Source organism: Pogona vitticeps, chromosome 2, assembly GCF_051106095.1.
Source record: "Pogona vitticeps strain Pit_001003342236 chromosome 2, PviZW2.1, whole genome shotgun sequence".
NCBI classification, from domain to species: domain Eukaryota; kingdom Metazoa; phylum Chordata; class Lepidosauria; order Squamata; family Agamidae; genus Pogona; species Pogona vitticeps.
Window position 1 is genome coordinate 242473710 of NC_135784.1, and position 282143 is coordinate 242755852.

The 282143-nt window shown below is 41.4% G+C and overlaps 1 protein-coding gene and 3 long non-coding RNA genes across 13 annotated transcripts; 2 read left to right on the forward strand and 2 right to left on the reverse strand.

The window, feature by feature from the left end:
• Positions 1–5254: 5254 nt before the first annotated feature.
• LOC144586967 (uncharacterized) lies at positions 5255–30166 on the reverse strand. Its single transcript, XR_013542075.1, has 2 exons — positions 29690–30166; positions 5255–19301 (listed from the first exon to the last, which is right to left on the reverse strand). It is a non-coding gene; the product is annotated as an uncharacterized LOC144586967 (long non-coding RNA).
• A 16300-nt stretch (positions 30167–46466) lies between these two features.
• LOC140704882 (uncharacterized) lies at positions 46467–68189 on the reverse strand. The gene is made up of 3 exons (XR_012084361.2): positions 64349–68189; positions 52394–52518; positions 46467–51579 (listed from the first exon to the last, which is right to left on the reverse strand). It is a non-coding gene; the product is annotated as an uncharacterized LOC140704882 (long non-coding RNA).
• Positions 68190–68351: 162 nt separating this feature from the next.
• ERCC6L2 (ERCC excision repair 6 like 2) lies at positions 68352–134373 on the forward strand. Of its 10 annotated transcripts, XM_078386180.1 has the most exons (20): positions 68466–68603; positions 68900–68991; positions 70375–70516; positions 73105–73224; positions 75524–75717; positions 77152–77313; positions 80171–80378; positions 84963–85103; positions 94138–94251; positions 96110–96229; positions 103070–103141; positions 105088–105233; positions 108123–108218; positions 108324–108423; positions 114807–114959; positions 115921–116001; positions 117756–118914; positions 122787–122941; positions 128947–129131; positions 132076–134373. In XM_078386180.1, exons 3-20 carry the CDS (start codon positions 70433–70435, stop codon positions 132995–132997), a joined length of 4212 nt encoding a protein of 1403 aa, XP_078242306.1. In that variant the 5' UTR covers positions 68466–68603; positions 68900–68991; positions 70375–70432; the 3' UTR covers positions 132998–134373. The 10 variants fall into 10 exon arrangements, with proteins under 10 accessions (XP_078242301.1, XP_078242302.1, XP_078242304.1 ...); XM_078386183.1 differs by lacking the exon at positions 70375–70516; XM_078386177.1 differs by lacking the exon at positions 68900–68991 and having other exon boundaries at positions 68474–68603.
• Positions 134374–235976: 101603 nt separating this feature from the next.
• LOC144586969 (uncharacterized) lies at positions 235977–246638 on the forward strand. Its single transcript, XR_013542077.1, has 2 exons — positions 235977–236934; positions 246474–246638. It is a non-coding gene; the product is annotated as an uncharacterized LOC144586969 (long non-coding RNA).
• Positions 246639–282143: the final 35505 nt, after the last annotated feature.

Here is a 282143-nt window from a genome sequence, read left to right on the forward strand (position 1 = left end):
CACCAAGGATGAGTACAGACAAGCAGCAAGGAAATGCAGGGGTGGCATTAGGAGAGAAAAAGCTGAGAATGAGCTGAGGTTATCTAGGGACACTAAAAGCAATAAAAAAGCATTCTTCAGGTATGGGAGTAGCAAAACACAAAGGCAAAGATGCTTAATTCCTATTTTAGTTTATTCTTTTCCCATAAGACAGACTATGAACTTCCAAACAAATTGGAAGTGCAAGGGGGGGGGGAAACAGGATTGCAGCTGGAGATTGATAAACAAATAGTCAAGGAATACCTTACCACCTTGAACATGTTCAAATCTCCAGGGCTGGATGAACTGCATCTGAGAGTACTGAAGGAACAGGCTGAAGAACTCTCAGAACTTCTGTCCATTTTTTTTAAAATCATGGGAAATGGGGGAGATGCCAGAGGATTGGAGGAGGGCTAATGTTGTCCCTATCTTCAAAAAGGGCAAAAAGGAGGAACTTGGGAACTACAGGGCAGTCAGCTTGACATCAATCCCAGGCAAAATTCTGGTAGAGATTGTAAAGCAGTCATTATGCAAGGACCTAGAAAACAATGCAGTAATAACTAGAAGCCAACACAGATTTGTCAAGAACAAATCCTGCCAAACTAATTTGATCTCATTTTTTGATCAGGTAACCTCCCTGATAGACAGAGGGAATGCTGTAGACATAGTATATCTTGACTTCAGCAAAGCTTTGATATCATGATTAGCAAGCTAACTAGGTGTGGACTGGATAGATCAAGTGTCAGGTGGATACACAGTTGGCTACAGAATCGTACTCAGAGGGTGATGATTAATGGGTCCTTCTCTAACTAGGAGGAGGTCACAAGTGGGATACCCCAAGGCTCAGTCCTGCGCCCGATGCTCTTCAATATCTTTATTAATGACTTGGATGAGGGAGTGAAGGGAATGCTTGTCAAATTTGCAGATGATACAGAAGTGGGCAGAATAGCTGATACCCTAGAAGACAGAAACAAAATTCAAAATGACATTGATATGATGGAGCACTGGGCTGAAAGCAACAGAATGAAATTCAAGAGGGATAAATGCAAAGTACTGCACCTCAGAAAAAGAAACCAATTGCACAGTTACAAGATGGGGATACCTGGCTCAGCAAAACTATGAGCGAGAGGATCTTGGAATTGTCATAGATCACAAGCTAAATATGATCCAACAGTGTGATGCGGCTACTAAAAAGGCAAATGCTATTTTAGGCTGTATTAATAGAAGTATAGTTTCCAGATACCACGAGGTGCTGCTCTCCCTCTATTCAGCACTGGTTAGGCCTCACCTTGAGTATTGTGCCCAGTTCTGGACACCACACTTCAAGAAGGATGCAAACAAATTGGAACAAGTTCAGAGGAGGGCAACACGGATGATCAGGGGGCTGAAAACCAAGCCTTATGAGGAAAGGCTGAAAGAACTGGGCATGTTTAGCTTTGAGAAAAGAAGGCTGAGGGGTTATATGATAGCACTTTCAAATATTTGAAAGGCTGTCATACAGAGGAGGGGCAGGATCTGTTCTTGATCATCCCAGAGTGCAGGACACGTAACAATGGGAAGTTATAGCAAGCCAGATTTCAGTTGAATATCAGGAAAAACTTCCTAACTATTAGAACAGTACAACAGTAGAACCAATTACCTCTGGAGCTGGTGATTGCTCCAACACTGGAGGCATTCAAGAAAAACCTGGATAATCACCTGGCAGATATGCTTTGATTGTATTCCTGCGTTGAGCAGTGGGTTGGACTTGATGACCTTATAGGCCCCTTCCAACTCCACTTTTCTATGACTCTATGATTCTGCACCTTTTCCAGTTCCACCATGTCTTTTTTGAGGTGCGGTGACCAGAATTGTATGCAATACTCCAGGTGCGGCCTTACCATCGTTTTGTATAATGGCATTATAATGTTGGCTGTTTTATCTTCAATACCCTTTTAATTTTTTAAAAATGTTTTAATATTCCTTATAAAGGTAGGGTAGGTAAGGGGCGGCTCGGATAGGGGTACCCTTGGAGGGGGTGGATTTGAGGGGATACATTACAAATCAATATTTTTCATAGTAATTCTATAAATTCTCTTCTAGTAATAGTTCCACATATCAGAAAGAATTATAAACAGTGAGTGAGAGGGAAAAATCAAATTCATACAGATATACTGTTAATCTAATTATTGATTATGTAGCTGATAGTCTTTATCCATCATTTATTCTATCTCTTCTGCAGCGATACAGATACGTATCAGTCCATTATTCTATCTTCCTTGTAACCATGTACATAATTGTGACCAAATTTTCCGATGGTCTTTTTTCTTTTTTGCATCTAGCCAATCTGACAGTATGTCCCTTTCTGCAGTTTCAAGGATTTTATCTATCACTTCATCTATTTGCAGTGTTCTAGGTTCCTTCCAGTGTTTTGCAAAAACTATTCTTGCTGCTGTTATAATATGAATAGTTAAATATGATTTTTCAGAGTCTAGTATATCTGGTAAGATATTTAATAGGAATAGTTCTGGTACCATCAGTATTGAGGTTTCTAATATCTCTTGTAGCATGTGATTCACTTTACTCCAGTATCTTTGGGCATCTTTACACATCCACCACATATGATAAAATGTTCCTTCTTTCTGTTTACATTTCCAACATATATTTGAAATCTGGGTGCTTATTTTAGCCAGTGTTGTGGGGGTCAAGTACCATCTGTAGAACATTTTGTATATATTCTCTTTAAATACAACAGATTTAGTTAATTTTATATTTGTTTTCCAAATTCATTCCCATTGATCCAGTTCAATATTATGTCCTACATTCTGTGCCCATTTAATCATACATGCCTTTACCACTTCATCTTGTGCCTCAAAATTTAATAGAAAATTATATAACAACTTAATACATTTTCCCTCTGATTATAGAAGAATTCTGTCAAAGGGGGTATTTTCTAAGTAAAAGCCCTGTTGGTTATCTTTAGCACACCTTGATAATAATTGTGATTGCACCCACCAATCCATTTCGATGCCTTGATCTACTAACTCTTGTTGAGTTTTGATAGAACCATCAAGATTTAAAACCTCACTGTATCTTACTATTTTCTTGTTTTCTCTCAGATATGGTAGAGCAAATGCTTCAATTGGCATCACCCAGTTGGTATTTTGTTATACATTTGGTTTTTCACTTTATTCCACATCGAATAAAATGCCTTCCTTAATATATGGTTGTTAAATTATTTAAAATTCTCAGTCCTGTTATACCATAAGAATGTTATACCAGCCCCATTTCAAATCATATCCTTCTAATTTCAAAAGCCTCGTATTTTCCAGTGTTATCCACTCCTTAATCCATACCAATGCAGATGCCCTATAGTAGAGAAGCCAGTTTGGAGCCCCATTCCTCCTCTTATTGTTAGGTCTTGTAAGTGCTTGATTTTGATTCTGAGTTTTTTTCCCCCCCTGCAAGATGTTTACAAATGCATTTTTCAAGCTCCATGAATATTGTTTGTTTTAAAACAATCGGAATTGTTTGAAAAAGGAATATGAGTTTTGGTAGAATATTCGTTTTGATTGTAGCAATTCCAATCCCCTTTTTAATGATACCTAGCATCGAATTGGCCTGTCAACACTGGGTTGACACTTTCATCGAGCTGTCCACCAGCACACCAAGATCTCTTTCCTGATCCATCATGGACAGCTCAGAATCCAACAGCTGATGAATGAAGTTTTTATTTCTTGCCCCAATGTGCATTACTTTACATTTTCTTATATTGAAACACATTTGCCGTTTTGCCACCCAATTTCCCAGTTTGGAGAGATCCTTTTAGCTGTTCACAATCCCTTCTGGTCTTCACCACCCGGAAAAGTTTCGTGTCATCTGCAAACTTGACCACCTCATTGCTTATCCCTGTCTCCAGGTCATTTATGGACAGGATGAAAATCATCAGTCTCTCCATTGTGAAAATTGCCCATTGACACCTACTCTGTTTCCTGGTTCTCAACCAATTCTCAATCCATAAGAGGACCTACCCTCTTATCTCCTGTGGAGTTTTCTCAGCAGCCTTTGATGATGGAACATGTCAAATGCCTTCTGAAAATCCACTTAGACAATATCCACTGTTTGCCCACATCCACATGCCTGTTGATCTTGTCAGGGTATAGAATTTTATAGGCCTGAACCCATATATGTTTCATTAACGAGCTGCCATTATGTGCAGATGAGAGAAAAGCTGAATCATCCTAAGCTGATGCAATGAGGTGAAACCAGAAAGAGCTCAGGTGCAGAGATGAGGTCACCTGGAACCCGATTGGACTGGACAGAGACAAGATTATGTATAAATATGGACTGTGTCTGTGATATGTTCTCTTCTTCTGATGTGATTTTCTGCCACGCATGCTGTCGGACTGTGTGAAGACTTCTAGATGTGCTGTAGAGACCTGCCTGTATATAAGTGTACATATATGTAAATATAACCGTCAAAGAAGAGCTGGTAAAGTGTCTTCATTTACTCTGCGCCAGAAGCGTAACAGATCTTTTCAAAGAATTCTAAGAGGTTTGTGAGGCAAGACTTATCCTTACAGATAATGATTTTCCCTCAGCAACGCTTGTTCTTCTATGTGTTTTAAGATTTTATCTTGGATGAGGCTTTCCACCATCTTCCCTGGAACAGACATTAGGCTAACTGGCCTGTAGTTTCCTGGGTCCCCCTCCTTCCCTTTTTAAAGATTGGCATAACATGTGCTATCCTCCAGTCCTCTGGCACTGTGGCTGTTTTAAGGGACAAGTTGTATATTTTAGTTAAGAGATCAGCAACTTCATTCCTCAGTTCCTTATTAACCTTTGGGTGGAAGCCATTTGGGTCCGGTGACTTTTTGATTTTCAATTTATTGATTAGGTCTAAAACATCCTCTCTTTTAACCAGTATCTGATTTAATTCATTAGTCAGGAGGGGCCGCTTAGGCAGCAGAATCCACCCAAGGTCTTCTGTCATGAAGACAGATGTGAAGAACTCATTTAATTTCTCCGCAATCTCCAAGTCCCACTTTTTCTCCCCTTTCCCTCCCTCACCATCCAGAGGGCCAGCTACTTCACTGGCAGGTTTCCTGCTTCTAACATATTTAAAGAAGCTTTAATTATTCCCCTTTATATTGCTGACCATACATTCCTCAAAGTCTTTCTTTGCCTTCTGTATTAACTTCTTACATTTCCTTTGCAAAAGTTTGTGTTCCTTTTTATTTTCCTCATTTGCGAAGGATTTCCATTTATGGAAGGACCCCCTCCTTGCCCTTCAAAGCCTCTCTAACTCCGCTCATTAACCATGCTGGCATCCTCTTGGACTTAGCTGAGCCTGTCTTTATTTGTGGTATATACTTCCGCTGGGCCTCTATTACCATTGTTTTAAACACGCTCCGTGCATTCTGGAGAGATTGGATTCTTTTTACCTTCCCTTTCAACTTCTTTCTAACTAGTTTCCTCATCTGAGGGAAGTCCACCCTTCGGAAATCAAGGGTTTTTGTGTCAGATATGCTTGACACTCTCCCCTCAACATGCAGCATGGTCATTATTCCCTAGTGGCTCAGTGACATTCACGTCTCTAACCAGGTCCTGAGTGTTATACAATATTAAAACCAGAGTCACCTTGTGGTGCATGAAGAGCCTTGTGACACAGTGGTTAAACTGCTGTACTGCAGCTAAAACTGTGCTCACGACCCAGGGTTCAATCCCAGCTAGCTGGCTCAAGGTAGACTCAGCCCTCTATCCTTCTGAGGTCAGTAAAATGAGTACCCAGCTTGCTGGGGGGGGCAATGTATAGCCTGCATAATTAACTTGTAAACCGCCCAGAGAGTGGTATATAAGCAGCAAACTTTGCTTTGCTTTTTTACCTGTCCTCTGGTGGGCTCCCTGACAAATTGCTCCAAGGCACAGTCATTTAACATGTCAAGAAACTCTCTTTTTTGACCTGAGCACACATTGACCCGATCAATGTGAGGATAACTGAAGTCCCCCATGATTACAATCCTGTCCCTCTTGGACACCTCCCTGATTTCTCTCCTCATTTCAACGTCCCCCTCAAGTTTTTGATCTGGAGGATGATAGCAACCCCCCCCCCCAATATCACATCACTCCTTGACCCTGGTAGTTTAACTCACATTGATTCTATGATGGAGACAGACCAGCCGGCCACCTCCATTCTGCTAGATTCTACCCCTTCTTTGACATAGACGGCCACCCCACCTCCAATACGCCCCTCCCTATCCCTCCTATAACGTTTATACTAGCCTTGGATTGTGGTATCCCACTGGTTCTCTGAATTCCACCAGGTTTCTGTTATGGCCACCATATCAATGTTATCCCTAGCCACCAAATGTTCCAGCTCTGCCATCTTTGTTCGGACGCTTTGGGTATTTGCGTAATAGCATCTGTGTATGGGGGCCCCGAAGAAGGGCTGCTTGTTTGTTTCTTTTTTCTCCACAGCTTCTTATTCTAGTGGACCAACTATCACATCCCATCACATGCCCAGTTCTAATTCCTACACTGCCATCACTTTGTGATTCTCTGCCCTCTCCACCCTCATTACACAGGGACGAGGAGTCCCAAACCAGATGCCACTCGGTTCCTGTCAGGTTTCCCCCTGGATTCAGTTTACAAGCTGCTCTGCTACCTTTTTAATGTTACGCGCCAGCAGTCTGGTTTCATCTTCATTCAAGTGAAGCCCGTCCCTCTTGTACAGGCCCGGCTTGTCCCAAAATGTTCCCCAATGAATCTAAACTCCTCCCCCTGACACCACCGTCTCATCCACGCGTTGAGACCCCTGAACTCTGCCTGCCTAGCTGGCCCAGCACATGGAACAGGTGGCACTTCTGAGAATGCTACCTTTAAGGCCCTGGCTTTGAGCTTCCTCCCTAACAACTTAAATTTGGCCTCCAGGACCTCACAGCTACATTTCCCCATGTCATTGGTGCCGACATGCACCACCACTGCTACCTCGTCCCCAGCATCCTGTACCAGCCTATCCAGACAAGACATGATGTCCACAACCTTTGCACCAGGCAGGCAAGTCACCGTGCAGTCCTCAGAATTGTTACAGACCCCTCACTTTATGTTCCTGACAATCGAATCACCCACGACCAGAAGCCCCCTCCACCTGCCCACAAGGAGTATCCTCAGTGCAACTGGATATGGGCCCGTCACCTGTAGAAGGGGTCCCCCTCTAGGGGATGGTTTCCCTCTTGCCCACATTGCCATCCAGCAGCTGAAGAGCTGCTTGTCCGTGGGTGGGATGATGCCTGAAGGTCCTTGGAAGTCTCATCATGGTCCTTCTCTCCCTGTCTCTGCCTCTCCTGGTCTGCAACCAAGACCTCAAGGGAGCGAGCCCATTCTCTGAGTTCTTGGAGCTCCTTGCAATGAGGACACACCCATGATTTTTGCTCAAGGGGCATATAGTCATACACATGACACTCGCTGCAAAACGTGGGATAACCTCCAACCCACTGCTGTCTGTCTGACTGCATGCTGATATTTGTTTAGAGCTTGCCAAACCTTTTCTCAAGGGAAGTGACAGGCAGTATCTGGGGCCCTGGCTTCCTTGCCTCGCTGCTGAACTCACACAGCTGTAAACTCGCTGTGTCTTGTTACCCTGCACTTTGTTCCACTGTGGCAATAAGGATTCGGTGCACAGTCTGAATGTCTACAGGCTCAGAGTCTTAGGAGATAGTGAAATTCTACCAGAGACAAAAGACTTATACCAAAATAACACAAATCTATAGAAATGTAGCCCAAGAGCACAAATGTTCTCACACAGGATTGTCTCCTTCTTCCTTATGTGAGATGGTAGGCAATGTGTGGTCCTGATTTATTGGTAGATCATGTTTTCCCTGATTCTTGAAATGGGCAAACATCCTTGTCTGAAAACCAGGATTAAATTCAAATTCACATTTGGATAAAGCTGCAGACTACTTTTCTTGCCACTGAACAAACCAAATTAAAAGTTATAGTAACTGCAGCAGGTAATCTCATGACCCTGTATGCTTTATAGAGGGCACCCCCTGAAGATCGTTCCCTTTTCCAGGAAGCCTTGGTGTAGCCCTTTTTGTTGTAAAAAGTGATGACTAGATGTACCTTAAGAAGAGAGAAATGAAGTTTTCTCACAGTTATCAGCAATAGCTACTAACAGAAGAACAAAAACAGAGTTAGAAATTCTAACAGGGAGAAAGGGTCCATGCTTGCTTCTAGAGAAGTGGTCAAGGGAGAAGGAACAAATGGCAACAGAGGGATGGCCCAATGACACAGACAGGAGAAACTTGATCAGTCATATTAATGGTGAGTATTAAAAATAATAGGACATGCATGCCCAGTCCCACTGACACTCAACATTAAGACATGAAATAACACTATTTTCCCAACATAAAACTGGCCTGCTAGCCTTCACTATAGTGAATGATACTGGATAGTATATATTGCCAATGTCTAGGTAAAATGCAACTGCCAGTCCAGTTTGCTGCTCAATTGTGCTTTTGTGAAGAAAAGCCTTTTGTGAAGCAAAGCACAAGTCAAGTTTAGAAGGGCTGGCTGATTGATTAAGCAGACGCTTCCAATTTTTAAAATCTGTGCAACAAGGCAACAGCTATTGTACTTTAGCAGGCAGAAAAATTGGTTGGCACAAAAATTATTTTCGCAAAGGCAGACGTGTTTGCCGAGTCTGATAGAATGTAATTGCCCATCCTGCAGACAAGGGGAAAACTGTGGAATTACTCATCTTTGCTTGAGACAAGCAGGAATTTACATTTCTAGCTTCTACACATGGAACAAAGAATAGGGAGACATTTTGTCTCTTACATTAGGCAACATAATGCCTCTTAGGCCAACAGGTTTCTCAGCAGAACTTGTGGCTGTGGTCATTCACAGAAAGGAAATATGGGCTCTTTTGTGCCTACGTGAATGGTGTGGTTATCAAAAGAGTTCATGCATAGCTCAGCAGCTAGAAAGTACTTTAGGTGTGCCTGAAATGTGAGCTTTTCTCAAAGGGATTGGGTAACAATCTAACCAAACAATTATGAGACCATTTAGAGGAACCCAACCTGTTTCTGTCCTTATTTCAGAATGTTGGCAAGGAACCATATTTGTAGCTGTTACATGACCGTGGCAAGTTACAGCAGATCAAGAACACACAGAACACTGCCGAGGGCAAGAACACAAGCGTGTAGCTGTCATAATAACAATTTAAAAAGGCAAAATCAGCACAACATTATCCAGACAGCTTCCCGATCACCTGAGATATGGGTTAAATAATCAGAAGCACAAGCCAATTATTCAGAAAAGGAAGACAGAGTGTAAACAGCTTGTAATGTGATAGCAACACATGCATACCTTTGGATGGAGGGGGGAGGGAGGAACAATCACAGAAGATCTCCCAGTCTGACTGTAGAGGGAAACCAGATTCTGTCTAGGTTTCCCTCCGCAGGTCTCAAAGTAGCCTTCTTCAGCCTCTTCACCTCAGATGTGTTGAAGTACCACTCCTGTTGTCCCCAGCCAGCATGTAATTCAACACGTGGAAGGCCCTAGGTTGAAGAAGATTATCCTAAATATGTCCTAAAGGAGTGGTTCCCAACTTTGGATCCTCAGACATTCTTGGGCTACAACTCCCACAGCTAGTGGTAAAGGCTTCTGAGAATTCCAGTCCAAGAACATCTGGGGAGGGAAGGTTGGGAATCACCATCCTAAATGAAGACACAGAATGACAATCTACGATTCTGTCCGTTTTCCTACCCATGATGTCATATTTGTGGGCAGAAGGAGAAAGCTGATAATGGTACCCATCCCTGAAACATTTCAGGAAAGTTTCCAGGAAATTACTCTACATAATATTTGTCTGTAGTACAGGAAAAGGTAAATTTTTCTATTGTTTTTTAAACCTTCTCCTGAGAAATCAACTTTTTGGTTGTTGTGGGTTTTTCAGGCTCTTTGGCCATGTTCTGAAGGTTGTTCTTCCTAACGTTTTGCCAGTCTCTGTGGCCGGCATCTTCAGAGGACAGCACTGAGCACAGAGTGCTGTCCTCTGAAGATGCCAGCCACAGAGACTGGCGAAATGTTAGGAAGAACAACCTTCAGAACACTGCCAAAGAGCCCGAAAAACCCACAACAACCATTAGATCCTGGCCGTGAAAGCCTTCGCGAATACAAAATCAACTTTTTATTGTATGCTTATTCCATGTTGGACCACGTACACCTATTAAAAGTGATGTTTCTTTTAATAATAATTTTTAAAATTAAATAAATGCAATATACAAACTAGTTTTCTTTAGCCTCTCACATACCCTGTTTGTTTGGACATAGTGCTGGTCAATGTGGAAAAATAGGCACTTCCCCTGAGGCCATGTATGAATATTGTCATGAATATTTTCACAGGAACTATACATGTTAAATATTAAACATCATTTGCGTTCAATTTTTTTCTAGGCATGTTGTCAGAAACATTTTATTCTATCCCCAGCAGATCTAAAATTAACCAATTGTTTCATCTATATAGATTCATTTTTATATTTTGTGTTTTACTTTTATTCAATTGCCATTCTGGTTTTGAGGAGCAAAGTTTTGAGACCATTAGTTCTGTGCAAAATCCTGTGAGGTTTAAAGCTCACTTGATCTCATTTTATAATGTTAGCTCAGCTTTTGTGGCATTCTGTGGACTGTGCTAAGCCCTCCACTGCAAACAGCCACCACTGCCAACACCTACTAAAACAAAACAAACAAACAAACCATACCAAAACACAAGATCTTGCAACCATACACATTATGAATATGTGATCCATCAAGCATTTTGGAGACTGAGGAAGCCTGCAGGTAATATAAATAACTTCATAAATTATTGCCCAACTTCCAGTTTCATGTATCCTGGCAACATCATGAGGTGGGACTACTTCAGATTCCGACAGTCATTTTTAATGTCAAAATCCCAAGACAGGGTATTGGGTTGTATGGGGATATGCTTAATTATATTTCCCTAAGGACTAGATCAAGTTTACACATGCCTCTATTTCACTTGATTTCTCATCACCTTATATGCAGAGACACTACTACAAAGTGCTGTGTTTGAAAAGACACTGAACAATATGAGATGTTTAGTTCTATCGTATAACTAGCATTAGGGTTGTATTAGATGTCCTTGCTTGATGATGTTGTAGCCATCCAGTGATGAACATGGATGTGTGAGCTAGGGATGGACCAGATATAGATGAAATATTTAAAAGAAAAATATTACATCAAATGTAATATTGTAATGGCATGTTTGCAATATTTTCTTCCAAACACACAAATCCTTCAAAGCTACATGACTGAGAAATCATACATGCGAATTAAGTGCATGTTTATCTCTGAGTGACCAATTACAAAACAAAGGCAAGCTAATTTGCAAAATGTGTATGAGGCCATCTTTGGTCAGGATAAACAAATAGTCTTTTATGTTTTAAGGTAACTGTATCATTTACATCAACCCAGAATATTAAACGTATTGTCTAGTTCTATTTGAAGCCTTATTCCTGAACCACTTGTCAAAAAATATTTTGTCCTTAAAGTATACAGGTAGATATACTGCACTCATTGAGAAAGCATATATGTGTTCCAAATGTGGCATTCCCCATTAAATCATAGACATCCACTCACTTGCTCCTTCTATGCACATGTACTGAAGTGCAAAATAAGGAGGACCAATCCTTCCATTGATACATTTTGTTTTTCCTCAGGAACTGTCTGATTGCCATGGAAAAGCAGAAAAGGAATTCCGCGCCAGGAGAGACTGGCAGTGACTTTTTGTATGTCCTTCTATAGCAGCAGCAGCAGAGCTGCATTTACCTGTGTACCTCATTCCAAGCTATCAGATCCAGAAGCACCTTTTTTTTAAGTTTTAAAAATACAGTATATTTTTATTTTCTCATTGTTTTTAACAGAATAGCTGGAAATAACAGAGTATATAAATTAGCTAACAGACACTAAATTCAGAAATCAAAATAATCAGGTAGGTACATCAAAGAGTTGCTTGGATATAGGTATAAATGAGAGTCAAATGATATATTACGGATCACCCATTGTTAGAAGAGAAAACTCCTCAGCTGTCAAAAGATGTGTGATTGTTACAGCAGAAGTGTTTCACCTGTTCAGCCCTTTGAGAATTAGCTTGCTTGATTTTGTGATTCGTATTCTGGCCGAAAAGCAGCTTTCGTTTACAAGCACAACTGCTCACCCATTATGTCCACTTAAATTATGCCTCTGAAACAGCAACAGGAATTCACCTTCCACGGACAAGCTCTCTGTGATATACAGTTTGGCCATGACTATCTCGTGGTGGTCCGGATTGCACAGATCAATCTGTGAGGGACTAGCCACATGACAAAAGTTTTTGTACCTTCTGTAAAGTTTTGGAAAGCAGTTCAAACACCTTGTGGTATTCATGGAACATTCTACAGCACCCTTTGTCATTGTTTGATCTTGTGTGCTGCCAAGTCACACCTAGCTTATAGTGACCTTAGTCAAAGTATGTGACATATTTAAGGAGTTTTTTAGCAGTGCCACTTCCCCCCATCCCCATGAATTTTCATGGCCAAAGGGGGATTTGAACCCAGTTTTCCTGAGTCCTAGTTTGTGACTCCATCCGCTACTTTCTTATATAGGAAGGAAGGAGAGCCTCCAGTTGGTGGGCCTAATTTGGCCCAGAAGAGTATCCGAGGTCTGCCCATATAAGATCCATGAGATGCTCTGTATCTGTCAGAGTGCCACCCTCTCCCCAGGCGGTTAATTTTGGCATCCTTTTGCAGAGCAGAATGAGTGTGGGCTGGGACAGGATTACACATCCTGTCCTGCTCACCAATTTTGCCATGTAAAATCTGTTACTCCATATTTATATGTTGAAAGGTAAACATAAATGCGGTGATGCCCATGTTTTCTTTATAACCTGCATATCTGTCCTCCACTGAAAAGGCATCTTTGGAAGAGCAGAAAGAAGTGCTTTTCTTAGTGATCTGCGCTGAAAGACCGACTCATTTGTTTTGTTTTTGTTAACTGCAATTTATCACTTTTGGAGCTGTCAGACAAGATGGCTTTTCTGGGAAATCCACAGCAGCAAACTTCCCATATTGCAAGCTGCTTGTTGGTTTCACTTGTTGCCTTTGTCTGGATCCCAGGAGGTTGTGGCAGACTGACTGCCTCCCCTTCTCACTCACAACACGGTGGGGTTTATCAGGGAAATACTGTATGTACCCCACTGTGAAGTGGTGTGCACCTCCCCTGGAGAAAGGGGAACCACAAACAATAGCTCAGAACACATCTCTTTTTACAGGATGAGGGAGGGTTACCTTCTCCTCCGCCCAGCCCGATGCAGTCCAAACCACAGTTCAGCTTTGCAGACCTTCAGCCTCCCTTCTTGGATGGCCTTTGCCAACTGTGTAGAATTGTTTGAATAGGTCCCTAAAGATCCCCTAGCTCTGTACTGATCCATTTATCTCAAATGGCAGGTTGGGATCCACAGCTGGGTCACATTGTAGTCTGCGGTGTGTGTTACACCAGCTAGGCATTTCTGAGAAAAAGAGATACTGAAAAGGAGAAAAACCTGGGGGTGGGGGGAAGAGGGGAAGAGAAATGAGCCAAAGAGGATACGTAACTATGTATAATGTAAAAAAAATGGACCTTGTGTTGCACTCTCAGCCTGTAGGTATGTCTATGGATGATAAAAGTTCCTTCTTTTTAAGGTGCCACTCTCAGAATCTCCCAATCAGCAGGGTCACCAGAGTAATCTAGAGTCATGGTACTATTCAGTGTGTAAAACTAAGCATAGTTTTTTTGTTTTTGTTTTTTTGCTTATGCAACATGACTTTAAAACCAGCACCAAACCCATTAGGTGGTTTGTTCGCTTTGAAGCAATGTGAACACACGTTCCGATTTCTGTGAGCACAAGATTGCTATGGTGCCAGATGTGTACATGCCACTTCCCTAAGAAGCAGCTGTTTAGGATGTATACACCAGACTGTGGTTGTGTGTTTTTGGGGACAGCTCGGCACATTTTCCAGGCTTCCAGGTGCATGCGGGCAAAAAGAAGATGTACAAACTGGGGATCGGGCAGGAAAAGGAAAGATACAATCAGGTTCCATGGAAAAATATTCTGCAGAACCAAATTCTGCTGGATTTCAAAGTATTTGTAATGACTCCAACGTGCTTTGCTGAACCAGTTGGAGCTTGACTTTGCTGAAAAGGAGCTCAGACACAAACAATCCCATATCTATCATTTCCTTGTAAATCAAACAACACCTAATTGGCTGAGCATGAGTTCAAAGATCAGGAAACACACTCCAGAAATGTTTCTTTTTGTTGTGATTTTAAAGAAACTATGAAGCTGTATGAAAATCAACACTGCCCAGCTTTCTTTTCAGGCCAGTGAACTATCCCAAGGCCAATCCTTCGTCACTGCATTTTGAAGTTTCTTTGTAGAGAGAGAGGAGATCAAGGCAGCCAGCAAGCACAGTGTAGAATAGTCAAAACAAGTTTCATGGGGGGGCAACAAATTTCCTCATTTTTCTGATACAGTAAGGTAAAGGTAAAGGTAAAGGTTCCCCTTGACAATTTTTGTCCAGTCGTGTTCGACTCTAGGGGGCGGTGCTCATCCCCGTTTCCAAGCCATAGAGCCAGCATTTTGTCCGAAGACAATCTTCCGTGGTCACATGGCCAGTGCGACTTAGACACGGAACGCTGTTACCTTCCCACCGAGGTGGTCCCTATTGATCTACTTGCATTTGAATGCTTTCGAACCACTAGGTTGGCGGGAGCTGGGACAAACGACGGGCGCTCACTCCGTTGCGTGGATTCGATCTTACGACTGCTTGGTCTTCTGACCCTGCAGCACAGGCTTCTGCGGTTTAGCCCGCTGCGCCACCACGTCCCTTCTGATACAGTAAAGTCAACCTAAATAACCTTGGCCATGGGATGAATCCACTGTATCACTCTGTCAGTGAGATCAGGTGGTTAACACCCCTTGAAATATAAGCTGATAGGGCACAGGAAGTGGTAGTTTTGCCACAGTGGGTTCTTCTTCCTTCAGAGCTCCAGGAATCCAAGGAGCTATGTTGGCTGTGGAATTCTGGGATTTGTAGTGCAAAAATATTTCTAGTCTCTGCCCTTCTCGTGTGCTTTGCCCAGCTTTAGAGGCAGAGCAACAGGAATAAAACAGCAGTATAAAAGTACGGACAATTTAAAAAAAAAAGCTTTTCATGGCAACAAAAGGGAAACAGATACCGGGCAAAGCAGAAACCAGGGAAACAGGAAACAGGCAAAAAAGTCCAGTGATACAGTTGCAGAGTCTGGGTGTCACCATTCACCTAGTTTCCAAAAAAAAACCAGGATGACATAGAAGTAAACTAAATGTTAAAGAAAATGTATAATTGAATATGTATGGTTGAAATGACTAGATGGAGGGAAAGAAATGTAATAAATAAATAAATAAATAAATAAATAAATAAATAAATAAATAAATAAATAAATAAATAAATAAATAAATAAATAAATAAATAATAATTGTGTGGCATCATAAGTCGATTCTGACTTATGGTTATATTTTCCAGGATTTTCTAGATAGAGTGTATTCAGATGTTTATCAATCTCTTCTGGGATAATCCTGGGACTGTCCAGCTTGCCCAAGACCACACAGGTTGTCTCTTCCAGGATACACAGTGGGGAACTGAACTCCCAACCTCTGAACTATCCAGCCAGTGTGGGGAATGTATATTTCCTGTGATTAATATATTTTTTCCTCCATGACCAGAATTTCCTTAGAAATACATGCCTCACCAATTAGATTTGAATACTTTTTTGTGATTAGCCACTAAACAAAGCATAACTACATGTATGATATGGAAGTTACAAACAGATGATTTTCGCCACTTGAAAGAGCACCTCTTCTAAATAAGGACTAATAATATTATCTAGTTGATCCATAGAGAAGGGCACCTAAGGATGACTACAGAAAAGTCCATGTGGGGAAAAGAAAGTCCTTAAGATATCCAAATTGCAAGCTGTTTATGACATTGTGTTCCTTAACATGAATATAAGACATGAAAATAATGAACTCTTGCTGCAGTCTGTAACTGAATCGCTAGAGATTAATTCCCATCAAACTCTTTCAAAATAAAAAAAGTTTATATTGCACTGTATGATACATATGCACACTAAAATCTGAAGTGAAACATTAAGTAGACATGGTCTAGAGGGTCAGGGTAAAAATCAAATAAATAAATAAATAAATAAATTTTTGAAATTAGATAATGATGGGAATAATACTTCTGGAAATAGTACATTGCATGCTGTTGAATATTTCGAGGCTTCCAAGATTTTACGGGCATCTGGCTTCTCTTGGAAACCCAGCAATAAGTGTAATATACATAAATTGGGAGTTTTTAAAAATCAGCATTTTATCCTACTGGTAATTCTGTTATGTAAAAGGATGAATCTGACAGTTTTGTGGCTCACACAGAGCATTTCTGTCTTAACGCTGATGTAGACATCACATATGACCTTAGGCTATATATTTGCTTTCCATACATACATTATTTATATCTGTAAAATGTGATAATTCTTACAGTCTTCATAAATATGACAAGGAACATAAATCTGAGATAATGCAAGGCATTAAAATAAATGCTGCCCTGTTTTTTAAAATAACAAAAAGGAAACTCTTATCACTCTGCATCTCTCTTAAACCTGGAATGAAATGTATTAATCTGCCATTTTAAGAGCTGATTGACAGCATTTATACCTAGAACCCAATTAGACCACAACACATTTAACAGTAGTAAGAACAGACTCCATTTACTTGGGTAAAAGCCAGTCAGCTCTTGTCTACATATCATAAGAGCTTTCACAGCTGATACACTAAGCTAATAATATTGCTGTATCTAGAAAGCCAAATGGGGGGAATGGGTGTGAGGGTACAGAGGGAGAGGGGCTGATTGGCTGGAAGAGGATTGGATGAAGGCAAGAGGACCAATGTTAAGCACTCCATATGCCCAAATATCTGTACTGGTAGGAAAGTTACCATGCGGCCAGCTTTCTATTCACCTTGTTGCTTTCCCACTGTTTAACTAGGAGTGTGCTAAGCAAAATACTATATAAGGAAAAGGGAGCAGTCTGCACTGCTCTGGCACCTCTGAAAAGTGGTGTTGCTAAGCAACAAAAGGCTCTTTCATCTCTTCTAATCTATAACCAAATGAGAACATAACAGGGTTTTGGACCTTAAAGCAGATCAAAGGACCCTAGATAACTCAATGGGAGAGAAGAATTCAAGTTTAGCAGCAACCCATTGCCTTAGATTTCAGGGCCAGATACACCCTTATGATGCATAATATATGATGTCACCCTTGTGACATCACAGAATCAGGGTTAAAAACAGGTGGGAGGAAGGAGTTTCCCACCCTGGTTTTGTAGCATTGCTGCTAGAGCTCAAAGTCTTGCTCCAAATTGCACCAAAAGCCCAACACTGGCATATCAAAAGGGGCTGAGGAGCAAGCTCCATGGGGGGAAGGCTTCACCACACAGGGGGTCTCATCTCAGTCAAGCATTCATTTGCATTATACAAGCGATTGTTTGTACATGCCATTATTATGTTAGCGTATTTTTACCTCTCTTCCTAAACAAGGAGGGTACCCCTCACAATGTGAAATGAGATGGACCTTATCCGAGCTCTCTGAGGGCACTGCTGGGGAGAGAATGTTTGGGTGTCTGCACCTGGGATCATTGTGAAGTTTGGAGAAATACATAAAATAAAACCTCGATGCTGAGCCAGTGTGTCTTTGTGTCAGCTGAAAAGGGAGGGAGAAGCATCTCCAGCTTGAAAGCCCACCTCATAGACAAAATTCAAAATATCTCCTCCAGAATAGCTTACGCACCTGGAGAAGCATCTCAATTCCCTGAGACTCCAGTTGGGTCTATGACTCCTGGTAAACCTAGCAGTAGAAAACATTTCCTATTATTTGATCGACCAAAAGCTGACCAAGTTCAACATTTTGCTTTCACAGGGGTCCACTTTTTATCTGTGGAACCCTCGACCCCCTGAAATCTTCCTCTCACATTTCCTCCCTCTGAGGGGCCTTCATCTCACATTCCTAAGTGACCAATATAGAGGGGCTCGCAGTCTCTGATACTAGATGTAACTTGCATTTGTCAATTAAATATTCAGTCATATAGACAAATAGTGTGACCCAGGATGAGACTGATTCTTATGTGGGGATCAGCTCCAGCCATTCCTGCACTTTCACTTGATCTCTCTTTTTGGGGCCAGACTGCAACACGGTATGGTCAAGGAAAGATTTCTGTGCATATGTTGACATTCTAATATACAATAAATATAATTCTAATATATATAATCTGTGTAAATGTGTGTGTGTATACAATATATATATGGAACACTCTGTGCCATTACTAGGGGTTTCACATCTCACTTCAGTAGAGGGAACAGCTCAATTCATCCATCCTATCGAATAGGTGGATGGACTTTTTGCCGCTTCACTTCTGGCTCACATTGTGTATGCTGAGGACTCAGTTTTCCATCCCATTATCTCTCACTTTTTCCAGATCTGCCATGTATGCATCTGAATGAATAAGGCAATCTGGATGAGAGAGACAGAATATACTGTCTGTACTTGTAGAATGCCTTGTATGAAGAGCTGTAAGCCATTTTCATAAAACAAAACAATACAATAAAATGCTCATTGCCATCTTCATTTGCTCAGCTTATTAAAAGACACCACATCAAGATCTGTTGAGGATTAAAACTTCTGCATTGCTCTTGCAAGCAACTCTTGGATAACAGATACAGTAATAATAATACAGTAACATTCTCAAGGCCATATTTGATTTGGCACCTACAGGAATACAGATTTATGAGCTGAAACAAGTAAGCTGAGGTAAACTGAGTGTGGATTTTGCTAAAGTAAACAGCAATAAGAAACCTAATATACCTTAATACATTTTTCCCAAGTTTTAATTTTGAATGTGAATCTAGTGCTTGAGAGAGATTCCAGGCAGAAGGATGAAGTTCTATGCTTGATAAAAAAGATTTTAAAAAGAAAAAAGAAGAAGAAGAAGACATCACACAAGAAAGACCCCCGCAAGGATAATTAAAGTATGTCTGGTATACTTATGTTTTTTCACTCAGAAATTTTAGATTTCATTACAATGGTATCTTCTGGCAGGAAACATTTAGGACATCTGCAGTGAATGATAGTACCTGGGTGAAAAGCAGCACTGGATACAAACTTGTAGATACAAACCTGTAGATACAGAACAAAATGTGCATGTGATTTAGAAATCTAGATGAGGTGGAGAAGGGGGAGAATGTTAAATTATTGCAAGAAAAAAATTGAGGTCAATGAAGTAAATTCAGAATGCAGGGTGAAAATAATTTTAAAATTTGGTCAAAGCAGCTACTAGTTTTAACATCTTGCAGTGAAAATTACAAATCAAGACATTATCCATAGTAAAATAATACTTAAAATACACTGTCTGAAATCCAGTAGCATGTCAGAACTAGAGTAGACCCATTGAATCAGTGGTGATATGGTGAGCCAACCCCATGTAAACTCCATTGATTCAATGCCATGCTACTTATGACTGGATTTCTGCCATCATAGGCATCCTTCAGTCTCAAGAGACTATGATATGCTCTGTATTGAGAAGTGTCCTCTCCAGAGCATGAAGCCTGGGTAAAGCAATATGGAAGATAGGCTGTTACCCAAGCAGCAAATCTCCCCCTCTCCACATTGCTGAAATGGTCCAATGGAAAGGCAAGAGCCAATACAACCGGTTCCAGCAACGTCCACTGATTTCAAATATATGATTCTCTCCTCCTTGCAAAAGAGTTTCAAGAGAAATAATTATTCTTCAGACTGATTTTTTAGAAACTGAAAGGAGGGAGGAAGAGAACATAATGCCTAAGATGAAGGTCTGGCAAAAGCATAGGGTCATACTTGCCAGTAAGATCTAATTTAGGATACAATACTTCTCTCAAACAGCCTTTCATTGATGTTTACTGTAAGCATAAAATCAAGTGTAAGCCACTAGAATCCAACCTTATGTGGTTACTGTTGGATGAGGCATCTTGTCTGGTGTACTTTTTTCACTTGCAGTTTTAAAACACATGCAAACAGAAACACTGAAGGATGTTTTATGCCTTGACGCTGTACTTCTTCAGGCTACTCACAGCCAAAACTGGAGGAGTAGAAACAGCAAGCAGCCAAGTTTGAGAATTATAGGTGAACAACAGAAGATTTAAGGAGATTAAGAATAATTAATTCTCGATAGGAATGTACCAGTGATTTCATAAGACGTGATTTCATAATCATCTACACTAGGTACATTCCAACAGGACAGCATGCTGCCCAATCCTCTATCAAAACAAACTATGTAATTTTCCTCTGTAACTCCCATTTGTTTTGGGGATGAGGCTAAAACAGAATACTTTCATAATGGATTTTTGGGTGAAATGTTTAACACAAAGTTTTTTTAAAATTTAGATAAAATGTCACATAAGTTTGGACCGAATGAAATGAATGGATTTAAGCATGTGTTCAGCTGTGTTACATCATAATTCATAATCTATGTAATTCATAATAACACAATGAGATTTAAATACATTTTCAGATAAAAGCAGAAGTATTCCCAAAAGTCTTTCAGCCTTATTTTTTTAGTACAGTCACTGATTTCGTCTCCCCATACATATGTCCAACACACCAGAAAAAACAGAGGGAATCTGCAGCAACTCCTCAAGTTGCACATGATACAAGCCATACTGTGGTTTAAAAATGGTGCCCAATCTACACTTAAAAAAACTGCAGTAAGGCTTGCATAGTTTTCACAGCCAGACACTGGGGTGGGGTGGAAATCATGTGAATGCATGGGTGCCCATGGGAAGGGTGGGAAGGGTGCAGAAACAGTAATGCTTCCCCCTGCTTTCTTCTCTGGTGTGACTTTCCAGCAGATGAATGTCCATTCCACCTCCTGGCAAACTGTGTCCTCTTGTGTCTGCAGAAAAGGCTACTCTGGCATTGCTCTACAGAACAAGCAACACAAAAGCAAATCTAGTTTGGTGCCGTTGCTGTAGGCTCGGCACCACAGACTTGCAGGATCCCCTTCTTTTGCATTTGTAACATATCATATGGCTCAGAGCTCAATTCAGTTGCAAGAGTCAAGCTCCTTTTTGGCCCACAATCACTAGGCTCAGTAGCCAGGCCTTCATCCCCATCTGCACCATGTTACCTGCCTTAATGTGATAAATTGCATTAAAACAGGATGTGGGTTGCAAGTGGGCACATGCCTGTTTGCAGCTAACCCATAGTCAAAAGCTTTGCTGCGTATTATTCCAAACATGTAGTTCTGCCCCAATGTTTCACTGAACTATCAGCGAGAGATGGTGTACATTACATCTGTGCACTATTGCTTCCAGAATGCCACCAGCCTTGCTGGCTGGGATATTCTGAGAGCTTTTAACCCCCCAAATTCATATTTCCCATTTATCTACCACAGCAAATTTATGGGAAATGCTGCCCTGCTCACTCTTGCCTCTATGATGACCTGAGATCACAGGTCATCCATGGTCAAAGCAGAGAAGGATGCCTTGTTTTAGGGTGAATTTTCTGGTAAGACATTTTCTCTGCTTCTACCACAAGCTACTCCTGTTCTGCATGTGAGTGTCTAACCCTATGCACTTTCTCTAAAGTCACCATCAGCCCTCTGATCTTGGGGACTGGAAGTCAATCTATCCCTGAACTCAACCTTTCCTAATGATCAAGGCCCCTATCTGTGATCTGCAGTGGACAGTCTTCAGGATCGCAGAACCTACTCCCCACCTCTAGAATCCAATCTCAAGCCCCATTGATTGGAGCCAATTGCCATATAGTATGTTGGGAGAAAAGACACACATGTAGAATGAAGGAACATTATTTGCCAAACACATGCTGCACCCAGGAATTTGTCTGCAACATCAAAAACAAAATCACAGTCTTTGCACTGCAAAAATAGCCTCCTAGTTCTTCTAAGTTTTATTAATTTATGTATCAAATAATCCATTAAAGAACATTTCCTGTTATTATGACTTTTTCCTTCTAGGCATGAAATGTCTTCAAACTCCGTTTCTGAGCAATCAAACTGGTAAATGAGTACCATTTTTACCTTTCAATGGCCAATCAGACATCAAAAGTAAGCTAATTTTCAGCCTGTGGAATGGCACAAACTTGGGTTAGGACAAACAGTTGTCTTTTTACCTCGTAAGGGAGCTCTGTTTCTAATAATGTGGTAACTATGTCATCTGGTTTGTGCCTCAGTAACCTTATATAGATTAGGAGGAAAGGGCTTTTAGTTGTTGGAAATATTAAACAAATGAGAGTAAAAAGCTTTTGCTGATTTATTACAAATCACCCAGACATCTACTAGAAGATGCAAATCTGGCCTTGCCTCAGGATACTTGCTTGAATGCCCATTAATCCTTTCCATATTATACGAAATGTTGTGCTTGTTTTCTGGTGAAGGCCACTATTTTCAAGTGAGTCAACACTGAGTAGAATCTGGATGTTTTCCCATAATTCTCATGTCTAACCCTTTAATGGCAAACTGTAGATTAAATTGGCTTCACTTCTTTAGTCATTTCCGTTGCACATTTTCCATTTGATGTATGTACCCTATGCATGTTTATTCAAAGGTTAGTCATACAATATTGAAGGGGATTTATTTCTAGGTAAGTGCAGGTAGAATTGCAGCCTAATCTTTCATTGCCTTTAACAATATCAAGTTATCTATTATATATGACAATTTAAGTAATCAAGCAAAGCATATTTTAATAATGAAAGCTTGGTGAATTAAAGCTACAGTTCTTTCCCAAATATCTGTGATTGCTATAGTATGCGTTAGCATCTATGGGCGAGTTCTTAATTCTGAACCTGTTTTTTTTTGTTTTTGTTAGTCCAGAGAATACAGCTCTCCTTGGGCTTTAGGTTGTAAAAACAGACATCTCACACTGATAACCTAAATGGAAACTCTAACATCCTCATGTGGGGGCACTGACTTGCCTCCGGAAAGAGACCACACACATGCAGTCAAACGGAGGATCCCATAATTGCCCAACATTTTCACGACTTGTTTTGAAGTCCTGTTATCAGATGTCAGGGTGGGGGTGAGAAGCCGTGAGGAACTTCCAATAACAACCCTTCATAAATAGAAGCAAGTACATGAGGAGCCTGATAAACATTTCAGTACAAAGTATTTGTGTAGGAGAGCCTGTAATTTACACCACACTCAGCAGCTTTGAAGCGTTGGTTTCACATTACAGGATATCATAATTACTCTTCTGGGGGTATTTGTTAGGGAGGAGGTTTGCATAGCAAGTATTCCTTTCAGATAGAGGGTTTTTTGGGGTTCTTCTTTCTTTACCCTTACCATAATAAGGAACTGCTACATGAATACATAAGCATATTTTTGAGGTGGCGAGAGAAGGAAGCTGGTGCTTATGTGACAATATGCAGTGATGATGGGTCCATGAGAATGGAGGATTTTACATTAAAAAAGTGTCCCTCTGTGGATATTGCCATGATAGGAATACTCCTCTGTTTTTTTTATATATTTGGACTTGTTTTTTATCCTGCATGTCTCCTAAAACTGGGGCTCAGTGTGCCAATTATCAGTTAAGCTTAAATTAAACAGCACATTAAAAATTACAAATGATAATTATAATATAATTAAATAAATCACATTATTAAAACAAAGTTGAAGTCAAAGATATTGTTGTCTCAGTTTTCTTCCTTATATAACATCTTCTGCATTAAAAATCTGAAAAGCGGCTGAATGCTGCCTGAGACATCTAGTATTTTTTTTACTTTTGTTGACATATGATTTTTTTTCTTTCTCAGGCAGAAATACTCCATGGCCCTTGTTGGCATCACAGACATCCCTTGCCACATGTGAATGATCTCTTTCACCAGTACAAGAAATTCAAGGTTGTCTTAATGTTGACGCAGAGTATCTAAAAGTTGAAGCTGGTTCAAAGGAAGGACCTATTTGGTCCTACATGGCATTTTCAGAGGAACAAACTGGATGGTTCTGGAAGGGCCACAAGGACAACAGTAACATACTCATGGCTATGTATTCCTAGCAACTTGAAGTAAAAAGCACACAGCCTAATGCTATCAAGCAGTAAACACGTAGGCCTGTAATCTGAGTGGTGTTACGGACAATGCTCATGAACTCAACCCCACCTTCTCATCTCACCCCATCCCATGAGCAAGTGAAGACCTTTCAGATTTTACCACCAAGTTGAGCAGAAGTCTTTGTAATATATTTATTTATTTATTTATTTGATTTATACCCCGCTTATCTGGACTACCAGACCACTCTAGGCGGCTTCCAATACAAAATCAGACAATAAAACACAGGTAAGTACATGACAATTCAATAATAGCTACAATGAAATAAAGGATCGGGAAAAGTAAGAAAAAAATAAAAAAATAAAGAGTTGGCTGGAGGGAAGGCCTGAATGAACAACCATGTTTTCAATTGGGTTTTAAAGATGCCCAGCGTAGGAGGCGCATGAATCTCCGGAGGGAGATTGTTCCAGAGGTGAGGAGCCACTGCTGAGAAGGCCCGGTTTCGTGTCTTCTCCTTCCGGGCCTCTCTCGGCGTCAGGCTCCTCAGCCTCACCTCCTGACTCACACAGGTGATCCGGGTAGACCTTGGTGGAAGCACTTTCAGCTGAATGCACTCCTTTATTCAGTTGAATGTGCTTACAACATTTCCGTGTTCAGCTCTGATAAGGACAGGGCTCCTAAACTGTGGGAAAAGTGTAACTACTCTCAGCTAGAATGCACTCAAATGTCCTGCACTGCTCTTACTATATGATTGTTTGACTTTCTGCTCAGCAGAGGAGGAACGTGTTGGACAGGTGGTTCATGGGGAGTCCCAGGCTGTAAGGCTCCTGCAACTCATCTGTTAAAGGCAAGTCCCATCCTGCAGGTGGCACCCTGTGGGTACTGCTCAAAGGACAGTGACCTTAGTGACACCCTTAGTGAAGACCTTGTTGGAGATGCCACAAAATTTTCCTTTGTTCTCATTCACCTCTATTGTTTAAATCAGTGATTCCGAGCCTTGGGTCCCCAGATGTTCTTGGAATTCAACGTCCAAAAATCCTGGCCAGCACAGCCAGTGGTATCTCACCTTTGCAGTATGTGAAAAAAAGATACATCCTGTTTGGCTCCAAAATACTGCCTGCTAACTCCTGCCATCTCAGCTGCCTATAGATTCTATCCTTCATGAGAATCAATGTAGTCTAACAGGATCCAGTAGCCTTACAAACTATCACTTGAAAAAAGTGATGCTGCCTTTGCTACAGACCCATCCCAGTTCAGACTGAGCCTCTAGATTCCTGGGGGCCAGACTACAAGACATGCTTAAATTTCTGGGGAATTTGAGAAAGAATTGTATTAATTTAATATTTTATTCTTCTAAAATCCCAGGGGAAATATTAGCAAATGAAGAGTGGTTAAAAATCTTCTAACATCTTTCCTAAGAGATGCTTTGTAAATCCGTCATCAGCTCCTTTACTCCCATGTCAGTTTCTTGAGACTAGGAAACAAACACAGAAGAAAAAAGTACCTTTGTGAATACCCAGAAGTAGGATCAATTTTCATCTAATAATGAAAGCAATATAGCTGATGCTGGAGTGCTAAAAAACTTAAAGATAGTTAGAAGGGTCGGGAAATATATGGGTAGCTCTAAATTAGATAAGCCAATGAAGAAAGTTGCAAAATGTCCTAATTGACTTCTAACAAACAAACAACTGGATGCCACAGATTCCAGCTTATTAAATTATTTTTGTACATTGTCAAGAGAAGAACAAGATAACATTACTAAACATCTTGAGAAATTGCTGGAGAAACTACAGCAAGTTAATCAAACTGACAAAGGAGAAAAAATTCTCAAGATTGGCAGTGAGGGGTAATAAGGAAATAAAGGAGGAGGAAAGAAGCCCCCTATATAAATCAATGAATGGAAACATCCCTTTTTGGGGTAAACATTTTTTCACGAAAACAGAGTTCAACCAATGATGCTTCTCCAGCTCATATAGAACCATGGATCAATACTATCTCTTGAGGACTATTATCGATGTCTACTGTAGAAAGCCCTGGAATACCTGAGTAAACTGGGAACTGACTGTTTAGTATATTGAGTATAAAAATTCTAGACTGGAATGTTGCAGGATGGTTAGCTAAAGAGAACCAAGATGTTCCTCTTGGAAACAAGAGGAAATTTATCTCCCTGGTTGTATTTCTTTTCCCCATAAAATAAAATTGGACACAGCAAGGGGAAGACTGAGAGAGGAGTCTAACTTGCCAGGCTTTCTCTGCCAGAAGTTGCCACTACAACTTGTTTGCTATTAAGATCTGATGAAATTCTGTTAGCAGTTTTGGTCTGCTTAGCATTAGCAGATATAGTAGTATGCTTAATTAATGTCCCCCCACCCCGCAAGTCTAATCAAATGATTCAGAACTGATCAATCATATTGATGAGCTGTATTGAACTTTCCATCAGCACTTCTCCTCCTAGGAGGGTCCTTCAATGCTAGAATTGGTGATAGCAATAGTATGTTATTTACAAAACTGTTCAGACCAGATAGTCCAGAGTATTTCGATCCAGTATGGTTTAATAGAAATCCTAAAAATCAATGTAGGAGGGGATGAAATGAGGAAGTTTATTATCTCTAGGAATATTATTCCCCTCAATGGATTCTGGGAGGGTTCAAGAGATTTCACATATGTAGAACCAAAGGGAGCTAGCACTGTGGATTATTCTCCACAAAAAATGACCCAACGGAGTATAGCAAGTCTTTTTGCAGCTGACGCCGTGCTTTTGTCCTGGTCCAGAATTGGTCTCAAACAATCTTTAAAGGCATTTTCTAAATTCTATACACATAATCTAGCATTAAACCACCAGAATTTATTTTTAGTTTTCTTCAAGAAAAATTGACTATGCACGTTTATTTGTCTTGTAGACAGTAGAGAGCTTGAGAGCACTTTCCCTACTTAGGAATGATCTTTTATTCAAATTTACCTTGGCAACACTAGCAATGTAAAGCTTTCTATGTAAAGCAAAAGAGCTGACACAAGTGACTGTTAAAGTCTACAATACAACAGGAGGTCATTATGTTTCAGCAGTGCTATTAGCATTTAATGCAAAAATAATTCCAGTAATTTTATACAATATTACAGTGGTCTCAGAGAAATTTGACCATCCCTGCTCTTCTTTCTTAAAGGGGCTAATGAATTTCTCATGGTGTGTGGCAAATGTTTTTTGTGGACACAGGTTGCTCAGCCTTCTATTGAGGCAAGAGCATGGAAGCAACACTGAAAGTAATCTTTTCTGAGGATTCCCTTCTTGCCTTACTTCAGACAAAGCAGAAACCAATAGATAGAAAGTTGGAAGTCCTGGGTTTATCACAAGAACTAATTATGAAGATGGAGGGGAAAGGGTCAAGATTATATATAAAGAAGCTGATTCGCCAAAGAGATCTGTCCAATATTCAGATGACAGCTCAACGAGTATGATCTCCCTCTCTTTTTTTGTTCTTTCTATTTCCAAGTTAGTCCTGTCATTTTTATTTCATCTATCTACTCCATGTTATTGCTGAGCCTTTTTATACACAAGAATGAATATTGTCCCTTCGAGGGAGATGCAAGGAAGATTGTCAGGACAATCTTACTCCAAGAGGGTTTGTCATTATATGCAACTGCTAGAAAGTGCTTATTAAACCTATATTTGATTTCCCCTGACAATTAGTCCAGTCGTGTCTGACTCTAGGGGACAGTGCTCATTCCCGTTTCCAAACTGTAGGGCCAGCATTTGTCCACAGACAATCTTCTGTGGTCACGTGGCCAGCGCAACTAGACACGGAATGCCGTTACCTTCCCACCGTGGTGGTACTTATTTATCTACTTGCAATTTTTCATGCTTTCGAACTGCTAGGCTGGCAACAGTTCCTCGCAGACCTTCACATTAACATGCAAAGTTCTGCTTGACTTCCCGTTAGGGTGAGCCAGTGGGGCTTATGCAGCTGCCCCTATTTCCCACCATTATTATAGCCCTAGGCATTTTCAGACTAAACACCTGAAAAGCGCCTTAGGGACAGCATAGCTAGTAAGTAGTAACTTTAACATTCATGTTTAATCAGGCTCAACTCTACACTGGGCAAAAGGTGTGTGGACATGTGGATTGGGTTGGCCTACAGATATCTGGCCTATGGAATGAACTACTGATCTGTGGAATGGCCTACCGATTGCATGGCATCAAGGAAATCTTTGGTTTGCACGTGCACGAGCGCCCTCCTGCTCCTTCATGCATGCACATGAGCACGCACGCATGCACAAGCACCCTCCCACTCCTTTGCACATGTGTATGAGCAGGGGGGGCACCCCACCTTCCCCAACCAATCTGTGGGGTTAAAAAGGTTGGGGACCACTGAGTTAGGGACTTGAAGAGATTGAGGGAGAGTTTTGGAGTTTAGGCAGGAGAGTGGTGCTTGAGACAGATAAAGGAGAATGTTTAAGAGTTAAGAACATTGCTTATTCTGTCAATCCATCCATCCATCCATCCATCCATCCATCCCTCCCTCCCTCCCTCCCTCCCCTCCCTATCTGGTCAAACGACCACTCTAGGCAGCTGCCAACATATATAACCATTTATAAAATATAGCAAAAATTTTACAATCAATAGAGAAATTATTCAAGATAAAAAGAAAGAAAAAGGAAAAATATAAAAAGAAAGAGAAAAAGACAAAAGACAAAAGAAAAAGAAATCAAGTATCAGCTGGAGGGAAGGCCTGCACAAACATCCAAGTTTTCAGTTGGTTTTTAAAGGTGCCCAGTGAAGGGTCCGCACAAATCTCCGGAGGAAGGTTATTCCAGAGGCAAGGAGCTACCACTGGGAAGGCCCGGTTTCTTGTTCTTTCCTTCCGGGCCTCCCTCGGCGTCAGGCTCCTCAGCCTCACCTCCTGACTCGCTCGAGTGACACGGGTAGAGCTTGGTGGGAGTAGGCGCTCTGCCAAGTATTGAGGCCCTAAACCATTTAGGGCTTTATATGTTAGCATTAAAATTTTGAAGTCAATGTGGAAGCGTATAGGCAGCCAATGCAAAGTGGCCAGAGTGGGAGAGATATGCTGATATTTCTTCACTCCACTAAGGTGTCTGGCCGCTGTGTTCTGCACCCCTTGAAGTTTCCGCATCAACTTCAAAGGCAGCCCCATGTAGAGCGCATTATGGTGGTTTAATCTCGAGATAACAAGTGCATGTACCAAAGTGGTGAGTGCCCCAACATCAAGATAGGAACGCATATGGCCTGGACATCTATAATCAATAATGGGAAATGTTGATGTAATCAACTGGTGGCAGCTGAAGGGTACATAGCGTGAGCTCTTTGTTTGGTGAAACAAGCAGGGGCCATGTGGGAATCATGACAGGGACGAATCGCCATTTTGGTGATTTGTCCTGCTTCATAATCCATCAAAGTTGATGAAGCACAAAGGTCCTCCCCATGAACCGACGAAGCATGAATCGATTCGTTGAGGTCTTCCTTAGACAGCCAGGAAAAAAAGCTGATCCCCCCCCATCCCCTGTCGCCTCCCTACCTTGGCTGCTGCAGTCTGCGCCACTGCCGCCGCTGCCACTGCTGTTGCCGCCACCGTCACCACCCACAGCAGCCTGCACCAGGGTGGCCCCCGCTGTCTCCATCCACTGCAATGTCTGGGTGTGGAAAACAGAAAGAAGTGTGAGTTTTGTGATTAGAGCCTATGTAACAACCTTACGCATCGGCTTCCACACATGCTTAGGTTATCCTTGGCTGATTATATTTATCAGAATCCCAACCACCTTATCTAACAGAAAGAAGATATCCACTCTAGGAAGAGGTTCTCTGGTCCGCCTGTTTATTAAACCTCACCAGCTACATCCTTTTTATGTGACCCTGAAGCTGGCTAATATCAGCTTGCTTACACTAAGGAAGTATCAAAAGCAAAACGACTTATGGAAATGGCCACGAAAACTTACATTACACTAAGTCTCTAGATGGCAAAATAAAGACAACAGAGTCAGGCATTAAACAATAAACCGACACCATAGGGCTGATGCAAATCTGCCTCATAAATAAGAAGAAGCAAGATTTCCAAATGCCTGGCTAAAGAGCTGGTTTTAATTTGTTTTCTGAAGCTCAGGAGGCAGAGGGCCAGATGCACCTCCACTGGAAGGGCATTCCAAAGTGAAGGGGCCACTACCAAGAAGGCCCAGTTTCTAGATGACAACTACCAGGCCTTCTTTGGAGTAGCCATCTGCAGTATCAGTGCCTTGGAGGTCCAGGTGGGAAGGGAGGTTGACCTGAGATGGAGGTGCTCTGCCAGGAAACAAGGTCCTAAATAGTAAAGATATAGCTATACTGTAGGTCCTTCTTTCTCAGTCTTTGGGCCAAAGACTGCTACACAGAGGAAGCTTCAGGTAGAGAGCTGATGAAAAGTTAGGGGCAAATATAGTGTTTTTAAAACTTTAATACAGGTTGTTCTGCTTTGCATTGTATTACATTTTATTGATTTCTTTTATTTCTTCATTTCATGGCTCTTATTCCCTGTTTATCTGCTGTGATTTAAATAAATCTTCAAATTAATTCCACCCATGTATAGCTTCAGATCATCTCAACACTGGAACTGATTTTAAGGCACCCTTCTGTGAACCAAAGGAGTTCTTTCATTTACAGAAAGGCCTTTGATCAACTATAGGCTCTCAGTAACAGAAGCATGTGAGGTCATTTTTGCTGATTTTACTCCTCCTAGCTCCACTCCTATTGACTTAGGGTTCCCCAGCTTTCTGTTTCAGGGAACCTTTTTGCACGGGGGGGGGCGCAGGGTGGGTCATCAGCAAAAACAAAATAAAACCACTCACTCTTTCCTTTTTCTGTTAGGCAAAAATCCAAAGAAATGTCTGATGTCAACAAAAGTGCACATTAAAATAAAATAGTCTTTCAGGTGCCACGTTTGTGTCCAAAAATTGGTTTAGCACCATTGGCTATTAAGATTTTTTTAGACTAGGCTTCGGTTATTTATGTAGAAATTTAATGTTTATTGCTTTGTGTAGCTTTTTTTAACCATGTGTAAGCCACCCAGAATAGTGCTTTGGCACTAATGGGGTAGATTAAAAACAAACAAACAGTGCCCTTCATTATTGATACAGTATACTTGTCATTTGGAATTTTATTGACTACTTCTGCATAATGAACTATGAAATCTTTTCAAAATGGTAAATTTTCAGTAACTAATTTTAGTTCTGAACTTATCTGCTCTGTATTTTTCATTTCTTTTATTACTGCTTTGAATGACCAGGATGTTTACATTTTACTTTAAGAAAGGCATCCTGCATTTCACTCACTCATGCCCTCTGCTGGTCACTTGCTGTCCACTTAACTTAAATTTTGCGAGTTTCTGATGCTACCCCTGAGCGGGACTAAGGATAATGATAATGGTACAGAAACCTACAATATCCTGTCTTATCTTAGCTCTGAAGAATAATAATTACTGGCTTTAAGAAAAGAGAATGATTCATCAAGCTAGACCTGTTGCACTATTTTTCTACAGCTGGAACTTTCCCTAGCTTGCCTCTTTAAGAGTATTTTAAAAGAAAGAATAGAAAACAGCTTTACATAATTAAGTCACTGGGGGAAATTTGGAACATTTGAGAAGCTTGTATAGCAAGAAAAAGCAATAGATTTCAGTCACAGTTCCAGGGACTCAAGAAAAAGATATTCAGACGCCATTTCACTGAATATTAGGTTTTTAAAAATGTGCTCTAAATATAACTAGTTGACAGCCAAGAACTATTGGGAGGAGGAAGGGGGAGGAAGAGTCTGAGAGGAGAGAGAAGTTGAAGAGGTGGGAAGGGACTTTCTTCCTGGTGGCAAGAATGGGTTTGATCCATAAGGTACCTTACTTTGGAAGAAAGTGTTTTTACTCACCTTCTATGTTGGGGCAGTCGATTCTCATCCAATTTCTCAACCTACTTTTACCCCCACCCCCACCCCCACCCCCCTGCTGCCACTTGCTTCTCTCGGAATATTTCTGAGGGTTGCGGAGGGATATTCCTTTGGAATAGCATGGGATCAGGCATGGTGTGCTGGAGTAGGTTGAAGGTGAAAGGTGAAAATTGGTTGCAAAGCCACAATCCACTGCTGTGCTTGCAATTTTTCAGCACAGACCAAAAACAGATGTTAGAGAAAGCCTGTGATTAGAAGAGAAAAAAAAAAGCTTAACTAATCAAAGTGCCTTAGCATCACAATAGCAGGTTTTCTCAGGTCCAGGAGTATGCAAATTAGTCTGATAATTGATCTTCAGTACTTAACCATGGGATTTTGCAAAATCAGACAGACTGCCTCAGTCACCTCTCTCCAACATTAATGTGCTTGCAACTATAATTATGGGTTATCTATAATGTCTGCTTCTAGCCACAGTTAAATAAAGTGAGCAAATCAAATTGCAATCACAGCTAGAACAAATTAACTGAATGGACAGAAATTGTTAAACCAACACTATTTAAGTCTGATTCAGTTGGGCCTAGTTATTGGATTTAGCCCATTGTGAACTGGAACCATCACCTAGCCAATAAGGACTTGTTACATTCTTGAAATTACATTGCAATATCTATGGTTGATTTACACCTCTTTTCAATAGAAGAGGTGATCAAGGCATTCCACATGGCAATGGAACTTTAGATTACATTCTTCCTCCTGCTGCATCCTCCACCTCTCAGTTAATTGCAGTCTGAATACTGGGGAAAAAATTAGATTTCCATAAAACAGGCAAGCTAGCACGCAAGGGAAAGCCTGTTTGGATTTCTTGAGCCGTGTGTCTTTAATATGCATAGGTGTTTTCAAACATCTATTATAAATTCCATCTGTGTATTTGTTTTCATCAGTGAAACTATAACACAATTACCACATTTATGTGATTATTCTCCAATGAGAAGGCTTGTAATCTTACCTGAGGATAGTATAAAGAATCTAAATAAACAATGTATTTATTTTTGCTTTGGGTGATTTACTTGCCTGCCAATACATTTATCTGATTATAAAATATGGTATTCAGGTTGCACTTAATTTCAATCTACGCCTCACTAACATTTACTCCACAACAAGCCTGCATGAAATTAAATCTTTATAATACTCACAGTTGTTTATAAATTGTACACAAAATTTACTTAAAAATACAATTCAGCATGTTTCATCTTTTTCTCTCTCCCCTTCTATTTCTTTAATTATTCAGTTTTTGTTTTCACCTTGCTAAAGACCATTAAAAAAAGGATAGCAGTCTTACTAATTTGGTCTTTCCATACATGGAAAAAAGGCAAGCAAATAGATGAATCGTGAAAGGAATTAATTCATAAATTTTACACCCAAATGACTGGTGAATGCATACTGAAACATGTAATTGTAAACACTTAGGTTAAATGCAATTGCTAGTCTCAAATATAGTAGCTCCATGGAATAAGATAGCTATGGTATGGAATGGACTGTTGCCTTTATGCATTAGGCTTTCCTTACTAAAATACTTTACATAATAACTTAATTTTTTATGAGAGCACTTGTTATTTTTAGCGGTAATGGGGATGTACTTACCTGGATGTACCTGGAAATAAGTCCCATTGAATGGGGCTACCTTTGAGGCTGACGCAGAAACTTCAGATGGTCCAGAATGCGGCAGCCAGGCTTCTTAGTGGGGTGAGAAAACACCAACATATCTCCCCCACTCTGGCTGCTTTGCACTGGTTGCCCGTCCATTTCCACGTTGACTTCAAAGTGTTAATGATTACATATAAAGCCCTAAACAGTTTGGGACCTCAATACCTGGCAGATCGTCTTCTCCCACCCAGATCTACCCGAATCACCTGACACAGCCAGCAGGGACGGCTGAGGGGTCTGACGCCGAGGGAGGCCTGGAAGGAAAAAACAAGAAATCGGGCCTTCTTGGCGGTGGCCCCTCAGCTGTGGAACACCCTCCCCACTGAAATTCGGCTGGCACCCTCGCTGGGCATTTTCAAAAGCCAGCTGAAAACTTGGCTATTCAAGCAGGCCTTCCCTTCAGTCAATAAAGTCATTCTTATTTTTCTTCTTTTATTCTTGCCATCTTGGGACTCTTTGCTTTAAATTAACTGTTAAAATCGTAAATTTATATTATATTTTATATCATTTTGTTTTTTAATGTAAAACTGTATATTTTAAATTGTTTTTATCTTCTAAGTTGTGAGCCGCCCAGAGTAGACTATGTCTAGATGGGTGGCATATAAATAAATAAATAAATAAATAAATAAATAAATAAATAAATAAATAAATAAATAAATAAATAACTTCTGAATAGCTGACTGGATAACTCAGTGATTGCAGAGCCAGAGATTGGGAGCTTGATTCCCCAATGGGCCTCCTGTGAGTAGAGCCAGCCTATGCAGTCTTGGGCAAGCTGCACAGTGCCCAGAGTGCCCCTAGAATATTGGTCCCCAACCTTGGGCCTCCAGATGTTCTTGGACTTCAACTCCCAGAAATCCTGGCCAGCAGAGATGTTGGTGAAGGCTTCTGGGAGTTGTAGTCCAAGAACATCTGGAGGCCCAAGGTTGTGGGCCACTGCCCTAGAAGAGTGTCCTTGTCCTGGCCTAAATTTAGCATTGGTTTCTGGAGAAGATTTGGATCTGGCGTAATGTAGGCTCCTTATTCATCTCAACCCTTTCCCACCACTCTTTGGGGTCTTCTACTGACAAATCATTGCTAACATATAAGTTCTACTGGTATAGATCCCTCAGGATCTGAGATGGATCCTTCCACCAACCAAAGAAGACACATCCCTAAAACAGGCTAAGAATGCCTACTGTAATCTGTATCAAATGATTACATTCCACAGACATGTGAATAATATTTACCTGTTGCTTTACTTTTCCCTATTGAATAAATCAAAGACTTCATAGTGTGATACTTGAGACCTCCCTTTCGAAGACCACCTGGTTGTGTAGCCTATGCCTTCACAAGCAGAAATGATATGACCTATTTTGGTGGGTCACAATTTTGTGCCTTTTTTTGCCTCCCAGCTTTTAAGGAATGTTTTTGTCTTTTCTGCTTTGCTTATTATGCTTAATCATGCTGTACCAATAATAAAGTCTGTAAAGGCTCTGTGGGAAAAGAAGAGGTTTTCAAGATGTGTGCTGAAAGACAGACCACGCAAAAGATGTGTTTTCGCAAGCTGTTTGTGTGTGCGTGCGTGCGTCTGTGTATCAACCTTGTGAGCACTGTGTGTGGCCTAACTGTGTGTCAATGCAGAGTGCCATTTTGCCTTGAAGGCATTCCAAACCACCCTGAATGCTTGGAGGAAATATGGCTCTCTAAGTAAAGAAACACAGGGGCCAAAATAGTTATTTGTTAATTGTTTCTTCTGTATACTCCCATTCCTGAGACCTTTGTAAACATCCTTCCTGCTGTTGGGGCATGTTCTCACAATAACACCTCAAAGCGGTTTTGCCCATCTGCAAATTACTCTCAATTTAGCAGCCTTTTCTTCTCATCTTTCCTTCCCCATGCACCCTGGTTAACCATCTTCTGCTACACTGTCAGCCTGAGAGTCTCAAGCATGCCTTCAAAAACACAGAACAAATTTATTCGTTGTTTGTCAAATCCAGAGGGACATGTAGTGTTGATGCCTCTGAAACAGAGTTTGGAAGTGGTGCTTTTAGGGTTATGATAAGGATTCTAGGAACTATGATTCAAAAAAGTACCTTTTCCAAGCTTTGCTCTGAAGCACATCTGCCAGATGTTCAAACCACCTTATATACACAACTTATCCTTCTTTGCTAGATGTAGTCCAAATGGACTACATTTAGATGTTAAAGCACTGCTCTTCTGCCCAGTAGTACAAGACTTGGTAGAGAAAGCATGTGGGTTTAGCAGCTTATTTTGATAAATTCTTTCTTAATACCTGCTGAGATAATATTTTCCATTGTTTTCTGATCATTGCTTTTCCTCCAATTCTTTTTTCTCACTGAGGAAAATATAACTCATTCAACTGTTGCCACGTACAATCACAAAAGCTGGAAAGTATGAACTTACATAGTTCCTACATATGAAGGGCTATGTTATGAATCTTTATTTCACAATGAGGCCTATCAGTAAAACAGGTGAATATCAGAAAGATAGACGTGCTAGTAGTGAACCTGCAAGTAGCATATCTCTTTCCAGTCATCCCCCTCTCTTACAGTATTTAAGCAGTCTGTGAATTTTTTAAAAATTGTGCCAGGTCTTATCATTCAGTAACCAAAAATAAGTTTTCAACCTATTTTGTTTGTCTGACCCCTTTCTTCTTTTGCTTTTAAACATTTTGATTGTGAGCATCTTGTGAGGACTTGAATATCAGAACTTAAGAATAGCAAATCTGAATGAAACCAGAGAATGACCAAGTCCAGCACATTCTTTTTCCCAGCGGCCAACTCTGGCACATGAGAGCAATAGATGTTTCACATTGTCTTTCTTGAGGAACTGGTTTTTAGGCTGGCAGGCTGCTTCTGAAATAAAATGTAGCATGTTGCTGTTGTGACTAGTACTCACAAATTAGTTTATCCTTCATGATTATGATACAGGTTACAAGACAGGTTACAAGTCTGAACCAGTTTCAGGCTCAAAACTGACAAAACAGTGAGCACATCACTGGAAGCAGAGTTTTGTTAAGAGGCAACATTTATTTAGCTCAGTATGAGGTTTCTCTGCCACAGACTGCAAGTCAGCTTTCCTCTGAGGCCTGGTCATCAGGATACAAGCACAGAATGCATTTGCATGTTGATTGTGGTGATAAAGCACTTTTGAAGCACTTTTGCTTGGAGAGAAAATGTTTTATCACCTTCTCATTGTGAATTTAGCTTCTTGTCTGGTTTGCTCCCACCATGAAATGGTACCACGGGGACGCTGATATGCCTAACGAGTCTTATTCTGCTTGCTTTTCAGGCCTAATGCGGGTACACAAAACACATGTTTTTGATTGCACACAACAAATGAGATTATACCAATAAGTCCCCAAACAGATTGGGTAGCACTAATCAGACCAATTAAATGATTCTCTACTCCTTTACTCAATCCTTAGCTGTCTTACTTTTTCTGTTTTCTTCAGATCTCTGTGCTGACTGTTTAGATCTGAAAGACAGCTCAGAGATTTTGAGTCACTTGAGAACAGTCCCTTTATTGACAACTTCCAATTACTACGTCAAGAACAAAGATTAGAGTTGTGCTCTTTCTGAGGCCTCTTTCTACCAAACATATGCTCCTAAATTTTCTAGTTTTTTTTTTGTTTTTCCAGAGAAATATGGCACAGTGAAGACAGTTTATAGTCAACAATCTAGCTTTGTTAAACAACTACAAATTAGGAATCCAGCCTCAGTTTATATTTCTGTCAGTCTAAATGCAAGTTTACGTGAACTAGATTCTTGTCTTGGACATTTTTTGATTGCATGTGTGGGGCCAAATGATATGAAGGGAGGGGAGGCAAGGAAATTCACTCAGCATGTGCTAAATGGTGCTGCATGTGTGAAAACATGATGCTGAAAATGCAAAGCCAAGGACAGAATCTCATAGCACAAGAGTTGCAACACCGATAGAGTTGTTCCAAATGTTCCTCACTTTTGAACAAAAGCAGATTTACACAACATTTCTCATATGTGTTAATTGCAGCTGACAAATGCCTGCCAGAATCAGGAAACTGTCATCACTGAGCTGTTTTCATATTACATCTACCATAAATCAGTGAAATAGAAGCTGCGAGGTAATTACCTCAATTACTATACTGTATCTTAGTAAGAATGAAGCTCATTGGCCCCCACCCCACAAAATAATAATGATGGACAAATATATGTGTAGGAGGAAAGATCTGCCAATGTGATTAAATGACTTCCTCCTGTGAATGAATTTCTCCTGTGATTAAATGACTTCCTCTACATGATACAGCATTACTAATGTTTTTCCACCAAGAGCTGAAGTCTGTTAAATGCAAAAACAAGATCAAGATTTTGCTAAATCTATTCTGCAAGATTTATATTGGAGATATTCTCATGGTGACTTATGTTGCTTTCTGTTTATAGCAACTGTAAATTGTTGAGTACGTTCAATGAGCGGCTTACCATTGCCAACCTCTAGTGACTTTCCATGGCCAAGTGGATTTGAATCTGGGTCACCTGAGCCCTGGTCTGACACTATCCACTGTGCTGCACTGGTTCAGGCTTTCCTCGAACTCTTCCATGGTAAAAATCCATTTAAAATGGCACCAAGATCTTACAAGAACTCACATTGAATCACAGCAGATGTCTATGGGAAGCCCAGAAGTAGGGTCTGATAACACCATTGTGCTTATCCTCTGCAGCAACTGATATTTGAAGGTGTACTAACTCTATTAATGAGCCATCATTAATAGCCATTGATAAGATAATCATTGATGAATTTGTCTACATTCCTTTTTAAGCCAGGCAGGTTGGTGGCCATTATTACTGTGCTGTGTGATTCTTGAATCTCTTGCCACTTGGTTTTAGTGGGCAACCCTGACTTTTGGGGTCATGAGAGAGTGAGAAAAAACACCCTCTCTTTCTCCAGCCCTCCATGTATCATTCAACATACATTTATCATTCCCTCCTCCCTCTGTTTCAAAGCTAGTAAAGGTAAAGTTAAAGGTTCCCCTTGACAATTTTTGTCCAGTCGTGTTCGACTCTAGGGGGCGGTGCTCATCCCCGTTTCCAAGCCATAGAGCCAGTGTTTTGTCCGAAGACAATTTTCAGTGGTCACATAGCCAGTGCGACTAGACATGGAACGCTGTTACCTTCCCACCGAGGTGGTTCCTACTTATCTACTCGTATTTTACATGCTTTCGAACCGCTAGGTTGGTGGGAGCTGGGACAAGCGTGGGTTCGATCTTACGACTGCTGGTCTTCTGACCCTGCAGCACAGGCTTCTGTGGTTTAGCCCGCAGCGCCACCACGTCCCTATGTTTCAAAGCTAAACAGCTCCAAATGCAGTAACTGCTCATCATGTGAAGTTCCTCCTGTCTTTTAATCATCTGGACCAGTGGTCCCCAACCTTGGGCCTCCAGATGTTCTTGGACTACAGCTCCCACAAGCCCTCACCACCATCTCTGTTGGCCAGGATTTCTGGGAGTTGAAGTCCAAAAACATCTGGAGGCCCAAGGTTGGGGACCACTGATCTGGACTACTTTCCTCTGCACCATGCCCACTTTTTAGGAGAGGTGGCCATTATACACCAATATTCCATGCATAATCACACCATACCTTGGGATTCAAGTCTTTCCGTTTAACACATTGTTCAACCTGGAAAATGTGACTGCAAAGGGCAAAACCCTTAAGATGTGCATTATTTAGGCAACATGGATACGTACAGTATCCTACACAATACTTCTAGCGTCACCACTATTGTAGAATTGGATGACTGTCCACTAGGGCAGACACACAGAAGCCATCATGCTATTAAAGCAACCATTCTGCATTACATGCACCAACTTTGTAACCAACACAGTCCATATAAATTGGAAGGGACTCTACTGTGAAGAATGTTTGTAAAGTTATGCACATCCAGAGAGGGGTGGGAATTTGCCGCATGGGGTTGTGGATGCTTTGAAAGCTGCCTAAGCTAGGAGAAAGCACGAGGCATTTTAAAGCATCAGCTTTCACTGCAGGAAGGTTGATCTCAAAGGTGCATTTTATGCCATGGGTAGAGGAACATTTTATATTTTAAAAACACATATTTATTCCAGTAAAGAAATACTGTGACATGAGTATTTTAATATGAAATGGTGGTTATTATTTCAGGAAATTTAGCACTACTCTAAAAATGCTCAGCATTTTGAAAGAATTTTTATCACATAGTCCTGCCGACATAAATCTTTGATAGGCTTATAAATGTATAAACTCACATTTCTTCTGGGATCTGTAAACTTAGTCAAAATTCTTCTATGGCCTGTAAATGTTAGCAAAATACAAATGGCTCCCTCTCCTGCAACCAACAGACTAACTTGTACACAGAAAAATATCAGCATGGAAACTTTGGAATATGTAGTTTTGGACTTTAATAGCAAATACTGAGGACCTGTAGCTCAAACTGAAGATCTACAATAGGACAAAAGCATCAGAACTTGGAATTCAACATCACTAATATCGACACAAGAAGCATCAGGATATCCAGTGAGGAACATTTAAGGAGGGGGAGGGGGAGGAGAGGGGAGAGGAGGAAGAGGAGGAGGAGGAGGAGAAACAACAAGACCAGACACAGGAAATAATGATGCACTAGATGTTTTCTAACATTATTGTCATTATTGTAACATTCACAGGCTGAAATTCAGCAGCAGAACTTATGCTGCTGAAGGCTTATGATGTCATCAGATATGGTGGTTTTTCATAAATTAAACAATTCCAACTCCTCCTCCCCCCCCCCCCCGGCTGAAAATCCCAAGGCTCATCATGGGGAAGTATTAGAGTCTGTAGGCCAGGGGCAGGGGAGTCTTTAATATCCAAAAATAATTGCAGCTTAGCTCCTCTGAAAATGCAAAGCTGCCTGTGTTGGAATCACAGATGAACACCCTGAAGAAAGTTGTGGTGAAACGTGCACGAAGTATATCTGGTAAAGGAAGGAGAAATGCGGTACTTTCAGAGTTGGGGATTTTAGGATACTGTGATGTTTGTCTGAGCATTTACATTATTGTTGGCCACATTTTTTTGCTATGAAAAAATGTTTGCATTACTTGAATTCTGACTGCATGAGTATTCATTTGGAACGATGCATTTGGGCAGCCTGAGCAAGACAGGGAGACCCGCAGAAGCAGGCGAGTTCCGTTATACAACAAATGAGCAGATTAGCAGTTGTGTAGTTTTGTGTAACAACTCAGCAAAGAAGGCCGGAAGGCTGTTGCAAGCAAGGCTACTGATATAAAGAAATGTACTAAAAGAGAGAACATATTTAAGCAAACTCATATCCTAGTGGGTTTATATAATCACTATTTTCCTAACATGTCCAAATCTTGTATCATCTGCAGAAACGGCATCATTGGAGCAGAACATGCAGGATTCATTTGAGCTGTCTGCTGGCCTATGAAGGCTCTTTTCCAGACGAGTGGAGAGAGTTTGATTTAGAAATTAGATTCTCTGTAGGTTTCAGAGAACTCTAAACCTCTTGCTGACTAGCTGCATATGTGCATGCCTCTGCCTACATGAAAATACATTTAGCATTCCAGGGCAGGGGTAACTACCGCTCATGTAAACCCATGTTAAAACTCTGTAAAAACTAAACATTCAGTGTTCCTTCCATTGGTAATACAAGCTGGGGCAGAATGCCCATGTCACTCCTGTCCATCATATGGAGCTCATGTGCAGGAGCCTATGATAAGACAGGAGGGGCGGAGTTAGAGTGAAAGTTAGACAGCTAGAGAGAAAGGGGGAGAGGGAGGAGATTGAAATGAGAAAGTTACGACAGAGATTGGAAAGTTGGAGTGTTCAAGAGAATAGGAAAGACAAAGAATAGTGAATAGATAGATAAAGAGTATTGTTGAAGTGGATATTGTGAATAAGTATATGCAATCAAACGTGTAATCAAACCCAAGTACTTTAATGAGAGATCTTAAACAGTAATAAAAGCACATCTGTGATTTACATCTGTGATTTACCAACAAAAAGATCAATAAACCTGTTGTATTTGCAGCACGTGTCTGAGATACATATATTTGGTATAGTGTGGACTAGATCCACCGGTGGCAGCGTAAAAAGAGTAAACGCATCCAGAGGATGCACCTGAGGGTTTGGGGAGAACAAACAAGGGACACTGAGTGGACGCGACACAAGTCATTTAAAAATCAGTGTCATTATGATCTATTTTAATCAATCCTGATAATTATAATAGGGATGCAGAGTTAAGATAATACTTGGAAGCTTTCTAAAGGTAGTCTCAGTGGATCAAGCATTTAAATGGTACACACTGTACTGGGCAAACATCTCAAGGAAATCAACATAGCTATTTATAGTTTTATTTATTTGTTTGCCATTTCATTAATACCTCTTGTATATTTGTACTGCTTGCCAACAGCTGGTAGGTGATTTATTGTTAACAAGTGCATGGCACCTGATTCTGAAAGGTGCCATTTGAGGGATGGATTTTGTCTACAAATTACTAGAAGATCCTGTGGAAGAAAACTTAGCGCATGCTCCCTTGTGATCCATTCCTTCCACTCAGAAAGAATAAAATGGGTGGGGGTGGGGGTGTGTGGGGGGGTTGGCACCAACAAGGAAGTCTTGAAGTATGGGACAAAACATTTCATGAGAAGTTGTTTGGTATTAGCGTGACCTCTGGAGTATACTGTACATAGCGTGTCTGAGGGTGGATTTTTTGGGCACGAGGTTCATTCAGATGTATAGAATCCTCTCCAGTTTCAACTGCTACTGTAGTCTAGCTACCGCCAAGAAAGACTCAAAGGCTTTTATGCAGAGGCGGATAAAACGGACAGTTCTACTCCCTGGCTGGCATGCTTACTTTGTCTCTGCTGCTAAACAAAAGGTCTCTGTGCACGGTCACTGTATAATGAGCTTCCCCTCAGTTGTAAATACGTTGTTGATGTTTCCATCCCGCTGCAGAACAAAGAGTCGCATCCCAATTCGGGTCAACACTTTGCAACATCATCATTTGATGAGAAAAATAATTTTTGTCATCAGTTGTCTGCGAAGCATCTCCGCTTCATGGGAAGCAGGCTTTGGGGATACATTTGACACTGTCTGTGATGTCAAATGCCTGTCATTGCCCTCTTTAAACTTAATTGGTGATCTCAACTTGGAGCCTCACTATAGCTTTCCTACACATGATCTGTGTGCATCAGTCCCGCTTGGTGTTTCTCGATTAAAATATCTGGAACTTGCCCTATATTGAAAGACAAAACAATTTAAAACAGTTTCAAATGATTCAAAACCATCTTGAACAGTTTGAAACCAAGTCCATTGCGTTATTGCTGCACAAGCGTGCAGCAATATATTATGCTGTTAGCAGCCTTCAACATTCCATAAGCCAACTCGAGAATTGGGGTGCCCCAAACAAAAAATTATAATTATGAAACTACCATTCACACTTGTTCAAAAACAGCCCTGATAATTGCTTTGTGTTTGGGTGAGAAGTAGTAAATTGATGGGAAAAAAAAATAGGAGTTCCCCTGCATGGTGTTACTGTGATTGGTAGTGAGCAGAATAGGGTGTCCTGTAGACCAGTGATGGCTAACCTTTTTGAGCCCTAGTGCCTGAACTGGAAAACAAAACAAAACCCAGTGGGCAGTGGGCGGCAGCAGAAGCGGAAGTGGCAGTGGAGGGGGGAATCCCAGGCATGGAGTTACCTCCAGACCCCACTCCGGATCTGCCTCCAATTGTGCCCACCCCCTGCCAGCGCCAGCTGCTCTGGATCCTGGCCCACTACCTTTCGGGGCGCTAGCACTGCGGCTGCAGCCTCCTCAGGTTTGGCTGCCAGGGTCAGCGATCCAGTGATTTATGGCTCACATGCCCACAGAAAGGGCTGTGCATGCCAGCTGTGGCACACATGCCATAGGTTCGCCATCACTGCTGTAGACCATCTTGACTGACTGCTGCCATTGGTATTGTCAACATTTAGGCTGGCCTTTGCTATGTAAGGTCAGACATCTTTTTTCCTTCTGGCAATGTGGGCATGACATCGTGCAGCAATATTGGGCCATTTCCTGACTTTCTGAATTTTGGGTATAGAAGCACAATATCCCACATTCATAAACCCAAATCCTTTTTAAAGAATTGAATTAGAACTCTGCGATCTAGGGTTTCATTAGAGGAGATGCTGATTCCATATCTGGTAGCAGTGCAGCCACAAGCAGAGAAGATTGTTTATTCTAATACAACTTTGACGCAGTTTGCATTTGGCAACTTAATGTGTTTTTGTGTTCTCAAAGGCTTAATGTGCTTTTGTTTTGATAAAACATGCCTTTATTTGAAACTCTGATGCCTCAACTTTTTGTCTGTCAAAGACTGGTTGAAAGGAGATGTCTGCCTCAGTTAACTGGATGAAGAGGACATATTTAAGCTTCAAATCATGAACTTAAAGGGGTGTTTTTAGGTTAGGATAGTGAAGGCCCTGGTGTGTATTGATTGAGTAACTAATTGCAGAATTTCAAATCCCTGTGAGTTAGCATCTGAGTAACAGCGTGAACTAAGACGTGTAACATCCATGTCACCCAGTGTCTACTACCAGGGCTGTTGTGAAGGTACATGAGGTAATGGCCAAAATCCTGTTGCTAAGAATAGTAGGTAAGTCAAAACTAAAGTAAATCAGTGGAGATTTGCTGAGTCAACCCCTCCATAAATTCCATTGGCTCAACAGGGCCTATTCTAGTTGTGACATACTACACTAAGCAATAGGATTTCAGACAATATATTTCAACTGCGTTGAAAACTCAAAACATATTATAAAAATGGCATGTATCAATAACATTGTAGATGAAAGGTGTCCATATACAGTGTGTGTGCTTGCAACTCTTCCATCCATTTTTTACTTTGCCTCTTATACATTCCTCACAGCATTTCCATATCCTCAAAAACCGTTTTTGTGCAGACAGCTGGCTCCAGAGGTAAGGACGAGAAACGAGCACCGTGTTCTGTCAATGTGAACATAATTTCATGACAGAATAGCTAGAATCCAGATATAGATAATTGTATGATATTTGCCTGTTCACATTTTGGCTGAGAAATTTGATTATATTGCTATATTTAATGCTGCTATTTTGAATGTACTATAGTATTACAGATAATGTGTAAACAAAGATGCATGCGACTACAAAGAAATTAACTTTTCAAAACCCGTTATATGTCCAGGGAATAGTTTCAAATGTTATAGAAGATACCATGGGATGTAGACATCTGTTGATTATTCAAGTGATCCACTGTTAGTTGCATGAATGTTTGTTTTCTCTCATGACTCCAGCAATCAATGCTGTTTAATGAGAGCAGAATGCTGACAAAAGATGATCTGTAGGAACAAGATTGTAGCATCTTGTGAGGTCTGATGTGTGAATAAATAATGTGGAATAATTTCCTAAATCAGGGGAGCTGGGACTTCTCCTGTAGATCCTTTCACAAGGACAGAATTGCATGAAAGTGGTGCCACAACGAGTATGATTGTTAGAAGACCTTTTGAGCTCCATGAGCCCTGTGTTTTGGGAGACCCACCTGGCAGGACAGCTCAGTGAGGTAAGTACCTGGTTGTAGAGCCAGAGGTTGGGAGTTCAATTCCCCACTCTGCTTTGCAGGAGAACAGCCAGCTTGTGTAGCTTTGGGCAAATGGCACAGTCTCAGAGTGACCTAGAAGGATGGAATGGTAAACCATGTCCAAGCACTTTATAACTAGAAAACTCTACAAAAGGTTACCATAAGTTAAAATCAGCTTGAGAGCACATGATTAAATTTGGACAGCCAAAGTACTCTGGGCATTTTGAAAAAGCAAAGAGTCTCTAGCACCTTAAAGGAAAACAAATCCATTTAAGGGGAATAGGCTATGCTAGCAATGAGGACTGGGCAGTTTTTTTTTAAAAAAGGGCACCAATATTGTTGGAAAAAAGCCAACAAGAGATTGGTGGCTTTAAACTACAGATCTGCAGATTTTCCAAAACTAAATCTGAAAATGCACATCACTCCGTCCAAAGACTTCCAGCTGTTACATATTTATTCATTTATATAAGCAGCACACTTTGCTTTATATGTTTCTCTAGAGCCAGGGTTTTGGAGCCAGTAATAAAGATGGGCCAAAACTGCACTGTCCCACAGTGACAATGTGCACACTGAACTGAAACAATGAAAAACGTACTGAAATGTGGATTTGTGTTATGAGCAGAGTTGCTCCTGTTTGCAGCTAATCTGCATCAAATACATTTTCTCTGGTTTACTAAAGGAGTAGTTCCAGACCTAATCCAAAGTAACCAACATACTTTAGGCATACTTTATATTTAACAATCAATATTAACAGGATTTATTTGCAATTACTGTTATCAGTGTTAGTGATGTGATATTCAAACCGTTCTTTCAACATTCTTAGGTAAATGTTTGGAAGCAGCACGGATGCCCCATAGCAATGGAAATATCATGTGAAGAAACAATTAATTATAGACTAGGTGTGCCAAGTGCGGAAAATTAATTTCTGTCATCTAGGCCGAGCAATTTGCTAATAAAACTTTTCATATCCACCCCCTTCCCTCAAATTGTATACAGAGAGAATGATGTCAGGATTACTTTAAAACCTTAAATACCAGGTTGATTTGGTATGCTCTTCTTGGCTGCTAGCACTGTAGGGGAAAAATAGTTGAACCCTTTCCAGTTGTATAAAAGCCTTGTATTTAATAGAAGCAACCAGCCAAAAGTTGGCTTCTACTCCACTTAATTTTGGTTTTGTAAATTACAGGGTATAGTAAATAGGATGCTAATATTCTCATAATACAATGCCACACTTTTCTGGTGCCTATTGCCAACAGCTGTCAGTGTATTAGGAGGAAATGAATTATGCTTTGCAGCACTGTGTGAGGTACAGAGTTATTTTTGTCTCTTCAAATGGATCAATGCAAATACTGTGGCAGGGACAGGCATGAATGACAGCATGCACTCTTATATAGTCTCTGCAGAATGTCATGCCAGTTTTGTTAGCACATTGTCATTAGACCACTTTATTCATTGCAACAGTAGTCTCCACTCATAACCTGGTTAGAAGTGAGCTTCTGGATTGAATTCAAAAAGTCCTGCTATTTGTGCTCAAAAATATCCGAAAAAGCCAGCTATCAGCCAGCTAGTGGACAATTCATTTTCATATAAACTTCAATCAGCTTCAGAGTTTTTTTGCGGGGCACTCCATTCTTTGGAGGTGCAGTGAGCAGCCAGCGTGAATCCATCTTTAGTGTCACCAAAACGGTAGAACTTGCTTTTTGAAGATAAGCTCCATAAACCTTATTTGCAATCTTTTAAGTGCCCTATGAAGTTGTCTTGTTTTTTATTTCAAATGTTTTTTTACTCTTATCTTTTAGCTGTATTCTAGTCTCATGTTCAGATTTTTCTCTGCTGGTTTCTGTCCTGCTTTTACATATCTTGTTCCCGTATCTGTCTGGTTTATTTTTTTACTGATTGGGTGGGGTATACGAGGGGGTGCTGATAAGTATTGAGCCTTTCCCAGAAAAAAAATGAGCTAGGAAGCTGTAACTGCCACACTGTTCTACATATTCCCCCAGGAAGTCAATGGACTTGCGACATCTGTCCTGCAGCTTCTTAAGTCCCTGAAAATAAAATTATTCCGACTGCTGGTGTAACCACTAATTTTCAGCATTAGTTGCCTCCAGAACACTCCCAAATTGTTGTCCCTTTAGGTGTTTTTTGAGTTTGGGGAACAGATAATAGTCAGAAGTAACAAGGTCGGGAGAATAGGGTGGATGGGGCATCACTTGAAAGCCTAAGGATGTCACTTTTGCCATTGTTTCACCTGCAGTGTGTGATGAGGCGTTGTCATGCAACAGGATGACACCTTTGGAGAGTTTTCCTTAACGTTTTTCCTTGATGTTTTGCCTCAACTTCGTCAATAAAGCACAGTAGTATTTTGCATTGATGGTTGAATCCTGTTGGAGGTAGTCCAAAACTCCCTTCTTATCCCAAAAAACTGTTGTCATTTGCTTCTGCACCGACCTTTGAACTCCGAACATCTTTGGCCTGGGGGAACCACTGTGCCTCCATTCCTTAGACTGTTCCTTTGTCTCAGGATCATAACAGTAGATCCATGTCTCATCACCAATTACCAGTTTGCCCAGGAAATCAGACTCATTTCTTGCAAAATGTTCCAAAACAGCCACCGATGACTCCACACGTTTCCTCTTTTGTTCGGTTGTCAAAAGTTTGGGGATCCACTTTGCTGCCAGCTTTCTCATTTCCAAGTTGTTGTGGATAGTGGCACCAACTCTCTTACGTGATATTCTCAGATATATAGCAATATATCTTTTGGCTGATATTTGGCGGTTCTCCATGATCATGTCATAGATAGCTTTCACATTTGCAGGCACAGAGACAGAAACAGGCCTTCCACTGGGTTTCTCACTTTCAACACTGAAATGGCCAGTTTTAAAATTGACAACCCAACGTTTAACTGTTGCATATGAAGGGCCACTGTCACCCATAGTTTGTGACATTTCATCATGGATCTGCTTTGCACCTTTCCCTTGGAGAAACAGGAACTTGATTATGGTCCTATGCTCTTCCACATTGAACTTTTCTGGAGGTGCTGCCATGTTCACTTTGGACCTGAACATGAAAGATAAGTTAAAATCATAGGTAGTTGATTTTTGCACCATTGAATATACAGACAAATTGGCCAATACACCCTGCAATTTATAGCTTCCTTGCTCATTTTTTTCTGGGAAAGGCTCAGTACTTACCAGTACCCCCTTGTAACTAGAGCTGATAGAAATAAAAAGATAGAGAAACAGGCAGATGATAACATAGCTCAGAATCTCTAACTGTAGGTACACATGATCTGAAAAGGAATTATTTCTTAATTTAAGATTTTACACATAATGATTTTGATTATGAAACAAATAGTTATCTAAATGTTTATTTTGCTGTTAAACTCTTTTGTAGTTAGTTCCTAGGTGTATATATTTTCAGGTTTACTGTACATTTCAGGTTTACTGTACAATGTTGTATTGTGAATTTATCTTACTGGGATTATCAGACATCAACATTATAAAATGTGGTTAATACAGACATTTAAAACTGAATCATTCATTTAATGTGACACGGGGCGGGGCGGGGGATATACGTAACAACACTTGGGCCTGGGTTAGGGAGATGTGAAAAGCTTAGAAAGTGATAATGCACAGAAGCACCATTACCTCTATTTCAACATACGAAGGAACCACAGCTTGTACAACTACCTGGCCATACTGGTCGAGGGCTATCGTTTTGAAAAGTAACCTTTCTGAGCTGTGGAACATAAGACTCTGCCTTATAATGCTACAGAACATTGGTCAAATTATTTTTATTGGGTATAACAACCAGCAACAGCTGTCCAGAGTTGCAGGCAGACATTTTTTCATCCCTGTCCGTCATAGAATGAACTTGGGACCTTTTGTGCACAAAGTGAGCTGAGATACTCTTCCCAAATCTGCATAGTGATGATGATGGTTACTTTTGAACTACACAGGCATGCCTAGGTGAGATTATAATTTGCCTTTAAACAGATATTCAGAGAGGCAAAAAACTCCCCCCTCCCATATTTTGGAATTATTAGGAGAGAGCATTCCACATGCACCCATTTTTCCTGACTCATTTCATTGGCACAATTAAGTAAATCTTTGACTCTGGATTTCATGGCTTCATAATCCCAAAATTTACGCAGTAATGTGTATTACTCTGCTGCAGATTTTTGGCTAAACCAGGCCTTCTCTGGGGGGGGGGCTCCCTGCAGTTTCTTCTGAATGTGATCCTTTTCTTCTGCTCCAGTGTCCTACCCTGATGTCATGGAGGTGATTGGTCCATTCAGTCTTGTGGAGCACCATCCCACCCAAAGTTCAGGCTATCATAAAACAAGAAAATCCCAGCAAACCCATTCCTGCCTGCTTGCTTAGTTATAACCGTTCCACAGTGTGGAACACTTTCCCCCATGCAGACTGTTAAGTATAGCAGTGAGGGAGCCAGTTTATTGAACCAGCATAAGCAACAATGCTTCAGTTTAGTTAGTTGTTAAATGTTAAATATAGTTGTGCCCCGCTGGACGATTACCCTGCTCTACGATGAATCCGCTTAACGTTGAAGTTTTTGCGATCACTTTTGCGATCGCAAAACAATGGTTTAAATGGTTTTTTTTTTGTTTCACGATGATTGGTTCGCTGCTTCGGGAACCAATTTTCGCTTTACGATGATCAGCAAACAGCTGATCGTCGGGTTTCAAAATGGTCGCCAGCTGAAGAAAATCCCCCCCGCTGTTTTTCGCTTAACAGCACCAGAAAATGGCCGTATGGAGGATCTTCGCTGGACGAGCAGGTATTCAGCCCATTGGAACACATTGAACGGGTTTTCAATGCATTTAAATGGGTTTTTAAAATTTCATTTGATGACGTTTTCGCTCTACAGTGACTGTAGTTTTTATGCCATATCAGACTATGAGGGAGGAGAAAAGGGACAGAACCACAATTGGTAGACTTCACATTCTATTTATTTATTTATTTATTTATCTATTGACTTTAGTGTTGTCTTGCATGGGCCACTTTGCCCTGTTAGCCCTAGTGGACACCGCCATGATGCCCTGAGTAGTTCAGCCTCCTGTGTTATTTCAGTTTGAAAACATGCAGTTACTTGTCTCATGTTTCTGTCACAGCCCTCTACAGAGCTCCATAGACATATAACTGCCTACCTCTCTCCAGTAAATCTACAAAGTTCCTTCCTTTGAGACTTACCTCTGTTTAGTGAATCAGATTTCATGAGAAAACACTGTATTTAGTTTACAGGCTTTTAAAGATGATCTTTAACTGTAACTTCCTTAGAGAGGTTTAAATAATTTTGGCAATTGACAATTTTAAAAATAGTTTTGGCTATTGGCAAAAGGCTCGAAGCTATTTAAGTCCTTTTGCTTTCCCAGCGCAATGTGGACAGCACATTGTCATGTGCCTTGATCCTTCAGGGTGATATAAATCAAACCTAACCTGCAAGAATTGCTCCCTAGTGAACAAGATGAAAGTATCTCACTTCTCAGGAACAGCCATTCCTGGACTTTGGCAGAGCAAAGCCAGTTTGCCAAATGTGATATATGATACAGATTACAGTCCAAAAGGAACTTCACTTATTTTACTTGGGACCTTTAAGAGACTTCTGATTGCAATGAATTTTTTTTCATCCTTGTGAGAGATAAACTGTAAACTTTAATTCAGAGTTAATTTATGGTGAATTCTTTGTCAGGTTTCCCGAGCCTGTATATTGAATGATGTAATTGAGGTCTGAGTAATATTATGGGCTTAGTCTAATAGAGTTATCTTTAAAATTGTTAAGATCAGTGACTGTGATGTTATCAGGTGCAAGAATCTGTATCCAAATGACAGTAATTAGTAAAGCTATGTCTAGGCTTGAATTAAAACAAATAATACTTTTAAGGTTTCAACAGCGGCCTGAGACAGATTCCTACCACACACCCCACACAATTGCTTAACCATGGTTAGTAAACCATTGATGGTACTCTTACAGCGCTCCCTATAGCCTTTTGCTCCTGAGACAGCCAAGAGTGATGCAGCTTTGCCATTCATCAAAATTACCAGTCAATCATATATGTCTGTAGAACTCTGTGGGCAGGATTCTTCTAAGCCCCATGACTGCATGTGCTTTTGAAGGGAATCCTCACTGCTGGTGATTGCTGATCAGATAGGAATGATTCTTTTCCTGGCTTGGTCCTCCTCACTTTTTCCTGAGCAGGGAAAAGAGAGGAGCAGTGAAGCTGATTGCACTGCCAAATCATAGTAGCTGCTATTTGGGGGATTTGGAGGACATTTAGGGTGATGCCTAAATAGGTTTTCAGTCTGCTTTGGCTGTACATCAGAAAGCCTGTACATTAGAGATGGGGTATTCGTATAACAAGGGTTATATGAATTTTTTCTTGACTATGGGGCCAGACTGCCCACTCACGATGTCGCCACTGCCGCCGGCTCCGCGGCGGCTTCCTATTGCACTGTTCTCCACAATGGATTAGCCACTCTCCGACCTAGCAGAGAGGCTTGTCATCCCGCTTCCTGCCAAGACTGGGTAATCAATTGCGGACAACAGTGCGATCGGAAGGCACTGCGGAGCGGGCGACAGTGGAGAAATTGTGAATGGACAGTCCGGCCCCATGGGGACAGACCCTCATTATTTCCACGTGTGCAGGGATATTTGTATTCATATACGTATACCCCCATATCTAATGTACATCATTCCAGACATTTTCTTGAGAGGGCAGACAGGGAGGAGGGCTGAATACAGTTTAATTGGGAAGGTAAGTAATGACAGTCATTGCTTTCATATTCTGCTAGTCATCTTCATGGAAGACTTCAGTTGGCCATAGTTAAGAAATGAGGTGCTCAATCAGAGGGGCCTTTTGTCTGATATGACAGAATTCTTCTTTCTACATCTTGCTAGGGTATGAAGAGCTGCTCTGCCTTTTCTACCAAAGCACAAGTAGCGGTCCCATTTTCAGATTGGGTCAGGCCAAGCAGTGGATGCAGGAAGAGGGGAAATGTACTTACAGGCTTGAGGTTTCACTGGAAGAAGGCCCTCCCAGCAGGTAACCATTAGAGTTGACGTCCAAACTATCTGGAGATCCTTATTCCTCAGTTCCTTTGGTTTCACTTTTTATTTGATCCTGTTCTTCCTATAAATAATAGATTGAATAAAATTTACATGGTTAACCCTGTCATGTTCCCGCATGACACGCCCTTGGTCGTTTCACCAAGCAAAGGCACACGCTACGTGTCATTCAGCTCCCACCAGTTGATCACATCAACTTTGTTCACTATTAATAACAGAGGTCCAGGCAAAGTATCATTTAAGAACCAAGTAGAAATTATTTATTATTACAAGTGATAAAAGTCCAGTCAATGTTGTTAATTCTCAACTAAACAACCTTCTTTTTCCACTCTCAACTGCCTACTCAACTTCTCCCCATCTCCTTTTCTTTCCCCCCTTAACTCCGCCCCACTGACTCCAATTGGTACATGCAAATTTCAACATAAATATTCATGAGCAGGATGAACGCTACAAATCCCCATCTTTTCCTATTACCATTTAGTGCAAATGATACTTGATGCTATAGTAACAAGGTCAATCCAGCTATTAGGCAGAGTGAAGCAGCTTCTTATTGTGGTGTATGCTGGATGGTGCAGATAAGAGACAAGGTGCTAGGGTAGAGCGGTGAGTCCTATGCCTTGCTGTGCTTTAGTCTGATGTCCAGCATAAGATGCTTTCTTTTTACTAGTTTTTAAAAAGAATCAACTGTTTCTATATATGGAATTGGTGGTGGGACAGAGACATGCCACCTTGCCCTTTGTTTTGGGCAGAAAACGTTCTTGGGGATTCCCTAAATCATATGAAGAAAGCTATCATTTCACTATAATATATTTGTTTCAATTGTTTGGTTTTAAGTGATTAAAGCAGTGCTAATTTTTAGTGCTAAATTGCTTTAGTGTACAGAAATAAGATATCCTCTGAGTCAAGAAAAAAATAGCAGTTTATGAGATGCATCTATTTGGGTGAATTATTTTAAAATCCTCCCAGTGTGCAATCTCAGTGGCTGCCCTATATAAACACAGTATTTGGAGATAATCTGAGAAACAAATCTTCAGATGATGCTACTGAGGATGATGGTTATGAAAAAGCAGCACTGCAACCATTTCAAAAGACTGAAGAGAAGAAGCTGATTTCATGTGTTTAGATAGATCTGTGGAGCTTATTTAACTGACAAATTGGATTTTATTTCCTAGTTAACTATATCTTTCAATGACTGATCATCATCCAAACCTGAAATAAATGCTACCTGATTAAAGTAGTAAAGGTTAAAACATTTAAAACACATGCTGTAGACCTGAGAAATGAAGTCAAGATGTGTATGGGTAAGAATTATTAGAGGGTTTATGAAATCTGCCCCGAACAAATTAATTCGTCCGTTTAGCCAAAGGCCTGTCAATGAATTCAAGAGCCATTTCAAAAAAGAGAACATCTGTTGCATATTTAAAGGTTCTGTTTATATGTGAACATAGTGGATTATTCTGTCTGAGGGAGGATACATAGTTTACCTAAATGTATTCGGAAGTTAATTTTAAATTACTCTTATGTCACTGAGGATCAAGAGTAATCTAATAATTCTAACAGGTTTTTTTCTCTTTTAGTTCTGAAGACTTATGGTTGTTTGAGGTGAATTAGAACTTGACTGAAACCTGGAGATAGCTCCTGTTATGTGGTGAAAATGCCTTTACTAGCTAAAGGGTGACCATAAACTCTGGCTTCCAATGTTAGACTTTAGACATTCCAAATGGGAAAATGGAATATTTATCTTTCATTCCCCCTCCTCATAGGTTTGGCAACAAAAAGGGGTGGGGTGTTTTGTGAGCAGTTACAGCAGAGTGGGGAAGCTTGAGGTTTTGTACTACAAGTCCTTCAGTTCCTCCTGTATTGGACATGCTGGCTGTGGTTTCAGAGAGTTGACGTCCAAACCACCTGGAGATCCTTATTCCTCAATTATGAGATGCAATGTCACATAGGCTTAACATATGAACAGAAATTAGGCTTTTAATTCAAGACTGAAAATCCCTGGATTGCTTCGCTAACTATAAAGATAATGTGGTTCTTTATTGATTTTCCTAGACTTTTTGGTGGCTTTCAGCACCATCAGTCAATGATATTTCATGGCCCTGTTTTACTGTAATTCCACCTGACAAACCCACAAGTACATTTCACTCACTTGGAAAAAGGCCCAGTTCAAAGGTTTCCTAGTGTAGTTCCATCTGCCTTTCTGTTCAAAAAAGGAAGTTGCTCCAGTGCGAAATGAAAGACTCCCAGATAGCATAGAGGCAGCTTTCTTTTTAAATAAAAAGGGTGGTGGAGCTAGGCTATGAAGCCTTTGAGTTGGGCCTTTCTCCAGTTGAACAAAATTTAGTGTGGGTCTCTCAGATAGAAATCCCAGAACTGGAACTGTGGGATTTGTACTCCAAAAATCCAAAAGGCACATCCCCATGACCACCCTAATACTTACTGAGAACTTTTGAAATACAGTAACAGGAACTAGTAAATAATCAGAGGAATAAATGCTCCATCTGGTTGACTTCATTGTTAGCATAGATTTGGAAGATGAGCTTTCTAAGAGAAAAAGACTGTTGGAAACATGCCTTAATCCACAGTAATATTTTATTTTGTAATCGGTCAGTGGATATTTGCAAGTCTGATGTCTCAAGCCCATAGCACCAAAGGATTTACATGCCTGAAAGGAGAGGTAATACACATTTGCCTTAATGTATTATCTGATCTCTAGCTAGGATCTTGAAATCATGCCTCTTCCAGGAGTGAATCTTGGTATACAGTACCTGTTACTATCAATGACAAGATTTGTCTGCATAGTCTTTGCTAAATCACTGATAAATTCTTATCCCACAGGACCATGACAGCCACATGATAAGGTAGCACTTTTGTCTCTTTAATCTTTTTCATAAACTATATGTCCTCTTTAAACAGGGACAGTCTTCCATTTGAAGGGCCATCCAATCAAAGTCTGATATAAAGAGGTGGGAAATCAGAGTTAGCACCTGCAGAGCAATAAGCATGTGTATCACCCATTCATAGGCTGAAATCCAGCAGTAAGTTGCAATTAAAATAGATCCATAGAATCCTGGAACATGTGGACAAGGTGACTCACCATATCCCCATTAACAATGGAGTTAAGTCATCGTTTTTCACATTTAGTTAAGACTCACTGTAGTTCTGCTCACACTATAAAGAAAGTTTAACTTTATGCAAATAATTGTCTTCTTTTGACTTCCTTTTTGACACCGTGCATGTGGTCACTTTGACCTCATTCCCAAGGTTTGTGTATTATTTTATTATTTCTGCAGCGTGGTGAAGAAACAAAGGGAATGGGGATCCAGTGAGACATGCCCCTTGTTATTTTCTATTGAAGGCAGAGCTACAATGAAAGACTTCCCTGTGTGTGGCGGTGGGGCCTTGCCCGATTCTGTGGGCATTGTGGGCATCCTTTATTATATTAAGATATGTTTTTACATAACATGTCCTTACACACTCAGCAGAGTGAGCTTCATTGGCTCAACAAGAGGTTGAACATTGGCTAAATGCCATTCTGAAGAATGGTACAGTACTCTGGAAAATGACTGTGTGGTCTGAGTCAAGAACACACAGGGAAAGAACACATTTAGAAAACCCTGCACGTTATTTTTAAACTGCAAAGACAACACCCAGAAATTTTAAACGCTGTGGTTTTTGACAAAGGAGATTCTGCAAGAAGAGCTTCTTTGCCCATAAAACAATGGTTTTGAGTTGCTTATTGGCTTTCGGTGTGTGGGTCTGGAAGATAATGGGATGCATGTTTACTCAGATGTAATTTTCCACTGAGTTCAATAAGACTTAGTCTTACATTAATTGCAAATTTGCTCAGTACTTTCAAAACTGAAAAATAAAGGGCATTGTTAAACGTTTTGTGTTAGTCTAGTGAAAAAGATGTTAAAAGATCCCTTACACATCAGTATAACACAACAGTATAAAGAACACTTCAGAAAACAACAGATACAGAATTCAAGGAGTGCAGCCTTCTTAGTATGTTCCAAGTTGAATGTTTTAAACTAGGGGACTTCCACTTGCAGAAAAGTACAGTCCAGGGTAAACAGATTCCACAACCCCCACAAACCACGTGTTCCCAAATATTCCAAAGATTTGCCCTAGAGGGCAGGAATGAACTCCAGAACTGTGGTTTCTTTTCTTTTCTTTTCTTTTTTGCCGGGGGGGGGGGGATTTCAAGACCCACAGGGGACAAGGCCAAAAATGCCGATGTGATTGGATTAAGACCATAAGGATATTGTGCCTTGGATACTACATGACCAGTCAAAATGTCATTCCGTTAGCCATTACTGATGGAAGGGAACAGTCTAAGGAAAAAGTTATGTTTGAATATAACCTTGAACCAAGTCTGTATCTGGCAGAATAAATATAGAATGGGCTTGCTCTGTGACAAGTTTAGAGAAGGTTGGACAAGTACTCTTAAAGTTCTAATTTCTGTTTTAAAACCCTTTTTAAAAACCAACCAAGATAGCGAAGGACTAGATGAGCTGACACTAGGCTAGCTGATGCTGAAATTCAAACCCTTCCCAGGCTAGAGATGCTGAAAACTATTTAGGGTTACCCTTATCTTGGCCTAATTTGATGAAAGCACAACAGTGCCCTGGGCTGGAGGAACTTTGGATGTGGCATTCCTCAGTTCCTCGCTCACTCATTCAGCACCTTCTCCATTCACTTTCTAATTTTTCTGCTGGCTGATCTTAGCTTGTACAGTGGTGCCTCGCTAGATGATGATAATCCGTTCCACTGAAATTGCTGTTTAGCGAAATTATTGTCTAGCGAAAAGCATTTCCCCATTGGAATGCACTGAAACCAATGGGGAAGAATCGTTGTTGTCTAGTGAAGATCGGCCATAGGAAAGCCGCTTTGCGAACCGCCGATCAGCTGTTTAAATCGCTGTCTTGCGAAGCTTAGGTCCCGAAAACACCCGTTTTGCGAGCGTGGAGGGAGCTGTCAAAATTGTCATCTAGTGAAAATCGGTTTGCAAAGCAGGGACCAAACATTGTCCAGCGAAATTCCCCCATAGGAATCACTGTTTTGCGAATTGCTATAGCGATCGCAAAAAGTCAATGTCTAGCGAAAAAACTGTCATGCGGGGCAACTGTCTAGCGAGGCGCCACTGTACAGTATAGCAGTTCTGCCAGCAGATAACCTAGCTGTATTGGTACAAAAAGCTTTTGCTCATTTCAAACAGTTGGCACATTTTAAATCAAAATTAAACGGTCAATTATGTTAGTTCATTCACACACAAAAGATCTCTAGCTGCACAAAAGCATAGTGGGATGAAGAAGAAACAACAGCCACCGAAAACCCCAGAAAGTACACCTACTTTTTTAAAAAAAATCATAGTATTACATATTATTTATCACTATAAACAGAACATTGAGCAAGTGGGCAACTGGGGTTATCTGATAAAGTGATGACTTTATTTCCTCAGGATTTTTAGAGGGTAAATGTCATTTATGATCACCATAAAGCGTTTTCTAAAACAGCTATGCCTCATGCAATACAGTGTTCTGTTTCCAAGATGATGTTTTTAAAAAATGTAAATAAAATAAAGTGAGTAACACTTAATAAAAGAAAATTCTCAGAAGGATAATTAATTACATTAGTTCAATGGAACCAGAGTCACCATACAAGTGAGATTTTTAACTAGTCCTCTAAGTGTTCACATGCTTTAAGAGATGCAGGACCATTAAACATAAAAGATCTGCTACAAATTGGGAAAGAATTATTATGTAGTCCTGTTCCAGGCAACCATGTACGTTGAGTGTTGCTGACATGATCCATTTATAGATAATATTTATTTAAGAATGAGATTTCCGGTCAGTGATTAAACAGACTCAGTTGGGAAATGAATCAGTACGTCACAGCATATGCAGAAGAAAAGAGGTCTTCAAGATTACACCGGCTGAAGAACAAACATTTCATGCCCGTGGAATATTACAATTTGCACTTCTGATGGGCCAGGCATATTTTAACTAAAAGCCTGATCAGTGTCACGTTACAGATAGGCATTTATATAGGCTAAAATCCTCCTGCGTAGTTACACAGATATAATACTAATTGTGTAATTTTTAGAGGCAAATTTCCTCAGATTAAGAAATCAGCATAGATATTATCTCTTAGGTGCTGAGCTGCAGGACACATTATACAACAGATAGCGTCTACATTGATTTCTTCACTTGAGGCTTTCACCTCCAAAAGTTCTGCTGCCAGTGTTACGCCAGGATAACCACAGCATAAAAGTCTAAGTATGGAACATGTGAGGAAACTGCATTCAGTTCCAAAGCTTAGATAATGATTTGCCACAAAATCACACACTGGGTAATTCTTACAACTATGAGACCTCTTTGGCCACACTGGGTGCTTCAAAGCAGGGAGAGCTATCAATTAAAAGATACTTCTGTGAATGTTCCCTGGAAAGAAAAAGGATCCAAGAATTTGTGGGGAAAATGGGAGGGTTCCAAGTGGAAGACACTGTCAAGTGAAATCCTTGTCAAATTAAAGCAAAAAACAAAACAAACAACAAAAAAACAAGGCAGCACGATTTCACAGTAAGAGCCTGATTTGGAAGTACCTTGTGTCTTCCTCTTGACCACTTGCTTAGTATTCAGCCCAAATGGAGGAATCACATTCCTGTCCACAGAGATGGCTGAAAGTACTGTGTACTGTATATTCTGTGCCATCAAGTTGAAACTGACTTATAGTGAAACTTATAGGGTTTTCAAGACAAGTATTGTAAATAAATAAATAAATAAGTAAGTAAGATATTTACAGATGTGTTTTAAAATACAGTGGGGTCTTGACTTGAGAACTTAATCCATATTGGAAGGCGGTTCTCAAGTCAAAAAGTCTGTAAGTCAAGTCTCCATTGACCTACAGTGCATTGAAAACCGATTAATCCCGTAACAGGCCGTTTTTGTTCCATTTTGGTTTTTTTCTGGTCTGTAAGTCAATTCTCAGTCTGCAAGTCAAACCTAAATTTTGCGGCCAGAGAAGTCTGTAACTCAAAAAGTCTGTAAGTCAAGCCGTCTGTAAGTCAAGGGTCCACTGTATCCCCCAGTGAGTTTCCCCGGTCAAGCAGGGATTTGAACCCTGTCTCCAGAATTCTAGTCTTCACTCTATCCACCACACTACATTGGGGAACAATAAAATAAAGAAAAAATTAAAATAACTTACATTATTATGATGAAATAAATGTTGTTGTTACTTGCTGACAGGTTGGAACCAACTTGTAGCAATCCTAACAGGATTTTCAAGATACAGTAAATCAAATATTTAAGTCAAAAAGAAGGGGCTTACATGTCTCATAAGGGTGACAGAGAGATTCACATGGTGTTTAAAAAGGCTTTTGTCTAAAGGGAGTTTTCCTTGTAGACCAGCCCACCCTGCTGAAGAAAGATTTACAAGGTTAGATTTCAAAAATATGCATTTGACAGAATCCTGTTATCAAACGCTGAACGTAAGAGCTTCATGGCCAGGGTGTTCCATATTTGCCCTGGTAGTCTCTCACTTGCAGTTATGCAAGTTGGAGAACTCCTTGTTAAAAATAAGGGGGTTTTCCACTTCTGCAAGGGTCAGCGGAACCTTTTTCTGCAAATGTGGGGAAAGAGGAACTGAGATCGAGATGGACTATACTGTGGGTGGTTCATAAGCATCAGGATACATGTGGGTTTTTTTAAACAGAAAATTGCTCTGACAGTCTCAAAAATGGAAACTTCTGTAGCTTGTTAAAGATAAGGTGTAAAATCTCAGGATATACTTCCTTATCAGAAAATCTAATTCAATAATAGTATACTTGCTTAGAATTGATTGGCACATGTTCAGCATAAACATGTCCACATAAAATCCGGTCTATCAGGATACTTTGTGAAGGAACATAGTAGAAGAATATAGCACACATGAAATACAGTGCAAAAAGTTTTCTTTCATCCTCAGAAATATAAGAATTGAAAAATGCATAACTAAAGGAAATACCTGCATGTACTTTGTTACGAACACATGCCACTTTTTTCCTTCTTAAGCTGACAAGGAAGTACATCAATTTACATGGAACAATAAGTATGTCCATTGAACTCAACAGGAGTTACTACTTAATAATCATCGTCATCTTCGAACTGCTGAGCTAGAAAGGACCCTATGGGTCCAGCCCCTGTCAAGGAGGCACAGTGGGGAAAACAAACTCCCAACCTCTGGCTCCACAGATGCTTTAAACCCCTGAGCTATCCAGCAGTTCCAGAGACTGTGATGCCCATCATTAGAGATGAGCATGGTAGCAATCTTCTCCCACCCCATCTACCCTACTTAGTAATATACAGTATTTATAAAAATAAAACATTGCCTCCCTCCCAAACACCCATCCCCCCCAAATTAAGTGGTGTGTGACAGCATGCTGCACTTGTTTCCTTTCTCTCTCTCCTCCCCCTTTCCCTAGCTGCTTCCTCCCCTGTTGCTGGTTGTGTGGGGGAAGAGTGCTAACTGAACATGTGCAGTGGCTGTGCGTGGTCAGGATATTCTTGTAGCAATGAAAAAGGCAGCAGGGGAATCAAGGAAGGTAAGACATTGGTCAAGAATGCTATTGCTGCCTCCCTGGTATGGTACTCTCTCCCTGCTAGTACAGCATGTGCCAAGAGAACAACATTCTCTCCATTTCATCCTGCGCAGATATGGACAGATCAGTGGTAGGGCCGCAATACAAAGGTGAAGGGAAGGTGTCCCAGGGAGGGAAGCACAAAGGTGAGGGAAGCTATGCAGGAGTGAGAAGGCAAGTTGGAGAGGCCTTCAATGTAGGGTCTTGTAAACAAGTCTTGCCAGTATGTTTGCATGCTTGGGAGATAGCTGTGCATGTCACTGGAGGAGGGTCAATTTCTGCAACCCTAGGCATGGAATACCATGGATTTCTGACCCCAGGTAGTGGATGCCCCCCTCCCACATGCACTGTGTTGCACTCTGATTCGAATCAGTTTTCTTCCCCCTGCCACGCCGCCTAGTGCTGGAACAAAGAGGTGGCTTTTATGTGGATTATCATAAGTATTATAATAGTCTATGGAAACGTTCGGTTCAGGATATTCTCAAAATTTGCTGCCCAAGCTTATAAGAATAGACATGACTACTGTGATACTTCTCACTGTTGCCTGTGAGTAGGCATGCTGAGATTGAATGGGGGGGTGCTTTATAGTCAACAGGCAGGTTTAGGGGAGGCTTAAGGCGTTTTCTTGGGGTTCAAAGACAATTTGGATGTATGTCTGTAGATGTTTATTACCTTCAAATGCTAAGATTTGTAGGACAGATGTGGCAATCAATCCTTATTGTTACTACTTGTGGCAATCAATTCTTATTGTTGCTACTTTGTGCATCCTCTACCATTCTGTACATTCTTTAAAAAATTATAATAGTAGTCGTTGTAACAGAAGCAAAGTCCAAAGTAGCACAAAGCTTTTCTTATTTTTCTGCTGCGTGAGCGTTTCCCTTTGTATGCTAATCTCTTAGACTATAAGATTTGTGACTAATTTTCTTAAAAGAAAAAATATATATAGTAAAGCCAAACTTCCTCCGCCCATTGCACAGGGTTTAACGGGGTTCTGGGTTGTAGTATTGCTTCTACTCTCCAACTACACGCAAAAAATGCAGAGGAAAAGCAAAATAACTTTGTAAACGTCCCCTAAGAAAGCGCAAAGAAGACTAAACAAACACTTAGTGTTTAAAGTACCACCACATTTTTCTTTTTAATTTGTCTGCTTCCTTTTACTTCTACAGTACTGTACTGTATTTTGTTCTAACCAAACTCAGGCAGACAAAATCTTTCTGATCGCGAGAATTGGTAGCGTTATGTGTACAGTATTAACATCGCGTATAATTCCCATAGAGTCACGAAATTGAAGAGTCACAAGCTAATAACCTCCGTCATAAAGTAGAAATACTGTAATAGGAATGTCTGGATTTAATATCCATGGTTTATAACCGAGAGTGAAGCCACGGGTAAGAAGCCGGCCGTCATCTAATTGCAACATATAATAAATCATAGGAATTTCCCGTGGATCTCTATGTGAGTTTTACCGGCAGCTCTCCTTTTCGCTCCGGGAAAAGGGAAACCAAAATTCTACTCGCGACTCTATCTCTTAGAAGTCTATGGTGGCTTCATCGTGAAAGGAAAATGCGGGCTGTCTTCCAGACCAGGGTACGAGAAGACACATGTATTCTCGCGATACTTCGTCGGCTGCTTCGACGTGCGAAGTTGGGGCTGGTGCTGAAATCCCGGAAAAAAAACGGAAGCGTCGGCATCGGTGAGGGGGGCGCGTGAACGTGTAGCGTTAGGCGCGCGCGGTGCAGGAGGAGAGGCTGTGCTGTCTCGGGGCGGGCCGGGTTTTTCTTTCTCGGTGCAGATTTGCCACCCCCGATACCGGGAGTTATGTTTGTGCAGGAGCCTCTTGCGCCAGAGAAAAGGGCTGTGACTTTTATGTATGCTTACATGGGAGGAACCCCGTTTGAACGTAGAGGGGCTCGTTTTCTGAGAAGCGTGGGAGACTGGGCTTGGTGGCCTTTAATGATGGTTTCTGAGAGACTGCTTCACAATATGAGGCCGTTCACACGGGCATTTGACCCGTGTTTGCTGCAGTGATAGGTCAGGTTGGTTCTCTCAGGCTGATCGTCTGCAGATGGGCAGGGGAAGTGGATTTTTTTTTTTAAAGGTCTGCTAGATAGTCGCTGGTGTGATGAATCACGTCTTTTAATTTTTTTTTTAAATGCCCGTTTGTGTTTCCAGTCGAAACCATGGTGCAGGCAGTTTCTTGATCTGCACAACTATTGTGGGCAGTTTCTTGATTGGCAAAGAATTAGTTTTAAATTCAAGCAAAATGATCCATTATATCAGCAATGTTCTAGCAGCAGACATAATATTATATCACTTCCTCTGACCCTGTACAGATGATCAGGGGAAGTGCTTAATTGAAAATGGATAGGGCTACAAAGGGCTGGTTGTAGGTTTTCTGGACTGTTTGGCCCACAACAACCATCAGATCCTGGCCGTGAAAGCCTTTGAGTACTACAGAGGGTTGTTTGCTGTTCAGATAGGAGCACAGGAAATGGCACATTGCTTCTTCCCCGAACCTCAACCAAGTCTTTGTAGCTTCATCCAGACCACACCAAAATGGCCAGTCTGGACCCATCGAAAGTCTGTGTAAAACACATACAGTATTTGAATAGGGTGAATATTATAGGATATACAGTATCAGTAAGTGCAATTAAAATGATGGCAGAATGCAGTATTTATGATACCAGACTTTTAATTTAGGAAAAGCAAATTCATAACCAGTATGATAGAAGTTTATAAGATGATGTATAGTACAGAAAGTGACTGTTAAATTAAATTAAATAAATTGTAACATTCATACACAGCTCTAGGCAAAATATTGTGCTCTTTTGTTCTTTGGTGATCTGTTTCATCCTTTTTTTATATTACCACACCAATGTCATCCTTTATATTTATCATAGTTGTCATCTTCTCCTTTATTACCCATTGACATCCAGTGTTGTATACAGGCTTGTTCTTTTTGCTTCCAACGTTTTCTGTTCTGCACTAACTTAATCCATACCAATCCCGCTGATCTTTTAAAATCCACTTTGCAGTCTTCCTCTGCTCCTTCTAATTCAAGGTTGCCACTGATGTATATATTCCATTGCTCATCTACTGCCTCAATGTATGAGCCACCCATCTTAATTTTAATGATACTATTTGTTCTTTTATATCTTTTAACAAAACCAGTAATGGGAAAGCTTGCAAAAACTTAGAAAACAATGGAAAGAAATATGCCAAGCACCAGGCTAATAGATAAAATTAAAAAATTAGGTTATCATAGTGTTCTCACCTCTCATAAGACGGGAAGAGCAGGACCCTTCAGTAGCACTGATTGGTAGGAAATTCAGGACTAGAGATGGGCATGAACCATGGTTCGGCTTGGTTCAGCACAGCGCCTGCACAGGTGTTCTTTGGGTGCTGCATGCTTTCCTTCCCCACCACCTCTGCTGTCTTGCTTACTCACCATCTGCAGTGTGCTTCCCTCGTCTGCCTTCTCAGTGCGATTATCCACTCACTGGCAGTACAATGAGCTGCCCTGCTTCCTTGTCTGAGTGGACAGTTGCACAGGAGAAGGCAGAGAAGGGAAGTGTGCTGAAGCCAGTGAGTGGGTGAGCACACAGAGGAGGCGGGGGAGAGAAGTGTGTGGTGCCCATGGAACACTAATTTGAGCACTGTGCCAAACTGGGCTGAAGCACAAGTTGTGCCCATCTCTATTCAGAATGGTTATGACAGAGATGGAGTCCACCCCCAGCACCTTTTGGGATGTGCTTCTTGCAGGGACAAAGGAGAAAGGATTATATTGTCCCTGTCCACTCCTGCCTGTTTGTCCTATACTGCCCCTACTCAATTGATAGTTACATTTTTAATGCATTCATCTCATTACTGTCATAACCAAGTTATGCCAAAGGGTCCAGCTTTTTCTCAGAGCCCGTTATATATATATGTGGAATCCCTGCCACAATATAGGAAGATGGGACTTCAAAAGTGATTAGATTAATTAATGAATAATAACAAAATGGAGTGTACCTTTAAATGCAGTCTAAAGCAGAGGTCCCCAACCCCCGGTCCGCGGTCTGGTGCCAGTCTGTGGCCTGAGGTGGACCGGGCTGCGGAGACAGACCTACCACCCCACCCCCTGCATGTACTCACCCCTGCACAGTTGATTTGCGCATGTGTACATACTCCAGTGTACCCATGTGAGTGCTGCACTGCTGTTTGCGCATGCGCCCCCATGCCTGCACAAGTGCTGCACCATTATTTGTGCATGTGCATGACAGTGCACCCTTCCGCACAAGTGCCGCATTGCCGTTTGCACATGTGCATGATAGTGCGCTCGTTCATGCGAGAGAGCACTCACACTCGTTCACGCAGGCACACAAGTGCAGAGGGTGTCCCGCCTTCATCAGCCGGTCCACGGGGTGAAAAAGGTTGGGGACCCCTACTCTAAAGGATCTACAGTACAATGTAGAATGGGCTATTCTCCTCCTTTCTTGTTTGTGGGCTTTCTAGAAGTGTTTGGTGGCCACTACAGGAAACAGAAAAGTCTCTGCTATAACATGTGCTATGTATTGTCCTTTTTGTTTAAGGATGCAGACCATATTGTGATGTGGAATCTTGGGTCTCTCCATTCTAATTCAGAGCATATCCATTAATTAAGTGGACAGACCTTAGAAACAAGGTTATTTAAGAATACAGTGGCATTCTGCTAGATTAGACCAAAGGTCTATCTTGATTATTTTAAAAAATGGAGCAGAATAGTAATCAGATTCTACAACAGAGAATTTTAATGAGGTCAGGAGAGCTGTTGAGTGTCTTATGGCTAAGGATCTGAAGCTTATTTAAAATAAAACTGGCTGTATTTTAAAGTATTGTCATTGTTGATTGGGTTATTTGTATTTTATTAAAGGAGTTGAAGTTTTAAAGTATTTTATTTTCATTGGGTACATAACATTTTATTTATTCAAAATTTTGCTTATATCATTATAATATTTTTATTTTTATATTTTATTTGTTGCCTTGGATGTCTTCTAAATACTGTACTAAAGAATTCCAAATACTGGCTATAGGACGCGTTTTCTTTCTCATTCCAGTTTACTTACCCCATAGTTATTGAAGATACCAGTCTTATTCTTTCTGAAAGGGACAGGGTTAAGGACAAGGCATCTTGACCTCTGACTTGCTACTATTCCTTCATATCCAAGATCTTTTGATACAATTGTAGGCAACCTCTGGTCCTTCAAATATTGTTCAACTGTAACCCCCCATTAGCCCTAACTAAAGTAGCCAGAGATGGCAGTGGTAGAAGTTGCAGTTCAACACCTTCTGGAGAACCTCAGGTCACAAAGGCTTCCTGTAGACTAGAGCATGAGGTTACAGCCATGTCCCTTAATTTTTTAGGGCATATATCTAAAGAAAAAAACATAACATTGTGGAAAGAAGCCAAACTGAAGAAAGTGAAGAAAGCTTGTCTTTAATTCTTTTGGCTAAATTATTATATGGTATAAGCTGTTACTCATGGATAAATGAAGAGCTTGATCTTGTGACCGGCTGCTGATGTGAAATTGTGTTTTCTTGGTATGGCCTAGCTGCCTATTCTGTTGGCACTGAGCGAACACAGTGGTTTAGGATTTGCCTGAGGGAGCCCCAGGGCTGGTGAGAAATAATCCATCTAATGCTAATGTTGCACCTGGTGAGACTTATTTTTTTGCTAGTGGACCATAGGGTGCGTATTGGCTGGTTGGGAAAGATTAGGAGGGCCTCCAGGATGTTGTTTCTATGTGCAACTTCTAGCTATGTTTGAGTAAAATTACAGTATGGGAATTTTATGGACCTTAAATGGTGAAACATGGAGTTTGCTTACAAGGATGTCTGTATCTGGGAGTGCATGTTTATTGAATTTGGTTTCTGTATGTCTCTAGGACTATACAGTATTTTTGTTTTGTTCTTTTGGTTTAGCCACTGGCCTTTAAACCAAAGCAAATTAAAATTCATTATGAATGTCATTTGATAATATCTGCTTAACATGTTCCTGCTTTTTCCAGTTTTATAGGTGCTCAAAAGATCCATGCTTACATATACAGTAACTGGAAATATGTGATGATTTGGCAGGTAAGTTCTTTGTTTGATAGAGCAGCCTTCAAGGAGAAAATAAGGCTAGGGCCTTCATTATATATTATTAAATTAAACCATTTAACATCTTAGTAGTTGGTCTGTTTACTCAGACAAGCACAGCTAAGTTTAGTGGGAGCTTTCTCCATTTAATTGTCCATAAGTCTTACTCAGTGTGATCCTAGGTGTCTTTACTTGGCATTAAGATCCACTTAAATAAGTAGGATTAATCCTCATTAAAGATTGCTACAAGATGGAATTACATGCCCATTTAATTGGGAATTAAAGGTGTATTTATTTAAATTCCATAGAATTCAACATGACTTACTACTGAGTAGCTTACTAAACAATATCCAAAATGCATGGCTGCCAGGACCATGGCTTTCCTCCAAGAAATGGGGTTCTGTTCCTGTCCTTTTACTATCCATCTGAATGCTGCATGAGTTCAGGAACAGCTCCATGGTCCCAGCTAACATGGATATTAAGAACATTATTCCTTTAAACCTGTATCCTCCAGATGTTGGACTATCTAAGCCAGCATTTGTTATCAGAATGAATGCACAAACTGTTCTTTTTGAATATTTGTTGGTGGAATGTTCCTACTCTTGTTATTATTTTTATTTAATTTACATTGATTGTATACATTGCTATTTAAATGCTATTATTGCTAAATAGTGCTATTATTTAGAACTTACTTTATATGCGGTCCTTAATGGCATGGATTGATGTTTTTGTTAAAAACAACAGAACTGGAAAGATGCACTTATCAAAATGACAATCTGGCTAGTTCTGTGGTTTGTTTATTAAATTAGATTTATGTCTTACCCTGCCTTTAGACTGAGTAATGGAGAAAGGTCAAAACTCCTCTAGTGGTTTTGCCTAACAGCCCCCTCCCCTTGTTTCTGTGTGTCATATTAAGCAACCTTTTTAAAAGCTGATACTGAGTAGATTACACTACTATCATTTTTACTTTGTCTGAAATGTTACTTCTTTTCCATGTGCTTTTTACAGACAGGTGGCATGTTGGAGATAAATGTCTTGCTCCTTTTTCTGAAAATGGGAAGCTTTGTGACGCCACAATAACATCATTTGAAACAGATGAGAGTGGGAACTTTTTTGCAATGATTTCTTTTGAAGAATCTTAAGAAAAGAAAATACTATCAGCGAAACTTTGTAGGATCAAAATGAATAAAGATGCAGAAAAAAGCTTAATATTTGATGATGAAGATTTGGAGAAGCCTTATTTTCCTGACAGAGGTCTTCCCTCCTTGGCAGTTGCCTTCGAGTTGTCCAAGGATGGGCATCAGATCCCTTATACAATTAATAGATATCTACGTGATTACCAGAGGGAAGGTGCCCAGTTTTTATACAGTCACTATGTTCGTAAAAATGGATGTATTCTGGGAGATGACATGGGACTTGGGAAAACAGTACAGGTATTTTCTCTATTTTCCTTTTTTGTATCTAAATTCTGTAAGGTTTTGATTGCTGGAGCAGAGTAAATTAAACTCTATATTTTTAAAATGTAAAGTATGTAGTGATTTAAAGAGCAACCCTAAGCGAATGGTGGGGTGAAGCAATAGTCCTAGGTTATTTAGCATTTCAAAGCCTTGTAGCTTGTATCAGCCAGGTCAAAGAGGTGTGTACAATTGGAGGTGTTTTTCTTCTCTTCCCTATGTTTCTTGACTACTATATTTCATTCCATTCCCCCATTGGTACTTATTGGGGTTAGACCATACCATTTCCAAGTTGGCACAGAGGGAGAGAGTTGATTCTGGGATATCTCCAGTGAACAAAAGGACGTTGGATCCAACAAATCCAAAGGTACCTGTGCCTCTCTTTTGTTCCATGGTGGAATGTCCTGTCTAGCAATAGCTACTATCCATGGAAATGCCACTGGCTACAGCAGATCTCCACGTATGGAGCTTTCCATCAGTATAATTGGGATTTCTGGATAAATGCCTCCTCTCCCTGATGGTGGGCCTTCTTTCTCCTGGCAGAAAGGCACGGCTGCCCTACCCTGCCACCTTTTGGTTCATAGATCCATCCTTGGTGATATAGATAGCATTTGTGCATTACAGTTGCACATGTGCTCTGCTTCCAGTTCTGTAGCTCACTTTCATTCCCCTTTAATCATACTACTAAATTGTCATTTGGAGCTAAGGGAAGTAGCAGTCATTCACACACTTGTTCCTTTCTCTCACATGTGGTGATAAAATAATTTTTTCCTGGTTTGAGGCAGAGCGTAGATTGGCATTTTCTATAAACTAGCAACCATAGTTTGTGTTTGTTTGAGAAACAAAAGGTGGTAGCTAGGGAATGCCTAAAAAGAAAAGCAGGAAGTGAGATGCTTGGATGTTTCCCACTCATTCTTTTCCCAACAGACCTTGCCCTTCTTTCCTGATTTAGAGCAAATTGTAATTGGCAGTACAGACAAAATGTGAAATGGTGGTTTTGCTTCAAACAGAAAGGGAGCCTGTTTTGCATTTACATTCAGATTTTATGGGGGAGCATGTAGAAGGAGCATCATATACAGTGGTGCCTTGCAAGACGATTTTAATTTGTTCCGTGAAGATCGCTGTCTTGCGAAAAAAAATCCTATGGGAACCTCGCAAGACAAATGAAATTTATTCGTCTTGCAAAGCATCGGTCTCAGGGGGGCGGGGAAGTCTTGCGAAGCATAGCCATAGAAAAAACTGTCTTGCAAGGCGCCATAGAAAAAAAGTCTTGCAGGATTTTCATCCCCAGAGGCAATCGTCTTGCGAGGCACCACTGTAAATGGAATAAGAATGATCGGTGTAGAATATGGAGAAACTCAGTGTTTTTCTGTTAAAAAAGAAGTCATACGATTTCAAAACGTCTTAGTTATACTTTGCTTAGTAACTTTAGGAAGGTGAATGGAAGGCTTAATAATAATATTCCAAAAATTTCAATTGCTTTTGCGGCTAAATCGGTTTTTTGATTATTTTTTAAAATAGAACAGATTATAATTAATAACTAAATTAAATATAATAAAAGAGAATAACACAATTTGGCAGTTTTCTTCCTGTCTGTAGAAAGTGTTAGAAACCTAGTCTCTTCTGGTGTTTCAGATTTTAAGAAATATCTAGAAATAATTAATCTATTGATAATATTTAAAAAATAGGGAGTCCCTTTACATGAAAACTGGATTTTTGTTTTGCTTTTCCCATTATATTTGTTAAACAGTTGGTGTAAACAATTTGTGAGATTAGAGGGAGGATTAAACAGAAACTGGGGAATATTGATGATGATGATGATGATGAAGAAGAAGAAGAAGAAGAAGAAGAAGAAGATACATACATTGTCTGTGCTTCCTTTTAGAAACAAGGTTGATTTGCACTTGCTTTTTAGTATCTCCTGTTGGGAAATTTTATGACACTCTTTCCCAGACTCTGGCATATAACACATTGCAGAATGGCATATGGGAGGAAAGCTAGCTTGTAAAAATGCCTTCTTGTTAGCATGGGGAAGCACAAGGGTGCTTTCTCAGAATGACTATCATTCCAAGGGGGAAATGTACTCTATTATGTGATATATTCAGTGTTTCAGCTGTAACTTGGTTTGTTAATTCACACTGATTTTATTCTGCAGTCTTACTGTCTCTCATTCTCCAGGTTTCCACATCTGTTTCGCTATCTGTTTTGTGTGATAGTGTGCTTGCTAATTGCTGTAGCTCATGATTTGAAAACAAAAATTCCAATTATAGACATGACTTTTCAGAATAATATGAACTTCTTTGTAAGCTGTTTCTTCTCAGGTTCTCAAGGTTATTAAACAGGAGGAGTACTTTATGAACCTGATTTGAGTAATATTGGCTTTTAATACCACAAGTAACTGAGAGAACCAATGTTTTCTAGTTAAATTAGCATAATAGAAACCAGCCTTACAATCTACCTGAAGGGGTGCAGGTATATCTACCTGTATCTTTATAATCCATTGACACTCTAATAAATAATAGTACTTGCTTTAATAATCCACAAATATGGTTGATAGAATAGGTTTAAATCCAATCATGCAAATAATGTGAAAGGCTATGGAAATGGTCTTGGTTGCCCTAAGAGATTACTAGTTTTTTGGAGATGGGTAGAGAGTGTGTGACTCTCTAGTCTAGATTCTTCTTGACACTGTGTTCAGTATCATCATGACCAATATTATATGGCTATTCTTCTTGGCTGTTTTGTGGGGATTGGTATAGAAGTACTTGTCACACACACCCAGTCCCCCTGTTTGTTCTTCCACACAACCCAGGTTCACTTTCGGCTTTGACATTTATTTCTCAACCCTTTTCCGCTGCCACCAGAGGATTTATTCCTCACTCTATCAAATATGACTCTTAAATCACAGTTCTCCAATATAACAATGTTTATTTATGTGTTTATCACTAAATCATGTAAAGTGAATCATGGATGGTCTTATTTTATTCATTCAATAAATTGTGCTTTGGTAACATTTATATTTGCTTAGGTAGAATCATTTTAATCTAGGTATTTATTCATTTCTTTTCACTTCTAACTCTTTCCAATCATAACCATAAACCATACAAGATTTGTACTTTCCTTGTCTTATTCTCTATCTCTCTTTTACCCTTCTCTAACACAAGGCTGGTCCTAACTGCCTAAACTGCTTTTCTCTAACTGATATCCCTAACTGAAGTCCCTGACTCTGACTCATATCCTTAACTCGTCCCTAACTGATCTTTAACTGTCTTCCATTCCTCTTATATTTCCTTAGTTCCACCTCTTCTGTTCAACCATTGGTTGATATATCAAGGTTCCATTGTGATGGACAGGAGAGGTTACTGACCTGTCCGTCACAGTACCTTTTTGTCAGATGGCTCCATGTATTCCTGTGTAGCCTTGAAAACAGTTCTGTTTTGGGCATTTGGGCATTGATATACAAAATGCCTAATGATTCCATTTTGTCTCATTCTATTTAATAGCTACATAAAGTGGTACTTGAAGTTACCCAGAGCCATCAGGATACTGGTGGTACCCAGGTTTATCTCTTGTTTAGATTTGATCTTAGGGAGCGAGTGGAAACTAAATTGTTGCTTGTTAGCTGGAAAGGATCAGTGATAGTTCTTACTGTGTCTACCTGTCAGAGAAAAGAAGACTGAGGGGAAGTGGGATCATACTTCTCAAATACTAGAAAGATTGTCATATAGAAGCGAGGCAGGATTTGAACTTGATAAACCCAGAGTGCAGGACATATAATAATGGGATCAAGTTACAGGAAACTAGTTTTTTGCTGGATATCCAGAAAAAAATTCTAACTGTTAGAACAGTATGACAATGGAACCAGTTACCTTTGGCGGGCAGTGAGCACCCCAGCACTGGAGGCATTAAGGAGAAAATTGGGCAGCCATCTGTCAGATCAGCTTTTATTTGGATTCCTGCACAGAGCATGGGTTGGACTTGATGGCCTTATAGGCCCAGTCCAACTCAAGTATTCTATGGTTCTTTGATTCTGTTCCTACAAAATTACCAGAGTCCCATTGTCTTTATCAGTGCATAGCAGGAACCTTGAGTTTGCAGTTTATAGGAGTCCTGTTTCTGCAGCTTACATATTTGAGGAGGCATTGATTTATTACTACACATTGCAATGTAGGAATCTTTTGTGGGTTGGGTATTTGAGTGTTTCTGTCCCTATGGCATGGTCAGAGTATTCGGCAGCTTACATTTTGCTGCCCCTTGCTTTAGTAGGTGGCATGTTGTGTGCTCCCATTGCAGCAGTAGATCTGGAGTTCTTTGTGAATCTGGAGCCCTGGTGGCCAGAATAGTGGACACATTTCTCCGAAGACAAGCCTTAGCATAATGTACCTTAGTATATGAGTTCAAATATCTCAGACCAAGACTTGTTTTGAATGTTCTCAGGCTAAAACCTCTTTCTTGAAAGTGTCAAATTGTGTTTTCCCAGGTGATATCATTTCTGGCTGCAATGCTGCACAAAAAGGGGACACGTGCGGATATTGAAAATAACATGCCTGATTTCTTGCTAAGAACAATGAAAAAAGAAAAGTCATCTGCGCCAAAGAGAGTAAGCGAGTATATGGATATTGTGCACTAGAAATGTGAAGTTGTATGGACCATGGCCAAAATCCTTTTTGTATGCTCAATGCACGCAACTTTCTGTTGTCCTGGGGGCTTGGGATTTTTCTGGGCTTACGCAAAGAGGTGCCCATGAAGTACCTCTGCAAGTATAAACACAGCTTTAGCTCCAGTGGGGTACCATGTTTCCCCGAAAATAAGACAGGGTCTTACAATAATTTTTGCTCCAAAAAACCCCATTAGGGCTTATTTTCAGGGGATGTTTTATTTTTGTGTGTGTGTACAACAATCTACATTTATTCAAATACAGTCCTGTCATCTTCTGCTGGCTGCTGCACAATGGTAGAGGGTGGGATTGCACTTAACTGCGGCTTATTTTTGGGGTAGGGCTTATATTACGAGCATCCTGAAAAATCATACTAGGGGTTATTTTCAGGTAAGGTCTTATATTGGGGAAAACAGGGTAGTCTCCAGCCTGCGTAAAGCAAGAGATCTTGTGGAGCAATATGCTGTCAAGGCATTATGTTCTGCAATTGCAAATACAAAGCTGGCCCATAATTTCACTTTTTTTGACCCACCCAGGGCCTCCTCCCTCAGTGCTGCTGGGGGACTGGGTCCTTCCCCCCCCCATTACTTTGTTCGGGAGAGGGAGGCTTGGGACAGGCAGATAACCCAATGACCTTCCCATTCTTTTCGTCCGTCCACACGCAAATGCTTAACCAGAAGCCAAATGAGAGAACAGCGGGAGAAGGGAGGGAGAACCTATTTATTAAATTATCTTTAGGCAATAAAAATGGAAGTGCTACTCGGGCTGGGCTTCCTCCTTCCCCCTCACCCAAAGTATCATATTGGGAAGCCAAGGTGAGTGGCCAGTAAGTCAAGGGAGCCGTGAGTTGCAAAAGTTTTGGAACCGATGACTTACATTATAGTGCAATTACACATAAAAATAATCATATGTATATATATTCGTAGAACTGGTTGTTCTCTCTACAAAGAACAGTTTCGTTTCTGTGTTTTTGGAACAAAGCCTATAAATCCTCATTTTAGTAATTAATATAAAGTGATTGATCATGTAGGTAGCTATCCAAAATGGCCCCAGGAACAGATCTTTTGAGAAATCCACACCTGGAAATTAGGATTAATGGAAGGCATATCATTATTTTGGAGGTGTAGCACAATGCAGGAGCTTTGGTTCTAGCTTCCGATTTTTGTTCAGTATATCCTATCTGCTTCGGCCAGGCGCATTATAAATTGAATGAACAGCATGAACAGTAGTCTCCATGGCATCTAGCCTTTGCCAATCTCCTCCTTTTTTCCTTCAATTTCATCAGTTTCTGTAAACCTGAGCAATAGGTGTCTGATCTTTCTAGCATATGCAGAGGTGTTTTGTGTTTCAAATGCAAGCAAATATTTCGGGTTTATAGCACTAGCATGGCTTGTGTGCCATAAAGGTATGTTGGCTCCAGAATATATATTAAAGATATGATGATAGGTGACATTATGACAGGTAATGTGTAAATTAGTTTGCTGCTGGCTTACACTGAGTTCCATATACAGTGGGGTCTTGACTTGAGAACTTAATCCGTATTGGAAGGTGGTTCTCAAGTCAAAAAGTCTGTAAGTCAAGTCTCCATTGACCTACAGTGCATTGAAAACCGATTAATGCCGTAACAGGCCGTTTTTGTTCCATTTGGGGTTTTTTCTGGTCTGTAAGTCAAATCTCAGTCTGCAAGTCAAACCTAAATTTTGCGGCCAGAGAAGTCTGTAACTCAAAAAGTCTGTAAGTGAAGCCATCTGTAAGTCAAGGGTCCACTGTATATGTGGCTTAATCAAATCTGTTCAACTCTACCTTAAAAAAAAATGAATTGAGGAAACGTGTCCCAGAAGTAACATTAACACTGACTAGAAAAGGAGATACTTGGCCAGATATTTCACTTGTTGCCAGAGGCACAGTTGTCAGTCATCTAGATCCTGTTTGTAGCCCAATGATCAGAAATTTTCCCTCCATGTTTATTCTGCAAATAACCTAACATTGGTTTTGTTACCTGCTCCTCATGTAATATTTGCCACCAACAGCCTCTCATTTCTGTTGCTTGTTGAAACTGCTAAAATAGAGGAATTCATTGAATTAGTAGGCCTGTACATTTATGTATTATTTCCACGTTTATACCTTCCCATTAGTGTGATTACTCTCTGAACACTTCACAGCATGCAATAAAATCATACACTGATTGTCTTCTCAAAATGCTTTTTGTATTTAGCAATACTGTATGTTGGTTTTTTTCCAGACTTTTCTGATTGTAGCACCCCTTTCTGTACTTTATAACTGGAAAGATGAATTGGACACCTGGGGCTATTTCAAGGTTATAGTTTTGCATGGCAATAGAAAAGACTATGAACTGAATCGAATCAAGCAAGGAAAATGCGAGATTGTGCTAACAACGTATGAAACACTTCGTGTTTTTTTGGATGACCTTAATAGGTAACTAAATTCTCTAATTGTTGGTAGTGCAAATAATTTCTTTAAACACCCTAAAATATTCTTACAAAAAACAAGACTGCAAATTCGTAAATTTTGTTTTTTAGCAATGGGCAAGAGAAGTTGTGCATTGAAGCTGTATCCCCTATGCATAATCTGTCTCGGTTGCAATTTGTGGAAGGTAGCTTCCAATTAAACAAGCTTTAAAATGAATACAATTCCATCCAGCATTACACAGGGGGGACTTCCACTGCTCTGAACGGTCTGCTAACATTCCAAAAGAGATTGGGTGGGTGGGAGTTCTGGAGAAGAATCCATTCTGCCAAGAATGTCTGTTCCTTTGTGATGGATTTCGCTTTGGCCAATGGGCTTTGTTGGGTTTTACCCATAGTCTTCAAACATGCTAGATGTACTTTAGATAACATATGTCAATTGTGTTGCAAAAGGGGAAATTATAAATTTCCATCTTATTTAAAGCAGAGAAATCTTTTGCTGGTGAATGCTTTAAAATGAAGGGCCAGTGTCCTGGTTGATATTTCCATATATACAGAGCCTCAGATGTGAGAGCTGCAGTAGTGATTTGAAGAAGTGCCAGTTGTATGCAACCAGGCAGACAGTTGGCACCTTGTTATATTACTGTGACTTCTTCTGCAGTTGTGTGCATAAATAGTGAACAGGATACTGGCCAATATTAAGAAAATCAAGTTTATGATCATCAGGAAAAAACAAGGAGCTCAAGCCATAGAGCTGAAGATCCAACATGAACATGTGTTGACAAAAGTACCTTGGAATGTTGTTCAATGAGCAGTGGGGGGATGATTTTGCAATAAAAATCAAGATAGAAATGGCCTGGAGCAGCTTCCTTAAGTTGAGGAATGTATGCAATAAAAAATTAAAATCAGTGCTGAGAACATACATTGTATAGATGAAGGAATAAAAACCAAGCAATTGCAAAGCTAAAATAAGTTGTGAAATAAAGAAAGCTAATGCCTATATATGAAAAGTATAGGCAGTTACAACTGATTACTCAAGGTAAAATAAATGGGAAAAAGAAGTGCAGTTTATACACACACAAATTACTGACAGGATTCTGGCTGTAAGCAGAAGAATCTAGGAGACTGGTTTGGATGGAGAACAGCATCATTGTTTAGAGATGTTGCATCCAAAGTCAGTATAGCCATGATGGCAGACAACCTCATCATGCATACAACACAGCATAATAGGAGCACACACAGTAAAGTTTTTACCTTTAAGTTTATCCTTGTTTTATTTATTTCCTAAAACCTAATTTTGTGTTTGTTTTATCTTGATGCTGTTATAGCATCAAGCCATGGAAGGTTCAACCTATGGAGTACAGTGTGTGGTGGGGAAATTCATTGTGGCAAATGTATATGGAGGATTTAGGAGGCTTGTTACTTTTTTCCTGTTAATTTATAGCATAGAGTGGTCAGCTGTCATTGTTGATGAAGTGCACAGAATCAAGAATCCGAAGTCTCAGACAACTAAGACAATGAAGGCTTTAACATGTAAGGTTCGACTAGGTCTTACTGGGACAATTCTTCAGAACAACATGAAGGAACTATGGTGTGTTATGGACTGGTAAGTGACACCTAAGTTAGTATCAAAAGTGCAGCTTGCATGCCTTTGACTCTTGAGATCACCCAATTCATTTATGTGCATGCAAGATGGTTTTCATGCACATCTGAAATATACTGTTATGTATATATACATGTATGGCAATTGTATGTTGTGTTTTACAGTGCTGTGAGCCAAGGAGCCACTGTGTTCCAGAAACATAGAATACACATTGTATATTGTGTGTGTATACATGATAGACTTGTGGAATTCTCTGGGATTCAGTTCCCTGTAATACGTTTGTGCAATGTCAAATAGGCATTTGCCTCTATGTAATTCATTAAGTAACTCCTTTAAAGCCTGATATTATAGATTTCTATGTGTTTTATTGATGCTGCTCCAGAGCTGGAGTTGTTTGAGGTTATCTGAAAGAAGAAGAAACAACAACAACAAACAAAGAAATATTTTTATATTGCTTTTAGAGAATACGGATGATTAATGTAATCCTCCTAAGAGCTTCATGGAATTTTCTGGCTTCTGTTTAGTTACCTTTTTCCTTTTCTACTTTGGTAGCCATGCAAGAATCTAGTCTGAATAATCTAATTTTAGTTACCCATTTAATGCCAGTAACATAGAACTACTCCATATTCTTTATCTGTATAATGAAACTATGATTAAAAGGATGGCTGATACATGAATCTACTAGGATTACTTTTAGTTAAATATGACAAGATGGGTGTGATTTTCAGGGGTACCTCCTTGACCTCTAATAAAATTAAGTGGGAGGAGCCCCCAAAAGGAACATATTTGAGAATGTCCATGGAATCGAACACTTCAGTCCTATAAAACTCTTCCTAGAACTAAACTTGATTGAGCCCAATGGGATTTACTCTTAATTTAGGGTTTGTAGTCATAGGTAGGGATGTAGCCATGATTAGGTAGAATTTTCAGTGTGCTAACTGGCAGGAAATCTGGATTTGGTTGTACAATTCTGATGGACATGTTAGTTCAGTTCATGTATTGTGTGTTTGATATAGAATAGACCAAAGAATGTATTTATTTAAGAACATTTTATACTGACTGTTGAGTCCAAATTCTTTTAGTTGAGTCCACTGACATGATGCAGTCACTGTAACTATCAGTAGCAACTTGCTGCAAGTTGAGAAACTGGCATAAGCATATCCTATTCTAAAACAGTCATGTGACTTGGTATGTGAGATCAAATGCCCAAGCTGACTTCTTAACTTATGGCAGTTTGCCAAGATACATTATGCTAAATGTGCTGTGCTGGAGAAACTGCATAACAAGATTCTGACCACTGCTTTTCATTTTGAAAATCCCGGGGGTGGTTTAAGATATAAAGCAAACTGATAAAAACATAACAAAACAAAAAGCAATGAAATAATCCATTAAAAAGTCAGGGGTAGTTGATGCATGCGCTCGTAATCTCTTGGTGCATGCACTCGTAATCTCGAGATTAGACCACTGCAATGCGCTCTATGTGGGGCTACCTTTGAGGCTGCTGCGGAAATTACAGGTGGTGCAGAATGCGGCGGCCAGATTAATCAGTGGTGTGAAAAAATACCAACACATTTCACCCACTCTGGCCGCATTGCATTGGCTGCCCATCCGATTCCGCATCGACTTCAAAGTGTTGATGCTTACCTATAAAGCCCTAAATGGTTTAGGGCCTCGATACTTGGCGGAACGCCTACTCCCACCAAGATCTACCCGTGTCACTCGTGCGAGCCAGGAGGTGAGGCTGAGGAGCCTAACGCCAAGGGAGGCCTGGAAAGAAAAGACAAGAAATCGGGCCTTCTCGGCGGTGGCTCCCCGCCTCTGGAACAACTTACCTCCTGAGATTCGCGGGGCTCCCTCGCTGGCTACCTTCAAGAAGCAATTAAAAACTTGGATGTTTCAGCAGGCCTTCCCATCACATAACTCATGACCTCTTTTTTCTCCCTTACTGTGCTATGTTTTGTGTTTTCCCATCATAATGTAGTGTTTTATGGTTTAGAATTTACATGTTTACTGCATTATTTTTTAAGATTGTTAGCCGCCTAGAGTGGTCCTCGATTGACCAGATAGGCGGGATACAAATAAAATAAATAAATAAATAAATAAATAAATAAATAAATAAATAAATAAATAAATAACTAACTAACTAACTAACTAACTAACTAACTAACTAACTAACTAACTAACTAACTAACTAACTAACTAACTAACTAACTAAATAAATAAATAAATAAATAAATAAATAAATAAATAAATAAATAAATAAATAAATAAATAAATAAATAAATAAATAAATAAAATTATCAGAGCGGACAATGATCAGGGAATTGTCTGGGAAAACCAGTAGGTCTTTAGTTGATGGCGAAAACACCCTACACTGGAACTCCACTTGATTTGAATGTATTTGTTTTATTTAAAATAATTTAAAAAATAGATGGGGAAATCATTCCGGGGGAGGTACATAATGCTCTCCCGGAACCATAACCAAATAACTCTCACTGGATGCAGATTCTGTCGAGAATTCAGTGTTAGAAATGGCAAATCCTCAAGTGTAGAACTTCATCTTATCGCCCTTGCAGAAGCTCTTCCGATCTCCTGTGATTTGCAAATTTAGCTTGCTTCATTTTGTGGTTGTTGTCAGAAGGGTAAAAAACAACTTTTTGCATGTTGTAGTTCGTAAGACATAAAAAATCAAGAGATACACAAATGCACTGTCTTCATCAAATGATGCTCTAATGATAATGTCTATTTTTAGCTCAGGTAACCTGGACCTGATCTATATAGGGCCTTATAAAGCAAAGGTAACATCTTGAATGGGCCAAAACAGTTGCAATATGCTTACTGCTTTCTCTCATTTTCTCAGGGCTGTGCCAGGGCTTTTGGGTAATGAAAAACGCTTCAAGAAAGAATTTTCTGATCCAGTTGAGCACGGTCAAAGACACACGGTAACAAAAAGAGAGCTGGCAACTGGTCGAAAGGCAATGCAAAGGCTAGCTAAGAAAATGTCGGATTATTTCTTAAGACGTACAAAGACTCTTATTAATGATCAGCTGCCCAGGAAGGAAGACAGGGTGAGAACCAGCACTTACAATCAACTTTAAATATTATTTTAAATACCATCTTCATGTGGATTTCATGCAGTGTATTTAGTAGGTTTTTAGACTTGAGGGACAGTTTATGCTGTGTCTTGTACATGGGAAGTTGTATGTAGAGCTATATGTATGGACAACAGGAATGCTAGCAGAGATTTGAGTGCCAGTCAATGAATTATTCAGCCATTCTTCCAGCTCTACAAGTTGTGATAGAGTAATGGAAGAAGTGATTTTCCCTCTGATTGTTAAAATTGTTTTATAACAGCAATTCTGATGTTTAAAATGTGAGTGAGGAAGAATCAATAACACATTTTGTTATTACGTTCTGCTTCATGGTTTGGTATGGCCCCACATGCGAATGGATTTGCATACACTGCTAACATTTGAAAATTTTACTATTCAAGGGTCCCTCCTTACCATCCAATGGGCAGCAGTATGCCTTGCACAGAGTGAGGGAGAAGAACTGCACCATCCAGCTGTCCTCAGTATGCTTGTTAAAAGCTGAGAGGGAATGAGCATCTTTTTTACTGCACAAGAAAGTCAGAAAAAAATTTCTCTATAGGAAGTTCACCTATGTACTGGCCTCTGTTGGTTATTTTGTGGGGCTTTGGGGTGACTTGTTTGACTATTTATTCCACAATTTATGTTGGATTGGGCACAGATAAATTTGATTTAAAACACAATGATGACCCAATGTAAAACTCAGTGCAAGGAAGCGTATTGTAGAATCATGTTTTTCAAATAGGGAATCGTCTTTTGTTCAGTTGATTGAGGTGGTGTAAATTTTTCCTCTTGGTTTGGCCTTGCTTTTGTCCACTGATTGTCTGAAGCAAAGGGGTGCCTGTAGGAATTTCCATTCTTCACAACCCACTGCTCCTTGTCTCAAGATTGGTTATTTAAAAAAGCAAACAAACATTCAACTCTGCTCTGGAACTCACTGTCGCTAGGGCACTTAGGAGAGCAATAAAAAAGAGAAAGGTGGAAACTGCCAATTGACACATTTTGAGCTCTGGACAAAATAAGCTCTCTGCCTCTGCTGACTCCTGAAAATTCTTGTTCAGATACAGTGGTGCCTCGCATTGCGACATTAATTCGTTCCGTAAAAATTGCTGCAGAATGAAAATGTCGCAATGCGAAATAAAAAGCCCATAGAAATGCATTAAAATGCGATTAATGCATTCCTATGGGCTTAAAACTCACTGTTCAGCGAAGATCCTCCATAGCGCGGCCATTTCTGGTGCCTCTTAAGCGAGGAATCCGTCCCAGAAAACAGCGGGCGGGCGGCCATTTTGTTTACCTGGCTGCCATTTTGAAACAGCTGATCAGCTGTTTTAAAGTCGTTGCTTTGCGATGCTCGGTTCCTGAAGAAGGGAAACGATCATCGCAAAGGGAAATTCCCCCATGGGGAACATCGCAAAGCGATCACTTTTGTGATCGCAAAAAATGCGTCGCAAAGCGATTTCGTCGCTAAACGGAGCGATCGCTATGCGAGGCACCACTGTAGTTACAGCAATTTCACCTATTTTCTACTTCCATGAATCACCACTTTGGCTGGTTCTGGTATTCTTTCCTGGAGGAGAGCAGCCTGCTCACATCCCTTTTGTCTTTTGCCAGGTAGACCAAGACACTTCTGTTCAGATAAGATTTTGCCAAGTGACTTGGTAGTGAAAGGGATTTAATCCTTTTGTCTTTTAATGTGCTTTTAAGTTATTTTAAATGTTTTTTATTCAGAGCTGCTTTAGGATGATGTATTTAATTGCATTTTAATATTGCAAATTATATTTTGAGCTTCATTAGTCTTTTTAATATTTTGTAAGCTTTTCCTTTTAAGGGGAAAAATGTAGGAAACATATATATATATATATAGATAGATATAGATATAGATATAGATATAGATATAGATATATATAAAGTGAGCAATGGGGTGACGCTTCACATGGTGATCATCACTTGCTGTTGGTCTCTGTAAGCACACAGTAAAGTTCTTCATGATTTTGCTCATAAGCCTCATTTGAAAATATGGTAATATTTTTCAAATCTAGGTAGCTGTGGCAGATCCTCAATCTGAGCAAATTGTCTCTTAAGTTCCCCTTTCAGTGCTTATGGAGAACAACAAAGGAAGCTTAATTTTTACATTATACATTTTTTTTGGCTGTTTGGTGAAAATAATCACTGAACTGCTTCAATGTGTAAAAATTCCTCTCCCTCAGAAGTGCAGGGAATGCATGAAATAAATTATGGCGGTGGTTTCCAACCTTGGGTAACCCAGCTGTTTTTGGACTGTAACTCCCAAAAGCCCTGGTTGGCGCACAGCTGGTGGGAATTGCACTCTAAGAAAACCTGCGTTACCCAAGGTTGGAAACCACTTACATGTTCCTGAGTACTTTCTTCAGTCAGCCACCTCTGACCCTTTATTTTGGGTAAATGAGTTTAGCAATCTTGGACATACTCCATTGCAGAGAACTTATAAAGAACCAAATGAGATGCTTATTGTAATTATTTGTTCTTTGATTAGTTTTTCTGTGCAATTGCACATTTGGCCCTACATTGCTACAGTGCAAGATTGCCCAGACGATCATAACTAGGGTGTACAAAATTCTTTTTAAGCTATGTTCTTCATAACATCCTTTGCAGCTATATAAGGCATGCTGCTGTACATGAGGAGGAGAGGAAACGAGTGTTCTCTATTTTCCAAAGATTTCTTGATGGTCCCACCTGTGGTCCATGCAGGCACACTCCCATAAGTAAGCAGAGGAACCAGTCCCTTGGACATGTGTGGTCTGTGGCATTGCATGCCATGTTTCCTTTGCAACCTTGACCATCACATGTTCCCGAAGCATAATGGAAAGGAGGACTGGTAAATTATATTTGAGTACTTTATACAGCGATGCCTCGCTTAGTGACGATAATCTGTTCCAGGAAAATTGCCGTTAAGCGAAAACATCATAAAATAAAATTGAAAACCCCATTGAAACGCATTGAAACCCGTTCAGTGCGTTCCAGTGGGGTAAAAACTCACCATCCAGCGAAGATCCTCCATACGGTGGCCATTTTCGTATAGCGAGGAATCCATCCCTAAACTCAGCGGGGAACCATTTTAAGTACCCGGTGGCCAGTTTGAAACCGCCAATTAGCTGTTATAAAACATTATTTTGTGAAGAATTGTTCCCGAAGCAGGGAACTGATCATCGCAAAGCGAAAAAACCCTATTTAGACCATCATTTTGCGATTGCAATTGCGATTGCAAAAAGATCGCCATACAGTGTTTTCGTTGTAATGCGGGGCAATCGTTAAGCGAGGCACTACTGTACATAGTAAATACTGTGAGAGTCATCCTAAGTTGGTATCTACTTGACATCACATAATTATTATCTATAAAGCTGCATGTATATAGATATATACATAAATATATGTGCATAGAAAACGCAGTGTCTTTTCAGACAAATTAGTTTTCACATGCCAGCATTCATAGCCTGCCTAGTATTGGTAATCTAATGCTTAAATAAGATGTGTAGTTCAGTCCTCAGGCTTCATCTCTTCTGTATATGTGCAAAATATGTGAAAGGACTGAATTTGTATAGATGCACTGCATTCAGAGATAGGTCAAAAGCCTTAAGCTCTCATACTTCCCTCCCTTCCTTTGATAACACTCATTCTAAAAAAACTAATTATAAGCTGTTAAATTAAAAACTATGTCTGGGTTTGGTATCACCATCATTAAATAAAGTATGCTTTTCAGTTGGCTAGGATGTTTCTATACTTTTAATAAAGATACACATTAGTCTGCTGCCCTTCTATCCTTGTTTATACCTGCCTTTCAGCAAAAGCATGTAATAATGCAGACCAACTGTGTATTCTAAAGAGAAGATTAACCGCAGTGTCACTCGGTTGCCTTTAATCTAGCGGCCTTTATTTTATTCCATTCTCTTGATAATGTGAGTATATGTTGAAGTATATGTGAGCATAATACCATTGGATTATTATAGCACAGCATGGTGCTGCTGCTTTGTGGGTGGCCTGATTTCAGAAGTGATGTTGCATTTCTGTATCCTGCTGGTTGAGACCAAAAGATGTCATGGAGATGCCACCCATGGTCTTTAAAAGAGAAGGATAAGGTTTGTCATACCACTGTACAGATCCCCCCCTTCCCAAATTCAGAATGTCAGTCTTAAGAATTGGCTGTTCCCCTTTATTCACTCCGTCTGCATTACAATAGTTAGTGCCAAGGAAAAGCAAATAGATCTTTAAAGTGATTCAGAATCTTCCGTCTTTTGGTTAGGCGTTTGAGGCTTTTTCTTTTACTTGCTTGCTCGTACCAGTCTCAGACAGTGAATGAACATCACAACTTATCTTTTGTGTTCTTAACAGATTGTATGATTTAGGTATAAGATGCTAGCTAACTATCATGTTTTCTACAGTTCTGAAATCCTGTTTTGCACAAGAACTCTATGGCTACTGAACCATGCTGTGCAGAAAACACTTGACTGCCATCATCCTGTTGTAGTTGTTCATAATGTTTGTGTTGTTTTCTGCCCTCCCTTGTTTTACATTTTACCTTGCCAGATGGTATACTGCTCTTTGACAGAGTTCCAAAGAGCGGTATATAAGGCTGTATTGGAGACAGAAGATGTACGCTTAGTACTTCAAGCACGGGGCCGGTGTAGCTGCAACAGTGGCCGAAAAAGGAAGAATTGTTGTTTCAAAGTAAGTTTTTTTGGGGGGAAGCTCATGTTTGATTTTAACTCGTGTTTTTGTGTGCGGTATATATGAGCTCTGCTTTGCTTCTGAATTGACTTTCTGCTCCTGCGTCTGAAAACGGCCATAAATAGCACAGGTGTTATGATACTTAGAGTATCCACCAGTGCATTGTCTGATTAACTGATATTTAGTACATAATAAAGCTGAATCTGCTTTTTCAGATGCAAACGGAGAGTAGCTTGTAGCAAACGTTATTTATGTAATGTGTAAATGGAACAAGGGAAGCAAGGAAATGGAGTAAGACAGGAAAGCTGGGGATAAGTATTCTCAGCCCAGAGTGCAGTTACATTAGTCCCTCCCTTGCACCGGCTCAGAGACAAAGTCCAATCTTGTTAATTTTTTTAATCTGTCATGTCAAATTGTCACTATTTCAGATAGCAAGGAACACAGCAGGGAGGGAGGAGAGGTGGGTAGGAGGAATGCTCTTTGTCTGCCAGCAGCTGCAAAGGAGGGACAGGCAGGTGGAGGAGGAACCAGCACATGCACATGGAGAGCGGGAGCATGTAGGCTTGGGAAGAAGGTTGTGCTTTCCCCCACTTAGCCTGCAGTTTGGTCTTTTCAATTTTTTTCTACCTGTCATGTCAAAGGATCGATATTTCAGATAGCAAGCAATAATTTTTTAAAGAATAGATTAAAGATAATCCGACGGCAGCAGCAAGTGACTGTGTCCTGTGGGCACAGGACAAAGACTCAAATGTACCAATTCTAAAAGCCGATGTAGTCCCCTCCACCAATATACAGTGGTTCTTTGACTTATAAACTTAATCCGTAAGAGAATGGTGTTTGTAAGTCAAAATGTTCGTAAATCAAAGTAGCATTTCCCATAGGAATGCATTGAAACCCGATTAATCCGTTCCAGCTGTTTTTTGTTCTTATGTCAAGGCACGGTTTGTAAATCAAAACATTCATTCCCATAGGAACTAATGCAAAGCCAGTTAATCTGTCCTTTACCACTAGGGGGAGATTTTTTTTAAACCTAAGATGACTTAGGTTTTAAAAGGGGCAGGAAAGGAAGGAGACAGAGAGAGAGATGACAATGGGGGAGGGAGAGAGTATGAAGTCTAAAACACATGCTAAACCAACACATTTTAAACTAAGCCAGCATAGACCCTTGCAAAAAAAATTCTGATTTGCAAGGGAGGCATGCATGAACCATTGCAAAAGCACAGAAAACAAACGGAGCAGATTAGAAATGCAAAGAGAATGAAGCAAAAAAGCAAGAAAAGCATGCATGAATCACTGGAAACAAACGGAGCAGATCAGAAATGCAAAGGGATCAAAGCACAAAGCATGCAAGACACATCGAAAATAGGGGGAAAAACAAAAAGCAACCCCCCAAGACCCATCAGAAATGGGGGGAGGGGGACAAAACCCAAAAATCAAACACCCCCCCAAGACCTATCACAGCATGGAAACATAACCCCCCAGCTGAAAATCACGCTGCAAAAATACCCAGAACAGTTTTTAAAAAGTATAAAGCAGCACCTTACCTTAGCAGACAACCTCCTCTGATGCACGCTCTGTAACTGCTGGGGCGAAAGAGCTACAAAGAAGCAGCCTCGTTGCCACCTACAGTTAGCTATTTGAATTTCCCGCCCTTTTCTCCTGCCTTTTTTCTGTTCGTAAGTCAAAGCTCCATTTGCAAGTCAAAGCAAAATGTTGTGAATGGAGCTGTTTGTAACTCAGAATGTTCATAGGTCAAGGTGTTCATAAGTCAAGGCATCACTGTACAGCACAGTTGAAAAATGGATTAAAGGTTTTCCCAAGAGGATGCACACGCTGGCCCAGAAACCACATCACTTTAAACTGATTTCAGAAACGACGATGCATCTTCTGATTTATTTTGCTAGTGAATCCACACTCTCAGTTACAGACGTAGGACAGGCTCCGGTTCTGGACTTCCATTGGTGTATATTAAAATCAAAGGGAAAGAATCTCTGTTTTATACTATAGCCTGCATTTGTTCCCCACAGTGTTGCTCTGGAGAGCTGGGAAGTCCTCTGGAGTAGTGTTTAAGTGGCTCCAAGTACTGCTGGTGGACGCTGAATTTAGCCCATTTGTGGTGACTGTGAAGGCTCGTTTTCTGGGGCTGTGTGTACCTCCAATAAAGGACGAGACGGTTGTAACAAGTCAAACGGTTCTGTGTTTATTGCAACATCAGCGTTAACGGGGATAGGATTCAAGAACGGGTTCAAAGTCTCTTGCAATTCCAAACTTGGTTTTAAAGGTGTCCACAAATTGTTAATGAACGGGTTAGTGTTCTCCAGATTCCAAGGTCCTGTTAAGGACTTCACAGGACTCAGAGCTGGGTTTAATTCTTCTTCTAAAACTATCAGGGTAACGGTTTCTTCATCCCCACTCCAGTCTCCCCAGGACGACCCCTCTCCATCATCGGCCATCCATGGCCTGGGAAACCCCCCAACTTCTGTAACTCGGCTATATGCCATGCCTTTTTCCGTTCCAACTCACGGGCCACCGCTTCTCTCTCTTCTCGCAGTTTCTGTCTCCACTCTTTAGCTTCTGTCTCTCCCCAATACGAGGGACGAGGCTTGAGACCTAGCTGTCGTCTCTTCTCGGCTTCCTCTCGTGGTACCCTCACCTGCTTCCACTTGTGGGTCCATGGATCTTCCATCCAGATCCATTCCCAACCGCCTGGGATCTCTTCCCACCTCCCCTTTATATCTCCTACCGCCGCTTCGATCTCCTCCCCCTTTCTTCCCGCCAAAGTTCCCCCAGACCTAGGGGTAATATTTAACTCCTTCAAGGTTGATTCCAGGTTGCTAGTATCTACCCCTTTGTTCTTCTTAGGGGATTCTGAGGTTTCCTTCCCCCAATCAGGGGTCTCCACTCCTCTCTCTTCCCGACGCGGTGGTGTAGGAGGTGGAGATGTTTGAGTGTGTTGGGCCCTCAACGGGAGCGACGGCACTCCTACCAGGGCCTCCATCTTGGGGGCCTCACAGTGACCCTAATAGGATTTTCTAGATACTCAAGATGTTCAGGTTTTGATTTACCTTTGCCATCGCCACTGAGTTTCCATGCCTGAATAGGGATCTGAACCCAGCTTTTCTGAGTCCTAGTCTGACGCTCTACCTGCTTGCAGTTGTTATTATAGCCATTTTAAAAGTACCTTTTAACTTTAATAATTATTTTAAATGAGCAAACACCTGAATGCTAAAATTTCTGGTATGAGATACTGAACCATCAACCTCAGTGGCCACAGTAGAGCATAAGGTGTCAACACAAGGCATAGCAATGAATGAACGAACTTTGGAGAGTGTGTAATACTACTCTGGTGAGTGTAATATTCCTTTAGTACCATTTGGTAGGACCATGCCCGTGTAATCATAATTTTTTAAAAGTTTCAGTTAAAGGAGTGGAAGGAGTGAGATCAAGGTGTTGGAAAAGAATGAATTGCAAATAACTAGTTACTTGTAATTAGTTACACCTGTGGCTTCAAATTCAGGTTTAGAAAGAAACCATTAATTTTAGTTTTCAAATCTAGTGGGTTTTCAGGATTATTCCCATTGTCTGTGTACTTTATGCAGCAAACTATAGTATGTACCTTCTCTTTCCACTGTTCTCTTTGCACTAATGTAAATACAGTGGTGCCTTGACTTACGAACACCCTGACCTATGAACAATTTGACTTACAAACAGCTCCGGATGCTATATATTGCTTTGAGTTATGAACAGAGCTTTGATTTACGAACAACAACAAAAAACTTTCCTGCCCTCTTTTTACCTAAGTTCATCTTAGGTCAAAAGAAGAAAAAAGAAAAAATTCTTCCCCTAGTGGTAGAGTATGGATTAACCGGCTTTGCATTAGTTCCTATGGGAACCAATGCTTTGACGTACGAACCATGCCTTGACAAAAGGACAAAAAAACATCCGGAAAGGATTAATCAGTTTTCAATGCATTCCTATGGGAAATGCTGCTTTGACTTACGGCCACCGTTCCAATACGGATCAAGTTCGTAACTAACGAACGCCCCGACTTACAACCAATTCGAGTTACAACCAGCTCCAGCCGCAAAATGTTGCTTCGACTTGCGACTAGAGCTACGAGTTATGATCAAACAAAAAGGCAGGGAAAAAGGCGGGGAATTCAAACTGCTAACTGTTGGAAGTGAAGAGGGTGCTTCTTTGTAGCTCTTTCTCCCCAGCAGTTAGAGAGTGTGCGTTCGGAGGAGGCTTCGGGCTGCCTGGTAAGGTGCTGCTTTCTGCTTTTTAAAAACTGCCTGTTCTGGTTGAGTTTTGCAGGGTGGTTTTGGGCTGGGGGGGTTATGTTTCTGTGCTGTGATAGGTCTTGCAGTCTTTGTTTTGGGGTTTTTTCCACGTTTCTGATGGGTCTTGCAGGGTTTGTTTGCTTTTAGGTTTTTTTCCCCCCATTTCCGATGGGTCTTGCAGGGTTTGTTTGCTTTTTGGTGTTCTTTTTTGCATTTCTGAGGGTCTTGCAGGGTTTTGTTGTTGTTGTTTTGGGGGGTGTTGGTGATTCCCCCCCCCCAATCCAGAATGGATTAATCGCATTTCAATGCATTCTTATGGGAAATGGTGCTTCGACTTAATGGCCATTTCGAGTTATGACCATCTTCTGGAACAGATTAAGTTTGTAAGTTGAGGCACCACTGTATGCATGTGCATGTGTGTTTGTCTGGGGAAATCACATCTGTGCTGCTGTGAGATTGTGGTTTTTTAAATATATACCCACTAATGGACAAGAAAATACCTAAATACCACATCCTGCTCTGTGTGCTTTGTATTTCTGTATTTTTTTCAAAACCTCTACCAAAATAGCAGGAAACAAAACAATATATGAGAGTGAATGAATAGTGAAATTCTGATTTTATGGTAATCCTCATCGGATTTTCTAGGTATGAAGGACTCAAACATGGCTGAGTCCCTTCCTCAGCTGGCACTATTAAGTTACTGTGATAAAAGGTCATGTATTAATAAGGAAGTTTCTAAAAGAAAAAAAGTAATCTTGCAGATGAAAGTCTTGGTAACAGCAGTATGATAGAATTGTGTTGCAGCTGACTCATGTAGGATACAGGTGCACTTTTCTGCACTAGCAGTCTGTAGCATTCACTTAAAACAAAATCTTAATGTATTTTTATTTTAAGAACTTATTTCGTACATTATGCATGGCCATTTTTTATTTTCATCTAACAGATTCTGGTTAAATAAATGATCAAGTGGTGTGGATAGATGAATTTCGTTGTATGGGTATACTGTGTATATACTTACAATGACAATAAATTATTATTATTATTAGAGTGACAGACTAGGACTCAGGAGACTGGGGTTGAATCCTTGCTCAACCATTTCTGACATGTGGGGACATCACATTAAAAATCAGGATACATGGTTTGAAAACTTCATCTGAAACTTTTTTTGCTCCCTGTTGACAAATATTTGTGCCAAACAAATTGCATTGGATTGATTTATGGCTTGTTTTACTGAAGTAGTAGGACTCTTAGAATGTTCCAGTTCCTTGCTGTTGATTTATTTCAAGCAGACTAGCTCAGAAAGTTAACCACGGATACTCCTCATGTTAACGATGAAGTAGACTAGTTATGCAGTATAAAATATGGCTTCCCTGTAAAGGCATAGTGGATGCTTTGTGGTGTGCTCTTTAGAAGTTATATTGCTAAATCTTGGTAGATTCTGTTTTACTATCACCATTCTCATGGGAGCCATAAAATGCATGTCATGTTTACCTCATTCAAACTACCACAGCATAACTTGTCAGTGAATTCATCACCTAAAAACTAGCCAGGTATGGCATAGAAAGTAGTTATTTGAAACAGTTGTTGGTTTCATTGCTAGTCTATTGAAGATATTGTGTGAGACTCCTGGAGTTGTTTCAGGTTACACGTGGTTTAGAGATGCAAAAAATAGTAACACCCTGAATACCTGAGCGTTTGCGTATAGCACAAAGCCAATTGAATGTATTTCCAAGGGTTAGTGATTTGCTGTATAGAAAGCAACTATTGTTAACATTTCTGATATCTGGAGTACAGATTACCTAGGAATCATCTTTACAGATCTCATAGTGTCCTCTGCCATAGGGGAGTGGAGGAAGGCAACACTGTTCTAAAGCCTTGGAAGTCTGGGGTAGGGTGAAGATTAGCTTAGACTTCAAAGTTATTGAGGGTGTGGGTAAATAAAACTCTTGATAATGTGTGTCTCTCAGTTCATTCCCTTGACCTGTGTCTGCATTTGGTGTCTAGACTTCATGAGATTGGATACAAGTAGTGATGGCTGGTGCCCATTGTGCTAATGGAATGGGATGCAGATCGACCAGCAATAAACAGGACCAGGAATAATAGCGATACCTAAAATGAAAGAATATCTGTAAATATTCATTTTTTTCAACATATAAGGTTATCTGAGGTGGAGGAGGAAATGAAAGATGTCTATGCTAGTAGTTTGTATTGGATGTGAGAAGTTATACTTAGCTGCTTTTCCTGCAGAAAAAAAAATATGAGGTGCAGTTCCCTTCGTTTAAGTGATCTTGAACTCATGGGGAGAGAAAAAAGACTGCTGAATTATCAGAGCGTTTCCAGTGGTGCACACTTCTGTGTAATTTTACTCTGTGCCCTGATCTTGCCAGTATGGAATGAGATGGTACAGCAAGTTGTACCATCTCAGAAGTAATTGGGGTGCCATTTTTGAATGCCAGTCCTTGTACAAAATATTCTGCAAATAAAGCAGGCAAGCAAACAAACAAACACAAAACTGGCATGGAAGAGAAGTTTCAAGCTCCATCCACTCCTGACACATTACTATGAAGGAACTTCTTTATAAATGTAGGGTAGCATTTAAAAATGTGACATTCTGTATGTGTTTTTATTTGGCATATTTTATTTATTTGTTTAGGCTAACATCCTGTTCATGAAATGCATGGTATAGCTGGGAAATGCATAATATGGCTGGGAAATCCCAAGAAGTACCCTCTTGTGGGTTTGCTGAGAAAGCAGAACTGTACATGCAATGGGTCACTGCGTGCTCTGTAAAAACAAAGAGGATTATGGCTTTTGACATTTCAAAACTTAAGTTTCTTGAATAAGACACAGTCTGTAGTATAATACATTCTGCCACCTCAGGGCTTGACAGTCTCATTCCCCATTCATTCTTATGTTTATTCTTATGCATGTATAGACAAGTGAATGGAACATATTCTTTTAACAGAAAAAAGGAGCTATGATTTCCATCAAGAGTTCTTGTATCACTGACATCTTTTAGAGTACTATATGTAAGGCCTAGAAGAGCAGTTTTGTAACTTAAAATGTTTTCCCCTCCCCTGTTTTCCCAAGGATATATGGTCTGTAGTCCCATATTTGAGTAATGCATCTAATTTTAATAATCATGTGTGGAAAGTCACATTTTTTTGTTTATCATCAGTATAATGGTCAAAATCTTGTTGTGTAAGCTAACTTCTATGGAAAGGTGATGGCTGAGGAAATATTGGGAATTAAAGATCATCATCTTCTATCCTGTAGCTTGTCTAACTTGCAGGTTATCAGTTCTGTTGTGTAGAACCTGTGAGACACATGGTACAGCAGGAAGTCTTTAATTACTGAAAAACTCTGCCACTGGGTAATGTTACTGGCAGGAAGAGATTTTCAGTCATTAAAGACTTCCCCCTTCCATCTCATGGCTCCCACATCTTCCACACAATGAAGTAGATTACTTGCAAATTGGACCTGCTATGGGATAAGAGAAAATCTTATGGAAAATCTCCCCTTGCCTGTGAGATTATCATTCTTCTAGAGGCAAAAGGATATTATCCAATCAGTAGCAGAGTTACGGGAAGTTACTGTTTCTCAGGATATGGATATTGTGTAGGTTGCATTCTAAAAAGGCAAAGTTATGGCCGCTGCTATTCTGACAATGAAATTAAAGTTAAGTACTGTGTGTTCTTCTCCAAGATGCCTGTTGCACAGTACCATAGAGATGTAAATTACTGTAATATATTTTCTTTTGACTTCTAATGCGATAGAATATCATGACAAGTTTTCAACTCTGTTATGTTTAGTGTGCATTCATAGTATCATAAATTCCATAGAATTCCTGATTCACCCCAGTCCAGAAACATAATTTGTTATCACAGAATCAGAAACGTGAAGTTGGAAGGGGCCTACAAGGCCATCAAGTCCAACCCTTTGTTCAATGCAGGAATACAATCAAAGCGTATCTGCCAGGTGCTTATCCAAATTTTTCTTGAATACTTCCAGAGGTAACTGGTTCTACTGTTGTTGGAGCAATCACCAACTCCCGAGGTAACTGGTTCCACTGTCGTACTGCTCTAACAGTTAGGAGGTTTTTCCTGATATTCAACCAAAATCTGGCTTCTTTTAACTTGAGCCCATTGTTGCGTGTCCTGCACTCTGGGATGATCGAGAACAGATCTTGCCCCTCCTCTGTATGACAGCCTTTCAAATATTTGAAAAGTGCTATCATATCACCTCTCAGCCTTTTTTTTCTCAAGGCTAAACATGCCCAATTCTTTCAGCCTTTCCTCATAAGGCTTGGTTTCCAGCCCCCTGATCATCTTTGTTGCCCTCCTGTAAATTTGTTCCAATTTGATCGTATCCTTCTTGAAGTGTGGTGTGTAGAACTGGACACAATACTCAAGGTGAGGCCTAAGCAGTGCTGAATAGAGAGGGACTAACACCTCATGGGATTTGGAAACTATGTTTCTATTAATGCAGCCTAAAATATCATTTGCCTTTTTTGTAGCCACATCACACTGTTCGCTCATATTTAGCTTGCGATCTACGACATATTTAGCTTGTGATCTACAACAATTCCAAGATCCTTCTTGCTTGTAGTTTTGCTGAGCCAGGTATCCCCCATTTTTTATAGAATAAAAGAAGTTGAAACTGTGGATCTGTGGTGTGTACATTACTTACCTCTTGTCAAATAATTCTAATCTGTCTAAAATCTGTTTTTTCAAACATTCTTTTTATTTCTACAGACAAATGCCCATGGTGAAACAATGCAGGCGCTGTATTTCAGTTACCTCACAGTTCTTCGTAAGATTGCTAATCACGTGGCCCTGTTGCAGACAGACAACACGAGCAAACAGCAGGTTCGTCTTCTGGAGCCTTCTAGCCAGCAGTATTTTGAAGAAGGAGCAGTTGACTGATAAAAGTCCACATATCCTTTCAGTAACTCATTAGCTTCCCATTCTGTTAACATTCATTGTGAGAATAGACTGCTAATTAGAAACTGCAGTGCTAAGTCCTACAACGAAATATATTATTCAGTGCTTAAGTCCATAGTTGTAAATACGATTGCAAGAATCCACTGGTTGTTCTTAGTTTCACACTTGGATTCTAACACCCCCCATCTCTCTTTTCCTGATTTCTATTCACTACTTTACCTCTCGTGCTTTTCTTGTACCCCTTCCACCATGTACCTCTTATAACTATGGAGGCAATGGGGCCTGCTCTCATTCTACCCAGACTCATCACCCCACGACTTCTCTGCCACCTGCTCTGTTTGCACCCCTTCCTTCTCTCTGCAAAGTGACAACTATAGAGTGTTGTTCTCAGATGACTGCTGGCTTTTAAGCAATGGCAGCCCCACCTAAAAGCATGAGCAACATGTGGGCTGATGGACAGAGCACTTCCCCAATTTTAATTGCAAGCCACGTATGCCTAAAAATTCTGTCTTAACCTGAAATTAGGGTGAGAGCTGGGTGGACCAGCGCTTTTCACTGTAGGCTAGATACTGAAGTTGTGATCAATTATGTCATCATCTGTCGTATTCCCACTTCTTGCTTTTCAGAAGTGATGGTGGGAGGGGAAACATAGTTGCAGAATGCCAAATGGTGGCTCTTGGAAGAGTGCTGATTTTAGCATCTGTCTTCCTAGCTCTGGGACAGTGATTCCCGAATCCTGGCCAGCACAGCTAGCAATGAAGGTCTCTGGAAGTGGTAGTCCAAGAACATCTGGATTACCCAAGGTTGGGAAGCACTGCTCTGTGGGAACAACAGAGAAACTAGACATTTTTCCTTCCTTGGCACTATACCAAAGTGCTCATGGAGCTGCTACTTCCACATTTGTTGTCTCTTTTTCTCCACTTATATGGAATGCTTTGTAGATAATTGGGGGATGGTGGACAGAAACAATTTCCATTTGACTGTGCAGTTCTCTGCCATCCGCTTCCTAAACTGTCAAATTCTAATGCAAGTCTTTCCCCCATTTCTTGCTGCCTGCCCTCTAACATCCTCTCCTTTCAGTCCTGCCAGACTAAATATCGCTTTCACGCCAGTCTTTTTTTCTCCAAGCCACTACTAATCATTCCACACCCTTCTCTTTTTGGCTACAAATTTAAACAAACCACACACTGTATTCACTTGCTTTGGTGGATTGCATTACACTGTATTCGTCACACCCTTTAATAATCATCCTTCTATGTAAAAGGGACTGGCTGGTGGAAGATACATAGTGTCAGGTACAACTGTGTCTACCATTTTGTTCTGACGATGGGCATTGCTTTCCAGCCCTGAAGACAGTTGAGTAATTCCTATGAAATATGTTGAGGTGCTGTAGGCTTCCATATTGGGAGCATTGAAGGGACTTTTGTTTTGTCATCCATATAACAAGAATTACAAGCACAGGGATTTGTATTATACTGAGATTGGCCTTAAAATCCCTGCTCAGGCATGAGGCTGCTAAGATAACCTTGTGCAAGTCACAACAACCAATAAGCCCTCACAGTTGTTGGTGGTGTGAAAGGGAATTATCCCATCTATGTCACCGTGAAATCCTTGGAAAGAGAGAAAGATAAAAACATGAAATAAATAAGATTGTATGATTTTTTTAAAGTTGTAGCTATTTTCTACTGCTAAAATATTATCAGTCTTTTTCATTCAGATGTTAATTACTGATAATTTATCCAACTTCAATAATATGTTTTGCATTGTTTATATATTATTTTAGGAAGCGCACATCACAAGGGTCTGCAGTGAAGTGTTTTCCAAGTTTCCTGATTTTGTGCAACTTAGCAAAGATGAAGCCTTCAAAACTATTTCTGACCCAAAATATAGTGGGAAAATGAAGGTAATTAAATGAAATGAAAAGTTTGATTATTCTTTGTAGCAAATAGTAGCTGGAAGTACTCGTTGTGTAACATTTACCCATTCTTAAAGACAAACGTCCTTTTTAAAAAAATTCCATTGTTTAAGAAAACTATCTACTTATCTCACTCAGTCAGCTACTGGGGAATAGCAAAGGACAAGTATAAATAGTGATGCCACTAATGACACAACTATATTAAAGCTGAAAGGATATCTAGTTGCTGACATGCAGAGAAGCGAGAGGAACATCCAGTACTGCGCAACACATACTATTGGAACATGGAGCATGAGAAATATGAATCAAGATAAACTGTAAACCAAGAAATGGAACATATAAATATTGTTGTGCTTGGTTTCATTGAACTAAAGTGGCCTGGAGTGGGGGATTTTCAGTCAGACAACTACAGAGTGCTCTACTCTGGAAATGATAAATTCAGAAGAAATTGACTCTTAATACTGTGACAAGATGTAGCACAGGCAGGGGCTATAATGCTACTCTGACCATATAATACCAAATCAGACTCTGTGGAAAGCCTACCTACATAACTATCATTTAGGTCTATACTCAACCAGGAGCAGGTTGTAGAACTGATCATAAACTGTTAATATCCAACATTAGAGTAAAGCTGGAAAAGAACACTAAAAGAATTGTAGTGCCAAAATATAATGTAAACAACATTTCTGAAGAATTTAAAGACCACATAAGGTACAGATTTACATTGCTAAACTCAATTGACTATGAGCCAGAAGAACTGTGGATTAAAACCAGAAACCTCATTAGGGGAGAAAGCAGAAATATTTTTTTTAAAAAATGAGTGTAATAAAAAGAAAAGCATAGATGGATGACCAAGGAAATGCTTAAAATTGTAAGTGGCAGGCAACAACAGGAAGACAACATGACAGAAATGGGGATTGAACCTGAAATACAGCTTTTCAACAACAAAGAACTATTACAATAGCCAATGCAAAGAAATAGAGGAAAACAACAAGCGGAAAAATGAGGTCTCTTCCAGAAGATCCAAGAAACCAAAGGGAAATTTAAACCTAGATTAGGAATGCTGAGAGACCAACAGGGAAGCACACTGTTTGATCAGGAGAAAATAAAGAAAAGGTGCAAACTGTATGCTTTGCTGTACGGTAAAGATAAAAAGATGACAGATTCCTTTGAAGAAGCCTATGATGAAGAACCTGTAGTTCTAGAAGGTGAAATGAAAGCTGCCATGAAAGCACTAAGAAGAAATAAATCATAAGGAATAGATGTGATACTAATAATTAGATGGGACACTAATTTCAAGCCACAGAGCCTGAATCTATTGAAATCTGAACAAAAATATGCCAACAAATATGGAAAACAAAACTGTGCCACGGACTGGTATGTTCAATATACATTCTGATTCCTGAGAAAGGAGATGTCAAGGGATGTAATAACTGTAGGACCATTACTCTAATTTCCCATTCAACCAAAGTGATGCTCAAATTACTTTGTATGGAGTGAGAAATGTCTGATGTCCAAACTGGATTCTGAAAAGAAAGAGGCACTCAAGTTCATGTCACAAAGATCTGCAGGCTACTGGAGTGCACCAAAGAATTTCAGAAGATCAGTATATATTTTATGGACTACAGCAAAGTCTTTGACTATGTGGATCATGAAAAACTATGGGTTGTTCTGAAAAGAATGGGTGTGCTGTAGCACTTAGTTGTCTTAATGCGTAACTTGTATTGTGGATGAGAAACTACCGTTAGGACAGAACGCTGAGAGACAGAATGGTTTCCTATCTGCAAAAGTGTCAGACAAATGTGTATTTTGTTCTCTTACCTGTTCAACCTGTACACAGAACATATCAGATGAAGGAGGAGTGAAAATTTATGGAAGAAACATCAATAATTTAAGATATATAGATGATACCATCTTTCTGGCAGAAAGCAGCAATGACTTGAAACAATTTTTATGGAAAGTGAAAGTACCATAGCAGGACTTCAATTGAATCTGAACAAAAATAATGACTATGGAAGAGCTATACAACTTTAATGTTAGCAATGACGAAATTAAAATAATGAAATTTTTTCTATATGTTGGTTCAGTCATCAATCCAGATGGAGACTGTAGACAAGACTGCAGATACATTGGTGCAGAATTGTTTCTATGTAGCAATATGTAGATGACATCATAATTGTCATTGTCAAATGATTTTCGGTTTTTGATCCATGGAAAACTCTTCTGTTTTGGAAGCATCCTGCTCTTTTATGAAAGGAACTATTATGGGATGCTGTAATACTGATCTGTTGTTGGGTTGTTTACTTACATAATAGCTCTATGTGCATATTGACATTCTCACACACTTTTTGTAGGCTGATTGTAGCAGATTATATGTGTCTCAAATCAGGAGTTTTATGCTAAAACATTTAAATTCCATAAGCAGTTGCATATTTTCGGAGGATACTAATTCAGTATGTTGTTACACGAGTGCTTTTATGTTAGGGCAGCATTCTATATCATATACTGTTCATCTTCTTTGTATTATCATTCCTGCTACCCCTTGCAAAATGGTGTAATCCAGTGTACAATTGTACTAGCAGTGATTTCATACTCCTCCAGTGTCATATTGAATTTGAGTTTTCCTTTCCTAGTGAGAAAAGCTTTCTCTGCAGGTAGGATGTCTGGAAAGAAAAAGATTAGGTTATGAAAAAGAAAAAATCTTCCTCTTTTTGTGTAATCTGGTGTCTGACACTGCAGAACCTGTCGTGACACCTTGGTCATGCTCAATGGCAGTAAGAGCTCAGCACATGAGCTTTACTGAGACCAGGGTAGGTTTGAGGTTGGTGAGTAGCTACAAAGAGTAGAGGCAGTGGTGCCACTGCAGTTATTACATGGAAGAGTGAAGCAATTCCTTCCAGGCATTGACATTGGTAGCTTAAACATGTGTGCACTTCCAAAGGCTTTCCAAGGGTTTAGATTATTAATTTGGTTTTCTTTTCCTTGCAAGGAAATACTGACAGTGCCTCTGCTTTAGTGTTTATATATTTCTCTAATTGTTTCATCTGTGCAGCTGCCTGCATGTTTATAAGCACAGTACTACTCCAGGTACAACTTAATATAGAACTACAAAGATACCAGTAACATAATACCTTAATTATACGCTGTTACCCTTAGGAGTTTTAATCAAGTCTGCCTAAGCTTCAGCTAGAAAAAAGTTATGAAAATATTTCAGAGGCAGGTTTTCAAATGACATTTTATTCTAAAGCCCAAGTTTTTAGTCTTTTTTTTTTTTGCATGTAAGAAAGTATGGGTTGTATAAGTTGTGTTCTGCTATAACTAAGAAATTGTTTGTTGGCCTGATGCTTTGTATTTGTATCAATGTTCTCACCCTTTTTATTTTTATTTCAGCATTTATATTTAATTAATTATATTTCCATTCCATTCATACCTGTGTTTTCCTTGACTTTTTTTTTGGCCTACAGAACTACTGTATGGCCGAATTAGTAAATGACTTCACATTGGTTTCGTTTATTTATACACAAATGGTAAATGTGTTTTCAGAATACAGTGGTGCCCCGCATAGCGAGGTTAATCCGTTCCGGATTAACCCTGGCTATGTGAAATCGTCGCTAAACGGAACGTAAAAGCCCATTGGAACGCATTAAACATTATTTAATGTGTTCCAATTGGCCCTAAACTTACCGTTCAGCGAAGTTTCCTCCATTTTTGCGCCCTCGGTAAGCGAGGGGAGGGCGCGAAAATGCTGCGTGTGGCCATTTCGGGCGTCTGGTGGCCATTTTAGAACAGCCAAACAGCTGATCGGCCCACTCTGTGGGAGGCTTGGGGGGTCGGCAGCAAGAGGAGGAGAAGAGGGAAAGTGGGGGGGGGAGGACGCGCGAGTGCGCGGCTTCCCTCCCTTCGCCTGCCTGCCTCGCAGCCTGCCTTCGTCCCTGGGGGTGTCAGGAGAAGGACGAGGAGGAAGAAGAGGGAAAGTGGAGGGGGGAGGATGCGCGAGCGCGCGGCTTCCCTCCCTTCGCCTGCCTGCCTCGCAGCCTGCCTTCGTCCCTGGGGGCGTCAGGAGAAGGACAAGGAGGAAGAAGGAAAGTGGGGGGGGAGGACGCGCAAGCGCGTGGCTTCCCTCCCTTCGCCTGCCTGCCTCGCAGCCTGCCTTCCTCTTCCCGGCCAGCGCGGCCCCACATCACTCTCGCGGCGGCTCCTTCCTGGCACCCGTCTTCGGCCCGTCTTTGGTAAGCGAGTTTTTTGCATAGGGACGGACACTATGCCTCCGCATTAGCGATCCCGGAGAAGGGATCGCTATGCGGATTCGTCGTTATACGGTGTGCTCGTTATGTGAGGCACCATTGTATCCAGTGGGGAAATCAATGATGTGAACATATTTGCTTTGCGGTTTGGTTTGGTTTTGTTCAGGGGGGATTCCCCCCCCCGTATATTTAAAAAGTAAAATGGAAGTTGGAAAAGGCAGAACTCATGTTTTTACCACCTGAGACAATCCAGATTTGACCATACCTAGCTGAACTGTGGACTAAATCTCTGGAAATACTTTGTGCTTCTGCCTCTTTAATGAACGATGATACATTACAGAGTGGATCATGACCAACATGGTTGCTTTTTTGTGTTCAGTATTTTATGTGACATTATAGAATTAACCAGAGAAGCCTTCCGTCATTTGACTGTTGTGCTTTCAGGAAAATTTGTCCAAATTAAGAGGTTAAGTACTGTCATGGAATCAGTAACATAGTTTAAATATTTATTGCCAAACGGGAATAGACTACAGACACAGGGCAATTTTCCCTCCGTGCTTTGCTTCTGCACAGTGCTCTGAAATTACTGCTGCCAGATGCGGACATGGTTCCTTTGAAAATAACAGTATTGCTATTATACAGAATGTGCTGGATTATTTGCTTCCCTACCAGAAGAACTTTGCATGTGGGCGGATTATTGGCATCTCAGGCTCTGAGAAGCCGGCTCCTATTGTAAATAGACCAGTAGAGGACAGTCGGTGCTGGGAAAGGCATTCAGCTGACTGATTATTTTGAGAAGCCATGTTCCAAGAAATTCTGAACTTGGATGTAACACAGCAGGTTTAAAAGGCTGTAACTTTGAGGTGGTGGGTGGGTGTGTTTTTTAAGTGGGAGTTGCGTAGCCATGGTCTTATATACAAAGAAATCATGTCATCAGCATTTATAATACTGTAAAAGTGTGATTGTTGCACTCTTGCATTGTGATTCAGCTAAAGTCATATTTCTTTGACACTTTTCCTCATTTTAAATTTAAAGTAGTATTAATCTAGGTTTTGCAAAGTGAGGACAGGCAACGTGGAGGACTCCCTTTGTTGACCTGCACCCTTCCCATGCTGCCAAAATTTGAACAAGTGCATGCTGTTGTATAAAACTTGAGAGTACTCCATTATGTGTTTCAGAGTATGTAGGAGCACTTTTTAAGCTGTGTTGCATATTGTGATCACCAACATTTTTAGTGAAATGGTTAGATCTAAAATGGTGCAAAATGGTTTGGGCCTGAAATTCAGCAGCCATCTGAGTTACGGTGGGTCGTAAGGCTGCATGCAGCCTATGTGTTATCCGCCCATGCTGCAGAGTATTGTTCGTATGTCATAGTAATGTTTTCTAAAATTTTAATTTCTGTATATTGGTGTCTGCATACAAACTGTTGCATGGAACATTGGACTTCTTTATTCTTTGTAAAAAAGCAACTTGGTTGTACAGTGGTGCTTTGATTTACGAACTTAATCCGTAATGGAATGGTGTTCGTAAGTCAAAATGTTCATAAATCAGATCAGCATTTCCCATAGGAATTCGCTGAAACCCAGTTAATCCGTTCTGGCTGTTTTTTGTTCTTACGTCAAGGTGCGGTTTGTAAGTCGAAGCATTAGTTCCCATAGGAACTAATGCAAAACTGGTTAATCCGTCCTCTACCACTAGGGGGAGAATTTTTCTTCTTTTAACCTCAGATGAATTTAGGTTTAAAAAAAGGCAGGAAAGGAGGGAAGGAGGGAACAATGGGGAAAAATAGGAAAGAAAGAAAGAAGGTCATCACTGGGGCACACAGACCCCTCAGACAAAGGTTTGTGCTTTTAAGCACAAAAAGAGAGAAGACACACACAGAGAGAAGACAATTGGGGGTGGGAGAGAGAGTTTGGAGTCTAAAACACATTTTAAACCCACACATTTTACAACAACACATTTTAAACCAAGCAACCAAAAGATTTAAAATCCATTTTAGAGCCCAACAGCCAGCTAGACCTTTGCAAATAGTTTTCTGATTTTAAAACCAACAGCCAGCACAGAAATATAACCCCCCCACCTAGTCCAATCCCAAGCTGCAAAGCCCCCATACAGTAAATACAGTGTACTCACCCAGAACAGGCAGTCTCTCTATTTTTTTAAAAAAAGTCAAAAATCCAAAAATAAAAAATAAAAAAGCCAAAAGAAAATACAGCCCATACAGTACAGTACCAGGCAGTAGGCAGTCCGAAGTCTCTCTCCGTATCCACACTCTCTAACCGCTGGGGCAAGCGAGATAGCAGACAAACAGCCTCTTCGCTGGCCAACACTTAACTGAAAGTTCAAATTTCCTGCCTTCCCTCGGTCTTTTTTATTCGTAAGTCATACCTCCGTTCGCAAGTCAAAGCAAAATTTTGCGAACAGAGCTGTTCCTATCTCAAAATGTTCGTAGGTTTGGACGTTTGTAAGTCAAGGCACCACTGTATTTGTTCACCCAATTTGTTGTCTGTGTTTTTCAAAGCCCTAATTTTGGAAAACTGTAGTATTTGTTCAGCCAGTGTTATTTTCCATGGTTCATTTCCAGGTGCTGCAGAAACTTCTAAATCACTTTAGAAAGAACAAAGATAAAGTGCTTCTTTTTTCATTTTCAACCAAGGTGAGTTGCATACCATTTGTAATATGGCTAAAGTGATAAATGATGTAATGAAGCATAATGATTGGGGGGGGAAAGTTACCTTTCACCTTTTTGCTTTTTCACTGTTAGGCCAGAATCCTGTTGAGGAAATGTGGAATGGAAGGGCAGTCACAGAAGTGGCTCCTTAATCCAGTGGACTGACTTTACTGTGATAGCCATGTACTGGCCGTGTGAGAAGTCATGCAATAAATTGTACAAGGGACAGTCCACAAAAGAGTACTGCTTGCACAATTACACTTGTGTGCACAGTTTTTCAAACAGGATTTTTGCTATAATATTTTGTGTGACGGTCCCTGCACTCAGTTCCAGGTTGGCATTTTAAAAAGTCAAAGAGGACTCTTTCTAGTTGAAAATCCCTACCTCCAACCTAGACAAACAGTCAGCGTTCCCTTTTATGCTGCTGTTTTACCTCTCCCACTCCTAAGGGCTGACTTCAGACTGCCCTTTTTAAAAGTAAGAATATTTTTTTGAGGGAAACAAAGCTTTGTTTACTGTGGTAGCACTACATAAACCATGTGTCAAAGCACCAACCCGTGGTATATAGGAGTATAATACCTTACAACTGTTTTATAAATCAGAAGGTTTTTTTAAAAAAATGTAAAAGGTGAACAGGTTAAAAACAATGTGTAAGGAAAATATTTCTTGATAAATAATTATATTGATATATATTTATAAGCTTTTGCTTTTACTTTTCTTCTTTATAATTATTTTTTTATTTTATCCTATTTTATCTTATTTTTATTTTATGATGTTTTACGCTGTTCCTTATTGTTGTTTGTTGTGTATTTCTTACATTGTATTTGGTAGCTTTTCTATATCTCATTATTCTGTCATTGTTATTGTTTATATTGTTGTAAACCGGCCAGAGTGGCCTTGGTTGCCATATGGGTGGTATAAAAATCAAATAAATAAATAATAAATAATATAAACACTTTCTGTTCCTTAGAGAGAGAGAGAGAGAGAGAGAGAGAGATGTTTTGACCAGAACAGACCACACTTGTTCTCTCTCTCTCTTCCCGACTCTCAGACTCTGACCAATCCACAGCTCTAACTCACATAACTAAGTTTCTCTCACATTCACCCTTATGTACATTCTGGAACTACGTAGACCATTAAGCTTTCAGTTCCACTCATAAACATTCTTTTACTCTTCACAATTCTCATAACTGTCATTTCTGGCACACATTCAACATAAAACTGTCAGTCAACCCCAGTTGCTTACCATTTAAGCAAATATACACAAAATATATTTACAGTACAAAGTTGCACAGTTGACTGTTTTGCTGCATGCTTATATGCTACACTAATCAATAACATATCTGATTATTCCATGATCTGTATGTAATTTCCATGTTTTCCTACATGGAAATATTTTCCTTCTGAGGAAACCATTGCTCATGAAGCAACTTCTGGAGCAACTAAGGATGTATTCATATACCCAACTTGAAGTAAATTCCATGGCTGTCCATGAAGTTTCCTTCTTAGCTATATTTATGTATTTATAGGATTGTATTGTGACTAGGCCAAGTTATTGTGCCTTTTTTATGCATAGAATTTGTGTGTGTGGTTGATTAAGCATGTGAAATGGTGTTATGTGAAGGCAGGGTTACTGGGTTGATTAAAAATAATTGTAGATATAATTTGAAATTCCTTTGTCAAATGAATATTTTGTTGATTCAGCTAAGAAAGCGGTATTATTATTATGGCAAATGCAAAATAAATACATTACAAATGTTTCTAAGTCTGATGAATATACAGTATGTGATTGTCAGACTTTTGGGAAAGACGTTCTGCTAGGGCACCTCTGGACTGCTTGCTACAGACTTTTAAGACACTTGTTCTGTCTGCTTTATTGTAGTTGTTTTTAAATTGTACTAATTGCCTGGTCTCCCTGTCTTTTCCATCAGTTGCTTGATGTTTTAGAACAATATTGCATGGCATCTGGGCTAGATTACCGAAGACTCGATGGAAATACAAAGGCAGAGGACAGGGTCAAGATAGTAAAAGAGTTCAACAGCATGGAAGAAGTTAACATATGCCTCGTGTCTACAATGTAAGAAAATGCTGTCGGCTTTTGTCTAGGTAGTTAGAGGTTTACAGCACATTTACTGCACTCTTGCTTGCTTGAACTTGCATTTTGTCACTTCCTTGAGAAGAGGCAATAACATTACTGTCTGCCATTAGAAGACTGGAAAGTAGACTGCATCAATCAAGGCTATTAGGGTAGAAACTAGAAATGGGTCATATCCCTTATATATTTCCATCTTGCTCTAGCCTTTTTCTTCTCCTTCCAGATATCACTTAAGATCTGAAACTGGTGAGTGATAATACTGTATTAAATAAAGTTTTGTTTCAGGTTCACAACTGACGTGGTCATAAACACATTTGTTTTCAAAAGCTGTTCCTCTTAAGGTTTTTTTGTGTGTGAGTGAAGCCAGCAGTGACGTGTATAAATAGAAATGTGCAAATTAGATCAGGAATATTTATAACTATTATTATATTTTATGACTGCAGTCAGTCAGTCTAGATTCATAAATCCCTGCCATTTAAAAGGTGCACTTTCATTTATGTCAGTCAAGAACTCAAAACAGTGTGAAATAAAATCACTATTCTGTTGAGCATCTTTCTGTATTTGGTGATAACACGGTATATTAACCTTCAAGGAAGGTGTTTATTCTTAGTTCTGTGATGTGGTACTCAACAATAAATATAGATCAGCAGCCTCCTCACCCTGTTGTTGTGTCATACAACAAAATCAGGCTCCATCAGACTCCCTTCTCCTACAGTGAAGAATGGAAACATTCCACTTTATCTTATATTGCATTCTACCAGCACAGCTAAGATGTCCTCAGCCCCCCTCCCCTAGTTAATGTTTCCAGTGCTCGTATATTTCCAGCTGTGTTTATGGGAGAGCCAGACCATGTCATACTCTTCCCTTTTCCCTGGCTCCAGCTGACCCCCCTCCTCCCAGTTCTTTCACCAGGATCAAGCACTTTCTTTTTGCTTAGACAGAATAACAGACTAAAATTCTGAGATTACTTTTCCTTTGTTTAATGTAACATCTACCTGCTTTCCGGAAGATTTCAGAGTGGTAAAAGCTAAAATTATAGACTTTGGAATGCACTTAATTTATTTATTGCTTCAAGAACAATAACAGCTACCAACTTGTGCAAAAGCCCAGAATAAAATCTGTAATTACTTTTGACTATCTGTAGCGTATTTCTGTTGTTCTTTTTGAGAGCAAAAATAATTTGAAGTGAGTGTCTTTAGCTAGAAAGCTAGTTATTTCTTTCCTGCTGAAACTCGATAGGATCTCCCATTTGGTAAATGGGAGGCAAAAGAGGAAACATGTCAATCTGATGGATTAAATTTAAAGCTGTTACAAATCCTGTGACCGTCCAAAATATATTAGAAATTCAATTGTTCTGAAGCATTTGTAAGGAATATGTCTTACTCTGAAAAATAAATTTCCACAGCGCAAAGGCACTTTGGTACATGCAATTTGGAAAATACGTGTTAATTAATTTATACGTGATCCAAACAAGAGCACTGTTTTCATGTCTCCCTGAAATGCCCTAACGTGGATAAGGTTTAACTTTAGACAATTCTTTAAAAAGAACATTTTCTAAATTGCTTAATTTGGGAGACGGGGGATCTTAAAAATGATGGGAAATAAGTGTTATACAGAAGTGTAAGCATACAATTTTAAGGGTGTTTGGAAAGCATGTCTTTTGACTTTTTGTTGGAAACCCAGATTAGCATAAAGTGTGTCTTCAAACTGGAGCATGGCAAATTAGGCTATTTGAATATTGAAGCTTTTCACAGAACAGAGAAATGCAGCTAATGAAAAGGTTGATAGGAAAATAATGAAAATAACCTTATGTTATGAAACAACATATTCGGTGGCTGGGTTTTTCATGACACAACAAATCAGAATTCAGTATAATTTCTAACTTTCCATTGATGAGTCTGTTTCTTGATTCACATGTTCCAATTGTTACACTTTGTAAGAGGAGTAGTTAAAGAAACTACTTTTCTCTGTGTTTTGTTTCTCACATTGTCTGAACATTGACAGTCATCTGCTGTCTTGTCTTGTCTTTCTCCTAACAAGCCAGAAATAATCTGAAGTTTGTTTTTCTCTTTCTAGTTGTGGGAGAAACCACCTAGAGAGCTAACCTTTGCCGTGTTCAGACATAACAAGGAATATACTATCAGTCAAAGCGTTCTGTTTTTAGCTTTTCTTAACAGGGACTGTCAAACCATTGGCTTATAATGATGTCCTACCATTCCAAGTGAATGCACATGTAGTCAAAATAGCTGCTATTTCACATTGGCTGTAGTAAGAGATGATAGGAGATGATAGGGCAGCCACTGTATGGGATTGGAGTGGTTTGGGTGGAATGTTGACTGATTATAAAATGGCAATAAGTGTATTTATTATGATGAGATGCATGTTTGGCAATGCATATTTGTGGGGTGTATTTTGTAGGGCAGGGTTGCAGGCATTGTGAAGTACTTTAGTTTATATGTGTTGAATTGCACATACAGGCTGAAATCCTGTTGCCATAGGAGATGCGTATGGGTGAGTCTGAAAGTTGCCATGGATGAAATGATTTTACTGTTAGCAGCAATTTTTGGAAGTTAAAGATTTGATTTACTCCATCTCACAACCCCCAGATTTTTAATTTATGGGAAAAAAATGGCATGGCTGATGAGGGCCTCAGCCTTACGTAGTATAAGGTGGCACAACAGTATTCTAGCCATAATTTAATTGCAGGTTGTTAGTCTTTGGGAAGACTTAGACTTGCCATCAGTTTGTCCAGCAAAATTGTTTATAACATATAATGACACAGTAATTTATTATAACATATAATGGCACATTTTGCCTTAATCTGTTTTTGTACATATTCTTCACCTTTTCATTCCTTCTGTTACTGTAAAGGGCTGGTGGACTCGGACTCAATTTTGTTGGTGCTAATATTGTTGTGCTGTTTGATCCAACATGGAATCCAGCTAATGATCTTCAGGCCATTGACAGGTATGAGGCATTTTAATATTGTTAACATTTTTAAAAACATATTGCATATCAAGTTCGGTTTTTGTTTGTTTGTTTGTTTTAACACTCAAAACATTGGTTTTTCAGAGCATACAGGATTGGCCAATGCAGGGATGTGAAAGTATTTCGGCTTATATCTTTGGGAACTGTGGAAGAGATTATGTATTTACGGCAAGTTTACAAGCAGGTACTGTTTTCATTTAAAAAAAAAATCAAATTCATATTTGGCGTATTATTTGTAAGGAACCTGATATAATGATTTAAACTCATTTATGAATTCTCGTACATAAGCTAAGCATTTTCCAGAGAGGATAATCATAATCATCATCGTCTTAGAGCTGAAGGGAGCCTGTCAGTCATTGAGTCCAGTCCCTGTCAAGGAGATACAGTGGGGAATTGAACTCCCAACTTCTTGCTTCACAGCCAATTACCTAATTGTAACTATCCAATGTTACAAAAAAAGAATACTTTATTATGTACAGTGGACCCTTGACTTACAGATGGCTTGACTTACAGACTTTTTGAGTTACAGACTTCTCTGGCCGCAAAATTTAGGTTTGACTTGCAGACTGAGATTTGAGTTACAGACCAGAAAAAAACCAAAATGGAACAAAAACAGCCTGTTACGGGATTAATTGGTTTTCAATGCACTGTAGGTCAATGGAGACTTGACTTACAGACTTTTTGACTTGAGAACCGCCTTCCAATACGGATTAAGTTCTCAAGTCAAGACCCCACTGTACCAGAATGCCTTAAATAAATTACTATTTTTATCCTCCTTCTATCATTCATTGCGAGATGCAGTATTTACCTTGGCAGAGGCAAAATTATAACAAACAGAAATATTACTGATGCTTCCTTCTACATGTTAAGAAGTTGCAGTAGTAATAATATAGTTTCATGTCCATCATGTCATGTTCACATTCATTGTCAGAATTTATGCATATCATTGCACAGTCTCATATTCATTCATTTAAAACCTTTCTTATTTCTTATTTATTTCATGTTTATACCGCCCATCTGGCCGAAGTCCACTAAGCTTAAAATATGTATTTATTTATTTAGTTATTTATTTAATTAATTTATATCCCGCCCATCTGATACATCAGTATCACTCTGAGCGGCTAACAACATATATATGATTACAATAATATAAATCTAAAATATCAAGTAACATAACATAACAAAATCATAAATAATAGATAGATAAAGAAAGAAATAATAAACTAGATTGGGTTAGATGCTGGCAGGAGGGAAGGCCTTAGCATAGAGCCATGTTTTTAGCTGGGTTTTGAATGTGCCCAGCGAAGGGGCCGCGCGAATCTCAGGAGGGAGATTGTTCCAAAGGCGAGGAGCCACCGTTGAGAAGGCCTGGTTTCGTGTCTTATCCCTCCGGGCCTCCCTCGGCATCAGGCTCCTCAGCCTCACCTCCTGGCTCGCGCGGGTGGTCCGGGTAGAACTTGGTGGGTGAAGGCGTTCCGCCAAGTATCGAGGTCCCAAACCGTTTAGGGCCTTATAAGTGAGCATTAAAACTTTGAAGTCGATACGGAAACGAATGGGCAGCCAGTGCAGTCTAGCCAGGATAGGAGAGATGTGATGGTATTTCCTCCCTCCAGTGAGGAGTCTGGCAGCTGCATTCTGCACCATCTGAAGTTTCCGTATCAGCCTCAAAGGTAGCCCCACGTAGAGCGCGTTGCAGTGATCTAATCTTGAGATTACGAGCGCGTGTACTAAGGTGGAAAGTGCCCCCATGTTGAGGTAGGGCCGCAGCCGAGCAATCCACCACAGATGGAAATAAGCGGAACGGACAACTGATGCCACCTGTGTTTCCATGGTGAGCATCGGGTCCAAGTGTATACCCAAGCTGCGGACCTCACTCACCGGAGCCAAGGCCGCCCCCCCCAAACGAGAGAGAGCCACCCAGGTCACCAACAATGGGGGGCCCCACCCTCAGGACTTCCGTCTTGTCCGGGTTCAGCTGCAGGCCATTCTCCTGCATCCATTCCAGTACGGTCCCCAGGCAGCGCTGGAGGGACAGTACGGCATCACCTGCTGTTGGCGAAAAGGAGATGTAGAGCTGGGTGTCATCAGCATACTGATGACACAACGCTCCACACCCCCTGATGACCCCCGCTAGCGGCCTCATATAGATGTTAAATAGCATTGGGGAGATGATCGACCCCTGTGGAACCCCACAACTGGAGCACCACGGGGCCGAGACATTCTCCCCAAGCTGAACTCTCTGGGGACGATCCTCCAAGAAGGAGCGGAGCCAGGATAAAGCCGAGCCACCGATTTCCAGCTCGGAGAGCCTCCCCAGGAGGATACCGTGGTCGACGGTATCAAAGGCCGCTGAGATGTTGAGGACCAACAGAGACACTTTGCCCCTGTCAGCCTCCCTCAACAGGTCATCATACAGGGCGACCAATGCCATCTCTGTACCATGGCGCGGCCTGAAGCCCGACTGGAATGGATCCAGGGCATCTGTTTCATCCAGGAGTGCTTGAAGCTGATCTGCCACCACCCTCTCCACCACTTTACTCATGAAAGAAATATTGGCGACGGGCCTATAATTGCCAGTTTCGTCCGCTGCCAAATTTGATTTCTTTCTTATGGGCCTAATGAGTGTCTCCTTGAGGGCAGGGGGGAACCTGCCCTCAAGGAAAGACCCATTTATTATTGCTGTGGCCCATTCAGTTGTTTTCGGCCTGGCTTCTTTGATTAGCCAGGCCGGGCAAGGGTCCAAGGAGGAGGTGGTGGCCCGACAGCAGTCAAGCACCCTGGTCACAGAGTCAGGCGTTACTGGCTGAAAAGAGTCGAAAATAACCGGGCAAGGCGGAGCGCTAGACATCTCAGCTCGATTCACTACATTCAAAAAAGGAGAGAGCTCCCGGCGGATGGCCTCCACTTTAGATTTTAAAAATGCTGCAAATTGGTCCAGAGAAAAACTAGGGGGAGGCCCATCTCCCGGACCAACTCCGGATAGGTCGTGCACTATACGGAAAAGCTCCGCCTGCTGGTTGGACGCTTCGCTTATCCGGTTAGCGAAGAATGATCTACATGCAGACTTCACCTTATTCAGGTAGAGGTTAGTTGCGACCTTGACAGCTATCCAATTGTTATCCGTCAGATTCTTCCTCCATCTGCGCTCTAGCCTTCTCCTTATTAGCTTCATCACCCGGAGCTCCTGGTTGTACCAGGGTGCCGGATGAGTTCTGCGCCGGAGAGAGCGTTTGGGCGCGATCGTGTCTACTGCCGGGTGGCAGCGGTGGACCAGCTGTCCACCAGGACGTCGACAGGAGCGCTAGCCAGGTCAGCCGTGATCCCTCTCATGGCATCCTGAAAACCAGTCGGATCCAGTAGCCTTCAAGGGTGGACCATAGAAATAGGCCCCTGCTCCCTGCGGGGGGGGGGGGGGAGGGCCACTGTGAGGTTACATTTAATCAGGTGGTGATCTGACCATGACAAAGGGACTGACACCAGGTCCGTCACCATCAGACCACTCTCGCTCCAATTGGGGGAAAAAACCAGGTCCAGAGTGTGACCACCCATGTGTGTGGGGCCGTTGACATGCTGGGACAAGTTCAAGGAAGCCATGGTTTCCAGGAACTCAAGAGCTGGCCCAGTAACCTCTGCCTCCGCATGCACGTTGAAATTGCCCAAGACCAAAAGCCTCGGGGATCCCAACAATGCCGCAGAGACAAAGTCGGCCAGCTCCGGAAGAGAAGTGGCTGGGCCGCAGGGAGCATGGTAGCTCAGCAAAATCCCTATTCCGTCCCTGGTCCCGATCGACACATGGATGGCCTCTAGACCTGGCCTTACCACCGAAGAGCGCCTGGTAACCTCAAAGTTGGATTTATAGACAATGGCGACTCCCCCCCCGTCCTTCCAGTCTACCCTGGTGCTGGACATCATAACCGGACGGGCAGATGAGGGCCAGGGGAGGTCTGCCCTCCCCATTGAGCCATGTCTCGGTTATGCATGCCAGGTCTGCATCCTCCTCCAGGATAAGGTCTTGAATCAACTGGGGCTTGTTGGATATAGACCTGGCATTCAACAGCAGCAGGGCTAGAGTGGAAGGCTGGCTGAACTGACTACCTCGACACTGGGGGCTGGTCACAGCCTCAGAACAGCGAACAGCCTTCAAACATCTACAATGTAACAAAAGAAGAAACAGAAATAATACTGTAAAATGCAAATAAACAATACCATCAGAATATAAGACATTCATAACATTTAACATTTAAAATGTAACATTTAAAATCAGGTTGGCTAACTAAGCTCAGCTGAGTCTGCAGGTATAACATGTTGGAATGCCTCCCTAAATACCCTGATTTTTAGTGATTTTTTTAAACAAAATTGCCAGTGAAGAGGCCAAACGAATTGCAAAGGGGAGTCCATTCCATAGCCGATGAGCAACCACCGAGAAGGCCTGGTTTCTCATCTTCTCCCCCCAGGCCTCTCTCAGGGTCAGCATCTTCAGCTGTTCTTGTAAGAATGGGCAGATCCTGCTGGAATTAGGCGTTCTGCCAGGTACTGAGGTCCCAAACTCTCTAGGGCTTTATAAATTAGAACCATCACCTTGAAGCTGGTATGGAAATGGACAGGTAACCAGTGGAAGGTGGCCAGAATTGGGGACGATACATTGATATTTATTCACTCCACTCAGTAATCTGTCCACTGTGTTCTGGTCCTGTTGAAGTTTCTGTAACAGCCTTATTGCTATCTCCATGTAAAGAGCAGTAGTCGAATCTTGAGATTACTAGTGTGCGGACCAATGTGGTGAGGGACCAGTGTCAAGGCTGGGCAACCTGCCTGAAATGGAAATAGATCAGATCACAGTGTCACCATACACACACCCAAACTATGAACCTCATTCTTCACAGATAGAGTAGCACCCCCCCCCAAGGAAAGGGAGGCACCCAATCTGCAAACAGCCATAGCACCCACCTGAAGGACCTCTGTCTTGTCTGGGTTCAGCCTCAATCTGTTGACCCCCCCCATCCACTCTAGTATTGCAGCCAGGCTGTGCTCAAGGGATGGGACGGCATCCAGTGCAAAAGGGTGGAAGGAGAGATTGAGCTGCATGTCTTCACAATATCAGTGGCACATCACTCTGAATCTCTGGATAACTTCCCTCAGCGGCCTCATATAGATATTAAACAGCAATGGGGAGATGATCACCCTGTGAGGGATACCGCAGTCGAGAGTCCAAGGAGTGGACCCAAGTTACAGTCTCTGGGGATGGTCCTCCAGGAAGGACAAGAGCCAGGATGAAGCCAGGCCACCAATCTCCAATCCAGAGAACCTACTTTGGAGGATACCATGGTCAATGGTATCTTCTTGCACTCTTCTCTTTTCTGCTATGAGGATTTAGACTGTGAGCTCACTAGGGCAGTGAATTTTCTTTCAATCAAACCATAGCGATTTTCCATAGGAATCTGTTTCTAATGTTCTTTTGTTCAGTAATAGGCATCATGGGGGGGGGGGTCAGAGGCGGAGTCCTAGGGGGCTGAAGTATTCCTCCATTAGTTTTGAATTATTACTATTTCTGATGTCAGTTTTATGTCCGTTTATTGTTTAGCAGAGAACCTGGCCTGTTTGTATAAAGTGCGTTAGGGCCCTGCTCACATATGATGGCGTATTATGCACTCCTGATGTTATGAATGACAATAATAAGTCCTGTAATAGTGTTTCGAGAATAGACATGAGGATATAATTGGTGTCTGGGCCTCTCACAAGATCTGGTTCCTGTATCTGTATCTTTTCTCTTAGATCTGTTGTTGCTGGTGAGTAATCTTTTTGAGCTGGAAAGTTGTCTTTAAGTAGGAACCTACCACTCAAAAGTCTGTGACAAGGAAGGGTCCCTGATTATATATTGAAGTGACTTTAGTTGGGAACTGTTTTTCTGTTGCTATCTGTTCTGTATTTTCCCCACGGGTGTTTGTTTTTGGGGACCAGTCCCATCTTGTTGGTTTGTTTTGCACTTTGTTGGGTAGATACTTTAGTTGACGTTGATTGACCCTTTCTCTCTGAGCAGGTGCATTTGGAGACAGTTGGCTGCTGTCTAAGTCAAGGACAACCCTTGTGGTGTAAATGTTGTCTACAGGGTATTCCTTGCCTTTTTTTTCTGCACCACATAAATGAAATTCTCACTATATCCATGAGGATAATGGCAATAAAAAGGTGTATTGCCTGCTTTTATGATGTGCAGTTCATAGCAGTGTAGAAATAATTTTTGTTGTCCTTCTGTTTTAATGGCAACAACAAGAACAGTGGGTTGAAAATAATAGGTCTGTTGTAAGCTGTTATATTTGATTTGATTTTTTATATACGCAGTGGACGCAGAAGACTTCAGACCACATTTTCTTTCCTTTTCAATAAAATTACTTGGGTTAATATTACTCTACAGTGGCAGCATCTGCCAGGGAAAATAAAACATAATATTTTCTCCTCACAGAACTTATACCTACTCTGACTACATTTCTGTGTAGAGTGTAAATGCCAGGAAATTCTGACACATTGTTACAAGAACATGCTTTTAAAATGTTCTGTGTGGCTCTGTTTTAGCAACTGCATTGTGTAGTGGTGGGAAGTGAAAATGCCAAGCGATATTTTGAGGCAGTTCAAGGATCGAAAGAACATCAAGGAGAACTTTTTGGAATCCGTAATCTGTTCAAGTTTCGGGATTGTGGATCCTGTCTTACAAAAGAAATTCTGGAGGTTTGGTGTTTTTTTCTTTGTCCTTTTGAACGTCTTTGTATGTTCACATCCAGTCTTTGTATGTTCACATATAGAAAAATGCATGCTTTGAAATGTTGGAGACTGTTTACAAATGTAAAATTACAGATTCAGTCCATGGGAAACATAAGAATAATTTTTCTTGGGGGGGGTAACACTCTTCATCAGTTGCAGCAAAACTAATGGGGCTTATGTGTCTTCCGGCACCATAAGGACTGAAAAGTTCTGTTTAGAATAAGCTTTCATGGACCGCAGCCCACTTCATCAGATGCACAGAGCGTTGTTTCTCTTGGTGGATACTATTTTTCAGGGACGGGGACTTGAGTTGCAGGGCTCACTGTCAAGTTGGACTTAAGTAGCCCTGGTGACTCAACTTGGACTCAACTTTTCTTTCTTTCTTAATGGCTCAGATGTGACTCGTTCCCTTCCCGTGCCTCTGTGGCCAGTGACCCACACACCATCTGGTGCCAGCTCCTCTCCTCCTCCTGTTCAGCCAGTCCTCGGCAGGAGCACAAGTTTACCTGCCGTGCCTCCACGTCTGAGTGAGTGATCAGCCAAAGTGGAGGAGGAGAAGAGCTTGTCTGGTGAGTAAGGGATCCAGCTGGGGAGGCAGTGGAAGGGAACATGCAGCACGTGTGGTGCCATGCATATGAACTGGCATGAACTTCTGAACCGAAGGTTGTGCCCATCTCTAGCGGGGACCTTTTTAATGTTAGGCATGTGTGTCTTGCTGAACTACAGCCTGTGGCTCCTGCAAGCTTGCTGATTCTTCTGATTTGTGTTCACATTTGTTATACAAAATCAGCACTCACAGAACGAGTTCTGCATTAGTACATATGGTACACTGCACTGAGGTACAGAAGGATTACAGTGTAGGACAGTAAATAAAGTTGTAAAATTCGTTTTCAAAAGCTTTTTTAAAAATTGCTTTGCTGCTTTCTAGAGAGAAGGGAGAGTGGAAGCTGGTGTCATGACAGCTACTACATGGTTAAAAGAGGAACTCCAGCCTGATGAGACAGAAAGGGTAAGTTGCCGAGTAGTCTTTCTCTCTTTACAAGTCACATTTTTCTTGAGTGGGCTTTAAAAAAATCTTTCAATTGGGGATAGAGTGGAAATTTTAAAAGGGGATTGGCCAGATTTACGGAGGATGGGGCTGTCGGAGGCTTCTGCATCCTACAACAAAGTAACAATGGCCAAACTCCTGTTGGTAGTCCCAGTTGGAACAGATCCATTGAATGAATGGGTTGATGTAAGTATTGGCTCCCCATTCAACCCTTGAGTGAGTAGGCATCCTCTAGTTGGGGCTACCCGTAAGTTCTAGGCAAAGATCTCTTGAAATATCTTTACCAAAAAAGTAGAAGAAATTGGTAGACTGTTGATACATGCATGGCGCCAACAGCCTTTGCATAATTTCAGAGCCAACCGTTTCCTGATTCTAATGCCTTTAGGTCTACGAATTGTGCTTGACTTGTGTAGCATTTGTTTTTCTACAGTATTTATAAAAATGTTCTAAATGAAAATGACTGCTGCTCCTATAACAAATGTGTACCAGAAGTGTAGTGTAAGCACGGCACCATCAAAGTATGACATAAAACAGAGAACTCAATTAAACAGCCAAACAAGTCCAGTAAAAAGTAAATGAAAATGTATGTCTTCTTTAGCAAGAAGCTTTTGTTTGTATAATAAAAGTCACTGCCTCTGCAATTATTGCAAAACCTCTTGAAAATAATTAAGCTTTAATCATTACATACTTAATAGAGATAAGGCCCCACTGAACAGAGTGCCACTTGCTTCCTAGTTGCTGGACTTGTCCTCATATAACTTGAGCTTTTTTGGTTTGGATTCTTATTTATCTTGAAAAGTCATTAATCTTAAATCCAGAGAGCACCACACAAAGGAAACACTGGAAGCTACAGGGAGAAGACAATTAGTTTTTTTAAATAGACAGACAGTGGGCTTGCTTTTGACATGTGCAGGTATCCCAACAATCACAAAATTTCTGATGATGTTTTGAAAATACTGTTTGATGTTCTCACATGCCTGCTTACCTTACTGTATGAGTTGGACTGAGATGTTTTCTTCCATGAGTAAAATGCTTTATTCCCTATGTAGAAGGGATGGCTTGGTTAAGGATTGGTGGGACCTGTTTTTACTGGCACTAATTTTTTCTTCAGTCCCTTCTCTCCAAACAACCTTCAACAGTATATTGGAGGGTCCCGTAATTCTCTAGAGCAGAGGTCCCCAACCCCTGATCCGTGGCCCGTGCCGGTCCGTGGCCTGAGCTGTACTGGGTCGTGAAGACAGATCTCCCCCCCTGCACGCATTCACCCCCGCACAGCCTGTTTGCACATGCGTGCACGCTCCAGCATGCCCATGTGAGTGCCGTGCCGCTGCTTGTGCATGCACACAAGCATGTGCCTGCCTGCACAAGTGCGCATCACCATTTGTGCATGTGCATGAGCACTCGTTCGCCCATGCACCTGACTGCGGGGGTGCCCCGCCTTCCCCAGCTGGTCTGTGGGGTGAAAAAGGTTGGGGGCGCCTGCTCTAGAGCAGCTTTTCAGGTTGCACAGGAGGGGCAAAAAGATTGTCAGAAAATCACCATCACACTTTTCTGACTGTGGGATCATTGTGTGAATGAAACTATGCACATGGTTAGGTAGAGCCAATCGCACTTATTAATTATAATTGAAAAAATGAACATTAGAGTTTATATTTCAAGTTGTCAATTTAAATGATTAAATTGTTCCGTGGTTCCCTGACTTTGCATTATTTCAGCAGGCAGAGCCTGGTTGTGAAGACCAAGATGCTGGTTGTCCCAAGGAAGCATTGGGAAATAAAGGATTTGATTCTAGTGACTTCAGTGATGAAGAGCTTGTGCGAAATTCAAAGGGAAAAACAGAAAGAAGCAGATTGTGCAATGCAAGAAGTACCAAGGTTTTACAAGGGCAACTTACTTTACTGCAGTGTGGATTTCCAAAACTTTTAGAAAAGAGGCCCAAAACAGCTGAGCATGGTGACTGCATCAGCAGCTCCAGTGATGAAAGTGTTGGTGGCAAATCTGTGGGACGGAGTTCCAAAGGAAGTTGCTCTAGTGGCCGTTCTCTAAAGACTGAGAGCTATGGTTGTACTTCCGGGCATCCGAAAACATCTGACTCTTCAGTCAGAATGGCAAAACTAGAGGTGCACAGAAAAACTGCAAATTGGGATTCTCCAGTTTCATTAAGCACTGAGGAAGAAAAGAGTGCTGGAAATCAGCATGAAAGCATGTGCATTTCTAAACAAGTTGACGTTGCTGTGGAACCTGAAGACAGTTCCACTGAAAATGAAGACATTGTCTTCCCTTCTCAAGTTCCTGTTTGTCAGGAAATTGCAAAAAGTTATAAAAACACTGCAGCCGATCATGATACAGAAAAAAGCCCCATGCGTACATCTCATTTGACTTCTGAGGAGGATAGGAGAAGTATTTCACCATACAGTAAAATCAAACCATTTGAAAACATGTCAAAGATCAGAACTGTGAATGAAGCAAGTGACGTTAGTGACGAATCTGATGATATTGAGATGTTTAAGTCAGGAAAGCAGGAATTCACCAACACTATGAAACAAGAACAATTTCAGAACAAGCAACTTAATAACCCTTCTGGAATGGTTTCGCATAGAAGCAGATCAGGCAATGCTGATTCTCAGAGTATAGAAGAGTTTTCATCACCAGAGGATAGCTTCTCAATTAAGAAGACTGATGTTAATAAACAAAAACGGAAGCTCAAAAGTACTAGGTGTAGAATTCAGTTTAAATCTGAATTACCCAGATATAGTAATAATCCTTCTGTGACACTGAGAAAACAAGATAATTCAAATAGCTGCCAGTTGTCTTTCAGCAAGCAAACTTTTGCAAGCCAAGGACAAAATGTTGGATCACTAGACAGACTTCTTGGTAATTACATGAAAATAATAAAATAAGTTTCCAGGAATAATTGTTTCTACAAATTAGCTATGGTTTTCGTATCTCAATTAAGACACTTTTTTTCAAGACCTCTGACGTATGTCTTGGAGAGTCTTATTATAATCACAGTGATAGATCTCAAAATGCACAATTACCATTGAAAGTTGTACGTGTGAAATAGCCGTCACTGATCAGACCAGCAGACAGAGCTTTGCATGATCTGACATCACCACCAGCTGCTACTTAAATTTAAAAGTTTACTTGCTCATTAGTTACTCACCATGAGTTAGTCATCATAAGAACCTAAAGGTCAGCTGATTTGTGTGATAGAAGTTTTAGCATTAATTTTTTTCTTCATCTTATGAAGTGCTAAGCACCATATATGGAGATTTGTGATTAGATTTTAGATGTCTCGAGGATTTGCTCTTAGGATAAATCCCTCTCCTTGTTCACACCGAGACACCTTACATTGATGGTCAGTCAGTAGAATGCCAACATGACTTTATTGTAGTAATTATAGGTAAAAGCAAAATAAAAATAAATTCAAAAAGACAAAAATATGGTGGCACCGTAAAGATAACTTGTATAGTTGTTGTAGGTTTTTCGAGGCTGTTTGGCCATTAGGTTTTTCTTCCTAATGTTTTGCCAGTCTCTGTGGCCAGCACCTTTAGAGGACAGGAGTTAGAACTCTGTGTTCTGGTGTGGTGTGTGGGATACTCCAGTCTTTTCTGGACTAGGACATTTGAATGGTGCAATATACCATGTAAAATCAAAAAGTGCCTCTTCATTTTTGTGCCAGCCTGTTTGTTGTTCATGAGATCTACTTCATGGAAAAGTAGGAGATTGGTTTTACTAGCGCAGGTGCTCCCTGAAGGAGTAGATCTTCAAACTTGGGGCCTGCGCAATCTGGGTGATTTTATTATCATCTGTGTTTTTCTGCATTTTCTATGCCTTCATGTCATTGGTGTGGTAAGAAAGTGTGTCCCCAAATGGGGCGTCACACAGAATGTTCCCACTAGGAACATAGTGCCCGTTCTCTGCAGTTCAAAAGAATCCACTAACCTTTGATTTGGAGGAAAGAAAAAGGATTGTTCACCCTATTACAGTGAAGAGTAGTTAATAGGACAGCAAAGTACAGAATAACCAGGAAGATTTTGTGGGTAAAATGGGGAAGAAGGGCATGAGAGCAATTTAGGCTATTCGTAATTATTATTATTATTATTATTAATTTATTTAATTTATATCCCGCCTATCTAGTCGTGGTGGACTACTCTAGGTGGCCATGATAATAGACCTGTTTCAAGACTAGTTATTTCTGCATTTATATTAAAAAGAGCCTTATTTTTTCCTGGTATACCCCAGCCTATTGTGAATTTTGGCTTATAGTATAGATACTATACATTGATTTTATATGTTTTTTATATTTGCTTTAGTTGATGTAAACCACTTTGAAATATTTAGATGAAACTGGTTTATAAGGAGATGTAAATCAACAGTACTACAAATGTGTGCATCCACAGCAGGACAACTAAGAAAGATTTATTTCAAAACAACAGATGGATTATTTTGCCAAATAATTTTGGAGTCCCACTTTCAGCCAAAACTTACTGAAGACAAAGCCATGGCAGTTTCATAGTCTTTAAATCAACAAATGAAGCTTTATTTGAAATTGCTGCTAGAGATTAGAATAAGTACAAGTTTCGATGTAATGCGGGAGCAGGTAATAACTTTCTTAGACCACTTTTAAAAAATCAAACATATGCGAGCTTTCGTGGATCAAAGTCTACTTCCTCAGGCATGCAGTGATGTCTTTTTGATAGTACAGAAAAATTAAGAAATTTCTCAGAAATTTCTCAAAAATTAAGAAATTTCTCAGAAATTCATAGTAGATGGTTGTGCTGGGCTTGTTTCTTAGAAGTGCGTTTTAAAAAGTGCAGGTCCCATAGGAGGAGTGGTTTTCAAACTCAGGTAGCTGTTAAGTGAATATCACACCCCAACTCTTCCAACAAAGAACCCGGGTAATAGGCTTCATTTGAAACTACGAGTTTATATTTGGCTGGGGGATAGGGCAAGACAAAAAACCAGAGTCCTCCATCTGGGAATTGGGTAAAAATTTAATTTACCCACTAGGCAGAGGCAGATGGAGCTCAGTTAAAGCCAAATTAATAATATTGCCTAGTGGTTAGAAGTAGGTATTTCCTTGAGTTGGCAGTCCCACTTGGCTGATGTTGTCTTCTTGATGGTGCAGGAAAGCAGTTTTTCTGGTATCTTCATAGTTCTGAAAAAAATTAAAGAACTGTGTGGTCCTTAAACAATACAGTGCAGGAACAGTTGATACCTTTAGGTGATATTATTAATAATATAATCATGTATAATATCATGTGCTGTCAAGTCAATTCTGACTTAATGGCAGTTCTTTTCAGGGTTTTCCAGGAAGAGAATACTCAGAAGTAGTTTACCTTTCCTTTCTTCTGGGGGTACCTTGGGACTGTGCAGCTTGCCCAAGGCCACACAGGCTGGCTCTTCCCCTAGAAGGCACAGTGGGGAACTCCCAACCTCTGGCTCCACAGCCAGATACCTAAACCAGCCAGTTGATAGCTTTATTAGACCACGAAACATTTCAGGACAGGCTTACTACCTGTCTGTATTGTAGTCTAAACTTAGCTTTGATTTAACAAAAACGTTCTTCTGTTTTACTGAACCCAATGAATTTCCCCCAACGGAGCCAACCTGCTAACAACCCAAGAGTGTCACTTCTGTGTTGCTGCAGCCTAATTTGCCAGAAGAATAACATGACACAATTTTTATCCAATAATTTTATGTTGGCTGTCGAGCAAACGTATCCCAGTAGCAGCAGATGGAGTAGATCTGTGTGTGTTTGGTACATTTGGATAATACAGAACCCACAGAACACTATGTTGTTTGTACCCCGTTTATGGCTATTAGAACTGAATTTGAAATACCGTATTTGCCGGTGTATAAGATGACTTTTTTGCCCTGAAAAACATGCCTCCAAGTGGGAGGGTTGTCTTATACACCGGGTGCACCCAGAGCGGTCAGCACGTAGCGCAAGGAGGAAAGAGGAGAGGTGAACGAGGAAGAGGAGGCGGCAGAGGCGGCGCCTCTTCTCCCGAGGAGGCAGCGGCCCAGCAGGAAGCAGCATGGAGAGGCGAGCCCAGCCCAGGAAGCGGGCGGAGCTCGGTCCCCACCGGCTCAGTTTCTTCCTCACAGTTACCCTCGCGGAAAGCAGCAGCGCCGCCTCCTTCCCCGTGACCTACCACCATGTTGCCCAGGCGGAGAGAAGCTGGCAAGCAAACAGCGCCTGCGACAAGCCAGCACTGCCCTGCTTGTCGCCAACGCTGCCACCACACCAGACTCCTGAGGAGACTTCAGGAGGCCGGGCTTGCGAGCAGGCGCTGGCCTCTGCCTCGGGCCAGCTGGTAACCCACCCAGAAACTTGCTTTCCTTCTCCTCCCTCTCTGGCCCCCTCCGGCGGGGTAAAAGGCAGAGGGAGGGGGTAGTCTTATACGGCGAGTATATAACGAATGCTAGATTTTGAGTGGAAATGTTGGGGTCGTCTTATACACCCAGTTGTCTTATACGTCGGCAAATACGGTACTTTGCCACAATGTCAATGCTTTTCAAACAAAATTTCCCTTTTTCTGCTTAGGAAAAGAGCATCTTTTTTTAAATGGCTAAAACTTTACCATTATATGTTAAAACATCTATTTTGCTGCTTGAGTGAATGAATAGTAATTAAAATTAAGAATTAGAACTCTGTGTGACTTAGATTTACATTTAATGGTCATCATCATTCTTTCACCATGTAAACTGTAATTCCTCCCCCCCTTTCCAATTACTAGGTGATGTTGCTGAAGTGTCCTATGTTCATTCAAATCAAAATGTGGTGGGTTCCAGCAAAGCTGAAAATCAGATGAGTCGTTGGGCAGTGCGAGATGTATTTGAGCTGCAGCAGTTTTCCCAGCTTCCTGCAAATATTGCAGTATGCAGAGGCAAGGTAAAAAAGGGGGATTTGAGAAATCTTTTCTCCTACCATTGTTATTTTTTAACATCCTCATTCTCTTTATTTTTTTAAGCATGGCTTTCTTTTTTTTAAAAGCATGGCTTTTCCATTCCTAGTTGAATGAGATGCATACGTGGTATTACATCAAGCCAGATAGATGCATTGCTGTTTTACTGTGTCACTTTATTTAACCAAGAAAGAGAGAGAGAGAGAGAGAGAAGTTGCCACAGCCCACTGAATGATGGCCATAGGAAAAGACGGAGAAGGGGACTGGAACAATCCAAAGGCCTGTCTGGACCCTTCTCATGGGAGAAAAAAGCCAGTGAATGTAAGGAGAGATAAAATAGATTGCACTAAAGATAAAGATAAAGAAAAGGGACGTGGTGGCGCTGTGGGCTAAACCGCAGAAGCCTGTGCTGCAGGGTCAGAAGACCAGCAGTTGTAAGATTGAATCCACGCAACGGAATGAGCTCCCATCGCTTGTTCCAGCTCCTGCCAACCTAGCGGTTCAAAAGCATGCAAATGCAAGTAGATAAATAGGGACCACCTCGGTGGGAAGGTAACAGCGTTCCGTGTTTAAGTCGCACTGGCCATGTGACCACAGAAGATTGTCTTTGGACAAAATACTGGCTCTATGGCTTGGAAATGGGGACGAGCACCGCCCCCTAGAGTTGAACACGACTGGACAAAAATTGTCAAGGGGAACCTTTACCTTTACCTAAAGATAAGACCATGAACCAGACTGCTCCAAATTCCCTAATTTGGACCCAACCCAATTTATCTGATTTCAGTGGTTCTGCTCTCAGAATAGTTATTTGGAATGTAATCAGTATTGTTTATTGTGTAAAGTATTATATCTAAAATGTCCAGCAACTATTTGCTAAGTTTGTACAACTACTTTACTTACATTACAGCTGTGTTGATTGAAGCCACCAAATTATGACTAATCTTAATAGTAGGTGTTCAAAGTTTCATTTAATCTTCTGTTGCTTTAAACATAGTTTGAATCTTCTAAAAAAACAACTGCATAAAAATAATTTGAGCCTTCTGGAGCCAGGTAAAACGCCCTCTTCTACTGTTTCCAATCTATTCTGAATTGGATGTCTGGATTCTTTAATTAATTCCCTAATTAATTTCTCTGTTAATTGGCAAAAAGAGCTTCTATAAAACAGCCTAAATGAGAATTTAGAAATACAGGGCTATGGGATGGCCTCGTTCGGCTCCTTTTTTGAGCTGATGTTACTAAATGCTATGTGTAAAGAGATCCCCTTTAAACACAAACACACATACTCAACCAAGTAATAAAAAGGAAGCATTACTTCACTCAATAATTATATGAAGAGGGACAGGATATATTTAGGGGTTTGAAGCAGTTGTATTATGCATTAATTTGCTGTTTTAATGGGTGGAAATATAGTGGTCGCAAAACTTATACTGTACCTCTTGGTTATATAGAGCTTTTTTCAGTCAACTGCTTGTTTTCAACTTAAGTTTACTTTAAGTTTTACTGAAAAGAAATATACAAAGACAGCCATTGAATTGAGGATTAATCACTATGGCAACTGAAATGTGGTGAGTAAAAAGGGGGAGGATGTATTCTCCCCCTCAGCTTCCTGCCAGCTGTCATATTCAACCTTTGCGGCATGAATCCAGTCCAAAATACAGACTGTGACCAGTGCTAAGAAACTATATCTGTATTTTTATAAATTGGTACAAGTATCACACTATAAAAGAAGACTTAATCCCCTGAACTGGATGACAGACACTTGGCACTCCTGACAGTGCTTGACAGAGAAATAACAGGAAGCTTTGTAGTAAAACCTGGATTAATGATAAACCCCTCTTTATGTTATAGCAGTGTGGTATAAATGAGAGAAGTAAGCATTCTGTCAGCCTAGGAAAAAAACATGCCCTTTCTATGCCCAGTGCAGGTTTAAGTGCTTCGTGAGATACTGTAAATACAAAAGTAGCGCTATTAAGAACTTATCTTTGTGGCACTTGTATTTTGTATTGCATAGGTATTTTTCGTAGGTCATGTAAACAAAGGGATTTTTGTCAACTGCAGTAGATCTGAATGAAGAGCATTTGTACAGATCTTGAGTTCAGCAAGAAAGCAGACCTGGGGAGTGGGGGGGGGGAGGAACCCATGGACTTCCAATTGTAGTTTTTTAGTCCATGACAAAGCACCAAACCAAAACCATCTTCCCATATTATGAGACTTTGGAGTTTAGCTGGATTTCCTTATTTACCGTAACAAAGTATTAAGCTTTGTGGTATTTTAAAGCCCTCCCCCCAAGATGCTGGTTTTATGCTTGCAAGTGCACAGGTCACACATTTTTGGTACAGGGTCTGTTCCGAAGGTAATGCATTCCACAGCTGGGCATTATTTCTAAAAGGATTTGAATTTGCACACTACTGATGATTATCAGTATGGTGTGAACAATTATGTCATGAGTAAGTGGCACATCATTCATGGGCCTGAGATGGAGAAGCAGACAGTTCACTCCAGAAATATGTTCCTGATGTTTTGTGGAAGGAAGGTTATTGGGAGGCAGGACCTGATAAGAAAACAGAAAAATCTGGCCATGACTGAACTGTGTGCACTATAGCACTCTCCCGTCTGTATTGTTCAAGAGAGCAGAACTTCATAAAAACGGTGTTTCCTTTTCATAGTTTTGCTGGGATTTAACATGCATTGTAGAGGGGATTCAGCGGGATGCATCCACTGGCAGAACTGCTTCCATCAGCAGAATTGGGAAGGTCCAGTCTCCCTTCCTAGCTGCAGCCTCCCGTATGCCCCCAAAAATCTGTGTTGAAAGATGGGAAGATCCTCCAGAGCTATTTTGCAAGTACAGTGGTGCCCCGCTTAACGCTTACCCCGCTTGATGACAAATCCGCTTCACGATGAAGTTTTTGTGATCGCTTTCGCGATCACAAAACAATGTTTGAATTGGGTTTTTTCACTTTGCGATGATCGGTTCCCTGCTTCGGGAGCCGATTCTTCGCATTACGATGATCAAAAACAGCTGATTGTTGTAGCATTCAGCCCTGCCCTCACCTGTCCGTCACAGCTGGGCAGTGGAACATCAGCCAATGAGGGGACGGAAGGTGGTGCAGAAGGGGGAGGAGCTGGAATATATAAAGGGGTGTATGATGTAAAGGAGTAGGAGAGAGATTTTGAGAGAGTTAGTGATGAATGTGTCTATGGGCCTGTGAGCCAAATAGTCAGTGAGGGAAGAATCTGTGTGTGTCAGTGAGTGAGAGACCTTGATTAACATCTTGTGATTTACTTACTTTATTTTGTTAAACCAATAAACAAGTTTTTGTTTTGAAACAATTGTTTTTTTTTAAAAAAAATATTGGATAAAATTGGTGGCAGCAACTGAAGAAGAAGAGTGAGCACTCCTGGAGGCCTGAGTTGGTAGAGGCTTCAGCGTGCCCACTACAATTGTTGGGTTTCAAAATGGCTGCCAGGTGTACAAAATGGCTCCCCGCTGTGTTTAGGAAGGATTTTTCACAAGACAGGGAGCAGAAAATGGCCACCCTATGGAGGATCTTCGCTGGACGGTGAGTTATTCAGCCCATTGGAATGCATTGAACGGGTTTTCAATGCATTTCAATGGGATTTTTTTATTTCACTGGACGAGGATATTGCTTAACAGCGATTTTGCTGGAATGGATTATCCTCGTCAGGCAAGGCACCACTGTAGTGCCTCAAACTGCAGGGGAGGAAAGTCCTGTCTTACTGCTCTAGCATTGAAATTGGGATGGCTCACAGGAAATGAGGAGCTCACAGGGAGACAGAAAATGGAAACGCTACTCTCAGAGACAGAAAGGAAGGCGTAATGGGGGAGGGTTCTGGGACTTTTACTCTGAAACATAGACTAGAAAAAATGGTTTTGTCCAAAAAGTAACATTTTCAAGTTTGTGTGCAGCTTGATTTTTCCAGTGTTACTATTCATTTTGCTCATGAGTGCTCTGGCATTTGCTAACGTAGGCAGTTTGTGGCTGTGAACTAATTAGCATGGGATCCTTTCTCTTCCATAGGATACTGTGTGAAAGCCTTTTGAAACTGTGCTGGTTCTTCAGAACTTGATTGCCACTTGTGAAAACTTTGTGGATGTTAATTCGGATGTATGAGTTGCCTTGAATGTAGGACAGATTCAAATGAATGTAACACTTTCCCATCAGTAGACATTGTTGGTGGGTTTGTTTAGCCAGTTGGCTTTCGTCCAGAAGGCGGAATAAAGATGATCCAAGGATAATTCAGGATTGCTTGAAGCTTGTTCTGCCATCAGTTTGGAGGATACTTTGTTTATAGCAACTTTGTTTCTGAGCCTCCCGGCAGAAACAGTTAATTTTTGAGATGAGTTTTTTTTTCAGGGGGGAAAATTGCAAGCACATTTAGAAGTGTTTTCATCCTTTTCAAATTACAAAAGCCATCTGTGATAATTTATTTACAGTGAACTGAACAGTATTAGTTTTAACAGAAATTCTCTTCCCTTGCAAAGACAAGAAAGCTTATGCTGTTCAGTCTGTTTACCAAATCTGGCTGTTTTCCAACTTTGTTTTTTTTTTTAAATACACCCCTTTGTGTTTACCAGATGTGTAGGTCAAGGCATTATTAGGTACTGTTTAATAACTAAGGTAAATAAATAAATCTTCAGAGGTTTTAAAACTCTTAAGAAAGATACTGGTATGATGATTTATTTGCCTACTCAATGCATTTCAATGGCTTTGCAATGTCCGTTTTCGCTCATTTAAAAGTGTCTTAAAATGTTTGAAACCTGTTTTAAATGTCTGTTCAGTGCATTCCAATGGGGGGAAAAATTCACCAAAAATTAACGAAGACTCAGAACAAAGCCAAATTAAGTTTGCAAAGGTTTCACAAGGTGCACTAATGATTCCAAGCATTTAAAACAGGTTTCAAACATGTTAAGACACTTTTAAATGAGCGAAAACGGACATCATTAAGTGAAAATCGCCCATAGAGAACATCGTTAAACGATGCGGAAAATTCCTCAAAAAAAAACCATCGCTAAGCGAATACATCATTAAACGAAGCAATTGCTAAGCGAGGCACCACTGTAGTGATGTAAGGGACTGGGGTGATGCACACATATCTAAATTAAGTACAAGACAGGAAGACCACCGGGCAGCTGGCTGTGCCAAAATAGAACCATGGGCTCAGGGTATGGGACTTGCTTTTGAAAGAAAGGCATCCTTAACATGGATATCACTACTGAGATGGTGGCCCAATGGCATAACTTGATATAAGTCATAATGACTTAGCTTAAGAATTGCCTTCTGTCATATGAACTTTCCAGATAGAAACCTAACTTTCGGTTTAGCCACCGTCACCACTGGGCATAATCTTTTCACTTGGCCTGCCAGAAATGGAATGCCAATCCTGGACACAGGCACTGGGTTCACATTCTCTTGACTTTTAAATGGAGACTGAAGGTGATTTAGCACTCTAGTGTTTCTATATCGTTTTAGTATTATGCTGTTGCTTAGTTTTTAATGTTAGGGCTCTTGTTCTTTCACATTTGCTGCGCTTTATTATATTTGATTATTCTATCCAGTAATGTATCTTGCTTTGTGTCAGCAGCATTGGTGTGATCTGATGTAAAAAAAAAAAGTAAGACATCAATGAAATAACATGGTACCATAATCTCCTCAACAATCAGTTCTCTTCCTCCCATTTTCCCCTTCCCTCTCTGGTTTGTAAAACACAAATGGTTAGTGTGATCTGGTAGAGACCATCGTTTTTCATGCAGAGGCTAAGACCCCTGTGAAATCATAAAAATGAACAGATTACTTGCTAAAAATGTTGCATGGCTTTGGAGAACTCTTGTCATGATTAACTTGAAAAGATGATTATCTTCTCCTGTGACACAGAATCTCAGCTAAAGATGAAATAAAATATGGAATTAAATCAGAGGATAAACACTTGCATATAGAAGTTATTAAACTCTTTTATTTGAAAATTTGTTTAGAAAGACAGGAAGAACACAGAAGAAAGTCCATCAAAGAAGAGCACCCACAAAGTTAAGCCAGTAAGTGGAATCAGCAAACCATCTGTTCTTTATATCACACATCCAGTGTGCCAGAAACAGAAAAAGGTCCACCGAATAGGTTCAAGAACCTTCCTACTTGGAAAGACACCGAAAGGAATCCGAAGGTAAGAATAGAACTATAGCTTGCTAAAAGACCTACAAATGAGGCCTCAGACTCATTTGCTTTGCAGTGTATCAGTTTAATGCACGATAGGTATTAATAATAATGTTATCGTGCAAGTATTATTTTGAAACATTTGTGCCATTGTAATTGTAGCATTTTGCAGAATTAACAACTGAAAATATTGTTCAGAAATAGTAGGACAAGCACTTTCAATAGATCATAGTACCTCGTTTACTGTACTTATTTTTCTTTGTTATAGTGCTCATAGGGACGTGGTGGCGCTGCGGGCTAAACCGCAGAAGCCTTTGTGTGCTGCAGGGTCAGAAGACCAGCAGTCGTAAGATCGAATCCATGCAACGGAGTGAGCTCCCGTCGCTTTGTCCCAGCTCCTCGCCAACCTAGCAGTTCGAAAGCATGTAAATGCGAGTAGATAAATAGGTACCACCTGGGTGGGAAGGTAAACAGCATTCCGTGTATAGCCGCGCTGGCCACGTGACAATGGAAACTGACTTTGGACAAACGCTGGCTCTATGGCTTGGAAACGGGGATGGGCACCGCCCCCTAGAGTCAAACACGACTGACTAAAAATTGTCAAGGGGAACTTTTACCTTTTATAGTGCTCATGCTTAAAATGCATTTCAGTTGGACCTTGAAATTAATTTATAATAGCTTAGTGTTATCAGAACATTTATATTAAAAGTAGTCTTCTTTTAATGGTTGGCATTGCAACTTGAAAAGTTCCTTCATTGCCTCGCAAACAGTAGAAAATAATGGCATTGTTGCTCATTTTGCCATCTGCATATGTAACAGCTGCAGAACCTAAAATCAAGGTAGGAACAGGAAATCTCATAGCTACGCCATCATTCTGTGTACAAGATGTTCATAATTACTCCCACTCAGTGAACCCCATGGCAAGTGGTAGAGAACTACACAGATTTCAGATTTGATGTTTGTAAGTGTGTCTTACTTTTTTATGGTGGCTGTTTGAATTTCCCATGCTGGGGAATATGACTAAGCTAATTCAAATCATATTGACCAGTATCCTGTTCAGTATTTTATATGTGTGGCGTCTCCATTGTGGGAACTGCTACTGTAGTCCAATTTGATTACATAATCAGGCGCACAATCCTGTGTCACTAGTACCTTCTGCTGTTGGAGCTTCACATACATATAGAGGAGGAGGAGGAGAACCATGCTCCTGATCATAATCATATGCTGTCAAGTATATTCCAAATGATTGTGACCCTTTCCAAAGTTTTCTAGGTATAGAGTACTCAAAAGTGGTTTACCATTCTTTTCTTCTGGGGTTTCCCTGAGACTGTGCAGCTTGCCCAAGGCTACACAGGTTGGCTTTCCTTCCAGGAGACACATCGGAAATTTGACCTTTGGTTCTGTAGCCAGCTACTCAACTCACTGAGCTATGTTGTGCAGCATTGAATAGATTAGTGGTGTTATTTATCTGTTGTGGAAACAGAACTTCATGCCAGAACTCCATTCTCTGAAAACAGAACAAGAAAAAAAAGTGTTTAGCAGGGTCTAGTATGTTTCCTTCTGTGGGTTATTGCAGAGGCAGCACCAGAATGTAAGTTAACAGTTGTGTTCCAGGGCAAACTATGGTGTTTTTTCCACCCATTTCCCCAAGAATCTCTATTTCTACCCCAAACAGGACCCTTAGTGGGAGGAATATTGTCCCAACTTGTTATTTTGGGGACGAGGGTCAGACTTTATCCAACCCTCTCTTGAATGCAAACCTTAATATAGTGGAAGGCTTTGAGTATGTTAGGAAAGCCAAGGGCAGTGCTTTCAGGAAGCGAGATTCCTTTACGAGCCTCAACTTCTAGCAGGGTCACCCAAGGTAATATGATCAAAACTGAGACAAAGACATATCCACCCTCCTCAGGATTAAGGGTCACATCAGTAGAAAACAATTGATAGTTCCAGTGGTGATGGGGGTAGAAAAACTCCTGGAGGGCACTATTGGGCAGTGGCAGTAGAAGAAAGTGATAGAGGATCTTTCACAAACCACTGCAGTGATACTCTAGCTAACTTTTGATGGTACTGCACAAAGGAAGGCAATGGTAAATGACTTCTGAATATTGCTTACATTGATAACCCTATGATGAGACAGTCCAAAATAAAACAAGAGATAGTGCTGGAAGAGGAGACTTTCAGGTTCAGAAGGCACTCAATCAGCTAGTGAGGAACCACAACCACAATTGAGGGTTGTGGTTAATGGAGGAACTAGATGAAAGTCAAAAGGCTGTTTAGTGATCCATGTGCACAGAGGCAAAAGGAAATTCTGATGCTGCACAATGTATGTCATTGGAAGATGGAAAGTATGAATTATGGTGATCTGGAAACCGTAAAGCAAATTTTGGAACATTTAAACATTGTAGTATAAGGTGTGAGTGAGCCAAAGTGGACCAAAAGTGGATATTTTCAATCAGAAAATTACAAAGTCTTTTACTGTCGAAATGACTGTGATTTTTGCAAACTGTGGGAGAGCTGCGAAACCATAATTTCACGGTATGTCTTAATTTTCACTGTTTTTTTTTTTTCTGGACCAATGGAAGGTTGTTTCAGTTTATTAAGTAATAATTTTTCATATGCGAAATCCAAGAATTGAAATGAAAAGAAAGAATGGATAACAGATCAAGAAATGTGGAACGTGTTCTTATTAGCATCTCATCCCTGCCCTCTCTTAAAGAGCCCACTGACATTCATATGCTCTGAGTGCTAGACTTCTATTATACAGTTTACAAAAGTTGGCAGGAGGTGGGAGGAGAGGTGGACACGATTTTCCTGTCTAGTTTCTAACCTGATCTGGAAATAAAGCTTGTTTATGGATGTTGCAAGACAGTCATCCAGTTTTGTAGATTTTTTTTGTTCTTACTTCATTCAGTAAACCATGTTTTTTTTTGTTTTGTTTTTGATGATGACTACAGGAAACAATTTGAAGAAATGGCATCTCATTTTCATAAGAACCCAGTGGAGGAATTCGCAAAGCATATTGTTGACACTACCTCAGAAGAGAGACAGGAAATGTTGAAAGAATTTTATGGTGCAAAATATCCAGAATTAAAGGAGCTATTAAAAGTTGATGTTCCAGTTTCTGCTTCAGACAAAGAAGATGTACAGAGAGCCCAGTCTAGAAAAAGAAAGTCCGTTTTTAAACCTGAAAAATCAGTGTCTGGTCCTTTGACAGATCTGTGTGGCCATAAAAGACATGATGCAGAAGGAAAACAATTTCAGTATGATCCCTGCGTACAAACTGCTGTGTGTCATAATGTGGAGAATAAACAATTGCCCACTGTCATTACCCAAGATAGCATTAGTGAGAGAAACAGTCAGGCATTCAAAGACTTTATGGCATCTGACTCATTAAGCAGTAAATCAGGAATAATTGAGGGGCTGTCTGCAAATACTACCAAAGGACAGCCAAACTTGAAGGGGGCAGAGTCGCCAAGAAAACCCTTTCTGTCTCAGTCAGAAAGCAGACAGGCTGAAATATGCAAGGAAAACTCATTTGCAGACTTACTAGGAGACACCTCCATTTTAAATGACCTCTTCAAAAGTAATGGAAATAGACCAACTGAGCCACCCAGGAGGTCTCTTTCTGGGCCTACGGAAGGAGCAAAAACGCGATCAAAGGATTTCTGGGACATGCTGAATGAACAGAATGAGGAGAGTCTGCAAAAGCTGACAGACATAGCAATCATAGAGAAACTATGTGAAAAAGCACCTCTCGCTCGTTTGTCTAGGGAGAAAGAAGAAGATAAGAAATCGCTTTGGAAGAAAAATGACAATTTTTTATGGAAAAGATACAATACAACTGACACAGATGATGAATCTTCGTGTGACACATGATGAGATGTGTAAATATCAAAAAAGAAAAATATGCACAGGTGCTTAAAAAGTTACTTTTTATTCCTGGAACTGACCCAGTACATTCCAGGCTGCTTTAGCTATTTCTTTTCCAAGGATAACTTATTCTTAGTGTTTCAAAAGAACACTTTCTCACACACAGTATGTGTTTTAAAGCAATTGCAAGAGGAAAATATCCTTGAAAGGATAGCTCTTGGATCCCTGAATAGGGAGAAAGGTAGGATAAGATGACCAGATCTGAAATAAACAAACAGATGTAAACCATATGCCTTTGTAGCACCTGTGGATAGTTTCCCTTTTTGTTGCTCCCTTTCTTCTTAATCCTCTTGCTTCTTGGTGTAATTCTTGGAGTTTTAAAAATCAGTTTATAATCAATTAAAGAACATATTTAGGGTATTATCCAGCCTATAAATAAGGTGTAAGGTAATTCCCATGAAGTGCATCAGGTAAGTGATGCAGCAGTAATTCAGAATGGTTATGTCTTATCAGTTCAGTGCTATGTCACTTCATAATCTGAAGCAAACAAGGAGAGCTAGTGAAAAAAGAAGGTGGGAATAATGGCAGAGGAGTATATGGTGTTCGATGGGGAGGAATGTACCTACTTTGCTGTGTGGACATCTATAGTGCAGCTTCTCAGGATAATTAAACTTTTCCATGTTGAATGATAACAATTATTTCAGCTGGTCTAGACTTTACTTCTCTCGTTGCCCTCCACACTGTCTAAAAATCAGCTCTGGAAAGTTTCCCAATCATCCAGTGAAAATATTATGGAAGTAGAGGAAATTGTGAGTCAGGTGAAGAATCCTGTTTCTGCTTCCGTCAATCGAACTGCACCATGATGCTGACCATAACTAGAGTGCTGAATAGGAATGAGCTTTATGACAGTCATTAGGCATAGGTTACCAGGCACCGCATTGTTAATATCGTCTTTGAATTATGTGTGCTTGGTTATGTGCCATCAATTCAGCACTGTCTTACAGTGACCTTAATGGGGTGTTCAAGGCAAGTGAGATATTTAAGGAGTGGATTTGCCAGTTCAACATCATGACTGAGCAGGAATTTGAACACAGAGCTCCTAGGTCCTAGTCTGTCATTCTGTATACTACACCATATTGGGTATCATGTGCTAGACTCATTTAAATGAATGAAAACAGCACTTCGGAATCAAGAGTGATAGTCATCATGTGAGCTGCTGAAAAAAACCCTTCATAAATTATTGCCTGTGTGCTTATCATCCAATTGGTGATGGAATTGCGACATATTTATGTCAGGGAAATGATGGATCACTGTGGAACTTCAGCTTGTATGAAGTTCTAAGTAACCATTCTGTCTGCAAATAAAAATACTTTTAAATAGAAGACTTCATAATTGTATCTCTGTGTTTGTAAAATGTTACTTCTATTATGGCTCAGTTTCTCTATCATACACTAGCAGAAGGGTCTCCAAATTTTTCACACGGAGAGCCACATAATTTCGATATTTTCAAGGGCTGAAGGAATGCACACATGCACACAATCCTACCCGCCCATGCTCCTGTACATACACACACCCGCCCGCACACATGCACTCCCGCCGACCTACACGCGTGCATTCCCACCCACCCGCATGCACGGAGACCCCTGCACTAACAGATCTACCCAAATAACATTGTGGTGGTTGTTGTTTTGATATCTTCACATTTTTTCTGACCAACCTCTTGCAAATAAGTGTCTGGTAAAAATATTTTGGTGTAGAATCACTACGTAGATTCCCCATTACACTTTTTAAATAAAACAGCAGTTAAAATTGAACAAAGACTATGATTTACTTCATGTCAGTGGCAAGAAAGTAAGACCTAATCACACCTCAGTGTGTTCATTTAATGCATGAATTCAACAGATGTAGTATGCACTTCTTCCACATTTATAGGCTGCCTTTTAGAGCCTCACTCTCACAAGAAATCATTCACAGTGAGATTAGATGCAGCTAAAGCATCAAATCACCATTATACACTAATTCTAAGGTAAGTTAGAGTTTCCTTTTGTATTAGCTAATTGCCTAGAGTTTTGGGTAACAATGCCTAAATTACTTGGTGGCATAAGTACGGGAAAAAAAGTCACTGAAATTGGACCAGGTTGGAGCAATACCTTCATTGAGAATGTCCAGCAAAGGCAAGCTCTCCAGAACTCCCTTTTAGACTGGATATTGTAGGGCTTGTCTTGGGTGGGTGGAGAAAAAAATCTAAAAGCTGTCCAACCTATATGTTAAAGTTATAGTATCTGAAATGAAACAAACAAACAGGACAGAAGCTGAGACTTTAAAAATCCATACCAGATGTAATGACATCTAGTTTCACCTCTAGGGGAGTAGAATCAAGGTATTTCCATCTCTGCTGTTCAGGGGTGGCTGTTCTGCACCCTGTAGGCTTCGTGTGGCCCTCCAGAACCCCAAGTGTGGCCTACAGCACCCCCCCAAATCAAAAAGTCCACTTGAGCACTCTAGCCTTAAAAAAAAAAAATGTCATTTTCAGTGGTAGTGGCAGTCACTTCAGGGTGTCATGGGGATTTTCCAGTAAAAATATGTTTTCGATAAAGAATATTCTGATTGTATATTAAATAAAAACATTTGGGGGAACGCAGGAGCGTGTGCAGCCTTCCAAGAGAACTGCTGGATAACCCGGTGGTTTAGGTCTCCGGTTGTGGAGCCAGAGGCTGGGACTGTGATTCCCCCACTGTCCCTCTGTGACAGGGGCTAAACGCCATGATGCGCAGGGTCCTTTCTAGATCTGCAGTTCTGAGATGATGATGGTGATGATGATATTAGCATGGGCACATGTGGCCCCTGGACCTAAGGAAGTTACCCCAAAGGGCTGCTCAGAGTGATGGAGACTTATGGATATTGCTACCCTTGTGATGTTTTGGTGGTCTAGTATAGGTTCTAGCCAGCTCTGTTACTTGATTTTCTTCATGGACCACCCAGCTCTGCTTCTCTTTCATGTGTGAATCACAGTGCTTGACTCATAAAAATATATTGTCATCTATTGTATATTTCCCTTTCATATTTTTCAAATAATCATCATCTTAGAATTGCAGAGCTGGAAGGGATCCTATGGATCATTGATTCCAACTCCTGTCAGGGAGGTACAATGAGGAATCAAACTCTTGGCTCTACAGCTGGATACTTAAACCACTGAGTTTTCTAGCAGTTCTTCATGGGATGCCCTTAGGGTGGCTTTTATGTACAATATTCCCTGTGCCAGTTCTCCTAACTTCGTGAGGTAGGTGGAAAGGGGATGAATAGCACTCCTGCCCATCTTTCCGTGTGGGAGAGCAGATTCATATGTTGAATCTTATCATTCACTTCTAGAGCCAATGCCATTAGAAAGATTTAAGCCCTTGGTAACAAACAGAAGAGTCTTCTAGAGGTTTATGACCTGCTTTGATCAATTTTGTTATTTAAAAAAAATGCACACCTTATCCTTCGTTTGAGAGGAACAATGAAACAAACTGAAGTAGAGTTAAAAACATGTAACTCCATGAGTAGAAGCCTGTCATTAAACACAAGTCCGGTTGCTCTTACCAGATGGAGTAATTTTGTACTTAAATTTCCTCCCTTTCTAAACTTTGTTTTGCCTTTTCTTGAACAGCTGCTTCAATGCAATCATCATCATCACCATCATCTATAGGAGCCTATACTGTTTGGAGTAGCTGGTGAGGACTGAGTGTGGGTTAATGGTAGGGAAAGGAGAGATGACATAGGAGAGGATACCTGCACTGCTTCAGAGAAAGAAGAATCCAGAAGAAATCACCAATTCCCACTATTTAAAATAGAGAAATATATTTTTAAAAAGAGCAAATGTTTTGCTGGAATGGCTTAGCTCATTTATGTTTGTGGTTGAACTGGCCTGTCTACACAGTTCTTCACCCTAAATCTTTTGCTTATGTTGTTAGAAAATGAAACTGTAGTTGTCACAATGAACCTAAGTTATACTGACTGCGACAGATGTGCTCTAGGTGATGTTACCATTGGATCTAGCCTGAAGAATGGTCCTTTGAAGAAGAAAAAATTAAACACCAGGCCGCCAAGAAAGAACTTACGATCATTGATTTCTGTGTTATAGAATATGGGTGGAGGACCTCCGGCCCACAGGCTGGATGCAGTTCACAGATCCTTTTCACACACAAACTCCCTTCCGTCTGCCCAAAAAGCTTTTCAGTAGCTTTAATTTCAGAGTTTTCCAAAGTCATCTCTGCTGTGTATGGACATTAGAAAGGGAAGACAGTCCTCAGGCAAAACAATGAAAATGAGGAGGATGAAGGAGATGTTACTGGTGTTCACTATCACATGGGGACAGCTTTTTAATGGACAGAGGAAGAATAATGCTCCAACACATTCAGTTCTGTAGTAATGTGTGTTTAAGTTGTGAAGTATTTGCACCCGGAAGGTGCGGTTATTTGTAATATAGGCCCACATCTTCTTGCCATAATGTAAACTCCATAACTTTTGGAGCAATTTGCCCCAAGTTAAGAAATCACAATAGGCATTACAGTAAGACTGCCCCATAGCCACTGTGGATTGGTTCCAAACCCCCCATGCATACTGAAAACTGGATAATAGTGAATGCTATCATGGTAAAAAAGAAAAAAAATCACTTGTGTTACCAGAACAGCCCACTAGAGGGCATCAGAGACTATGCTATATATTCTTCACTAACAAGTATTCATGGCATGGTCTCTGGTTCCCTAGTGGATGGTTCTAGTAATACATGTGAAAATAGTTTTTCCAGATTTTTTTCTTTTAATATTTTTAATATTTTCAGACTGTGGATAAGTGAATCAGTGGATACTGATCCCATGGATAAGGGGGTCCTACTGTGTCTGTTATGTACTGTATTAGCTGATGCTTACTATGGTAAGCTCAGATCAAATTGCCTCCCGAAGTTATATCATTTGTGTGGTTATGCAAGAAGATTTTGGCCAATGTCTCTTGATTGAAAAACAAACATTACAATGTAGCATAATGCCTTATCTACTGAAACATTTATAATGTATCACAAGTACTAATGGGCATTGTCAGGTCGAGGGTTTTTGTAATGCATTGTTTCTTGATAGAAAGCAACTCTGAGCACCTAACTCCTGAAAGTTAAGAAATTTCACATTTGGCACTGTCCTAATGCAAGTATTTGTGTTTGTATGTTTTGCCTCCCAATACATTGTAAAAATCATTCTGTGCAAGGGAAATTGTTCTGCACGATGAAGCTGAACATAGCAATCTGTGAACTGCGGTGGTTTTTGTGGTCTGGATGACTGCCCAGTTGGAAATAAGCTTACATTTGATCTGTAGCAGATTTTTTTTTAGGTCATGGGAAGATGCTATAAACTTTGCTTTGTCTCTGCATTATTTAAGACTGCTGAAAATGGAAGAAGCAAGTTTCCATGGAAGTAGCTTAATTGATCCAGATAAGTCATGGCCAAAAATATTGGCACGCTTGCAATTCTGTCAGAAAATGCAAGCCCTTCTCTCAGAAAATTGTTGCAGTTGTAAATATTTTGGTACACGTTCATTTCTTTGGTTTGCATTGGAACAACACAAAAAACAAAAACAAAGAAAAGTCAAATCTGATACAATCCCACACAGAAACCCAAAAATGCACTGGCCACAATTATTGGCACCCTGTCTAAATTGTAAGAATTGCTTTTCAAGCATGTGATGCTCCTTTAATTTGTATTTAGATACACCTGTCACAAGTAAGAGTTGTGGGCTATATAGTAATCACACTTGCAATCAGTTAAGATGGAGAAAAGTTGATTCAGCATTTGTGTTGTATGTGGACGGATGAGCAAAATGACTGAAAAATCACAACGAAGGGTTGTTTGAATGGTGGATACAGAACCCAGATTAACTTCCAAACAAATTCAAGCTGATCTGCAGACACAGGGTGCAACAGTGTCAGCCCGCACTATCTGTCGCCATCTGAATGAAAAGGGACGCTATGGTAGGAGACCCAGGAGGACACCACTGCTGATACAAAGGCATAAAAAAGCAAGACTGGAGTATGCCAAAACTTGTGTGACAGACCCACAATCCTTCTGGGAGAACATGCTGTGGACAGATGAGACAAAAGTAGAGCTTTGTCGTGGCCAGTGTCAGAAAGTTGTGTCTCCACCAGAGGTCATGGGTCTTCCAGCAGGACAATGACCTGAAAAAAAGCACTCAGAAATGGTTACAAACAAAGCGCTGGAGAGTTCTGAAATAGCCAGCAATGAGTCCAGATCTGAATCCCATCGAACACCTGCAGAGAGATCGCAAAACAGCAGTTCAGAGAAGGCATCCTTCAAACCTTGAAGGCCCTGGAGCAGTTTGCAAAAAATGACTGGTCCAAAATTCCAGAGGTGTAAGAAACTCATTCATGGTTATAGGAAGTGATTGGTTTCAGTTATTTTTTCCAAAGAGGGTGCTACCAAATATTAAGTTAAGGGTGTCAATAATTTTGGCCAGTGCATTTTTGGGTTTCTGTGTGGGATTGTATCAGATTTGACTTTTCTTTGTTTTTATGTGTTGTTCCAACGTAAACCAAAGAAACGAACATGTGAGTACCAAAACATTTGCAACTGCAACAATTTTCTGAGAGAAGGGTTACAATTTCCGACAGAATTGAAAGGGTGCCAATATTTTTTGGCCATGACTGTATTTATCAGGTATGATGACAGGCAAGTACACTTAAAATTTGCACAAAATAATAAGTAGTTCATTCTCCTGGTATTCTTAGGTATGGCTCAAAGGCATTGTTTCTGTTTATTTTAAAAGACCAATAACAGGAAGACATTCCCTGTTCACATACTTAACATCTTGAAGATACAACACAGAATGGAAAAGAGTGCAGAGCAAAGCAGAAAAGAAGCAGATTTGGGCACCAATTCTTAAATGTAGTTAGTTCTGAGAAAGACCAGCTGGAATAGGAACAGGTGAGTAAGAGGAGAGAGGGGATGGAGCTGGTCTTCTAGCAGGGCCTAATAACTGCCCAGCCTTCTGGTCTCTCTACCTGCCCTTCATATGGCTACACTTTCAAAACAAAGAGCTCTAGACCACAGAGTCATGTAAATTATAGAATAATATAGCCTGATCTAGATTTGTGATTGTAGATGCCTCTTGTCCCATGGTTCTCTATGGGATTTTGCACCTTCTTCCCCTGGGGTTTTCTCATCAGCAAAATATCGGCTTCTTCTTGGGAAATCCTGTGCAGAACTCCTGAGAGATTGTGCAGACATTGATGCCATTCTCTGCAGGATTCCTTATCAGTACTTTAGAGAAATCTTAGCTATGCAAGCAAACAATGAATGTGACTAAGATTGCTTCTGAGTGTCAGTCATTTTTGGCCATTATTTGGCCATTAAGAACAGAATGGCAAACACTGAAGGCTGTGATGGGTCTTTTTTACAGAAGCAAATACACACAGGCAACAATCGTAGGTCTTTTTTCTCCTTGACTCTTCCTGCATTGTTGAATTCCATTTGCTATGTCATTACATTACATTACATCACATAGCATTTTGAATTGACCTGAATTGTTACCAGGGATGTTGGCGAGTCTTTGGGTCCAAGTCCTGAGTCCAGGTCTTTGATACCAAGTCCCAAGCTCCAAGTCCCTATTAAAAACAATCCCTTTTCCCCAGAAAAAAAGGAAGTGGATGGGTGGGTTTTGAGTCATGAGTTGAAAGTGACTCATTGGGGGGGGGACCAAATCAAATCTGAATGGAGTCACTGATCTGACTTAAAATCATAGAATAATGAAGTTGTAAGGGGCCTATAGGGGGACGTGGTGGCGCTGTGGGCTAAACCGCAGAAGCCTGTGCTGCAGGGTCAGAAGAACAGCAGTCATAAGATCGAATCCACGCGACGGAGTGAGCCCCCGTCGCTTGTCCCAGCTCCCACCAACCTAGCGGTTCGAAAGCATGCAAATGCAAGTAGATCAATAGGGACTGCCTCGGTGGGAAGGTAACAGTGTTCTGTGTCTAAGTCGCACTGGCCATGTGACCACGGAAGATTGTCTTCGGACAAACGCTGGCTCTATGGCTTGGAAACGGGGATGAGCACCGCCCCCTAGAGTCGAAAACGACTGGACAAAAATTGTCAAGGGGAACCTTAACCTTTACCTTTAAGGGGCCTATAAAGGCCATCAAGTCCAACTGCCTGCTTGGTGCTGGAATACAGATCAAAGTAAGTCCTGTGACTTGAGTCCCCCTTCCTATCCCTGTATGTTACCTGTATACTCTGCTGTCTAGGCTTTAGAGCAGAAGCGTTTTTGTCCTTCTCCCTAATTTCCTATGCACGCTTAAGTTTGACGGTACTGCTCTGCTTATGCTTGAAGTGTAATTCTTTGCAGGACTTTTTGTATCTCTTTTGTCAACTTCAGGCTCCTTTGGTGGTCAGTTTCACGTGGCTGTATTAGCCTGGCCTAGGGTCGTACCAGTTTGAAACTGACTCTGTAAGACATTGAAACTGATAACAGCGACAAAGAGATTCAAAAATCCTGAGAGAGTGGTAGTGCAAGGACTACCAGACTTAATCTTCCAAAAGAGATTGGTGGGAAGGCAAAAAAAGTCTCAGCCCTCAGCATTTTTCTTCAGTGCTGCTCTGGGAAGTCATCTGGCCTTCTGGGTCCCTTCCAATTTCATGGTTCTATGATTCTATATCCCTAACCTAAGATAAAAAAGTCTGAGAGGCAATATTGGCCATGATGCTGTACAGGTGCAGAGGGAAACTGCACTAACCTCCTGTGCCTCTACAAAATGATATTCTGTATGCCTGTTGTTGACAAATAGATGGATCTGTACATGTAGCCAGTGGTGCAGGCACATCATCATTTTTGAATGCTGCCTTTTTCTAATTAGTACAACAGGGATTGGACTTGGGCCTTCCTCCCTGCTACACTGTTCTTTCATAGCTGTAAAGAACATTTCTAATCCTCCTTCCGAAGTAATGCCCCAGAATAATGTCTATGTCTCTCATCTCAAGTTATTGCATTTAGAACTCTGGCCTCAAAATAAGATTCATCCTATGTGTTCATTTCCCCATCTTTAAAACAGGGCTTACTTCATTATTGTGACTGTGGCTTTATTGAAGCGATTGAATGTAATTTGTATTCGCGAAGGCTTTCATGGCCAGGATCTAATGGTTGTTGTGGGTTTTTCAGGCTCTTTGGCCGTGTCCTCAAGGTTGTTCTTCCTAACGTTTCGCCAGTCTCTGTGGCCAGCATCTTCAGAAGACTGTTCTCTGAAGATGCCAGCCACAGAGACTGGCGAAACGTTAGGAAGAACAACCTTCAGAACACGGCCAAAGAGCCCGAAAAACCCACAACAACCATTGACTGTAATTTGTTTAAAGTCTGTTGCAGAATAATAGCAACATCCCAGCTTTCAAATAAGGAAAAGTAATAATCATGGGAGAAACTACTTGTCTTCACATCTGATAACAGGGACCACTGAAAGGAGGGTTGCCTGCTTCTGTTTCCTTCTTGAAAGATATTGAATGCATCACTCCCTGAGGGGAAAAGCTGTATTTTTAATAAAGAGACAAAATGGGTGGTTGTATAGTATGATAACGTAGTGGAGAGCAAGTGTGGCATAATGAACAGAATGATGTACTAGGACATGAGAGAACTGTGTAGACTCCCTGAGCAGTGGCAAGGATGAAAACAGTCCTTAAATCTCTTATATTAGCATTCCTATATATCAGATGCAACTTGGTGGCATACAGCAGCAATTATGAAAGAGACTGTCTCCTTTCTTTTTCTGTTTTGGCCTGGTTTTTGGATAGTCCAGTTGCTCGCTAGTTGTAAAACTAGAAGGAAATAGTGGTAAGTGTCTATACATGTGGATAAAATCTCTGCACCCATATTAGCATGTGTTCTGCACATGCCACATATGGTATAGATCTGACGTTTTAAAATGTTTTCAAGAGTTGAAACAAGTTATATTGGGACAGAAATCCATTTTAATACACTTCGCATAAATGCTGGGTGCCAATTTATCATCTACCAGTGAAAACCTTTGAGTGTTTCATCAGAACTGATGAAAAGGGACTTAAAGAAATACTTCCTTGCCTTTCTATCATCATTTAGAATAGATAAAGGGAGACCCAAATCACATCTATATTTGTTATAAGAAGAACCTGTCAAATGAACATGGGGTTAGGTGACTTATCTAGAGTTGGTTTCTTTTCCCATGCTTGGAAAAGTTAAATTTTGACTACAACTCCCAGAAATCCAAAGCCCAGAACTCAGTGGTCATCCTGACTGGGAAATCATAGGGAAATGTACTGCAATCCAAAAAGTAAATTTTCTGCATTTTTGTCTTTACGAGATTTAGGGCTTAGATCTTGAAACCTTCCAAGACTAGAAAACATATTTCTGAAGAAACATTCATGAAATACACAGACCAGACAGTTGTGGATTGGATGAGCAAAACTAGTGGTTATTTTAGCAGGAAACATTTTAGCAGGACCAGTGAAGCAGCACATTTTCCAACAAGCATCAGCGTACAATAGAGATGAGATGAACTCTCACAACATTTCTCATCAACTAGACTGCCTGTCTTGATAGATGTGAATGTTGTCATGTCTTGCTGGCAGCAGGCAAAGATTTTTTTTTCTTTTTGCTACAAGATCAAAACAGGAGATTAAAAATATATAGATATTTCTCAAATAAAGTTTAAAAGCTTTCACTCACAGAAGATTGACTTGTCAGTTAGTCAGTCCTTTGCATGCCCCAGGATTTCCGCACAGAAAGTATATGAACCAAAATTATATTAGAATTTTTGGAGGGATCATGTAAAATCACTACAGTTAATTGTGGCTAATTGACTTAAGTGGCAGCGTGCATACTAGGCATATGATTGGATGCACAAACAATACATGCTTGGCATTTGTCAATTAACTGTGGCAACCCAGTGCATAACCCACAATAGAACTATGTTCCCACACTATCCTCACTGCCCAAGAAGAAAAGTGGGATATATAAGCAATAAATAAGTGGGTGTGTACCACATTTGATAAACATGTGGCAAAGGAAGTGAAAGAAAAAGTGGTGAAAGGGCATAATTGTGATTGTTGTCTAATATCCGATTCATTTCTCTGCATGAATTATCTAAATGAAATCACATTTCCTCAGTTAGAAGAATATAGTACTGTCGGGTAAAGAGAAAGTCCCACAAATAGTACTTGAGAAAGTACAGACAAGATGTCGTACTGACAACAGCAAAACAAGGCACAGCAATGCTCTGATTACTGAAGGAAGGCATATTCCAAATTTATTTTCTTTTAGCTTGCTTCCACACGAAACCACAATCTAAGCTTTGAAATTGTCTCCCCTCCCTTGCCGCCTAACCTTTTCCTCTCCCCCCCAGCTATGCCAACACACCCTTCAATGGGGACTTTTTAAAAGTGCAAGCTAATTGACTGCCTTTTTCTTTTGAAAACCTCTCCATAAAAGCAAAGAGGATGGGGTTGAAGGGGGGGGGCAGGGAGGTGGGTTGTGGGAGAAAGATTTTGGTGACTTTTCCTCTTCAGCATGGCAGGCACATACTGTAGCAATCCATTTTTTTCATCAGCTCATTGCTAACAATCAGCCACCTAAGCTCTGAAAACCTCTTTTTGCTCGGTTCATTGTAGACAGATGCTTAAAGGATTTAACAATGTCAGTCATCGTCTTGTTTTGTAGGAGAGCATACGGGGCGGTGGGGTGGAGGACGCGAAGGGAGGGAGAAGAAGGGAGGGAGGCTGACGTTCAGAAATTGCACTGTGTATGCGTGTGGTCTGAGGTTATTTTCTCTTTTTATGAAATGCATGCTTCATTCTGGGCTTGGGCAAAACTTGTGCGTCAGTGAATGAGTCCCTTGTCCACTTTCCCAAACACTGAAAATGATTTGAAAGGGCTCTGTGGGTGGACTGTTACTATCAGCAAAAGTGAATAAGCTAACATATTTAACTCAGGTGGGCTTCCTTCCTCCCTTCGCCCCTTAAACATAATAACTTGAAAGCAACACATGGCCACAGATGGAGAGAGACGGTACTGGAATGTTTATTATGGTGGGGCTGTTTCAGTTTTAGAGGCCAGATTACGGGGTCTTGATGTGTACAGGAGGCTACAAAATCATGGTCAGAAAGGAAAGGAGATAAAAAGACTTCAGGGAAATGATTAAATGAACTGACTGTACCACAAGGGGTTCCCTGTGGTGTTCAGCTGTACAACTTACACAGGCGTATGCCTCTCTTTTTTTCTCACCGGGCGCGTCTAGAGAAGTAGTTTAAGCCATGACACTTCTTCCTCAAAAGCACTATTTAAGCACTTTTGTGTCAAAAACATCCCAGTCTCTCCCTTTTGTTTAGTTCAGTGTTACTGTCGTCCTCCATACAGAGCACAATACCATTGTCTCTCGAGACTGAAGGATGCCTACACTGTCTTTTTTTAAAAGCTATTTTAAAAAAAAGCTTTGATTGCCCAGCTGAGTTCTGTAAGCTATCGGGAGGACAGAATGTTGCATTTAAGAGCCTTTGGCCTGATCCAGCATGGCCTCCTTATATTCTTCTCATAGTGTATGTGTTGCAGTTGTGAGAAGCAGCCTTTTATTTTAAAAGCATCAACACTAATGACCGTTTAGCTTGTTTACTGCTGGATCTGCTCTCCTGCGGGAGAGTTTGAACTTGACCAACAGTTGTTCTTGGTTTCATCAGTGAAAGATCCTGTATTTGGTTAGAAGCATTTTCCCAGACGATTCAAAGAGTAATAACTCAGCAGTTGAGTGTGCTTAGTTCTGTTTTCCAGGGCAGACTTTTAGTTGAGTACAACATACTTTGAAATTCAAAGCTCTCTCTTTTTGGTAAGGAGGGAAATGACAAGAGTGTATATAATTATGGGTGGTGGGTTGTTTTTCTTCTTCTTCCAGTTTTTATCTGTTTCTCACAATGAACCTGAAACCAGAAACAAATGTTAGAGACACCTCTTAACTGGCAGAGGGAAATTCTTAACTAATGACAGCTTTTGAGTGTCACACCACAAGCTTCTCTCACCTCTAGGATTACGCACATTAGTTTTCAAGTTTTTTGGTGATTGGTCTTTGGGGTTTGCGCATGGGATTCCTTTGAGGTCTGATTCCACAGACATGGAAATACTGCCTCAATCACCTCTTGGAATATTAACAGGCCTTCAGCTCTAATTACAGTCCCTTTCTAATGCTTGTTTCCAGCCCGAGTGGTTGGAATTTGAGGGCAGAAAGAAGGTTTCACACAGTGGATAGCTAAATTGTGGAATTTGCTTTACGCCTTGATAGAGACCACCTTGGACAGTTTATTGGACAAATTAATGGAGGATAAGGCTATAAATGGCTACCAATTATGATGGTTACATCCTTCCTTCAGGATTAAATGCAGCTTGCGGTTCTGAATATCAGATGCTGGAGAAAAGCTGTGAGAGGCTAATGCAACCATGCCCTATTTGGAGTCTTTGCAGAGGGACTGGTCCAGTGGATGCTAGACAAGATAGACCTTTGGCTCCTCTTATCATCCTGTGCTTTTATGTTCCTAGTTATTGCTAAGTCCTAGTTATTGCCAAGTCCTACTGTCTTTCCTATCAGACCCAATTCTTGGAATAAATAGTAATTCTCTCATTTTCCTAAGTGGAGTCTGGTTGATTTCCAGGGCAAAATGTGCTCCACCAGGCAGCATCCTCATAACTGAAAGGGTGGACTCCACTTCAAGGTTGTCAATACACTATCATGGGATGACTCTACACATCAGAAAAAATGCTATATCAAAGTAGATAAAAAGGCTTTGACAAATTGACAGTACATAGCACATACTTAGTATTAAGGGACGAAGAGCAGAGCACAATTTCCTACATGTCTAAGTGTCATTCCCCATGCACCACAAGATGTCCAAAGCATTAGCCTGTTTAACAGTTCAGAAGCAACCAAATCGTTGCAACTCATAATTACAGAACCTGCCTGTCACAGCCCTTACATATATTTTTGTATGCCCCAGTGAACAACCTTCAAATAGATTGTTTGAAGACATGGGGACATTTTGTTGTTGTTGTTTAGTCGTTAAGTTGTGTCCGACTCTTCATGACCCCATGGAACAGAGCACGCCAGGACCTCCTGTCTTCCACTGCCTCCCGGAGTTGGGTCAAATTCATGTTGGTCGCTTCGATGACCCTGTCCAACCACCCCGTCCTCTGTTGTCCCCTTCTCCTCTTGCCTTCACACTTTCCCAGCATCAGGGTCTTTTCCAGGGAGTCTTCTTTTCACATCAGATGGCCAAAATATTGGAGCCTCAGCTTCAGAATCTGTCCTGAATGGGGACATTTAGGGTCACCTATTTCTGAATGGAGGGGTGGATAGTTTTACTTTTAAAAATCCTATTTCAAAAACCCTTTGCCCAAGCTTTTCCAAGTTTGGAACAGAGGATGAACAGACTGTCTGCCACACCTGTGGCAAATTTGGTGGTGATCCAAACTTGAGTTTAAAAGCTGTAATTTTTGTTTAGTCTGCCCCCATTTTTAGAATTGCCTTGTACAATGTTGATTTGCTGTCCTCTACAATAACATAGATGCACTATCACACAGCTATAATGTGATCTGATGTCAAATGAAGCAGCTAGTGTCTAAGATTTATTTTTAAAATCTATCTCTAGAAACAAGATAACAGGATAACCCTGTGTGGGTAGTGTTTGAGCAGCATTTATTTGTGTATATATTTTTTTACTTAGTTCTCTTGATCTGCTTGAAGTAGAATAAATATGAGTCTCTACCAGTTCGCACATTTAAGTAATCTTATATATAAAGAGTTACTTTTCAGATAGGTGTGTTGTAGGAAACTGCCTAGTTTGCTTAATTAGGTGTAGGCTGAATCAAGATAGGTAGTACAGCTGAGTACCCAGTGTAGTATAATGGACAGAGTGATGAACAAGGGCTCTGGAGACCAGAGTTTGAATCCCCCCTGGGCCATGGAAACTTTACCTTGAAAGCTCTAATAGGGTTGCTATAAGTCAGTTCCTATCTGACAGCACTTTTAATCAAGAATAAGTGACCTCCACTCAGGGACAACTCTAATGGATAAACTCCCTGATAGCAAGGGAGTTATATTACTACACTCCTTGTTTTCATTGGGGGTGACAGTGAGAAATGATCAAATGGCTTACTGAAAGAGCTAGTCCTCTCATTTGGCAGATAGGAGACGTTGTCTCAGGTAGCCGAGGCTGATGATAGTAGAGGCTGAGAGGACAGAGCCTGGCCTCTACCCCCACCAGGCGAACCTGCTGCCCTCAAGTGTGCGAGGCTTTATCAACCTTTGTGTTGGCCATGACCCTTTGTGGAGCTCTTCTCAGGTTCTAGGGCTCCCTGTCAAGAAAGGTACAACATAAACAGATGAACAGGAAATATTTTATTCTGTGGCCCTCTTCAAATCTGCCAGGCCGCCCCCCCGGGGGGGCACATGGCCCCCACTGAGAATGGTTGTGAGAGAAGACTTTGTCCCATCTCCTACGCTGAAGTGTGTGTGATTCACCTGCCAGTCTGGCCAGCTTCCATAGGGGGAGAGGTGCCCTCGTCTTCTTTGCCTCAAGGCAGCCAAATGTCTTGGATCAGCTTTACTAACTAAAGAACACCCAGTAAGTCTGTAGCTATGCAGAGAATTTGAAACGTGGTCTTCAACATGCTGTCTTTTGGACTGGATTGACTCCGGCCGCCAGCGATTTCTCATTAGCTAATTCCCTGCATGACTAGTCATGGAAGGCAAATGCCACAATCTTTGCCATCTTCTGGGAGAGAAATCAAAAAGTAAGTTTGCACGACCACGAGGCACTCCCAGCCAGATCTGTTGTATGCTTCTTAACCGCACAGTAAACCCTACTGCCAGCAGTAAGGCTTTATTCATTGCCTGGCTGCTTTAATGTCCGGCTCCCAGGTGCCAGATGTGGCTGCCAGACCTCCGTGGTTCCATCCAGATGAGGTTTTAACAAAGCTGGATGGTCCCCACATCAATTTCTCCTGCATATATGCTAAGCCAATTTAAGAGAGAGAGAGAGAGAGAGAGAGGCCTCCCTTCCACTTCTGAAGCTAGCAATCAGCAAAACCTCTCCCTGGAAAAAGATCTCCAAAGCTGTTTCTATTATAGTACCTGCAGTTGAGCTTAGGGCAGTAAGTGACCACAACTTCTCTCAGGGGACACTGGGTGTTGAGGCAAAGACACATGTGAGAAAACACACTGGTGCATGTTTTTGAATGCTAGAGGTAGTTTTAGTAGCTGATGCCTGGTTCTGATTAATATCCCAGTCCTTTAGATGAATGGAATGTAAACCACATACCAATTATTGGAAACCCATGAAGGAAACTCCCTTTTCCGTCTGTCTATCCATCCATCCTTTTGCCCACCCACATGACTATAACCTCTTTGAAAAATGCCTTCTTCTTATAGAAGTGTGGAAAAATCTACTCCTAGACCCACACCCCAACACTGTGTCTTCAATCTATGGCGAAATCAAAGAGACAAAATTGCCTGTGGCATATTTTATGTTGCAGAGAAAGAAAGAAAGAAAGAAAGAAAGAAAGAAAGAAAGAAAGAAAGAAAGAAAGAAAGAAAGAAAGAAAGAAAGAAAGAAAGAAAGAAAGACTTGTTAACTTCAGCAGAGAACATTAGATCCTTAACTGTATTTCTTTTCCTTTTCCCATGGAGGAGTTTTATTGAATAAAGGATCAAGGACTTGGCTATAAAATAATTCATAGAGTATTTCACGAAGTACTTATTTTAAGTTCTCAATGAAAGATCCAAACCTTTCAGAACTCCATAATATAGGCAAAAGAGACAGAACTGTTATGGAAAAATAACTGTAAAAACTTTGCAGTAAATTATGAGGCATATTCACTTTATCAAACTTTTTTAATTTTGCTATGTTTGAAGTTAATTTCAGACAACTATTCAGGAAGTTCTTGCTGTTTTGACTCGTTGTATGAGAGTTGTTTTCTTTAAGGCAAGATCTGATGAAATTGACATCTGATCAATATTCATTCTCTTACCAATGTCTCCGGGTGAGCCATGGAGACTGTAAGTGCCAGTTGGTGAGACAAAAAGGAGTGGCCTATTCTGGAAAGATTTGAAGCTAATTCTGCTCTGTAAGTCTCTGCACCTCTGTTACACAGCTAGAGGAATATGGCCAAAATTCAAAGCTCTGCAATAATATTCAGATACAATTTATATTCAAGCCTTATTGTAGGATCAGAGCAGTGTAGGATTTTACCATGGAGAAGTATCTTTGAGTTGGTTTGGTAGTGACTACATTGGCCATTAAGCCCACAATTTGCACTGGATTTGGCACAGGTTAGCTTGAATTAAAACCCAGTGATGACACAACATAAAGTTCAATGCAGGAAGCCTATGTGGAACCATCTCTTTTGAGCCGGAAATTGTCCTTTTTTTGTCAGCCGGCAGGTGGTTTAAATTTGTTCCATTTGTGTTGACATCATTTTTGTTCACTTCCCCAGTATGATTGCCTGACTCCATATAAAGGGCTCTTATGGGTGTCAGTTCCCCTTAACCCTTGTTTCCAGGATTTTTTTTATTAAAAAAACAACCTCAGTGCTAGAACACACTATTGCTAGGTCAATCAGGAGGATGGTTAAGAAAAACAAGAGAGGTGGAAATTGTTCATTACCTTCTTGTTAGCTTCTTAAGGCAATTTCTGCTCTTGGACCTCTGTGCAAACTGAGCTATCCATTTCTGCCCTGTTGACTCATGCAAATTGTCCTCTGGACAACTCCAGCAGTTTCACACATGGAATTTCTACAAGTGAGAATCACAACAGATCAAACTGTGTTCTCCTCACTATGTAGTTAAACCCTTGATAATATGATTAGGACCTATTTAGAAGTGCAGTTCCCTTAAGTTGTTAAGGTAATTTGTTTGTCCTAGCTTGGACCTATATGTTTTTGTTTTGTTTTGTTTTTTAATTTGTAAACCACCCCAGAGTAGAACTTGGGTCTAGATGGGTGGGATAGAGATCAAATAAATAAATAAATAAATAAATAAATAAATAAATAAATAAATAAATAAATAAATAAATAAATAAATAAATGATTATGATGATGATGCTTCTTTCCTTACATCCATATCTTGCATTCTAGCATGTTTTGCTTTGTGATTGGTGACAGGAAGATAAAGATAAGCTTAATTTGCAATTCTGCTGAAGCACTTATCTGTAAGAAAATTCCATTGCTGGAGATAAAATGTGCTTCCTGCAAGGAATGCACAATACCCTGAACATCTGGATTGACACTTTTTCTACCAGAGAAATAAGGATGGTCTAAGACATTTTGCTGGCAGAGGCAAAACAGTAAAGTCCATTCTGCACCCCCAGCCAAGCTGTTACGGCACATGAGGTAGAAAATCCCACAAACACCACTCTTCATCCCATTCCTGATACTAAAAACCTGCTGCCTGAAGTACTGGCTCAGTTTACCAAATGGTAGGGCTGGCACTGCACAGAAATAATGTTTGAATGATTGCAGACTGATATCTTAATTCCCAGCTTATTACCTTTCTGAGAGATATATGGCTATATGCCAAAGTAGTCATGTCAATGCTTGCTACTTCCTGCAAGGTATCCTCTATCTTAGCAGACACAGAAATCTGAACCCACAGGCCAAGCATTTTGGAAGAGATCCCATTGGTCAGATGCAGGACCACCCTTGGATAAGGTAACTTCTTCAGGCAGCATATTGTGTTAAGCAATTTAATTTGTTGTAATTTTTTTTACTGCCAGAGACAGTGAGAGGTGCTTAAAGTTTTTTCTGCCTCCTTTGTGAAAAAAGCTTGCTGGCTTGGAGTAATAGGCACCTTAGCGCATGTGGATGGGGAAAACTGTTTGTGATTCTGCCTCTAGCAAACACAATGTCTTGGGTCAGTCCTGCTCAATTAATAATAATATCTATTTTTATATATAAAAAGAAATGGAATAATGATACCAAACAGTTGTAAATCAGAAATGGGTAGAGGCCCCCAAATTTTCCACCTCCATTCTAGCCAAAAATGTTATAAAATGCGGGATCAAGGCAATCAGCTCAAAAACTAGGCTAGATGTAATGCTTTTGGTTCATTAAGTCAGACTGACAGTAAAGCAACATGTAAGACAGAGATATGCCAGAAGACTGGCTAGTTCCTCCCTTTGCAGATCTGCCAGTTGCCTTCGGTGAAGTCACATGGGCCTCATTGTAGGCTAGCACCAGAAAAGGCATGAGGCGTTTACATCAGCAAAAGAGGAGAATACTTTTCATTATCATATTTGGCTTAAACGTCAATTGCAGCCAAATTGTTAGTCGTATTAGTGGTTTGGAAGAGATGGAAGCCTTGCTGAGGTTCAATCTTATGGAAAAGCTGTATCTGATAGCAGCATAATTCTTCCCCAACAGCTGATTGGGATGTTTTCAGCAGCAAATACAAAACAATGGCTGTGTGATCAGTGTATAGCAACAAATATATTCTTATTCTTATTTTTAGTCTTATTCTCAGCTCAAAATTTAAGCTTGTGCCTTTCGCCTAAAGCAGTCAGCAGAACTGCTGAGGGGAGCATGGCAGTCTTTTGTCTATGCTGAGGGGAGAAAACTTCCAGTTGATACCTTTATTACTTCCGCCTCATGTGAGTTCTAAATTCCATTTTGCTTTGTTGGCAGTCTGGCATTGTGAGCCAAGAGTATTATACCTCACTCGGTTTTTAAAAGGTTTAACTTAACTGCATATTTTATACCATCTTTGCCCAATAACCACCTGGAAGCTCATGTTATTTGTAACTTTCTAGAGATACTGCCCAGTGTCAAACTTTGTAGCAGTACTTTGCTTTTTCTTCTTCTTCTAGATGGATTTTTGCGTTCACTCTGAAGAACTCATCTCTATACATCACGGCAAGAGGCCTTAAATGAGCACAGTGTATTTGCATTTCTAACATCTGTGGTCCTAACAAGGAACAGGACTGGTTTTAAGTTGCAGCAGTAAGTGCTGTACGAACCAGACTGAATAAAACAGCCAAACAGACCTTGGAAAGCTGGCGGAAGCTTGTAATATAATATACAGAGTGCAGTGAGTCTTGGGTTTATACAGCAGCATCCCGCTTTTGCTGCAGCTGTTTTTTGATACTTTGCTGGCCTCTAGAGGGACATGTGGCATATAGACTGAGGTACCGCTCTGCTAATAGAGTAATAAAATCTAAGCACTCTGTTGTACTTTTATATATAAAGAAATGCCTGGGAGAGAGGATAAGTGTAAAGCTGGTAAATTCCTGAAAGGGAGGGAAGGGAAGAGGTTTCTAGCGCTTATGAGAAATCTCAACCCCCCACCCTGTTTGCTGTTTAGGTCACCTCTATTCCCTCCTCTCGTTCGAGAGGAATTCCTCCTGCCCCAATCCTCTTGAGGCAGGGCTGTAGCTTATTGTAGAGCACATGCTTCAAATGTACAAAGACATTCCTGGCATCTTCACATAAGGTTGGGAAACACCTCTCTCTCTGAAACTTTGGAAAGCCATCCAAGTAATGATCCGTGTATTTGAGGCTGAACGTCTTTATCCTGCATTAGCCAGTGCCCATGAAGCCTGGGGGATTCTGTGAATTTTGTGCAAAAGTAACTTCCCAGTGTCAGCAGCAGCCTAGTCAGTGGGAATACCTGAGAGAAGAGCCAGATTAGTGCCCCCCCCCCAGTTTTTGTGCTTTGCCTTGATTTTGGTCAATGCCACCCAGAAGTAAGGGACCCCTTTAAGGGAGGAAGGTTTGTCTGAGAGAGTTACTGATTGGCTCAGAGAAAGCCATTATGCTTTGGGACTAAGCCAGGATTTGAATTTGGAACCCATAGTACCAATACTGCTTTAACCCATGCACTAGATTGCTTCTCTCAGATCAGTGGTAACTATATAAATGAAGACAAGAGCAAGATGTACGTTAGGGGAGGGTAAAAAAATCAGGAGAAAAGGGCAAAAATTATTGTGCTTAATTTGCATAATTGGCAAATACACATAGCATGCTGGTACTAGTTTGAATAATATGCAAGTGAGACCGCCTGGATTTTAGGAGATCCAGGGGGAGGGGAACTCTAGATGGCAACCCTAAAAGGGACTGTTTTTAAAGCTAGTTTTTCTAAAGGCCACTGTGAAGGGTGTCAACTTTCTTATTGTGCTAATTGTGCTGATAAATTATTGTTCTAAATTCTGGTCATAACAGAAAGAATCCAGAAGTGCTTTTAGTCTTGGATTCGTGCCTCTATCCCCACATTAGGTTGCCATTCATTAAATGCAGTGTTTCATGCTCTGCTTTCCTCATGCTGCTGTTTATTGTTTTTACCTTGATGATCTCCCTGCTAAGCCGGTGGCAGTGTTATTTGACCACAAGTCTGCCCAGCTGTAAAACGCTCAAGTCCTTTCTAGTTTGTGAACATCTGCATGACAAAATGCAGAAAGCCTTTTTGGGGTGGGGTGGGGGGGCTTTTCTTCCTGGCCATCTGATGCTGAATAATTGTCTGAGGCAACAGTTCCTAAAACTTTAGATATCAAAATTTGTTAAGTCTCTAAAAACTTGCATAGTTGTCAAGAGACTTTTATTTGCATCCCATGTGCTACCTCTTATATTCACAGAAAGGCATTTCATCTAGTGGTAGTATCCACAAATGGATGAGGGAAAGTATATTCACTGAGTCCCACAGGAGCCCCTTCCCAACAGTGCTCTGGAAGGTCCTCCAGCTCTGTGGGGTGGGGTGGAAAGGGAAGGGAGTGATAAAAATGGAGATTTCTGCTCAATCAACAGCCCACCCACAAACAGAAGAGTAGCACTCAAAGCAACGCTAGAATATTTTAAACAAATGCTAAATGCTTAATTGGTAGAGGGCTGTAATCCTGGCTTCTATACCCTGACCTACAGGCCTATAAAATAACCTCTGTTTTCCCGCACTTCTAAGCTTTTAAGTCTTCACCCATTTTAGCAATTTCCCTTCTGGTGTCACTATGAAATATTCAAACTATTCTATGATAACAAAATGAGGATGGAAAGGGTTTTTCAAAAAATTCCTTTTGCAGCACTAATAATGTAAACAGAGCTTTATAATTCCTAATGTGCCAATGTGGATACCTGGTGGACTTGTTTATGAAAAATAGACAGTCCAGACAGGGGACGTTGAAGTGGTCTGGTTTGTGCTTAAAGATCCTTATTTGTAGTGCAATTGATTTTATCTCTCACTTGAGTGATCCTCCCATTCACACTGACTGATGAGAAGGGTCCAGACAGGCCTTGGGATCAACCCAATTTGTTCCCCTTTTATTTAATGACACCCCCTTCCTGTCCCCTCCCTCCTTTTCCCACAGCCATTATTCAGGAGGCCCCATCAACTTTCCTTCTTTTTGACATGATATAGTGAAACAGCAATGCATCGACCTAGCATGGTACACTTAATACTGCTAATATATTTTGTTTATCTAGAATAGTACTGCATCAATAGGAATATATATGTACGTATATATAAAATGGTCAGCTCAGATAACACCGCTCATAACTCCATTTTGGTGTGAACTAGATATCTGCACAGCCTACTGAACAGACTAATCAGGAACTCTCAAAATCATGCCAAAAACCCCCAAAACCTTGAACCCTACCACTATGCCAAAAAAGAGCAAGGCAGCTTTAAAAATGGGTAGAAAGGATCGTTTTAGGTCATATGTGTGGATGCCATAAATCAAACTGTACCAAAGGCAATCCAAACATCAAGCTGTCTACCAGTGCAGATGTGCCCATAGGCTCCTAAAGCAAGGATGGGCTCTGTTGCTTTGACTCCTGTTAGGCCTAACCAACACAGCCAGTGGTGAAGGATTCTAGGAAAACCTGTCCAAGGACATCTTATGGGCCACCATTGCCATCACTGACCAGATCCTTTAGCCTACACATTGTATCAGTCATACTTGGTATGATCAAAGCAAAGAGTTATAGTAGTTTAAAACCTGTTGAGGGCCTCACATTAATCTTAAAAGCCCTTTAGCACAACACTGAGAATTTATTAGAAAATAAATACTCTACCTTTCTATTCAGTATTAATTTTTTTGGTCAGTTTTAAAATTTACATTGATAAACATCTATTTCAGGGAATTTGAGGGATAATTCATGCCGATGCTGCCTGCCAACAAAGTGATTGGTTAGTGGTAGTAAAATTCTTGCCTCAGATGGCATGTTTGAGCTGTAAGTGAGCAAAACACAACCCCCTTCCTTTCTCTCTCAACCATACCATCATCTCTTGTTCACATCATCCCTCTCTGCAATGTGTCCTACTTGTTATAAATATGCAAATAGACTGTGTCAGTCTGAATCATTGCTTCACCCTGACATGGAAGCTGATCATTCCATTTCAGGCCAGACTTTCTGCAAACTGGCCCTGATCATGAATCATGGGATTATTGAGTTGGAAAGGGCCTATTAGACCATCGAGTACAACCCCCTGCTCAAATCTAATGATCTGGTTTTCTAATTTTCTCTTGAACATCCAGTGCTGGAGCACTCACCATCTCCCAAGGTAATTACTTCTATTGTCATATTCTCCAACAGTTTCTTCAGTTGAAATCTGGCTTCCTGTAGCTTGAGCCCAGTATTACATGCCTTGCACTCTGGGATGATTAAGAACAGGTTCTGCCCCTCCTCCATATGACTACCTTTCAAGTATTTGAAAAATGCTTTCATATCTCCCCTCAGTCTCCTTTTCTCAAGGCTAAATATGTCCAGTTTTTTCAGTCTTTCCTCATAGGGCTTAGTTTCCAGTCCCCTAACCATCCTTGTTGCCCTCAGGCCAATTAAATTAGTATTCTGGGCTGTTGGAATACCTTAAGAAAAACACACAAGCAGAGAAGCACATCTGTTTGGTTCTTCAGACAGTGTGGCTTCTCAAGGTTCAAGCCTCCCCACCATACACGTCTTCTGCCATGTTTTCATCACTCTTCAAGGATCACTCTCCCTTCACCTCTAGTGATCCTTTAAGGGATATCCATTCCGTTTTATTGTTCCTCTGGATTAAATCAATGTGCCAACAGTTAGGCAACAATCTGTTTCTTGTAGATTTTTACAAGCTTTGTTTTGCCTTTTGGGTAACAACTTCTTCCTTTGGCCCACATATTTAAAATGCTTTTTTCATTGCCCTGGCATGCCAAATTTATGTTAGCTGCTGTTGGTGAGCTTTCTCTCACTAGGAACCTTAGCTTTCTTTCATTAGTGGCCCCAGTTTAGAAATCAAAAACTGTATGTAAATAATAGGATCATCTTGACCCAGTGTTTGATTTCTTTTTGCAGAACATCAGTGGGAAGAAGTTTTAAGAAAAAAAGCAGGTGAGCTGTCAGGAAAACTCCAAAAACCATATACTGGTAATACCTTCATTAAGCCAACCAAAAGGACACACACAAAAAAAATTGTTTGCAAGCTTTTGACCTCTTCAGATCCCTTCACCAGGCAATATATTACAAAATCAGTCCCATGTAGAGGAAAAGAAGAGACAGACTTGATCTTTCACTTATGTCATCTGGATTTTGCTGTTTTGAGATGCATTTTTGATGAACAGTCTGCAGACTCACTAGAGAGGGCTCACTGAGTGCCTTGACAGTTATTACCTTCCAGTGAGAATTAGAATTTGGCTCCATGGGAGGAAAGATTTGGAGAATCATATAGTATTGCCTTTTCCTCTCCCAGCAAGCTCGCAATTTTGTACCCTTTTGACACTGGCATTTGGTGCCCATTGGAACTAGTAGAGCAGAAAACTGTCAACATGGACATGGCCCATGTCAGCTGGTCCATTAGGGCAAACGTGCACTAGCCCACCTCAGCCTATGCCTAGCCAGCTCACTTCTGTCCCCATCTTTAACAGAGTGCTAGAAGTCAGGACCCAGCCTATTTTCCTTCTGTTGCACTCCCAGCCTCACAATCTATGTGATGTGGGATGGGTGGAAGAATGAAGCAGGAGCACTGCCTAACACAACTTCTTCACCAGCTACATAAGGCAGTAGCTGTCACTGGGTATAGTCATGGTCTGACTGGAGCCGTTGTATTGCCAGTAGCCAGCAACCCACTACAGAGCTATTACATTGATACTGGAATTCACTAGGCTATAAGCATATTTCAGTGAGGGAAAGGAAACAAGGAACCAAGCTGGGGGTTAAGCGAACAAAATAACCTGATGGATAGAGATGTGGTTAAGAGAAAGGAGGTGGGTAGTTGGAATAGTTTGATTGGCAATAGTCTTGAGGCTGGACGGGTAGTGCCCTATTTGCCTTAATCAGCTAGTTTATTGTGGGCCTATCAAAGATATTACCACAGCATGGATTTTTGGAGTTATAAGGAAGTCAGTTGTAACCTTAAAGTAACTTCTAATTAAATTAAATTACGACTTAGATCAAAATCTATCTCACATGCAGTTTTGGATTTTGTAAGCAAAGTATTCTTTATGCATTGTTGACCATGCAAAGCAAGACAAGGCATTGGAGAAGGCAGTGTGTGTGTGAAAACAGGAGAATTCAAATGCTGATTTCCACAGAATGGAAAATAACACTATCTGGTCATTTTTATTTTTATTTTTTAGCTGGATCCAAAGAACAATTTTCAGCCAGTAACTCACACCTGCATCAATCCCATCTGGAACAGGTTTGTATTTTATGAACAAGCTTGAAGGCAACCAGTTTGAGACAAGCAGTAAGAGATCTCTTAGTCAGGTAATGACTGTAAAGCACTTACACTGCATCATATCAGAAGACAGATGTTATGATATCTCTGCTGTGACAAACCTTGAAGGATTTTCCTACCCAAACATAGCTCTTGATCGCTGAAACAGGGTGTCTGCTGTTGCTCTCAATAGCAGCAGCCCTCTGATCTTAAGGCCCTGTGGCTGAATGTGCAGCTGCACACCTGTCAGTGGTGCCTGAAGATCCAGGAGTGAGCAGTGAATCAACATCACCTGCTCCAGTTAAAGCTGGGTCACCAGGAACCCTTCCAGCTTTGCCTTTGAAGAAAGTGTTATGAGGAAGCAAAATTCAGAGAGTGGAGAGCTATCTGTGATTTGTTGATTTCTCCACAACCTGATTTGCTCTGGGTGCATTGCTAAGAGCGTTCTGTCTTCCTGAAGCCAGCTTTTGGAAACCAAGCCTGTCGCTTTCTTCAGGGAGTCAATCTGTCTCATATTTGGTCTTCCTCTTTTACTACTGCCTTCCCCTTTCCCAGCATTATTGAATTTTCCAGAGAATCTTGCCTTCTCATGATGTGCCCAAAGTAGGACAGCCTCAGTTTTGTCATTTTTGTCTCTTGTTGTTTAGTCGCTAAGTCGTGTCCGACTCTTTGTGACCCCATGGACCAGAGCACGCCAGGCCCTTCTGTCTTCCACTGCCTCCTGGATTTGGGTCAAATTCATGTTGGTAGCTTCAATGACACTGTCCAACCATCTCATCCTTTGCCATCCCCTTCTCTTCTTGCCTTCACACTTTCCCAACATCAGGGTCTTTTCCAAGGAGTCTTCTCTTCTCATGAGATGGCCAAAGTATTGGAGCCTCAGCTTCAGAATCTGTCCTTCCAGTGAGCACTCAGGGTTGATTTCCTTCAGAATTGATAGGTTTGTTCTCCTTGCAGTCCAGGGAACTCTCAAGAGTCTCCTCCAGCACCACAATTCAAAAGCATCAATTCTTTGGCGGTCAGCCTTCTTTCGGTCCAGCTCTCACTTCCCTACATCGCTACTGGAATAACCATAGCTTTGACTATGTGGACTTTTGTTGGCAAGGTGATGTCTCTGCTTTTTAAGATGCTGTCTAGGTTTGTCATCACTTTCCTCCCAAGAAGCAGGTGTCTTTTAATTTCATGGCTGCTGTCACCATCTGCAGTGATCATGGAGTCCAAGAAAGTAAAATCTGTCACTACCTCCATATCTTCCCCTTCTATTTGCCAGGAGGTGATGGGACCAGTGGCCATGATCTTAGGTGTTTTTTTATGTTGAGCTTCAGACCATTTTTTGTGCTGTCCTCTTTCACCCTCATTAAGAGGTACTTTAATTCCTCCTCACTTTGTGCCATCAGAGTGGTATCATCTGCGTATCTGAGGTTGTTGATATTTCTTCCGGCAATCTTAATTCCGGCTTGGGATTCCTCCAGTCTGACCTTCCGCATGATGTATTCTACATATAAGTTAAATAAGCTGGGGGACAATATACAGCCTTGTCGTACTCCTTTCCCAATTTTGAACCAATCAGTTGTTCCATGTCCAGTTCTAACTGTTGCTTCCTGTCCCAAGTATAGATTTCTCAGGAGGTAGATAAGGTGGTCAGGCACTCCCATGTCTTTAAGGACTTGCCATTTTTGCCTCTAGAGACAGCTTAAGCTTGATTTTCAGGATATCTAAAACTCTCCTCTAGCACAGTATTTCAAATCAATCATTTTTTTTTCCTGTCAGCTTTTTTCACTGTCCAGCTTTCACATCTATATATGGTGATTGGGAATACAATAGTGCGGGTGATTCTGGTCTTAATCTCCAATCGCACATCCTTACAGTGGATATTTTCTAATTCCTTCATTGCTGCTCTTATCACTCTCAGTCTTCTTCTGATTTCTTAGCTGCACTCTCCATGTGGATTGATGACTGAACCAAGGTATGCAAAATCTTTCACAACTTCATCTTCTTCATTGTCAGTGTTAAAGCCGTGTAGTTCTTCTGTAGTCTTCCTAATGTTCAACTGCAGTCCTGTTTTGGTTCTTTCTCCTTTCACCAAAAGCCATTTCAAGTCGTTGCTGCTTTCTGACAGAAAAATGGTGTCATTTGCATATCTGAAATTACTGATGTTTCTTTCTACAACTTTCTCTTTTCCTTCATCTAGTCTGGCTTTCACCTCCTTCTATTCTCCCCATATTTCCAGGAAAGGTCTGAAAATGATTGCAACTGCATTTGTCTGAATGCAGTTGCCATCAGTCAGGTAACTGGTGAATAAAGAATGGATATCCCATCCCGCTCCCGCTTCACCACAGCTATTTTGTGAGAATGCTCAAAGTTCTCTGTGTGGGCTTTACACAGAACTTGTGTTAGAAGCAGAATGCTTCTTTCTTTTTAGTCCCTGCAGAAGGAACTCCATAGCACCACGGTCTGGCTTTGGAAACACGGTTTTTATTGCATTAACAACACATTTCCTTGTTCTCTTTACACTTCAAACAAAGCAATACTCAAGAAGAGATATTTCTATGAGACTTCTGCCCTATGAGAAAACTTAGTGATTTGAGGGCACAGAAATTTACCATGGGTCAGTGCCAAGTTCACAGGATGCAATTACCATCTCCTGGAGCAGTGGAAAGAGCGGACACACAGAGGTTCACATATGCAGCTAAAGCAAACCAAATGTTGTGAACCAGCCAATCTGCACCTAATAGAAGGCATGTTATGCTGTAGGCCATTCATACTTCTTCCTTTTTCTTTAGGGATATGCTGTATAACTCTGAAAAAGTAAATTATAAATCTGGAGGGCTTGCTCCATCTGATGAACACTCACCAATACCAGAGATGGATTGTTTGTTTTCTTTCTGTTTCATGTTGTTAAATTTCTTCTATTGCAAATCCCAGTATGCATGCCCCATAGTGCAGAACACTCTCTGGACAGTTTACAACAGTACATCCAATCAAATAAAACCCCAATTGAAGCAAACATACAATTTAAATCAACAAATATTTAGTCCCTGCCACAAGCAAACCTGACTGTAAATAGAATAAACATTTAAACAATATAAAATTCCAGGTCAACATTAGTAAAAGCCGCTTTGAAAAGTTGTTTTTCAGCCATTTCTTAAAGACTTGGAGGGAAGGAGCCTGTTGAACTTCTGTTGCAAGTTTATTCCAAAGAGACAGGGCCACCATCAAGTAAGCATGATATCTAGTGATGGTGATCACTCTTTTAGCCTTCTTTGATGTCATTATTCTTAACATCATGCATTATGAACAGCAAGTGAGACAGATAGCTGTTTTCTAGGAGAGATGTTCCAACATATATCAAGCTCCTAAACTGTTAAAGACTTTATAGACAATAGGGAACTTTTTTACTTTATTATTGCATTTACATCTCTTCCAACAGGATTAAGGTGGCATACATTACCCTCCTCCTCTCCATTTTATCTTAACAGCCTTTGAGATAGGCCAGGATGAGAGGACACTGCTGGTGTAAGGTCACCCAATAAATTTCTATGACTCGGTGGGCGCTTGAAGGTTGATCTCCTATATCTAAACCAAGCACTCTAAATACAAAGGGCCAAACTATACATTTATTCATTCATTTAAAACACATCTATGTCTAAACCAAGTACTCTAAATTCAAAGGACCAAAGTATACATTTAGTCATTTATTTAACATACATTTAACCCACCTTTCTCCTTTAAAAGTACTTAAGGCAGCTCAGAACAATTAAAAGATGGTATTTAAGTTAGTACTGTAAAAATGAGTACACAATACCAAAATACCACAATACCAAAAGGATCAGTGAATAAATTACCAAAACCATAAGCAACACCAAAACACATTCAATGCAGCAAAGTACAATAATCCATTTAAAAACCATTTTAAATCAATCAATAAAACAATCTCTTGAAAAACCTGGATTTATGATGTGACTGTACAAGATGATACCTGAGAATGTTCTGGGTGGCAACAATCACAAGATTATTGTAGACCAAAAGCAACCCATTCTCTGGAAACTAAACAGCATCTGGCCATGACTACATGGCTGTGTTTTTTCCCCAAGCTCTGACTTTTCCATTCCTTTCATCTTCCCTCCAGTTTGTTGTGTTTTCTGTCCCTTTTTAGCGGACAACTACATGGATATTTGTCCTGCTCTTTGCTCCACTGTAGGGATGGGCTGATCTGTTTTTTTTTTGTCTGCAGCCAGGCATTGTAAGTGCCAGAGTAAGCCAGCCCATCTCCAGAGTTGATATATGGATAAAGAGGTGGTGGAAGAAGAACTGGGTGGACAGCCTGGGAAATTGGTTTGAATAGAGTTCCCTGTTCAGAGCTGCTGCATCCAAAGTCACAGCAAATGGGATGATGTCCAGTCTCTGTTAGGCAAGGAGCAAGAAAGAGAAGCTGTATAGATGGCGATACTTACCAAGCATCTCGCCACTTTAGCCCTGCAGTGAAAACAAGAGAGCAAAGACAACACCCATTAAGTGGGTGCATTAACAACACAATTATGAGGCTGAAGCTGTAATGACGACAGACCACATCTGGCCATACGACATTTTATACACATTGTCATCAGAGAAAAAATTATCTGAGACAAAAACAAGGTAACCTAACATTTTGACACTGTTTAAGGTAATGAAGGAGAGGCACACCCACAATGTGAAAGCAGCAAATCAAGAGGCCAAAGGGACTACATTTTAAGAAATTAATTAATGGGGGGATCAGAAGGAAAGGCTCACATGTGAATATGATTATTATTATTATTATTGGAAAGATGACTTTGCTAAAGAATTTTTCTAAATGGAAATTGCTTCAGCTTCGAGCCATACTTGAAAACACAACCATATGGGACAGTTGAGAGCAACAGCTGTGCTCAAATATTTTCCTAAGAAAGGAGCATTCATACTTAGTCTATTCTGGATCAACGCAATGCTTATGTTTCTTGGATTAATTCACAAGCGTATTTGCAAAACATACTGTTCTGGCTACTACAGCTATGAATTCCTGGTTAGCTAAAAGCAAAATGCTGCATACAATCCACTGAACAGGATAAAACCATGTTTTTTGATCCCCTAGCTTTCCAAACTGGAAAGAGAAAAACTATAAAAATTGCATTTGAGTGTTTTTTCCTCCAAAAAAAGTTAAAAACATACATACTCTAAAATAAACTTCCCTGAGAACAATCATAAGAACTATATTACTATAAAAACATAACAATGGATAGCCATACAGAAATGTATTCTATATTGTATGTATAATCATAAACGATACAGCTTTCATAAATTCATGCAGCACTTTACGAGGAATTACTATCTAAAAAAAGAGTGACAGGCTTAACAAATACAGGAATAATTTTACAGAGGCTTCATGGCGTAATTAATGGTGAGAATAGAACTGGCATTTTTGAAAATGCTACGCAAAATAAGCAAGGAGAAAGAGAGAACCAATGCAGGACGCTGATTAAGGCATCCTGTAGCTGCAAATGCCACCAAGACTGGGAACAGCAAGTCCAATAAAAACAATAATGCATCCAGATGATCTGTTAGCATGCAGTTGGATAAACCAAAGCCCATTTAAGTCTTCAGTAAATTACAGCTCTTGTTCATCTGATCCTCACATAGCAAAGTTCAGTATATACCTTGAAATCGAAACTAATAGGCCTGAGGGGAAAACCAGTTTTATTTTCACATTTAGCTAAGAAGCATGCTGTAGAGCCGGTGGCGTAGTGTGGGTTGCCAGCACCCAGAGCAAGGAAAGTATTGTGCCCTGAGAGCCCTGACCTCTCCCCAGACCCTCTGGGATTCCCCCCCCTACCTGCTCCTGCCACTATGCTGCCTTCCAGGCCTTCCTGGGAAGAGAAACTGAACAGGCCAATGGCTCCCGGAGTGGCCTGCTGTCCCTGGGCATGCCCTGGCCTGCCGGCTGGCTGGCACATGCATGGGGGTACACAGCAGGACAGATCCAAGAATGGAAGTCAGTCCTGCTCTTCTTGAAGATGGTGCCGGGGGCTGCACTAGCACAGGTGGGGCAGGCCCATAAGGACTTCACAAGTCCTCACCTCTGGTGGGTGCAGTGACTTCCTATCAGCGTCTCACCACAGAAGCTTGGGCTCCTTTGCACGCCCCCCCCAATTTTGTGTCTGGGATGACCCCCCCTTGTGCCCCCCCTACACTACACCACTAACTAGAGTGGTCTTAAAGGAAGAATTTACTGCTACCATCTTGGAGTGCCACCATCTTGAAGAATGACAGTACTGTATGTTTCTGGGACTTCCATTGTCAAATAAGAGTTTCTTTATTGAGGGCCTTTATGCTGCCTCCTTGAAGCAAAAGAGAACAAGGAGTCATTGTTCACTTCCTCTAAACATTAATCTAGTCTAACCTTGGCTGACTGAGTCAAACAGTAGGGACAGGAGTCACATAAGCAGGAGGTAGAATGCACATCTCCACCCCATGGAAAAAGTTAATATTAATTTAAAAAATAAAAATCAGAACATTAGATAGTTAGACAGACAGACAGACAGACAGACAGATAGATTTCCTTCTTCAGATATGTAATCTGAACTAGTACTAAAGAAGGAAATCTAGCGATCTAGCAATCTAGGTATCTAGCTAGCTACGTATGTGTTGCTCACCAGCAATGTGATGTGCACCAAAGAAGGGAAATCTACCTATTTCACCTCCTTCATATTCGATTTAACCCCCCCTCCCAATTTTTGCTGTTATAAATATGAAGAAATTTGTGAATTTTGGAAAATTATTCAAAAACAATGTGAAACGAAACCTCATCCTTTCACACTAGCACCAAATCTAATGCCTCATTCATAGCTAATCCCAATAAAGAGAAAACCAAGTTGAATCCACCTGTTGTATATGTGTTATTGATGGCAAACTTCTCAGGAAAAAAAAAGAGAGAGAGAGAGGTAACAATCCTAATGCAGTGATAATTCTATACTGTCTTAAAGACACTAGAACTATGGTACATCTATCACCACTATACAGTAACTCATTTAGCCAAAAGTTTGGATAAACAGCTGTCAATTAGCCCATTTTGCGTGCCTCGCTCATCTTGTATCATATAACTGAAACTCACAAACACATTTCAGCAGCTGGCAAAATAAATTGCAACATAAGTCATTGGGAGGAGAAAGGTTTTGGTTGGGAAAACATTTGTTTACAATCCATTGCAAACACATTAGAGGGATAACAGCTGCCATTTGAGTAAATGCTGGCAAAACCAAAGAATTTGTTTTGAAATGGATTGAGCTTGGTTTCAGTTATTTTTAAGATAGATGGAAGATTTTTTTTTAATTTGGGGTGTGAGTGAGGAAGGAAAGAAAAGGGAATGTGAATATCTTTACATGTCCAGGTCACATTTTTAGGGAGAGATCTCAGTCGCGGTGGTGGTGGTGGTGAACAATGTGCAGTTATATCCCATCTTCGCTCCAATGAGCTCAAAGCAGCATTCATGGCTGGTCCCTCCCCATTTTTATCTTTGCAACACTGTGAGGAAGGTGGGGATCAGAAGAGGGTAAACTATGGAAGACTATGCAGTGGGTTTCATGACTCAGTGAGGACTGGAACTTAAGCCCCACATTCCAACCATTGCATCCTTGGCTTCTTGGCATGTCCATGCAAAGGATAGGATGGTGAGCAATCATTAAGGACTGCAAGTATAAACACAGAACAAGATTGTGATGCACTGGACAGAGGGGGATGGCACCTGGCCAACTCTGTAGGATGTTTATTCCAGAGGGAAGGGGCCATGGTTCCTTGTGTTGGAACCATGTGCTTAACATGAAGGACTGCAAGGGGTGGGTGAGAAGGATAGCTCTTTTGTGGGTGAGATGTTCCACCAAATATCAAGGTCCTAAACTACTAAGGCCTTTGTTGGTTATGATCAGCATCTTAAATTGAGCAAGCCTAAGGAAGCAGCAAAAAGAAATGCACTGGGAAACCTGATGAAGAGGTTAGGGATGGGCCTGGATCGGTGGAAGAGGTCAGAGGGAGAAAGACCAAGGAGGGGAACAAAGGGTGTGAGAATGATAGAGCACAGAGCAGAGCTTGGAAAGCTTCTCTTAAAACGTAATCCATTCCTGTTACATCTTCTGCTCTTTGAAAAGTAATTCATTACTTTGTCATTACTCATTAAAATGTCAAACTACCAACTCATTGCATATCTTAAGACTGATACAAGAATGGCAAGAAACTTGAAAATTTCATCAAAATGTCCTTTTAAAATGTTTTAAAATACCCTTTAAAATTAATTTAAAAGATTAACTAAGAAACTATGACCAAAATCTTACTGCTTAGCTTAATAAACTGCCCCATAAGGGCCTAATCATATGGACTATTTGGATCATTTAGTTTTCCTTTTTAAAATATCAATATATTTGTAGGAATAGTCATGCTGGGCCTGTTCACATGGCTGTCGGTTCAATCAGTACGTTTCTTGCTATTTGTACTGGTTCTGTAGGCTTACGCATACCATCTCATATAAATTGATCCCTTTACTGCCTAGTTTCTGGGTCCCTGTTGCCCTAAATGTTTCTTTTAAAAAAATCAAAAGTGATATATTGCTGTTTTCCTGTCATTTCCAACTGCTAGTTGATGTGCAACCTGGTGTGGTATATATCACCTGCAGCCCTTCCTTCTTTCCTTTTTAAATGTTTACTTCCCAATTCCTTTCTTCACTTTCCTTTTTTCTTCCTCCCTCCTTTCCTACTGTCCTCCTCCCCTTTCTCTTCACTCCTTTACTCACTTGTCCCCTTTTCCTTATTTTCCTGCATATCTTTTCTTCTCTTCATAGCTTTCATTTTTCTTTTCCCCTTTGATTAGCATCAGGAGGAGGAAGCTGGTTTTAAAAGACTTGAAAAGTATTGTGAAGAGCAGGGTTTTTTAAAATTTGTTTTGTTTTAAGAGAGAGATGTTAATACAATGCCCCTTCCTGCCCCCTCAAACAATTAAAAGCAAGAAATGGCCCTTTCTCTGCTCAGGCTGTCCATTCCCTTTTATTCCTTGCACCTGAAAAGGAGCAGGGAAAGCTGTCTCCTTCTGAGCAATGTATTCCTGTTGTTGTTACTGCTACTGTTGCTGCAAGAACTTTTCATGGATAGTAAGCAATGTATCGCTAAACATTAAAAGAAAAAAAAGAGGAAGCACCCTCTAAACAGGACAGTAACAAATCTGTAGCGCTACCATGCAGAGAGACACCTATTAGTGGAGAAATTAACTTATTTCTGCAGTCACACTGAAACAAATATGTTAAAGCACCAGAATGTTTTGTTCTTGGCCTTCCTTCCTATCCGCCCTTATTTTTAAACTCACATTACACTGCAGACCTTCACTCATCACCACTTATCCTGTTCAATGCACACCACCTGCAATTTATTATTTCTGTCATAGAACTAAGGTATAATTATATTACTTCATGGCTGTAACCTGACAAGGAGTAACTTGGCTCCTTTTAGGGTAGAGGATTGCCTAGTCTCAGGACTGTGGCTAGATTTCTCTCAGGGAAATGCTGTGCTCCAGATGAACAGATGAATCTCAAGGCAAGCCATGCTAGAGGAACAGAAAGCTTGGTTTTATTGTGTGAGGTAGCTTTAATATCTAGGTGGCCTTCTCCGCCACACTTTCAAATGACACTAGCTCTGTGCAAAGATGTATTTATTGGCATTATGTGCATGTATGCATGTGTTTGTGCATGTGTGTGTGTGTGTGTGTGTGTGTGCATGCACATACACTTTTTGAAATTAGTGGAGGATGTGCACATATCGTTTTTCAGTTGTAGCACAGGAGCCCACCCCCTGCTCTCAAGTTTTCATTCTGAAATCTCAGCGGATGGGAGCTACTGACCTGGCAAAACCACTGCAGTGTCATGTAACTTTAAAACTTTCATTTATCATTTCAGCGTGATAGAGGAGGATCATTGCATCATTCAAGTACGATTTGTGCGGTTGCCTCATGCTCTGTTGTGGAGACTGAGGTGACAACACAGTGGACGAGAGAAAAATGTGTTTTACACCATAGGCCTGCAGCTTGTAGCATTCATATTTTTTAAAAAACGTTCACTTAGTACTCAATTTATTTTCATTTACTTTATTTATACCCTCTTTTCTCCCAGTCAATGGAATCAAGGCAGTGATTCCTGCTTGCTTGCGATGCTTTTCTAGTACTTTTAACAGACATTTTAATCTGTAATTTTAGAGGTATATAATTTGTGATTTTAGATTTTATATATTTGGAATGTGTGATTTAATTCCTTTTTATGTGAATTGCTATCAGCCCTAGGTTCTTCTAAGAAAGGATGGGGCTGTAAACTGAATTAACAACAATAACAATAACATAATTACTTTTTGATAACTGTTGGTGGGGCTTGGAACTATAGATGGAGTAAATTACTTTTAGAAAATAACTTTCCAAGCTCTGACTAACACAGTGGGCAGAGGAGAAAGTAGAACTAAAGGAGATATGTATCCTGACAGTGCTTAATTTTAGGGCTGTCTAGAAAGTATACCCTCTGACACTGATATCCTTTTCTGTCATTCTAGACTCATGAGGTCTGTTATGTGATTATTAGTTAGTGTGGAAAACTATGCGTTCTGTGTATCTTTCTTTATTCATCACATCCTGATTTCTATGCCCAAGCCTGGCATTGAAAAGAAATTCCATGTTGTCTGTCAATTGCTTCTGTGTAGATTTAGGTCTAGGTGGAGATGTTTGCTTCTATTGGTTCACCTTCCTGGCATATTTACAAACCGTAGAAGCTCTGGACCTCCCAAGGAGTCACTTGTGAGGTTTGTACACAAGCCAAGAAGCTGAACTGCATGGGCAGGTCTTTACAGGTAACCAAATAGCTTGGGAATAACAACAAAGACAGCTGCCGCCACGCTGGGGAAGTTGTGTAAGCATACCGAAAAGCTGAGCTGTGCAGGCAAAAGACTTTCCATATAGACATATATTTACTTGGCATGGAAGCAACCACAAAGGCAGGGGCAAACTCTCTAGAAGCACATGTACAAATAAAGTGGCCTTGTATTCTGCTTTGCAGATGACAGTCCTGTGTTTCAAGTGCTGCCCAAGGACAGAACTTCATTGAAGGTACGATTTCTTCGAAGAGCTGACTAGCCCAAACTGGTGTGAATGTAACCATAAGAAGGGAGGGCAGCAGGATTCTCAACTTTGCCCACCAACCGTCTGCACAGGAATGTTCAAGCTCCAGAGGCCCATTTTTCTGGCCAAAGGAATCACTGGTGGCTCTTTTGAATGAAACTTTTCTTTTTAAAATCTTGATGTCTTCATTAAAACAAAATGTGTAGGTTTAGAAAGGGAAACACATTCTTTTAAAGGAGAATCGTGCCCCTTAGATATGTAATTCTTTCAATATTTTTTTTTAATAAAAAAAGTTGGGAATTTTTTTTGCCTCTGAGGGGCTGCAGAAATGAGGGCCACTTGATTTCTGTCTCTGAGTTGACCCCTACACCATAACGTACTCTCATGTGCCTTGCAACAGCAAGGCAGAGGAAAATAAGATCCTTTAGATGGAGGGATGTCATAATGATTGTGATATGACTAAAGAAGATAAATTGTCTCAAACTCTTGTCATGGGTCAGATCTAGAATCTACAGTGGGGTCTTGACTTAAGAACGGCTTGAGTTAAGAACATTTTGACTTAAGAACTGCTCTCATAGGAAAATATTGACTTGACTTACATACTTAGATTTGAGTTAAGAACTGAAAAAAACCACGTGGGAGGCAGGGAAAGTGCAAAATTTGAACTTTCAGTTAACTGTTGGCCAGTGAAAAGGGTGCCTGTCTGCTTCCTCACTCCTCCCAGCGTTTAGAGAGTGGATTGGGAGACAGTCTTCGGACTGCCTGGTACTGTACTGCCTGGACTGTATTTTCCCTGCCTTCCCTGAACCTTTCTTGACCTAAGAAAAAAAGAAACAAAATATCCCCCTCTAGTGGTCGAAGGCGGAATAGCAGCTTCCCATTAGTTTCTATGGACGGAAAAGAGCAGATACGGATCAAATGGTTTTCAATGCATTCCTATGGGAAATGCAGATTTGACCTGAGAACTTTTTGACTTGAGAACCGCCTTCCAATACGGATTAAGTTCTCAAGTCAAGACCCCACTGTATCCTGCTCTTCCAGCTATTTCAAAATGGGGAGGCCCATGGAAGTGAAATCCTGATATCCTATTTCCCCCAAAATAAGACCTAACCTGAAAATAAGCCCTAGTATGATTTTTCAGGATGCTCGTAATATAAGCCTTACCCCAAAAATAAGCCCCAGTAAAGCGAAACCCCACCCTCCACCATTGTGCAGCAACCAGAAGAAGATGACATGACTGTATTTGAATTAATGTAGATTGTTGTACATGAAAAACATAAAACATCCCCTGAAAATGAGCCCTAATGCATTTTTTGGAGCAAAAATTAATATAAGACCCTGTCTTATTTTTGAGGAAACACAATACAGTAGTTATTGTATAGTTTGGTTTGTACTGTGGTATAGGAGGGGTGGGTGTTCCATGATTGCAGGTTAGGATTCCCCTTCATAAATTATCATTGTTCATCATAACCACAAGAAGCCAATTTTGTGCCCAAGACAACAATATAAAATTGTATCCTACTTCCACTATTTCCCCCTCAAACCCTTTTTCTTGAAAAAAGCAGAGAATGTGTGGGAGCAGGCAGTGGGGAACTGTGACCATACAGGGTGTTGCTTCAGTTTGAAGCAGGGGGTTCTATTTGAATGTATGAGCCCTGTTTAGTTATTTCCTACCTGGACAAGGTCAGCATGCTTAGAGGGGATTCGTTGTCTCCTCCCTTCTCCATTGTTTCTTACCTGCAGAGAGCAACAGGTCTGACAGGCAGACATTCTTGCTTTCTTGTGGAGCCGTCAGTGTCCCAGCAGGAACACCTCCTGTAGGGGAAACATTCCTGCTTGTTTCAGCTGGAATCCCCTACAGATCTCTCTCTTTCTATGATCAGTACATAAGTTCTCCAGTAGTGGGGTGAGCTTACGTAGGTATGGAATGATAGGACTATGGATATATAGCTTTGTGCACCTCAGGCAAATGTTTCATTTGCTCCACCCATGTTACACTTCTGTTATTAATCCTGCTACAGCTGCAAGTAATGCTGTTTTTCCTGGGGCGTTTGGCTTGGACCATATACCCAAAATGCATATCATCATTCAGGTATCACTTTCCTGGTTTACTATCAATCACTTTTAGTATTATAAACTGCCAGTGGAAAGAAGGTAGTTTCAATAACCTTCAAAGCACGCACCTAAATGATAAGCACACTCGCCAGAATCCTGTCGGTGTCAGCTGTGGCTGCATATATCAAGAATGGGAAGAATTAAACTTTGAGTAAGCTGAGGTTACTAAAGTTTAAATGGTCAGTACAGATGAAATGGCCCTATTAAATCAGTACTGTCATTTACAACCCTGCTTTAAATTTAGATTTATTATGGTATTATTTAAAAATGTAAAGTAATTCCATTTTCTTACCTTATTTAAAATTTAAAAATTAGACCAAATCTTTTCCTTCTTCCTGCAAATTGGGAAACCACACCATTGGCTTTGATATTAACATATTAGGTGAGTGAGCCCAGTCAGTCAAGGATCTCCCGTGGAAGTGCACAACCATGGCTTCAGCCTCTGCAGCGTGGAAAACATGTGTTGTGACTGAAACTGGCAAAGTAACTGGAATAATCAACCCTTTGCTCCGATTTGGCTTGGGCCCTGGGTACCTGAAGGACTGCCTCCTTCCATATGAACCTACTTGGCAGTTAAGATCTAGCCAGGGGGCCCTTTTGAAAGAGCCATCCCTCAAGGAGGTAAGAGGGATGGCTTGTAGACAAAGGGCCTTTTTGGCAGCTGCCCCAGACCATGGAACGCCCTCCCGAGGGAGATTCGTCTGGCGCCGATGCTGATGACATTTCAGCGCCAGATCAAAACCTTCCTCTTCCAGAAGGCTTTTAACTGAAATAATATCAACTGTTGGTCCTGGTGGCAATTTTTAGAGTATACATTTTAAGTGTATTTTAATTGCTTTATCTTTTTTATTGTATTTTAATTATTATAAGCCGCCCGGAGACCTTTGGGTAGACTGGGGGGCAAAGAAGTTAAATAAATAAATAAATAAATAAATGTGGATAAAAAAGAGCTGGCCACAATTTTTTATTGTTTCTAGTAGTGTTCCTGGCTTCTTGTCTATGGCAACAGTTTGTCATTTATTTATTCATTTATTTATTTTCACTTTTGTAATTCTTCTTCAGAATCTTGGGAGGGTTTTAACCAATCCATCATACAGTTTAAAACACTGCTCCAAAGATTGTGACTTAGCACTTTCACCTTTTCTTGGAAGAAGTTGCAATTTTGTAGATGCATATATATAATGGTCTGAAGAGCAAGATTTTAATTCTGTTATTATGAAGTGGTCCAAGAACAGAAGATAAAAGTTAATTTTGTGTACTCTTGAGCTCTCAGCAGGTGCATTGCCTCATCCCAGTTGTTCACTGCCTCTTTGATTCTTCTCCAAAGTCACCTACTAGTTTCTCTGCTTAAGTATACTGTACATTTCATCAAGGTGTTCAGGATTGTTCTTATTTCATGTAATGTCTGAGTTGGAATTTTAACATGTCCGAAGCAATGAGCAAGATCAGAATCCACCTTCTAAAGTGCCTGACATAGTGTGGCACAGTAACATTACAATTTAGTACGAATAACAACATTATGAGCTGTCCTGCTGTTACATAATATAAACCCTGTAAAGCTTGCTGTGATGTTTCACTTGTACTGATCTCTCCAAAATTTGTGAAGTTTGTACTGCTGGTACATTTCAACAATTTGAGAAAGGTTTCCACAAACTTACGTTACTGACTGGTGTTCCTCTGTCCACATTGTCTTATACGATCCAAGAATATTGTGATGATTCACATCCTGACTTTTGTTCACTACATTTTTGAAGACTATTTCTTTGGCAGAAAAAGTCGATAACTGGTTTGACAGTTCCTAGGCAATTTTGTATCATGGAGATTTCACAGAAATTAATGTTGGCCATATTTAAAGCAAGAGCCACACAATGTACATACTGTACCACACTTTAGGATATTTCTTGGAAATTATTTGTTGGACTCCTTTGCATCTCCTGCTCATTACGGCAAAATCATCATATCCTTGACTATTATTTTTTTTCTAACTCTATATACAACTCTGATAGAATTCAGATAATAATTGATGCTAGGCCACATATTGTTATATCTTCAAATGGCACAAATCTGAGGACATTTTTTCACAGTATTTGCCATCCCATCCATTTCACAAGAACTGCTCTTTCCTTGATATATCTCGCTTCTCACTGGCTAGTTCAAAGAACTGCCTTCTGTGTTAATTTTTGAAACATTACTTGTTTGGATAATTTCCCCACATATAGTCAAATGATCTCATTCTATATGATTGGAGGGATGAGCATAGTTCTGGTACCTGCAATCTCTGTTAAGTATTTCTTTATCTCAACTTCTAGATTGAAAATGTAGAAAAATTTGGTAATTTTCATCATTATTCTCTGGGTCTTCCAGTCCAATAGTGTTGAAATTGTCAGTACATCTTTAAACTATCTCTTGTCGATTATGGTCTCAGCAATGGATAATAACTTTTTGTGGTTCTTTAAAACAATTTGTTGTCTCTCTTTACTCTGTTGAGAGAGAATACTGCCCTGCTGTCCTTCCATTATTTTAAGAAAGTTTTCAGCAAAAATATTAACATATGTAAAACTTTCTCAACATTTATTTATTTATTTATTTATTTATTTATTTATTTATTTATTTATTTATTTATTTATTTATTTATTTATTTATTTATTTATTTATTTATTTATTTATAATATTTATATTTATATTTATATTTATATTTATATTTATATATATTTATATATATTTATATATATTTATATATTTATTTATTAGATTTTTATCCCACCCTTCTGGACAGGAGTCTACTCAGGGCGGCTCACAATATATTGTGCACAAAACAGATTTAAAAACAACAATTAAAATCCACAATAATAATATAATCAAGATGGGAAGAACCAAGAAAAGTGGAAATCAAGTATTGGCAGGAGGGAAGGCCTGCCTGAAGAGGCAAGTTTTTAATTGGCTCTTAAAAACACCCAGCGAGGGTGCCAGGCAGATCTCTGGTGTCAGTGGGCCACTGCCAAGAAGGCCTGGTTTCTTGTTCTTTCTTTCTGGGCCTCTTCGGCGTCAGGGCCCTCAGCTGTCTTTCCTGGCTATAGCGACTGACTCAAGTAGATCTAGGTGGGAGAAGGTGTTCTGCCAGGTATCGAGGTCCTAAACTGTTTAGGGCTTTGTATGTCATCATTAACACTTTGAAGTCAAAGAGGAAACGAATGGGCAGCCAATGCAAAGCAGCCAGAATGGGAGAGATATGCTGAAATTTTCTTGTTCCACTAAGTAATCTGGGTGGCGCATTCGGCACCATTTGAAGCTTCCACCTCAGTCTCAAAGGTAGCCCCCCGTAAAGCACATTACAGTGGTCTAATCTTGAGATTACAAGCGCATGGATCAGAGTGCGCTTTTCCTTAGCAAGTTTCCTTAGCAAGCTTTTCCTTAGCAAGTTTCCAATTCATGCATTCCTTTGTGACCAAAGGTCCTAATATTTGTTCACCTCTTCCCCAACTTCACAGCTGAACAAAATCCAAATTTTGCATAATGAGCCATTTAAACATTTGAATTTACTATCTAAGGATAAATCTTTAGCCACTGGTGCTGAAATGAAAACTCTCTTTCCTCAGATGCAGAAAAATTAAAATGTTCAAGAGTTGCTATAAGGCGTTGTCTTTTACTGAGTCATTAGAAGATGCTTCATTTTAATATAAATATATGCCAGACTTATCAACAGATCTGGGGCTTTCACTAGTAGGACTGTCTGAACACCCACTGCATGCCTCACTCAGGTCTAAATCAATCAAAACCTTTTTATGGCTACCATCAGGGGTTTTCTACTTCAGTATTCTCTTTCAAATGTTTTTCCACCTCTTTTGATTTCTTAACTACAAGCACAGTTAAGAAATAGAAAAATGCCAGTGATAACTGTTTTGATCTCTTCATCTTTGATTTTCAAAAAGATACACAAAAATAATGCAACAAAATGCTCACAGGGTTGTGACTGGAAAGTCAATGACATGAAACTTGGTCAGGGGAAATTGGTCAGAACTCAGAGAAAATTATGATTAAGATATATTTGAGTTGCAGATTTTGGATATGCTGCTGCAACAAGACACTATTTTCTTGGCAAATGAAACATTTAAAAACATTTAACTGTTTTAATCCCTACCTGCTAATACTACATTCAGCTTATATATAATGGCCCCTTTGCTAAGGCACGAAGCTGTCTGGGCAGGGCTTCTTTGCCTGCCCAGCCGGAGGAGACGAACGCAGGGAGTTTCCTCACCTTGGACGAGCAGGCCGGGCAGAAGACAGCCTTTAAAACACAGCAGGCCCTTGCATTCTGCAGTGGCCCATCTGCCCACCCAGTAATAAGAGTGAGATTAGCTGGTTGCTTTGGGGCTGGTGACCTGCAATGAACTGGCTGAAAGGTGCAGATGAGTTTTCGCCCATCCCATTCTTATTGCCATGGGTGTGTTAGGGCTCATAGGTTAGGTAACCATGCTAAATGGTCACGACTGGGGGTAGTGCAAAAAGGATGGGTTCAGGTAAGTTACGGGGGGGGGGCAGAGGGTGCAAGGCACCCCTCCCCTCAGAATGGCATTTAAGAGGAGAGATTTTAATATGAAATGTCTAGATATCAAATTTAGCCTATTAAGCCCTAAACAGCTTGGCCCAATCTATCTAAAAATGGTATCTCCCTTTATGAGCCTGCCTGGATGTTAAGATCATCATGGAAGGCCTTTCTCTGTCCTACCATCCTCACAGATGCAGTTTATGGGTATGCAGTTGCGTAACAGGGTGTGAGACAAGATCCGTGACTGAGATGCACCCCAGAGCCTTGTCAGTTAGCCACTATCAGCACTAGTATGTTATGCAAAACTGTTGAAAGCTCCAACAGGATTCTGGCCATTGTGTGTGTCTGTGTACGGTAAAATAGATTGCCAGATACCGTTAAAGTCTGAATTGCAAGTCATGTTAAAAATGTATTGGCACTGTTTTAAAAAATCCATTTAAAAATATTATTGTCTATTCTATATCCAAAATATTGCTCAGGTATGCCTAGGACATAACTTTAAAATGCAAATTTTACGGTCTCTATGGACATTATCTGTTGAATGCTGAGTCGTGCAACTCAGTATGCAACAGAAAATATCTACAGAGATTTCTTAATCCATAGCAGTTCGCCTCCAGAAGTTACACTGTTTATTTAACTGCACAACAGGATTTTAGCCATTGTTTCAGTTCGCCTTCAATAGCTTTGAAAGGACGCTGGCTACCAGTGATTTGACAAGAAGTTGGAAGTTAAAAATTGCTTTAAAACTCTTTATGGCTGATGGCATTTTCCTTGCATTGTGAGCCAAACTATGACTTTAAACAAAAATCTCATGTGTGCATCCAGCAAATGTTACGTCTTAAATCCCTCATCCCAACCCCAACAATGACTTCATGTGCTAACAATTTGACTTAATGAGCAACTGCAATAAATGTGCTGTGTGGAAATATTGTTCCAAGACTGCAAGAGCATTCCGGGGCTTTGTAAAGCACTGCGTTGAAAGATATGTGAAATGTTTAATTACTCTGAGACCTTGAACAAAATCCTGTTCTCAACTTGTTCTTTTTCTTAACCTTGCCTGGACAATATACAAGAGCCACTTCAAACATGATGCAGTTCCTGCACTAACAGCCTCCCTACACAGGAGAATCTGGTGGACGAAAACAGAGCTTGGAAGAGTTCATTTGATTTAGTACGTACAGCTCCCAGAATCATCAAGCTAGCATAGCTACTAAGATTAATTAACATTAACCACGGTTTGAGCACTGATGCAGAAGAACTGGTACACCAGTACAGCAAGGGAGAATGCTTGTGGGAATAAGGAGGACTGGGAAAGATTAATTAGGGGGAAAGGAACCATATGTCAATAGTGCACACGCACGGAAGGGACATGTATATCATGCCATCGCCCACACATGACTAGCAGAATGTGGAATTTTTAAAGACATTCACTCCTATTAGTTATCACTTTTTTCTTTTAAGCAACACCTTACTCATTACTCACTGGGTTAATAGTAACAGAACTGACTTATAGCAACTCTAATAGGGATTTCATGGTCAGTGGGGTATTTAAGGAGTGGTTTTACTAGTTTCAACCCCAGTGAGTTTCCATGGCAAAGTCAGGAATTTGAACCCAGCTCTCTTAAGTCCTAGTCCATTACTCTATCCAGTCCACCACACTTGGAATCAAGACATTAGTAATGCCTTATAATTATATTTCTTCTTTAGAGATTACCGTTAAACACTCCCAAGTGGTCCCAAATGGCAAAATAAATGAATGAATGAATAATTCCTCCAGGATTCCTTAAATCAATGGCTTTGAATTAATGAGTAAACAGTATTTTTCCCCACCACAAATATTATGCTACCACCTGTCATCATAAAAAGTAACAATACTGGCACCATTGCTACTCATAAAGTTATATGGCACAGGTAACATCATTTCTTGCAATATGTTTGTACCAAAGAACACAACCTACTAACTGTTTTCACATTTTGACTTATTGAGAATAGAAATAATTTCTGAGTAGGAAGTATGCAGTGTTTGAAATAATCTTAATAATTTCCATTTCTCCTAAGAACAATATGCAGGGATTCTTGGCTTGGCCTTCTTTCTAGGGATGCATTGGACTGTTACAAGCAATAGGCTTTGCTCATTATTTACTTTATTGTGAATGTTGCCCTTCTTAATGAATCGTTTACAAGATTTCACATATGCATACTGAGATTTCACATATGCGTATGTTTCACATATGTGTTACAATACTGGTAATTGTATTTAGAAATTTAATTTGCTTGGATGGAACAAACAAGCCGAGTTCAAGCTGAAATGTAAGGAGATTTCCTTCTCTAAATATTTACTTCAATTAGACAGTCTGTTAAATCTGCCTTCCCATCTGCTTTGGTGCCAGCCTGTTGCAATTTGTTTCTCATTATTCAACACAGTGGAAAATTATTATGGTGAGATAAATGTGGAATCTACAAGTCAGTGATGTATCTGTCATCAATTATAGTTGTTTTCCTCAACATTTAAGCTTTTATGATTTAAAGGGATAAAGGATGGATTTTGCTAGTTTATACCCCTCCCTGGGTGGTGGTTGGGAAGCCAGAACTCACCCTTGTTTGTTTTTATTGTAGGCTGAAATACAGACCCGTTTTTATATTAGGCTGTGGCTGTATAATCCCAAAGCCATAGGATCTGCGATGGCAGGATGCCCAAGAAATAGTTGAGGCAACCAAATCAAGATGGAGGAAGCTTGAGATCTGGTTGTGCGGCTTTATTGTGTGTCAGTGCGCACTTGAAGGACGGGCAGACCGCAGCAGATGGCACACATTTTGTGTAGAAGTATATATTGAATGAAAAGTAATCTTGGCTCTTGGAGATAGGGTGCTCTATGAGGAGGACAAGGAGGACATTAAACACAAAGCTGAACAACACATCTCCTTGCCCCAGTTACTGTAAATAGCAGCTGCAGGAGGACTAAACTGGGGTGGAGATAAGGAGTTTCATAATTTTTTTCATTTCTAAAACCTTATTTCTCTAACTTTATTTCTAACAAAACAACTACTTCCACCCCCATTGCTTCTCCAAACTGGGCTAAAGCAAGAATCTCATAACAATATTCAATGTGTAAACAATGTGTAACAATATTCATTTTTTTACTAAGAATTCGGCTTTGATATATGTGCAGTCTTTTGCCACTTTCAAAGTCCCCAAAACAGTGGGGGGAAAAAGGCTGGCCATAATACTATTGTTGTTCATGTGCAGTAATGGTGAACCTTTTTGAGCCCAAGTGCCTTAATTGCAACACAAAATCAACTTATTTATTTCAAAGTGCCAATACTGCAGTTAAAACTCAAATGCTGAGGTTTTAGCTTAGAAAAAACAACTGTTCCTGCACTGCAAGGGTTAAATGCTCCCCCCCCCCATGGGCAGTATTAACAAAGAAATACTTCCTGGTCCTCCAATCCCCCATTGGGCCAGACCAGTAATGATTGCCATTGCACCAGCAGAGGGGATTGGAGGATGGGTAAGTAATTCTCTATGGCGACTTATGACTCGTGTGCCCACAGAGAGGGCCAGCGTGCCATAGGTTCACCATCACCGATGTAGGGTTTACCTAACTTTCCACAGCTAATTGCAGCTAACTACCAAGGTGCTGGTAGTCACGCAGTTGGGTGCATGGCTAGGTACAACACTGAGACACACCAATTTAGCGACATTTCACTGTGGCATGTTACACAACCCTTACACGAATATCTATAACATTTTGGCTGTACATTTTATTGTCACTGTTATTGAGATTATGAATGCTGTAACAGATCATGCATATATAAGTAGCTGAAATATGTGTATTTTTAATAGCAGATGAATATTGTTTTATGTTACATTTCACAGTGCAGTCTTGGCATGTTGTCTCCCCACCACCTTTTCCCTTCCAACATGGCCAGGTTGCATACTAAATAATAATACAGTCAAAATGTACAAAATATCCTACAGATCCCTCTGAAAGTACTGGGGCTTCTAGTATATCCTCTGAGGTTATACTGAATGGTAGTTTAGCCATACTTCAAATCTTCCCAGATCAGAACCTCATTCCTTGTCCAGATCCTGGGAAAAAGTTACTTTTTAAGGTGTATAAGGATCTCCCAGCTAGTGGATTCTGGGACATATACTTCAAAAAAAAAAAAAGTAACTTTCCAAAACTCTGTCTATGACTCAGAATGAGCTAGCAGGTGACAGTGAGTCTGGAAGGACTCTTAAATGAGTTTTATAGCTATTGGTGTTCTAATAAGGAATTCCTCCTGTGCTTTTCTGTCCAAATGAGATCACACCAAGCAAATGTGCAATTCTTTTCCTGTCCCAACTCTATCCCCACAGGCAATGCAAATCTTTCAGTGTTATGTATCTGAGACATCAGGCAAGCAAACAAAGCCACACCATCTCCTCACTGTCAAATCACAAAACAAAACCAAGTTAATTTGCCACCGTGTTTTTTTTTTAAAAGGAACAGGATGCCCTGATTTTAGACATAGAATCAATGTCTCATCTAGTGAGGCCCTTAGTCTTAGCTCCTCTTTTTAGCAAGTGATCAGAATCTCTTTTTGATTTTTTAAAAATGTTTTTTAAAAATCAGTTGTAGCAAAGCTTGTCACAACTACACCACACTGTTTTACAAGGTCATAATTTGATCCCCTTGCTGGGATAAAGTATGAAGGCTTTGTGTTCAGAGTACCTCCATTTAGTGGCTAGATTACTACCTTGTAAAACAGCATGACGGTACAGTTACTGCTGAAAAAAGAACTAGTCATCCAGAGGTCCTATTGGCCAACACCTTGATTTCATGTGACATAATATTTATATTCTTCAAGGTACCGTATAAAATAGAAGGTTTGCAACTCTAACACCTAATAACTTACATTTGGGGAACAACTGGGAATATTTTTTTTAAAAAAATCTGTTTGTTTAATTTATTACCACCCTGTTGATATGATGATTTGTTACCCTATAGCATTCTTCAGTTAAATGCTTAGCTAGTATTTCTTAAGTATAAGAATAATTGTGCAATGAAAAAAGTCGCCTTAGAAAAATCGTAACAATATGGGCTTGATAATAACAACAGAGAAGCTGTGCTAAAATGGGTGGAAACATTCCAAGTAGCCCAGCAGCAAACCTCCCACATTTTTCAGTAGTGGAAGATGGCCACGGGGCGATAAGCTGGACTTGATATCTGCTCGTGGGCCTATAGACCAATGGTGCATGAAGTCAGTCTACAGTATATTGCAATTTCAAGTACACAGCACTGTCCCATAAGGTGCCAACTCATGGCTGCAGGATGACCATCAATAGCACTATTCTGCAGGCAACATATAGTATATAAATCAGTCAAAGTTCAGTACAGCATTGGATAGAATCATATTTAACATTTGTCAAGCTCCAGAGGCTTATGGTCAGTGTGTTGAAGCAGTGAAAAGATCATCCCTACTGTCCATATCTCAAGGATGCAAAACCAACTACCTTCAAGACCTAACACTGGAAATAATCACCCAAATGTATAACTGTTTTTCATAATATGAACAAAATCCTCTTGAATGAGGAACCATTTTGACTGGGCAGCAATTAATTTCCTTGGTCTCAAAAATTAAAATAGATAATTGGATAAAATTCATGCAAGAAATGAAGTATGTCAAAAGATAGTCCAAAAGCCTGGAGATTTTTAAAGCAACTTAACAGTAACCCAGCTAAAGACCTTACTTGTGCAAGTAAAGGTAAAGGTTCCCCTTGACGTTTAGTCCAGTTGTGTCTGACTCTAGGGGGCGGTGCTCATCCCTGTTTCCAAGCCATAGAGCCAACATTTGTCCGAAGACATTTTCCATGGTCACATGGCCAGCGCGACTAGACACAGAACGCTGTTACCTTCCCACCATGGTGGTACATATTTATCTACTCACACTTTAGACACTCCTGCTAGGTTGGCAGGAGCTTGGACAAGCGAAGGGAGCTCACTCCGTCACGTGGATTTGATCTTACGACTGCTGGTCTTCTGACTTTGCAGCACAGAAGCTTCTGCAGTTTAACCCTCAGCACCATCAAACAGCCCATCAACTCCTTATTCATGGTAGATCTGAACATTGCCATGTGAAATCAAAGTTGAAAGTAACAAAGAACTAGAGATCAGTGATCTCGTAAGACCGTTCGGTTTAAGTGAACTGGAAAATGCTATTTGTTTGTGCAAAAATGGCCAGGCAGCTGGCCTTGATGACATCCATGTAGAACAAATAGAATAATCTGGCACAGTAACAAAAATGTAGCTCCTTAATTTCTTTAATCATTGTCTCGACTCTCTCAGGACTCCAAAAATTTGGAGAAATGTACAAATGATAATTATTTTAAAACCTGTAAACAGCCACAGACCCCAAAAGCGCCATTATTTTGTAATCTTTATGAAGTCCTGGAAAGAATTATTCTTAATCATCAAACAGAAGTATTAAAGCCACACCTTATCCCACAACAGGCTGTCTTTAGACCTGGGAACAACTGTATAGCACAGATCCTACATTTAACACAACATATGGAGAATGGCTTGAAACTAGGGAGATAATAGGACTCGCCTTTGCTGACCTCTCAGCTGCCTATGACCCTGTTCATCATCACATGTTGCTGCAAAAATTCTATAATATAACCAAGGATTAGGTAATCGTTTTGCAAGATTTTTCATTTCCTTTCAAGGACGATGCAGCTGATGAAGGACTCGAAAGAATGGTCTACCCCAGGGCAGTGTTCTGGCTCCTTCCACTGACCAACTACTTCCTGAAAACATTAGAAATTTTATGTATGCTGATGACCTCACACTTGCTGCCAAGCTGGACAGCTTTCAAGTGTAAAACTTCTTCTAACAGATGCCTTAGAACAGTGGTTCTTAACCCTTTTGAAAGAAACGCCCCCTTGAGCCCTTGAGGAAGTTATCATCGCCCCCCTCCCTGCGGTGATGATATCTTATTTATTTATTTATTTATTTATTTATTTATTTATTTATTTATTTATTTATTTATTTATTTATTTATTTATTTATTTATGACATTTAAATCCAATGACCCCTGAAAACAAAATTCAATTCCAAGAAAATGAAATGCCCCCAAAAAGTAACATTTAATGATTTAGTTGCAAGCGAATTTTAAGACGCAAAAAGAAATATAAAAAGGGCATAAAAACAAACCACTGTACAGGAACTAAAAATTTCAAGACAAGAACTCTGAAACTAAATTAAGATTGGAGGCAAATTAATATTCATGCACACTGTAAAAAGACTGCAGCCATCTTAGCAGGTTTGGCTTGCTCCAGCGCCCCCCTACCGCCCCCCTTCTGCTCCAGCACCCCCACGCCACCCCTTTTCGTTCTACCGCCCCCCTGAAAAATGAAATCGCCCCCTGGGGGGCATTATCGCCCACATTAAGAACCACTGCCTTAGAAGAAACAGGCAAATATAATTACTGCATTTAAATCAGCTTATGCCCAACCCTGCTAAGACTCAAATATGTGCCTTTCCCTTTATACCCTCCAGCATACCTAACATTGGTGATGAGAATTTGGGGAAATCTGCTTTATTGGACTACAAATCACAGAATTACTTAGCCAGCATGGTCACTGTTGTCCAAAGAAAAAAAACCATTTTTGGAGCTCTGGTACACTGCTGGGTGGGCTGACGAGTGAACATTAGTGGGAAGCTGCGAGCTACCATTTCCTGTAGCACTCACTGGTCTGTACATGAGCGAACCCAGTAGTTGTGATGTTTCAAAGAACTTCTGCTTCTCTGGTACATACTCACTCATTTATAAGAAGCAGCCTGAGGATTAGCTAGTGCTGTCCTTCCACTTCGCTGAGTGAAATAAGGAGGGAGAGCAAACCCCTTCTGTCTCCTTTTGACACATGTTCTTAGAATCGCTTACCCAACAGATCCCAGAATGCTGGAATGGGCTGCCGTTTTGTTTTGTTTTGTTGTTGTTGTTGTTTTTAGAAAAACTGAAGAAAAGGGTACTAAGTAGTGAAGGGAACCCTTCAAGGTGGAGCTGAGCCCTAGGCTTCAGTCTGAAATGAGTGCAAGCTACCCTTCCAGAATGGTGTTAGGAATTAAACAATTTATAGATTTTTATACTGAGGAACTGATTTTTCAGGGGAGTAATAAAAAGAAAGAGGTGACCTCATTTATCAACATCTAACTTTTTTCCCTAAACCCCAGGGCACTTGTTTTTTGATAGAAGAAAATGTTTTGTACTCCAAGGCTGCCTTGTTTCCGTTTGGTCACCTTCCCCCCACTCTGCCTTAGCATAGACCATTTTTCTTCACACAGATTCTGATGGGGATCCCCAAAAGTGTTAGCTGAAGTTTAAGCCCCAAACTGACAACTGTGAGGGGGTGTCTGTGTTTCTACTGTGTGACTAATGACATGATAAATTATGTTTCACTGTCACTCCACTTCGATATTTCATATTATAATGAATACTGACCCAGTCTTTTGCAGCGAAAAGCATGATGATCCCAAATTACCACATGCAGAACTGAAGATGTATTCTTGTATAGGCATGCAATTGCTCAGATTATTAGTGCAAGACTAATAATTTTTTATGAATTTCCAGATAATTCTTTGAGGCTCCTCTAAATCTGTTAATGAATGTTAACCTCCAACTAAGATATTTATATACTTTGGTCAGAATGTGTGCATTCATATATTCATGCCCAATTTTATTATTAGACTATTTTTATTTATAAGTTCATGCACAATTTGGAGTACACACTTAGTTTTTTCTGTTTGCTTCTTTAAAAATAACAGCAATATAAAATTATAAACATTCTATTTTATTTTTTGTTTCTTCCATAATCTGAAAGCACCTGGAAAAATCTGCCCAACATGGCTGGCAAATGTATCAAGTAGTAAAATTTTTTACCAAGATTTTGCTGGGCAGCTGTATGGATGTGGCATGATTCCCCCACCCCTACTATATGTTCTAATGTAGATCTAAAGCACGAGTCAACAAAACCACCATTGTGTAACAGAACATACATGAAGATAGGAGGAAATCTAAGATTTTGTAGTGGTGGCAGTGTGCCACAGATCTAAGTTTTTGCGCCATTATGCTGCTAAAAATTGCCGAATGAGATATGTTTATGGATGAGTCCATGGAGGCAGCTGCAAGTTCAAGAGATTGCCTTTGATTGAATTTGACCATCTGACGTTTTATGTATATGTGATGCATGTGTGTGTATGTGTGTGTCTTCTCTCTCTTGTTCTGTATCTCTCTTCTTTCTCGGAAAGTTTACCCCCCCCCATCTCTCTGCCCTATCATTCTCCTGGCCCTGTGCCATATCCTCGTATCTTCATCTAGTCACCTCACCATTGCCATACTTTGCATCCCACACTTTCCCTTCATTGGTCTTATTCTATCCATTTTCCCTCCATCATCCTCCCAATCACTGCTTGCCTCCACTTTCTCCTCCGTATCTTCAGCCTGTTTTTCTTGATGGCCATTTAGAACACTTAATGAAAGACCATTTATTTCATTCCTACAAGTGAAATTGGGCACAGAACTGAATGGAAATTCCATTGGCACCCAAATGAGATCATCTTATCTCATTATGTAGTACTTTTCCTCATGATTTCCTGTACCTATGTCCCTCCCTAAAGCCAAGGTTTACGTATCAGAGTTTAGCTCTCTGGTATTTCCCAAGCCAACATGACACACACAGAATCAACTGTCAGCTGTAGTGAAGCCCAGTGGACGTTTGCTGGATGCTTGCATGTGCAGTTGGGTTGTGGAGCTGATGCGGCTACACATCATGAAGCTGCAAGTATACTGTGGAAGTCATATTTTTCAAGTCAATTTTCAATTCGCAGATGATCCGTGGCTCAGCTTCATCTGTTTTTCCAAACCCTGACAATCCTGGCCCCCTTGTGGAAAAGTAACTTTCATTTTTTTAAAGGGAAAGGATATTCTGGACCTAAAACCGGTCCCAAGAGTAGCCTTTAAGTAATTAATTGCTCTTTCTGAAGTTTTGAGGACATGACTGGCTATTTATGTGACTTTTGTTTCCTTTGTTCGGCAAGGGGTTTTTCAGTGAGTGGGATTTCCAGGGATGCACCGAGGGTCTTGCCAAGACTGATGTTGTCTCTCTAAATGTAGCCAGGAGAAAAAAAAGAGCAGTGACCTCAGAGGGAGGAGGAGGAGGAAGAAAATTAATCTCATAAGATTTTATGAAAGAAGAAAAAGTGGAATAAGATTTGACTGAGGGCTTAGTTACACTCTTGAAATAAATTGGGAGCTGGATAAACATTTAAAAGTTGGTTTAATATCACATGGCTTTTGGGTTGGTGTGTGTACATTCTCTTGGGACAACTTTTAGTCCAGTAGGAAGCTATCTGGTGCAAGTGCGAGGGAGAGTGGGGTGTATATGGAAGCACCTGAGGCATTACTACCACTGCTGCCTCTTCCTGCCTTTCTTCCCGTTTCTCACTTTAAGAATATAGGTTTTGCCTCAATCAAGGTGCAGCAATAGACACGCCCCCTTCTTTTTGTACCTTTCTTGACCAGAAGCCAGCTGCCCCAATTGTTCCACTTCACTGGAGGAAGAGAGAAGGAGCAGGCAGGACAAAAAGACTTAAACTGTTTTTTCTGGATTCCTTGTCATGTTTTAATAATTTTTTTATTTATATTCTTGCAAAGTGAAATAGCATTGGATCTGTGTTACAGATAGAAAAAAAAAGTAACATATCAGACTGCAAGGTTACCCTTTAGCCCAGAAACCCATGATAATGGCATCTACTGCTTGACAAACCCCACAGACACAATTTACTCTGGCGCAGGAAAACATACATTCAAAAACAATTCAAAATAAATCATGTGCATAATCAAGTTAAAAGAAACAAGTCTCTAGCATATGTTAAAAAAAGTTTTAGATAAAAATCCCACCCTACCCACCCACCCCCAAATTGCACGAAGCTGTACATTATGTAGATTTATATTTTTAAATTGATTTCAAGTATGCTAAACCCAACAAAAAAACAGGAGGATTATAACATGTAATTTAGCCCTAAGAATGCTGCAAACGTATTTTGCAAGCTTTGTGTAGAGTGAGAGAGCAAAGTTCCTTATCAGCAGTATTGGACAATTCTTTCCTTTAAACTTTTTTGGGGGGCTATTACTATGGTAACAGAAGTATTCGTCTTTTGATGTCCCAGCCATCATTTGTTTCCCTTAGAATGCCTTGGGCGTATCACCTGATTGTGACAGCTGAATTACAGAGTCTGGAATTTCCAAAGAATTTAAAAACAATTAAACTTATTGAGACAGTGAAAATTATCTTTCTGCTATTATACCATTAAAATCTACTAAGTACATCATATGAGAAGTAGAATTACACCAAATGTCAAGGATGGCATGGAATTTAATAAAGAAGAACTGTATCAATGTAACCCTTTAGAGAGAAATCCCAAGCAAAGATTTTAAGAAGCACAGATTTGGCAAACCAAGAATAATTTTAGAACAAGGCAAGCAAACGCAGGCTTACTAACCAATTGTTGGCAGTGTTACATTTTGCAAAAGTAACTCTAGATATGTTCTTGAAGCTGCTGCAACATGGCAGTCAATGGACGTTACAATGAGGAACCTTGTATTATCTATATAACAGGTGCATCTTCTTCCATCTTGGCTTCCTGCTTATGATAACACAGACTCAATCATTTGCACACTTATCTGGGAGCAAGTCTGACTGAATAAAAACAATTACATGGTGCTCAGCCAATTCAGAATTAAGGTGACCCTTTCCAGGGTTTTCTAGGTATAGAGCACTCAGAAGTGGTTTACCGGTCCCTTCTTCTAGCAACCACTCTAGTACGGCGCAAGAGTACTGGCTCTTCTTCTGGCAGGTAACAGTGGGGTATCAAACTCTGCATCTTGGAATGAGAAGTTGCCCATTTCACTCAATAGCATGGTTGCATTTAACATTCCTTCTGTGCTTGTTTTCCCACTCCCAGAGAGGGATGCTGCTGACAGTATCAAAAATGTATAAGTTCCAAAACAAAACCTGTGCTGATGTTACAAACAAAGAAGAATGTGTTCTTCAGTTCTGCTCTAAACATCATCATCATCATCTTAGAACGTATCAACTGCGCACTGAGCTCCCTTGCTATTAGAAGCTTGTCACTCTGGTCATGGCCTGCCTCCAAGACTGCGGAGCTGGCAATGGCTGGGCTCCCCGGCACAAACTCCATGGGCGCAACTGCAGGGTTTAAACATACGGGCATTTCATTTACAGTTGTACAACAGCTTTGCAGAATCCATGAAGACTGGGAAGAAGCAGGTTGAGGGGCATACAGCACATCAGTTCTTGGGCACCCTGTCCCTCAGTTACCTTCACTGAGGGTCCCCACAGTTCAATTCCATCAACATGAAGCTTTGCAGGGCTCAAAGGTGGTTTGTATTGTCTTTGATACAGGTGCTGGCTGCCCAGCTCTTCCCTTCCCCCGGTCCTTGCCTGTCCAAGGTGACAATGGGGAGAGGCTCCACAGTGGTCAGTCCACAGTGGTCCTTTGAGTGGAGGAACAAAGTCCTCCCAGCTCCCTTGAGTGGCAGCAGCATCGCCTGAGCACCAAACCAGGTCCCTCCTGCTCCTGCTCCTGCTCCTGCTCCTGCTCCTGCTTCCTTTCCTTCTGTTGACCAGCAGCCTCCCAAAGCCCACTCCTTTTTAATTTGGCTCCTGGCTGCCTTGGGCAGGTGTTCCTCATTGGGCTGCTGCACTTTCCCCATCTGCCTTCTCTCCCTCTTTCCCTGTGCCTTAGCCTTTTCCCCAGGATGAGCTCTCTCAGTCATCTTAAAGGGGCTTGACAGCTCACCATGAGCAAGCCAGTTACCTCAGTTGCCTGGCTTGCTCACCCCATCAACTCAAAGTTAAGCCTCACTGAGTTCAGTCAGACTTACTCCCAGATAACAGTAATAGGATGGCAGCCTCTTTTATCCTATGAAAGCCACCCAAGATTTAGATATCACTAATATTTTCTGGAGCTTAGAAAAGTTACATCTTTAGAATGCAACTCCCAGTGGCCATGCTGGCCAAGAAATTCTGGGGTTTTCTAATTCAAAAACTGTTTCCAGCTCTGGCTTTAAGCAGCTTCCTAGCTGCGCTTTCTTGTCCATTGAGTAGTTTCTTGTTGGAGACGTGCATGAGAGCATAGAATAATTGAGTTGAAAGGGGTGTATAAAGCCGTTGAGTCCAATCCCCTGCTCAGTGCAGGAATCTAAATCAAAGCAGATCTGACAAAGAGGTGTGCAAGTTTCTCTTGAATGTCTCCAGTGTCGGAGCACTCACCACCTCCTGAGGTAATTGGTTCCATTGTCATACTGCTCTGACAGTTAAGAAGTTTTCCCTGATAATTCAGCCTAAATCTGGCTTCCTGTAGTTGTTTAGCCCATTATTACATTCCTGCACTTTGCGATGACTGAGAACAAACCCTGTCCCTCTTCTGTATGACTACCTTTGAAAAGTGCTATCATATCTCCCTTCAGGTTTTTTTTTTCTGAAGGCAAAACACACCCATTTCTTTCAGTCTTTCTTCAACAGGGCTAGTCCTCCAAGCATCGTCGTTGCCATCTTCTGAATCTGCCCCCATTTGTTGACATCTTTCTTCAAGTGTGGTGTCCAGAACTGGACACAGTACTCTAGAGGAGGCCTAACCAGTGCTGAATAGAGCAGTATGTAGACTTCTCGTTGTCAGTGCAGAAACACTGGCTCCAGCACTCACAGCAACTGCTGGTATCTATTCAAGTGAGGGGAAGTGATATTTACATTATGTTTGCATTCTCCGCAAATTGGCATCTGCTTTGAACATTTCAATCATAAATGAGGATCTGGCCACTGGGTTCTGCTCCACATCCCCCTTTCTTCACCACTGCCCAGACTTCTCTTTTGATATTTAATGCCACATGATGACTGTGATTACTAAAACCAAAAAAACATTTGTAAGCTATCAAAAGCAGGAGAGCCACTCACACAACTAAATGGGAAACACTGTTGGGGCTCAGGATATTTATAGAAGGATAACCTCAACACCATTTGGCCTTTCAGGGAGGTCCTCTTGATTACTGATAGCGTGTGTTTTAGCCATGTGTGGTGCTGTGTATTGAAGGCAGCACTGAGAGTCACAGCTCTTCTGTCCTAGTTTCATTTGAACTTTACAGCGGGCTACAATAAGTGTGGCCCACCCAGAGAGCTCAGTGAGTGCTGGGTAGGGTTTTTGTTGTTGTTGTTGCCTGCTTATGTTTTGAGAAAGTTCTCAACTTTGTTTTTGATCTTACAATCAATGTAGAGAATTGGCTTTCTGCATCAGCTCATTCCTTCCACCCTGCACATAGCAATAGGGAATTAGGGCTCTACTAATTCTGTACTACCATATTTGCCGGTGTATAAGGCGACTGGGAGTATAAGACGGCCCCCCAACATTCCCACTCAGAATGTAGAGTTTGTTATATACTTGCTGTATAAGACTACCCCCTCTTCCGCATGCGTGATTCTGCTTTGGCTGCATCATGGGGAGAGTTCCTTTTGCCCCTTTTGGTTCCTTTTCAGAGGCGGCAGCCATTTTGGAGAGGCGGCAGTCATTTTGGAGAAGCAGCAGCCATGTGGTCGCATCTCAAAATGGCTGCCGCCTCTCTGCCGTTCCAACAGTCAGCTGTTCGGCGCTAGAGTCAGGCTGTTCCCAGGCTAGGAGCAGGGCTCTACGGGGTCTTACTACCAGGTAAGTGACTACATTGGGAGAGAGGGAGGGTTTTCTAGACATGCACCCGGCGTAAAAGACGACCCACCCACTTGGAGGCATGTTTTTCAGGGCCAGAAAGTCATCTTGTACACTGACAAATACGGTACTAATACTAATAAAATGCTGTGATTATTTTTTTCTAATTGAATGTTGTGGCTCCTTATTTCTGGTCAAGTGAACTTACCCCAAGGAGATCTCTGTATGAGAAAATCAGCATCATAATCTTTTGGTTCATGACGTCTTGCCATGCTGGTTGGGTAAATCAGTGAGTTAGGTACCTAGCTGAAAATCAGATTTTGGGAGTTCAATTCCCCATTGTGTATCCGAGGAGAAGAGCTGGCATGTGTAGCCTAGTGTCCTTAGAAATGACTTCTGAATAGTTTGTACCTAGAACAACTTTGAAAGGGTCATCTTGACAGTCTTGTTATTGTTGCTGCTGCTGCTGTTACTGTTGCTATTACTATTGCTATTAATATTATTTATCTAGTGATAGGCACATATCTGTGTGTGTTGTCTTCTCCGACTTGGATTTACCTTGAACTAATCATTTGCAAAGCTGACAAAAGACATTTTATTTCTTAAAGCTGAGTAAATGACATGATGGCACTCTCTTCCAATCCATGTAAACACACCAACAGAAATTACAATTAAAGTTTACTTCAGTACAGGCAATGGATTTACTTCCTCTACAACAGTGGTCCCCAACCTTGGTCCTCCAGATGTTCTTGGACTAGAACTCCTAGAAGCCGCCACCACCACCTCTTCTGGCCAGGATTTCTGGGAGTTGAAGTCCAAGAACATCTGGAGGCCCAAGGTTGGGGACCACTGCTCTACAACACTCTGATGTAGCAGCCTTAGTTATGGGGTGCTGGATATGCTTTGTGAAACATAAGCTTCTGTCCTCCAGTGGGGGAAGCAGTGGAGGAACTTCAGTATTGCTCACAGCCCCAGTGCCCCTGTCGCATGAGGTGGTCACCTTGCTTTGCCCAAGAGCAGGACTTTGCATTTGTCTTTCTGGTCCATTCCATTCTATGTACAGTATTTTTGATTCTAAGAAGACAGTTACTGTTTTGAACTACACTTTGCACAACCTTCTCACCCATAGCAAATTCTGGGTATTCTAGTCTACAAATGTAACTTTCTCGAGCTCTAATTGTGTTATTCCACCAACATTGGTGGCAGAATAACACTGATGCAGCCCAAGTGTGATGCATTAATTAAAACAAATATTCCAATGAATTGATTATTGATTTATTGAAGTAAAACCTGGCCCTTTTGAAATATTGAATGAGATGGACATGAGCATTCCAAGACAGTTAAGAAAGTCACAGTGCAAGTGTCCACCCAGACATAAATTACACCTCCGTTGGGCTTATTCTCAGGCGATGGGAAGAGGGTCAGGAAGAGGGGTCAGTCATAGTAGGATGAAAGAGAGAAAAAGACATAATGTGCACAAACAGACCAAAGCTCTCTCCGACAATTGGATCAGTGGGCGTGCCAGTATTTCTTGACTTGAGGTAGGCACTCAATGCCATGGACCTCATTCCTGGCTGTTACATACAGCACTGATGTTACCTGTCTGTCATGGGTTTGGAGGGAAAGTTCCATCCTATGGGGAGTGGAAGGCGGGACATCAGGAGGAGGGGCTGTACTGTATATATATGTGAAGCCTGTGTGGTGAAGTTAGGAGACGCTGGGATGTGACGAAGCAGCAGCTGGGAAGAAGAAGCTGGTGTGGGAGTCTGTGTGTCAGACAGGGTACTACTGTGTGTCAGAGTACCAACCTGATAGGTTCAGGTGTCTGTTGGTTAGCCAGAACTGATAGGTTCAGGGTCTGTGCTTCAAGTTAAGGGTTCTGTGTGAACCAAACTGTATGCATGTATGAATGAGACTAAGCCACGTTACTAAATCTTATTCACCTGATCATTTTATTTTCCCTGTGTGTTGTTTTAAATAAACCTTATTCTTTTATTTGTTGAAAATCCATCCCTGGTCTGTGTGACTTCTTATAGGGAATGGTTGGTGGCAGCTTAGTTAACGTGTGGCAGGTCCCAGTAGGTCTGGGTTTGTCACATTGATTGGTGTCCAGCGTGTGGGATACGACTGGTCCAGTTGTCCAGTGGTACAGCAAAGCCTTGGCAAGTGTGCCCAGAGCAAGGGGGGTCTAGTCAGGGCAATCTGAGGCGCGTAGGTAATCTTCTAGGTGTACCTCACGGGGAGGTGCGCTAGTAGAAGAACGTGTAACCTCAGATTGGGGACTAGATTAGGGAGCTCTGAGGCAGCCTGTTTTGGCGGGAAAAAGCTGAGGCAAAACTGTGTAGTAGCAGTGATCTAGCCTGCCTGCTGAGAGGCCTAGCAGAGGGGGGTCGACTCTGGCTCGCAACTGTTGCAAGTTAGTGCTGAAGAACAGCAGCAAACTAGAGAAGGCTGGTTCTGAGGCAAAAGAAAAAAAAAAGTGGTCGCTTTATTTTGAGGCTTGACTTTTGAAAGCAGCCTGTTCTGGGGGGGGGGATTATGCCCTTGACTCGAAGCCAAATGGCAGAAATGGGTGAAGTGAAAGACCCCCAAGTAGACCAAGGTTCTGAGGATGAATTTGGCTCAGTGCAGGGTGACAGCACGGGAGAACAGAACCCAGAACTCAGAAAAATGCTCCTAGCCCAACAGCATGAACTGAGGATGAGGGAATTAGATTTAAGAGAAAGATCTGAAATCAGTCAGGTAGAGGCAGATGCCAAGAAAAGGGGAATGGCCATGAGGATGAAAGAGATGGAACTGAAACACCAAATTAGAATGGTACAATTGGAATTGGATTTCCTAAATAAGTTTATTAACAATTTATCAGTTGAAGAAATGTCAAAGAAAGAAAAGTATGAGGCTCAGGTCAGACAAAGTGAGCAAGATCTTGAAAAATATAATCAGCAAAAAGACATTAAATTAAAAGAAATCAGAGATAAGACTGAAGAAAAAGTAAAAGAGATAAAAGCTAGGGCTGAGGAAGAACTTTTACAGATCAGGGCTGAGTTTGAGGCTAAGCAAAAGGAGCTGGATTTGAGAATAAAAGAGAAGGAATTGCAGCTAGAAAAGAAACCAAAAGAAGGCACACAGGTTAAGGCACAACATCAAAACCTGAATTATTCTGAAGAAAACATGAGGGAAACATGGGACCCTAAGTACTCCAAAGGGTTAGTTCAGAGCCCGCCAAAAATGGGCGGCCATTTTGTTGATAAAACTTCTGGGCAGAGCCAGTCCAGGAACCAGATTTTGGAGGGAAAACCAAAACCAGATGAGAAAGACTCCAAGTACAGCAGAAAATGTTATTTCTGTCAGGGAAAGGGCCATCTAATCTCAGAGTGTGAGAAATTAAAGCAGCTAAAAGGAATTGTGCCTCAGGATTCGAGTGGAACCAAGCCAAAAGCTGTGTTCTGTGTCCAGAAAGAGCAAAGCTCCTTGTCACTGAGGGAGCCTGTTGCCATGGCTACTCAATCTGGAACAGTTACATCTGCTGCTCAGGCTGAGGAAAATGGTCCTCTTGTGGAGGTCAAGCGCTGCTTGCTCGTGAGAACAGATTCTCAGTTGTTTGAAACAGCAGGGGTGGACGTAGGAATACTTGACCATCAGTATCGGGGGCTGAGGGACACTTGTTCCCAGGTGACCCTGTGCCATCCAGATATTATTCCTAGGGAATATATAATTCCAAATGAGAGCATGAAGGTGGCAGGGATTGAGGGACAGGTGATCTCACTGCCAGTAGCGGAGGTACCTGTGAACTTTCAAGGCTGGAGGGGAGTTTGGCGGCTAGCGATTTCATCGACTCTGCCAGCAGCCGTGCTCGTGGGAAATGACCTGGCTGAACATGTGAAACGGGTGCTAGTGATTACACGTTCACAAGCCACCACGGGGACAGTTCAGGGGGGTACTGATGAGCCAGAGACGGAAGCAGAGAGGAGTTCAGAAGCTGTGGTGGAAACCTTAACCACAGACAGCCGATTTGGCCAAGAGCAAAAGGCAGACGCCACTCTCCAAAAGTGTTTTGAACAGGTGACTGACGCCCAGCTAACACCTGAAACCCCAGTGAGATTTCTAGAGAAAAAGGGGATTTTGTATAGAGAGACCCTGAGGAATATCTCAAAAGGGGGAGATGGGATCAGAAGTCAGCTAGTGGTACCTGAAAAGTATCGCCCCATGATCTTACAAAGGGGGCACTCTGACATGTTTGCTGCGCACTTAGGGGTGAACAAAACACAGCAGAGAATCACACAGAATTTCTACTGGCCTGACATAGGGAAGCAGATCAGGGAGTTCTGTAAACAATGTGATGTGTGTCAAAGGCAGGGGAATAGCCGTGACAGGACCAAAGCAAAGTTGTGCCCTTTGCCTGTGATTGACACTCCGTTCAAATGCATAGGGGTGGATATTGTGGGACCTTTGCCCAAGGCCACAAAGAGGGGGCACAGGTTCATTATCACCATTGTGGACCATGCCACGAGGTACCCTGAAGCCATACCCTTGACTAACATTGAAACTAACACAGTGGCAGATGCCTTGGTGGGGTATATGTCCAGGATGGGATTTGCCTCAGAAATAATCACAGATTTGGGCGCATCGTTCACATCAAAGCTCATGAAACGCTTATGGCAAATCTGTGGAATTAAGCACAAGGAAACCACTGCCTATCATCCTGAAAGTAATGGGTTAACTGAGAAGTTCAATGGGACTCTAATGCGCATGATTAGGGCTTACTTGGCAGAGAATCCAAACAATTGGGACCAGAAGCTGCAATCCCTTTTGTTTGCTTATCGATCAGTGCCACAAGCCAGTACCGGGTTCAGTCCATTTGAACTTTTATTTGGGAGAAGGGTGAAAGGGCCCCTTGATTTGATCAGACAAGATTGGGAGCAGATCACCCAGGATGACCCACAAGACGTTGTGACATATATAGACTCTTTAAGGAAGGACCTAAAGAGAAACCTAGAGCTAGCAGCAGAGACCCTGCAAGCTCAAAAGGTCAGAAAGAAAGTTTGGGATGACCAGGAAGCCGGGGAGAGGCACTTTAACCCAGGGGAGGAAGTGCTTTGGCCTAGGCTCTGCAAAGAGAGCAAACTGCAGCTGGGTATCCCAGAAACAAAATACTTGGGTCACATGGTAGGGGGAGGAGTGATAAAACCCCTGGAGGCCAAAATAGAAGCTGTTCGTGATTGGCCCAGACCCAACACCAAGAAAAAAGTCAAATCATTTCTTGGGTTGGTGGGCTACTACAGAAAGTTCATCCCGAGGTTTAGCGAGATTGCGGCTCCGCTGACCGAGCTGACGAGGAAGACGGCTGATGACCGCATCCCGTGGACCAGCGACTGTGAGGAGGCGTTCCAGAGGTTGAAGCAGGCGCTCATCAACTATCCAGTGCTGCGGGCTCCAGACTTCGACCGGGAGTTCATCATCTACACCGATGCGTCTAACAGCGGGGTAGGAGCAGTTCTGTGCCAGGAGGATGAGAATGGTGACCAGCATCCAGTGTCCTACCTGAGTAGGAAACTTCAAAAAGGTGAGAGACATTTGGCAACCGTGGAGAAGGAGTGTTTGGCCATAGTCTACGCGATCCAGAAGGCCAAGCCTTACATCTGGGGAAGACATTTTGTTCTGTGCACTGACCATTCACCACTGCAATGGTTAAAGACAATGAAAACCCACAATAGTAAACTTATGAGGTGGGCTTTAAACCTACAGGACTATGACTTTGAAGTGAAGGTGGTCAGAGGGTCAGTGAACTGTGTTGCTGACGCCTAGTCAAGAAGACCTGAAGAATGAAGACGGCGAAAGAAACATGGACTATGTATATATTTTGGTGAACAAAAAGTTAAATGTACCTGTTTTTTGAACTTGGTTTGTATGAATAAAGGTAAATTGATGTAATGTATATGGTAAATGTTTAAATGCCTAATTGCTATGGTTAACTTAGAATGTAAGTATAAGTAAGTATGGTATTGTATGTATAACTGTTGTTGTGTGTTTTATCCAGGTTGTTTTTTGGGAAAAAGCACCTTAGCTTTCCCCCTACAAAACAACTTATAAAGAGGGGAGGTGTTACATACAGCACTGATGTTACCTGTCTGTCATGGGTTTGGAGGGAAAGTTCCATCCTATGGGGAGTGGAAGGCGGGACATCAGGAGGAGGGGCTGTACTGTATATATATGTGAAGCCTGTGTGGTGAAGTTAGGAGACGCTGGGATGTGACGAAGCAGCAGCTGGGAAGAAGAAGCTGGTGTGGGAGTCTGTGTGTCAGACAGGGTACTACTGTGTGTCAGAGTACCAACCTGATAGGTTCAGGTGTCTGTTGGTTAGCCAGAACTGATAGGTTCAGGGTCTGTGCTTCAAGTTAAGGGTTCTGTGTGAACCAAACTGTATGCATGTATGAATGAGACTAAGCCACGTTACTAAATCTTATTCACCTGATCATTTTATTTTCCCTGTGTGTTGTTTTAAATAAACCTTATTCTTTTATTTGTTGAAAATCCATCCCTGGTCTGTGTGACTTCTTATAGGGAATGGTTGGTGGCAGCTTAGTTAACGTGTGGCAGGTCCCAGTAGGTCTGGGTTTGTCACATTGATTGGTGTCCAGCGTGTGGGATACGACTGGTCCAGTTGTCCAGTGGTACAGCAAAGCCTTGGCAAGTGTGCCCAGAGCAAGGGGGGTCTAGTCAGGGCAATCTGAGGCGCGTAGGTAATCTTCTAGGTGTACCTCACGGGGAGGTGCGCTAGTAGAAGAACGTGTAACCTCAGATTGGGGACTAGATTAGGGAGCTCTGAGGCAGCCTGTTTTGGCGGGAAAAAGCTGAGGCAAAACTGTGTAGTAGCAGTGATCTAGCCTGCCTGCTGAGAGGCCTAGCAGAGGGGGGTCGACTCTGGCTCGCAACTGTTGCAAGTTAGTGCTGAAGAACAGCAGCAAACTAGAGAAGGCTGGTTCTGAGGCAAAAGAAAAAAAAAGTGGTCGCTTTATTTTGAGGCTTGACTTTTGAAAGCAGCCTGTTCTGGGGGGGGGGGATTATGCCCTTGACTCGAAGCCAAATGGCAGAAATGGGTGAAGTGAAAGACCCCCAAGTAGACCAAGGTTCTGAGGATGAATTTGGCTCAGTGCAGGGTGACAGCACGGGAGAACAGAACCCAGAACTCAGAAAAATGCTCCTAGCCCAACAGCATGAACTGAGGATGAGGGAATTAGATTTAAGAGAAAGATCTGAAATCAGTCAGGTAGAGGCAGATGCCAAGAAAAGGGGAATGGCCATGAGGATGAAAGAGATGGAACTGAAACACCAAATTAGAATGGTACAATTGGAATTGGATTTCCTAAATAAGTTTATTAACAATTTATCAGTTGAAGAAATGTCAAAGAAAGAAAAGTATGAGGCTCAGGTCAGACAAAGTGAGCAAGATCTTGAAAAATATAATCAGCAAAAAGACATTAAATTAAAAGAAATCAGAGATAAGACTGAAGAAAAAGTAAAAGAGATAAAAGCTAGGGCTGAGGAAGAACTTTTACAGATCAGGGCTGAGTTTGAGGCTAAGCAAAAGGAGCTGGATTTGAGAATAAAAGAGAAGGAATTGCAGCTAGAAAAGAAACCAAAAGAAGGCACACAGGTTAAGGCACAACATCAAAACCTGAATTATTCTGAAGAAAACATGAGGGAAACATGGGACCCTAAGTACTCCAAAGGGTTAGTTCAGAGCCCGCCAAAAATGGGCGGCCATTTTGTTGATAAAACTTCTGGGCAGAGCCAGTCCAGGAACCAGATTTTGGAGGGAAAACCAAAACCAGATGAGAAAGACTCCAAGTACAGCAGAAAATGTTATTTCTGTCAGGGAAAGGGCCATCTAATCTCAGAGTGTGAGAAATTAAAGCAGCTAAAAGGAATTGTGCCTCAGGATTCGAGTGGAACCAAGCCAAAAGCTGTGTTCTGTGTCCAGAAAGAGCAAAGCTCCTTGTCACTGAGGGAGCCTGTTGCCATGGCTACTCAATCTGGAACAGTTACATCTGCTGATCAGGCTGAGGAAAATGGTCCTCTTGTGGAGGTCAAGCGCTGCTTGCTCGTGAGAACAGATTCTCAGTTGTTTGAAACAGCAGGGGTGGACGTAGGAATACTTGACCATCAGTATCGGGGGCTGAGGGACACTTGTTCCCAGGTGACCCTGTGCCATCCAGATATTATTCCTAGGGAATATATAATTCCAAATGAGAGCATGAAGGTGGCAGGGATTGAGGGACAGGTGATCTCACTGCCAGTAGCGGAGGTACCTGTGAACTTTCAAGGCTGGAGGGGAGTTTGGCGGCTAGCGATTTCATCGACTCTGCCAGCAGCCGTGCTCGTGGGAAATGACCTGGCTGAACATGTGAAACGGGTGCTAGTGATTACACGTTCACAAGCCACCACGGGGACAGTTCAGGGGGGTACTGATGAGCCAGAGACGGAAGCAGAGGGGAGTTCAGAAGCTGTGGTGGAAACCTTAACCACAGACAGCCGATTTGGCCAAGAGCAAAAGGCAGACGCCACTCTCCAAAAGTGTTTTGAACAGGTGACTGACGCCCAGCTAACACCTGAAACCCCAGTGAGATTTCTAGAGAAAAAGGGGATTTTGTATAGAGAGACCCTGAGGAATATCTCAAAAGGGGGAGATGGGATCAGAAGTCAGCTAGTGGTACCTGAAAAGTATCGCCCCATGATCTTACAAAGGGGGCACTCTGACATGTTTGCTGCGCACTTAGGGGTGAACAAAACACAGCAGAGAATCACACAGAATTTCTACTGGCCTGACATAGGGAAGCAGATCAGGGAGTTCTGTAAACAATGTGATGTGTGTCAAAGGCAGGGGAATAGCCGTGACAGGACCAAAGCAAAGTTGTGCCCTTTGCCTGTGATTGACACTCCGTTCAAATGCATAGGGGTGGATATTGTGGGACCTTTGCCCAAGGCCACAAAGAGGGGGCACAGGTTCATTATCACCATTGTGGACCATGCCACGAGGTACCCTGAAGCCATACCCTTGACTAACATTGAAACTAACACAGTGGCAGATGCCTTGGTGGGGTATATGTCCAGGATGGGATTTGCCTCAGAAATAATCACAGATTTGGGCGCATCGTTCACATCAAAGCTCATGAAACGCTTATGGCAAATCTGTGGAATTAAGCACAAGGAAACCACTGCCTATCATCCTGAAAGTAATGGGTTAACTGAGAAGTTCAATGGGACTCTAATGCGCATGATTAGGGCTTACTTGGCAGAGAATCCAAACAATTGGGACCAGAAGCTGCAATCCCTTTTGTTTGCTTATCGATCAGTGCCACAAGCCAGTACCGGGTTCAGTCCATTTGAACTTTTATTTGGGAGAAGGGTGAAAGGGCCCCTTGATTTGATCAGACAAGATTGGGAGCAGATCACCCAGGATGACCCACAAGACGTTGTGACATATATAGACTCTTTAAGGAAGGACCTAAAGAGAAACCTAGAGCTAGCAGCAGAGACCCTGCAAGCTCAAAAGGTCAGAAAGAAAGTTTGGGATGACCAGGAAGCCGGGGAGAGGCACTTTAACCCAGGGGAGGAAGTGCTTTGGCCTAGGCTCTGCAAAGAGAGCAAACTGCAGCTGGGTATCCCAGAAACAAAATACTTGGGTCACATGGTAGGGGGAGGAGTGATAAAACCCCTGGAGGCCAAAATAGAAGCTGTTCGTGATTGGCCCAGACCCAACACCAAGAAAAAAGTCAAATCATTTCTTGGGTTGGTGGGCTACTACAGAAAGTTCATCCCGAGGTTTAGCGAGATTGCGGCTCCGCTGACCGAGCTGACGAGGAAGACGGCTGATGACCGCATCCCGTGGACCAGCGACTGTGAGGAGGCGTTCCAGAGGTTGAAGCAGGCGCTCATCAACTATCCAGTGCTGCGGGCTCCAGACTTCGACCGGGAGTTCATCATCTACACCGATGCGTCTAACAGCGGGGTAGGAGCAGTTCTGTGCCAGGAGGATGAGAATGGTGACCAGCATCCAGTGTCCTACCTGAGTAGGAAACTTCAAAAAGGTGAGAGACATTTGGCAACCGTGGAGAAGGAGTGTTTGGCCATAGTCTACGCGATCCAGAAGGCCAAGCCTTACATCTGGGGAAGACATTTTGTTCTGTGCACTGACCATTCACCACTGCAATGGTTAAAGACAATGAAAACCCACAATAGTAAACTTATGAGGTGGGCTTTAAACCTACAGGACTATGACTTTGAAGTGAAGGTGGTCAGAGGGTCAGTGAACTGTGTTGCTGACGCCTAGTCAAGAAGACCTGAAGAATGAAGACGGCGAAAGAAACATGGACTATGTATATATTTTGGTGAACAAAAAGTTAAATGTACCTGTTTTTTGAACTTGGTTTGTATGAATAAAGGTAAATTGATGTAATGTATATGGTAAATGTTTAAATGCCTAATTGCTATGGTTAACTTAGAATGTAAGTATAAGTAAGTATGGTATTGTATGTATAACTGTTGTTGTGTGTTTTATCCAGGTTGTTTTTTGGGAAAAAGCACCTTAGCTTTCCCCCTACAAAACAACTTATAAAGAGGGGAGGTGTTACATACAGCACTGATGTTACCTGTCTGTCATGGGTTTGGAGGGAAAGTTCCATCCTATGGGGAGTGGAAGGCGGGACATCAGGAGGAGGGGCTGTACTGTATATATATGTGAAGCCTGTGTGGTGAAGTTAGGAGACGCTGGGATGTGACGAAGCAGCAGCTGGGAAGAAGAAGCTGGTGTGGGAGTCTGTGTGTCAGACAGGGTACTACTGTGTGTCAGAGTACCAACCTGATAGGTTCAGGTGTCTGTTGGTTAGCCAGAACTGATAGGTTCAGGGTCTGTGCTTCAAGTTAAGGGTTCTGTGTGAACCAAACTGTATGCATGTATGAATGAGACTAAGCCACGTTACTAAATCTTATTCACCTGATCATTTTATTTTCCCTGTGTGTTGTTTTAAATAAACCTTATTCTTTTATTTGTTGAAAATCCATCCCTGGTCTGTGTGACTTCTTATAGGGAATGGTTGGTGGCAGCTTAGTTAACGTGTGGCAGGTCCCAGTAGGTCTGGGTTTGTCACATTGATTGGTGTCCAGCGTGTGGGATACGACTGGTCCAGTTGTCCAGTGGTACAGCAAAGCCTTGGCAAGTGTGCCCAGAGCAAGGGGGGTCTAGTCAGGGCAATCTGAGGCGCGTAGGTAATCTTCTAGGTGTACCTCACGGGGAGGTGCGCTAGTAGAAGAACGTGTAACCTCAGATTGGGGACTAGATTAGGGAGCTCTGAGGCAGCCTGTTTTGGCGGGAAAAAGCTGAGGCAAAACTGTGTAGTAGCAGTGATCTAGCCTGCCTGCTGAGAGGCCTAGCAGAGGGGGGTCGACTCTGGCTCGCAACTGTTGCAAGTTAGTGCTGAAGAACAGCAGCAAACTAGAGAAGGCTGGTTCTGAGGCAAAAGAAAAAAAAAGTGGTCGCTTTATTTTGAGGCTTGACTTTTGAAAGCAGCCTGTTCTGGGGGGGGGGATTATGCCCTTGACTCGAAGCCAAATGGCAGAAATGGGTGAAGTGAAAGACCCCCAAGTAGACCAAGGTTCTGAGGATGAATTTGGCTCAGTGCAGGGTGACAGCACGGGAGAACAGAACCCAGAACTCAGAAAAATGCTCCTAGCCCAACAGCATGAACTGAGGATGAGGGAATTAGATTTAAGAGAAAGATCTGAAATCAGTCAGGTAGAGGCAGATGCCAAGAAAAGGGGAATGGCCATGAGGATGAAAGAGATGGAACTGAAACACCAAATTAGAATGGTACAATTGGAATTGGATTTCCTAAATAAGTTTATTAACAATTTATCAGTTGAAGAAATGTCAAAGAAAGAAAAGTATGAGGCTCAGGTCAGACAAAGTGAGCAAGATCTTGAAAAATATAATCAGCAAAAAGACATTAAATTAAAAGAAATCAGAGATAAGACTGAAGAAAAAGTAAAAGAGATAAAAGCTAGGGCTGAGGAAGAACTTTTACAGATCAGGGCTGAGTTTGAGGCTAAGCAAAAGGAGCTGGATTTGAGAATAAAAGAGAAGGAATTGCAGCTAGAAAAGAAACCAAAAGAAGGCACACAGGTTAAGGCACAACATCAAAACCTGAATTATTCTGAAGAAAACATGAGGGAAACATGGGACCCTAAGTACTCCAAAGGGTTAGTTCAGAGCCCGCCAAAAATGGGCGGCCATTTTGTTGATAAAACTTCTGGGCAGAGCCAGTCCAGGAACCAGATTTTGGAGGGAAAACCAAAACCAGATGAGAAAGACTCCAAGTACAGCAGAAAATGTTATTTCTGTCAGGGAAAGGGCCATCTAATCTCAGAGTGTGAGAAATTAAAGCAGCTAAAAGGAATTGTGCCTCAGGATTCGAGTGGAACCAAGCCAAAAGCTGTGTTCTGTGTCCAGAAAGAGCAAAGCTCCTTGTCACTGAGGGAGCCTGTTGCCATGGCTACTCAATCTGGAACAGTTACATCTGCTGCTCAGGCTGAGGAAAATGGTCCTCTTGTGGAGGTCAAGCGCTGCTTGCTCGTGAGAACAGATTCTCAGTTGTTTGAAACAGCAGGGGTGGACGTAGGAATACTTGACCATCAGTATCGGGGGCTGAGGGACACTTGTTCCCAGGTGACCCTGTGCCATCCAGATATTATTCCTAGGGAATATATAATTCCAAATGAGAGCATGAAGGTGGCAGGGATTGAGGGACAGGTGATCTCACTGCCAGTAGCGGAGGTACCTGTGAACTTTCAAGGCTGGAGGGGAGTTTGGCGGCTAGCGATTTCATCGACTCTGCCAGCAGCCGTGCTCGTGGGAAATGACCTGGCTGAACATGTGAAACGGGTGCTAGTGATTACACGTTCACAAGCCACCACGGGGACAGTTCAGGGGGGTACTGATGAGCCAGAGACGGAAGCAGAGGGGAGTTCAGAAGCTGTGGTGGAAACCTTAACCACAGACAGCCGATTTGGCCAAGAGCAAAAGGCAGACGCCACTCTCCAAAAGTGTTTTGAACAGGTGACTGACGCCCAGCTAACACCTGAAACCCCAGTGAGATTTCTAGAGAAAAAGGGGATTTTGTATAGAGAGACCCTGAGGAATATCTCAAAAGGGGGAGATGGGATCAGAAGTCAGCTAGTGGTACCTGAAAAGTATCGCCCCATGATCTTACAAAGGGGGCACTCTGACATGTTTGCTGCGCACTTAGGGGTGAACAAAACACAGCAGAGAATCACACAGAATTTCTACTGGCCTGACATAGGGAAGCAGATCAGGGAGTTCTGTAAACAATGTGATGTGTGTCAAAGGCAGGGGAATAGCCGTGACAGGACCAAAGCAAAGTTGTGCCCTTTGCCTGTGATTGACACTCCGTTCAAATGCATAGGGGTGGATATTGTGGGACCTTTGCCCAAGGCCACAAAGAGGGGGCACAGGTTCATTATCACCATTGTGGACCATGCCACGAGGTACCCTGAAGCCATACCCTTGACTAACATTGAAACTAACACAGTGGCAGATGCCTTGGTGGGGTATATGTCCAGGATGGGATTTGCCTCAGAAATAATCACAGATTTGGGCGCATCGTTCACATCAAAGCTCATGAAACGCTTATGGCAAATCTGTGGAATTAAGCACAAGGAAACCACTGCCTATCATCCTGAAAGTAATGGGTTAACTGAGAAGTTCAATGGGACTCTAATGCGCATGATTAGGGCTTACTTGGCAGAGAATCCAAACAATTGGGACCAGAAGCTGCAATCCCTTTTGTTTGCTTATCGATCAGTGCCACAAGCCAGTACCGGGTTCAGTCCATTTGAACTTTTATTTGGGAGAAGGGTGAAAGGGCCCCTTGATTTGATCAGACAAGATTGGGAGCAGATCACCCAGGATGACCCACAAGACGTTGTGACATATATAGACTCTTTAAGGAAGGACCTAAAGAGAAACCTAGAGCTAGCAGCAGAGACCCTGCAAGCTCAAAAGGTCAGAAAGAAAGTTTGGGATGACCAGGAAGCCGGGGAGAGGCACTTTAACCCAGGGGAGGAAGTGCTTTGGCCTAGGCTCTGCAAAGAGAGCAAACTGCAGCTGGGTATCCCAGAAACAAAATACTTGGGTCACATGGTAGGGGGAGGAGTGATAAAACCCCTGGAGGCCAAAATAGAAGCTGTTCGTGATTGGCCCAGACCCAACACCAAGAAAAAAGTCAAATCATTTCTTGGGTTGGTGGGCTACTACAGAAAGTTCATCCCGAGGTTTAGCGAGATTGCGGCTCCGCTGACCGAGCTGACGAGGAAGACGGCTGATGACCGCATCCCGTGGACCAGCGACTGTGAGGAGGCGTTCCAGAGGTTGAAGCAGGCGCTCATCAACTATCCAGTGCTGCGGGCTCCAGACTTCGACCGGGAGTTCATCATCTACACCGATGCGTCTAACAGCGGGGTAGGAGCAGTTCTGTGCCAGGAGGATGAGAATGGTGACCAGCATCCAGTGTCCTACCTGAGTAGGAAACTTCAAAAAGGTGAGAGACATTTGGCAACCGTGGAGAAGGAGTGTTTGGCCATAGTCTACGCGATCCAGAAGGCCAAGCCTTACATCTGGGGAAGACATTTTGTTCTGTGCACTGACCATTCACCACTGCAATGGTTAAAGACAATGAAAACCCACAATAGTAAACTTATGAGGTGGGCTTTAAACCTACAGGACTATGACTTTGAAGTGAAGGTGGTCAGAGGGTCAGTGAACTGTGTTGCTGACGCCTAGTCAAGAAGACCTGAAGAATGAAGACGGCGAAAGAAACATGGACTATGTATATATTTTGGTGAACAAAAAGTTAAATGTACCTGTTTTTTGAACTTGGTTTGTATGAATAAAGGTAAATTGATGTAATGTATATGGTAAATGTTTAAATGCCTAATTGCTATGGTTAACTTAGAATGTAAGTATAAGTAAGTATGGTATTGTATGTATAACTGTTGTTGTGTGTTTTATCCAGGTTGTTTTTTGGGAAAAAGCACCTTAGCTTTCCCCCTACAAAACAACTTATAAAGAGGGGAGGTGTTACATACAGCACTGATGTTACCTGTCTGTCATGGGTTTGGAGGGAAAGTTCCATCCTATGGGGAGTGGAAGGCGGGACATCAGGAGGAGGGGCTGTACTGTATATATATGTGAAGCCTGTGTGGTGAAGTTAGGAGACGCTGGGATGTGACGAAGCAGCAGCTGGGAAGAAGAAGCTGGTGTGGGAGTCTGTGTGTCAGACAGGGTACTACTGTGTGTCAGAGTACCAACCTGATAGGTTCAGGTGTCTGTTGGTTAGCCAGAACTGATAGGTTCAGGGTCTGTGCTTCAAGTTAAGGGTTCTGTGTGAACCAAACTGTATGCATGTATGAATGAGACTAAGCCACGTTACTAAATCTTATTCACCTGATCATTTTATTTTCCCTGTGTGTTGTTTTAAATAAACCTTATTCTTTTATTTGTTGAAAATCCATCCCTGGTCTGTGTGACTTCTTATAGGGAATGGTTGGTGGCAGCTTAGTTAACGTGTGGCAGGTCCCAGTAGGTCTGGGTTTGTCACATTGATTGGTGTCCAGCGTGTGGGATACGACTGGTCCAGTTGTCCAGTGGTACAGCAAAGCCTTGGCAAGTGTGCCCAGAGCAAGGGGGGTCTAGTCAGGGCAATCTGAGGCGCGTAGGTAATCTTCTAGGTGTACCTCACGGGGAGGTGCGCTAGTAGAAGAACGTGTAACCTCAGATTGGGGACTAGATTAGGGAGCTCTGAGGCAGCCTGTTTTGGCGGGAAAAAGCTGAGGCAAAACTGTGTAGTAGCAGTGATCTAGCCTGCCTGCTGAGAGGCCTAGCAGAGGGGGGTCGACTCTGGCTCGCAACTGTTGCAAGTTAGTGCTGAAGAACAGCAGCAAACTAGAGAAGGCTGGTTCTGAGGCAAAAGAAAAAAAAAGTGGTCGCTTTATTTTGAGGCTTGACTTTTGAAAGCAGCCTGTTCTGGGGGGGGGGATTATGCCCTTGACTCGAAGCCAAATGGCAGAAATGGGTGAAGTGAAAGACCCCCAAGTAGACCAAGGTTCTGAGGATGAATTTGGCTCAGTGCAGGGTGACAGCACGGGAGAACAGAACCCAGAACTCAGAAAAATGCTCCTAGCCCAACAGCATGAACTGAGGATGAGGGAATTAGATTTAAGAGAAAGATCTGAAATCAGTCAGGTAGAGGCAGATGCCAAGAAAAGGGGAATGGCCATGAGGATGAAAGAGATGGAACTGAAACACCAAATTAGAATGGTACAATTGGAATTGGATTTCCTAAATAAGTTTATTAACAATTTATCAGTTGAAGAAATGTCAAAGAAAGAAAAGTATGAGGCTCAGGTCAGACAAAGTGAGCAAGATCTTGAAAAATATAATCAGCAAAAAGACATTAAATTAAAAGAAATCAGAGATAAGACTGAAGAAAAAGTAAAAGAGATAAAAGCTAGGGCTGAGGAAGAACTTTTACAGATCAGGGCTGAGTTTGAGGCTAAGCAAAAGGAGCTGGATTTGAGAATAAAAGAGAAGGAATTGCAGCTAGAAAAGAAACCAAAAGAAGGCACACAGGTTAAGGCACAACATCAAAACCTGAATTATTCTGAAGAAAACATGAGGGAAACATGGGACCCTAAGTACTCCAAAGGGTTAGTTCAGAGCCCGCCAAAAATGGGCGGCCATTTTGTTGATAAAACTTCTGGGCAGAGCCAGTCCAGGAACCAGATTTTGGAGGGAAAACCAAAACCAGATGAGAAAGACTCCAAGTACAGCAGAAAATGTTATTTCTGTCAGGGAAAGGGCCATCTAATCTCAGAGTGTGAGAAATTAAAGCAGCTAAAAGGAATTGTGCCTCAGGATTCGAGTGGAACCAAGCCAAAAGCTGTGTTCTGTGTCCAGAAAGAGCAAAGCTCCTTGTCACTGAGGGAGCCTGTTGCCATGGCTACTCAATCTGGAACAGTTACATCTGCTGATCAGGCTGAGGAAAATGGTCCTCTTGTGGAGGTCAAGCGCTGCTTGCTCGTGAGAACAGATTCTCAGTTGTTTGAAACAGCAGGGGTGGACGTAGGAATACTTGACCATCAGTATCGGGGGCTGAGGGACACTTGTTCCCAGGTGACCCTGTGCCATCCAGATATTATTCCTAGGGAATATATAATTCCAAATGAGAGCATGAAGGTGGCAGGGATTGAGGGACAGGTGATCTCACTGCCAGTAGCGGAGGTACCTGTGAACTTTCAAGGCTGGAGGGGAGTTTGGCGGCTAGCGATTTCATCGACTCTGCCAGCAGCCGTGCTCGTGGGAAATGACCTGGCTGAACATGTGAAACGGGTGCTAGTGATTACACGTTCACAAGCCACCACGGGGACAGTTCAGGGGGGTACTGATGAGCCAGAGACGGAAGCAGAGGGGAGTTCAGAAGCTGTGGTGGAAACCTTAACCACAGACAGCCGATTTGGCCAAGAGCAAAAGGCAGACGCCACTCTCCAAAAGTGTTTTGAACAGGTGACTGACGCCCAGCTAACACCTGAAACCCCAGTGAGATTTCTAGAGAAAAAGGGGATTTTGTATAGAGAGACCCTGAGGAATATCTCAAAAGGGGGAGATGGGATCAGAAGTCAGCTAGTGGTACCTGAAAAGTATCGCCCCATGATCTTACAAAGGGGGCACTCTGACATGTTTGCTGCGCACTTAGGGGTGAACAAAACACAGCAGAGAATCACACAGAATTTCTACTGGCCTGACATAGGGAAGCAGATCAGGGAGTTCTGTAAACAATGTGATGTGTGTCAAAGGCAGGGGAATAGCCGTGACAGGACCAAAGCAAAGTTGTGCCCTTTGCCTGTGATTGACACTCCGTTCAAATGCATAGGGGTGGATATTGTGGGACCTTTGCCCAAGGCCACAAAGAGGGGGCACAGGTTCATTATCACCATTGTGGACCATGCCACGAGGTACCCTGAAGCCATACCCTTGACTAACATTGAAACTAACACAGTGGCAGATGCCTTGGTGGGGTATATGTCCAGGATGGGATTTGCCTCAGAAATAATCACAGATTTGGGCGCATCGTTCACATCAAAGCTCATGAAACGCTTATGGCAAATCTGTGGAATTAAGCACAAGGAAACCACTGCCTATCATCCTGAAAGTAATGGGTTAACTGAGAAGTTCAATGGGACTCTAATGCGCATGATTAGGGCTTACTTGGCAGAGAATCCAAACAATTGGGACCAGAAGCTGCAATCCCTTTTGTTTGCTTATCGATCAGTGCCACAAGCCAGTACCGGGTTCAGTCCATTTGAACTTTTATTTGGGAGAAGGGTGAAAGGGCCCCTTGATTTGATCAGACAAGATTGGGAGCAGATCACCCAGGATGACCCACAAGACGTTGTGACATATATAGACTCTTTAAGGAAGGACCTAAAGAGAAACCTAGAGCTAGCAGCAGAGACCCTGCAAGCTCAAAAGGTCAGAAAGAAAGTTTGGGATGACCAGGAAGCCGGGGAGAGGCACTTTAACCCAGGGGAGGAAGTGCTTTGGCCTAGGCTCTGCAAAGAGAGCAAACTGCAGCTGGGTATCCCAGAAACAAAATACTTGGGTCACATGGTAGGGGGAGGAGTGATAAAACCCCTGGAGGCCAAAATAGAAGCTGTTCGTGATTGGCCCAGACCCAACACCAAGAAAAAAGTCAAATCATTTCTTGGGTTGGTGGGCTACTACAGAAAGTTCATCCCGAGGTTTAGCGAGATTGCGGCTCCGCTGACCGAGCTGACGAGGAAGACGGCTGATGACCGCATCCCGTGGACCAGCGACTGTGAGGAGGCGTTCCAGAGGTTGAAGCAGGCGCTCATCAACTATCCAGTGCTGCGGGCTCCAGACTTCGACCGGGAGTTCATCATCTACACCGATGCGTCTAACAGCGGGGTAGGAGCAGTTCTGTGCCAGGAGGATGAGAATGGTGACCAGCATCCAGTGTCCTACCTGAGTAGGAAACTTCAAAAAGGTGAGAGACATTTGGCAACCGTGGAGAAGGAGTGTTTGGCCATAGTCTACGCGATCCAGAAGGCCAAGCCTTACATCTGGGGAAGACATTTTGTTCTGTGCACTGACCATTCACCACTGCAATGGTTAAAGACAATGAAAACCCACAATAGTAAACTTATGAGGTGGGCTTTAAACCTACAGGACTATGACTTTGAAGTGAAGGTGGTCAGAGGGTCAGTGAACTGTGTTGCTGACGCCTAGTCAAGAAGACCTGAAGAATGAAGACGGCGAAAGAAACATGGACTATGTATATATTTTGGTGAACAAAAAGTTAAATGTACCTGTTTTTTGAACTTGGTTTGTATGAATAAAGGTAAATTGATGTAATGTATATGGTAAATGTTTAAATGCCTAATTGCTATGGTTAACTTAGAATGTAAGTATAAGTAAGTATGGTATTGTATGTATAACTGTTGTTGTGTGTTTTATCCAGGTTGTTTTTTGGGAAAAAGCACCTTAGCTTTCCCCCTACAAAACAACTTATAAAGAGGGGAGGTGTTACATACAGCACTGATGTTACCTGTCTGTCATGGGTTTGGAGGGAAAGTTCCATCCTATGGGGAGTGGAAGGCGGGACATCAGGAGGAGGGGCTGTACTGTATATATATGTGAAGCCTGTGTGGTGAAGTTAGGAGACGCTGGGATGTGACGAAGCAGCAGCTGGGAAGAAGAAGCTGGTGTGGGAGTCTGTGTGTCAGACAGGGTACTACTGTGTGTCAGAGTACCAACCTGATAGGTTCAGGTGTCTGTTGGTTAGCCAGAACTGATAGGTTCAGGGTCTGTGCTTCAAGTTAAGGGTTCTGTGTGAACCAAACTGTATGCATGTATGAATGAGACTAAGCCACGTTACTAAATCTTATTCACCTGATCATTTTATTTTCCCTGTGTGTTGTTTTAAATAAACCTTATTCTTTTATTTGTTGAAAATCCATCCCTGGTCTGTGTGACTTCTTATAGGGAATGGTTGGTGGCAGCTTAGTTAACGTGTGGCAGGTCCCAGTAGGTCTGGGTTTGTCACATTGATTGGTGTCCAGCGTGTGGGATACGACTGGTCCAGTTGTCCAGTGGTACAGCAAAGCCTTGGCAAGTGTGCCCAGAGCAAGGGGGGTCTAGTCAGGGCAATCTGAGGCGCGTAGGTAATCTTCTAGGTGTACCTCACGGGGAGGTGCGCTAGTAGAAGAACGTGTAACCTCAGATTGGGGACTAGATTAGGGAGCTCTGAGGCAGCCTGTTTTGGCGGGAAAAAGCTGAGGCAAAACTGTGTAGTAGCAGTGATCTAGCCTGCCTGCTGAGAGGCCTAGCAGAGGGGGGTCGACTCTGGCTCGCAACTGTTGCAAGTTAGTGCTGAAGAACAGCAGCAAACTAGAGAAGGCTGGTTCTGAGGCAAAAGAAAAAAAAAGTGGTCGCTTTATTTTGAGGCTTGACTTTTGAAAGCAGCCTGTTCTGGGGGGGGGGATTATGCCCTTGACTCGAAGCCAAATGGCAGAAATGGGTGAAGTGAAAGACCCCCAAGTAGACCAAGGTTCTGAGGATGAATTTGGCTCAGTGCAGGGTGACAGCACGGGAGAACAGAACCCAGAACTCAGAAAAATGCTCCTAGCCCAACAGCATGAACTGAGGATGAGGGAATTAGATTTAAGAGAAAGATCTGAAATCAGTCAGGTAGAGGCAGATGCCAAGAAAAGGGGAATGGCCATGAGGATGAAAGAGATGGAACTGAAACACCAAATTAGAATGGTACAATTGGAATTGGATTTCCTAAATAAGTTTATTAACAATTTATCAGTTGAAGAAATGTCAAAGAAAGAAAAGTATGAGGCTCAGGTCAGACAAAGTGAGCAAGATCTTGAAAAATATAATCAGCAAAAAGACATTAAATTAAAAGAAATCAGAGATAAGACTGAAGAAAAAGTAAAAGAGATAAAAGCTAGGGCTGAGGAAGAACTTTTACAGATCAGGGCTGAGTTTGAGGCTAAGCAAAAGGAGCTGGATTTGAGAATAAAAGAGAAGGAATTGCAGCTAGAAAAGAAACCAAAAGAAGGCACACAGGTTAAGGCACAACATCAAAACCTGAATTATTCTGAAGAAAACATGAGGGAAACATGGGACCCTAAGTACTCCAAAGGGTTAGTTCAGAGCCCGCCAAAAATGGGCGGCCATTTTGTTGATAAAACTTCTGGGCAGAGCCAGTCCAGGAACCAGATTTTGGAGGGAAAACCAAAACCAGATGAGAAAGACTCCAAGTACAGCAGAAAATGTTATTTCTGTCAGGGAAAGGGCCATCTAATCTCAGAGTGTGAGAAATTAAAGCAGCTAAAAGGAATTGTGCCTCAGGATTCGAGTGGAACCAAGCCAAAAGCTGTGTTCTGTGTCCAGAAAGAGCAAAGCTCCTTGTCACTGAGGGAGCCTGTTGCCATGGCTACTCAATCTGGAACAGTTACATCTGCTGCTCAGGCTGAGGAAAATGGTCCTCTTGTGGAGGTCAAGCGCTGCTTGCTCGTGAGAACAGATTCTCAGTTGTTTGAAACAGCAGGGGTGGACGTAGGAATACTTGACCATCAGTATCGGGGGCTGAGGGACACTTGTTCCCAGGTGACCCTGTGCCATCCAGATATTATTCCTAGGGAATATATAATTCCAAATGAGAGCATGAAGGTGGCAGGGATTGAGGGACAGGTGATCTCACTGCCAGTAGCGGAGGTACCTGTGAACTTTCAAGGCTGGAGGGGAGTTTGGCGGCTAGCGATTTCATCGACTCTGCCAGCAGCCGTGCTCGTGGGAAATGACCTGGCTGAACATGTGAAACGGGTGCTAGTGATTACACGTTCACAAGCCACCACGGGGACAGTTCAGGGGGGTACTGATGAGCCAGAGACGGAAGCAGAGGGGAGTTCAGAAGCTGTGGTGGAAACCTTAACCACAGACAGCCGATTTGGCCAAGAGCAAAAGGCAGACGCCACTCTCCAAAAGTGTTTTGAACAGGTGACTGACGCCCAGCTAACACCTGAAACCCCAGTGAGATTTCTAGAGAAAAAGGGGATTTTGTATAGAGAGACCCTGAGGAATATCTCAAAAGGGGGAGATGGGATCAGAAGTCAGCTAGTGGTACCTGAAAAGTATCGCCCCATGATCTTACAAAGGGGGCACTCTGACATGTTTGCTGCGCACTTAGGGGTGAACAAAACACAGCAGAGAATCACACAGAATTTCTACTGGCCTGACATAGGGAAGCAGATCAGGGAGTTCTGTAAACAATGTGATGTGTGTCAAAGGCAGGGGAATAGCCGTGACAGGACCAAAGCAAAGTTGTGCCCTTTGCCTGTGATTGACACTCCGTTCAAATGCATAGGGGTGGATATTGTGGGACCTTTGCCCAAGGCCACAAAGAGGGGGCACAGGTTCATTATCACCATTGTGGACCATGCCACGAGGTACCCTGAAGCCATACCCTTGACTAACATTGAAACTAACACAGTGGCAGATGCCTTGGTGGGGTATATGTCCAGGATGGGATTTGCCTCAGAAATAATCACAGATTTGGGCGCATCGTTCACATCAAAGCTCATGAAACGCTTATGGCAAATCTGTGGAATTAAGCACAAGGAAACCACTGCCTATCATCCTGAAAGTAATGGGTTAACTGAGAAGTTCAATGGGACTCTAATGCGCATGATTAGGGCTTACTTGGCAGAGAATCCAAACAATTGGGACCAGAAGCTGCAATCCCTTTTGTTTGCTTATCGATCAGTGCCACAAGCCAGTACCGGGTTCAGTCCATTTGAACTTTTATTTGGGAGAAGGGTGAAAGGGCCCCTTGATTTGATCAGACAAGATTGGGAGCAGATCACCCAGGATGACCCACAAGACGTTGTGACATATATAGACTCTTTAAGGAAGGACCTAAAGAGAAACCTAGAGCTAGCAGCAGAGACCCTGCAAGCTCAAAAGGTCAGAAAGAAAGTTTGGGATGACCAGGAAGCCGGGGAGAGGCACTTTAACCCAGGGGAGGAAGTGCTTTGGCCTAGGCTCTGCAAAGAGAGCAAACTGCAGCTGGGTATCCCAGAAACAAAATACTTGGGTCACATGGTAGGGGGAGGAGTGATAAAACCCCTGGAGGCCAAAATAGAAGCTGTTCGTGATTGGCCCAGACCCAACACCAAGAAAAAAGTCAAATCATTTCTTGGGTTGGTGGGCTACTACAGAAAGTTCATCCCGAGGTTTAGCGAGATTGCGGCTCCGCTGACCGAGCTGACGAGGAAGACGGCTGATGACCGCATCCCGTGGACCAGCGACTGTGAGGAGGCGTTCCAGAGGTTGAAGCAGGCGCTCATCAACTATCCAGTGCTGCGGGCTCCAGACTTCGACCGGGAGTTCATCATCTACACCGATGCGTCTAACAGCGGGGTAGGAGCAGTTCTGTGCCAGGAGGATGAGAATGGTGACCAGCATCCAGTGTCCTACCTGAGTAGGAAACTTCAAAAAGGTGAGAGACATTTGGCAACCGTGGAGAAGGAGTGTTTGGCCATAGTCTACGCGATCCAGAAGGCCAAGCCTTACATCTGGGGAAGACATTTTGTTCTGTGCACTGACCATTCACCACTGCAATGGTTAAAGACAATGAAAACCCACAATAGTAAACTTATGAGGTGGGCTTTAAACCTACAGGACTATGACTTTGAAGTGAAGGTGGTCAGAGGGTCAGTGAACTGTGTTGCTGACGCCTAGTCAAGAAGACCTGAAGAATGAAGACGGCGAAAGAAACATGGACTATGTATATATTTTGGTGAACAAAAAGTTAAATGTACCTGTTTTTTGAACTTGGTTTGTATGAATAAAGGTAAATTGATGTAATGTATATGGTAAATGTTTAAATGCCTAATTGCTATGGTTAACTTAGAATGTAAGTATAAGTAAGTATGGTATTGTATGTATAACTGTTGTTGTGTGTTTTATCCAGGTTGTTTTTTGGGAAAAAGCACCTTAGCTTTCCCCCTACAAAACAACTTATAAAGAGGGGAGGTGTTACATACAGCACTGATGTTACCTGTCTGTCATGGGTTTGGAGGGAAAGTTCCATCCTATGGGGAGTGGAAGGCGGGACATCAGGAGGAGGGGCTGTACTGTATATATATGTGAAGCCTGTGTGGTGAAGTTAGGAGACGCTGGGATGTGACGAAGCAGCAGCTGGGAAGAAGAAGCTGGTGTGGGAGTCTGTGTGTCAGACAGGGTACTACTGTGTGTCAGAGTACCAACCTGATAGGTTCAGGTGTCTGTTGGTTAGCCAGAACTGATAGGTTCAGGGTCTGTGCTTCAAGTTAAGGGTTCTGTGTGAACCAAACTGTATGCATGTATGAATGAGACTAAGCCACGTTACTAAATCTTATTCACCTGATCATTTTATTTTCCCTGTGTGTTGTTTTAAATAAACCTTATTCTTTTATTTGTTGAAAATCCATCCCTGGTCTGTGTGACTTCTTATAGGGAATGGTTGGTGGCAGCTTAGTTAACGTGTGGCAGGTCCCAGTAGGTCTGGGTTTGTCACATTGATTGGTGTCCAGCGTGTGGGATACGACTGGTCCAGTTGTCCAGTGGTACAGCAAAGCCTTGGCAAGTGTGCCCAGAGCAAGGGGGGTCTAGTCAGGGCAATCTGAGGCGCGTAGGTAATCTTCTAGGTGTACCTCACGGGGAGGTGCGCTAGTAGAAGAACGTGTAACCTCAGATTGGGGACTAGATTAGGGAGCTCTGAGGCAGCCTGTTTTGGCGGGAAAAAGCTGAGGCAAAACTGTGTAGTAGCAGTGATCTAGCCTGCCTGCTGAGAGGCCTAGCAGAGGGGGGTCGACTCTGGCTCGCAACTGTTGCAAGTTAGTGCTGAAGAACAGCAGCAAACTAGAGAAGGCTGGTTCTGAGGCAAAAGAAAAAAAAAGTGGTCGCTTTATTTTGAGGCTTGACTTTTGAAAGCAGCCTGTTCTGGGGGGGGGGATTATGCCCTTGACTCGAAGCCAAATGGCAGAAATGGGTGAAGTGAAAGACCCCCAAGTAGACCAAGGTTCTGAGGATGAATTTGGCTCAGTGCAGGGTGACAGCACGGGAGAACAGAACCCAGAACTCAGAAAAATGCTCCTAGCCCAACAGCATGAACTGAGGATGAGGGAATTAGATTTAAGAGAAAGATCTGAAATCAGTCAGGTAGAGGCAGATGCCAAGAAAAGGGGAATGGCCATGAGGATGAAAGAGATGGAACTGAAACACCAAATTAGAATGGTACAATTGGAATTGGATTTCCTAAATAAGTTTATTAACAATTTATCAGTTGAAGAAATGTCAAAGAAAGAAAAGTATGAGGCTCAGGTCAGACAAAGTGAGCAAGATCTTGAAAAATATAATCAGCAAAAAGACATTAAATTAAAAGAAATCAGAGATAAGACTGAAGAAAAAGTAAAAGAGATAAAAGCTAGGGCTGAGGAAGAACTTTTACAGATCAGGGCTGAGTTTGAGGCTAAGCAAAAGGAGCTGGATTTGAGAATAAAAGAGAAGGAATTGCAGCTAGAAAAGAAACCAAAAGAAGGCACACAGGTTAAGGCACAACATCAAAACCTGAATTATTCTGAAGAAAACATGAGGGAAACATGGGACCCTAAGTACTCCAAAGGGTTAGTTCAGAGCCCGCCAAAAATGGGCGGCCATTTTGTTGATAAAACTTCTGGGCAGAGCCAGTCCAGGAACCAGATTTTGGAGGGAAAACCAAAACCAGATGAGAAAGACTCCAAGTACAGCAGAAAATGTTATTTCTGTCAGGGAAAGGGCCATCTAATCTCAGAGTGTGAGAAATTAAAGCAGCTAAAAGGAATTGTGCCTCAGGATTCGAGTGGAACCAAGCCAAAAGCTGTGTTCTGTGTCCAGAAAGAGCAAAGCTCCTTGTCACTGAGGGAGCCTGTTGCCATGGCTACTCAATCTGGAACAGTTACATCTGCTGATCAGGCTGAGGAAAATGGTCCTCTTGTGGAGGTCAAGCGCTGCTTGCTCGTGAGAACAGATTCTCAGTTGTTTGAAACAGCAGGGGTGGACGTAGGAATACTTGACCATCAGTATCGGGGGCTGAGGGACACTTGTTCCCAGGTGACCCTGTGCCATCCAGATATTATTCCTAGGGAATATATAATTCCAAATGAGAGCATGAAGGTGGCAGGGATTGAGGGACAGGTGATCTCACTGCCAGTAGCGGAGGTACCTGTGAACTTTCAAGGCTGGAGGGGAGTTTGGCGGCTAGCGATTTCATCGACTCTGCCAGCAGCCGTGCTCGTGGGAAATGACCTGGCTGAACATGTGAAACGGGTGCTAGTGATTACACGTTCACAAGCCACCACGGGGACAGTTCAGGGGGGTACTGATGAGCCAGAGACGGAAGCAGAGGGGAGTTCAGAAGCTGTGGTGGAAACCTTAACCACAGACAGCCGATTTGGCCAAGAGCAAAAGGCAGACGCCACTCTCCAAAAGTGTTTTGAACAGGTGACTGACGCCCAGCTAACACCTGAAACCCCAGTGAGATTTCTAGAGAAAAAGGGGATTTTGTATAGAGAGACCCTGAGGAATATCTCAAAAGGGGGAGATGGGATCAGAAGTCAGCTAGTGGTACCTGAAAAGTATCGCCCCATGATCTTACAAAGGGGGCACTCTGACATGTTTGCTGCGCACTTAGGGGTGAACAAAACACAGCAGAGAATCACACAGAATTTCTACTGGCCTGACATAGGGAAGCAGATCAGGGAGTTCTGTAAACAATGTGATGTGTGTCAAAGGCAGGGGAATAGCCGTGACAGGACCAAAGCAAAGTTGTGCCCTTTGCCTGTGATTGACACTCCGTTCAAATGCATAGGGGTGGATATTGTGGGACCTTTGCCCAAGGCCACAAAGAGGGGGCACAGGTTCATTATCACCATTGTGGACCATGCCACGAGGTACCCTGAAGCCATACCCTTGACTAACATTGAAACTAACACAGTGGCAGATGCCTTGGTGGGGTATATGTCCAGGATGGGATTTGCCTCAGAAATAATCACAGATTTGGGCGCATCGTTCACATCAAAGCTCATGAAACGCTTATGGCAAATCTGTGGAATTAAGCACAAGGAAACCACTGCCTATCATCCTGAAAGTAATGGGTTAACTGAGAAGTTCAATGGGACTCTAATGCGCATGATTAGGGCTTACTTGGCAGAGAATCCAAACAATTGGGACCAGAAGCTGCAATCCCTTTTGTTTGCTTATCGATCAGTGCCACAAGCCAGTACCGGGTTCAGTCCATTTGAACTTTTATTTGGGAGAAGGGTGAAAGGGCCCCTTGATTTGATCAGACAAGATTGGGAGCAGATCACCCAGGATGACCCACAAGACGTTGTGACATATATAGACTCTTTAAGGAAGGACCTAAAGAGAAACCTAGAGCTAGCAGCAGAGACCCTGCAAGCTCAAAAGGTCAGAAAGAAAGTTTGGGATGACCAGGAAGCCGGGGAGAGGCACTTTAACCCAGGGGAGGAAGTGCTTTGGCCTAGGCTCTGCAAAGAGAGCAAACTGCAGCTGGGTATCCCAGAAACAAAATACTTGGGTCACATGGTAGGGGGAGGAGTGATAAAACCCCTGGAGGCCAAAATAGAAGCTGTTCGTGATTGGCCCAGACCCAACACCAAGAAAAAAGTCAAATCATTTCTTGGGTTGGTGGGCTACTACAGAAAGTTCATCCCGAGGTTTAGCGAGATTGCGGCTCCGCTGACCGAGCTGACGAGGAAGACGGCTGATGACCGCATCCCGTGGACCAGCGACTGTGAGGAGGCGTTCCAGAGGTTGAAGCAGGCGCTCATCAACTATCCAGTGCTGCGGGCTCCAGACTTCGACCGGGAGTTCATCATCTACACCGATGCGTCTAACAGCGGGGTAGGAGCAGTTCTGTGCCAGGAGGATGAGAATGGTGACCAGCATCCAGTGTCCTACCTGAGTAGGAAACTTCAAAAAGGTGAGAGACATTTGGCAACCGTGGAGAAGGAGTGTTTGGCCATAGTCTACGCGATCCAGAAGGCCAAGCCTTACATCTGGGGAAGACATTTTGTTCTGTGCACTGACCATTCACCACTGCAATGGTTAAAGACAATGAAAACCCACAATAGTAAACTTATGAGGTGGGCTTTAAACCTACAGGACTATGACTTTGAAGTGAAGGTGGTCAGAGGGTCAGTGAACTGTGTTGCTGACGCCTAGTCAAGAAGACCTGAAGAATGAAGACGGCGAAAGAAACATGGACTATGTATATATTTTGGTGAACAAAAAGTTAAATGTACCTGTTTTTTGAACTTGGTTTGTATGAATAAAGGTAAATTGATGTAATGTATATGGTAAATGTTTAAATGCCTAATTGCTATGGTTAACTTAGAATGTAAGTATAAGTAAGTATGGTATTGTATGTATAACTGTTGTTGTGTGTTTTATCCAGGTTGTTTTTTGGGAAAAAGCACCTTAGCTTTCCCCCTACAAAACAACTTATAAAGAGGGGAGGTGTTACATACAGCACTGATGTTACCTGTCTGTCATGGGTTTGGAGGGAAAGTTCCATCCTATGGGGAGTGGAAGGCGGGACATCAGGAGGAGGGGCTGTACTGTATATATATGTGAAGCCTGTGTGGTGAAGTTAGGAGATGCTGGGATGTGACGAAGCAGCAGCTGGGAAGAAGAAGCTGGTGTGGGAGTCTGTGTGTCAGACAGGGTACTACTGTGTGTCAGAGTACCAACCTGATAGGTTCAGGTGTCTGTTGGTTAGCCAGAACTGATAGGTTCAGGGTCTGTGCTTCAAGTTAAGGGTTCTGTGTGAACCAAACTGTATGCATGTATGAATGAGACTAAGCCACGTTACTAAATCTTATTCACCTGATCATTTTATTTTCCCTGTGTGTTGTATTTAAATAAACCTTATTCTTTTATTTGTTGAAAATCCATCCCTGGTCTGTGTGACTTCTTATAGGGAATGGTTGGTGGCAGCTTAGTGAAACTGTGGTATATCCCAGTAGGTCTGGGTTTGTCACACTGGCCATCCCCTTCATTTTTATTGTTTTCTAGTCAGGCTATTCTTTTCTCTTTTACTTTCATTTCCATTCCTATGGCTTATTTTCTTTGATCATCACTGACCGGCCTTTTGTGTTGTTTTGTTGGTCTTTCCTCTCTGTGGATGTGTAGAGAAGGCTGAAAACCCAACCAAACCAGCCAAGCAGCACTCCTTCCACTGTACACCAAGAACACAGAGTAGCTGGTGAGATTAAGAAAGATCTCACCCTTTACATGTTGCCCAAGCACTTCCAACATGCTCTGAATTGGTTGCAGTGTTGGTGTAGATCTGGCCACTTGTCACTCACATTATCTCTTTGGAAAAAAATGTGCAGGTGTGTGCTTAGCTTTGGCAGTGCAAAAGGAGCATTGTTGGAACTGCAGGTGGATTAACACTGAATGTAGGTCCAGCCTATGGAATGATGTAGCGTGGGCTTGCCAAAAACAGTGTAGGAGTTTGTTTACCTGTCCACAAAGATTAATTGAATTAATTAATCCATCCCTTTCCTGTGAAATGCCCTCCCCAAAAGTCTTAAGCAAACACATCAGCTAAGTACAAAGTATTATTAATATTAAAGGTATTTCTGGTGGACAATGTATCTGTTTATTGTGTAACTATGTGGCAAAAAGAGAAGGAGACTGCTAGACCATCCTCACTTGCTTAGATGGACACATTTTCATTGATCTTTCCTCATAAAATGGCTTAACAGTGGCAGTCTACCTATGCATTGCATAACTTTGTTATGAAACAATATGAAATAATTGGAAATGCAACCTGTTTAAATTCCTCTTCTCTTTCTTTTCCTTTTGTCCTTTCAAATATTGATTTGAAAGCAATTGTTATAAAATGAAAACTGCTTCCTATGCTCCAGTAGACAGCTGTTTTCATATATATAAAACTGAGAGACAGCTGGTGTACAGTAAATATAAAATAATGTATTTTTTCAATAATTATTTACACATCCTTTTACAACAATCATCTCTGTAATTTTCCATGTCTTTTAAAGAGCTGCTGTTCTAATACGGAGAAATTTACCTTTAGGTTGTATGCCAGTTAAATAAATATAACAGTGGGTCACAATGTAAATTATACTCCATCTTCTTTCCACCACTTTTACTTTCCTCAAAAACTTTTGCAGCATCTGAGAAGATCATTCCCATTTATTTTACCTCACACACATGTATGAGGTGTGCAGTGCCATCTAGAACAATTTAATTACATTGTTAAAGAAACCCAATATCCATGCATGCATCAGTATATTATCTCCCCATCATTTTCCCTGTTGCATTTGGGAAAATTCACATTCTAATCCTAAAAGGAATTTATGGATTCTTGATAGGTTATGGGACGTGGTGGCGCTGTGGGCTAAACCGCAGAAGCCTGTGCTGCAGGGTCAGAAGACCAGCAGTCATAAGTTCGAATCCACGCGACGGAATGAGCACCCGTCGCCTGTCCCAGCTCCCGCCAACCTAGCGGTTTGAAAGCATGCAAATGCGAGTAGATAAATAGGTACCATCTCGGTGGGAAGGTAAACAGCGTTCCGTGTCTAAATCACACTGGCCATGTGACCACGGAAAGATTGTCTTCGGACAAACGCTGGCTCTATGGCTTGAAGAGTGGGATGAGCGCCGCCCCCTAGAGTCGGACACGACTGGACAAAAAATTGTCAAGGGGAACCTTTACCTTTACCTTTACCTTGATAGGTTATGCATTTTAACACTGATCAGATTCTCAGAATTTATTAACATTCTTACAGAAATTTCCACCCCTCAATTTACACCAACTGAACAGAAATAAGATCACTTCTAATTGTTCTCTCTACCAGCAGAGCACAGCAACATGGGTGGTGGGAAGAAAATACATTAATATTCTTGTGATAACAGAAAGTCAGCACCAGTGTCATCGTTAGATTAGCATAGGCCAAGCAAAGTGTGGCCTGGAGGGTATATGCGGCTCCCAAGGTTGTTTTCTGTCTCTGTGCTCCCAAACTTCACTGTCAGTAAAAATCACCCTGGGGGAGGGGACTTTAGGAAGAGATTCAAGAGCTGTAATCCACCTTTTACATAGGTAATGGGTCCCATTTCAACAAAAAGTACCCATTTTTCGAGTTTAGCTTTCCAGCAACATCTGGTTTTGTTCTTATTGTGTCTGGGTGGCTTTGGTGATCTGTGCAGCTCATAGAGGGTTTTTTTGGGGGGGGGCTATAATTGACTCTTGGACCCACCAGATTGTCCACCCTTGGCCTGAGAGGGAGCAGCCCATGGAAGGGGGAGGAGGGTGCTCCGAGCACTGCAAAGGAAGAACTGAGCTTGGCCAGTTTCTCCCTCAATGAAACACATTATTGGATCTTCACCAGGAGGAATTTCTGTACATCAGACTCCTCACATGCCTGATTGACCTGCTGCATCAAGGCTTCCAAATGTAATAGTGTTTTTATACATGCACTGAGTACATTAATTTCCCACCATTTTCTAGTTTTTTGTTTGATTTACCCATGATTTGTGAAAAATGGAATTAAAAAAATGTTCTTTGCCACATGTAAGCATACCATCATTCATACCCTTCTCTTCTTTTTGCCTTTGATGACCTTCATGGAAGAGGATTCCATGCACCGGTTAATCCAGGTGTAGGTAACTTTTTGCCTACCAGACTGCTAGAAAAGCCAGCCAGAATGGGCAGTGATGAGGGATAGGGAGAGTTATGGTGTAAAAGAGTGGGATGTTAAAGAGTAATCATCCTAAACCCAAAGTTTAACCAAGAACACTTTAAAACTGAGTAATTATATTAATAAGTGTTAATAGATTTTCAGGATACCTGTGTAGAAGTCATATAGGAATTTTGTGGTAAAAAGATATCTGGATCATACAGTGCTAGCTACATGGTTTGATAAAGAACTAAATATAAAACCCAACAGAGTAAAACAAAGAATAAACCTATGTACTACATAATGTAAATTATTAATCCTTTAAACTGCTGGAAAGCTCAGTGATTTAAGTATCTAGCTGTGGAGCCAGAGGTTGGGAGTAGGATCCCCCACTGTGCCTCTTTGACAGGGCTGAACTTGAGGATCCATAGGGTCCCTACCAGCTTTGCAGTTCTTAAATGATGATGATTAAACATTTTGTGAAGAAAAAGAACAACGAAAAACCAGAATAGAGCTAATATGGACCAAACAGCTACATGCCAGGTATTTTTGCTCTTAAATTAGTCTTACTGATTTAAGAAGATCTTATGAAATTACTTCATATAAGAAGTAAGGAAGTGCAAGGGCCTTGTGTTCCTTTAAACCAGATGTTCTTGCCCTCCAGATGTTCTTGGACTTCAACTCCCAGAAATCCTGGCCAGCAGAGGTGGTGGTGAAGGCTTCTGGGAGCTGTAGTTTAAGAACATCTGGAGGGCCAAGGTTGGACAAGCCTGCTTTAAACCATTTATATTTCCAGTTCTCTCCACTCCTCTTTAACAGCTTCCCTTTGTAGTGAAATATGGAAATTAGCATGGCTGGCAGCTCTCACAATGAGGAAAGAGGTGAAGATTCCACTTTACAAATCACAAAGAGGTATTGTTCCTGCTCACAAGTGGTGTGTGTACTTGATTGCACACCCCACCTGGCATTAAAATATGAGAGCTTTTTAGGGGAGTAAACCTGAATTATTAAAAAATTATTAACAGCATCCTATAAATATTTCTGAAAGTCTTTTTGTTTATCCTGAAGCATGTCTAAAATGGCAAGACTTAGAAACACGCCTTTTTTTGCATGGCTGTTGCTGATTTTCCACAATAAATAACTGGCTTTATTGCACCTCAAAATTTGTTCCCCCAGAAATGATCACAGACAATTAAATCATATTTCTGTGCCTGACCATAGGCATTTCCTGGATGCATCTCTAAAGTGTGTTAGATAAACTTCACCTACACGACCCTTTCCTTCCAGTTACAAAAATTTTTACAAATGTTTTTAGAAGGGTATGTGCCTTTGTCCTGAAAGATCTCTAATATGTTGAAATATATAAATTTGCATAGGCTCTTCTCACAGATAATTCTCAAGTGAAATATCTGAATTAAATATGCTTTGAAAGTGGTTCCCCCGCCAAGCCCCAAATGTGCCCACAGATAATTAGCTTTTAGCAGTGTCTCTTTGGAGAATCAGTGTGGAATAGCTGAGTGATGGCTTTGGACTCAGAAATCATGGGTTTGTCTCCCAGCTTAGCTATGGAAACTCACTGAGGAGTAACGATGGTAAAACCTCTCTGAAACATTTCACATGCCTTGAAAACCCAGCAGTGGCAAACATTGGCTTGGGTGATGTCACACTATGATGCAAACAAAATGTGCAGATGATACAGGTTGAAAACAGTGTCCTCTCAATGGCAATAGTTGGGTGAATGTAATTATGAAACCAGCTTCCCAAACATCTAAATAATGACCTTCATTTCCATGTGAGTAGAATTGAGTATTGAGATGAATGAAAATTACAGAGAAAGGATTACAAAGACTAGTGTGAGGTATTTCTTTGTTTATTTGTTTAAAAACCCTTTGGGGTGAGGTAAGAAGAGAAACAATACTGCGTACAGGATGGAATTCATGAGCTTCTAAATTTTTTAAGGCAGCAGTGTGTTAACTAGTTATGAAGATAAATTGAGTCATCTCTTGAAATTTAAAGGATTGTGCCAGGATAATTATAACGTCAGCATGACATCTTTACCAGAAAGTGTGAGGAAATGAACTTCTCCATGAAAGCTCATATTACGTTATAGCAATTAGTTTTTAAGATGCTACAATGTTTTTGTCTTCTTTGTTTCTTATTTTTCTTTTGTTTCAGCCTGATACTTTTCCAGAAAGTGTGTTCAGCTGGTTTCAAAACGAAAATAAAGGGGAGTAGTCCCTGTAATGCCACATAGGCTGTTCTTCCAGCTAGGAGAAGACATTCATCGATTGATAACAGAATGGTTCTCAGAGGCTTTCTGGTAAAGACAGATCCATCACTCTGTCAAAATGTATATTTCTTAGTTTTGAATGTAAACTCTAAATAGTCCCTGGTGCCACAAGAATGAGTGAGTTTAGAATTTAGAACATGTTAGTGATTTACAAAGGACTTAGCAGGATCAACTGCTGTTCACATTGCTGTAGTAAATATACATAAATAAAAGCCATTGCAATCACCTGTCATAATATCCTATATCGCTATAGGTCAAGATGAGGGGCCCTGTATGGAACTAGCTTTCTTGCTGTGAGAATTCAAAGGCTGTTTATCTCGATTAGTTAAAGACCTATAATTTCAGCAGTTTGACCTCAAGTAAGGTAATTACTCTACAAAAGCTCTCTACAGGAAACCAGACATTAGACGTGGCTAATTAGGCTGACATTCACAAGCTGCCCTTATCAGAATGCAGATGGTTTGGCAATAGCATCTATAAATGCTGCATGGGTTGTTCACATAAAAAGTTCTGCCATAATGATTGCTAAGACTGAAGTTATTTCCTTGCTGCCTTTTAATAGAAAGAAAGAAAGAAAGAAAGAAAGAAAGAAAGAAAGAAAGAAAGAAAGAAAGAAAGAAAGAAAGAAAGAAAGAAAGAAAGAAAGAAAGAAAGCTCTTTCCCCAGAGGTAGTTTCCCAGGAAGACAGCAGCATAGAGACCATTTATCATGGGGTGGAGTGAATATGAGGCTTGTTCAGTAACTGTTTTTGTTTGTTTGTTTGTTTGTATTGGTTTTGGTCATTCCATGTCTCGAGAAAAGTGATTATTCATCCTGCCACCTGTTGGCAAGTTCTTCAGATCTTCCAACTGTAGAATCGCAGTTTTCACTCCCTTTTTGTAGAATGCCTATTGTATTTGTTGTCCTTTATGGTTTATATTAGCTGGCCGGATAGCTCAATGAGTTAGGGAGGTTGTGACTTCTATTCCCCGTTCTGCTTCCTATAAGTAAAGCCAGCCTGTGTGGCCTTGGGCAAGCTGCACAGTCCCAGGACATCCCCAGAAGAATGGAATAGTAAACTACTTCTGAATATTTTCTACCTAGAAAAACTCTGAAAAGGGTTGCCATAAGTCAGAATTGAACTGATGGCACATTATTATTTTATGGTTTATATTTCGGTTATATCTCATTCTATTCCAGCAGTGTTATCCTATTGAAAACATCTGAATGAGTGCCACCACCAATCAAGGAATTGTTGTTTAGTCATTAAGTCGTGTCCGACTCCTCATGATCCCATGGACCAGAGCAAGCCAGGCCCTCCTGTCTTCCACTGCCTCCCGGAGTTGGGTCAAATTCATGTTGGTCGCTTCGATGACCCTGTCCAACCACCCCGTCCTCTGTCGTCCCCTTCTCCTCTTGCCTTCACACTTTCCCAACATCAGGGTCTTTTCCAGAGGGTCTTCTATTCTCATGAGATGGCCAAAATACTGGAACCTCACCTCCAGGATCTGTCCTTCCAGGGAGCACTCAGGGTTGATTCCCTTCAGAATGGATAGGGTTGATCTCTTTGCAGTCCTGGGGACTCTCAAGAGCCTCCTCCAGCACCACAATTCAAAAGCATCAATTCTTTGGTGGTCAGCCTTATTTATGGTCCAGCTATCACTTCCATACATCACTACTGGAAAAACCATAACTTTGCCTATGCGGACCTTTGTCGGCAAGGTGATGTCTCTGCTTTTTAAGATGCTGTCGAGGTTTGTCATCACTTTCCTCCCAAGAAGCAGGTGTCTTTTAATTTCGTTTCTGTTGTCCCCATCTGCAGTGATCATGGAGCCCAAGAAAGTAAAATCTATCACTGCCTCCATATCTTCCCCTTCTATTTGTCAGGAGGTGATGGGACCAGTGGCCATGATCTTAGTTTTTTTTTATGTTGAGCTTCAGACCATTTTTTGCGCTCTCCTCTTTCATCCTCATTAAGAGGTTCTTTAATTCCTCCTCACTTTCTGCCATCAGAGTGGTATAATCTGCATATTGGAGGTTGTTGATATTTCTTCTGGCAATCTTAATTCCAGCTTGCGATTCATCCAGTCCTGCCTTTCGCATTATGTATTCTGCATATAAGTTAAATAAGCAGGGGGACAATATACAGCCTTGTCGTACTTCTTCCCCAATTTTGAACCAATCAGTTGTTCCATATCCGATTCTAACTGTTGCTTCCTGTCCCACGTATAGGTTTCTCAGGAGATAGATAAGGTGGTCAGGCACTCGCATTTAGTTAAGAATTTGCCATAGTCTGCTATGGTCCACATAGTCAAATGCTTTTGCGTAGTCAATGAAGCAGAAAAAGATGTTTTTCTGGAACTCTCTGGCTTTCTACATAATCCAGCACACGTTAGCAATTTGGTCTCTAGTTCCTCTGCCCCTTCAAAATCCAGCTTGTACTTCTGGGAGTTCTCAGTCCACATACTGCTGAAGCCTACCTTGGAGGATTTTGAGCATAACTTTGCTAACATTTGAAATGAGTGCAATTGTACAGTAGCTGGAGCATTCTTTGGCACTGCCCTTCTTTGCGATTCAGATGTAGACTGATCTTTCCTAATCCTCTGGCCACTGCTGAGTTTTCCAAACTTGCTGGCATATTGAGTGTAGCACCTTAACAGCGTCATCTTTTAAGATTTTAAATAGTTCCACTGGAATGCCATCACCTCCATTGCCCGTGTTGTTAGCCATGTTTTCTAAGGCCCACTTGACTTCACTCTCCAGGATGTCTGGCTCAAAGTCAGCTGCCATTCTATCTGGGTTGTTCGGGACCTCCAGATCATAATAAAGGAATATATTACATTTATTGGGTACTCAATGTTGTATGATACTCATTCTGAATGCAGCCTATTTGTGGTTTGAGATACACATATTGGCTATCTATTGATGTGCAAATGGTGGTCTAATACAGTCTCAGGATCATTTTACAACAACATCGTCCTCATTATGTGGCCAAATATGCAACTGTATTCAAAACATTTGTGTAGTCTTAACATACAGACAATGCTGGGGAGTTTTTTAAGAAAGAAAAGAAAAAAGTAAAATCATGGACAAATATTAAGGCAACATCCTCCCCTCTACACTCACTCTTGAGTGATCGCCTCCTCATACCATATCACAAGTAGCTTTTGAAAATTTCCTCAGTTTCAAAAGATTTTTTTCCAGTGTGGCTTCTTCTAGGCGAATTTTAACTACATGAAAACCTTGGGTAAACAAGTTTATGCAGCTAAAGATTCCTCATCCCACCCATAAGTTAAACTAAGAATATTTTGAAGCCTAACAATAATAAGAGCTGACCTGTATAATAATAATAAGATAATAAGAGCCGACAGTAATAAGAGATCTGGACTCTTGTAGTCTAAAAAAAAGCCATGTATGAGTTTTGTGGCGCGCGCGCGCGCGCACACACACACACACACACACACACACACACACACACACACACACACACACACACACACACACACACACAAAGAGAGGGGGCTGGACTTCACTGCTATTTAGCAGGCTGGTGCAGGCTAAATAAGTTTGCTGGGGGTTGGATGGAGGTGCAACATGCCATTTGGTGCAGTGCTTACACCCAGATGGCGTAATGGAGCTCCAGTGACCCTATTGGGTCTAGCTCCTTCTGGTTTGAATTTCCAATATTGTGAAGTGGCTTAATAAATGAGCCACTTTATTATATCAGCAAATTGAATACTTCTTTTGTTCCTCAGTGGAGGGGCAGGGGAAGTGAACAAAAAACCCTGCACTCTACTATATCATTGCTGATGTGCTACATCACTTATAATTTTCTTTTTAACCCTTGTCTTGTCTGAAAGGCCAGTCAAGAAACTGTAGGCAATTTCTCAATCAGTCCTTTAAGACAAATAAAAATTGTTTATAAAACTGATGCAGTGTAGGATCAATGGTCTACCAGAATCTTAAAAAAAAATCACTTCACCTGCCAAGAAGCAGAGGAAGTGTTCAATTTGCCAATATCCTAAAGTGTCTCACTGATTAAGCCACTTCACAATATCGGAGATTCAAAATGGAAGGAGTCTTGACAGCCAAAAGGCTTGCTTTTCGACCATTCCCAGTGATTACATGTGCTGGAAATAGACCAAACTAGAGTGATCCTATCTGCACCAAAAACAAGTAGATCCAAAAACAAGTGATCCTTCCTGCACCAAAAACAAGTAGATCCAAAAATAAGTGATCCTACCTGCACCAAAAACAAGTAGAAAAACAAGGGCTCAAAAAAGTTCAGATAGGACTGCTCTGGGGACCGTTTGGTTTGATCTTGCAATAGACCGAACAGAGTGCTAAATGCCTGCCTGATTTCACCTAAGTCGTACTGATGACATTTTTAAGATGATAACGTACGGAAGATGATTCAAAACTTCATATTTGGCTTTCTTATTATCTCAGAAACCAGTTTTAACAGAACCAGCCTGAAAGAAGAGCTGTTTATATGCTGTCCATAGGCACCTGTATCTGAAGGTGAAGTCCTCAATGCTGGGGAACATACTGCCATCAATAAAGGGATCTAGGCAGCCTACGCTAAGGCTGTTGGTGTTTTGTTTTAAATCAAATATTTTGAGACTATTCCAAGTTTGATGGGGATATGACCTTTTCTCATAAAGATGCTGTGAAAATGTACTCATAAGCAGTTCCATTTATTTTAATATATCTTACTTGGGTTGCATGAAAGACCAACTGACTTGCTAACTTCCATGTAATCACATGTTCCGCCTTACTGTCTTAAAATGCAGCAAGCAGGACTGGAATACGTTAGTCCTTTATGTTACTAAACACTGAGCCTAATGATACACTGCAAAATTTTGTCTTGTGCAAACTTGACTGAGAATGCTTTCAGGTTACCTACATGATCTGCCAAATGACACACCAACAGCACATTGAGTTGCTCTCAGGGCTTATGTTTTCTTTCAGCTCCAAAAATGCCCTTGTGTCAATTCTCCTGCAGTGCCACATGGTAAACTGCCTGACAAAGTGGTCCTGATCCATGAAAGCTAGCTGATGGAATGATCATTTTATTCCAGTGGTCTATAAAGGTATCTCCTAGTCTTGCAAATGCTATTAAAATGGAGAAGTCCAAAACCAGTTTGCCATATGACATGGGGCGGTTTCTGCTCAGAGAAAAAAATAACATCAAACATTCATGTTATCTAGGCCAATGTACAGTATTTAGATATCTAGGAAACATCAGACTGATTCCATAGGACAGTGGTTCTAAACCTTGGGTAACCCTGGTGTTACTGGACTGCAGTTCCCAGAAGCCTTCAATACCAACTGTGTTAGCTGGAGTTTCTGGGAATTGCAGTCCAAGGACACCAGGGTTACCTAATGTTGGGGACTGCTGCAATAGGAGAATGGTTCAGTTTAGTTAAAACATTTTATTGAAAGTTGTTCCGTTTATGACTTCATACCTTTGAGAAGGTCAGCTGTTGTAATTCTGAGAAGGCATCAGTTGGTTCACTAGTGCCAGAAATACAACTTATGGATGATGAAGAAGAAACAGGACAGGGATAAAGATGAATCAGATATTAGAAATATTAATGACCCTCAAAATAAATGTTTACATTTTGCTCTGCTCTTGAAGAAATCACTGTCCCTTTGAGAGAAAAAAGATGTTGGTGTTCTCTCAGCCAAACTACTCCTCCATTAATATCTGGGCAATTATTTTTCAGTTGAAACACAGGAAAAGCCTAGAGCCGCCATCTTCAGTCTTGTCCCTCAGCTAATAGGCTTGTTCCTCAGCTAATAGGATAGCCTACAGTATTTCTAGCTGTTCCTTAAAATAAGATAAGACTCAAAGAAGAGTCAAGGGGAAACAAACCACCTCAACATTTTATTGAGGGTCAAAATCCATTCCAAATAAAATTAACTTAGTTTAAGATGGTATTTAACACCGGTAAAATTGAACAAAATTAACACCAGTCATCCGAATGTCTGTTGGAAATGTGAGAAAGAAGTTGGTACATACTTTCATATGTGGTGGGAATGTGAAAAGGTACAAAGATTTTGAAAACAAATTCTCAAAGAAATAAGTTGTATGTGTGATAAAGATATAGAATGTAAGGCTGAGATTGCTCTGTTATCGATATATGAGAACGTGGATTATGATAAAATGACTAAAGAATTCATAACTAATTGAATAACAGCAGCTAGATTGATTATCGCTAGGCAATGGAAATTAAAGACTGAATTACAAATTGAAGAATGGTATAACGAAATATGGAATACAGCATTAAATGATAAATTAACTTGTAATTTAAAGATGAAGAAAGGAGAGTTGAAAAAGAACAATTTTTATGTAATATGGGGCAAATTTTTGGCATATGTGTTAATAAGGGGGAAAGGGAAAGCTCCAAATCAAGAATCTATGCAGTTCTGGAGAAGAGGACAATAGAAGAAAAAGAAGGAAGAAAAAGAAGAATATGGCAAGAGGTCCCATATATGGTGGTGGGGAACACTGTTATTGTATTTGAGTTTATATGTTCTATGTATATGATTTGTTTTTGTTATAGTTAATAAAATAAAAATATTTTAAAAAATTAACTATTCCTTATTTTATATGTAAGATGTGGCAGCAAAAGCAAATTGTTACATATCTGGGCTTATTTATCATTTTCCACTCACCAATTTTTTTAGTACTAGAATATTTTCATTATTTTATAGCTAATGTAATAGGTGGGTCCTTAGTAGATCCTTGGAATTCTTGGACTAATAAAAGAAGAAACTGAAATGGAAAACGATAGGAATTAGCTCAATATTAACACAAGTAGCCGAATGCCATTGCTAAGCATTGCCTGCAGATATACAGGGACACAGAATCAGGAGCATAACTCCACTGGAGAGACCAAACTAAACTGGAGAGACCAAGAATATACTAGTAACTCCTTGCTGTGGCACAGCTGGATGGCCAGTTCCAAGGGCAGATGGATGCCAAGAAGGATGCTGGATACAGCACAGCTGCAGGAGCAAAACGTTAAAGCAATGACATTAAGAAAACATTTTGAAGTATCTGTGCCACTAAACATATATTCAGATCCAATGATGTATTCTACCAGTTGGTTGCGCTCTGTATCAAATTGTCCTTCTTGTGTTGTTACAGCTCTGCATCTATAGACAGTCAATAGCACTAGAAACAACAGGCAGTATCCAACAGTGTTATTCTCGTATCGCAAGGAATGTTGGACTTGCAGAATAGATTATGTGGAAGGAGCTCCACACCATTCTCAGGAGCACTGCAAGTAGCACGACTGGCTGCATAAGTCATAATAAAATTAGTTGCACCACCAGCAGCACTATCAGTTGTGTGGTGAAAGATCACAAAAACAAGTGTTTGCTCCTTATGCAACTGGGGGGAAAGGCTGTAGAATGCAACTTTTTAAAAGGAACTTGATGCATTATTTACTGTTTCAAGATTAACAAATGCTGATTATTTTTTGTCATTTCCTCATCTGGGAGAGTGATTTGGTGTGTCCTTGAATTGTGATACCAGCATAGTAGAGAAACACAGGCAAATGCTCTGTCCTGGTCATTTCTGATACTGCACCATGAAACTACTTATGTAATTACAGAAGACAAGACAGGGCAACCCTTCTATTAAGATTGGGTAAAAGAATGGCAGAAACCTAAAGACTTCTTGTCAAACTGTCCTTTAAAACTAACTTTTGAAAGTAGGTAGAAAATATTACTTGTTATTATCAGTAGAGTAACTTTGTTTCTATTCATTATACTTTTCTTCTGGTGCCCTTTTCTGCCCCATCATGAGTTCACAGGGGGATTTGGATGAGGCCTCTGTCCACCTTCGGATCTCTTCACCATGCCCAGTGGATAAGTACTACATCCAATAGGAAACAGTTCCATCAGCAGAAGACCCCATATTGGATCCTTGCTGAATCCCCATCTGTCAAGAAGCACTCCTGTAAATTTTTCTTTGTGGCACAGTTACTGGACATGATTTTGGAGATCTGTAATTATGGTCTCGCATAGTGATCTATTAACATTGCCACTGGCAATGGTGCGGCTAAAAAATATTGCAAATAAATAAATAAATAAATAAATAAATAAATAAATAAATAAATAAATAAATAAATAAATAAATAAATAAACATTGATATTAGTCATGAAAGAGGGGCTTAACTGGATGAGAGAGCTAAGAACTTCCCATCCAACATCATTTTCCTGATCCACAATGTAACAGTGTGACATGGTGATGTATAACTGTGAATTTAAGAGACAGTATAATATCCTGTGTGATATTCTTCCTGTATTGTGCCTTGTTTGAAGAAGTTCAGAGCTTGGAATAGTTACATTGACCACAGGGAATCTGGGATTCTGGAAGGTATAGTCCAACCGCCCCCTGCCAACAAAAATTCCCTTCTCTGATGCTCTGGAGATGCTACACATCAGGAAGACTATCTGAATATATAGCATTGGCAATGGTCCCCAAACTTGGGTCCTCAGATGTTCTTGGACTAAAACTGCCAGAAGGCCTCACCATGGGCTGTGCTGGCCAGGATTTCTAGGAGTTGTAGTCCAAGAATATTTGGGTATATAAAGCGGGGAAGCAGTGATATATGGGGAACATAGAGTTTCTAGCCCCCCCCCTCGATCTTTAACAAACCTTCAAATAGAGAACACTTTCAAACCAAATATTATCTCCTATAATATTGGAGACACGGGTCTGCCAGACCTTAAAGGTACAGATTACATACCATATTGGTAGGTGTAAATTTTCCAGTTCCAGTTCTCATTCCAGTTTGAAAATTAAAGTGAACCCCATGATGAATGGCAGAAAAATCTAAATTTTGAAAAGTAAATATATAAAGAAGGGCAGACACAGCACAACAAATTGCATTCATTTATATTTCCGCCATCAACTGCAAAGGATCCCTTGGGTTTGTACCCATCTAATGTTCAGTGCACCATATGTTTTTGAAGCTGTGGATTAGAACTTCTCCATGCTTGCGAAAAGCATCATTTCATTTTTGCTGGCCATTTCCCCCCAGCATTTGTTGTTAATTTACAAGTTTCTCACATCCCTCTGATGATTTCTGTCAGTCTGTTTACATGTTTTAAATTTTCGATGGAATGTGCATTTGCTTTGCTGGATCTGCTGCAGATTTTCCATAGGAAGAGTTGACTGAGCACAAGTGTGCGGTGTTGAACATTTCGAAACATGGACAATGGGGAAGTATCTGTGGCACATGTTGTGTTCAGATTTCCCTGGACAATGTCAGGAAAATGCATCCCATAGTAACACTGGAATGAAAGGCTTCATAGATCCTTTGACATAAACCCAAAGGATTTAGCCATGCCAAATGCCACAAGGTAGGCCCTACAATGAGATCAACTGAGACACTTACCTTAGGCAGCAGATGATGGAGGGCAGCAGCAAGGTGTTGAAGGAGAGAATGGCTTGGCATGTAATCTGTTGTGCACCTTCTAAATCAGTGGTTCCCAACTTTGGGTCTCTAGATGTTCCTGGACTACAACTCCTAGAAATCTTGGCCAGCATAGACATGATTTGTGGGAGTTTTGGTCCTAGAACATCTGGGGACCCAAGGTTGGAAACCACTGCTCTAAGCTACCCTATGCCTTCAGGTGTCATGGAGGATGCTGTCTCATTGTTAGCGCTCAAGAAAGATTTAACTGATGGTCCAGTCATCATGTGTGTAGGGAATGGCAGAAGATGTGATGCTATTCTTTGCCTCAAGGAACAAGAAATCTTTAGAATATCCCTTAACAGGCTGACTGGTCAAGAGGAGGGGGAGGTTGGAGTCAATTATATTATGCAGCACTTTCCTCACAAACTGAAGGCAAGAGACACTATTGTTGAAAAAAACTTAACATTAGTATATTTGAATTTTTAGTGGGGAAATATGTTTTGTGAAATGTTTTTATTCTTGCTGTCTGGCCTACATACAGGCCAGGTCAGTCTTAACCATGAAACACATTTAATGTCTGGTCTCACATGTGTAATTCATTGACAATGTCCCACCATCCCTGGTCCACAGCAGAAGCACACTTCTGATGGAAGAAAGGAACTCCAGGAAGCTAATTTTCCTGCCCGCTTTGGACAGCCTTACAATTCCCTTTCCTCTAGCTCACTCCATTCAGAACTGTTGTTTTACCATGTACCATTTCAGGGAGGCTCTAAAGCAGTGGTGTCCAACCTTGGCCTTCCAGATGTTCTTGGACTTCAACTTCCAGAAATCCTGGCCAGCAGAGGTGGTGGTGAAGGCTTCTGGGAGCTGTAGTCTAAGAACATCTGGAGGGCCAAGGTTGGACACCACTGCCTTCTGGACTTGGCTGGATAGCTCTATAAGTTAGGTATCTGGCTTTGGAACCAGAGGTTGGGAGTTGGATTCCCTACTGTGCCTCCAGAGGAAAAGCCAGCTTGTGTGGCCTTGGGCAAGCTGCAAAATCCCAGGGTGCTCCCAGAAGAAGGGAATGATAAACCGCTTCCAAATACTCTATACTGGGGAAACTCTGAGAAGGGTCGCCATACATCTGAATTGAACTGACAGCACATAATTATTACTAAAGACTGTTGCAGGAAGAAGGAAGCAGGGAAGTTAGCCTCTTGGAAGTCCCTTCTAAGAACATAAATTGATTGTCACCCTGTTTCATCTATTTTGCCAGGTTGTTGTCAAGATAAGTCATGCATGGAAGTACAGCAGAGCTTGAGAAAACTGTTCTTTAGATTGCAGTTCCTTTTTTTAGTCAGGTGCCCTAGTACCTAGGGGCTTTGTGGATCTCTAGTCCAAAAATGATTTTACCAGGCTCTGTTTTGGACTAATACATTGTACAGAGGCGCACAGATCATGCTATACACTGGGGGATTCTGGAAGATGTAATCCAGAAAAAAATATTTTTTATCGAGCTCCAAGTAAAGAACTGTTAATCTTCCTGAGAACTATGGATAATAAAAACTATAAAGCAGAGTGCGTGGAAAACAAAATCAAAAGGCTGCCCTTGGCATTCTCTAACATTCATTTGAATGTATAATGCATGTTTAAGACTGTTAAAGGATTATTCACTGCCACTCAAGGCCAGAAACACCCAAATAATGAGCAAAAATAGAACTAGCTGTGTACAGCCAAAGAAATGAGCAGCCTCAAACATTTGCATAAGCATTTACCAGCAAATATGTTTCAAATGTGCTTGCACTCCCTGCATTTTTATTTGCAGCATGGGGGTCACATTCTTCATCAGCCTTCCTTCAGCAGTCAGAACAGGCAGTGAGAACAGGCAGGGAAAAACGGGAGCAAATGGTTTGTTGTTTGCTTTGCAGTGCACCCACGTCCCAGCAATGGAAAGAGTAAGAATAAGAGATTCACTACCTCCACTTAGGAAAAAAAAAATGTTGGAGATCATAATTTGTTGTTGTTCTGTACTGTCAAGTTGGAACCAACTTATAGCGGCCTTAATAAAGCTTTCAAGGTAAGTGAGATATTTAAGGAATGGCATTACCAGTTCCCCATCCCCAGTGAATTTCCATGGCCAAGTAGGGATTCAGACCCTGTTCCTGAGAGTCTTAGTCCGTCATTCTCTCCACTACACCACACTGGGTATCCCCACAATACTGAGTAGTAACCCTCCCTAAAATATTTTTAGGCTCTGACAAAACTTGCTAATTAACAAAGACTTGACCTACACACTTCCTGTGTCATCTGGCCAGCTACAAGGTGTATATAAGCAACATCAAGTTGCTTTGCTCTGATGACTTAGCCATTGCATTTGGTTCTATAGTAGAAGGCATCCTTCAGTCTCGAAAGACTATGGTACTGTGCTCTGAATACAATCTGTCGCCTGTCCATCTCCCTGGTTTTGCTGGTTTTGGGACTGCCTCTTTGCCTCAGCCTGCTGAACAAGTGTCTCTTCAAATTGGGAGAGGCCAATTGCTGCGCCGACTGCTTCCAGGTTGAATGCTCAGATGTCCAGGTTTCCCATCTGTTGAGGTCCATTCCTAAGGCCTTCAGATCCCGCTTGCAGATATCCTTGTATCGCAGCTGTGGTCTTCCTCTGGGACACTTTCCCTGCACTAATTCCCCATACAGGAGATCTTTTGGAATCTGACCATCAGCCATTCTCACAACATGCCCAAGCCAACGTAGACGTTGTTGTTTCAATAATGTATACATGCTAAAAATTCTAGCTCGTTCTAGGACTACTCTATTTGGAACTTTGTCCTGCCAGGTGATACCAAAAATGTGTCAGAGGCAACACACCTGGAAGGTGTTCAGCTTCCTCTCCTGCCGTGCACAAAGGATCCAGGACTCACTGCAGTACAGGAGTGTACTCAGGACACAGGCTCTATAGACTGGATCTTGGTATATGTTGTCAGCTTCTTATTGAGCCATAGTCTCTTTGTGAGTCTAGAGAACATGGTAGCTGCTTTGCCAATACATTTATCCAGCTTGACATCTAGAGAGAGTGTGTCAGAGATCATTGAGCCAAGGTACACAAAGTCATGAACAACCTCCAATTCTTGTGTAGAGATGGTAACAGAGGGAGGTGAGTCCATGCCCTGGCCCATGATTTGTGTTTTCTTCAGGCTGATTGTCAATCCAAAGTCCTGGCAGGCCTTACTAAAACGATTCATGAGTGGTTGGAGGTCTTCAGCAGAATGGGTGACTACAGCTGCATCATCGGTGAAGAGGAAGTCCCATATGCATTTCAGCTGGACTTTGGTCTTCGCTCTCAATCTAGAGAGATTAAAGAACTTTCCATCTGATCTAGTCTGGAGATAGACACCTTCTGTTGCAGTTCCAAAGGCATGCTTCAGCATGACAGCAAAAAATATCCCAAACAGGCTCAGCGCGAGGACACAGCCCTGTTTCACTCCACTTCAGATGTCAAAGGGATCTGATGTTGAGCCATCAAAAACTACAGTGCCCTTCATTTCCTCATGAAAAGACCTGATGATGTTAAGGAGTCAAGGTGGCCGTCCCTGCTAACCAAATCAAAGGCCTTTGTAAGATCTATGAAGGCCACAAAGCGTGGCTGTTGTTGTTCCCTACATTTCTCCTGCAACTGTCTGAGGGAGAATATCATGTCAGTGGTGGATCTATTAGCTCAAAATCCACACTGTGATTCTGGATAGACTTTGTTTGCAAGCACCTGGAGCCTCTTCAGCACAACACGGGCAAGCAGCTTCCCTACAACGCTGAGAAGATGCCACAGTAGTTATTGCAGTCGCCCTGTCTCCTTTATTCTTATACATTTGGTTCTATACATAATTTAGAATGCATGCTTTTTTGTGATAATGCTTGTTTTAATATAAAATTCACATCGAGGCTCAACTATTTCACAAATCATTTATCACACAAGCTCTGAGGTGAGCTAGAGGCTGGGTGGCTGTATGCCCTTTTCTTTCTTTCTTTCTTTCTTTCTTTCTTTCTTTCTTTCTTTCTTTCTTTCTTTCTTTCTTTCTACCTACCTACCTACCTACCTACCTACCTACCTACCTACCTACCTACCTACCTACCTACCTACCTACCTACCTACCTACCTACCTACCTACCTACCTACCTACCTACCTACCTACCTACCTATCTATCTATCTATCTATCTATCTATCTATCTATCTATCTATCTATCTATCTATCTATCTATCTATCTATCTATCTATCTATCTATCTATCTATAAAGGACAGTCCTATATTTGACTGCCAGAGGGCATTTCTCTGGAGGGTTGTCCAGTCTGACTCAGGAAAAGAAAGGAAAAGAAAGGAGATCTGGAACTTTGAAGCTGACCACATTTACCACCAGGACAGCAATGCAAGCACACAGGTCACTTGGTTAGTCTTCCTTACTCTGGTGGAACAGATTGTAATTCTATTTCAATTTTCAATATCATTTTCTGAGTTAGCATCTGTACATATAAATCAGCACACACAATTTGATGCAAACCCCTACACATTTCTGGGAGCAGCTAAGGTAAATGGTCACTCTAGCTACATTGCTCAGCAAGACCTTCTTTAGATATTAGGCTGGTATTTGTTGGATATCCTTTATGAAAAGACACATAAGCCAAAATTGTGTACAATAACACTGATCTTCATTAGTGGTTATTACATTTCTGTCTTCTGTTCTCATGGTTGGAAATATATGATACCTTTTTCACTGGGCTAAGATCTTGAGCAAGAACAAATACAGGTCAAACTGCTGGCCCAGCAAGGAGCACTTCTGATACAATTCTGTTTAAGCAATTTCTTTGCTTAATCTTTTGAATCTAAGAAAACAAACAAATGAATAAACAAATGATACATCAACTGCTTTTAGTTCAAAGTTTGTACAGTATGCAAGTTCCCTTTGAAAATTACATGTTGTATTAGTATGAAAGTAAGCCATTTAAAATAGCACCTTATTTCCCTTTTTATATAACTGACACTGAACTAGAACTTGGAAGTAACACACATTCCTTTTTTGTAGTAACAAGCCAGAAAGGGGTTCCTTTAGGACTGGTAACAACCATGGCAGTAATTCACTACTTTTTCAATGTAATGAGAATGTCTCAAACTCTGTGTCACTCAGTACCTCTTTGAATAGTAAGGGTGAGGGCAGGGTTTCTATAGATAGGTATTTTAGTACGATTATTATTGGGCAGAAAACAAAACATACCCGTGGTTGCCTGGGTTATATTTTAGAAGTAATTGTGGAATCAGTGCAGCCAGTAAAAACATAAAGTATAGTTATCAGGCAGTGGTTTAGTAAAACATCAGGATGATCCATAAGCTCATTGGTTGTTCAAAGTGTATGGTATTCAGAGGTACATCGTATCTGAAGATGGAAGTATCATTTAGGAGGACCTCCTGTAATTTTCCTGCCAACCTGACATTCAACCCAATGTGAATGTGATTTTTAATTCTTGACTCGTATCCTGCAAAATATGCTCAGGCAAGTACCAGGAGGGCGATGGAGTTCTGTAACAGTCCAGTTTGCCCACTAAATTAATGGCTATAAGAATAATAGCCTATGCAATATCATCCAACCTGGCTCTAGATGTCTTGGCCTACAGATGCCATCTCATGCCCAACTGTATGGTGTGAAGGGTGGGGCGGGGCTTTATTTCAAGGTATCTGGAAAGAAAACGCAAAGCAAATCACTTTGCAATGTACTTTCCCCTGCATTATGTTGTGCACTCAACACCAGTGGCACTTGAGGCAGCCATTCATCATTTTCATGCTTGGTGCTGCAGTAACAAGAGCAGTAATGTGTCTGCAGCAAGGAATAGCAATATGTTACTTTAGAAGATACCATATCAGTAACTAACTGCAATGATCTCTGGTTAGTCCAAAGTAATGAGTAACAAATCAAGTTACCTATGGAAAGTAAAGCTCTAAGCTTCACACTGAACAAAATAAAACAGATCATTGCTCAAAATAGCCATGAGAGGACAAACTTTTGCTTGAAGGTCCTCTACCAGAGAACCTGTATCATCTGGTTTGATGATTTTTAAAAAAATCATAATGAGGAGAAGAAAGGATCTTGCACCTCAAGAGTTTGTATTTACACAGTCAACTAAGTGGGTACACCAGTTAATAGCCATGGGTTTGTTTGTTTGTTTAGAATTTATGAACTATATCTGCCAGAAGTCTGCAGGAACTCCCCCAGCCAATCAAGCAATCAGTCTTGACAGGTGTTTTCAGGGTCTCATAGCTAATGAACTGAGACTCTGGCAGCTATTTTTGTCCTTTGGAGAAGATAAGGGAAATGGATAGGCAAGGCTAAATTATGTAGGAGTTGCAAGGGATTATGGGTGTGGCAGTCTCTGTCCATTAGGATCTGCATAGAAAGTCTGGCTAACTACCAGACCCAAAATCCCTTGTAGTGTCCCCAGAGTTTAGCCCCATCCACCCATTTCCCTTGTCTTTTCCATAGGCTGAGAATGGTTACTGGAGTGTATTCTCAAAGCCTACTGGGAGTCTCAGTTTATTAGCTGTAATAATATAAAAACACCTGTCAGGACTTTGCTTGATTAGAATACCGCTGAAATCTGTTGGGTGATTCCTGCAGACTTCTGGGACTGAAGCCCATGCATTCTGAAAATCCCATGCCTACAGGTTATGCTGTCACAATCTTTGCCATTATGGCATGGCATTGTATTTCTATTGTATTGTATTTTCATTTAAAGTAATCATTTCCACATGTGCATCTTATGAATAATTTAACATATATAAATGTTTAGTATATGCATGTATGTGCAAATCTCTGTTCTTAGTGCCTAAGTGCCCCTCTACTTATGTCACAAGAAGCCGGAGATTTCAGAGAGGGTGGGAAAACAACTCTGTGCAATATCACCTTATACATAATCTTATATTAGACATTACTGGGGGGGGGAAGAGAGAGAATTATATAACTATAAGTACATTGATTTTCTGCCTTACCTTTAAAGAGCTCAATATCTTGTTCACAGTTCTTCTCTGCTCTATTTTGGGCAGCTGGACAGAGAGGACGTGGTTGGCCTACCGTCAACAACTGAATTTGAATCTGCCTCGCCTGATACTCCTTTAACCTCTATGTAACATGGTATTCATGTTTCTTGTATGTCCTAGGTCTTCATAAGCTTATCTGTTCTCATAACTGCAAAGTCTCATAGGTAATAAACCAGTATGATTTGAACATAGAGAAATCCAGGTAATTTATTACATATGTAAGGATCTGAAACAAGCCCACAGGCCACTTCTGGACATGGTAGAGTGCCACACTGCTATGGATAATCTCATTGTAATGTGCCCTGTGGTCATGGTGAAATTTCCACACAAGCTAAGTAAACTATCCTTAAAGGTTTCATATTATGGGGGCCTCTAAACAATAGCTATAGCAGCAGCAGAGTTTACAGGATTTCTCAAGGCCTCTGCCAATGTTAGTAACTCCAAAGATGGGTGTGTAAATACCCCCATTGCCTGCTTCCTCTACACTTCTCTAGCATACGGTATAAAAAGCTGTACCTGAAAATATAAATGTACTTAGACTAGCCTCAGAAAACTGGCTTATCTGCCCCTAGCCAGCTACTGAGATTGGAGAGATCCCATTCCTGTTGCTCCCAAATAAGCTTAACTGCACAGCCCACAGATGTGGTGGTGATGGGGAAAGCTAAGGGGGGAAAACTGGCTTGACTCATCAATGGAATATGTTTGAAAAATAATGGTCAGGGGATCTTATTGCCAGGGACTGTGCTATGGGAACAGTCGGTTCCATGCATGGTTCCTCCCTGGCCTCTGCTCATGCAAGTAGAAAGCCTAGTTTAAAGCCATCATCTCCAGTTTGCATAACTGTAAACCAGAGAATGGCAAGGCTTAGGCTCAGTGCTCCACCCAAGGAGCTGTTACACTCTGTGAAAAGGAACATGATTCCAGCCAATGTTATTTGGAGCAAACCAACAACCCTGCAGCCTCTGTGCAAGACAAAGCTGGGATGATTTGCACACACCCTCCCCTAAAGGCTTTTGTACATTGCAAAGAATGCCCAGCCTTTTGCTGGAGGTTGAGTTGAACATCCTAACAGTGCCTGCAAATTTGACTCTTTGAATGAAACACAAAATGAAACGACTGATTAATGAAGATGAAAAGGAAAAAATAACAACGTGTCTACTGGTTAAAGGATCAGCTGTCTTTCATTTGCAGCCATATGTGGGATGGTCAGAAAGGACTGGACTTAGTATGCCATTAGTATGCCATTCAGTGCAGTAAAGCTTCAGCAATAAAAAAATGTACTTACTTCTGTATTGGCCAGAATCATGTCAGTGTTGGTGTAAGGTTTGCAATTTGCTGTGGTTGACTGCATCCAATTGACAAGGTGTTGGGACACATGGATTGTGCAATCAGATTTTATGACGAGGCACATGACTGAGACATGCCTTGGAACTTTGTCAATTAGTTGGTTGGTGGCCTGGGTGACTCTCACATTTGGGGGGGGTGACCCTGGCTGCTAAGAGTGGGGTTCGCAGCCTGGGGGTACACCTGGACCCAACACTCACCATGGAAACCCAGGTGGCATCGGTAGTTCACACCGCCTTTTTCCACCTTTGGCAGATTGCCTGGCTGCGACCCTACCTTGACATGGGGGCACTCACTACCTTGGTACATGCGCTTGTAATCTCAAGATTAGACCACTGTAACATGCTTTACATGGGGCTGCCTTTGAGGCTGATGCGGAAACTTCAAGTGGTGCAGAATGCAGCGGCCAGACTCCTTACTGGAGTGAGAAAACACCAACATATTTCTCTTGTTCTGGCCAAGCTGCACTGGCTGCCCATTCGTTTCCGCATTGAATTCAAAGTTTTAATGCTTACCTATAAGGCCCTAAAAGGTTGAGGACCTCAATACTTGGTGGAATGCCTGCTCCCACCAAAATCTACTCAGATCACCCGCACGAGTCAGGAGGTGAGGGTGAGGAGCCTGATGCCGAGGGAGGCCCGGAGGGAAAAGACTCAAAGCCGAGCCTTCTCGGCGGTGGCTCCTCGCCTTTGGAACAACCTTCCTCCGGAGATTCGCGAGGCCCCTACGCTGGGTCCTTTCAAATGCCAGCTGAAAAAATGGATGTACATCCAGGCCTTCCCTCCTGTCAACTACTGATTTGTTTTGCTTTGCTATTTATTATTTATTTATTCCTGCACTATTTGTTATTGTTGTATGTTTTTATGTTCTTTAATTATTTTGATATTCTGTAAGCCGCCCAGAGTGGTAGAATATACCAAATGGGTGACATATAAATTGAACAAATAAACAAATAAACAAATAAACAAATAAACAAATAAACAAATAAACAAACAAATAAATAAATAAATAAATAAATAAATAAATAAATAAATAAATAAATAAATAGTTGCAATTACCCACAGCTAGTTACTCCACATTTATGCCAACACCGACTGGATTCTTAATTTTAAAACAGTCTAAAAAACTCATCTTGTAAGCCACTGGTTCTTAACCTTGGGTTACTCAGGAGTTTTGGACTGCAACTCCCAGAAGCCTTCACCACCAACTGTGCTGGCTGGGGTTTCTGGGAGTTGCAGTTCAAAAACATCCAAGTAACAAAGGTTAAGAACCACTGTTGTAAGCCATCTTACATTATAAAGGTTCCCCTTGACAATTTTTGTCCAGTCGTGTTCGACTCTAGGGGGCGGTGCTCATCCCCGTTTCCAAGCCACAGAGCCAGCGTTTTGTCCGAAGACAATCTTCCGTGGTCACATGGCCAGTGCGACTTAGACACGGAACGCTGTTACCTTCCCACCGAGGTGGTCCCTATTTATCTACTCGCATTTGCATGCTTTCGAACCGCTAGGTTGGCGGGAGATGGGACAAGCAACGGGCGCTCACTCCGTCGCGTGGATTCGATCTTACGACTGCTTGGTCTTCTGACCCTGCAGCACAGGCTTCTGCGGTTTAGCCCACAGCGCCACCACGTCCCTATCTTACATTATACCTTCTAGTATTTTATACAACCAAAAGGAAGCGAGTGGAAGTAGATATTTGCTTATCTTATATATTATTCCATTTCCTTTCCCGTGTGGATGCTAACTACAATTTGAATATTTCAATTCCATGCAGGCTGTAATTATGAAAATTCATCTGCCAGTAAATCTTTGTTCCCGACCAAAATTCAATTGTATGGCATCACTCTTATTACGTGTGTCATTCCTAGTTGAATTGCTTTTTGCTACTATGCCAGTGGGGCAGGGGCATCACGCACAAATCTGTTTAATTGTCAGAGGCTTAAACAGTAACTTTATCAACTTGAGATGGCCCCAAAACCACACCCAAAAAGATACCCTGGCCCAAAATGCTGTATACTTGCAGCCCACTTTTAAACGTCCACATTAGAGTTGAATGTCATTCAACAGCTCATAATGCCCATCCTCCAAAACATACTGTGCCTGGGTGTGTGCATATGGACTTCTGCAGGCCTGTTGCTGAGTAATGGGATGATCTTCTAGGCAGAATCTACTGCCATTTCTCAGAATACACCCCTCACCAACAATAGGTAATGCTTAAAAAACAGGCCACAGCCTAGGTAACTGTCTGTTCAGAGCGTAGCTCGAAGAAATGACTGGTGTCCTCCTCCTGTCACTGCTCCTCTGCCTATTAAAAGGGTCATTTGCATGGAAGGGGGCAAAAAAAGGGGTCAGGGCCACATTATTCTTTCTTTTCCTTGTTCCTTTAGAACAAAGTAAAGAGTTAAACTTGAATCCTCAGGGTGGAGGGAAGCCAAACAGTGTGCATGGGAACCTGTTGCACTTGTTGCTCATGTAATGTTAATTACGTTGGGCTGGACTTACAGGCACTCTCTGCTCTTGTTTGCTTTTTTAAAAAAACCAGAATAAGTCCTAGTTTTCCAAGGGCCATTTCATTTCCCTTTCTTTTTCTTTTCTTTTTTAATGTTTCTAAAAGTCTGTTGTTAATGAGTCTCTCCTTAAGGGCAACACCTTCCAAAAAAACTAGGTTGTGGGGATAGTTACAGTTTGAGGCTACAGAATACTCTATTATCATGCTGAACCAAAATTCTAATATAAGTGTGGAATATATGATGATTGTTCTTGCCAGTGAAGTGGTGGTGGGCTGTTAGACCTGGAATGCTGATTACACGCTGCTTTGTTGTCTGGGGACCAGACCTTGGAATAGTGGCCTGTTTGGACTTATCCCCCAGCATCCCTCTTCTACCAATGGCATTGCCAAACTGTGCTGAGGGACGAGACAGAGGTGTTGTACTGAAACAAGATTTGGTTTCCTTTGGGAAATGATCAGAGGAGATGCATTAGCATTTTGGGATGTTTGCATGAATTTACAGATATACTGGTTAGCATAAGTGAAGGCATGCCTTGAATGTTCCAATGGAAAGCCAAAGTCCACTGCTCTTCATTATATCCCTGTGGAGACAGGCAGTGCTGTAGTGCACACATAGAACTATAGGGCACCAATGTAGTTCTTTGTCTCTTCCTTTGTATAATTGCAATTTATTCTTCTTTTAATGTGCAGACACTTACTGTCGCCTCCTCTTCTTCCAAGAGACTGGGAGATCCAAATGAGTCCCTTACAGACTATGGATAAGTTAGGGTTTTTGTTTTTTATTTAAATTTCTCTTTTTTTTCCACAGAATTCCCAGGTAGGATGTCCCCTGTGGATGTTGAAAGTAACATTTTCCAAGCTTATTTGCTATCTTCCTGAAGAATAATTTCCCCTTCTTGGGTCATTTTAACTTCCATGGGGGTGAAAATGCTTTCTGAATATTGCAAGCTATGCACACTCTTTTACCTGTGCGGACCAGATATTAGTTAGGCAACCCGCACAGAAAATCCTGCTCAGATGAATCCATAATATTCCATTCCATTTGAAGATGCAGCTTTTAAAGTAAAGTTGCCTTAAAAACTGCAGTAAGATGTTACTTTTGAAAATGTAGTCTATAATATGTCATGAAATAATTAAAGAATTGTAGGTTAAAGCAAGTTAACAGGTAAGACTTTTAAGTTTGTAATACATAAGTCTACATGAATTAAAATGGTGGTGGCAGATATTCAGTTATATTATTTCTGTAGTCTATAGGGGACTCCCATGGATCCTGGCACCCCTTGATAATGCTGTTTATTATTGTGGCGGTATTCATTGTCTGAGATCTGTAGGCTTTATCCTCTTGGTAATACTGAGAAAGGAGAAGGCTTAATAAGTGTGGAATTGCAAAATTGTTTCCTAACACCATGAGCAGATGTCCCCGTGAAGGTATACTGTATTCCTTGCAGCCTCAGTACAGCCTTTCAGTTATCCAGGACCAGCCCTACCATTTGATAGAGTAAAGCAACTACCCGTCTCCACATCCTCAAACAGCCCTTGCTCTGGGAAACTGTTCTGCGGAGCTCTCCAGAGCTGAGAAATGTCATCAGCAACTGTTCTGGTCTACTCTGTCAAAGGATCAAGCTCTAAAGATCCCTCACAGACATGCATTTGGGAGCTTCCAGGCTCCAAATACACTCTCGCTGCAGCTGCTCCTGTCATGATGGCAGGACCCCTTGCCCTTGGGGGGGCACCATAGGGGTGCTCCTACTGGCACCCTAGGGGCAGAATTTTGCTTCCTCCCTTTGGTGGGAGAAGAGCTTGGGCCACCCCTGCAATGATGACAGCGAGGTCAGAAATTGCAGGGTGTGTAACTTACAGTGAACAACAAGAACAAGAACCTCCCTAATAACAAACGTATTACAGTACTAACTGTATTAAATTGGGATTCTAACTTAGCGAGAGATAACATGACTTTCCTTGCAGTGTAACCATAACTTTTTAAATGCTGTTATTGTTGGGGGGTATGGCCTCACCAAATGATGGAGGAGGAATATCACCTGCTTCAACTGCTGGCTTGCCCTTGTCATGGGTTGCTGTTTTATGCTCCATTGTGGGTGTTGAAGTAGCAATGATGTCCATAAGAGAAGGGTCTGCTTTCCACCACAGGACAGTGGCTTCCAGCCTTTTTATAAACTAAACATATGTTACTTTTAAAGTTTGGGAGTAAATTGAATTGTTTTTTTTTAAAGCCATCTTCCAAGTGTTGTGCTTTTGATTCTCATGTGCCCCAGCACACTTGAGACAAGATGTTCCCAAAAGACACAGATCTGGTGACATTTGTAAACTTGTTCTGGCACGAAAGGATCATAACACTCAGGCTGTGACCACCAACATGGGTTTTAGGAAGGAAAGTGGTGGAACCCTCAGAAGAAAACTTAAGAGCTCAGATCCAAATCTATAAAACTTGTCAGGGTTGAGGCTGTGATTAATACTTTGGAAGAGCTGAACGGTCTCTCACTGAAAAACAATTCAGCCATTTTGTGGGAATTCACTTTCCTAGGGTTTTCTCAGTCTTTGTCTTTTCCAAGCAGGATGCTTCAAAGTATCCCCATGGCTGCCCTCCATATTTGAAAAGCCAAGTGCTAACAGGACACTGCTGTGGTCTGTGCTGACACAATTTGTTCCCTGATTGTTTGAAAGTTAGAACTTAGTGGGTGGCATTGAATCTCTCTCTAATTTTTTTTAAAAAAATCTTCTTGTTATTATGGTTTCCCCTCCCCCCCATTCCCCATCCCACCCACCCCCCAAAGAAAATTCCCTAGGGATAAATGGCCAGAGCTATAAGTGGTGGGAGGAAAGCGCATTCGCCACTAGCCTGAGATACCGACTGGTTTATTTACTCAAACAACAAACATTTGGCTGACCATGAGTGCAATGACAGAGGGCATTTCCTGAAAGGGATGAGACAGTGGCTCTTCACAGGAGCCCACCCACATCGAACAGGGCACTTTCCTTGCAAGGAAATGATGGTTTGAGTCTTGTGTGTGTGTGTGTGTGATGCAAAAGCTGTTTGCTAACAGCCAGAATCAATAGCTCTGCTCCTTTTATCCCCCGTCTCTGCCCCCTTCCCTCCCCTCCCCTCCAGCTCTCCCCAGCTCTCATGCTGCCTTCTGTCAGAGGCTTCATTCTTCTCGCTCTTCGTCCTGCAGCTGCCTCTGAATACCAGCGTAGGGTCTTCTGGTTTCCCCCTTTGTTAGAAGAGTGCAGAGAGTGGGGGTGGGCAGGAGAACAAATATAAAAAGGGGGGGGTAGAGAGAGAATGGAATGTCCAACTGGTGAAAATATCCAAAACTGACCTTTTTTATTATTTTTATGGCAGCCATCTCAAACAAAAGGTTTCCAGGGAAGCACGGATTGCCTTGGGAGGGAAGCAGGAACTCCTTGAACTGCTGTGCCTGTTCTTAGATGACCACACAGAGGAGGTCTGAGGAGGCTTTCAAAACAAGCCAGAGTGATGCTCCTTCAGTGTGCAGTAAGCAAAAATAAATAAATAAATAAATAATAATAAAAAAAAAGATATGAAAAGAAACACCACATCTTTCTTCTGTTAGAAGCTTGATTCTTGGAATGCCAGTGGTGGCTGTTTATTTGTACCTTGGCCTGCTTATTTCCAGTCAGATGTCAGGGGTTAGGTAAGACCCCCCAGCTGATGCCATACTTCTGTAAAACTTGGGTTGGAGGGGGAGGAAAATATGAAATTTGGAAAGAGAGAAAAGGAGTGGAGACGATATTGGCAAAGCGGCACGAAACCTGCAGAAAACAATCTGTCTCTGTTTTAGAGGCCTCAGGGGCTGCCAGGTCCTCATCCTGTTCCTTGAAACCATGGGTGGGCTTTTGTAATGTCACAGAGGCTGGGCTGGCAAGGAAGGGAAGGACCTCCTTAGCTGATCGATTCAGAAAACAGGCATAAGGCCCTTCTCAGCCCAAGTCCAGCACTACTTACCCGGTTCTGTTCAACACAGTCGGGAGCATCTCTTTCCTCCTCTTCTGCCCTCCTTTCTGCACGCAGGAAGCAGTGCATATACAGATGAGAGAGTCTATTCTCCACACGATCGAGAGCTTCTCCACTGCAAACATGTCACTCTCCACATGGAGAAAATGATGGCAGAGGGGAGAAAGTTTAGGTGCTCCCTCTTACTGGGCTGTTGAGAACCAGGGAAGTAGTGACCAAAAGGGGGACTCCTGTCTTGTCTGGCTGCAAAAGGCATGATGGGCTCAAACAACTGCAACTACTAGCTCTCTTGACCCAGTCCCCTCCCTGCCACTGTTCCAAACCACAGCACACACAAAACAACCTTCGTGCTGAACCAGTGACAGCTGGGAAGAGTGGAATTGCTTAGCCTTTAGACCACCTCAGACCCAAAATAAAACTTTCTTTTCCTCCAGTGCTACTCACCCTGACGTTTGTCCCCTGGGAAAGCATAACTTCAATCAGTGCCCTGTGACCCGGCAAACACCATTGAGACAGAGATAGTTGCATGGAGGAGAGCAGCAGAGGCAGGGGAAGGGAAATAAAAGCAGTCTGGCTGGGAGAAAATATAGGGAAATTCAAACAAGCAAGTGTGTGCAAAAACTAATCAAGGCCAGAAAAGGACAAAAGGTGCCAAGGCCAACTGAGCCCAGCAATCAAGTGTGTATGAATGCCTGTAGAATATATGAAAAAATAATACACTCCTGTAAAGTATATGAAATAATTTTTTTTTGAAAAAAGAAGAGTCTTTAAAGATGCAGAAAGCACAGTTAAGCCTGTTTAGCAATCTTCTGAACAATGAGAAATGATTAGCAACAGATCCCACCTGTTCTGGAGGATGCTACTTAGTCCAGAAGGCATATTATATATCTTCTGTCCAATACCTATATTGAGATATTAACAAGAAACAGTCAATAGGTCTCAACCAACCTAAAAGCTGATAGATCTGAATGCATTTGTTGTTTCATCAGATGTTTGTACTGCCATTTGAGTTATCTTTCAAGCTGTCCTGAGCAGAATTAAGAAAAAAAGATGGTATTTCATCTCAGAAATGAACTGAGTTTGCTCTGCTTGCCAGACAGCATATTCTTTTTAAGGGACATTGGGACAAGCTGAATAAGAGGCACTATGTTAGAACCAGAATGCCGGTATGCAATGTACTTTAACTTAATTGCCTCTCTTTCCACACTACAAAAAGGGCTTAAGCCCTTGACTTGTTAGCAGTGTGCATCTAATACACTTCCAATATTTGCCTCCATCCCACAGAGGTGCTCTCAACTCACGAACATCTGGGTGCGGCTACAGGAACCCTGTAAAACTATCTTCTTAAAACTCTTCTTACTCTAATATGAAAAAACATGGAATGTAGATTAAAAAACCCAATTGTACATGACTAAGAGGAAATTTTGAAAATATTTCAATAAGGTAAGCATAAGATAAAGATACATTAAAAATCTATTTCAAAACTAAAGGCCAGGAAACAGAGCTAATGTTTGTGATCTCAGCTTCTGAGAATCTGGGAAGCAAAGCTTAGCTAAAGAAGAAAACATAGGATCCTAAAGAAGAAAGCATAGGATCATCTGAATTTTTCCAAGGCCTGCTCTAGGGCCCATGATACAACTTCCTGCTAAAGTCAAGAAGGTCTAGATCTGCTCACAATCGCAGTGGGAGACTCAAAGAACCCTCTGTTCATCCCTTGAGTATTATGAAGAAAGAAAAGTAGGACAGTAATCTAGTCAACAAGCAAAGCACTGGGGGGGGGGAGTTGTGGCTAGCCAGTGGTTTGGTATCTAGTTGCAGAGCCAGAGGTTGGGAGTTCGATTCACCACTATGCCTCCTAAGATTATGATGATGGTGATGAAATGTGGAGCTTTGAAAGTGTAAGCAAAGAGTCAGTGGTAATGGATAGAGAGACAGAACAGGACCCAGGAAATGTGGGTTTGGCCATGGAAACTCTGTAGCAATGGGATGATCAATGTTCCTCATTCATCAATTAATAAAGCCATCCTCAACTTTTTAAAAAGAACATTTAGAGCACACAATGAGTGCTGCTTTTTGAGCGTAATGAGTAGTTTTGGTGATTGGGGCAAGTGGCACTGTCTTTCGCCCATTCTGCCCTGAGGCACAGGCTCAAGTAGTGATGGATAACGTGTAGTAGTCCGAAGGAAGGGAGGAAGAGAAGGAGGGAAGGAGAGGAGGAAGGGAACGAAAGGGCCAGGAGGAAGCCCTGATATGTTAGTATGGCACGTTTGTAATGCAATGTCATTGTCCCTATGTTATTAGAAAAATAAAGTAATTACAATTTATTTATTTATTGTATCTATAATTAATAATTTATTTGTTATTCATTAATAACATATTTGTTCTTTGTATCTAATATAGTAGTGATTTCTCTCTTTTGCACCTAGGATTTGCCTCTGTAAATGCAATCTTGTTGGCAGAGTTCTTCTCCCTGGAGATTGCTTGAACGGCTAGGCCTGTGTCTCTTGGCAGTTACCTGAGGCTTCTCCGTTGTTTTCCCAGTTCCTGAAAGCCTCAGGCTGAGTCTCAGGGTGCAGCTCTTGGAAAGATGCACTTTTGTCTGTCACTACGGCTACAGCTTTCCTCCTCAGTGGCAGACAAGGAGACATGCTCTGGGTTGAACTGGCATTCATTATGTAAAAACATTCCGACTGTTGGTGTGAGAGTCTACTGTTCGGGAACTTTTACTATGAAGACCAGTCCAGCACAAACGTCATCCCAACTTACTCCAGAAGAGTTTCAGGAGGGAGGAGCTAGAGCTGGAGAACTTACAAGATCCCCGAGACCTGTTATACCTGCGTTTTTGCAGGTGCATTAGTTAATCCCAAGGAACTCTGATAACGCTTATCAGGTAGCCAAGAAACTATACCAGAAAGAAAGCAGATTAGGTCTTTTTGGCTATCAGCCACAACACATTATCAGTGTGCTGAAAGGCCCAGACATATCCTGTCTCTAGAACACCATGCCTCAAACAAGCATTAACAGGAGGAATTAACTCCTGGGTCATAAATCTACAAGCCCTGGAGGATGTCTGACACAGCACTCATGAACAACTGCTTCCCAGAAAGTCCAACATATAAGCCAGAACTAGTTTATCAGCCCTTTGCTTATGCTGATGCTTCCCCAGGCTCTGATTAGAAAAAAACTGACTATGAGCTTTCTACCTCCATAGGCTATCTATGGTTTTCTGTGACTGGTTTAGAGGTAAACTAAGGTTTGGTTTGCATGTGGGTTTCTCAGAATCAGAAGTCTGAAGAAACTCTGTGCCTGGAGGGGAAAGGTAACAACAAGAACAGTGCATTTTTTTAAAATGTTATTTGATCCTCACTCTCCTATGGAGACTGTAAAGGAGGGAATGGACCTAAAATAGATTTAGAGATCTACTGATGAAAGACAAAAGTCATATGCAGTAGATCAGCAAGGATTTCCAAGTGCAAAGTATTTCACAACAACAGCGAGTTCCTCCCTCTCTCCCCAGATTAAATTACTGAAATGTAGAGAACCCAAGGTGCCACAAGTGGATTTTTGAGCTCTGTTCCATTTCAGTACTTAAAAGCAAATTCTTAGACTAAGAACACTTTAATTCTAAGTGTATGTGTTTCACACCAGGCTCCTGTTGATGGATCGGGTTTCTGGAATGAAAAAAGGAAAATCAGTTCTGCTATTCATGAAGTCTGATCACTGTACTCTGAAGGAACCTGTGCATGATAAAGGGTTCTGAGTAACCTGTGCGAATCAGAAGTGCATGGAGTAAAGCTCGTAGGCAGACATGGCCTTTAAAGATTATTACCTCCACTACCTCTTTGGAATAAAGGTAAAGGTTCCCCTTGACATTTAGTCCAGTCGTGTCCAACTCTAGGGCACGGTGCTCATCCCCATTTCCAAGCCATAGAGCCAGTGTTTGTCCGAAGACTGTTTCCGGGGACACGTGGCCAGCGCGACTAGGCACAGAACGCCGTTACCTTCCCACCGAGGTGGTACCTATTTATCTACTCGCATTTTTACATGCTTTCAAACTGCTAGGTTGGCAGGAGGCACTGTTGGCAAGAGGCAACCTCTTTGGAATATAGCAGGTTAAAAATCTATATATTAAAAAAGAGCAGGCCTCTCTATTTGGATGAGAAATGGACCATAGAGATTGGACCCCTTCATCTTTTATTATTGTTAAAGAAAACGGTTTCTTTCTTTCTTTTGCTCTGTTGAGAGAGCCAGCTAGTGGAAGGTGGTGGTAGTGCAAGGTAGGGGAAACGAGAAAAGCGAACACAGGGAGACTCACAAAAGAGCATAATGAGCACCTGCTAGACCTGTAGAAGCTCTGGTGCTTCCTGTGCTGATTGTTTTGAGGGGTTGAGCTTTTTGAAGTCCAGGAGATGTAAAAGCACTTTGAGGGGAACTGCGGACTAAAGAGCCCCTATTGTACAGAGTGGTATTGTCTACCCAGTTTGTGTGACTGGGGCCGCTTTTTTAGCAGGAGGAATTTTAATAAGGAGAGTTTAGTTCAAGAGTCCATTATGGAGTCTGTGAGTCCCATCTTAATCTGATCCCTGCAGATTAAGTGCAGCACTCTAAGAAAAAAAAAGCCACACATTTTGTCTGCCAGACAGAGAAAAGATTGGTCTGGAATGGATGTCTGCAGTGCAAAGCATTTAAAGAAATTGTCCCCTTTGGGTGACTATGAGGTGGACGCTGCAGTTTCAATCCTTCTGTCCATTTGAAATGGCCTCATCTAAGTCATAAACACAGGCAACTTCATATGCTGTTTAGGAGCTATGCACCAGTTATTGCTTGTGGTGAAGCTCTGCAGAGTGGTAGAGGAACCTACTTCTAGTGGAGTGTATGTTTGACTGCGTAGCCCAAGTTCTACTATTAGGGGAGAGGAGAAAAATGTTGCTGTATTGATTTTCTCTATGGACATGTACTATGTACTGTCAAGTTGCTTCTAACTTATGGCGATACTATTAAAGGTCAGGTCATTAATCCTGCTCAGCCTTGCAGATTTTCTTCATATCATGCACACTTTAATAAACCACAATCACGATACTCTCCATAGGTTTTTTTTTTTTTGCTAAATGAAGAAACCCCAAAAGTTGTATTTTCTTCATGAGAAAAGTTCTGCTCTTGTATGACAGACTTTCCACTCCCTAAAGCCCTGTTACATCTCTCCTCTTATGAAAAGATGGTCTTAATAAATTCCCAGTGGTTAGTCATATTTTACGAAGCCTTCTGGGTAGAGTTATAAAACAATCCTTTTTTTTGTTTGTTTTTGTTTTGTTCATAGACTTCATGTGTGTCTTGGAACAGGCAAAATTGATTTTTTTTTGTCCTCATAATAGCACTTGGATGTAACAGTATGTGTCCTCTGCCTTTACAGTTGCAGCTAAATTACAGCATTTGAGGCATGCGCTCTAACCTGTAGATACAGAACCATAAATAACCTGTATTTCACCAAAGATTTGTGACAGGGTAGTATCTGTTGAGGCAGCAAATCGGAGAAAGGAGTGCCACAAGCTCACTAATTTTAGCGGCTGTAAAATGTAGTAGATAATTATTCTGATTTCTGGATCAGATAAATACTATGTTAGTCACTGTGCTCTGTGTGTGGCCTCAAAGGAGGGCTGTTTGTGCTTGCAGTCATGGTTAGATTGTTTTTCTCTGCAAAGTACAAGTGGCGCAGAGCAGGCTGAACCAGAAGCATTCAGCTACAACGCTAATGCTTTGGGTTGCAACTTTGATCATACCAACCACTTGCTAGGCCACAAAAGTGGTCAATATGATAAAACCTGAAGACAGTAGACCCTCTTAAAATAAACACAGGTAAGTAGAGGAAGACACATACAAACCTATGTTACTCCGGTCCTGTTATTAGGGTACACTGGAGGTAAGGCCGATGGGGAGATATAAACTGAACTGGACTAGAGATATATGGACCTATGAAAGGGATGGGAATAAAGTGGAGGAAGACATTGATTTGTTCCATAAATAGTATGATTGCCTGCATTCTGTTGAAAAAGAGGGCAGAGGTTTTATCCTTGCCTGGACTTTCCAGATTATGGAACAAGTGCAAAGGCAGATACATGGCTGCAGTGAAGTAAAGGCCTTGGCCAAGCTAGAAGACAATGAAATAGTATGGACGAGATGCAGAGATGGACACTTTCAGTGGCTCCATGCACAGAATGCACCCTTATAAGATGCTGTGATCACATCATTTGTTTCAAAACAAAAGTACTGTATCCTTTCCTTTTGGGGCAGCAAAGAAAGGTGGAACAAATCACTTTTTCTCCTAACTTGCCAGCTAATAATAATTACTGAGTGCCATTAAGTCAATTCTGACTTATCATGGCCCTCTCCAGGTTCATTCTAAGTGTCGAATACTCAGAAGTGGTTTATCATTCCCTTCTTCTGGGATTGTTCGGCTCTCCCAAGGCTACACAGGCTGGCTCTTCTCCTGGGAGACACACTGAGGAACTGAACTACCGACATTGGACTCTGCAGTCAGGTAGCCACCTCACAGACTTCACCTGCCACTTGCCATTTACAAACACACAAAAAAAATTTAAGTGAAGAGCAGAAAGAGACCAATCAGGAAAATTTGGGGTGTCCTCAGAACAAAAAGGAATCACTCCCCAGCTAATGTTTATATTTTGCAGATTTTGCTGTTCTAGGGCTGTTACATCTTAGTTTATGCTGAACAAGACTGCTCTGAGTAAGCTTTGATTTCCTCCAATTCCCTTTATTCTTCTTTTCATTTTTCTCTCTGTCCAACACATACAAACACTGGTGAGGGTCAATCATCACAAGTATGTTTTCTACTTTATAATTTTCTCATCTGAATTCTACTGGAACAATTTGCCTCCATGTTCTCCCATGTCTTCAAGAACCTTTCCCCTCAAATGGGTGACTCTATGTCTTTCTTATTCTTCAGGTATAATACTGCTAAACACAGTAAGATTTAACTAGAGGGTTTGTGGAAGATCAGGAGAAATACAGCTTTTTTATATAAGAGGCAAAGAGTGGCTAACTTTGCATATGCTATAACTCCTGTTACTTTAATACAGGTTGTTCTACTTTACACTTTTCATCATGTTGCATTGTATTTTGTTGAAATCCACTGATTTTCCTCTGATTTCATATGGGTTGTGCCTTCATTTCATGGATCATCTTCAAATCAGTTGCACGTGTGACTAGCCTTTAGTTGGCCAAAATCCTGCTAGTTAAACCTGCTGACATAATCCAACTGACATAAATCTCAGTATCAAATTGTCACAAGAAGTTAGCATAGGCATTTGCTGTTGCTTGAGGAGTTGCATGACTTGGTATATAGCATCTAATGCCTATGCCAACTTCTTAAGTTGTGGCAGTTTACCAGTGAGATTTATGCCAATTGTGTTATGCTGACATTAATAGAATTTTAGCCATTAAATATTTAATGGCTGAGATCCTGTTACTTAGTGTAGTAAGTTGTAACTAGAGCAGACCTGCTGAATCAGTGGGGATTTTGAATGGAATTGAATTTATTGTCATTGTACTTCCGTACAACAAAGTTAAATGTTATCTCCAGTACACATAATAATAAAACACACAAGAACATAGCATTCATAACATGAAAACATAGCATATTACACATGAAACACATCCCTCTCATTCACAGCCACATCCTTCACATTCAATTTCCCATCGCACAACACATTAATATTGCACTATACAGTGGAATTCAATATAGCTGCAGCTCTGGGATAGAAACTGTTTTTCAACCTATTTGTCTTTGTTTCAATTATCCTATACCACCTACCAGATGGTAACAGATGAAAGAGGGAATGGCCTGGGTGTGATGGATCTTTGAGACTATTTTGGGCTTTCTTAAGACATGGGGAATTATAGAGATCTTCCAAAGAGGGAAGAGGGCAGCCAATGATCCTCTGGGCCATTGTAATAATCCTCTGGAGCATTTTCCTATCTGCCATTGTACAGTTAGCAAACCTATACCAGAGCAATAGGTTAAAATACTCTCTATGATACAGTGGTAGAAAGTCACAAGCAGTTTTCCATTCAGTTGTTGTCTCCTGAGAAGTCTCAGATAATATAGTCTCTGCTGGGCCCTCTTCTCCACTGCTGTAATATGAGTGCCCCAGGACAGGTCCTCCTTGACGATAACACCCAGAAACTTTAAACTGGTTACCCATTCCACTTGCTCTCCACTTATAACCAAGGGCTGAATATCTGATTTATTTCTTCTGTAGTCTACTATAAGCTCCTTGGTCTTGTCATGTTAAGGGTCAAGTTGTTATCTTCACACCACGAGAACAGTCAATTCACCTCATCCTGATAGGCTAACTCATCTCCTTCAGAAATAAGTCCTACCACTGTTGTATCATCTGCAAATTTGTTAAAAATATTATTTTGATGCATGGGTGTGCAATCATATGTAGACAACGAGTAAAGTAAAGGGCTCAACACACATCCTTGTGGGGTTCCAGTGTTAAGCATGAGAGCTGAGGAGGGGTAATTCCCCAATCTAACCCTCTGGGAACGGCCAGATAGAAAATCCATAATCCAAGAAAAAATTGAACGTGAAAACCTAAGCTCCGTGAGCTTGGACACCAATCTATATGGAAGGATTGTGTTAAATGCAGAACTAAAGTCCACAAAAAGCATCCTCACATCGGTCCCTCACTGTTCTAGGTGGGTCAAGGCAGTGTGGAGAGTAATAGCTATGGCATCCTCTGTAGATCCATTAGTTCTGTGTGCAAAATGATATTTATACATTTGAGGTGAAAGACTAGAGATAATATGTATACCAACTTTTCAAAGCATTTCATGATGCTAGCCATAAGTGCCACTAGTCTATAATCACTGAGGTTCTTAATAGGGTTCTTCTTTGGCAGTGGAACAATAATGGAGGCCTTCAAACACGGTGGAATAATAGACTGTGATAAAGATCCATTGAAGATCTTGGTGAAAACCCCAGGCAGCTGATCAGCACAATCTTTGAGCACACGACCAGGAATGCCATAGGGTCCTGTAGCCTTTTTAGGATCCATAGCCCTCAAAACATTCTTTACCTCATGCTTCTCCACAGTGAGATAGAAGTTGCTGTGGACTAGTGGCTGTCTTTTTGTTGCCTCTGGTAGTCCCACTTCAAAATGACTGAAGAAATGATTCAATTTCTCAGCCAGTGAAGCTTCTCCTTCAGCAGAAATGATGGTATTTGATTTATAATTAGTTATTTGCTGAAACCCCTGCCACACTTGCTTCACATTGTTATTGTGAAACTGCTTGTGACTATGGGACGGTTCTGCCAAGGGCGGTTCCGTTGACAGCGTGGGAAAAAGGACAGGAGGCTGCTCTTCTTTTCAAACAGAATCAGTTTTATTTGTGAACAAACTCAACTCAGCTGGCTCAAACGGATCCATTAAACTTAACTCAGGCAACAACTTATAACTCTGAACTTTTGTGGTTATTTCTTTGTCTTTCCTTCTTACAGGGGGGCTGGTCCAAATTGCTCCCAGTCGGTCACAGGGTGGATTGGTGTGGTCCGTACCGCGCACACCGTCCCACAACATGGGTGTCTCGCCCAGTCCCCCTCCCGCTGACTCCGGAGTAAAGAGGGACTGGGACGGATCACCCGCCTCCCCCCACGCTGATTGCGTGGGTAAACCACCACAGTCCATTCCAGAGATTTTCTACCTCTTGACCATGCACGATGAATTCAGGAGGTCCCAGCAGCAATCCTCCGTCAACTTGTAAATTCGGGAATTCTTTAAGTAGTTTCATGAAGCTCTCATGGCCCATGCTCCACTCTTACTGAACAGACCGATCTTTCTTGTCCGCTGGCTCACTCCTTACCACTCTAAAGCTTCCCGCCTTTTCGCCCTCATTTATATCCTCCCATACAATTAAGTCCAGCTCCTCCCCCTTCTTATCAGCCAGACACACTTCCCTATGTTGCTGCACCTCTCTATCATCTGAGTCCACCTCCACTAATATCCCTTCTACACATTCTGTGCCTCCTTCTGCTCCTTTGGTAGAGGAGGACAGCTCACCCCCTTTCTCTCCTTCACACTGCTCTTCAATTTTCCTCTTATAATCTCTCTCAGCCTGCCGAATATCTCTCTTCAGCTCGGCCCTTGCAGCACTATATCTTTCCCCATCACCAGACCTGAAGGCGTTGTTCCTTTCACACAAAAAGCACTGGACTTCCTTAGTCATTCAGGGCTTCTGATTGAGATAGATCCGTATGTCTTTATCCACAGTAACAGTATCTATGCAATATTTATATTTAATATAGCATAGAACAACTGCAGTGCACTCCTCCAGGTCCAGATGATAGAAATGGTCCCAATTTGTTTTCTCAAAACAGTCTTGAAGTTGCTGTGAGGCATCTTTAGGCCAAGATTTCAGTGTCTTTATTATAGGTGAAGTCTTTCTTCTAACAGGAATGTACACTGGTGCCAAAAACAGTGACATGTGATCTGAATGTCCTAAGTGTAGTAATTGTATAGCTCTATAGCCATGTTTAATGTTGGTATCTACTTTGTCCAGTGTATTCACTCCTCTGGTAACACATCTAACATGCTGGTAAAAGACAGTCTTTAATTCGACATGGTTGAAATCCCTTGCCATAATGAATGAAGTCAGGATTCTTATTCTGCTAATTATCCACCATATTTGATGAGTCAACTCCTCTTAAGTTCTATTGATACCTATTCTTGGGCCTATTCTTGTTGTGACTTACTATTAGAGATGAGCATGAACTGGTGATTCCTGCCGTTTTGGCCACCCAACAGGTGTTGTGTGGTTCCGATGTGGTTCCAAGCACCACCTCCTGTGTCAGGCACCAATTCTGAGGCAGTGCCCAGAGGAGGTGGGGCAAGGAAGCCAGGGCAAGAGTTACTGCCACTCAAAGTAGGCAAATATTGGTCTAGCTGGACAAAAAGTCAGGTGGAAGGTGGCTTATGATGTTGGTAAATGGAAACTTCAACAGAAACCTTTTCCCCCCACTCCTGTAGGACAAATGGCACCTGCCAACATTTCAACATGACCCCAACATCAAGACCATAAGGGAACAAGGACAACAAGGAGCCTGCTCAATGTTTTATTTGATCCTCTTCATGACCATTGGAGTGTCAAATTCAAGAGAATACAAGGCTTTCCATGAGGTAGAGATTTATGAAAAGGATACATCCACCCCAAGCTTGCAAATTGTACCATACAGGTCAAAGGAATCAGGCAGTGGTTCCAAGGACAAACCATGATTTGCATTACATAGGTAAACATACTCTCACCCTCTGCAATATACTTTCCATACCCTTGTAATGTGTGTATGTATATATGTGTGTGCATGTGCACACTTTGTACAGGTGAGATCCATCTTCCCAAGTTGTGTTTTCGGAATCTGGATGGGTGAGCAGCAAAGCCAAACATCTCTCATCACACTAGCCCACCCAATAAGTTTGCTTGATGCTGTCTATAATGCTCCCATACCAGTAAGTTCCTGAGAAAGAGCTTGATCCGAGAATCACAGCTCAATCTTGTCAACACCCCAGCCCTCTACTGCACCTGAAATAACTCAGCCCTTGGATGGAATGCCATGTAGGTTCTTTTTTCATTTGTCTACACCCAAACACACATTTGCCTGAAGTCATGTTTGGGGAGATATTTATGAAGTTGCACTGACAAGCATGCATGGAACTGTCAGTATATGGAGCACTGCCACATTGCCAAGGTGAGCATTTCAGATAGCAAACTTGTAGGTTTTGTGGTTAACTTTTTCCTGGTGATTGAAGTAGTCCCCTAAAAACCCCTCTTTGGAATGGACTGTCCTTTCCTTTCAAGCAGGGTAGCTGGCTGCATCACTGGAGGAGTACAGGCATCATCTTAGCACAATAACAGTAGCTGTGTATACATGTGGCGCAGTAGGGAGCTTTGGGGAAGTCTTTGTTTTGAAGGCTCACATCACTAGCAGGGTGGACCATGTTTCAGTTCAAAAAGCAATAGCCTCTCTCTCCACTGATGAAGTGGAAAACTTCAAAGAAACCTCCAGCAACATTTATAGTTGTACTTTCGCAGACATGTGGAGGCCTCTTAGCCAAGCCCCATATCTAAGTATCATTTAAAGCATATTTTAATTATTTTAAAGTTATGAGAGGTTGGGGAATAAAACAATGGAATTCCCATTCCTTTCAGTAGTAAGTTGTAACTAGAGTAGGCCCATTGAATCAGTAGGGATTTGGTGAGACAACTCCTCTGCAAGTTTCATTGATTCAATATGCCTACCCTAGTTGCAACTTACTACTGGATTTCAACCGATATGTTATTTATGGAGCTTTCAGTAAGACTACTTTGAATGACTTGAAACAACTTCTAATGAAAGTGAAAGAAGAAAGTGCCAAAGCAGGACTTCAGTTGAATATTAAGAAGACAAATAATCATAGGTTCAATCATCAATTCATAAGGAGATTGCAGCCAAGAAATCAGAAGGAAGCTGAGATTTGGAAGGGCAGCAATGAAGGAATTAGAAAAGATAATAAATGTAAGAGTGTGTCTCTGGAGCCCAAGACTAAAATTAGTCACATTATTGTATACCTCATCACTCTGTATGGATCTGAAATCTGGACAGTGAAAAAAGTTGAGAATAAGAAAACTTTTTTAAGGTGCTGAAGAATACTTTTGTGGATGCCTGGACTGCCAGAACAACAAACATGGGTCCTAGATCAAATCAGGCTGAAACTTTTTCTGGAGGCAAAATGACGAAACTCTGGGCACATCATGAGAAGGCAAGATTTACTGGAGAAAACAATAATGCTGGGAACAGTTGAGGGCATTGATAAAGAAGGAAGACCAAATAAGTGATGGACTGACTCAATCAAGGAAGCCACAGGCATCAGTTTACAAGAGCTGAGCAGGGCTGTTGAGGACTGTGCATTTAAAGATCACTTCCCCATAAGGTTGTCATAAGTGAAATGCAATTTGACAGACGTAACAGCAACTTTGAGTGAAACCTTCAATTCAAGAGATAATAAAAGTTACTTTTCAAAAAGAAAAGTACATTCTTTCAAGGAGTAAGATAGAATATTCTAAAATATTTTGGGAGTTATAGCCCAAGGGAGTAATATTCCCCTCCCTCCCAGTCTAATGTGTTCAACCTTTAGCTTATAACCTCATGGCCACATCCTCATCATTACACTTTATTAACAAACCAATATGACCTTCTGAATCATCCTGACTCTGCTGAAATATCCTCTGTTTCATTTATCCTCTTGCTAGTTCTGTTATATGATTTCTTTTGCCATTTGACCCCTTATGGACGGTGCTTCTCTTAAGCCTCAAGCTTATTTATATGTAACGAATCATAAATGGCGAGACTTTGGACATTGGACAAATGGTGAGACATGTCCTCTGGACATTTTGTCTTAATGCCATCAGTCTCATCCAGTACAGCAGACCAGGGCAAAGTGCGGCCCTCCAGATGTTCCTGAACTGCAAATCCCAACATTCCTCACTGTGTGGGCTAGGCCCAAATCTCACTATTGGCTGTGTGGGCTAGGAATTATGGGAGTTGCAGTTCAGCAACATCTGTAGGGCTGCATTTTGCCCACCCTTGCAGTACAGCCAATCACAAGGAACTGAGGGGATTCTAGTCTAAAACATCTGGATGACAAGAGATTTGCCACTTCTGCAACAGACCTTATAAATAAACATGGCAGAAACCCTGGTTTGATTTTAATGAACATACTAGGTTAGGTGAACAATAAGATAATCAAGTAATTCTCCCAACTAATTGTGTTAACAGGGCAATTGGGTCATCAGGTAATTAATCTATGTTGCCTAAAGCTGGTTGTGAGAAGGGACTATTTAATTTTCTCAATCTTTTCACCTAGTGTTATTACATTATCAGGCAACTACCACCAACAGATGGCTCATGATTAGAGCCGCCTCCCAAAACTGGAGGTGAGCTGTCCCTGCTACAACCCAGAGCAGTTACTTTCCCTTCCAATACTGTGAAAGAAAAGTTATCATCAACCTCCTAACATTTTTTGTCATTTGTTATCAATAATTTCTCTTGGGGGACAGAGTGTGTGAGAAAATTGCTTTAATCAAAATATAAACTTCCTCTAATTACAGTGAATAAAATGGTTAAGTCAGAAATCTACAGAGTAGATTGAGCTACAAGTCTCTCTCAGTAGATCACCCCTTGTTAATTTGCCTCAATTGGCAATTATTGGTCCAATACATTTACTCAGAAACTCTGGTAATAAGAAAAATAAAATATTTCAGTTTACTTACAGTTCTTCGTAGATAAAACATCACATTGTGTAAAAAAAATTAACGTTTTACATCACTGAGCTTAACTGGTTAACTTGCTTCATTACTGACCAACTGACTAGTTGCATAATTATCAGAACACTTCACTCTAAGTGTCTTCAAACTTCACTGCCAACATTGACAGAACCCTGACTGGAAAAAAGGTGGGGAAAAGAATCTGAAGTAGAGAGGGAACAACTGGATAGAAAAGTCTCTCCCAGCCAAAACCTCTCAAAGGCATTATATGTAGGTTGCACTATATCCAACAATGTTGACCATTCACCTACCCCATCTTGTATCTGGTACAATTGCAGTCTTGAAGAAAAAGCTGATGGTCTTTCAGGCTTTTTTCATTTTTAAAGGAGAATGCAAGCATGATAGGTTGCTGTCTGGCAACTTGATTTGCACAGAGCATTGGTATCAACCTCACTCTGCCACCCTCAACCCTGCTCTGATGCCTTTTTGTAACAGCCTAAGATACAAGCAAATTTCCACCTGGTAGGCTAGCATTAAAGGCACACAAGCAGAATGTGTTTAAAAAGAATCATAGAAGGTAGCCAGACTAGTCATTTAAATCAAGGATGAAGAACAGGTGGCCATTTTGGGTCGGGATTGGGTGAAAACATGGCACACAAACTTGTTTAACAAATTGCACACACATTTATTTGCAGGGTGAAAATCTGACATGGCTAAGGCAGGCTGCAGACACGTTACTAAATATTACTACAGATATGTTACTAAAGGAACAATATGCATTATAAACCTGACAGACAGGTAAGGTTCCCTCTGTGCCTTATCTCACAGAGAGGATGCCTGTCTGAACAAAACTCTCGTCAGTTTGGCAAAGATGAGAAAATGACTCCCAGATCTCTTAAAATACAAGAGGTGAGGTGACATACCATATCAATTTGGAAGTGACTGCTGGGAGCTATTCTGTGGTGGGATGGGAGGATCTGCATCCCTCTGGATTTCAGGAATATGAACAGCATAATCCTAAGCATATTTACGTGGAAGTAAATCCTGCTGGAACCAACAGGATGTGACACCTGTGCAAGCACACATAGCAGGGCAGCTGCAGTTAGAGCAGGGGTAAGCAAAACATGGCCCATTAGGTTTATAATAGAATCATTAGCATAGTCAAGTGTGAAGGCGCCTATAAAGCCATCAAGTCCAACCCCCTGCTCGATGCAGGAATACAAATCAAAGGATATCTGCCAGGTGGTTGTCTAAGTTTCTAAGTTGAATGCCTCTGGTGTTGGAGTACCACCATTTCTCCAGGTAATTGGTTCCATTGTTGTTCTGCTCTAACAGGATTTTCCCCCTGATGCTCAACCAAAATCTGACTTCCTGTAAATTGGACCCATTGCTGTGTGTCCTCCACTCTGAGTCTAGAAGCTGAGTCATGGCAACTGGATTTCTTTCTTGTTAGACTGAAATATTTCACTACTCACCCAAGTAGCTTCTTCAATCTGAGGAGAGTTGGTAGGGGATCCTTGATATATCCTACACGTTGGTTTCATTTCCTCCTGGGAAGATAAGCACACCTGTATGACTGAGAATCTTCACAGATTCCTGCAGTCCGAGATGACTGAGAACAGATCCTGCCCCTCCTCAGGATGACAGCCTTTCAAGTATTTGAAAAGTGTTGTCATATCAGCCCTCAGTAGAGATGGGGGTATTTGTACAGTGGTGCCTCGCTTAACAATTGCCCCGCATTACAACAAAATCGCTATACGATGATCTTTTTGCGATTGCAATTGCGATTGCAAAACGATGGTCTAAATAGGGGTTTTTCACTTTGCAATGATCGGTTTCCTTCTTTGGGAACTGATTCTTCGCAAAATGATGTTTTTTTAACAGCTGATCGGTGATTTCAAAATGGCCACCCGGTGCTTAAAATGGCTCCCCGCTGTGTTTAGGGACAGATTCCTCGCTATACAGGCAGCAAAAATGGCCACCGTATGGAGGATCTTCGCTGGACGGTGAGTTTTTACCCCACTGGAATGCATTGAACGGGTTTCAATGCGTTTCAATGGGGTTTTTAATTTTGTTTTACGATGTTTTCGCTTAACGGCGATTTTCCTGGAACGGATTATCGTCGTTAAGTGAGGCACCGCTGTATATGAATATGAATATTCCTGCACAGGTGGCAATAACGAGTGTCCAATCCCATGGGGCACTGTAGAGCCTGCCAGTGGCTTCACAGATCACGATTGGCTAGCCACTCCTGGCAGGAAGCAGGAGGACAAGTCTTGCTGCAAGTTTGTGATCTGCAGAGCCATTTGAAGGCTCCACTGCGCCCGTGCTCATGGCAGATTAGTGAGTGGACTGTCCGGCCCCATGGGGCTTGCACCCTTGTTATCGCCACCTGTGCGGGGATATTCGTATTTGTATATGAATACCCCCATCTCGACCCCTCAGTCTTATTTTCTCAAGGCTAAACATGCCCAATCCTTTCAGCCTTTCCAGCCCCCTGATCATCTTTGTCGCCCTCCTCTCCGCTTGGTCCAGTTTGCTAGCATCCTTCTTGAAGTGTGGTGTCCAGAACTGGATACAATGATCAAAGTGAGGCTTAACCAGTGCCGAATAGAGAGGAACTAGCACTTTGCGGGATTTGGAAGCTATACTTCTGTTAATGCAGCCTACAATAGCATTTGCCTTTTCTTTCTTTCTTTTTTCTTTTTTGTAGCCACATCACACTGTTGACTCATATTCAGCTTGCGCTCTACATCAATTCCAAGATCCTTCTCACTTGCAGTTTTGCTAAGCCAGGTATCCCCCATCTTGTAACTGTGCAACCGGTTTCTTTTTCTGGGGTGCAGTACTTTGCACGTAGGAAAGAGTGTTGTTGGGGTGCAATTCCCTGTGGTCCCAGCCAACATAGCCAATGATAAGGGATGCTGGGAGTTGTAGTCTGACAACTTGTGAAGGACCACAATGTACTTAGCTCTGTTTTTGTTTTGTCACCCAAAGTGTTACTTGTCAGACTAAATTCACAGAATACCTCCTGCCAGTTCAGACTGCTTTTGGCCAGGATGGCTTGGAGCTGTAGTACAAAAGTAACGTTTCCAAGCTGAGATGTCTAACACACACACTCTCTCTCTCTTACATTCAGCACCAAACATTTTTACAGGAACTGCCAAACTTCTCGAACACAGTTTTGTTCTAACTCCATCTTTGAAGTCTGACAGCAGACACTGTTTGGGGACACTTCTGAGTGAGCTCTAATTGCTTGCAGCTGTGAAGCTGCTTCTCCTTTTGGGAAACATGGCCTACAATGTTGGAACTGTGTGACATGTCCTTTGTGCATAGAAGCCATTTAACTCTTTGGCTGTCTAGAGGCTTTGGTGGGCTGATGTTGTGAAGACCTCTTGCTGGTGTTAACCATACCTTTCCATGCTACTGTGGCCTGGTTTCATCTCCAATGATATAACATTGCATTCTTTTAATGTTTCTTCTTCTTCTTCTTCTTCTTCTTCTTCTTCTTCTTCTTCTTCTTCTTCTTCTTCTTCTTCTTCTTCTTCTTCTTCTTCTTCTTCTTCAATAAGGAAGTTATTCAGACCGTGCTGATGGAAAACGTCTGAAGGCATTTTATATATACCACTGGTGGTAATTGCTGGCTCCTAAATCCGTGATCTGATCCTTTCCAAATGGGCGGGCAGAGCTTCCCTTTTAATTCCCATGGAAGTGACAACAGGCTTGGCAAAGAAGGGTGTTTAATGACACGTCGAGCACAAAGAAACAGCAGCAAAGATGTGGAGCCTGGGATTAAATGTTCACAGGGCAACCCTTAAGTATCTTCATATGTTTGGGGGAGGGGGGAGAGAGTGAGATGACATTCTTCCTCGAAGTTTGTCATACTCCCTTGGTCTTTTCATACTATTAAAAAGAATATGATAAATAGATTACAAATGCTACGTGTCATTGCTTCAGGAACAGACCAGCCCAAACAGAAGAAATTGATGGGTTGGGGCAAAATTCCAGGATTGCTAGACTAAATGCTCACAAGCACACAAGCACACACAGAGAGGGAGAAAGGATATACATAAACATACAGAGGTCTCAAACTCCTGGTTAAAACAGTGATGGCAGAGGCGACCCCCACTCTATTGCAGCTGCTTTTTATGTCTTCATCTTGTTCCTATCTCAAGGCCAGATGTTGTCATAGCCATCTTGAGTTTGAATGAGGCAGCTCTAAAACAGTGATGTTGTACTGTACATCTAAACTGTTCTTCAGGTTCTCCAAACAATATGTTTTTCTTCTCCCTGAACCTCTCTTCCCATTTTTTTAAAACCTTGAATGATCACCTGTAATGGTCTGTACTTTTCCTTTCTCTTTAAGTTATCAAAGAATTCTACCTTTCTGCATTTAATGTGTCATATGATTTCTTCATCTTATTCATTTGCTTTAATTTGTTGTTAGTTACTCACTTGATCCAGAAAATCCTTTCATTTATTCCATACAAATTTCGCTTATTCTGTAGAAATAAACCAGAGGCTGGGGAACCTTTGGACTTTCTGATGCTGTGGACATCCCATATTCCATGACAAGTGGACATAATAGTTAGTGCTTGATTGACTTGAAATCTAAAACATCTGGAAAACCAAAAGTCACCTACCCCTGATACAAGCATTCCTTATCTCAATTTGTTTCAATTGAATAGATCGAATTTGGAGAAAGTTGCCTTTTTTTGGACTGCGGCTGTTAACTATGATGGGAGATTCTGAAGCTGATGTTCAAGAAAATAACTTTTCTAAACTCTAGCAGAGGCGAGAAAACAGCCCTTGAAGAAGCATACTTTCTAACGATCCCATCCCACTCTGTATGTTAGACCATGTACGGGGGTGTTGTTAGTTAAATTCTGTCAAGAGGGCACGATATTTTGAGCAATGCCTAAAAACTGACTAGATAGCTCAGTCAGTTAGGTATATGGCTATGGGGGAAAGACAGTCTCAAAAGTTCCTCCAGAAGAAGGGAATGGTAAACCACTTTTGAGTGCTCTCTAGAAAACTCTGAAAAGGATCATGGGTACTAGAAAAAAAATCAAACTTGAACTCTCTGTGGAGGCACAAATGATTAAACTGAGGCTGTCCTACTTTGAAGATATCATGAAAAGGCAAGATTCTCAGGAAAAGATTCTCTGGGAAAGGTTGAACGTAGCAGAAAAAAATGGAAGAATAAATCTGAGATGGATTGACTCCCTTCAAGGAAGTCACAGGCTAGAGTTTATAAGAGCTGAGCAACAACAGCAATGCCTCGCAGATGCCTGTCTGTATTCACTATCCATTTTGAGAAAACCTGCCTCCTGATACTTACAGGGTGGTCTTTATGCTGATGATAATTACCTTTCAGAATGGCTCCTCTGAGTAAACAGTGCTGTCCACTCCCATCTGGATTACAAACTAACTGTCTGGAGGCAACCTCTAAGGGTGTCAGTAAAATGTTGAATAATACTCGTTTAATGGGGAATAATCATGTTGACCTGGCAGCACTCACACAGAATTGACATATGGCAGGCACATGAGCTGCATACCATGCTCCGCAATGATCCTCTCCACTTAGCTTCAGAATTGCTAGAGCCAAGGCATGATTTGAGACAGCTTACTGGAAAAAAGGGATACCACAGGCATTGGAACCAGAGACAATGATGCAGACGGAGATGGCAAAAGAAAGGCACTAAAAGCAGATCACATCATATACACTTGTGTTTATGACTGCAGTGGGCATGCCATTGGAAAGCATCACCATAGCAACAGATTCCCACCTCATCTGATCTGTCAATTTCTCCAGTGTGTGCACGTCTGTGTTGTATTCCTGATGGCTCTAGTGTAAAATGAAACTTCATAACAAGATCAGGTTAAGCTATGTGGTATTTCTCAATGTTCACAGGTCCTTGAAGGAGTTGGGCATGTTTAATCTGAAGAAGAGAGGCTATGATAGCTATTTTTAAATCTTTTGAGAGTTGTCACGTTTATTGAAATAAAGGTGCTTTCTCTTCTTCAACAGGATAGGTCCTAAACAATGGCTGAAATCCAGTAGTCACTTGCATCTTGAATAGGTCTTTTGACTCACTGGAACTTACAGAAGAGTTGACTCATCAAATCCCCACAGATCCAATGGACCTACCTGAGTTATGACTGACTACTGGATTTCAGCAATCGGGTTCAGAGTACAAGAAAAAGGCTTGAGACATAGAGATGGGAAAGAATGTATTGTTTGCTTTATAGTTTTCAGAATACTTCAGTGTAGAATACTTCTATAGAGTAGAATACTTCTATAGCAGGGGTCCCCAACCCCCTATCCATGGCCCAGTGCCGGTCTGTGGCTTGCCAGAACTGGGCCACAGAGACAGGTCTCCACCCCTTGCCCGCACACACGGTGGGCATGTCGCGCTCACACAGGGGCATGTCATGCTAGCGCAGGGGGAGTGTCACACTCACAGGGGGGTGTCACCCTCGTGCAGGGGCATGTCATGCTTGTGGGGGCATGTCGTGCTCATGCAGGGGTGTGGTGCGCTCACACAGGGGTGCCCCCACCCTACCATGCATGGTGCCTGGCCACCCAGCCAGCCCGTGGTCCCCAAAAGGTTGGGGACCGCTGTTCTATAGTATAGAATACTTCTATAGAGCCTGTGTCCTGAGTGCACTCCCGTACTGCAGTGAGCCCTGGACCCTTCATGCATGGTAGGAGAGGAAGCTGAACACGTTCAATATGCGTTGTCTCTGACACATCTTTGGTATCACCTGGCAGAACAAAGTTCCAAACAGAGTAGTCCTAGAACAAGCTGGAATTTTAGCATGTATACATTACTGAAATAGAGATGTCTACATTGGCTTGGGCATGTTGTGAGAATGGCAGACAGTCGGATTCCAAAAGATCTCCTGTATGGAGAATTAGTGCAGGGAAATCACCGCAGAGGGGGAGACCACAGCTGCGATACAAGGACATCTGCAGGCAGGATCTGAAGGCCTTAGGAATGGACCTCAACAGATAGGAAACTTTGACATCTGAGTGTTCAGCCTGGAGGCAGGCGGTGCAGCATGGCCTCTCCCAATTTGAAGAGACACTTGTTCAGCAGGCCGAGGCAAAGAGGCAGTCCCGAAACCAGCGAAACCAGAGAGCTGGACAGGGAACAGATCTTACTTGTCTTCAGTGTGGAAGGGATTGTCGCTCTCAAATTGGCCTTCTCAGCCACACTAGACGCTGTTACGAGACCTCTATTCAGAGCATGTTACCATAGTCTCTCGAGACTGAAGGATGCCTACTATGACTTAAGTGTAACCATTGCAATCCAAAATGCTTCTTTTTCCTTCTCTTTTTGCACTAAACAGTTGAAAGAGCTGTCCAAGTGGAATGAATTGTCTGACATTGGAACAATCTAGCTCAGAGGGAAGGCAGCCTCTCTTTCAATAGGAGTCACTAAGCTGAATGACCCCCTATAAGGGGCTGCAGCCATAGATTTCCTATAGCTTTCCTAAACCTGGGCCATCAAAAGCTGTTGGGCTGCAGTTTCCATTACTGCCAGTCAATCTAGATAGCGTGGGAGTTGTAGCTGATGTACCTGGAGAGCACTACATTGAGGAAGGCTGATCTCCCATCTGGGGTGTGTGTGTGTGTGTGTGTGTGTGTGTGTGTCTGTGTGTCTGTGTGTCTGTGTGTCTGTGTCTGTGTCTGTCTGTGTCTGTGTCTGTGTGTCTGTATGTGTTTGTGTGACATTTTAAAGTCACTTTCATCTCTGTCATTTCCTGAGAACAGGCTGGGATGGGTTATTTGCCAGGTGGAAAGCAGTTCTGACAGCACCTTGGGATGACAGGGTAAATAAAAGGTGCTTGCGGATGAGGTCTTTTTTTAAAAAAAACATTGTGCAGTCACACTACTTAATATATAGTGGTTTCAAGGGACAGTCACCCCATATTTCCTGTTTGTTCCTTCTATCATTTTTCTAGAATAAGAGATTACAGGAGCAGTGGAAAAACTGAGTAACTACACTGTGCCTTTCAGCTGTAAACTGTAGGATCCATCATTCGGGAAGCCCCATTCCCCCCAAAATCCTTATTTGCTTTTACCTGCTGGTCTTTCTTTCTCTTCTGGAGGCCATTAGAGCCACCATGGATGTACGGGTGGCCATTGTCATGTAGTTTAAGACTGTGGTGGCAGAATTAGTTCTGGTAGCATTAACAGAAGCTTACTTATTGCAGTACCTCTTGGAAAGAATATCCAGGAGTTTAGTTATTTTTCTATCAGCAATAATTGCACATGCCGGGATAAATATGGGGAAAGTAACTGTGTGCATGTATGGAGAGGGGTAAGGATATGTACCCTTTTCATCCAGAGCTATTGGGATAACGTTTCAAAATATTATCTCTTCTTAAAAGCAGAATTCTAACATGCCAAATGGACATGGAATGGAAGGCTAAGGAGATATTGCCTGATATTCTTTTGCAGTAAAAATCACTGGGAACGCTAAGTAGGTGGATTATGATCATTGGGTGAAATGCATCTCCATGGAGAATTATCCACAGCTCATTAACATTTGATGGCTTGTTGATACATGCGCGCACACAAGTAATCACAGCACTGTCAACCCAAGCTTAGCCGACAAATCCGTTGCTGATTGCACTGCAGTAATGTGAGACGCAAGCAGGCAAACCTCATGGCTCAGATCCAGCAGAAGACATTTGGAGCAGTCAGGGCAGAGTAGGGGCACCACGCTGAAGAAAGCAGAAACCTCACCAACCAACTGCTTAAAGGGAATAGATGAGCCATAGGACCAAACCTACCATTCCCCTCCAGTTCTCTCCTTGAGCAACAAATGAATAAAATTTTGGTTTTTAAAAAGTAATGTCCATGCCTTGACTGGTGGATCTGGAAGAATGATGCACATCCCACCTTGGGTCCCTCTGCTGGGAGAAAGGTGGGTATTCACTGAAACAGACCAACAAACAACATTCTTTTGTAGATATGTTTTCCCCATCCATCTATGTGTTTGGAAGTCAGCTTCCACCTGGATCTAGTCCAGGCGTGGACAACTCTGCACAGTCTGGAGCCCGATGTTTCCACTCCTAGGACTTAAGCTGGTGAGAGCCTGTGTGTTGTGGTAGATGGAATGTCAGATTAGGATTCAGGAAGCCTACGGTCAAATTCTCACTTGACCATGGGCATTTCCAGGGGGTCAGTGGTGGTACAATCACCCCTTGAGCCTGTAGAGTGTGTGCCGACTCATAATGGTAATATGATGGATTCAGGTGTGCCTATACCAGTCTCAGAAATGAGCAAAAATTATGAAAATTAAAAGCCAAATGGTGCTCAAAGTCCCTTTCCAGTTCCATTTTTTGGTGTGTTCTGTTTTTCTGGGTTGTTGTTCAGGAGCTCCTTTTTTTTTCCTCTGCAGTCTTCCCCTCGAAAAACATCCCAATATTTTCTACAATGCCTTCAGATGTTATCTGCTCCACATCCTCAGCTTTCAGTACATTGTTGTTGCATTTCATCAAGTCACTTCTGACTTAAGAGCAATCCTAACGGGGTTTTTTTGTCTATGCAAGATGCTCAATGAGTGGTTTTTCCATCGCCAACCCTTAGTGAGTTTGCCTGGGCAGGAGGGTCCCCCAAGTCCTAGGGTGGCCCTTTATCCACTCTTCCCCACTGGCTTTTCAAACACTATGAATGCCAGCAAAACACACCTTCCGAATTTGCCTGTCTGACTGCTGAGTCATGTAACCGTGAGGAAAGCCTGTTGCATGAAGGAAAGCAAGTCCATTAATTAATTGCAATGAGTAGTGTTTCCCTTATAATCTAGTGCCATTCTGGGAAAACTAGAAAAGGACTTTGAAATCTGCAAGTGTGCACTCATACGAAGGTAGGAAGGAGACAACTCATATTGTGAAAATGCTTTTCATGCAGAAGTTCTGTTATGGTCTCCTGCATTTTCAGTTATAAATATCTCCTCTTTTACAGACGGAAAAAAGCCTTATCTGCCAAGGGAACCACCATCTGTTCGAGGCTGAAGGGACTTTTTTAGTTACCAGTTCCTGGATAACGGATCTATTCCAATGGTTCCCAGCCTTGAGAACCCAGACATTCTTGAACTACAGAAATCTTTGCCAGCACAGCTGGTGGTGAAGGCTTTTGGAAGTTGTAGTCCAACAACATCTGGGGATAAAAGATTGGGAACCGTTGCTCTATTGAATCAGTCTGAAATCTAGACTTGTTCTTACAGTTACAGAGGAGACACTAGAGGTGACCCACCCCTTGTTGCTTTGCTCACATCTGGAAAGGAGAGGTTCCTGCTTGTGTGTACTCTACACATGAGTTAAGACCCTGGGAATCTGGATTCTTGCTTATATGTTAAGCCTGTACATGAGCAAGACCCTTCTCCTGGTCGGACTTGTCACAGCTGGCATGAGCAAAGTGACAAGGGAGGAACAGAGTTAGCCTTTCCTCTGTAGTCCTGTCAATGACTCCAGATTGCAGAAAAGTTGAGTAGGGCTTTTGTCTTATCTGGTGCTCAATGCAAAGTTAAGGCAGGGGTGGCAGTATCCTGAGGCAGAGTGTCACATCAGGCCTTGCACTCACCTTATGTCAGAATCCCCTTTGAACCAAACCCAGTGCTCCTGTTCACACATAATTTTCAAAGATAATTGTGTTTTTCAGTGCCACCTGCACGGTATAAATTTTGTTGTCACAAGAGCATAATTGAAGGTAGTGTGAGCAAGGGTGGAGAGAATCTCAGCCGGTGTTGTTAACTCTAGTGGTAAATGTTGTCAGTCACAAGTTTAGCATCTGCAAACATAACTGTGTTTCAACAGCAGTTCATACAACAATCTCTCAAGATTTACCCATGTAAGAGAATGCTTGCTTCATCAATGGACCTTTAGAAGCACAAGTGGCCGATTAATCACACACACACACCCCAGCCTGCTACAAATTTCACAAAAATGTGACATTTAGCCAGGGCTGGTGTAAGATACTTTGCTGTCTGAGGCAAAAGAATAAGTTCCTCCTTCCCACTCCCTCCTTCCACCTACAGACTGTGGCTGCACTGACTGGCATTTTAATTTAAGATCTGTGACACAGTGGAACCCTGTCATGCATCTGAGTGCAGCACACTACATTATGGGACTCAGAGCAGGTTCTGTAGCACCATAGCACTATCCTGCAATTTCTTGCCAGCCATAGGTCTCTACCACCTACCTGAGATGGCTGCCACACTCTCACTGGTCATATGTTTGGGCCTGAGCTCAGCATCTTTCTCCTCAGCTCAGAATATCTGGACAGTCCAACATGAGACTTGTGTTGGGCTTCATGTGAGAGACAGATGAACACACACACACACACACACACACACACACACACACACACACACACACACACACACACACACACACACACACACACACACACACACACACACACACACACACACACACACACACACACACACACACACACACCACAACTGGCTTATCTTTTTGTCTGACAATGTAGGTGTTTTTTTGGGTGTGTGTGTCTGTTTTTAATATGCTGAAATCCTTTTGCAAACAACAGATGCATTCTTAAGTCCTGGGGCCCAGATATAAAACCATCACCTCCTCTACACTTGGTGAGAACTAGTACGATGGCCAAGGAATGGTGGTGGAGGAGTACAGAGTGGGTACAATTGGCCATCTTGTGAAGCAAGAGTGCCCTCTTGTGGGACCCTTAAAAGATACTTATTGTCAAGTTGTTCGAATAATGCAATAGCAGGCTACAATATTCTGTATAGGATCCAGGTGGCAGAGATGGAGAAGAGGAGGGTGGCTTCTTTCATGGAATCAGTGTCCCTCTGATACAAAAACAAATATGCTTTCAATTCATACAGGATGATTTGTCAGGATGAATAGGAAACCACCCAGGTCTCAGATACATATAAGCATGTACAGTACTCTAAATATTTCCACGAACTGCTTCTGCACAAATAGTGGCCTGTTTTTCCCAAGCCAAGATACCAGCTGTTCCTACCAAAGCAGGTATCCAACCCAGACATTGATGTGGCCTGTTGTGACTGGGAAGGCCACGGGCAGGTTTTACACCATGATGTCATGGGACTATTCCAGGTTCCATCTGTGCCATTGTGGAAAAGATGGGAGGAGACACTGGCCCAGAGTGGCTGGGCTGTCCATCAAAGGCAGGGTTGGTCTGAAAGAAGTTTGCCATCCTAGAACCCCCTCCTTCAACCACTTAAGTCCATGTGTTCAATACCCAGAGCCAAGCAAGTTGTTCGGGCACAGGGCACAAAAATCGCTGCAAATGTGTCTCAAAAAGAATAAGGGCAAATGGGGAAAAAAGAGAACACACACCATTCGCTGTCCGTTCATGATGTGCAAACTTATTACTGAGCCCACAGATGCCTCATTTTCATTAACAGTAGACTAAGGTGAAAATAAGCTATCCACTATACAATCAGGCTGTCAGTTAAATGGACTTCAGAGAAAATATGATTCAGAGGAATGAATTGTCCATTGTGGCAAACTATTTTTTCAAGTTACTGCTATCTCGAATAAACACATTCTTTTTTTTAAAAAAAATAATCCCATAACATAGTTAGTGATGAAATAAAATACAATAAAAATAAAAGTTAGATCATGAAATCTCAAACTATCTTGGAGCAAGATTTCATTCTGCTTAGTGTAGAGAGAGCTTGGAATGTTTCATTTTAAAAGGAACTCATTGAACAATTACCCTCTTGTTCCATCTAATGGCCACTTCTGGTATTATACTTGGACAAACTTACAAACAGTTTAACTGTGTATTACCTGTGAGCAAATTGCTTCTGACTCATGGCAACCCTAATAGCATTTTCAAGGTATGTGTGCTCTTCATGCAGCGGTTAAGAGCCTTGTGGCACAGTGGTTAAACTTTAGCACTACAGTGAAGACTCTGTCCACAACCTGAGTTTGATCGCAAAAGACTCAGATAGCTGGCTTGAGGTTGATTCAGACTTCCATCCTTCTGAGGTCGATATAATGAGTACCCATCTCTCTCTCTCTCTCTCTCTCTCTCTCTCTCTCTCTCTCTCTCTCTCTGTGTACCCTGCATAATTAAATTGTAAACTGCCCAGAGAGTGATTTGAGAATTATGGGGCAGTATATCAGCAGCACACTCTGGCTTGGCTTTGTTATTGCTGCACCAGTGAGTTTTCATGGCTGTGCTGGGAGCTGAATCCAGTAAGTAATTGCAGGTAACTATGTTACTTGTAACAAGTTATTTCTGAACTCTCACAGCAGACCCATTAAAGAATCAACAGGGTCACACTTCTCCTGTCTCCCTCCCATCACAGGAGTTTCCGTATGAATCCGTAACATTTCATGGTATTTGTATGTCATTTTCATCCCAGCAATTTGCCAGATTAGGGATAGTGAGCCTTTTCTCCCCCTCACCAAGGTTATATGAATGCTGATTCCTCATCCTTCTTGACCTGGACCGCAGTGGTGTTCATATGATCTGCATTTACTCAATGTGCACAGAACACAGATTGAAAATGGATCACAGTCTTTCAGGGAAGCAGTAAATAGAAAGCCCTACTGCCAGATTCAAAGGTCTTTGGCTGTAATCCAGCCTTCCAGCTTCACCTCCCGGCTCCTTTAAACAAGGTCAGGCGATATGAGGATTTAAGGCTAATATGAAGCAATGTCCCTCTGTGTATTAATTTATCTTGCCACTGCTTCTGTAATCATATTTGGCATGGGAACCCAGCTGAATGTCTCCACACAGCCTGCCAGGCAGTTAGCGGCCTTGCTTTCTTGCAACTATCAAAGGGAATGTGTCTTTTCCATAAAATGTGGGAGCTCTTCCTGCTCCAAGGCCAGATCTCTCCTCACCTCCTTTGGGCTTCATTGCACCATTACAACAGAACATCTCAAAGAAAGAGGGCATCCAGAATCTCTCTCTTTCAGGTGGCCTTGAGAACAGCCAGGCCTTGTCTCTGCTGCAAGTCACAATCACAAAGAACTCTGGGAATCTGTGGTTCCCTTCTCTGAAAGAAAAGGATAGAATTTACTGCTCCGAAAATTGCTAGATCATTCTGCTGCTCTCATCTCTGCAAATGCAAAGCACTGGCTCACTGGAAGCTGTCATCTCTGAGCCACATAGCTGACAAAAACTTTAATGAACTACTGTGATTATTCCATTGCAAATGGAGAGACCTTACAAGTGTCATTTTTTTGTGCTAATGGTCTATTAGGGTTCAAAGCCATCTTGTCCTACCACCTTCCCTTTCCAGCTTTCTCAATCTAGGTATCTGAGCAACTGGCAAAGTACAAATATTCTGAAGGAAACAATGTTCCTTCAAGGTGGGCTCAGTAACTGGAAAGCCTCTTCTTAACCAAAGGCTTGTTCATGTCCCCAAACCACTGGACCCACTTCATTGCATTGAACCAGTCTATAGTTCTCTTATTGCAAATTACCAGATCTTATAATAAAAAGATAAGCATCAGTTGTAGCTTGTCATTTATGGTACATTTCAAAAAAGGAATGATAACAGTTAAAAAAGACAAACATTACTGTCATCAGAGCTTAGAAAAAAAATACTTTCCTAGAAAACTACAGCCCCTGGAATCTTACAGTTCATAAGAATGACAAGGTCTTATTCAGATTTGTAGCCTTCCTTGCTCCTGAATCAACACAGGAAACAGTGCAGTTCGGAAAATTTTGCAAAGAACAGAGGGCAAATCATTTACTGTGGCAATCTGCCCAAGAAACCAACTATAGAGTCTTAGAATCATAGAAAGATGAAGTTGGAAGGGGCCAACAAGGCCATCAAGTCCAACCCCCTGCTCAATGCAGGAATACGATCAAAGCATATCTGCCAGGTGATTACGTTTTTCTTGAATGCCTCCAGTGTTGGAGCACTCACCAGCTCCTGAGGTAACTGGCTTCCTTTATCTTCAGCTCATTGTTGTGTGTCCTGCACTCTGGGATGATCGAGGACAGATCCTGCCCCTCCTCTGTATGACAGCCTTTTAAATATTTGAGAGTCTTCTTTTCTCAAGGCTAAACATGCACAATTCTTTCAGCCTTTCCTCATAAGGCTTAGTTTCCAGCCCCCTGATCATCTTTGTTGCCCTCCTCTGAACATGTTCCAATTTGATTTTATCCTTCTTGAAGTGTGGTGTGTAGAACTGGACACAGTACTCAAGGTGAGGCCCAACCAGTGCTGAATAGAGGGGGACTAGCACCTTGCGGGATCTGGAAACTATACTTCTATTAATGCAGCCTAAAATACCATTTGCCTTTTTTGTCAGAATCAACTCAAGGATAGCAAATCCTCTAGTTTTTTTCTTCACTTTTTGTAGAAGAAAAGTATCAGCCACACAAGCCAGGAATTTCTTGGAAGGGCTGTACTTGGCAGAATTTACCTCCCAACATATATCTGGATACAATGGTGCCTTGACTTACAACCATAATCCATTCCGGAATGATGGTTGGAACTTGAAATGGTCATAAGTTGAAGCACCATTTCCCATAGGAATGCATTGAAACCTCATTAATCTGTTCCGCCCCCCAAAAAATCACACACAAAAAATCAATGCAAGACTCATTGTAAAGGCGATTAATCCCTTCTGGCTGGGGGGGGGGGGAGAAAAGCAAGGGAAACATGCAGGACCCATTGCAAAAGCACAGAAAACAAATGGAGCAGATTAGAAATGCACAGAGAACGAAGGGACAAGGTTGGAAATGCACAGAAAGCAAAGGAAAAAGCAAAGGAAGCATGCAGGACCCATTGCAAAAGCACAGAAAGCAAACGGAGCAGATTGGAAATGCAGAGAACGAAGGGACAAGGTCAGAAATGCACAGAAATCAAAGGGAGCAGATCAGAAGTGCAAAGAGAACAAAGCAAAAAGCAACGGACATGCAAGACACATCGAAAATGGGGGGGGAACCCAAAAGCAACCAAACCCCCCAAGACCCATCGGAAATGGGGGGGGACCAAAAAACAAACAACCCCCCTAGACCCATCAGAAATGGGGGAAAACACTCCAAAAAGCAACCAACCCCCCCATCGGAAATGGGGGGAAACCAAAAAACAAACAACCTCCAAGACCCATCACAGCACAGAAACATAACCCCCCCAGCCGAAAACTACCCTGCAAAAATATCAAGAACAGTTTTTTAAAAGCATAAAGCAGCACCATACCTTAGCAGGCAGCCTCCTATGATTGCGTACTCTCTAACTGCTGGGGTGAAAAAGCTGCAAAGAAGCAGCCTCTTTCAACACCTACACTTAGCAATTTGAAATTCCCGCATTTTTTCCTGTCTTTTTTTGTTCGTAAGTGGAAGCTCCAGTTGCAAGTAGAAGCAAAATTTTGCGACCGGAGCTGTTCGTAAGTCGAATTGGCCGTAAGTAGGGACAGTTGTAAGTTGAGGCACCACTGTAATTGAAATCTCCCATCACTACTACATCATGTCTCTTTGAAAACCCTGCAATTTGTTTTTCAAAAGTTTTGTTCGTGTCCTCTCTTTGATTGGGTGGTCGGTAGTAGACTCTAACTACCAAGTTCCTTCTGTTTTTTGCTCCAACTAGATTGATCCAGATGCTCTCAACTGGACAGCCAATCTCCTCCTCATGTATTTTTGTGCAGGAATGCATATTTTTGACATATACTGCAACTCCACCTCCCTTTTTATTCTCTCTGTTCTTTTTGATCAGTTTATATCCCTCAATTGCTGTATTCCAGTCATGGGTGTCATTCCACCAAGTTTCAGTGATTTCTCTCAAGTCATACCCTCCTGCATTAAAATGTCCAGTTCTTCTTGTTTGTTTCCTATACTCCTGGCATTCATATACAGACACATTATAAGACAATGTTCTTGGAGATTAGGGGGAGTGCTACTGAAAGCTATCTATGTGAAGCAAGATTGGCTAAAGGCAGAGGAGTCAAAGAGTGCACCATCTCCTGGTTTGTATGGTAGGCATGAGAACATCTACCAGCAGTTTTGGAGATGGGGCTTCATCATGGTAAAACTGGTCTGGTTTCAGAAAAGCTCCTAAAACTGACCAAGACCCCTCAGTTTGGGACCCCCAAACCTTGGGGGGCTAAAGGATTGTCACTGGGAGAAGTGGCATCTGAAGTAGCAGAGGCAACCCAAAACAACCCTGTTTTTTAACTATTGCTAATTTTTTTTAAAGAGATAACTGAAACCCTGGCAACGAAAGAAGGAAGAATACCTAGAGGCTCCCCTGCACAGGGGCAAAGTCTGAGCAAAATAATGGGACAAGAGACCCTCAAGGATAGGCAAAAGAGTGTTCAATACATGTTATCTACTAGTTTACAACAGATACAAGGAGGGATGGAGCTGCTATTTGAACAAATTAAAGATTTTGGGATGCAAATGAAGGCAATTAAAAACCAAATTACAGAAAATAAAAGGGAAATAGCTAAAATAGCTGAATTTTCAACAAAGATGGAGAAAAAAGTAGAGGACATCAAGGCAGAACTGCAAGGAACACAACGAGAAAGAAAACAAGATGAAGCCAACATACTAAAGCTACAAATAGAGGGAGCCAACCTTATTCTTAGATTCCAGAATCTTCCAGAAGAAAAAGGTGAAGATACAGTGCAACTGATAACAATTTTTTTAGCCCCACTTATGGAGATACCACCAGAAGAAGTACAGCAAAACATCTTGAGGAATTGATAGAAAATATATTTGAAGTGGCGGAGATGGATATACTAACAGAAGCATTAATGAAAGGTCATCTCAAAAAGGACTCAAAAAAGGGGAATGGTTTTGTAACTGGACCCAAAATATCGATTGGAAAGTATAGATAAAAGAAGAATGAGAAGGTCCAAAGGAATGGAGAGTAGTAACGATAGATATTCCGAAAAATTTGTTATTTATTTATTTACAATATTTTTTAGCCGCACCATTGCCAGTTATAATGTTTACTTGTGTGATTTCCCTTTTTAACATCACTAGGTAAGTGGATGTAAGAACACTCTTTCGCTCTCTGGAATTTTACCCTTTCCCCATCCTTACTCACCCCCCA

What these genes read in the sequence shown, in the direction of transcription:
- ERCC6L2 (XM_078386175.1), top strand. Translation starts at nt 68,352, where the DNA reads ATGAATAAAGATGCAGAAAAAAGCTTAATATTTGATGATGAAGATTTG. An exon ending in TTTTTTCATTTTCAACCAAG is followed by an intron (nt 103,142 to 105,087) that starts GTGAGTTGCATA and finishes CTTTTCCATCAG; the next exon opens with TTGCTTGATGTTTTAGAACA. An exon ending in TTGCAGTATGCAGAGGCAAG is followed by an intron (nt 122,942 to 128,946) that starts GTAAAAAAGGGG and finishes AAATTTGTTTAG; the next exon opens with AAAGACAGGAAGAACACAGA.